We start from the raw sequence: 288,358 nt of genomic DNA on the forward strand, positions 1-288,358 counted from the left end.
TGAAGAGGGAAGCAATGTCCATGTGGATAGCGCTAACCTGATATTCTGCAGATCCATCCGATGTGAGTGCTTTCATTAACCTGGGAGCTGAATCTGTGGTTTGTCTATGCCACACAATTACATACTTCAAACAAGAAATGCCATTAAAAAGGTGAATGATTTGGACACCATGACATGGACTCATTTTTCTAGCGTGTTTGTCATACACTAAGTCTAGCACTTAGCTGTTGCTTGGTAAATATTTGCCGAGTGAATGAATGAAACACTGGCCCTTCCCCAAGGCTGGAGCCTCACCTAACAAAAGTGGCGTGGCCTGCAGAAGGCAGAGAGGGTGGAAGAGAACCTTGCAGGGGCGCAGCACACATCTCTGATCAGGTGTGGGGTGTGTCCCGGGCCACAGCCCCCATGATGCCGTCCCTGGGGAGGAGGGAACCTCAAGACTGAAAACCACAGCCCAGCTGGCCCTCTCCAGTGATCCCTGACTCGGCCTCCTGGGGTCTTCCCAGAACTCCACACCCTGTTAGGGCAGAGAACAATTTTAGCTCTTAGAACAACTTTTCAAATCGTTTTGATCATGACCCACTGTAGGAATACATTTTATTTTGTGAACCAGGAAAGACAGCAACCAATATATAATTGAAATGAAAGTTTCACAACACAACAGCTGCCCTTATGACATGTGATGCACTGAGTTCTCTACTCTTGCCCACTCCCTCCCATTAAGACACGGGTGATGTGAATCCTTCTTTTCTAGAATCTGAACAAGAAAGCTCAAAGGAGAGGTCTTTGCTTCTATATCTAAAATATTATTCTATAAATAAAATATCAGTAAGGTTTTTAACCATGACCTTCCACAGGGAAGAGGCCACTCGTGACTGCCCTAGACAGGAACTGTCGTGAGCAGAAAGACTGTGTGGCAGTGGCTCCAACACGTCCCTACTTAGTGCTACCAAGGTGAGGAGTGGCACAGGGCCGGCACCTCCACTCTGAGAACCCTACATCAGTGTCCCCAACAGTTTTCCTCAGTCCGCCAGGTTTAATGCAGGTCTTGGAGAGGGGGGATGGGGCCTTGCTTCTGTGATAAATCAAGGAAATACCGGACGAAACACTTCTCAGAGCCTCTGACGTGATATTTTTTGTCGTGACTCTTGGGGAAGGGGTACAGAATACAGTGTTTTCCGACCATTTTTGATCACAGAGTCCTTTTTTTCAAATAATCCTCGAAAATGTGCAGAACACGGTGACCACTCTCTGCTGTCTCCACTAGCTGGGAGAAACCCACGTCGACAGAGACTTCACTGCCGCCCTAGTAGAGGGCAGGACCAGGGGGTCAGGACGCTTCAAGGGGCACTTGAAGGCATCAGCGAATTCAGCTAATCATTGAAAAAGCAACAGAACTTCGTCAGCCTGTTGAGCAGACGCTTGTTTACGGATTTAACCACTTGTAGTTGACAACTAAACAAGTTGTGCCCTGCCCGCCCCGAGGGGGCGCCACTCATACAGACCACGGCGTGAACCAGGCCCTTTGGAACTGGGCGCCGCAGCAGCAGCCCTCTGAAAATAGGTTTAGGCTTTAAACTGCAGCAAACAAAGTTACAGAGTTGTTGGTCAGAATGTCCAACACATTCTCTTTCACCTTTAATGAAATCCCGGAACGGATGCCCTGAGCAACTTCTCAGTGTGGGGGTGGGTTAAGGATCTTAAAGACCAGTCCAGACTCAGACGCATCGGTGCCTGCTTGGGACATCTAAGACTCAGTTAGTAAAACAGGAATGATGACAACGCTTATCCCACCAAGCTGAGGCAAATGAGGCATATTAAAGCTCTGCACACACGACACTAGTAGTCACCCTGTCGGGAAGTCCGGCTGGAGCTCTCGGCCCTCAGTGTCGGTGCCAGGTTTGCTGCCGCACGGCCAACAGCACTGGGAATGCCCCTCGGGCAGTCTCAGGGAGGAGTGGGTTGCAACACAGTTGTTTATACACAGTAGTTCTGAAAGACAAACTTTAAGATTTGCTCCGAGCCAGGAGAGAGGCGGGACCCCTGGTTACCAGGAATTCCTTTCACTTGCTTCTAAAAATTTTTGCTGCCATATAAAGGCATTAAATGATTTCTTGGATCAAAATTCTCATTATCGCAGGTTCCTATGTATATGCAATATACATAGACCATTACATACATATTCCAAACGTAAAAACAGAATACGCCTCTGATCTCAGAGGTGACAGTCTTTCCAGCAGCATCTCTCGGTATCACTTAACTGTAAAACGAGCCATCACATTTCCAAAGACTAGGAGAATGAAGACTTCCAAAATCTTCCCAGCGCACATTTTGTGATGTGGGATTTCATGAGGCCAAAATGAACGTCCCCAAGGAGGGACATGAAAGGAAAACTAGACAGGTTGGTACGGTTACATTTCACACTTGGGTTTAAAAAAAAAAAATCATGCTGACAAAGTTGCTGACCACCTTGCAAAATGTCAACCACTCTTTCCAGTTCTTGTTTACAGCGTCAGTCCCTGCCTTTTAGTCCTTTTTACCCTATAGACCCGTTTTCTCTGAAGTCCGAGAACTGCGGGAGGGGGCGGCTCGCCTGGCCAGGCTGCTCGCCGAGGCCTGTAGGTTGGCGCTGGTCTCCGTGCAGCCAGCCGTGTCTCCGGTGTCGCCCTCAGTGTCCCTGCTTCTGCGGAAACCTCTCTCTCTGGACTGTCTCGCCAGCAGCAGTTTCCAGGCCGCTGCTCTATACTTCTTTGAAATGAGGTTGTACAGGATGGGGTTGATGGACGCGCTCAGATAGAAAAGTTGCAAAGCCACCATGTTAAAGTACTGAGAGACGGACATCATCCGGGAATTCTCCGAGTTTATGTAAATGATTCTGCCAACGTGGAAAGGCAGCCAGCAAACTATAAACGCCAGAACCACCACCACTGCAAAACAAGACACAGGCACGAGCATCAGCTGAAGCATCCGCAAACAAAGAAGGGTCCCCAAGAAACCATCTGAAGTACTAAGTAGCTGCAAAATAAATTGGATAAAACTTTTACCCAGCCAAACCCCCACCCCAGGAAAACTACCAGGCTGCAGACCCCGTCGATATTCGCTCACATACGTGTTATCAAGGCCGGACACAGACCAGAAGGTGCCCTTCGTACTAGCAAGCCGTTCCGGCAGGCTTCCGTCTACAAACCCACTTCAGAGGCACAGCCTCTATTTTCCGTTGAAAAGAATTCTGCAACATGTCTGCGCAATCTTTGAATTTTTGATATGGGCGTGGTCCACTAGCCTTCACGATAACCTGACACTGAGAAAAGAAATTTTATCTTACTGTGATCTCCCCCGGCTTCTCCAGAGCGCTGTGGGTAACCCACGTCCGCCGCGTCTAACGGGGACACGCAGCTGGCTCCAGAGCCTCAGTTACCGTCTCGGATCAGCCCGGTTCGCGGGCCACAGCGGCTTTGGAAAGTTGTTGCTGTTTGCCGGTCCCCGCTATCCCAGCCTCAGGCGCGCCCTGGGGTTACCCCAAAACTCCCCGGGGGACGGGAGGTGGTTTTCTCTAGAGACGGGAAGGACACGCAGGTGGAGGCTGCAGTGGAACTGCGAAAGGAAACGTGGCTGGAAGAGGCACGGAGGGCTGGGAGAGCAGGGGAGGGGAGTAGCCTGGACCGCGGGTTGGTGTGATGGGAACAGAGGTGGCGCCACTTACTCAGCACGCGGACCGTCTGCCGGTGGCCCTTCTCCCGCCCGGAGGCGGTGGGGCGTCGCAGCGGCCCCGGGCTCCTCCACAGCTGCCGCCCGATGAGCCCGTAGAGGACGCTGAGGCACAGGAAGGGCAGGAAGAAGTAGGCGGTGGTGACCCACAGCATGACGCGCAGCGCGCCCAGCTGCGCCGGGCTCGGGCGGCACTCGCGGCTGAACAGCGCCGCGGCCTCCGCCGCCTCGGGCCCCGACGGCGGGGACAGCGGGGACGGCGGCGGGGACGACGAGGCGCCGTGCGAGCGGGCGAGCTGCGCGGTGCCGTTGAGGTCCAGGAGTGCGTCGACCGCGGGGTCCTGCTCGACGCCCACCAGGAAGAAGAAGGGCGCGGCGGAGAGCAGCGCCACGGCCCAGAGCGCGGCGATGAGCGCGCGGACGCGGCGCCGGGTGACCAGGACGCGGGCACGGAGCGGGCGACAGATGGCGAGGTAGCGCTCGACGCTGAGCGCCGTCATGTGCAGCAGCGTGGCATAGGTGCAGCCCTCGCCCACGTAGAGCGACAGGCGGCAGAGCAGCTGCCCGAACACCCAGGGCCGCGAGCGCCACAGGCGGTACAGGTCGAAGGGGAGCCCGAGCAGGATGAGCAGGTCGGACACGGCCATGCTGCCCAGGTACAAGTTGGTGGTGGTCCGCATGTCCCGGTAGCGCGCGATCAGCAGCACGGTTACCACGTTGCCGCTCACCCCGACGGCGAACAGGCCCAGGCACACGGCGGTCACCGGCACCAGCGCCCTCAGCGGGAAGGGCGAGCAGAGGCGCTCGTCGCACGGCAGCAGCGCAGCCCAGGACGGCTCCCGCGGGCCCTGCGCGCCGGCGCTGCCGTTCCAGGGGCTGCCCATGGGCGCGCCGCGGGGGCGGACGCTTCGACACACGCGGGGTCCTCCTGCGCCGCCGCGCGTCCTGGTGGCTGGGGAGCCTAGCGCATGGTCCCCGGCGCAGCGCTTGCTTTAGCAGCCCGCGCGCAGCGGGCGCGCCCAGCCCGTGTGCGCACTGCCCGAGCCCCAGGCGACGCCGCCCGAGCTGTTCGCACGCTGCCTGGACGCGGATCTGCAGGGTCCGCTTTGAGACGCTCCCAAGCCTGCGGTGCGCAGTCTCCGCCCCCGGCCACCGCCCGCCCCACTCCCGCGCCCTTTCCTAGGCCCGTCTTATTCCAGGGCGCTTCCCTTTCCACCCCCTGGACCGCGAGAGGCGGCCGCCGCGCACGAGCCCTGCCCCGGCCTGGGCAAGCAATCGCTGAACCCCAGTGAGGTTGTTCACTGGACCCAGCGGGGCGCCGGCGCTTTTGTCGGTCGGGTTCAGAGGGGGACCTTCTGAGGGGCCTTGGCGGGTGGCTGCATCCCGACGGTTAGGGAAGGCTGCCGCAGTGCCAAAGAATAGGAGAGGAGTTTCCGGAATCTAAACTCCCTCCCGAGTCTGGGCGTGGCTCCACGACCCAGCGATGATCGTGGATCAGGCCCAGCCTCGCTCAGCCCAGGTCTCCTCCTCTGTAAATTCGCAGATGCTGGTGGAGGGCGTTGAACAAATCGTTTCAACCATCTCTTCTAACTCTGACATCTACGGGCGTGACCGTGTCTACTCATTTTCAAGAACAAGGCTTAAGTATTTATGTGTACATTTGAGTCTTTAAACATGTGCTATATTGTTTCTATGTACAAAATATTTTATAAACTTAAACAAGCAGAGCATTTGCCAACATCAGAAAGAACTAAAATTCTGGGAAAAATACTAAAACTGATCTGTGAGTCAATTTTTTGTGGTCTTAATGAGGACAGCTGGCGCTTACTGAGTGCCTAGGACGGGTTTGGCCCTGTGCTTTCCGTTGAAGCCTGACGCTTTTAGGAACTCATTGTAACCCTGAGCAAAGTGAGACTGTCTTGAGGTAGCAAGAGGCAGCGCTGGGACTGGGACTGTGGTCAGCCCGAATCCAGAGCCTGCAGCCTGATGGGCCCCCACACTGCCCAGCCCGGCCCCCTCAGTCGTTGTAGCCCTCCAGCCCTGCCCTAAAGCATCCCAGATTGCCCTGGAGCTTCTGTGCTGAGTTCTGTATCCCCGTGGGACACCCGTTTCGCAGTTTTCCACCCTCCCTACTGTGGTTTCAGTCTTCAACTTCTCCCCAGGTTTGCTGCCTCTTGAACGGAAACCTGGCTTTGCTTTGGGACATGCTTCCCTGCTGTCCTGTCGCACACACAGGAGCCGGAGGCTTGGAGGAGGGTACCCATTACTTTCCTCATCAATGCTGTTCCCAGCCCCCCTAAAACCTAGCTTGGACTCTCGCTTCCTCAGACTCTGCCCTCTGCAGGGCCCCCCCTCCTCGCTCACCCTTGTTCTTGAGGACTTTGGTGCCTGACCCTCCCTCTCTCAAACACTCCTGATAAAATCCACACCCAGCCTGAGGCTTGCAGTGCCTGGGGCTCTCCTTTTGTCGTTGATCTTGTCCTCCACCCCATCCCAGGCAGCGGCTCCTGTGGACATCCCCTACACCTTATCGTTACCAGGACCCCGGAGCCCTCCTTCATCTCCGTTTCAGTCGTCCCCAATTCGGACCTCCACCGCCTGTCTTTCTAGCTCACTGTCTCTCATGCCTCGGGCCCCTGCAATCCTCCATCCGTCCTGGGACGTCCAGCTGGTTGCTCCTCCTACCTGTTCCTTGTCTCTCAGCTGCCTCAAGTCCTCACTTCCCCACTTTACCCAGTTTAAACTCTGGGAGCAATCGTAGTCACTCCCAGGCAAGCACCCTCGACTCCCAGGCTCTTGCCTCCTCCACGAGACGCAAGCACGACGCTGGTTTAGTCGAATCCTCTGCCTACTCTGTGCGTGCTCTCAAATAGCTGTTGAGTTGTGTGAAAGAGGAAAACCACGGGTCCCAAATGGCGTCACTTGTGCTAAAGCCCATGATACCAAACCCAGATTTAATACCTAATCTAATTGTGGTTTCGACCTTCCCCAGAAATGTAATCTTAATCAACCAGTCTGGAATTTTCTGGTCAGTACCAGTGAGGTAGTCTGTCCCATAGGCCCTCTCCATCCCCCAGGGGAAGAAGCTGCAATACGTGTGATCACGCTCTTGCTGGTCCCTTCCCTCCGAAGAGACAAAGAGAGAGGTCCTGGCCCCAAATAATCCTTTCTTTTCCTTTGCTAATAACTTCTTGCCCCACCCTCCTTCCTATAAAAACCTTCCATTTTGTATAAGGCCTTGGAGGATCTCTTGCTAGATAAGATGCTGCCCAGTTCATGCATCACTTAATAAAGCCCATTAGATCTTCAAATTTACTTGGTTGAATTTTTGTTTTCTAGCAGTTGTTTCACTCGAAATTCACACCCTCTAGGGTGACACTTAGCTTTCCCCAACCATCCTGATACTTATCATTTCATTCGCTCTCCCACCCTCCAGGCCAGTCTTTTGTGCATCCCTCTCTCTCTTTAATCCCCACACCTCCTCCCCGATCCTGATCCTCGCTGTCAGCTGGCGACCTTGCACTCTCATTCTGGGAAAAAATAGAAGCAATCAGAAGAGAACGTCTACACGCTGCGACCACCACCGTCACCCACCCAACCTCTCCTCGTTCCCTCCCACAGATGAGTGAGTGAGTGGTCCTCGTAGCTGGTCAGCTCTACCCCGTCAGCACTAGTAATTCTCGCTCTCTTGCATCATCAGATTTTCTCCCTCTTCTGGATTATTTCCATGTTTTCAGCAAAACTCCTCAAAAGAGTTTCTGTATTCACTGTCTCCACTTTTCCTCCCTCCCCCCTTCCACTAAGCAGAGAAAATGCAATTTCTTTGTCTATAGTTGATCCGATTTTCCCTTGAGCTGTCACCCTCAGGGTAGGAAGAGAAAATTACTTCTGTAGTCCAGGTAAAGCATAGTCCATTCATAATTGGATGAATTAAATAGCCCCTTTAGGTTGTGTTCGCTTCTCTTGGATAACACGCTTACCCTCTCCCTTCCCTGCCTTTCCCGGAGGGGGCCCAGGTGTATGGAGAGGGGAGGTCCGGTGGGGCCCTTAGGAGCTAAAAGGGAGAGAGGCACCTAGCTTCGTGCGGGTTCCTGGGGAGCCCTGGCTGGCATTTGCTAGAGTCCAGTTCAATGCCCCCTTCCCACCTGGCCACAGGTGCTCTGCTAACCTTGGAGGAAGAGGTCTGTGGCTGGTGAATTTGTGGTCCCTCTCTTTGACTCAACTGATGCTCCCTGGAGCACCTGACACCTTGGCTCTTAGGGACTGCAGAGCCCTGAGTCTCTTTCCCTTTTTCCCTTCTGCTCCACTGCCTGGGCCACCCAGCCTCTGCTGAAGACTCCCTCATTCCTTTTCCCACCCACCACGGTGGCTCTGAGAAGGACTAACGGGGTCTCAGATAGTGCCCGTGCCACGCAGCTCACGAGTGCCAACAATACCCTCTCCAACTATTCTGTGCTCACCCTCCATTTGGACACCTGCCTTTTCTGTTGTATTCTCTCCCTATAGCTTATTACCAACTGACCTACTCTTTAATTTACCCAGCTCTTTGTGCTCTGTCCTCCTCCTTCTGTCACCACGTGCTCCAGAAGGCAGGGCTTTAACCTGTTGTGTCCCATGCTCTTTTCTATGCCTGGATCAGTACCTGGTACAAAGTGAGAATTTAATAAATATTTGTTAACTCAGGGAATGAATAAGCTTCTGCAGAACCAGTTACGATTATTTTCTTTACGATTCCGAGCGGTTGAGAATAGTACTCTGATTGTAGCGGATGTTCAGTAAGTGTTGGTTGATCATCTAGTTTAAGATAGAATACCGACATGGAGAGAGGTGCTCACAGCAGGCTCTTTCCACAACACTGTTACTCTGTGGCTCAGGCATGACTTGGCCCATGGGGAGGATCTGGAACCGTTTTATAATGGCTTGGCATTCCATGTTTTAGGAAGAAATGGGACCAGATATCTGGAGAATGACTAAATCTGCTTTCTACTTCGTATTTCTAAGGTTGTCCACCAGCTTACTGACTTCATACTTCATCCGATGAGAAGAGGACGTTCTCAGTAGACCAGGCGTGTGGACACCTCTCTCCTCTACCCTACGAACACCTCTCCCCCTGGTACTTGTGGGGGGCAGTGAGTCTAGGTTTTGCCCAGCTGTGGCCCTGTGTTTCTGGGAGACAGAGGTTGGTATCATCAATGGGCCATTATCTCCTGGCTGGAGGCCTCATAGTTTGGCCTTTGGCAGGCGGGGATGTCCTGGATAAAAATGAAGCTAACGCTTGCTGTCTGCAAGGCTCTGTTCCATTACTTGTGGATGTTAACTCATTTAATTTTCCACAGCAGTGTTATGCGGTGGCTCCTTTCAGTACATCCATTTTATAGATGAGAACACTAAGGCACAGAGAGTGGAAGTGCTGTCTGCTTCCCGAGTCCATGGGCATAACCACTGTGCTGTGAGGCCTCTTGCCTTGTCGAACGTAACATTACCAACATTAGGAGCGGTTGATGTGGTCCAGGTTCCGCTAGGAAAGTGTCTTCCAACTTATATTCCGGACACCAGATTTTGTGGACAAATGGAAGGATACGGAAAGTGCTAAGGAGCATTGGGATACATCAGTAGCTTGCAATGTACCTGTTGAAACTGGTAAAAACTCTATAGGTTTTACACTCTTTTCTTCACCAAAAAGCAGGGTATGAGGCAGAGGGTGAAAAGTGAATGCACACAGCAACTGACACACATTTTGTAACATTTCGAGCGAATTTTTTTGCGGGGAGCCCCTGGCAGAGAAGTTCCAGCGTCAGCTCTGGCTGAACCTCACCTCCAGAACCTGACCGCTACGTCGACACAGGGACTCAGGCTTTCCCAGGTTTCTCTTTGTACTGCAGGGTATGGCAGGGTAAATCCAGGCACGACTTTGCGGCTGCACAGATTCCTCTTACTCGCCGACTGATGCTTTAGCAGTTTTCTCTTGGTCCTAGTTTCTCCTGAGAGAGAGACAGGCTCACCACAGCAACGATCATCAAGGTGTTGGTGGTGAGGGAGCGAGTCCCTATGAGCTGTGGCTGGGAAGAGGGTACAGGACTTGGCAAAAACCCTTCTGTAAATTCCAGCAGCCCATTCTCGGCCTCGATCAACAGTGCCTGGTCAAGAATGGCCCTCGTCGCTCCCACGATACAGCAGCTCACCCTGGGCCCAGCCTGGGCTCCCCTCGCCACACCCTCTCTGCCATAGTGTGGTCATTGGCATCTTCCCCACCCATCAGCCACAGGAGTACACTTAGCCGTCTCAATGCTGCCACTGCTTGAAGTGTGGTACCTCCCTCAAAGTTAAGGAGATGGTGAGATGTAAGCCACACGTCTCTTGGCTCTGTAATAGCAGAAACCACAACATGTCCATGAAGGTGAAAATAAAAATACAGCTATAAACATTACGATGCAACTGACTTGAATTGCAACATCTGGAAAGACCCACAAGTACAACCTCTGAGTTATCTGCTTCTGCCTCCACTCCTTCCATTTTTTTTTGGGGGGGGTGAGGAAGATTGGCCCTGAGCTAGCATCTCTTGCCAATCTTCCTCTGTTTTGTATGTAGGATGCTGCCACAGCACGGCTTGATGAGTGGTGTGTAGGTCTACGCCCGGGATCCAGACCTGTGAACCCCAGGCCGCCGGAGCAGAGTACACATACTTAACCACTACGCCACTGGGCTGGCCCCCTCCCTCCAATTTTTTAAAAACACCATCTGCCCTTCAGACTTCTGTAGAGCTCAGTCAGGTTGCCCCACAATGATCATGTAGGTACAATAAGGATTACCTCCATAAAGTGCCAAGGAGAGATTTCTGGGCACCATCACTCCAATATTCATCTCCTAGGTGGACAGAGTTATTGTTGTTGGTCATTTTTACCTCTTAAGGGGGTTGCATTGGTGTAACTTTCTGTGTCAGGAATTAGGAATATAAATGTTCTCACTCCATTTCTGGGGAATGGAATAGAGATAGAAGGAAGTTTGTCACTGGGGTGTCCCTCCATCTTCTGTGTGGGGGTTGGTATGGGGACTTTCCTCAGGGAACTCTGAACAGAGTGGGGAAGAGTGTGGATGCTGAAGTCCTCAGCGGGCAGTTAGTCTGCGGACTTGGGCAAGTTGCTCAGTGTCTGTGAGCCTCCTGCTCCTCATCAGTAAATAGGGGTGCTGATCCCAGGACCCACCTCACTGGGTGGTTCCCATGAGTAAACATAAGCTCCTTAGGTCGGCACCTGGCACATAGTGAGCCTTCTGTAACGATTAGTTCTTATTAATCATGATAATTACAAAAGAAAGAGGCTCTCCTTGGGTCCAAACTAGCCCCCCCATCTGGTTCTTTCTTCGGTCAAAACTTTGCTTTCTGGCCCCCATGCCTTCTCCCTTGCTGTTAGCTCTCCTTCTGTCTCTGTCAAAAGTCCAACCCATTTGCCCTTCAAGGGCCCTCAAAATGTCACCCTTTCCAGGTCAAGTTTCCTAAGCCCCTCAGAGGGATGCGAGTGTTGTCTCTGATGCTGCCAGAGCCCTTGTTATCTACCCCTTTCCCCATACCCCTGACATATTGGGTTGAGGCATCTTTGAGCAGACTCTTGCCTCTCACATCCACCCACTAGAGAGCTGCCCCCGTGCCTCTGACACCTGTGCCGGTGGCTGGGGGTGGGGCCATATCTGCAGGTGCAGTGCGTGGGCAGTGCAGAGGAGGGGTGAGGGTATGCTGCCAACCAACATCCTCTAAATGCCACTGGCCTAACACCTCGCACATTTATTTCTTGTTCCCCTAGACTCTGCCTCGAGTCTGGGGGACAGTCCAGAAGAATTATCTTCATTTGGTGGCACACTGTTTTAGGCTGCTTTGATCATATGGCATCTCTGTGAGAGCAGATGCTCCCATCATCTCTAAGGCAGGGGAAGAGAGAAAAGGGAGGCCACCTCTTAAATGCTTCCACCCGAAAGTGACTGTGCCAGCTTTAAGCTGCTGTCTCTGGGCTCCAAAGCTCCCCTTCTGGGATTCTGCAACGTGTTCCTCTCCTTTGCCCACTGGCTCCCTGTTAGGCTTGTCCATAGGGGTGCCGGAGGCCAGGGGGAGTGGAGAAGGTACTTGCTCCTTCCTGTTTGCTCGAGTTCCTTTCAGTGTCGTCCCACAATGTCCCTGTGCCCTCCCAGCAGCATTGGCTCATCGCCAGCTCCTTCAGACACAAACAGAAGCCCCACCAGCCACAGGCAGGCAGCAGCTCCTCCGCAGAGGTCTGACTTCCCCTTCCCCGGGCTTCTCTGCTCACCTTCCAGGTTCCGATGTCCTCAACATCTTCCCTTTGCTCCCATCCCAAAAACTCGCAGCTTTTTCCTGCAGTTATGACCTCTGTGTCACCTGCTTGCCTTGTTAGTCAGCTTGCTTAACACTTGTTAAACCAATGCCCAATGTTAAATGATCCCTGTTAAATGACAAGTGTGGCATCTGTTTTCCTGACTGAACCCTAGTGAATACAGGGAAGATCTTTCCTGCTCACATTTCTTTGACCAGAAGTAGTCACCTGGCCGCCTCCAGCCTCAGTGGCATGGAGGTGGGGTGGGTGGGGAGAGCCCTGAAGGAGGAGAACCAATATTCGGCCAAGGACTTCGTATTTTGGAATTTAAACTGTGTGTTCCAGTAACTATTACTGCATAACAAAATTTTCAACCACTTAGTGGCTTAAAACAACCATTTTATTGTGCTAATTCTGTGGGTCAGGAATTCAGGGATGGCTTGTCTCTGCTCCATGATGTCTGGGACCTCAGCTGCAAAGACCCAAAGGCTGGGAGTGGGTCCACAGTTGGGGGCTGACATCATTTGAAGGCTCATTCACTCACCTGTCCGGTGCCTGGACCCAGGAGACTTGAAGACTGGACACCTGGCCAGATTGTCTGCATTATTCTGCACTTTGCTTTTGACCTTAATAATATATCTTGGTGTTCTTTCCACATCAGTTAATGGAAGGCTACTGTATTCTTTTTGCTACAGCTGCATAGTATCCCATTGCATTGGGTGTACAATGTGTTTAACCAGTTTCCCATTGTTGCTCATTTAGGTAATTTCTAGTTTTTTGCTGTTACAAAAAGGTCTGCAATGAATAGTGTTGTCTAATATGTCACAAGTGGGTGATTAGATCTGTAGGATAAATATTTGTCGGTTCACTTGCCTGATCAAAGAGTACAGGCAAAGTGTAATTTCCCTTCATAGGGACTGTACAGCTTAAACTCTCCTAGCAATGTGTCGTTTCTCTAGTGTTACCAGCATAGTGTGTGACCAGTTTTGCATTTTTTGCCAATGATAGTGAAAAACGGTTTTTCCATGTTTTATTTTGCACTTCTCGTTGAGTGTGAGATTGAACATCTTGTCATACATTTGAGTTCTTTGTATTTCCTTTCCTGTGAACTGCCTGTATCCTTTGCTTCTTTTTATATTATTATTTCGCATCCATATTTTGGGACTTATTATGTTTTATTTATATTAGATTAGATTAGCCCTTTTCTGGGATATGAGTTGCAAATATTTTTTCCTGGCTTGCTATTTGCTTTTTTGTTTTTTTTTTTTGAGGAAGATTAGCCCTGAACTAACTGCTGCCACTCCTCCTCTTTTTGCTGAGGAAGACTGGCCCTGAGCTAACATCCATGCCCATCTTCCTCTACTTTATATGTGGGACGCCTACCACAGCATGGCATGCCAAGCAGTTCCATGTCCACACCCGGGATCCGAACCGGCAAACCCCTGGCTGCTGAAGCGGAAAGTGTGCACTTAACCGCTGTGCCACCGGGCTGGCCCCTGCTTTAACTTTTTAAAACTGCTATACACAAAGTTTTTATTTTTATGGCACTGAAATGATCAATCTTTTGAGTTGGCTTCTGTATTTTGAGACATGGTTTGAAAGGCCACCACCACTCCAAGATTATATAGGAATTCTCCCATGTCTTCTAGTTTATTTGGTCTCATTTTTTACATTTAAATGTTTGGTTCATTTGGAATTCATTCTGGAATAAGGTGTGTGTGAGCTATGGATCCAACTGTAATTTTTAGGTGGCTACTCAGTTCTCCCAACATCATTTACTGAATTGTTCTTTTTCACTCCACTGACGTGAGGTGTTAGCCTTATCAAATACTAAATTCCTGTATTTACTCAGGACTATGGGCTTTCTGTTCTGTTCCTTTAGTGTTTTTAGTTTAAGTTATTGAGGCTTTATAATTTAGTGGGGCTAGTCCCTTCTCATTGCTCTTTTTCAAAGTTTTTCTATTTTTACTTTTCCAAATGAATGGCAGTATCATACTCTTTTATTTACAGTGGATTTATAGTATCTTTTAAAACTTGAGGTTCCTTTTTTATAGTAATTCTTAACTGTATTGTCATAAACTGTGTGCGCTCTTTCTGGACACGTACTCCCTGGTCCTTTGCAGTTTTAACTTCTTCACTCCTCTGAGGTCATTTTGAGCCAGATTTACAATGAATGGACTCCAAGTTTTTCATAGCATGACAGGACACTAGACTTCATGCTGGTTTAAATGGGTCTGAGTAAAATTCAGAGTATCATAAATTAATTCTATTAGTATTATTACTTGAGCACCTGATACATGAATTTTCCTCAAATGTTTTCTTGATTACTTTTCAGAATACAAGCTGAGAGAGAAAAGGTCTTATACTCCCATATAGGAACATTCTTACTGCATAGTGGCAGTCACTGGTAAACTGTGGAACCATTAAACATAATTTCTTCTCTAAGACCGTGGGTCATCCTAGAAATACTGAGTCAGATAGAGCTGATAACTTAGGCCGGGGCAGGCAAATCATTCAATAGCTATGAAGGACATGCATAAAAATTGTAAACCAGGCAGGCACCACCCAGTGACTGAAGGAACACCCAAGGAGGTCTGGGAAGTTTGAGAAGGAAGTGAGAAGTTGGCCTGTGTCCTTAGCAAAATGGACTTAATGACTAGGTTCTAGTTTATTTTATTGACTTGATGTCCAGGGTTCTCTAGTCCTAAGCTATCTGAATATCAGTCTTTAGGTTAAAAAAATTGAGGTGAAACTCACACAAAATTAACAGAAAGTGAACAATTCAGTGGCATTTAGTACATTCACAATGTTGTACAACCACCACCTCTGTTGAGTTTCAAAACATTTCCAAAATAAAACCCCACACCCATTCAGCAGTTACTTTCCATTCCGTCCTCCTTCTAGCTCCTGGCAACCACTAATCTCCTGTCTGTCTTTATGGATTTCCCTACTGTAGTTATTTCATGTAAATAGAATCATACAATAGGTGACCTCCTGTGTCCGCTTTTTTTCACTTAGTATGTTTTCGAGGTTCATCCACATTGTAGCTATATTCCCTTTCTGAACATGTTAGCTTCTCATTTGTGGTAAAGAGATTTCATCCTTGGGAGACTAAGTATTTAAGAGAATGGGTTATTCTAGGGCTAGGTGTGGGCTCAAAATGGGAATCCAAGTATCAAAGGATGAAATTCTAGAGGAAGGAAACCAGAGCTCCTCATTTAGTCTGATACACTTGTACCAGATTCTTCTTGTCTGATTTCTGTTCAATCCTTAGAGGGCTGTGGGTTGTCTGGATATAGGTCTTTGGCATAATGTCTGGCATACCCAATAAATGCTATCATAAATGGAATATTAAAGTCAATCATTATTTTGCTTTCTTTCTTGGAATTCAAGACTTCTGGGAGGGAGCACAGGATAGTTGTCAAGTGTAGGGGTACTAAACCTATCACCTGGATTCAAATCTCAGCTCCATCATTTATTAGCCATGCTACCTTTGGGAGATGCTTGACTTCTCTGTGCTTCTGTTTATACTCAATAGAGCAATTAAGAGGATTGTATGAGATGACTAAGATAAAGCACTGAACACAATGCCTGACACCCATTGAGTGGCCAGTAGATGGTAGCTATTATGATGTGAATGGGTCACATGGCTTCAAAACCTACCCATTTTCAAAACTCATTTCTTTTGACAAGTTTTCCACAGCAAGTATCATCCTGTTTATTATATAAGATGAAAAATAGCCCTTATAGCATCTAAACATTTGAAGAAACCACTCCAGACACTGAGGATTTGATGACTTTAACTATTAAAACCTTAGTTCTTCTGTCAACTTTTTTTGAGTCTTCTCTCCCCTTTAAGAGTACCAGGGAGAAAATAATGAATAAATAAAGGGATACTCTCGAGGGCATAATGCATTATCTTAAAAAGTGTGTATAAAAATAGAATATTTAAAAAGCTCTTTTAAAATATGCAGCATATACATCACCTGTGTTGATGGCAGGTGGTCAGGATACAGGATGACAGGTTTTAGGTTTTGGGGAACCATTTTCTTTCGTCGTTGGTTTGCCTGACTGAGTCACCATACACACGGGATCCTCCTGCAGAGAATCTGTTCATGAGGCTGAGAAGGCGTCTGTCTGTGTTGGAAACCAATCCACAAAATGCTCAAACACAACATGTAAAATTCCTATTTCTAATCTACAGAAAAAAAATGAGGTGACATGCCACCCTGTAAATCAGTATCATATTCTTTTCAAGGCTGATCTCATACTTAGTTGCTTCTGTAGGGTGAGGCTCCTACATTCAAAAACATCTCCACTTCCCCAGCCTAACATTTTAAACTTTATTGTGGTACCCGCAGTTGCTGCAATTAGAGATCCACCTGGATTTTAAAAAGCAACGTATCCCCAGACGACGTCTGTGGGATGGAAATTTTCACAGGGGATGAGTGAGAGGGAACACTGAACTTGCTGGTGGAGGGCAGACATGGGGGCAGATGGCACTGCCAGTAACCAGAAGGTTATGCCCCCGGAGGTGGGCAAAAGAAGGAAAGAAGTGAAGAACGCAGGAAAGGTGAGGACAGGTCAGAGATTTTCTTTCCAATAGGAAGGTTACCTCAGACTCATCTTTATTCTTTATAAAGGAAGCAAGATAGCTAAGGAATTGCACAAAATCAAGTCACTAGGATAAAACTTCTAATTTCATTCTTTAACTTACTGGACTTTACCCTTTTTGAATACGGGTCCTCTGTGTTCAAGATGTGAATACTGTAGGCCCACCCATTGCAAGAAGAGGGAAAATCTTAACATTTTCGAAACGAGGCAGCAAATAGTGAATGTATATGAATACAATAAACATATCTCAAAAAAGAATGATACAACTTTTATTTTCCATGGATTTTAAAGATACTTTTGCTACATAGTTTATGTATTTTTATGAGATTATATTTTTCCATTTGTATGAAGTTCAACCTTATACAATTTTAAGGTGATATGTTTGGTAGTGTATCTATAATCTTTAAAAAGTTTAGAGTTTTTGGAATGTACAGTATATGAGGTAAAATAAGATTACATTAAAAATTGTTTTCTCCTCTGCACTGATTTTGCAGTGAGACTCAAAGGGCAAGACACTATTAAATGACATTTACTATCAAAAATAGGAGTTCATTTGAGTTACTATGAAAAACATAAGCCACTGTAACTGTCACAGTGGCACATTTTACCATTTTAGACATTCAACTATATAGAAATCTCTGGGCTATTACACTCAAACTCATTTGTACTGCCAAATGTGGCACTTTTAAGAAGTTTCTAGAAAACAATTGCAATCACTGTTGTTTTGGGGGAAAGTTATCAGACTATACATAAGAGATTAAATTTAAATAAAATGTAAACATACAGTATATTATAGTGACAGATCATTCTTACCACTTGGAAAGGCCAAGTTTATCTGCTTCTTTTTTGAACAAAGGTTAATGTTTTTTCTATAGCACAGATCATTTGACATAAAACAATTACAATACATGCCCATTCTAATATAAGAGAAATTCTTCAGAGATCTTCAAAGCACAAAACATGTGTCCTTTTTTCAAAGACTGACAGAAATGCTTAGTAATCACTAAAATGCTAACATGAGCAACTAAAAATTAGTGATTCACTATCCTAAAATTCAAATAATAAATTAAAAAGGCTAGTTACAAGTGTTTTACAGATAACAGATGTGATAAAACAAGAATTTTAGATAGTTTCATTACAAACTGTATTACTACTGGCAGTCATTGACATCTATGCGAGATGTACAATGTGATACTTGACAAGATTCAATCTGATCATTCAGTAACTCACAAATGCAAGCTCACAAAACATTAATGAATTACGCAATTGCAAAGTGCTCTAATGCAACATTAACCACATGCAATCAACAATTTGGAACAGTATCTTAACAGACATTACATTAAACATTAGTTTTTCAAGAAAGAAAGCAGCTTGAAGTTTACTGGTGCAAATTAATTTTGTCTTCGGATTTGGTGCCCCAAACAAAAAGGTTAGGTTTGATTATGAATTCTGATGGTGATGGCAGTAGTTGTGGGAGAAGCAGCAAAACTTATGGGAGTTCTTCCAAAATTAGCCTATACCAGATAGATGGAGTGAGTGCACATATGTGTGTATATATATATATTTCTACACTCGGTATGTATAGTTTATCTATATGCCATATATGTACGTCATGTCCTTACACACATACATATAGTTCAAAGGTTCACAAAACCAAATTAAACAGGTTTGAAATGCAGAGTTGATTATAATTACTTTTAAAAAGTAACTATCGAAAAGCCCTCTGTTCTTTTCCATGTTCTCAAGACCTGAAGAGGTGCTTTTTGAGTAAACATTAAAATATTTTTAGGCCAAGTAAACTGTCTGTGCTTTCTTTAAGTAACATCTGTGAATTTGTGAATATATACTGGTAATGAAGAACTCCACATTTATCAAACAAGAAGCTGTTTTTTCATGCATATTCTTTCATCCAGTTTTTGTTTGCTAAGCCCCTCCAGTTATTCATCATAATCCCACTTACCAAATAATTAAGACAAATGAGGAGGTAGAAATATAGCACTAGATTGCTTTCACAGCATCAGACTTGAACATTTTTATAGAGCATGTTAGTGTAAATTTTAATCATTCTGAATTTTTTACTAGGTAATTATCTTTAAAAGGAATAGATCAGGTTGTCACTGTTACACTCATGCTGACTGGTCAAAATATCAATTACACATTGTTGCCTCTTGGAAAGTTTGTTTTACAAGAAGCCATGTCAAAAAAAAAAAAAAAAAGGAAAAAGAAAAAGAAAAACATAGGAAAGAAAAAAAGCCCCAACCAAACAAAAACCCAAAAATTGCTATTTCTGTGGCTTGCATTCTAATAAGGTGCCAGCCTCTATTTAACAATATAAGCATTGAAAATGGGAAGAATGATATACTATAGTCTCAATGCCAGTGCTAAATGCCACTGTTTTTATAAAAGCAATACAGAAATAATTTTAGTACATGACGAAATAAAATGTAATACAGTATTAAAAATAAAGTTATATTTTCACTTGATTACAAAGTACTGAATGATAAAGGCAATCAAAATGGAAAAGAAAGCAAACAGCACAAGGATGACGGCTGCACACTGCTCGTCACTAAGTGCCCGCCGGGTCCTCGTGCTTTCCACAGTGTCTCTGTTGGTGCTGGCTGGTGGTTCAGTCCTCTGAGAGATGAAGAGCACTGTTGTGCTGTAGGGACCTACTAGGTCCTGATGCCCCACAGGGTCTTGGCACTGGCGAATGGCACACACACGGAAACGATACTCACAGTTCAGCTGAAGGCTTGAATACCGGAATGAAGAGTCGGGACCTTTGTAAATCTGTTAATAATATATTAGAAAAAGAATTATGTATGAAGGCTGGGCATAAAATGTGTTAAAATTGGCTATTTTTGGAATTATTTTTGACATGGAAGCTAGTGAGTGTGACTGCTTTTATTTTTTAAATGACATTTTAAAAATACTTATTCATCAAAGAACTTATCTGTCTGCTGTACAAGGGCAGGAGAAATTTGCAAAGTAAGGATGTAAGATTGACCTTCACAGAGCTTACAGACCAGTTAAGGAGTGAAGACGTGTCCCCAAAGTAGCTAGAGAACAAGCAAAATCAGCCCACAGGCTTTTCGCTGGTTTCCTTAAATGTAAGAAGTCCTACTTTTGGAAATCATTCCATGAAAGGAGGAACAGTGTCTAATCTTGCTCCCCCATTAATCTTTGCATAACTGGTTTCTGTACAATTTCAAACATATCTTATCTGTTAACAATTAATGTAAAACAATTAATGAGTGAATAAGGGGAACTTACTTTTTTTTGCTGAGGAAGATTCACCCTGAGCTAACACCTATGCCAGTCTTCCTCTCTTTTGTATGTGGGTCGCTGCCACAGCATGGGCGCTGATGAGTGTGGTGTAGGTCTGCCCCTGGGAACCAAACCCGGGCCGTGGAAGCAGTGCACACTTAATTTAACCACTATGCCACAGGGCCAGCCCAAGGGGAGTTTTCTATTGGCATCTATGGTAAATCATTTCAAAAACTTTAAGGAGAGAGATTGCTCAGAATCACAGAACTGGATCTTAAAACTCAAATCCTCTCCCCATCCCTTAGAAGGGAAATAACAAGAATGAACTTCTATGGATTTTCAAGAGAGTGTGCTAGTGCTAAAGAGGATACACATTAACACTGGTCACTCCTGGGTCCCAGTTCTGTTCTACCACTTCACACTCCTTGTGATCTCAGACCAATTACCTTAGTATAACAGGCATAACAGTAGTTATCTTGTATGCTAATTATGAGAATGAAATAAACTAACACTTGTCAAAGCACTTAACACAGTGCCTAGCATACAGTGAGTACTCAATATATGGAAGCTACCATTTCCATCAACGAGTTCCTTCCCTCATCCTATAAATAAGAAAACCAAGGCTCATAATGACTTTTTTTTTTTTTAGGAAGATTAGCCCTGAGCTAACTGCTGCCAATCCTCCTCTTTTTGCTGAGGAAGACTGGCCCTGAGCACACATCTGTGCTCATCTTCCTCTACTTTATACATGGGATGTCTACCACAGCATGGTTTGCCAAGTGGTGCCATGTCCCTACCCGGGATCCAAACTGGTGAACCCTGGGCCTCCAAAGCAGAACGTGCACACTTAACCGCTGTGCCACCGAGCTGGCCCTCATAATAACTTTCTTTTCTTTTTTTTAGGAAGATTAGCCCTGAGCTAACTACTGCCAATCCTCCTCCTTTTGCTGAGGAAGGCTGGCCCTGAGCCAACATCCGTGCCCATCCTCCTCCACTCTATACGTGGGACGCCTACCACAGCATGGCTTTTGCCAAGCGGTGCCATGGCCGTATCCAGGATCTGAATCAGTGAACCCCGGGCCGCCCAGAAGTGGAACGTGCAAACTCAACCTCTGTGCCACCGGGCCGGCCCCTCATAATAACTTTCTAGTTGAGTCCTTTCAGTTAGTTGGTGGGCTATAAGTCAGATCAATCAAGATCTGGGCTAGCATTCTTTCATGCAATTATAGCCACTTCAATTGTAGCTGTGTTGTAAATCTAAATTTTTACATATTGGTTTGCTCCTTAAGGAGGAAGGTAAGATCCTTGTCTCATTTTTGTGTCTTCAGAATCCAGCATTTACAATAGGTACTTAATAAAAAGCCACTAAATTAGTGAATTACTGACTATGTATATGTCAAAATGTATATGGGTGGATGCTGAGAAGAGATATAAAGAAACTTTTATTGAAGGAAGTAAGCCTTAAGATGGATCTTAAAGAAAATGGTGAATATACATTAGTCCTGTGGATGCAGATAAGCATTTCAGTGGGGTGGGAATATAGAAATGGTTCATGTCTGGGCAATGGTAAAAGCATTAACTTAAGTAAATTAGAAGGTTGTATTAGAAAGCATGTGAAGACTGTGCACATACAGTGAGGCCAATTTAGTAAAAATAAGAAATATGTATTTGTCTTATGGATATAATGGGTGATATATATTTTTGTCTTTAAAATTTGCTTTCAAGGGCTGGCCTGGTGGCGCAGCAGTTAAGTTTGCATGTTCTCCTTCGGTGGCCCGGGGTTCGCCGGTTCGGATCCCGGGTGCGGACATGGCACTGCTGGGCAAAGCCATGCTGTGGTAGGCGTCCCACATAGAAAGTAGAGGAAGATGGGCACATATGTTAGCTGAGGGCCAGTCTTCCTCAGCAAAAAAGAGGAGGATTGGCAGTGGATGTTAGCTCAGGGCTAATCTCCCTCAAAATAAAGAAATAAATAAAAGATTTACTTTTCATTTGTCTCCAAGTGAGCATGGTAATGTGGTTAGAAAAAACACAACAAATGGTATGAGGGTGAGAGGTGAAGAGATCTGACACAGACGAGGAATATGGTCACACAATAGTTGGAAATTTAGGTTTAATTCCACAGGGGCCACTTGAGATGTGGTGATAGTTAAACAGTGATTAAGGAGTCCTGATGGTAAGGCTGAGTGAGGGACTGAGGGAACTGGCGGAACAGGGGCTCTTGCTGTATAAAAGCACAAAGTTATGAGGCCTTGCTATAGTTTTTATGGATCATTTTTAGAAATGATTTTTATATGAATAAGAGTTGGCAGGCAAAAAAAAAAAAAAATTTGTTTTCCAAGAGTTTAAAGCTCAAGCATCAAAATGATGCTAGTGCTTATGCCAGTGATGAGGTGAGAAAGAAGCTGGAGAGGAAAGACCAGGAGGAAAGATGATGAGATCAAGTTTCCAATTTTGTGTTTTCGATGCTGGGAAGATATCTAAACAGGGAGATGTCTTACAGGTAACTGTAGATACAGGAGTAAAGAAAACAGGTGAACTTGCTAAAGCTGATTTAAAAAGGTTTATCTTATCTGGTGAAGCTATTCAAAATAAGCCTTAAAGCTTGAGATAAGCTGGGTTAGGTCTTAGAATGAGAAATAAGAATTAAAATGAAAATACCATTCCCTGCCCCACCACACCCCCGATATTGGTAAGGTAAAATTGTTGTGACCTTAATAAATAGAAAAGTGTAAGTGAAAACTCTAATAATTCATGATCTTTTGGCCTGGAGCTACTGCTCACAGATAGTATTACATATAACTAAAATAAAACAGCCCCTTATATTTGCTATCAATCAACTATCCATTTATAGGCAGAGTGTGGCAAATATCAATTAATGCAGATTTACAGTTAAGAGAATGGCAGGTAAGAGATTACTGTTTCCACTTTAAGCTTATTAAATTTAAACTTGTGAAGTTTGTGCGTGTCTAGCTGGCCAAGAACTTTGAAGTAGTATGCCAACTGCAACAGAATTTTACAGGAAAACCTTTAAACAAAGTTTAGAGTCTCATAAATTGGTATTTGTCCTTATTTTAGCTTTGTAAATATATCATAGCATGGAGAAAATAACAATTGTAGAATTGAGGCCAATAAAAATGAAACCAGTATTTTACCTGTTTATATCTGTCTCTATATCCACATTCTGAACACCTATTTAGTTGGCTAGATTAATTTACCAAGTAGTCATACTAAAATTCAAAACAGTCCTTGTTGTTACCTTTTAAGGACAAGTGTACACATTTACTATCAAAGATAGCCATTTTCGAAGCTGTTATTACAGAGGAACAGATTCTGTTTAACTATTTCCACTTTCTGTGTACATTACATATCCACAATCTGATTTTACACTGACTAATACGCACAGTATGTATTACTTAGAGCAGCGAGTGTAAGACGACGATTTCAGTGACACATTACTTTTAGACTGGGTGCAGACTTACTTAAGCCTTTCCTTAAGATTTATTTTGCACTGATTACATTTAAAAGTAATTATTCATTATGACATACTGATAAGGCATATGTTGTCATATCATTTGGCACATATGATCACATAGTGTGATCCTTCTGTAACTTAGGAATATACTACTGCAAATAATTCTTTGTAGCGATCAATAGACGAAGACAACAGTATAAAGCCTCTCAAACAACTGACTGTAGACGAATAGCCACACTGCCCTTGTCTCTGCCATTCTCCCCCCATCATTGCTGGGGAAGTTGTTAAGTGAACTTGGAGCTTTCAGAGCAGTTCTTAAATTTACTGTGCACAAGCAACACTTGGAACTTGAAACAAAAACAGAATAGTGGGTCCCACTCCCAGACATTCAGGTTCATTAGGTCCAAGGGCCACTCTGAGTGAGGAGCACTGTTTCTGAGAATCTAAGTGTAGAAGTTTAAGAAAGGAAGAAGTTGTATAGAATCCGACAGGCCACTGTCCCAGCACCCATTCTCTGACACTGCCAAGATGCCAAATACCGTGATTTTGGACAGGGTGTCAAACTCTCCCTTACCCAGTCCACGTAATAGGAGAAGTGGGCCTCACTCTTAATTCCAGAGGTGGACCCCGGTTGGCTTAAGCCCTGGCACAGTCATTGGTTGAGGGATGGCTTTGTAAGCCAAGTGCTTTCTCTTCCCTGAATGTGAATGAAGAAGACTAAGTTCCCCATAGCTAAGGGTAACTGAAGGCTGTGAGAGAAACCATGTCCCTGATAACTTCATGGAGCTTCTGGATCAACCAATCCTGAAGCCTACCTACCTTCAAGGCTTCCCCCCTAAGAGGATTAACACTTAAAAGTTTATAAGCCAGTTCGAGTTGGTGGTATTTGCAACACAATGAGCTTTGACACAAGAACTGCCTTAGGTACAGACTCCCAGGTGGGGTTGATCTGGTTTGAAAGTGGCTCTGCTGTCCCCCAATATTTGCATTTCACCTTGTGATAACACTTGAAATGCTATTTTGGTTAAAAAGGACTTGCTTTCAAAAACATATACAGTTCTGAGAGGATTAAAGAGCCTGCAGACACTTGACTTTGGTATGAATTTTCCCAAGCAAATAGTCTTTCTCCTGAATGCCGATAAGGCCAGCTATACTGTGTATATGAGAGTTATGATGTATATGAGGGAGGCAAGAGTCAGAGGGAAAGTACAATTTTAGAGAACAGGGCAAGTCTAGGGAAAGTGCTACAGAACAGGACATAGAGTAGCAGGAAGGCAAGCAAGGGTTTGGTCAACGCCACTGAATGATCAAAGAGGGATGAAGAAAGGGAAGAATCCAAAGAAATCAGTTTGTTTCTAAGTTTGCCCCAGGGTCATAAGTACTTTTTGCTGCCGGGCTAATTTGCTTCCAGATCCCCAAACCCAGCAACATTATAGGTTAAACAGGTTTTTATAGGCCAGCCTAGCAACTCAACCACCAAATTATAAATAATAATCCCCTAGTTAAAAACATCAACAGTTCCTACTGCTATAGAATAAAGACCGGTACTTGGCCTCCTCCACTACATACTCCATTCCTGAGCCTTACTCAAGGCACACTTGAGAGTTCATGGTTCATCTTAAGCTCACCAGCCCCCCAAAAGACTCACTTAAATGACACTCCTTTTGGAAAACGTTCCCAAACTCCAGATCGAATAAATCACTCCTTTTTATAAAGTAGGTTTTAGCTTTATTATGACCTTTGATTTGTTTAGCTATGTAAAATGTCATGATTATAAAATTTCTGCTTGCTTGCTAAATTCTAAACAACTTTCTTGAGATCAGAACAGTAACTTAACAATGTAGACCCCCCAAATTCTTTATACACAGTATTTAATATAAGTGTATTGAATATCAAATTAATTTTAAGTAAAATACTAAATTCCACGAATGAAATTGAATTCGCAAAAAAAGGAACTTCACACTTTTGGAATATAACTTGCCAATAAATCATAACATTTTATAAATATTTAAGAGCTTGAGATGAGCATATATAGGATGAAGTTCTAAGGAAATCAGTGTTTTAAGTTTTACAGCATGCTTACGATCTAAAGTAAGTAGAAGTGCTAAGGTTGTTAGCTTTTAAGTTAAATTAGAATTAGCATCGCTGTTTCATGCAGTGATATGCTTATTAAAATTCATATACTACTCAAACGTGGGGTCTCTTTCCTTTAAATGTGTAATATAATTATATTTTCTTTAATATAAATTTTGCTTCCTCCTTGGAAGGAAACCTGTTTATCTGTAAATTATATTCAAATCTAATTATTATGCCAATTTGCAGATGGCTTAATAAAGAAAAACAATCACATGCCAAACTTAATCTGACTCTTTGGGGCCTTTTGTAATTTCAGTTAAGAAATTATACTTCCATACTTAACAAAACTTGAAAGAACAAAATTAGATTGATATTGAAAAATATTCTATTATGAATAGTTATAAAAGCACAAGATGGAAATAAAACAGATGAATGACTGGTTTTCTTGTGGGAAAAGAAAATACAAGATAAGATACTAAAATGAAAACAACCCAGCTTTTTAAAAGCCCTCAAAATCAAGAAGGTTGACAGCAAAAGGGGAGACTCAGATGAAACGCTTATAGAAATTACGCTCTTGAGTTGCAAAAGAACCCATCTTTTTCTTCTTTATAGAAGTTATAATGAACATTGACAGCTCCCTACTTCATCTTACTGCTTTCATCCTCTAAGAGGAAGCTATCTTTGAAATTTCTCGGGAAGGTGATACTTCCTCTAGGCTTCCATAATCCTCTGTCTACTGTCATATTTACAACACTGCATTATAATTATGACTATTACTATTATTGTAAAAGCCTCCTTAATGGTCTGCTTCTGCCCTAGTCCCACCCTCGCCAAAATGACCTTGTTTCTCATCATGTGACTACTCTGGTCAAAATCCTCCACTGGCTTCTCATTTTACATGGAGTAAAACTCACAGTATGGCCGATAATGCTCTACATGATCTCCACAACACTCTTGGACTCTCTATCATTAACTACCTGACTTCATCTACTGTTTGTCCCCTTGGCTCACACTGCCCCAGCCATATTGACCTCTTTGTTGTTCTAAATTTAACAAGCATGCTCCTGCCTCAGGGCCTTTGCACTTATTGTTTCTTCTTCTTGGAACACTCTTCTCATATTCAATTCCTTTGGGTCTCCGGGTCAAATGTCACCTGCCTGCCCTGTAAGAAACAGCATTCGCTGTCCCTCCCTCCAGTACTCCCTATTTCTTTTACTCAGTTTTACTTTTTCTCCACTGTGCTTATCACTGTCTAACATGTGATACAGTGATGTGTTTATTTGCCTTTAGTATCTCTTTTTCTACTGGACTGTAAGCTCCATGGAGGCAAGGGTCTGTTGTTCAGTGTTGTATCCTGAGTGCCGCCTAGCGGAGAGTTCAGTAAATACTTATCAAATGAATGAATAACCTGTTCCAAGTGTAGTTTACACAAAAATGATTCTGAATCCTCAGATACTGTGTAGTTACTAATCTTTGGAACATAGTAAGTACTGAACAAACGTTTTTGAATTAGGAAAATATAGTCAAACCTTGCATTGAAAATACATAAAAAAGAGAAAGGTAAAAATACATAGCCACAGAATTATACCATGGCACATACCTGTTTGAATTCTGAATCCTTTCCCACCATAACTTGAAGACTATAAATAACTGGATCACCTTTCATTGGCTGTAAACACTCCCATGTAATTTCACAAATGTGATCATTTACTTTCTCTATTTTGGGGGCTGTAGAGAACAAATACAAATAAAATCTGCTCCACTTGATTTTTAACTTGGCACATCACACAGACACTTGTTTTAATCAAAATCAACAAACCTTTAAAACCCAGTTATAAACTTGAAATGAATATCAGTGAATTTTTGAAAATTGCAGAGAAGTGGTTCACTCTCATTATCTCCAAGCTATACAATCTACAGGCGCCACAATGGCCAGACTGGCTAAAAGATGTGTCAAGGTAAGCACTGCTTTCACTGAGCTAAAAAGCCAATAGAGGGGTATGGCAGTTCTAAAACAACGTTTATGGTACTTCTCAGAGCATCACTAGAACATGAAATTTTATAACTTAAGAAATCTCCTAAGAAGATGAGTTGAAAAATACCCCTAGCTGCTTGATCACATATGACCTCCACACTCAATAAATAGTGGGATACAAAGGGGTTAAAATTAGCAATCTTCTTAAGACTAAGAGACACTAAACGGGATAAGGGAACAGAAAAATGTGAAACTCTATCAACATTATTAGAAAGACTATTCAAGAACAGTCCTGCTAACTATAGATCTGCTTAACAAATGATACATTCAAGTACAGGATACACGACACTGGACTAGAAGTCTTTGTGATCTGGCCTCAGAGTGTGAGGAATTTTAGTGTTTTTGGCTAAATGCACCAAGTGTAATCCTTGCCAGGGTCATTTAAAAATAAGAACCCCTCTGAAATTAATTTTAAAGATCTATCTATAAACAAATGTGTGTGAGCGTAAATTTGATTTAAAATTTAAGTTAACTAAGAATTTACTTATGTTTTGCTTAACAGATGACTTGACTCTCTCCTTGAAATCCAACTGAATGAAACAGTGACTCAAGACAACCAGAGTTTGTGATTTTTTCTTTAAGTAACAATAGCAGAAATAGCAAATGACCCTAGTAGAAAACCAGCCTACTATTTATTCAATTTAGTATTTTTATGTTAGATTTTTAAGAAGATCAGTGACAAAATCCAGTACTTATCTGAGTATCAATGTGCCAGATAAAACAGCTTTTATTATTTAGTGAATCTCCCAGTAGGTGGGCTTGTCTATATAATTTCTTCCTTATAATTTAAATGTTGGACACATACTGGATGATAAATTTTACTAACAGCATATGAAGCACATTATGAATATGGATTTAAAATTAATTTATTATAGAAGAAAATAACTTGAAGATGTATAACTTACCTTTCAAGGCAGCTGGCACAGATTTTGGAGTAGTGAAAATATATTCTTGGGAGAGAGGACCTTCCCCAGCTTCATTACAAGCTTGAATACAGAACTTATAGGATGTTGATTCACTAAGTCTTTGCACTTTGTATGTATGACATGGACCTCTGTACAAGGATACAAACCTAAAATGGAAATGACTCTTGTTAAAAACAAACCTTGGGGCCAGCCGGGTGGAGTAGCGGTTAAGTTAGCATGTTTCACTTTGGCAGCCTGGGGTTCGCAGGTTTGGATCTCAGGTGTGGACCTACATAATGCCCATCAAGGCATGCTGTGGTGGTGTCCCATATACAAAGCAGACGAAGACTGGCATAGGTGTTAGCTCAGGGCCAATCTTCCTCACACACGCATTAAAAAAACCCAAAAAACCTTGACTACCTTGTGAAAAATGTTTTGAAACTACTAATGAAGTACAGTTGGGACATCATTTAGGAGTAATAAGTTGCTCCTAGAAATTAATGCAAGGAATGGTTTGTCACTCCAAATAAATCTGTGTTTTTTCATCAGATGATGAAAATCACAGAAATAAAAATTTTCCAGTTTGACATGGTTTCCGGAAAATTTATTTGCTAAATCTCATGTCAAATCATGGTAACTGTTTCTTCTTAGGCTTTCTTGTATAGCTTTGTTTCTGATTGCTGTCTTCTAATGTATACATTTTTAAAGATACTCGGAACACAATTTTCATTATAAATTATTTCTAATTAGAGTCATGGGCGTACAATTTGTCACATAAAAAAGAATTCTTAATTCCCAGGCATAATGTTAGCTGATTTGGTGATGTTTTCTAGAGATTTACATAGCAATATGAGAGAATATATAATTTTCCATAAATTATCTACTTGAACTGTCCGATGGAAAGTTTAACATCATACATGTTATCCATAAGTTCAATGTTCCCCAATATTTCTGATTGGCTGTTTTTTAAATTTTTGGAAACTGGAGAATGAAAAATGAATGCTCATATAGTTCTAATAGTTTAAAAATTGTAGTTAGGTTAAAAATGAAAATATTTAATGACTACAAGTAACAGTATTTCCAAGAAGCAGTAATTGGATAAGTCTTGCCTTTTCAATCTCCAAATTTTTTTTTAATGGTAGGAAAAAAAAACACTGGTAAAACCACCGTTGAAAAAAGCTGAACAATGACAAGACCTGTGGTCAGGGAATAGCGGAAGTTGCATCCTGACACTATCCCACAGCAAGTGTAATTAGCTGTGAAAAATCAAAGGGAAGGAGTGTAACTAAAGATATTAAATTTATATAGTAAATCTGCAATAACATCAAAGGGTTTCTTTATTTTCCACAGCCAAATGCCTCTAGCTATACGCACACCCTACAACAATTGTCTAGATGCTAGCTAAATATTAATTAAGCTTGACGTTCTATAATAGAATATAGACTATAATATAAACTACATTAATAGAATCTCAATTCTATTATCTTTCAACCAAAACACTAATTTGACCTGTTTCCGGTAAACCTTTTTGTATTACCCCATATAAATGCTAGAAAGGGGATGAAAATAACTTAAAGAATTAATTCATCCAACAATAATAATACATATTAAGGATAAACGGCTATACCAAAAACCTATGGCGAGGAAGAACTCCTTCAGTACATAAAATTCTGCCAAGAACAAAAAATAAAATTCATAGAGGCACAGATTTCAGGAAATGATCAATACTGTTTGCTCTGTGTAATGCTCTTACTGGTGATACAGTATGTTTAATTCTGAATGTGATTTTAAACGTGTAAGTATTTCTAATAGTACTCATGTACGAGCACCGCATATATTTGAATCTATTATTGAATACTTGGGTAAGATACAAACCCAACACAAAAAACAAAGTAACCTTGGGAAAAACTCTTTCTAGTACTCTGAATCCATCAGATATACAAATTGTTTCTAATAAATTGAGTGAAAAGTAAAATTCAAATTCTTAAAATATCAGAAGAGTAAAAGCTGTGGAGGGTATATGGCATTGTTTATATGGGATATAATGTCAATAAACAGCCCCAGATTGATATTTGAATAATTTACATTACTACTTTGAGTAAAGTAATTCAAATGCATGATTTAGTGGCAAAGTATATGGCAAGGGTGTAATGATAATGTAAAGAGTGGCAGCATAGATACGAACCTGAGTAGCAAGGGGACGGAATAATCAGAGTCTAACTGAGATCTGACACTGAGGAACTGAACTATACTCATTTAGTGTGCAGGCCCTGTGACGGGGTGTGGAGAAGAGTGAGGCATAATCTCTGCCCCTGAAGGACCTCAGAGGCTTTAAGCCAATCAACCACTTACTGTAAAAACTGCCTCTGGCTGGAAATAAGCATTGAGGAGCTCATTTTGTAGCAAAGATGAGGCTTCTTTTACTAGCATGAAGAGAGTAAATGGGTTGCAGAAGAGAGCCAAAGAATAGCTCACTTAATTTTTTCTTTCTTGGCAGCTCTCTCACAAGTTATAAATAAGAAATCATTGTGCTTTCTGATGTTTTGAAAACAGCACACAATTATTTCTTATGAGAATTCAGTTTTTGAAAATTTATATACTTAAGCCCTAAGAAACTAGATAAAGAAGCAATTAAAAACACCTACCTTCCATTCTTATCCTCCATCTGAAGGTGGTACTGAATAGAATCTGTTGATAATGTCCTTGGGGTTCCTTCTCCCCATTTCAGTTTAAGGTTCTGGTGGCTAAAGGCAACACATTCCAGACGAGGCGGATCAGGAGGGAGGGGCTTAGTTTTTAATTTTATCATGTGACTGAAAGGGCCAGCTCCAAGGCTATTCAAGGCTTGAATTCGTATTCTAAGTGCCATGATTAAAAAAAAAAAAAAGAAATTTAGTTTATGATTATTTATCTCTCTGGTCGAGGCAAAAATTAATATAGTTTTCAGAGTGTACCTGTATGTTGTATCCGGTTGCAAATTGTCTATAATATAGCTTGTAACCTTTCCCACTGTCAAGGGCTGTTTATCTCCACAGTCTATGCTGTAGGCAAGGATTTCTGAACCATGGTCACAAGGCTTTCCCCAGCTTATTGCAAGGCATGTAGAAGGTGAATAATGGGGATCTTCTATTTCATCATCACTTATTTCTTGAAGACAAGTCACAATGGCAGGAACTGATGGTGGAGTCACACAGGCTACTACTTCACTGAAAGGGCCTGGACCCACAATACTCAGAGCCTACAAATTAACAGAGCCCATAAGTTAACAAAAACATGACCATGAAAATGCTCACAAAACACAAACCTCTGAATAGAGTAAGTGACAAGGCCCCAGTCGCCTTTACCTGGACTCTGCAATAATAGGTAGTTGCTGGTGAAAGTCCTTTTAATTCATAACTGAGACCAGGCCCACAGTAACATATCTGCATACTTCCTTCAACTCCTCCCCACTCCAGTCGATATTCAGTGACATCAGTTCCATTACTCAAAGGGACCTTTAAATTAAGGAAAGGATAAAGGTCTCAAATTCTGTCATTGATTAAATAAGCTTTTGGACAAAAATATTGTTAACCTAAGCATGTCAAAAACTAGATTGCTTCTGAATTTTTAAAAAATGTTTAAGCAGAATTAAAACTGTTCAATATTATATTATGTTTTTATTCATTAAGGCCACCTCAGTTTAAGATTGGTCAAAAAATATAACTTGGGGCTGGCCCCGTGGCCGAGTGGTTAAGTTCACGCGCTATGCTGCAGGTGGCCCAGTGTTTCCTTGGTTCGAATCCTGGGCGCAGACATGGCACTGCTCATCAAACCACGCTGAGGCGGCATCTCACATGCCACAACTAGAAGGACCCACAACTAAGAATATACAACTATGTACCAGGGGGCTTTGGGGAGAAAAAGGAAAAAAATAAAATCTTAAAAAAAAAAATATATATATATAACTTTGTTTTCAATTAGAAGTAGAAATATGACTGAACCACTTTAGAAGGAGTATTTTAAGGTAAATATACTTCAAAATAATTCTATTAAGTAGTATAAAATGTTAAGTCATACAAGGACATTTTCTTTCTTAAATCTCAAAGGAAACTGAAAATGAAATTACCGTTACTGATTACTACTATACCAAATAAATACACCGGAGATAATAAATGTAAGAGAAATACTACTATATTAACTCCTATGAATGTTTATTCTGAACGTTAAGCTCACCAATGGCTAAATATCTCAGGACTGAGACACAGCCTTTGATAAAATACAAAGCACACCATGTACAACAATCTAAATACTTGTAAAGCAAATATACCTTACTTAAACGCTTCAAAGAAAAAAAGGAATTCACTTTTTACCACATGAATTTAACTAGGACTTACTCTGTATAATTTAGGAGGTGAAATGGACAGTATCTTTATTCTTTTATATAAACTATTCTGATCATTTAAGAAAGTAACTATAAGACAACAGAAATTACAATACCTCCCAATTTACTTGTGCACAAGTCGCAGATTTACATGTCACTTGAGGGGGCTTGCACTGATCTGGTGGTCCAGGGGCTGTAGTAATCTCACATTTTTCTGAAAATGGTCCAAACTAGACAAACAAATATAACCAGTGTTTTACTTTTCACCCACTGATGGCACAGCTCTCCGTAAATATTCATAAATAATTAAGTGCATCATCCCTCTCCTTAAAGACTAATTGGTGATTGTAATTCTAAAAGCATTCACAGAAAGTAAAAAGATTTAATGATCATGGAAGTGACTATGTGGGTATTTTTAAGTTTCATTTACTATACTTCCTTCATGAATTGGTTTTTATAAGAAGGGGAGGGTACGAGGGAACTACGTAGGTAGAATAAGTCAGAAGAAATTATGATGAGTGAAGAAATCGATACCAATTAAAGGCATGAGAGATGGTAGGCATAAATTATATCTTAACATTTAGAATAGCTTTAGAAGGGTCTAAAATGTATATTCTCTGGAAGTATAGAAAGCACATATTTACTTAAGAGGGTTTTGACAAATTATCACAAACCTGAAAATATAGATTAAGGGCACTAGGATTAAAGATGGTATCTCAATGTACTGCAGCCTTGTGGGGCTGACAAGATGATGACTTCAGACAGGAAGGAATGACTTACATAAGTTCTGCCAACAAAGGATGTAAATTGGACATTTAAGAAATTTAAAAATAAGTTTACAGACAGAAATACTGAACTCAGCTGGAGAATGGGGTGTAAAATATAGTACAGTTCACTAAAATCTGAAATAATGGGGAAGGGAGAGATTTGTCAGTTTAATTTTGTGAAATATTAATTACAGAAGAGTTTAAAGAAACAGAGTACTATTCAACTGAGGTAAGAAATTACTGCTTTGTCCTTAGAGAACTGGATTTAATGCAGAGATGAGAGGTATCACAGCTGAGTATAAAGGACTTTGGTTCTGGAGTCTGACAAACCTGTCTGGTTTATCTCTATCACCTCTTAGTTTGCGTGACTGTGGGCAAGATATTTAGCTTTGCTGAGCCCCAGTTTCCTCAGTTGTAAAATGGAGATGTTAGCTATTTTGTCCATTTTGTGGAGCTGTATGAATACATAGGTAACATTAAAAAAAAATCCACACAAACCCAGAAATGCTTAAAACATAAGTAGGCAAAAAATAAATCACAATTAGTCCATCTGAAAGTAAATGCTGCATATAACCAGCCTCAAAAAAACAGTAACTCGGGCTGGCCCGGTGGTGTAGTGCTTAAGTGCGCACGTTCCGCTTCGGCGGCCCGGGGTTTGCTGGTTTGGATCCGGGTGCAGACGTGGCACTGCTTGACAAGCCATGCTGTGGTAGGCATCCCACATATAAAGCAGAGGAAGATGGGCACGGATGTGAGCTCAGGGCCAGTCTTCCTCAGCAAAAAGAGGAGGATTGGCAGCAGTTAGCTCAGGGCTAATCTTCCTCAAGAAAACAAAAAAACCTTAATTACTCCAAGTATTTCATCTTATAATCTCCTTTCTACTCTTAAATTTACTAAGTAAACCCTATCAGCACTGCCTGAAAGGCAAACGTTAGCTCAGCTGAAGTCCAAAATGTCAGAAATCATAAGTGGGCTTTGAAAATGTACTGGGATTCTATAACAATTAAGTTGCAGGATATACTGACCTCTCTCTTATTTATCAATATAGGCTCATTAACAATTGTAAAATTTGGAGTCACATGTTGAAAGCAAACTGGCCAAATAATGGGTGCAATTATATATGTTATATAAAACACTACTGTGATTATGATTCAGTTCGCACATCCTCCTACCCCTATTTTGTTAGCTGCGCGCAGTCTGAAGCTGTAAGTCTTTCCTGGAAGAAGGTTGCTCACTGTACATTCTACTTCAGAACCTTGGTAAACTTCTCTGGGTTCATCTTTTTCTACAGGAGACATTTCTACATCATAGCAGTAAATGGGTGATCCACCATCAACCAGAGGGGGTCCTAAAGGTGACAAGATTTATGCAGTTTAACAAGAGAAATATATTTAGTATTAACTTAATTATAATTTATTACCAAAATGGAAATTACCCCATCGTAACTGTATTTCTTTTGCTTTGGGTCTACCCTGTAACCTGGGAGGGAGGCATGGCCCAGGAGGCACAGCTGGAGTCTGCACAAGTAAAGATTCAGATACCTGCCAAAACAAAGCAAAAACAAAACAAAAATGCCCCAAGCCAAATAATCAGATTGTTTTTGTTAAAGGAAAATAACACAAATACAAAGATTGCATCAATGGCTTCAAATGGTACTTGACTATCCACTGAAAAGGAATAAAGTTCTGAATAAAATCAAAATCCAATTAAATCGTTTAATCTCAAATTTTATACAGACAAAGACACATACTATGTGACTACTATATACAAAGAAAGTTACAGGGGGGTGGTGGCACTAAAAAAAAGAACAAAAAACTCTCCCTTGTTTCCATAATTAAAAACCAAAAGGAAACCAACAAACTCTTAACACAACCTAATGGACATTAGTTCTGATCCTGTCTAATGGATCCACAAATCTCTTCTAAGGAAGGATGTTTTAACACATTTTGTAAACGGTCTGTCGTGTTTTCAGGAGGTTTAGACTATTTTGGCTACTTTACTTTTAACCTAAACAGTAATTCGTTTATTTATTTATTTAAAAAAAATCTTTCCTTCTTCCTTTCCTCTTAAAAATAATTCAAAAATCAGGTAAGCTTTTCCAAGTATTTGGCATATTTCCAAGTAATTGGTATTATTTTTAGTTTCTATGCTATCTTTCAAAAAAATGTCTTTTAGTTTTATTTTTAAAAACATTCTCTTAAAAACAATGAAATAAACTCAGTGCCATATTTCTTATCTGCATTGTATTAAGATTTACCTTAACAATCTTTCCAAACATAAATAAGCTATTTGGTCATCACCTTATTCAGAAAGGTATCCTATATAAGAATGCTGTAATACTGTATCAGAAAAATAGAGTTTTTTTAGGAGGGGGGAGGAAGGAAGGGTTTCCTTTTTTTAAAATCCAGGAAGATTTTATTAGATAAATGAAGCAATTAGATCCCAAGCCTGTTGGGCAGGACTTGCATTTGGTTTCACGATACTCGCATTTTCAACAAAATGCTTATAATTCACTTTTAAAAATATACTTTGATTGCACTAAATTCCATTTGAAAAATAATAACAATTATGAATGCTCCAAGAAACCATTCTTGGTTAAATTCATTAAAAAAAAATTCACTCCTATTAAAAACCATACCTCTGTAGAACATTACACGTCTCATTTATAATCCATAGTACATTTTACATTTTACATTGTACATAGTACCATCCATATACAGTACATTTTAAGTTCATTTTGGTTATTGGATCTCTAATAATAAAAGTAATTGCCAACTTTTCTGAAATAAGTAACTATAAGAATCTATGTTTAAAGAGTAAATGATATTTTATGGTTTGTTCTGATACATGTAATTTATGGAGCAGTAAATCAGTCTACAATTATTTTATTTCTATTGGGTATGGTTATTAAGCATCCTAAAATTTATCTTTATAAAATTTTATGCAATGTTTTTGTATATTTGTGTATACTGTATATTTTGGATATATTTTTCCAAAGCTAAACACCAACCAGACAGTAGATATTCACTGAATACTGACCATAAGCTAAGTACTACATTAACATATTTTGGTCACTTTAAAATTAACCGCCTGGGCTACAGAAATTACTTTTATACATGTATGGATACATTTAAATATTTGAGGTAACATCTGGTGATCCCATCTCATTTGATCAAACTTGAAAAAAAAAATCTACACATAAGTATTACCGCACTCTGTCCTCCATCACTGATGCAGTAAACTCGTAAACGATAGAAACAGCCTGGATTCAGTCGATCACAAAGATGCTCCCTAGTAGCTCCACTGTATATCATATCCCATTTGTTTCCTGTAAGGTGAAGAATTATGTTCGATCAGCTGCAAGGTAATGTTTAACGTTTTGGTATCATGGACACAGCAGGTATCCTAGCTTCACTAAATAAGTGTTTACGTAATTTGTCAGAAAAAATTTAAGCTTGTTCGAGTTTCCTGGAAATGATCTAATTTTCTCTATGTGTGCAGCTTCCTAGACAAATTTGCATGGCTTTGTTGAAGTGAAATATCTCTGTAACTCTGTACAGACTTTGGCCTAGATTGGTAATTTGCTTTTAATTAAGCATTTTAAATGTGTTTACTGGTCCAGTAATAACATTATAACATACAAAGAACAGAAAGAACCAATACCATAGGAAGTTTAGCCTTAATTAAAAGACATCCTTGTGTTTTTTGGCAGGAAATAGGTCAGTTCATAGAAACAAAGATTGCTAAATCTATGAGTCAAGAATAAAGTTCACTAGGCATAGAATTTATTACTAAAACTAGTATAATGTAAGTTAAATTTTAGAAGATAGTTTTTCTCTGTACATCTGGATATAAATCTAACTTAATAAACCAACCTTCAGAAGACTTTAGGTATATTGCAACTGAGCAATGCAAACAAATGAGAAAAAAACCCTGAAAATGCAAACGTAAATGATAAGTGTACAGCAGTCCTACATTTGATTCATTGTATTTCTGGGGACTGATTACAACTTAAAGTGGGTCATAACAGGCAAAAGCTTAACTGCTACAAACAAAGGAAAAAAATCAAGAGGAAAGAAAAGAGATCACATAAAATGTAAAGTCATGAGAAATAGAGGCCGACTGACTGGTATAAATCTATCAATATTTAACAGTTATTCTTACCATTAGGACCTTCTGCCATCTCTACTACATATTTATTGATGGCTGCTCCTCCATTGTCTTTTGGTGGGTCTACTCAAAGAAGAAAAAAGGGTATTAGGCAAAGTACATATAATTTAAAAATGACAGAAAACCCTAAAAAACAAAATACCAAACATAGGATTTCTTAAAAAGAAAAAAGAATAATCTGCAATGTTTTATTAATACCAGCATCGCATTACTCTATTGGTTTTGCATTAAGTAGTATATAAGCAGGTGCTCAATAAATGTTTGTTTTAAATGAATGATTTTCTTTTCTCCTGAAAGCCAGGATGACCCAGGTGACTTTAGCTACAAGTTCAGTAATCTTTCATTTCGTACAGTGCTACCCCTGCTCATAGTCCTACAGTGGATCCCAAGTTCTCCCTGTATCAAATCTGAACTTAGTATGTGTGAATACAAAGCTTTCCACAACAAAGATCCTCAAACAATGAATGACTCTCACATTTCTTATTGAACTTGCCTGAGCTAACAAATTTACTCAAATATGTTAAAAATTATCTTAATATTCAAATCATCTTAATCAAATATAAGAGTAATGATGTACAGATATGCATGACATCTTACCCCAAGTTATTTTAAAACTGTGTGAATGTATCTTTCCTTTAACTGAAGGCTTTACAGGTACTCCTGGTTTATCAGGGCATGTAGTAAATTCTACTATTTCACTTGGATTACTTTTACCTTCTGAGTTGTAAGCAATAACCTGTGATGAGAACACGGAGACATAAAATAATTAATGTTTGACACCTAATGATAGATACCGGCTTAATGAACGAAGTGATGAGAGACAAATAGGCTCAATCAAATGATAAAGAAAGTTTTCAGACTGTGATGGCTTGTTTATGTGAGCATTATGTGTTTACTGCTTGTCTTCAATAGGGACTCAGCATATCTGAAGAGTATTCAGGTATAATCAGTCCCCTCTTAGAGTCAGTGCTGGGAATACAGTGTGAGTCTAACATTTGGATACTAAACAAGAGTCATCACAGGGACGATTGTGATACTTGATGGGCTTTAGGCTTGCTTTACTTATTCTTTTAATATTCTTCAGAGGTTTAAAAAGATGTCCACAAATTCTTTGAATTTCCTGTCTTCAAAAGATAAAGCCTAATTCCTCTTCCCTTTGAACTGTACTTAATGACTTCTAACAAACAGAAAGTAGCAGAAATGATGGTGTGTGTAGCTTCCCTATGGAGAAGCCCGACTGGTAAGAAACTGAAGGCTCTGACCAACAGTCAGTGAGAAACTGAGGGCTCCGGGCAACAACCACTTGAGTGAACTTGGAAGCAAGCCCTCCAGCCCCAGCTAAGCCCTCAGAAGTGTGTGGCCTAAGCTCACATCTTGACTGCAACCTCACAGAAACCCTGCACTAGAACCACCCAGCTAAGCTGGTCCTAGATTCCTGACCCACAGAAACTGTGAGATGATAATGTTCTTTCTTTCAAGCTAAGTTGTACAGCAACAGAAAAGTATAATTCATAGCTAGGTATTATTATATTTGACTTCAGAAAATTAATTATATTTATATTTTTACCTTATCTCTTCTACTCAACTTAAATCTCAAGTCCAATATCAAACTTGATATGATTTTCTCTTCTCCAAACTTGCTCCATCTCTGTTCTTTCCCATCACTAAAAAGCACTACCATCTACCTAGTTGCTCAAGTCAAAAATCTAGGAGACATCCTTGATTCTTCTTGCTCTAAACCTACATATCAAATCTATTAGTAAATCTTGTCAACTCTACCTCCACTTCTCTGTTTTCTACTACTACCACCACCTTAGTCAAAGCCTCCTTTATCTTGTCTTTTCTGAATGACTATAATCTACTACTAACTAGTTTCCCAACTTCCATTCCTTCCCCCAACTGCATCTACTTTCTATACAGCAGCTAAAGGGACTTTATCACTTCTCAGCTTAGAACCCTCCAATGGCTTCTCACATTAATAAAATCTAAATTCCTTATCATGGCCTACAATGCCCTATGTGATTTCACTCCTGACTACCTACACGTTAGGGTATTTTGCATTAGCAGTTATCTCCCCTGCCTGGAATGTTCTTTTTGACCTTGACCATGCTACCTCCTTGTTATTCAGATCTGTTGTCATTTCCGAGAAGACTTTCTTGACTCTCCAGTTATTCTGTCACTTCACCCTATTGGAGTTAACTTGCTTAGCACTTATCACTATCTGATATTTGTTTGCTTCATTGTCTATTCCTCCCACTAGAATATTAGCTGTTTTGATCACTATTGTATTCTTACTGTTTAGAACAGTGCTTATCACAGAGTAGATGCTCAATAATTACTGGTTGAATGAATGACTCATAGCTGGGGACCACTATGACATGACACTATAGATAAGGATCTAAATAAACCTACTACCCCAAATAACTCATGCAGCCCATGAGAAGGTAAAATTTAGTCCAATTGTTCAATTTTGCTCAGGCTTCCTCAGTCCTCTCACATATTCACATGGATTTCAGGATGAATTTTCTCACTCTGCTGCTTTACAAATTAGACTACAAAGGGGATCAAAACATTTCTTAATATGGTACACAGTGTCTACTTAAACCTAATAACCAGAGGAAGCTTTTAAAGTAAGAGCAGACTCTAAAAACCATAAGGATCCACTAATTATGTTTTTAAGGCTATATATTTCAGCAGTGTCTCCTTTTACTTCAGTTAGCCATAAATGTATTAAAGGTATAAAGCTATTAAGGTCATCTTTTTCTCCCTCCACAAATTTTACAAATAATCAAAACATTAATTTGGTGCCCACCACAAAGGGAGCACTGTGCTAGGAACTCTAGGTGTTCTGCACTCCTTACTTACAATGAGTTTAGAATCTTTGTGTGGAAGATAGGCAATATGCATATCAAAAGAATTAGGCAAGAGAAGAAAGATTACTATGGCCTACATAAAACAGTCCAGGAAGGTTTTGAAAAGGCAAATGGAAGTAATACTGACAACAACAGTGAAAGGGGAAGCTTGGATAAGAGAGAACAGAAAGACCTGAGGATAAGAGCAGAAGTGAATGGTTACTAGAGAGCTCTGCTCAGGGAAGGATGAGTAATCAACCTGGCGAGGTAGCCAGTTCAAGTAAGGAGTGAAAGGCAGTACATTTTAATAACTGAATGCGTCAGAATATAAAGAATCTTAGGTAAAACTAAGTACATTGTTTTTTAGGGGGAAAGCTGTGTTTCAGAAAGATTAATCTAGTTATAAAATAGAACCTGAATTAGAAGGTGAGAGAATAGCCTGAAAGTGATACTGAACAGGTTTGGAGATTCAGTATTCTTCATGACAGAAATGACCGGTGATATAAGGCAAAGAGATGATATATCCAAGGGTGAAAGAGATATACCAAGAAGATTAAGGACTAAACTCAGGCACACTTAGATTAGGGCAGAGGAGAAGGAAGACATCATAAAATGACACCAGACAAGATAAGAAAGATGAAAGGGACATGACTATGTACTGACATAGATGCTGATGTCTAAGTGAATTTCAAGGATGGAAGATGAGAGAAGTTGATAGATTCAAGATGCTAACTGTTTTGATTTCTCTCCACCTCTGAAAAGGCCTCAGAAACAAGTAACAAGCTGAAGTCAAAGTATCTAAGGGTTCTCAGTTCAAGGTACTCAGACCTTGACCTTTAGAAGCCTTGCTACTTGAAAAACTTACTTTTCAGGAACTTTAGGAAACAAGGCATCAGCTTTCCAGTGGCCCAGAGTCACAGAGACTGGACATTATCCTCTGAAGCCTTTAATTCTTTTTTTTTTTAAATGTGGACACCAGGTCCTAGCCCAGCTTCCAGTGAACTACTGGATGTAATTAACACTGTTTGCTTGTTTATCACTCTGAATTTCAAATGATTTTAAGAATTCTGTTATCTTATGCTTTAAATTTTTCTTTTCTTTTTTCTTTGGTCCTTAACATTTTTTCATGGTTCTAATTTTGTTTTGGTATTTTGACTGTCTTAGGATTGTCCGTAGTGTAGAACCTAGAACTCTGGCATTTGGTAAATTTGGTCATATTACAATTTTCTTTTATGTTAATCATATCCTTATTGTTTCTTTCTTTCCTCCTCCTCCTCCTTTTTTTTTTTTGGTGAGGAAGATTGGCCTGGGCTAACATTTGTTGCCAATCTTCCTCTTTTTGTTTGAGGAAGATTGTCCCTGAGCTAACATCTGTGCCAATCTTCCTCTATTTTATATGTGGGACACCACCACAGCATAGCTTGATGAGCAGTATGTAGGGCCACACCTGGGATCCGAACCCGTGAACCCCGGGCTGCTGAAGTGGAGCACGCAAACTTAAAACACTACGCCACTGGGCTGGCCCCTGCTTGTTGTTTCTTTACAAACAATAATATACTATCTAGTCATTACTTCCTGGATTATAATATTTTTATTGCTTTTGCTTAGGATTTTAAGATTTTTTTAGAGTGTTAAGATTTTATATTGACATGTTTGCTTGAAAGAGGAGTCTGCAATGTCACACTAGAAAAGGAAGACCGAGACACAGCAATAGGATTTAATGATTCAAAACCCCCTCACAGCTGGCACCCAGCACATGGCAGATTCAAAAGAAATGTCTGGGCTTCTAGAATACTTCATACAGTCATCATTTTCTATTTGCTGGATATTTTTTTTCTCCTCTAGTTCAGTGTTTCTCAAATTTCAGCAAGCATCAGAATCACTTGGAGGGCCTGCTAAAAATCAATTGCTAGGCCTTACCCCCAGAATTTCTGATTGAGTAGCTCTGGGGTGGGGCCAGAGAATTTACATTTCTAACAAGTTCCCAGGTGATGAGAGAATGGTCCTGTGATCACATTTTGAGAACTACTGCTCTAGATATTATCACTATTTTATTTGTTATTTAATAAACCAGCATATAATCTCCTCCTACAATCCAGTGATTTGTTAAGAGGTGGTTTAGGGACACACTGTTTTCCCCTTCCCTCTCCAGTTATTTGGGGGTGCTTTTTGGAAAAGGCTATTGTCTCCTTGGAGATTCTGATTGTATACCCTGCAATTTGAGAGTGACTGCCACAGTGAAACAGTTTTAAAGAGAAATTTCAGATTTGTTTACAGTAATTAGTAAGGAATTTAACTCCTGGTTGTGTGTACACATTTTTGTCCCTATGTGGCAATAACACCATGGCACATGGTTTCATGGCAGTAGAATTCTAAGAACTATAATAAACTTACCAAATTATAAAGACACAAACAACTTCCCCTTAAAAGACCTGTTGGTATGACAATCATTACTGAAGCAAAATATAATCCAGTATCATCATGAGAGAAAAACTGGAATGAAGGTATATACTTCTCAGGCATTTTATAAATCTTGTAAATATGAAAACTGTATTTGGAAATTAAAATGACCCAGTGTTATAAGTTTTAAAAATGAAACTAGTATATGAAATAAACCATAACAAATATAAGTATTATGCACTATATAACAAATTTCCCATTAACATTAAATTTTTTTTTTTTTTTTTAAAGATTGGCACCTGAGCTAACAACTGTTGCCAATCTTCTCTCTCTCTCTCTTTTTTTTTTTGCTTTATCTCCCCAAATCACCCCCGTACATAGTTGTATATCTTAGTTGCAGGTCCTTCTAGTTGTGGAATGTGGGATGCCGCCTCAACGCAGCCTGACGAGCGATGCCATGTCCGCGCCCAGGATCCCAACCAGTGAAACCCTGGGCCACCGAAGTGGAGTGCATGAACTTAACTACTCGGCCACGGGCCGGCCCCAGCATTAAAATTTTCTTTCTAAGGTTCTCAAAGAGTAATAAAATTTATGTTTGCTTTTGGATAGTGAAAACAATTTACAGTGGCTTCTATCATTTATTTGAAATGATTTGATTAAATAAGCACTGGTAGGAAAATTCAAATGTTGAATTTATCAACTAATAACCATCCGTTGTATTTCTGGGAAAACTGCACAAAAATGTAGGCTGGCTTATATTAACTGGTATAATAACTACTTCAAGCACTGCCTGCGAGAAATAGCAATGTTTATTGAGGAGGATTTTTAGGCTGGTTAATTTTAAAAAACTGCAGATGAGAAGCAAGCTCCTAGGATTGGAATTTGCTTGCTCTTTGAGAGATATCTGCATTTGTGAAGGAAGGGGGGATGACCTTGTAGGGACCTGAAATTGGCCACCCCAAGATATGTCTCTTTGGCATCGGGATTGTTTTGGGCTGCTTGCTTTTGATAAACTGGGACAGGGAGGGAGGCTCTGGGGAATGGAACTTGCCCTTGTTGGGACACATTTACATTTGTAAGGTAAATCTCTATCTGTAAAAGGTGCCTCCCTCTCTGTACCAGGAAGAAGAAGAGAGATGACCTTGTCCCTAGAAACTCTTAACGGGGAAGGCAAGAACTTAAGTTGGTTGCTGTCTGGCAATCTCATGTAACTGATTTAGGATGGTGGCTTCTGACCCTTACTTAATCCGATTTGATTCTTGTCTAAAAGTCATAGGATCACCCAACGACCAGACCCCATCTGCACTGACACCATTTTAACTTTTTTTCATGTTCTTTCCTTTGTCTTGTAAAGAAATGACTCACATACCCATGCCTTATAAAATTACCCCAACCCTCAACTCCGGGCAGCAGTAGGAGCTCTGACAGCCCATGGGTCCTGACCCCACGTACCAGCTCTGCCTGCCCATGGGTCCTGTCCCCATGCCAGCGTGGGCAGCAGAAGCGGCAGCAGCAGAAGCTCTGACTGCCCATGGGTCCTGTCCCCATGCTATTCTATTCTCTAAATAAAAGAGCACTACTGCCAGATCTTAAGAGTCTAAGAAATCTTTCTTTCCACTCCTCGGCTCACCAACCCCGCATCATTTATCACTGACCAAGTCAGAGCTAAAATATATCCCAGAATGGATGCTATACTAGGAAGGATACAGAATTTCAGGAGTTTCTACAGCAGAAGAATTTTCAAAGCTTGCTACTGTTTCAAGTGAGCAAGAATGATATGTAGAGTCTCCATGGCTCAAGCAAGCAACAATGACACTGAGTGTCTCTCCGCCTTCCTCGTGAAATAATTCAGTCCAAAGGTCAAAAGGTGGGCTAAACAAGGCAAGTATTTGTGCTGGAGGACAGGGGTGGACTGGGTGGAGGCAGCAGCCATTTGGCTAGCTGGAACTCAAACACTCTGAGTAGGACCTTAGGGAAGGGTATGAGGGGAAGAGAAGGAGTTTGAGCCGAAAAGTACATATATGGAACATAACTGGGGCAAAGTCTCTCACTGATGATGAAGGTGGTTGGAAATAAGTAAAGGAGAAAACTAGAATTAACCTGTGGCGGTATGGTGTGAACTCATGATTTTTAAAAATAGATATATATAGAAACACAGTTGTAAATGTGTTTGTGCATGTAAACTGTATATATATATATACAAAAAACATATACATACATATAGTTCCTAGCTCTGTCCAGTGAGAGGGTGCCCAGGAGGAGCAAAACCCCTTTAGCAGTAAGTATACTTACTACCTAGACCTTGGGTTCTAAATGCTACTGTCCACTAAAAGGACCCAGGTGCTTTGAGAGATGGCCAATTCCAAGGTTGAAGAAGGGAAAGTATAAGACAAGACTGGAATATCATGTGCCAAAAAGGAAGGGCTCAAAGAATGATAGAGGGACATGTCAAAAGGAATCAGAAGCCAGTTTGAAGGGGCTCCCAAATCTGAGACAATTTGACCCTCACAATTGATAACCATGGTAACAAAACATAACCCACTCAAGATACAGGAATCCATGAGTTCATTCTAATATAAATGAGGAAGAGAAAGCTTTTCCTTGTAGTATAATGCCAACTAATAAATCTAGAAGGAATAATAAAATAAAAAAATCACTACTTGGCAACCATTAATCATAGTAATAATTGATTCAGGCAAGAATTATCAATGAGTGTTAAAACTAGTGGGTAAAAGTTTGATGAGGAATAAGATGTTTAACATAGTATTTACAAAATACTTATTACAAAAGGAAAAAGAACAACTTTACAGTGAAGAAACATGGCAGATATCACCTTCATCAAGTGACTACCAGTAATGGGACAACTGAAATTGTGCACCATTTGATATGATGTACTGAGAAAAAAATACCATTACTTTTTCTGGTATCTCTGCCAAAAAATCATATTCTGAGTATGTTTAACAACAGCCAGATATTAAAAGACATCTGTTCACATTATACAAATAAGAGTCTCATAAAACATTAAAATTGTTTTGAATTTAAATATAAAAAGTTTGAGAAGCACTGTTATACAGCAAGAAAGTAAAACAATAAAGCTCATTAGAAAAGGCCAAAATTACTTAAGATTTAAAACTGAGGAGTGAGTTATGTACATGGCTTTAAAATAACAGGAACAATAAGAACAACAAAACTCTTTTAAGGGCTTTCAAAACTTACCTTAAATTTATACTTTGTACTACGTCTGAGATTTTTCACTGTGTAAGCAAGATCTTCTCCATCATATTTAGGCTTAAAACCATATCCCTACAAAGGGAAAACAAGTCTTCACTGAATGTGTTACAGCAGAAATATGGGGAACAACAAGAATGTGAAAAGATTCAGGTGTTCTTCATTTTCTACTATGTGCAGTGATTAATGCTCTGTTGAGTGTAATCCTTACTTTGATGCTTCTATCTTGAGTGGACAGATCCAGAAATGCTACTAAATATTTGTAGGAGGATGAGAGAGACCTCAGATTCTCAGTAAATACAGTAGCCAGGAGAAGATCTTTGTGCTGAGGGAGGAGTCAGAGCCAATGTTAACTTTGTCATCATTAAGCTTATCCCTAGAACTAGCAGGAATTTCCCAGACAGATGTTGCAACAGCTAAACAGAACTGTAACTAACATATTTAACTTGCTCTGAACACAAAGTTGTGTTTAGGTGACTAAATGAATGGTTGGTTGCCTTGGTAGGGATGTCACTTAGGTTTGGGATTGCTATTAATGCTTCACTACTTTCTCAATGTTATTTTTAAAATTTTTAAAATTTGCGGGGCTGGACCCGAGGCTGAGTGGTTAAGTTCAAGCACTCTGCTGCAGGTGGCCCAGTGTTTCGTTGGTTCGAATCCTGGGTGCGGACAAGGCACTGCTCATTGAGCCACGCTGAGGCGGTGTCCCACATGCCACAACTAGAAGGACCCACAGCTAAGAATATAACTATGTACTGGGGGGCTTTGGGGAGAAAAAAGAAAAAAATAAAATCTTTAAAAAAAAATTTTCTTTAAATCTGAGATATAACTCACCATAAAATTCCCATTTTAAAGTATAAAATTCAATGACTTAGAGTATATTCACAAGGTTATACAACCATCACTTAATTCCTAATTCCAGAATAAAGCCCATATTTTATTTTTTGGTTTGCAGTCACTTCCCCTCTTTTCTCATCCACTAATATACTTCCTGTCTCTATGGATTTGCCCATATCAATATAAACGGAACAACGTAATTTATGTGGTCTTTTGAGACTGAGTTCTTTCACTTAGCATGATGTTTTGAAGGTTCATTCATGTTGTGGCATGTGTCAGTACTCTATTCCTTTATATGGCTGAAAGATATTCCACTGTATGGGTATATCACATTTTGTTTATCCATTCATCAGCTGATGGACATTTGGGTTATTTCCACATTTTGGCTATTATGAATAAAGCTGCTATGAACATTTGTGTACAAATGTTTTTACGAATAGCTGTTTTCAATTCTCCTGGGTATATACCTAGGAGTGGACCAATGCTATTCTTGACTCATATTGCCTCACAGTAGCTCTGAAAAGCTATGGAACTACAAGAACTAACAGAAGACACCCTAACTCTTATTCAGCTTGGTTCCAGTTCATGGGAGATGAGCCACTGGTAACTAGATTCAGGCTGTATGAGGCTCTTCAAATCTTCTATGGCACTTGCAGGGAAGCAGTATATGAACACAGCTGGAGAAGGGCAGACACATTATTTCCTTATCTTTTAGAGCTGCTTAATCTCGAAGGCTGTGGTGATTCTTCCCCACTTTATTTTCTCCAAAACATATATACTTAAAATGCTGGTGCTGCCAGGCACAAACATACATTCAAACACACATAAAAAGCAAAACCCCCTCCTACACATTAAAAAAACCAAAACTGTCTTCTCCCAAACAATAACCTACTAAGGATTCAAAGGATTTGGGGAAGGATCTAACTATCGTGGCAATATTTGCTGTATCAAGATTAGTGCCACACTAAAAGATGTTTTAAATACTCTATTTAAAATACATATTCATACTTACTGAAGTTTCTTCCTCCATCTCTAAAATGTAAGAAATTCCTTCATCTGATGGTGTTCCTAGGGGTTTACTCCATTGTAAGGATAACCAAGTAACCCCAGCCTTTGTTAACACAGGACTTGCTGGCATAGAAGGTGCACAGCCTGAGGTGTAATATAAGACTTCTTCACTAAAACCACTGTTGAAACAAATGGTTTTTAAGAAGGAATGAAAAAAAAGTTATTTTTAAAGCTAAACAACTCATTTTTGATAAATGTCATTTTTTTGAAAATGACAATTTTGATGATTAATTATAATCCAAATAATATATCTTGGATTTGGTATCTTTACGGCAACCAGGTCAGATACCTAAAATGAATCAGTATTCTTTTAAAACTGCATTTATGTAACTAAGACATTCTCTTACAGCTTTTGCTAGGCCAGTAATACATATTAACTGTATCAACAAAGTGACAAACTAAAGCATAATTTTTAGTGGATAATTTGGACTGTGAAGAATTTACACAAAGAAGTTGACTAGATAATCTAGGATATCTACATTAAAATATATCTTACCTTGTACCATAGTCATTTTTGGCTGATAGTCTAAATTTACAACCCATCGCTGGTGACAATTTAGTAATTTTAAATTGCTTCTGTGAGCCCATGTAACACTGACAAAATTCTCCATTTCCTTTTCCCTACAAGAAATTATTGTATCATTATTGTAAAAAGATAAATACACATCAATTCCTAATTGACAGACAGTAACATAGTAGCTAGTGTATATTAAAAGTCATCTTTGTTACCCTGCACACCACAGATCTCAAGAGAAAGTTGAGATAACACACATCTTTTATATGATATTTACTGATCATTAAATGCAGAGTTCAACAACTGGAGAGTAGGTATCTTTGCATACTCTTGAAATAAGTACCCTGTTTTAGCTGATGCTAAACCTCTGGCTTTAATGAAAGAAACTCTTCCCAGGTATAGACCCCACAATCTCTATGGGGGGACTGGTAGTGGTGAAAACAGGGTGATTTTTGATACGCACAACTGGCGGTATTCCTCATCCTATGAAAAGTTCTATGCAAACAGTTTTAGGAAAAGGTCCCCAACTCATCCTAAACCCCCACCTAGACAGCTGCTAAGCTTCTTTAAAATAAAGGGTTTGGAGCCACTACTGCTTAGATGTAACAATGAAAGATTATAAGCAGAGAGAAAAGCCCAATTATAGGCAATAAGATGGGAGAGAAAAGTCTGCAGCTCAGGACAACTCAAGAGTTTTGGAAATTTAGGGTGCTACATAAAATGGACAAGTCTCTCTTTCTCCATCCATCTTTCTTTACTGTGTTGGTAGAGAGAAAGGGTGCTCAGGGTGATATCAGCTTCAAAGAAAACCTTTAATCCATATCTGGCTGCTTTACTAAACTCTCTTGTTAGTTTTAATAATCTTTACAGTTGATTCTACTGAGTTGTCTAAATAGAAAATCATATCATCTTTAAATAATGATAATTTTGCCCCCCTGCCCAGCCACCATGGCTGTACTTCTTGTTCTGGTTCCAAATCATACTGCAATAACTATAATGTCCTGAATAATGTTAAACAAAGGTGGGAATAACTGGCAACTTTGACTGGTTTGTGCTTTGACTAGAAATGCTTTTATTGTTCAGTGATGGTACTTCACTTAATATAAAAATAATTATCAAATAAGAATTTACCTTTCTATTCTTAATTTGTTTTGAGTTTTAACTGAATGGGTGCTAAATTTTAGCAAATATCTTTTCATAACTTATCCAGATGATATGGTTTTTCTTCTAACTTACCATGAAATAGTAATAGATTTCCTATTTCTGAATTCTCTAAGAACTAATGGAATAAAATCTACTTGGTTGTATTTCATTACTCTTTTAATATACTGCTGCATTCCCAAATTATCAATGGAATTTCTTCTACTCCCTTTGGCCCCTCCTCTTAGCTGTGGTGTTAGCAGCAGGGTAAGAGAGAACATTGTAAATGACAGTAAAAGTACTAAACAATACAGTCCAGTATGCTTGCTGTGGTAGACTGAATAATGGTCCCCCAAAGATATCCACATCTTAATCCCTAGAACCTGTGGATGTTATCTTATATGATAACAGGGACTACACAGAGGTGATTAAAGTTAAGGCTTCTGAGATGGAGAGATTATCCTAGACTATCTGGGTGGGCCCTAAATCGAATTACAAACATCCTTAGAGGGAGGCAGAGAAGGAGTTGAAGACAGAAGAGGAAGAAGGCAATGTATAATGGCAACAGGGGGAGAAAAGGGGATCTGATATGGCCATAAACCAAGTAACGAGGACAGCCTCTAGAAGCTGGACAAGGTAAGGAAATGGGTTCTCCTCTACAGTCCCTGGAGAAGCATGGCCATTGTGACACCTTGATTTTGGTGTGTCCAAAACCATTTTGGATTTCTGGCTTCCAGAACTATAAGAGAATAAATGTGTGTTGTTTTAAGCCACCAGGTCTGTGGTAATTTGTTAAAGCAGCCATAATAAACGAGTACACGTGCCTTTAAGGCTGATGTGAAAAAAAAATTCCTTCATCAGGGTAATTACCAAAGTGACAGCTTTGATGGTGGTGGTTTAGTGGAAAACAAAACAAAACACAGGGAGGTCTAGTCAGTACTGTTTTCTAAGAACACCATCAATTTACTCATGCTCCACATGAAATCGTTCACATTGTTTTTAAAGAGGAAAAAACTTAACTGTTAAAACAAAAAAGGTTATTTCTGCCTGAGGATATGCACACAATTTTAGCCTAATTTAAAAAGACTTAATTTACTTACCTCATCCCATTCTAAAATAAAGCTTTGGATTTTAGAACCATTGTCACTCGGTGCCTAAAACAAACACGGAAAAACAAAGTGAGTAAAAATCAGTACTTTTGTAAAAGATATTGTGATGATCTAATCTAAGGAATCTATTGTGTTGCAGATGTTCTCTGTGATTTAGCATGGAAATCATCTGCTTAGAGAATACAGAAATACATGTATTATATACCCCATAATCTTTTTAAATTCAAGGAAAGAAAACAGCAAGAAGCTACTCAAGTTTTTCTGAAGACTGAACAATCTCTTTTAGCAAGAATTATCTTAACTTTTATAATCTGTTTAAAAAAAAAATCACTTTGCCTTTTATCAGGTTTTATCGGCTTTAAGCTCCTAGGATCCATCCTGTCATTTTCATTAAAACTCACCTTACAATCTAAATGTAATATTGTGTAATACCTCAAGGAGTGAAAGAAGGGTGCTGAAAGGAACCCCAAGAGGGCATACGAGGGCATGTCTGGATCTCTGCTTTTAGATCCAATGTGCCAATTACCTGAGACTGCTGATTCAACAATCTGCTAATTATCAGTGGTGAAAATTTCAGTCTCCCTTGGCATTTTATTCCAGTATTTAATCACTCTAGAACTCAAGAATTTCAATGTTACTTCTACCTGAATTTTCTTTCCACAATTTCAGAACCTATTTCCTCTTTAGTTCTCATTTATATGCAGAACTGATCACTACTGTCCTTATAATAACTTCACCTATTTGAAGACAATTAACTCTAAGACTCCTCTTATCAAAATTAAATAATCTTAAATTTTTAAATGGTTCTCCAGAGAACTTCTATAATTTTCTGGACTCTATCCAGTTTTTAAATAATATTGCCAACTATGTAAACAACAATTAAGTATTGTCAAGTTTTTTTGTTTTTTTTTAAAATTTTTTATTTTTTCCTTTTTCTCCCCAAAGCCCCCCAGTACATAGTTGTGTATTCTTCGTTGTGGGTTCTTCTAGTTGCAGCATGTGGGACGCTGCCTCAGCGTGGTCTGACGAGCAGTGCCATGTCCGCGCCCAGGATTCGAACCAACGAAACACTGGGCCACCTGCTGCAGAGCGCGCGAACTTAACCACTCGGCCACGGGGCCAGCCGCAAGTACTGTCAAGTTTTTAATAAAGAGTCTTTTACAACATGACAGTCCAAATTATTTGTTGAATACTAACACAGATCTTTTGTTCAAAAAACTTTAAAACTTGCAGTTTTTAACTGGTTAGCATGACCAGAATTTTCTGTGTAAGTTGTAGTAACAGCTCACTGATTGGCACAGCAGTGGCACATAAAAGTGACAATAAGGAGAAGGGTGCAGAGAAAAATCCTTAGGAAACTCCAAATCTTACAAAGCGGAGGAAGAGAATCTAAAGGGAGAGAAGATTTCAAGTCTCAGCAGGAAGTGAGTGGGGTAAAAACATATTTCCCTAGAGTTAATGACTCCAGATTGCTCTAGTCTAGTTGCTAAGGTCTCATATTTACTTGGCTTAATTTTGTCTACTTTTTTTGTGAGGCTGTTAAAATGTCCACCTTGAATGACTTGTGACCTATCCTCCAGTTTTTCTTTGAGTCAGAAGGGAAATTATTATTTGTGAAGTTGTTTCACCTTATCTCATTTAATCCTCACATCAACTCTATGAAGTACTATTATGTGAAATGTACAAAAGAAGAAATGGAGGCTTGAAGAGCCCAAATAAGCTGTCCCAGATCACACAGTCATTAAGAGTGAAGGCCGAACTGAATTTGGTCTATTTGACACAAATCCAGTGCTCCTAACCCAGCAGTATTCCAGGGCTGAGCAATAAATAGAAGGTCTGCCCAGGTACTAGCAATAACAAAAGAGCAAAAGACCAATTTCAGTCAGATTTTTACCATCACCATGCACTAGCATTCTAAACAATGTCAGCTGATAAAATACTTCTCTCAACCGCTACCCAAGTACCGACCCATGCCACTGTTCTCATACATGTTAACTCCCAGAGTAATACTTTTAGATTATATGAGGCAGCAGAGTCAAAAGATCTGATATTTAAGCCAGTAAACTACTCAAAGCCAGTTTTTTTCAACTTTAAATAATTACTATGCTTATTATGTTCCAGGCATTGTGCTATGGGCTATACAGATATGATCCGATAACTCTCCCAATAACTCTGAGGTATATAATACTATCCCCAGTAATAATAACAATGGTATCTCTTTCCCCAACCATCTGATTACTGTGTGTATATATAGGACCATTTCTTGAAGGGGGCAAGCCTGGGCACTGCATGAGCAACTAGTGGCACTGTTTACATCTTGTACAGGCCTATTGGGATATGGTTAAAGACAAAGTTCAAAATCCAATTTTAATTATCTTCAGAATAAACAGCAGTGTCCTATATAGAAATCCCAACCTTCACGAAGGGCGCTAGGCTGCTACCCCAATTGCCCTACCAAAGGAAAGGGCCTGAGCATATTGATAAATAAAAGGCTACCCTAGGTGACAGGAAATAAAATTAGTCATACTTATCACATATGAAAATGTATATATGTACATACTTGCCTGATTTATGTGCACTAAAAGTACTTTGTAACTACAAAAAGCATCTAATATCCTCAGAAGAACTAGAGACTAAACAAGCTCCGAACAAGTAGTTAGCTCCAAATTTTCAAAAGCTTTCAGAAAGCAACGTAGTCCTGAGTTTTGCTCTTGAGGTAAGAAGAGATAATTAAATCAAGATGAATAGTTATTTTCTCACTGTAAATCAGTGGTCGCTAACTTAGTTAGTACTTCCTTCCAGGGCATGTTTTGAAATTTTGGGGGATCTGATCATCACAATAATGATGGGGGAGGAGATCAAGGATGCTAACAGTCCTACAGAGTGTAGGACAATCAATACAAATGAACGATTTTTCTCTTTCTCTAGGACTTTTGGATGTCCAGCACCATGTAGGTGAAATATCTGTTTATAATGATCAGAGGCCTAGAACCTAATTCCATTTTACAAGGTATTTTTCGCATAGTTTTAACAGTTACTGAATTTCCCCAAAACGCAACTACTGTGCGATTTGGGAAAGACTAGTTAATTTCGCTCAGAAATTTACCAAAATCCATATATCATTTCAGAAAATCATGTCACCAATGACAACGTTGTCCATGGTATTTAAATTACCAATTCTAGGTACAGTGTCTGTCCACTTCATTACATCTTCTTGTGTAGCTGGGCCCAAACATTTATATATTAACACATATATTATTCTAATAAAAATAACTTTATTCCTCCTTTAAAACATTATATTGATATTTTTTAAACTATGAGTCTAGTTGTTATTATGAACCTCATTTTAAGATAAAATTTAAGATATAAAGACATCAATACAAAATATAAAAAGTAATAATGAGCTTGAGAATCACTGTTGAGACTCTCAATGTCATCACATGCCCAGTATAATAAGGACTGCTAATTATAAATCAATATTTTCTGCTATATTTACATATAGTAAGAAAAACCATTAATAAAGTTCTTTTTGTCCCCCAAAACAAGTGAAAATTAATATTATGGGGGGGAAAAAAAAGGAAATAAATATTCAGTTGGAAATACTCTGGAGAATATTCTCACCTTCCATTGCAAAGTGAGTGAATTTTTGGTCCGATTGGCTATCCTTGGTGGATTAGGTACGTCAGGTTCACAGCTCAAGGTGGTAAAGCTTTCAGCTTCTGAAGGAGTTCCTTTTATAGAATTGTATTCTGCTTGGACTCTATGGTCATAAAATAAACAATTTTTACCTCGCAGAATCACTGTATCCTACCTTCAGTAGCATCACCTTTAATTACTTGCAAGTTAGTAAGGTACCCTCTAAATGTTTTATCGAGAAAAATGTGTATTAGAAGTTAAGCATGGCCCTTAAAAAGTGAAAGAAAAATAGATCAGTGGCTTTCATCTTTTTTTTTCACTGCAACCCAAAGTAAGAAATACATTTTAAATCATGACATAACCATGTCTGTGCAATATATATTTACACACACACACACAAATGTCCTGAAACAATATCCCTAACCAGGGGTAATATACAGATACTATCTATTCCATTTGATTATATTTAATTGAAAAAGTATGGACTATAACCCACAAAATTAATTTCATGATTCAATAATGGTTGCAATCCACAGTCTGAAAAATAGTAAGTTGGACAGTACTTTGGGTTGAGCCATAGGAAGTATAATTGAAGATTTAATTTAATAGTTTAATAGGAATAATCCCAACCGCAAATGCTCTTTTCAAAAATGGAGGTGACTAACTAAATGAGCCCCAGCTGGGGAGGCCCTGGTTTATAAAATTTTGATAAATTATAATAGAAGAACTGCACAGAGTAAAACAATATCTAAATCACCCCCAATTAGATGTTGTGAAATTCTAAGAGTTGTAATATCCCAAACTCTTTCCAAAACAGAATGTAGCAAAAATACACAAGTTCGAATCAATTATTTATGACTCTGTTTTGTAAAAATTTCAAAAGCTGGGACCATTTCCCAGTGCTAAATTAAATATCATAGACATATTATACATTATCACTTACATATTCATTCCAATCCCTAGGTCCTATAAACAGGGTGATTAACCCTTCAATATAACATTTGAGTTAAATGTTTTTGTTTTCTTGGGAAAGTGCTGATAATTATACCAAAAGAAAAACCAAAGTCCACAAAGTCCATGTTTTTAATCCAAAATTAATATCTAAATTATATTCTAGGCTTTTAAGGAAATGACTTAAAAAAACAACTATGCTATATCATATCAAAGCAACACACAGGAATTCCTTACTTTGCATGGTAATCTGTAGCTGGTTTCAGATCATTTAAGGTGACACTTGTTTCTTCTCCTCTGGGGGAAAAAAGGTAATATTTCATTGTCTGATAAATAAAGCATTTCCAGAGAATTTGCATGGTGTACACTACAGTCTGTGGCACTTTATGAAATGATACGGGTTCTTACTTTACCAACTATAAACATATTCAGATTCCATCAATGTGGAATTTGTGTAATTAGGATATGTGCGAAACTTAAGTATGTACCCGCATACCACTTTAAAACAAAAAGGTGTGCTAAGCAAATCAACTGTATAAATCAGAGTTTGTTTTTTGTTTGAGTGGAGTCAGGGAAGATATTTAGCTTACTGAAGAAATGGAATCATTTTCAATTATTTAAAAATCCATTTTGTACAGTTAAAATGCTAAATAACACATGTACTAATGAAAGCAAAACTACAAATTTTTACAAGGAGTCTGCCACTATTGCATTCCATTAGAAGATAACATGGAACTTTATATAAGATACTACAGTTTAACGAGTAGAGAAGAAAAAAAGTGCATCATTATTTGAAGTAAAGCATCTCCCATGCTTTACTCCCATGCTTCAAATACAACAGTACATATCTTCTTACAATAATCATTTGATACAACTATTATTTGGGTATGTAGCCAACAAACCAGCCCATTTCCTATTTCTTTCCTTTTAATCACTGTTCTCTGTTCCATTTCTTTCAGCTAAGTTTCTCTCCTCTCCACTTTATGGAGTTCTTCCCAACCCTGCCCCTCTTGCCTTCCAGCTACCCTATTGCTCAAATCAAAGCCAGTAAATCTTATGAGAAAGAAAACATGTCTCACTGATGGAAGTACACTTTAATGAACTGAACAGCTGCTGTAGCATCCTCAGAAGAGACCTTAATTAGGATAGGGTAAAGGAGGTGACTAATGTCCCTCTCGTGCTCTCTGGTCACGCTGCAAATGGAAATAAACCCTTCTTTTTAGCAGGCAGCCACATCTAACTAGAAACAGCAATTAACACAAAAAGAAACCATTACATTGATGGTCCTTTATCCCCTATTTGCCCCTTAGGTAGGTTCGTCTCTTTTAAGAAAAATGAATAAACACAAGGAAGTCCCAAAAGAGAGGAGGAGACAGGATATTTTCCATAACCTTATGTTACTAGATGATAGTCACTGGGGCAATTTGACTTTCTTTTCTTTCCGTTACTAGCTATTTTTTGAAAAAAGATACCAAGAAGGCTGATGTATACAGTGTTTTATGTTAATTATGATCATTCAAATGACTAACCATCTCCTTTACCATCTTCCTGGTGCTTAAATTATAACTAAAAATTGACTTCACTCTTTATGTTTTTTATTAGAATAAGCAACTTCAATATAAATAAGGGCAGAAAAATAATTTATTTTACAACCATCAGTCATAAATGTCACAATTTTAGCCAATGATTCTTCCTAAGGCTTCTTGGTGTATAACACTTTTGAATAAAGGAAAAAGAACTGTGGTAAGTTTTCAAAATATGATTATTAACATGTCAACGTACAAATGAGGAACAATGGTACCATATTCATTTTACAATAGGACATGAGCTTGTACATAAAAGAATTCAACCTAGCTCCTTAGAGGAGCAATACCACATTTCATGAGTTCAAAATCTAAGAGTTCTCCATTTCTGGGCCTGGCTTCTACAAACGACAATTTTATATTTATGCCTCAGGAATATGGGAATAGTGAAACATCTATTAGGCGGTCTAATGAAAAATAAAAAAGCTGAATGTGGCCAATGAAAGTGATTATTCTAAGGAAGTGTAGACGGAAATGTGTAACAGCTGGCATTTGCACTATTTACACTGAAATCGCTATCACTGGTCAATTTATAGACTCAAAATAAAAGCATGAAGAGGGAAAAAAATAGAAGAAATTACTACTAAGCTCTTAACCATTAACTTACACAATGGGAGGGAGTAAAACATAACAAATACCTACGCATATACACTTTTATATTTTCCATCTTTTCCAGTACTTGAGACCAGAATTTCATAACCATAGAGCTCTGGTACAGTAGTCTCATCTGTTTCGCCATTAATGAAGTTGGAAGGAGGTGACCAGGTAAGTATTACTGTCCTTGCCTGAATGTCAGAGGCCTGCAAAAACATAATATTCAAAAGCTCTTTGAAACAACTGTAATGTACACAATGAACAGTGAAAAATCTAATGGAATTTCAAGATCAAATAAAATCTATCTGTATCTACTTACATAAAACAGCTCACAAATAGAAACTTGTCCATTTGCAGATGAGATATAATTTGTTGCAAAAGGGCAAATGGGTGCAATAAAAGTTTAAAGACCATTCTGGGCCATTCAAAACTACTAGCGTGAATACCATATACAGTCAAAAGAGTGAACGGGAGAAAAAACCCACAAAACTCAAGAGAAAAATGAGAAAAGGATATGGACTGTCCAAAGAAATACAAATATAAATGAATAATGTGTGAAATGATGTATAACTGAATGCATAATTAAATAAATGTGAATTAAAACAAGATACCACTTTTCATCCACTGAACCGGGGAAGACTAAAAAGTTAGTAATATCTAGAGGGTTGAGGGTTTAGAGAGATGGGCACTCTCTTAAATGTGGATAGGAGTATATATCGGTACAAATCCCAATTCCTGTGTAGAGTTACTTAGGAACCAATATAGAAGTTTAAAATGTGTTTACTTTTGATCCAGGAATTCTACGTCCAGGAATTTTTTTCAGGATAATAGCTATAAACTTACATAAGTACATAAATACATGCACTTAAGAATATTCACTGTAGCATTTTTAATTATGGCAAGAAATTGGAAATACTGGCACAGCCTCTTAACACATTACACTATGCAGGTGGTTGAAAAAAGAATGAGGTAGACACATATGTGCTGACATTTAAAGATGTCCTCATATTCGTGCTACGTAACGGGGGGAAAGGGAAACTGCAAAGCAGTATATATGCTATGATTTCAGTATTAAAAAACATAAAATGCCTGCAAATATCTGAAAACGTACTGTACAAATGTACTAATTTGTACTTTTGAGGATTTTGTGTGTATGTGTGGTGGGGTGCAGGGAGAGCTGAGAGAGAAAAAAAGATGTCTTCAAAGTGTTTTATACATTTTGGATTACTGAAGTAGATTATGAGTACGTATTACTTTGAGAATCAAAGTCTAAGAAAGAGGGAAAAAAGTCGAGGGATTAGATTTAAACTTTAAATTTAAAAGATTGGTAAGAAAGGTTACCAAATTAGACTTTGACATTAATGTAAGAGCTTACTTTAAAATTATTTACACTGAACGTCTATCTTATTCTTTCTAAACATAACACAAAAAGAAACCACTAAGCACTAGGACAAGGACTGCCCCTATCTTGAATTAGGCAGAATAAACAATCTCTTCACAAGGATAACTTTTTCTCCTTTTCAAAGTTCTCAAAGCCTGAATAAATTTAGAAGACTACTACTGCATTTATTCTGCTTCTGTTAAGTCACAGGAAATATTTTTACTTAATTAACTAATATTTTACTTATTGTCATACTGTCTTTAACAGGTCTTAGTACAGTACTATGTTTTATTTATAAGGGACATAAAAATGATTTCTTGTTTTAACCAGTGTCCATCAAGCTATTAACCTGTAACTGTGCAGGTTTTTCTTTTTTTAAACACACTTACTATTAACATACACATATGTACTCCCTTTAGAGTCTCTTGATTTTATGGGATGGTCATAACTGTGGGAATAGGTAAGTGGACATTACTCTGAAGGTAAGTCAGTCAATGGCATTAACTGGCATCTACTTGATGAAGCTTACTTTATCAGGTTTGTACTCTGATGTATTCTGACTACATCATCGAAAGTATAGGCAGTGGAGACAACCTTAAGTAGGGAGCCATAAGACTTGCCACTAATTTGTTTGGTGATACTGAACTTTCAACCTTTAGGGTTCCATGTCTCACCTACAGAAATCCGTGTTGAGGGAGATGATCTCTTTACCATAATTAATCAAATACAGTATTTTAAAAAGACTTTTATTTTGGAATAAATCTAGATTTACAGAGAAGTTGGGAAGATAGCATACAGAGTTCATGTATACCTTTTACCTGCTTCTCTAATGTTAACATCTTACATAACAATGTATTATTGTCAAAACTAAGAAATGAACATTGGTAAAATATATTAACTAAGTTTTTAACTAAACTATACTTTTACCTATTAACTAAATAGACTTTTCCAGGATACTATGTTGAATTTAGCAAATACGGTTAAAAAATTAAGACACACTGCTAATTTCACCTTTTTTAGACAGCTTGTTTTTACAAAAAACTCTTGGTTCCAATTTACTCTATTAAAAACATATTTTATTACTTGCACATAAATGTTAAGGCACAAAAATGTTAATTTCACTGGGGCTGCTGTGAAAACTTCATGAGAAATGAATTTTGAACAGAATTTTAAAGGACTTGGGATGGGATATGATTCAGTAGAAAAGAAATCGGTGATTACTATTATAGGAATGAGTAATTTCTTTTTCTAAGCTTATGCTTTTAAGCTGGTTGTCCAAGGAATGTGTATAAGTGTGTATTTAAAAAATCTCCCTAGTAATTTCACTCCCATGAGAACCACAGATTAAGGCGGAAAGAGAGACAGATAAAAGACCATTAAAATAATCAGAGGAGAAAGAGGAAGACAGTCACATCTTGAAAGACAAGGGTAATAGTTCTGAAATAGTAAGTGATCAACAGTGTCAAATACTGCAGGGAGGTCAAGGAGAATGAATGTAGTCTGAATAATGCCGAAAAATGCTGTTTTCTGGTGCTAGCTGCAGACGGATTATAAAGAATTTCTTCTTGTAAACAAGAAAGAAAGGTGGACTCCCATCTAGCGGTGAAGTTCCTGTGTAAAGATGAGGTAGTAACTGTGTGTATGTGGAGGGAGCCAGGGAAGACTCCATCCTAGAAATTTATAGTGCAAGAATTGCTAAAAAGCTTGGAGTTCACTTTGGCATTGGAGAGTTAAAGGTAAAGAGAAAATCTAAGATGATATTGAGATTCAGGAAAACCTAGATGGACAGGTGTTCACTGATGGAAACACTGAAAGGAGACAGAAAATAAAAGGGATTTAATCCAATTCCTACTTCATTTTAGAGGAGCAACGGAGAAGAAAAAATAGTATGGGAAAGAAGATTAAGAATTTGATTTTCTGGATGAAGTTCCAGTTGCTGGCAAAACATACAAACGTGAGTATTCTTTAGGATGCCTCAGGAGATGTGGTTCTAGAGAAAGAGATGAATGAATATTGAGGGTTGAAAATACAGATTTGGAAATCATCTGAAATATGTCTTCTATGTCTATGAAATATGTATGCTACTTTAGAAGTAAAATTTGCTTTTATATCCATCTCACTTGATTCTTACAATTACCCTCTAAAGTAGGCAAAACAGATACAACTATCTTCACTTTTATAGAAGAAACATATTCAGAAAGGTTAAGTGACTTGTTTGAGGTCCCTGAATTAGTGACTAGGACCTGAATAATTCAGTTCTTTTCCCACTATACAATGCTTCCATCCTGAATCCACTTCTAGGCAGTAGCTGAAAATAGATATGACTATGTAAAAATACGTATGAGTATTGACAAAGACTAAATGGTGGTAGGCAAAATGCAAATAGAACTGGTTGGATTATGTAGGATATTTTAATTTTTGAGGCAGATTGTGGTGTTTGTCAGGTTGTGATCAAAACCACTCTTGAAGAAAAGCTGTCTGTCAGGTTAAATGCAGTCTACCTAGGAAGGTATTGAAAGGACAATTCTTGATCCTTGTCTGGATATGGGGATTAGGAAGTGGGAGAATTACTCAGAAGATAACTCAAAGGTTGAGCCTAGGGAAACCTGGAGTCAAATATTGGTTCCAGTGACCATAAAAAGGGAAAGGAAAGGGATAATAATTCTGAAAGTAAAAAGGTAGTGAGTAAAAGCTAAGACACATCTAATTTTAAGCATTATTAAAACAAAGATGTCAGTAGATTTTGACAGAAAGGAGACTAGGAACAATTTCAAAGAGGCCCAATGATAAGACAAAGACTTCTAGCACAGTTAATTATTTCCAGCATATGAGGAGGTACAATACCATTCTACTCCATTTCATGGAAGAAGAAACAGAGTTGGAAAGGCTGAGTGACTTGTCCCAGGTCACTCAACCCGAGTCTGCAGCTGAGGCTGAGACTAGCACCATGTTCTCCCCCACACACTGCACTTGAGTCACACGAGTGAGCTTTTCTTCTTCTTTTTTGGTTCCTCACATGTGCCACATCAGTGCTTTTCAAATGCTGGTTTCTCTGTTTGCAAAACTGTCCCTACACTTCCCCCCATGGACAGTGCCCAACCATTACCCTCTTCTTTACGTTTCAGTTCAATCATCCTCCCTTAGGGAAATTTCTTTGACATCTCTGTCAAGGTCTAGTTTTCGTACTATTATATATTCTAATAGCACTAGATCTCTTTGTTCTGGCACTTCAAAGATACAATTTTATGTTTATTACATGATGCTTACTCTACTAACCCAGGTTCTGAGGGCAGGGGCCATGCCTGCCCTCTGTTTGCCATTCTATCTCTACTTTCTGGCACAGCATCTGGCATTTTGTAAATGGTCAAATGTTTATGGAATGATTAAGTGAACGAATACATTTAATTTGGTGCTCTAAATGAACAAGAGCATGCAAAAGCAGCCACACATGCAAAAACAAGCAAAAACCCTGACCTGTATACTTCACAGCTCACAAGTAATTTAATAAAAGAGGCATAGTTACTCAAATTGTTAAAAACAAACTAAAACAAACCAAAGCAAAACAAAACCATCAGCATTACTTTATGTTTTATGACACAGGGCTTATTATTTTACTAAATTACATCTTCCTCATAGTATTGGGCAAGAAATTCTGAAAAGAATTGTTTCATGCTTTACTTTAGGTGACTGAGAAATTATACTTTTTTTTTTTTTTTGCTGAGGAAGGTTAGCCCTGAGCTAACATCTGTGCCCATCTTCCTCTACTTTATATATGGATTGCTGCCACAGTTTGGCTGATGAGTGGTGTAGGTCTGCAGGATATGAACCTGTGAACCTGGGTAGCCAAAGTGGAGTGCGCCAACCTTAACCACTATGCCACGGGGCCAGCTGCCCAAAATTATACTTTTAATATTATATACTACAACAAGTAAATGCTGCTAGTATTAGCTATTACGTCATTCAAATATTAATTCTATTAAGGCAACCACCAAAGTCCTTTTCTAGTAAATCTAGTGATATACATTTGCATATACACAGATCTTTGAAGGTGACTGACTGAATTTCAATCCAGCTTTAATACTACTTATTAAATCTACTCTTGCTTCAGTTTCCTCATCTTTAAAACAGGGAAAAGAGTACACAACAGGTGGTGTAGGAATTAAAGAAAATAACGCATATATGGATTCAAAGCACTTTCAACAGAGTTCGACATTAATAAACTTGTTAGCTATTATTAGAAAATAATTCTGTATATGTTTACATTAATTTACATACATACGCTCAATTCTTAAGAGAAAGCAAAGTAGAATGAAAGAAAACTAGAGCATTCAAATGTATTATTTAGGATTGTCAGAAAAAGCAGGACCACAGTAGCATATTCAAAGAGCCATTGGCTTACCCGAACTTCCTAAAAAAGGGTAAAAGGAAAAGGTAAGCCTTTGTGGAGAAGGTGTTAAGAGTAACAACTTTTTAAATCTGTTTTCATACAAAAAATAGAGCAAAGCATTTTTCAGGTAATTTAGCACAAAATATTTCACCATGGATTTTTTTGGGGGGAAGAGGTAGAGCTTTTTGTTTTGTAAACCAAGAAACACTGTTATCAGTGTTTAATAAATGGCCTTATCCTGGCTGAAAAAGCCCTACTGTCTACTTCTGCTATCACATTGCGTACTACTCTCTCCTCCATTTCACTACACTCTAGTGATAATGGTTCTTCCCATCTGGCAAACTTGCATGCTTATTCCTGCTCTTCCTCTCCCATTCCTTCCAACTTTTGTACCTTTTCTAACTCTTCAGAGGCTCAGAGAAAGTTTTCCTGATTGGTCTGTTTAACGCAACCCCCCTCTCCTCAGTAACTCATTCATTACATCACCCTATTTCTCTAACAGCACTTTTTACTATCACATCTGATTTTGTTTATATATTTGTTATTTATTTCGTGGCATATAGTAAGGGCTCAATACATATTTTGATTGGTTATCAGGATGTGAATAAATACTCTGATTGACTGAACAAATAACTAAGTAGCTCCTAAAAGAATAATGTAATGACACAGAAAGATTGCTAAGTCATAGCACAGTAAGTGAAAAATGCTTGTCACAGAACAACAGGGTAGAGTATAATTCCTTTTTCATAAAAAGACAAAGGTAAAAACTTATATTTTGATGAATGGACACATACAAATGAACCAAAATAGGACTAGAAAGAAACTCAAACTGTTAGGCATGATTAAATTGGAGGAGTGGGTAAAGGAGATTTATTTCTAGTCTCTATATATTTATGTGTTACTTACATTTTACCCTAAGAGTTCACATAGTAAAAATAAAACATTTGGGATTCAATCTTAATCACTGGCACTTCTGTTAGCTTACTTTTAAAATGGAGTGAATTATAGCTCTTAAAAAACCAGAGAAAGAAAAAGACTAATCTGAATAACTCCTGTGATACGTTTCCTTCTAGTCTTCTCCTAACTTTTTCTAGTCTTTTCTTTATAAGGTTGTAATCACAGTGTCCAAATAATTTGATCTCCAGCATTTTCCCTACAAAAGGATCTTTGCATGTTCTTGCAGTCTTGAAAACCATATTTTAAATGGCTATATCATTCTGTTCAGTAAAAATAGCCCAATTCATCTATGCATTCCTTTGTTTTATTTTTGTTAGTATTAATGCTGAAAACATTTTTGTTTGTGTAGCTTTTTATTGAGAAATGGGACCTCACAGTTTCAGAGAAATTTAATTTATATTCCTTCTGAATGCTAGTAAAGAATTCTTTGGGGTCTTAATGGGTTTAAAAAATTCAATTTGTATGAGCACTTTACTTAATATTAATTTTTGTCATATCTGATGTGAATGTTTTCCTATCAGGATGGTAACCTTTGTTTAGGCTATTTTAAAAATATGCAGACAATTTTAGGTAGCCAGTTCTGCTGCCAAATCTGTTCCTGATTTTCTGACTTCTTCTACTACATCTACACTTACAAAGGGTTGGGGAAGATTAACTTTCTTCTGTAGTTTAACTTTTTTTTAATCTGAAGTCAATAGGATATATTGTATTGGAAATCATACAAATAGGTTTTTAAAAAACTGATAATCAGGGGCTGGCCTGGTGGTGCAGTGGTTAAGTTTGTGCTCTCCGCTTTGGTGGCCTGGGGTTCATGGGTGTGGATCCTGGGCGCAGACCTACACAATTCTCATCAAGCCATGCCGTGGCAGCGTTCCACATACAAAATAGAGCAACAATTTTCTTCAAGCAAAAAGAGGAAGACTGGCAACAGATGTTAGCTCAGTGCCAATCTTCCTCACCAAAAAAAAAAAAAAAAAAAAGTTCATCATCAGTTGTACCCACATTATTTATTAGATCTTTGCCTGTCCCAATGATTTTCAATGTCATTTAGCATACATTAAATCCCTGTTTAAAAAATGAATTTTTCACTGAACATTGTTTCACAGATGAATGTATCTCTCCCCCATGTCAGATCTGTAGTGATCCATTATTGACCTCACATTCCTTATATATTAAGTTTTAAGAAAGGTCTGAATAAAAATATACCAAATCCTATGAATATACTAAACATAAATGTCAAGAAAATACATGTGATACTTACCACTGGTTTGATAATGTTGGAAAGAAGTGCTTCAAAAGCTTTAGTTTCTTCATCTTTCTCTTAAAAAAAAAAAATTGAATATTAAAAAAACGAATTTAAATGCAATCATTTCTCTCCCTCCACAATACGCCTTCTGAAACTAGGTTGGTATTTGAGATTCTGTTTCAGTTTCTATTTCCATTTTAACTATGATTACTAAATACAATCCCACTATATATATCTGAACCAGTCACTAAGTTTTTCTTATAGAAAGTATATTTTTATTCATAGTTATAAAAAATACTCTCTGGAAAGTTCTCTTTTCCAATCTCATACCTCACAATGACAAGTTAACTGAGTGTTGTTTCATGACACGCCTTAATTGTGGTTTCCAAAATAGGAATATAATTGACTTGACCATAACTTATAGCCACCTCCACTGATATATCTGAAACTTCAGCTTAACTATTCTGAAACATCAAGTGCTGAAAAATAATGATCAGGAGGTCTCAAGAATATGGGAGAACATTTTTGTAGCTGTTAATATACAAGCCACTAAAGCATTAAAATTTGCTGGTGGGGAATGAAAATTTTAAAAAGCAATAAAGGAAGTGGTGCTCCGACTTCATATGGTAGAAGTGACAGGTTAGGAGAAGGATCCAAGGAAAACATGGGGATTTTAAGAGAAAAGAACTTTTGAAGAAAAGAATGGAGAGTACTCTATCCTTACTATAGAGTATATAGATAAACTGGTGAATGACATAACTAGTGCTATCAGAGACTTACATACAAAGAAGTTGGCAGAAACAGATTTTCATAAAAACCAGCATAGCCTTATCAAAGGCCCAGAAAGAGAAGAAAAGGAATCTGGATGAACTTTATCTGAGTTTTCCTATCAGACAGAAATTTTTCTTGGTTAGTAAAATTTATGATATAAATCAAATTACTAATTGAGCTTTCCCAATCTGTAAAAAGAAGTATCCTAGTAACACTTAGGTTCTAAATTTTTTCCCTCACATTTAGGAAGTATTAGGCTATTAATCTATTGTTTATCTGGAGCATGATGAAACGACTGATACACTTTTAGTAGGTTAAATAATGATGAAAAGTACAAGTAAGAATAGTCGAGTATTTAATAGTTACCTTCTAGCTCTGTATCAATTTGTGCACCTCCTTTCCCTCTCCCTGACTTGCTCTTCACTGATCCTGTGTTTATACCACCAGCATTCTGCCCTTTTGTAAGTCCATTATGCTCATTTATGGGAGAAGGGCATTTCTGGGGCGATGATGGGGGACTGCTCATTTTATCTTTCTGTGTTCCTTGGCGATCCTTTAATTTTTTCTGCAAACGTTCATAGGTTTTACTAGATCTTTCATCTCTAAAGTTGGACCTTCCATGTGTAGAGTGAGCATCTAGGAAGAAATAAAAAATAAAAAACATTTGAAAAAGATCATTTTCTCCAAATACATTTATGGCATGAGAAAAGAACAGGAAATACATTTATCAATTTTGCAAAACAAAGCTATTTCTGTGTCTCCACCAACTGACAAGTAAGCTTTGTCACTTCATTATAATTATATATATCTCAAATAAATTTACAGAGACATTTCTTTCCTTCATCTTTCCCCAATTAACTATTAATCTCCACAGAAACAGCCTGGTGGTGTGCTATGATCATCATAGGTGGGGAGTAAGGCCTGAACTGAGCTGTGTATAGTTCTTTTTCTCTCATTCTTCTGTAGCTGTTACTTTTGGCATTTCTTTCAGTTTCAACATATAAAATAGGTAAAAAGAAAACTACCACCTGCCTAAATTCCCTTATGACTCAAAAAAACAAATCACCACTAAAAACTAAAGTTTTCGCAGTTAGCCAAAAAAAGGGAAAAGGAATAGGATTGTTTACTAATAACAGAACCTAGGTACAAAGTATTATATCTTTGGATATTCTAAACTCAAGGTTGTGATTCAGAAGAATATATTCATTCTAATAAAAGCCACACAGCAATATAATAAAAATCAACACATTCAATAAATATTGTTAAATCAATTGTCTGCAGATTTTATTTTTATTTTAAATTTAAAATCTGTAATGAGAAAAATTTTTAAAAGAAAAGTCTCAAAAATTTCAGCAAAGTTTTATCAGTACTTTAAGAAAATCAGTATAATATTCTTGAAATGAGTATGTACAATAAGATTAGAAAAAAACCCAGAAATTTTGGATATCTACATGTAAAAGAGTGAGTTTGCATACCTTCCTCAGACCATATACAAAAATTAACTCAAAATGAGTCAAAGACCTAAACGTAGGGACTGGAACTATAAAACTCAGAAAAGGAAACAAGTGTAAATCTGCATGATCTGGATTAGATGAGTTTCTTAGATGTGACACCAAAAGCACAAAGAAAAAATAAATTGGACTGTATGAAAATTTTTCTTTTCTGCATCAAAGGATATCCTATCAAGAAAGTAAAAAGATAGGGGAGAAAATATCTGCAAATCATATATTGATAAGGGACTTGTATCCAGAATATATAAAAACTCTCACAATTCAAAAGTAAAAAGATAAAAATAGCCCAATTAAAAAATGTGTGAAAGATCTGAATAGACATCTCTCCAAAGAAGATATACAAATGGCCAATAAGCAAATAAAAAGATGCTCGGGGCCGGCCCAGTGGCGCAGCGGTTAAGTTCGCATGTTCCGCTTCTCAGCGGCCCGGGGTTTGCTGGTTCAGATCCTGGGTGTGGACATGGTACCACTTGGCACGCCATGCTGTGGTAGGCGTCCCACATACAAAGTAGAGGAAAATGAGCACGGATGTTAGCTCAGGGTCAGGCTTCCTCAGCAAAAAAAGAGGAGGACTGGCAGTAGTTAGCTTAGGGCTAATCTTCCTCAAAAAAAAAGAAAAAGAAAAAAAGATGCTCAACATTAGTAGTTATTAGGGACAAGAAATCAAAACAATAATGAGATAAAACTTCACACTCACCAGGATGGCTAGAATCAAGACAGATAATAACAAATATTGGCAAGAATATGGAGAAACTAGAACCCTCATACACTGCTGGTGGGAATGTAAAATAATGCAGTTACTACGGCAAACAGTTATAAGTTCCTCAAAAAGTTAAATATAGAATTACCTTATGACCTAGCAATTCTACTCTTGGGTATATATCCAGAAGTGAAACATATGTCTACACAAAAACTTGTACACAAATTTCAAGCATCATTATTCTTAATAAACAAAAAGTGGAAACAACCAAAATGGCCACCAATTAATGAATAAACAAAATTATATCCACATAATTTAATATTTTTCAGCCATAAAAAGGAATGAAGATACTGATCATGCTACAACCTTGAAATAAGCCTTGAAAATAATATGCTAAATGAAAAAAGTTAGAGACAAAAGACCACATATTGTATGAACATCTACATTGAATATACATTTATATGAAACGTCTAGAATAGGCAAATCCATAGAAACAGAAAGTAGATTAGGAGATGAGGGAATTGGGATTGACTGTTAATAGGCACAAAGTTTCTTTCTGGGATGATAGAAATGTTCTGGAATTAGTGATAGTGAATATAATATCTAGTGATTATACTCACAACCCAAAATATACTAAAAAATTATACACTTTAAAATGGTGAATTTTGTTATGTGAATTATATCTCATTAAAAAAGAAAAAAACCATAGGAACTGTAGTTAGTTCATGCTTTTTAAACAGTTATCCAAACATTTTTATATTTGATTTATTACTCAATATAAATAAAATAATAAAGCAACCATGGGGGAAAAATAAAGAATTTGTTATAGTAGAAAGAGTAGGAACTTTATTATCAAATAGATCCAAGTTACTTTCAGAAATTACTTAACATTTCTTAGCCTCAGTTTCTTCATCTGTATTTTGCAGGATTTTCTTAAGGATTAAGTGAGATAATACATGTATAAGCATAGTGTCCAGCAAAGTTCAGGCTTAATAATGGTAGTTGTTGACAGTGAAAAGTTGGATTAGATCCCATTTTGGGAATCCATACAAAATGTGCAAGGAAAAGGGGTCAGGGAGGAAACTAATGGTTACAAAACTATCGTCAGTTTTTAGGATCCAGTGGTAGATTCCTTGGCTTATAACCTCAAATACATGACTCTTGTCTTCCATCAATGAGTAGCTAGTCTTTAGACTTGTACCCTTTGTAGATTTGTAGGCTTCACTTTCCTTGACATCACTGTAAATTACAGCTATGTATTCTAATGCATATCCCCTCTGAATAACAATGGGTTTTAATAATGCAAAACAGAAGTAACTGTAATATCCAGTTTTCTCTTATAATCTTCTCAAATACATTCCTAAAAACTAAATCATGAGGGCTGGCCCTGTGGCCTACTGGTTAAGTTCAGCGTGCTCTAGTTCAGCGGCCCAGGTTCAGTTCCCAGGTGCAGTACCTACACCACTTGTTGATGGCCATGCTGTGACAGGGACCCACATACAAAATAGAGAGAGACTGGCATAGGTGTTAGCTCAGGGCAAATCTTCCTCAGCAAAAAAACAAAACAAAACAAAACACAACTAAGTCATAGTTAGCAGTAAAAAAAAAAAAAATAGAAGGAAGAGATTGACTTGTAGTATAAACTCTTGCTACTCAAAAGTGTGATCACTGGACCACTGCATGAGGCTCACCTGGAGTTTGCTAGAAATGCAGAAACCCAAACTCCACCCAGACCTATGGAATCAATATGCATTACTTGGGCAATAGAAATAAGTCTGAAAATATGTATGATATATGACATAATATATATAATACATCTACTTCTTACAGGCTGTGCTGCATAATTTAAATTTTGTATTTAGAGTTCTTTCTTCTATAAATTTACTAAGTATAAATGACAGGTACTGCTTAGCACAAGGGAAACAGTGATGCATAAAACATTCAGTTCTTAGAGGTTTTACAGTCAAATAAAAAAGATATACAAATAAACCCCCAAAAATCAAATTGTGTTAAGTTCTGTGAAAGAAATCAAAAGGTTTTAGTGCAAGAGACTGATACGGTAAGGTCACTGATGTTCTCTCTGAAAGCTGAAATCTAAAGGGAAAAAAAAGGAGCCTGCTACGGAAAAGGGTGAAGAGCATTTCTGGTAGAGAGAACACCATGTGCAGAGGCATTGAGGCAAGAAAGAACTTTGAGGTTTTGAAAAACTAAAGAGGGGATGGGGTGGGAATAAGTGGGACAAGGCAGTCAGAAGCTATAGGAAAGGGCCTTGTCTGGGGCAGTGGTTTGCAACCAGGGCCAATTTTGGCCCCTAGGGGTCACGTGGCAACGTCTGGAGATATTTTTAGTTGCGACAGCTGAGTGAGGATGAGGGAGAGGGTTGGAGTTGTGTGCTACTGGTATCTAGTGAGTAGAGGGCAGAGATTGTGCTAAACATCCTATAATGCATAGTTCTGTCCTCCACAACAAAGACTTATCCACCCCCAAACATCAAGAGTACTGAGGAAAGGTTTAGGATTTTATTCTAAACGCAACAAGAAGTCACTGAAATATTTTAAAAATAATAGGAGAATGGCCTGATTTATATTTTAAAATGATTACCCTGGCTGAGCCTGGATGGCTGGAGACAAGAATGACAGCAGAAAATCAACTGGAAGGCTGCTTTTGCGGTTGTCCTGACGAGAGCTGATGGTGGACTAGATTTGAGTAGCAGTGGAGAAAAAGAAGACAAATTTGGGAAACTTCTGAAAATAAAACATATCAATTGATGTGGAGATTGTAGGAGGAAGAATCAAATTTGACCACCTGGTTTTCACTTGAGCAAACTGAGTGGACAGCGGTACCATCTATCAAGATGAAGATGACAGAGAAAATCAAGTTCTGTAATTTAGATTTATGTTTTAGAAATGCTATAACTGAAATTCATGAGGCATTTAAGTGGCGTTATCAAGAATGCAGTTAGAAATATAAGTCTGGGGCTCAGAGGAGAAGTTTTGGCTGGAGATACAAATTTGAGAGCTGTTAGTATATACACAGTATTTTAAACACATAGGAAAGAATAAGATTACTATTTTTTCAATCCCTTTCAGAACCTAGCAACTCTGGTTAGTGGCATCATAGCGTTCAGGATTTAACAATGGCATGATTATTCCTGGCTGAAAACTTTCCTCAGAGCCTAGATGGTTGGACAGAGGAGAAGATCTCTTGTTTGAACATGTCCCCACTAAATACTGCTGCAGGATATCAGTTACTTCCCTTCTTTTATTTTTCTCTTTACTCATCTGCCTTGATGGGAGATCATGAGGAGGAAACATTTAACATGGTGCTTGAGTAATAACAAATGATTGTGATAATTGTTACCGTTTTATTGTTTCTTTTATGTAATATGATCAGAACAATATGATCCAAGCAAAGAACAGCCAACTCCATAAAACAGAAATATTTTTAGACGTCTTACCTACATCTCCATATACTTGTGAAGACTGATACTGGGGCATATATTGTGTTGTCATGTCTCCAGCTGCAGTTACTGGTGAGTACATATGGCGCGGTGGAGGGGGCATCATGGTTGGGACAGGAATGAAACCCGGGAGAGGAGGATGTGGAGAACGGTGTATGACTGTGTGACCACCAGGATGAAACTCTGGTGCCTGAGGAACCACAACAACTCTTCGAACACCATTGTCTTCAATAACCTACAAAATGAACATCAGTTAAAAGTTTCTTCCATGGGATGTAAACAATATTTTCGAAATATGTTAGAGTAAGAATTTTTACACCACTAGAAGTTAATTAAGAAATTTTACAGAATCAACATGAAAAAATTTTATTAAATACATTAAGTATATACGAATTAACATTGAACAACAAGAAGTAGTTTTCTTTTTTTGTGGTGAGGAAGATTGGCCCTGAGCTAACATCTGTTGCCAATCTTCCTTTTTCTTTCCTCCCCAAAGCCCCAGAACATAGTTGCATATCCTAGTTGTAAGTCCTTCCAGTTCTTCTATGTGGGATGCCACCACAACACAGCTTGATGAGCAGTGTGTAGGTCCACACCTAGGATCCAAACTGGTGAACTCCAGGCCACCAAAGCAGAGTGCACAAACTTAACCACTATGCCACTGGGCTGGCCCCTTGAAGAAGTAGTTTTTGTTACACAGTGCAATATAAATCTTAAAATACTGATGAGACTAGCTAAATAATAATAATAATATAAACAATAAGCTATGATATTAGGAATTTATTCCATGTGCTACATGCATTTAGTGATGTAGTAAAAATGAAGGGAGACTCAAGGGAATTTTTGGTGGACATAATAGAGCCAGGAATTGATTTTCTTTTCCAAATTATGTGTGCGGAGGTAGGGAAACAAGTTGTGAAATAGAAATTGGGGAAAAAACTGGAGCCAGACTCCTAAGATCAATCATATATTGAATGTAGGTACAAAACTACCACCACCAGGGCAGTTTTAACAGTTGAAGATTATTTCAAGAGAGAGAAACATCTAACAACATATTAACTCCCAGTTAAGAAAAATATCTCTGTCTTTGAGTCTTAGAAATTATTTTTTTGTGAGGAAGATTGTGCCTGAGCTAACATCTGTGCCAATCTTCCTCTATTTTATATGTGGGATGCCACCACAGCATGGCTTGATGAGCTGTGTGTAGGTCTGTGCATGGGATCTGAACCTGGGAACCCTGAGCTGCCAAAGTAGAGTTGGTAAACTTAACTATTACGCCACTGGGCCAGCCCCAGAAATTACATATTTTTTAAGAGGGGTTACACTGTGGGAAAGGATTTTTAAAATGACAGATTTATTCCCTTTGAACCTCATTGGAGCTGCAAGGACATACAGGAAAGCCTAAAAGGATATAAAATTTCACCCCAAAATTAGAAACTCTCTACTAAAATAGGGCCCTTCCCCTTTTAGACTTAAATGATTACTATCAGGGTACAATAAATGGCTAACAATACTTTCCCTAAGGAAATAGAAAACGATTAAAACGTGAATTGTTAACCAAAAGGCAAATACTGATATTTTCAGGAAGGACAAGTTTTGCTATGCTTAAGAATAACAAGCTTTGTATATGAACATATACAAACTTGGTAGGTATATTAGAAAACACATTTATTTGGGTACAGATAAGCCTAACTCACAAATAATTACTGCTTTAGAAAGAATAGAGTTGCTACTAAACAGCTTATTAAACTATCTTTATCTGCTGTTGGGAGTGTGAGGTGACTTGTCTGTAATATAGGACTAGAAGACCAAATGAATTCACTATTTTTTGGGGTTTTTTTTGTGAGGAAGATTGTCCCTGAGCTAACATCTGTGCCAATCTTCCTCTATTTTGTATGTGGGATGCCACCACAGCACCGCTTAAAGAGTGGTGCATGGGTCTGCACCTGGGATCTGAACCTGTGAACCCTGGGCCGCTAAAGTGGAGCACATGAACTTAACCACTATGCCACCAGGCCAGCCCCGAATTCACTGTTTTTTATATTCTAGCTCAAGAACTACAATTCCTTGCTTCCAGCGAAATGGATGTCTCATATCCCACCTTTCTTCCTATTTTACTCGGTTCTGAATTCAAGCCTCAGACAAGTGCATATGATTAGAGGAAACAAAATCATATCAGCAACTACAGCCAAAAAGAATCTGGAAACTGTTTATAGCTTTTCAGCCTCTAACCTATAGACAGCGACATTAGAAAGAATTTAAGAATGGATTTTGAGTGAGCCAAACCACAGTGTACATCACAATATACAACTCACTTTTATCAGCTCTCCGACTCACAAATCTTAAACGATCCTCCATTTTTGATAGGATTATAGTCCACACTCTTTGACCTGGCATTCAATCTGGTTCCAACCTACTTTCCTAGCTGTATCTTTCTACTATATCAAATTCTGAACCCTTAACTCCAGTCAGGCTACTATACTAAAAAACCTATCTTCATACTGAATTTCTGCATCTCGTACTTTTGTTTATGCCATCTCTCTTCTTCACTTTGCTTCCCCTTTATAATCATGTGAATCCTATCTATCCTTCTAAATCTAGCTTTATGTTCTCCACTCATTTAAAAAAAATTTGTTTCTGACTAAAACAAAGACATTGGTAATTTAGGAGAGAAAAAAATTAGACTGTGTGGGAGCACACATACTAATGGATAGATAAACACAACAACAAAAGTAAATTATTTAGCATGTTGCAAAGTGACAACTACTATGGAAAAAAAAAAAAGAGCAAGTAAAGGGGATTAAAACTATAGTGGGAGGGGGACAGCTTGCAATATAAAATAGAGTGATCAGGATAGGCTTTATTGACAAAATGAAATTTGAGCAGAGACTTGAAGGAAATGAAAGAATTAGCCATGCACAAATATGGAAGAATGTTCTGGGCAAAGGAACAGTTAGAACAAAGCCCCTAAGGTAGAAGTGGCTAGAAGGAAGCCAGAGGGACTGATGAGTAAAAAGGAGGAGGAACAATAGAAGCAGATGAGGTCAAAGAGATAAACAGGTGGACAGGTCAGGTAGGGCCATATAAGCTATTACGGACTTGGACTTCAGCATTTTACTCTCAGTGAAATGGGGAACCGTCACAGAGTTTTGGGCAGAAGAGTGATAAGCCAGTGGTTCCCAGTCAGGGGTGATTTTGTCCCCATGAGGACATTTGGCAGTATCTGGAGACATTTTTGGTTGTCACAACTTGGGGTGGTAGGGTACAACTGGCATGTAGTGGGGTATAGGTCAGAGATGCTACTAATTACCTTACAACACAGGCAAGAAATCCTGATATAACCTTATGTTTAATAGGATTACTCTGGCTGCTGAGTTGAGAATAGATTGTAGGGCAAGGGCAAAAACCGGGAACTCGGTTCAGGAAGCTATTGTAGTAATCCAGGCAAGTAATGGTGGTGGCTTGGACCAGGGAGGTAGCAGTGGAGGTGCTAAGAAGTGGTCCATATTCTGCATATATTTAAAGGCAGAACAACAAGATTAGCTGATAATTCCACCAGAGAAGCAAGAGAAAGAAGTTATGGAAGGATGGTGTTCCATCAACTGTGATGGGAAAGGCTGTAGGATACAACAAGTTATTTTGGGGGAAAAGATTTGGAGTTTTAGGTTTTGGACATATGAGTTTGGTCAGTCTATCAGACATCTAAGTGGAAATGTCAAGTAGGCAGTTAGATATACTCATCTGCAGTTCTGGAAAGATTGAGAAAGGACAACCGAGTAAGGTAGGAAGAAAACCAAGAGTGTGTGGAGTCTGAGAGTTTAGTGAAGTGTATCAAAGAGGAAGGGTTAACTTTGTCAAATGCTGCTGACTGGGTAAGTAAGACGAAGACTGAGAACTGACCACTGGACTTAGCAATGTGGAAGTCATTGTGACCTTCATGAGAGCAGTTTTGGTGTAATCATAGGGGCAAAGTCTGACTGGAGGGCGTTAAAGGAAAAAATGGGGAGGAGAATTAGAGCTAATAGCACAATTTTGGGAAGTTTTCCTGCAGAGGAGAATATGGAAATAGGGTAGTGGCTGGTAGTAGTGGAGTCAAGAACTTCTTTTTATTTGTTCTTGTTTTTAGTGAGAGCAATTACAACATGTCAATATGCTAATGAGAATGATCCATCAGAGTAAAAAATTGATGATGTCGAAGAGAGAGAAGAAAAATGTTAGAGAATATCCTTGAGCAGGCTAAAGGGGATGGGATTCAGGACTCCAGTGGGGGCACTGGGTCTAGACAGGGGCAGGAAAGTTTGTCTTGGTTATGGATGAAAAAGATGAGTTGAAAAAGAAGAGATGACAAGGCAGAGCATACAATTCCAGATGCTGGTCGAGGTGTGGGGCTAGGAGTCTGTGGAAGGTTTCCTTATACTGCTGTCCACTCACTCTTTCCTGGGCACCATGATCTCAGTGATCTCTCCCTCTTATTATTTCTATGGCATTTATTCTGTATCACTTGTTTGGTATTTATAACACTAGTATTTGTTAATGTTTCAAATGCATATGTCTTACTCTATAACTTAACTGTAAATTCCTCAAGGGACGTGTGTTAACTATTTAATCCTCATAACAATGCTAGAAATAGGTACTACTATTATCTCCATTTTCAGATGGGGAAACTCAGGCATAGAGATGTTAAATAACTTGCTAAAGTCATACAGGTAGTAAATGGAGGAGCTAGTATTTAACTCAGGCAATGTGGGTTCAATTCCATGTTCTTATCCACTTTGTGGGCATAGAATCCATAGGTACCTGTCTTATAGTTTCTTTTTTTATTTTACAACACAAATGTAATCTCACTCACTGGTTAAAAAAGAAATGGCCAAATTACTTATAAAAACTACTTTTCTGCTGAAAAAGAACATTTAAAATACAGAGATAAGCTGGGGGGAACAGAGAATGGGTAGTTATTCTTTACTAGGTACAGCATTTCAGTTTTGCAAGATGAAGGGAGTTCTGTGGGTGGATGGTAGTGCAACGGTGAAGGTACTTAATGCCACTGAACTGTACATTTAAAGTGGTTATGATGGTAAATATTTTGTTATGTGTATTTTATCACAAATTTAAAAAAAAAGCTAAGATGCAGATGGGAAAAAGAAAAAAAAAAAAGCAGCAAAGAGCCAGACCAGGACCAAGAGAGTACAGACAACTCCATCACTTCAAGTAACCATCTAAGTAGCCAATATCTTTAAGGCGAGGCCAGAGATCTCCAAACTATCTGTGCTAAGTGCAGCTGCTGAGAAATGGCCAACCATGCAGACATCGATTTTTACACCAAGAGGGTACATCAGTGGTGATGATTAAGATAAAATCAACAAGTTGTGAAAAGGAAAAAAGATAAAATATAACCTAAATTAGTTTATGTTAATAAAAATTAAAACAAAGATAAGACAACAAAATATAACTAAATAGAGCTATCAGCACATTCTGACCACCTAACCACATATGCCATGCAATTCCTAATTAGGCGAAGCTCTGGTTTCTTTCCTTTATTGAACACAGACCTAATTGAGAGGGGCTTCAGGAAAGGAGGCTTACTATCTGACATTTTATAGTCATGCACTGCATAACAATGTTTCGGTTGAGGCCAGACAGCATTTACAATGGTGGTCCCATAAGGTTAGTACCATATGGTCTAGGTGTATAGTAGGCTATACCAGCTACGTTTGTGTAAGCACACTCTGTGATGTTGGCTCAATGATCAAATTGCCTAATGATGTATTTCTCAGAATGCGTTCCTCTTGTTAAGTGACACATGACTATATCGTGTGTCTTCTCCACCAGAATATATCTTCCATGATAAAAATCTGTTCTGTTTTATCATTTTCTTCCCAATACCTGGAACAGTACAGCTAGCATACGGCAGATGATCAAAAAAAGTATTTACTGAATGAATGATATGACCAGAAAAAAAAACGTATTCTGTTAGGTCTACTAGAATGCCACATTTCTTTCCCCCTCTTAACACCACCAAGTAATCTGAGTTCTGTGACTTCCTCAATTCCTACAATCCTTGCTTCCCCTCTACTTTTACCAAACTACTTCTATGGCCTCACCCTGAACCCAGAGCTACTCCAGCTTTAAGCTACTAAACAATAATATAGGTATTTTTGATCATTCGTTCAACAGATATTTCATATATCTAGCTATACATAAGTGACTACAACCTTTCTCTCTAGCTCTTATTATAATTCTTCATCCTTATCTAAACACCTAAGTTCTTTTATCTTCCAATATCTTACACTGCTGCACATCTTTTTTGGCTATTCTCCCCAGAAGAGACAGAGAAGATTGAAATCAGACTGGTTTGTAGCATCTTTGAAAAATTTACTGACCTCATTGTTGCGTGCTGACATAAAGGCAAAGTGAAATACCAAGTGCAGCTCAAAGGAGTAATCAGAAACTTTCCCTGAAGCTGATATAGGCCCTTTCCCCACATTATGAAATCTACAATCCCCTTCCTGTTAGGTACCCTCTCATCACCATAACAACCTGCATGCCATAAAAACAGGTGAGCCATTACAAGAAAGGCAGAAGGAGAGAACTTTTGATGTTGCCTTTCAGGAGTCCCATTCTGGTAGTCTATAACTTTTTCTTGAAAAATCATTAACTTCATCACTAAAATATCAAGTATACTCTGTGCTGCAATGCTCTTAGGGACTAGAAGTATTATTTGCTAGTAAATTAAGTTCTTTCTACTCCTGTTACCATTTGCTTTCTGTGTCATCATTTGCTTTGTGTTTGAATTTTGTAGTTTTTGTTTGTTTGTTTCCCCATTTGATATCTTAGTTCAGTGGGCACATATCTCTGCCTCTATGCAGTACGTCAACCTCTCATAAACTTCCCTTTCTTACTTGTTAAACTGCAATAATAAAGCTCATTATTAAGGTTATGTATAAAATTATCTTTGTAATTTTATAATTAGAAAAAAGGCTAAAAGGAACTATTCTATACCCTTGCACTACATAACGACATTTTGGTCAATGATGACCCCATTAACAACAGTGATCTGGTAAGATTAGTACCATAAAGCTGATGTGTGTAGTTGGCTATACCATCTAGGTTTGTGTAAGTACACTCCATGATATTTGTACAACAATGAAGTCACCCAACAATGCATTTCTCAGAATGTATCCTCATCGTCAACTGACGCATAACTGTAGAGGAAGATTATTTTATTGGCTTTTGGCCTAAAGATACAGAACCTCAACTTGGATCATTATTTGATTTACAAATATATGTCGAGTCCCTCCTATATGACAGGCACTGTTCTCAGCATTAAGGAAATAAAGATAAGTAAGTCCTATATGATCTGCTCCCATTACCCCCCTGACCGCATTACTACTATTCTGCCTTGAGGACTCATCCAGCCAGTGGCCTCCATGCCATTCCCAGGCACGCTCTCATCTTAGGTCACTTGCTCTGGCTGTTTCTGTTTCCAGAATCCTCTTTCCTCAAATAAATACAGGGCTAACTCCCACTTTTCCAATAAGGCCTATTCTGACTACCCTATTTAAAATGTAACCAGTTCTATGTAACCAGTCCTATTTTCCTTTTGTCCCCATGTCACTCACCACCTAACATATTATATAATTCATCCATTTATTATGCTTATTATTTGCTTCTCTCCACAAGAATGCAAACACAGAAGGACAGAGGTCTTTGCTTCTTTTATTCATGGATATATCCCAAACACCTAGAAGAGGGCCTGACATAACATGAGCACTCAATACGTTATTTGTAGAACACTGTTAAATACAGGAACTATAACAATTCATAATCTTCACAGGAAAGAATTTATTAACAGTGTGATAAATTCATTAAAAGAGGGATATACATAATGTGCCATGATAACCCAAAAGGAGAGGCACCTGGAAAGGTTCAAGGAAAGCTACTTCTAGAAGGTCACGTTGAGTGAAATAAGGTTAGGAATTTGTCATAAAAATCAAGATAAAAGGTACTGTTAGCTGAGAGAACAGAAGGATACCCTATAATTACATCAAAATAATTTGTCTTAATCATCTTTATGACACTAGCCCCCAATACAGAGTCTGGTACATGGTGCCATTCAATAGATATTTGCTGAAGTGAACTATGGTAGAGAGAAAAGATTAGGTACGGTCTTTACGTAAGTGGAGAAAGGTCTGAGAAAGAGTAATCAGAGAAGCTGAAAGAATCTGGACAGCATTATGTCAAGGAAATCTGATGTAAATCCTATCAGTGGTGTCAAATGTTTAGAGGTCAAAGAGGATCAGGCTGGGTGGCCAGCCCAGTGGTGCAGTGGTTAAGTTTGCACGTTCGCCTTCGGCAGCCCGGGGTTTGCTGGTTTGGATCCTGGGTGCGGACATGACATGGCTTGGCAAGCCATGCTGTGGTAGGCGTCCCACATATAAAGTAGAGATAAAAAGCACAGGAAGATGGGCACAGATGTGAGCTCAGAGCCAGTCTTCCTCAGAAAAAATAGGAGGATTGGCAGCAGATGTTAGCTGAGGGCTAATCTTCCTCAAAGAAAAAAAAAAAAAGGATCAGGCTGGAAAAAAGCCCTTTGGGTTTGGTACATACGAGGGAGCAGATTTAGAAGGGTAATACGGGCAGAATGCAGACTACAATAAATTAAGGAGTCAGTATGTTAAATAAAAGTAGAGAGTGAACAGATTATTCTTCTGAGAAGATTACAAAATATTCTCAAATATGTTATCATCTCATCTTACAGTGAGGACACTGAGACTCAAGGAAGTTGATTTGTCCAAGTCCATGCAACCAGCAAGGGTTTGAAATAAGATGTGGAATAGCTTTTCTGACTAATTCTCATACTACTTCCATCCTCCTCACCAGCATGGTCTTCTTTTGCTGTCATTCATACAGTGGTGGGCTTCATAGAATGGACAGTGAATCCACCATGAGATCCCACCAATATTCTGGCATAATCAGGGAGGAAATAAGAGAGTGCACGAAGAAAATTTCAAGTGCAAATTCAGTGCTGGGAAAAGCAACTGGATATTTCCAAAAAGGGTTTGAGGCAATGAGTGCAGATGACATAGAATCGCAGTAGCAGAAGATACAGAACACCTGCAGATCTTACAGTTTAATTCCGTTTGCCTGTGCAAAGAATAAAATTTATTCTTTAAGTCAGAGTTTCCCAACTAGTATGCAGGAAAGGGTTCCGAGTGTGTGGTGATATTGATTCCCTTAGCCCTTAAGGTTGCAGGTCTACAGATCTAAATTCTCTTCTATTTAACACAATGTGTCATATAACTGTCATGGGAATCTGTGAGCCATTGTATGAACAAGTTTGGAAGCACTGTCCTGGGTTACTTCTAAGCGAATGATTACTTTAAAAAAATGTTAGTGTAGGGACCTTTAAACCTTAAGATATTATTTATATTACTCACATATTCAGTGAGATAAAACTCTAGAATTAATTCTCTATTATAATTCAATATTCAAAGACAAGGCCAAATGATGAGTGCTGTCAATTTAATTTTTCCTCCTTTCCAAATATACTAAATGTACTAAAATACTTGAAATAGATTTACCAAAGATATACTATACTGGGTAAGCTTCAGCACTTAAATGGTATTTTTTATCTGAATTAACATAAAATGAAAAATAACATAAAAACATACCTGTGGGGCATATCCAGGAGGCATGTAAATAGGAGGCACAGAACCATTTGGGGACATCATTGGAACCTGAGCAGGACCTGAATGAGTCACAGAAATGATGTATTAATCCAAGATTACTTAGCAAGCTAAAGTTGAAAACAACTTGAATTATACTTTGAATACTTCATCTAAACACTCAAACTAATAGTGACTATATTACTATAAAAAGAAATTCAGATAATTCACCTGTTATAAGATATAAACACTTATCTCGTAGAATGCACTGATTACTCTTTACCTGCAGCTGTGTTTCTCAAACTTCCCTGGTGATCATAATAGTCACCTGGGGAGCTTTTTAAAACACACAGATTTCCAGGCTCTCCCACTGATTCTTATTTAATGTGCTTACAACGGAGTTTCGAATCAGTATATTTACTTTACAAGTATTCCAGGTGATACTTATGATTGTGCAAGTTTAGAAACACTGACTTAGAGAAAATCAAACTAAAGTCTGCATATAAAATCAATGAAAGATACAAAAGGCAAAATTTTGAAAAGCAATAGGAAAAATTAAGAAAAAGTCAAGAGAAAAAAGCAGTAAAAGACTAGTTAGAAATTTGGAACTTGCTTTTGTTAGGGTTAAAAGCCTCTTGTCTAATACGTGAGTCATGTCTGTGGGGACTTGAGAGCAAAGTTAGAGAAATGCAATACGTGTATTTAGCTAAAGAAAAATTCTTTTGTTTCTTACACTGAAAAGTTCCTAGAAAAGAAAAGGAAATTCAGCTTGTCTTATTCTACATTTCCTTTCATTTTTATAGTGTTATCCTTTCCAAACAACTTTTATAAATATTATCTGCTTACCTTCTCTATTAACCTTTCTGGGATAAAATAGGCACTACTTTTGGAAGGTGTGTTCTATTCTTTCTAGGGAACTAAAATCTTCCTTGCTTTATGTAATTTTTTAAAAAAGTATCTCACCTTCAGATACTTGTTCCTCGTAACTTAAGGCCGAATTGCCCCTCACCCACTAGTTTTTAATAACTTGGGATGAAACCTTCTCACAGAGCCTAATAAAGGTACCCAAGAGTCTATGAAGAATATAATGAGGGAAGAGTTCCTTTCATACGCAGAATTTCAACCTGAAGATACCTATAGTGGATCTCAGTTATAACAGAAAAGAGGAAGAGCTTAGTCACAGGGCAGAAGAGAAAAGAAACAAATTTCACTAGTAACTTTATACATACTTCAGAAGAACAGAATAAAGAGCATGAAGGTTACAGCAAATCACAGCCACTCTCCTCTTTCTACGGAAGGGGGAGGGGTGAGGACTCAACAACAAAGTGGTCGTGGGGTAAGGGGAAGGGAGGTGAGAAAGGCAGGCAAGGAAAGAGAAAACGTAGGAAAAAGGGGAGTGCAGGAGGAAAAAAATACTAAAGAGTGGTAAGGAAAAGGGGGAGTGAGGAGAGGGAGATCACGGAGGGAGCGGGGAGGACAAGGCAAGAGGGGAAAGAGGAGAGGTAACAGGAGAAAAGGGGAGGGTAAGGAAGAAGACAGGTGGGGAGAAGAGGGCTGGAAGGGAGGGAGAGAAGGGGAGAGATGAAAAAAAGGGGTGGAGAAGGGGAGGAAGAGAGGAAAGAAAGAAAAGGTAGGGAGGGGAAGGGAGAGAACAAGGAAAAGGCTCAACTGGTTAAAAGGAAGTAAAGGAGTGTATGCGTATGTGGGACAGACTACCAAATTAAGCTATATAATGACCATATAAAAAGAACTTTTCAACAAAATACCTCCTCATCTAAAACAAGCCCAGCAAATACATGAAGTTGTTTAGAATATTATCTTAAAATAGCTAATTATATATAGTAATACTAATTTATTATGTGCTGGGCCTTTTATATATTTTTTATCCTCATAATTATTCTATTAGGTAAATATCATTATTATTACTCCCATTTCCAGATGTGGAAAATTGAGGCAGAGAGGTTAAGCTGGCCCAACTGGTAGAACAAGGATTCAAAACCAGGCAGTTTCATTTCTAAGGCTATATCTCTACTACATATTTAGTAAACACTAAAGTACTATGTATTATTGGCAACTGATGTAATTTGAGGCTTAAGAACTATGCTCTGATGTTTCCAAGGAAAATCAAGGCCTTCATTATTTTTATATCCTTGAAAGAAAGGAAGAATAAAATGTTCCTAAATTTAAGCCACCATTACCTATTTGCCAAACAAAACTTGTATGGTGCTTTATACTTCTAGACTAGAAAGGCTTCACTCAAAACACACCTTTTAACTCCTTATGCTGCACTCAAGAGAAGATGAGAACAGTTTAAAGCTAATCCTTGTTCATTTCTATTAGCTAATTTATATAAAACTATAGCAAACTACTTTTCTGAATCCTGAGAGCTGGCTTACATCTTCGTAACATGTGAAATTTAGCTGGGAACCAGAAAGAGAATTCATTGAAAATCCTATTTCTAATCTCAGTAAAGAGAATTAACATTTATTGAGCTTCTATTACACGTGGCAGGGACTGTGGTTCTCTTCACATGCTGTCCAATTTAATCCTTCTATCAAGTCATCAGAATAGGTGTTTGTTTTTGTTTTTATTTTTTAGCTAGCAGAGTAAAAAACAAGTGATTGTTGATTATGTGTAAAATTGTAAAACAACTTTGGGTTGCCCTTCTTTCACTAAAAATATGAATACATAAATACTATGTAGTTAAAATTCAAACCCTATTATACCTTGAGAGCTGCTAAAATAGTTTATAATTTAGTAGTACAAAATTCTACTTTATCCTTTAATTATATTTAAGTGTGATACTGAAAATAGAACACAACAAACTCAACCTAAAATAAACCTGCAGTAAATACATTACTAGTTGCAGTCCAGGAATAATGATTAACTCATCTCCCTATGAAGTAATCATTTCACCCTAGCATGGAGATTTTCTTATCCTAAGGCAGAAATGGTATACAGTTATATATTTTTTTTAAAAAGACAATCATGGATACCATATTTAATATCTAAAATACTGGTGTGAAGTAACATTCAACACTGAACACATAAAACTCCCATTGTATAAACATAGTAAAATACAAGTGTTGATGTTTATAACTACAATACAGCACCATTTCTGTTGCTATTCCTGTCTACAGTAGCAAAGCCCTTTATAAAGCCTTCCATACTTAATGATACAAGTGTTCCATTACTTTCTTGTGTCAACAATACTTTTTAATTTACAAATACTAAAAAATTAACCACAAAACGTGATTAAATGCAGTAAGCAGATTTTGTCCCAATGAAGACGTTAAATGTGTTACAGACTCTATCAGTAAATGCACATATGGCACAAACATATCTGAACTGGAGATGTACCTGGCAACTCCTTAATAATCTACATGATTTAAGCAAAATCTACCCCAAATCATAGAGCTACTGATTTTTTAAGAACATATTTCCTATTCCAAAATCTTGCAGAAGAGGAAACAATTCTATTCACCAACTGTCTTAGGAATTTGAGAAGCCCCTCACCTCACTTCCTTAAAATGTGCCATCAATGACTTAAAAAAGACATTTCATCTAATAAGTTAAATTATTCTTTATCTTTTCTTCATTACTATACATTCACGTTTAAGAGTTTTTTTTTTTAAATGAAGCTACTAATTTTAAACGAAGCTACTAATTTTAAATTCTTAAAATGCAACGGGCTGCTGACGTGCTACACATTCTCTTTATAAGCAAGCTTTCACAATGGCTTCCAAATAATCTAATACCAATTTTCAGATTTTAGTTGTAATATGAAAAACCTAGTAAAACAAATGCATTGCAAAGGAATATTCTGTGGAATATAAAATCAGCCCAACTCTACACACAATCTTATCTTTTTATAACTACATGGTAACAATTTAAAATATTTTTATAGCAATAGATTTGGCATCTATTGAAAAAACACACACAGCATGACTTCAAATTAATACAATGCTTTCTATGTTTTAAAATAAAAGCAGAATGTTCAAAAAGAGTCAGCAAATCTTACCACTCATTTTGTTTTTACAGTAGCAGCAGAGAACAAGAAAATCCAACAAGGAAACAGCGTAGTACACGTTAACAGCTTTAATTGGAGAACGGCTTTCGCGTTTTTTTTTTTTTTGCAAAGCTGCGAGAGGAAAAGATCCTTTGACCGAGTCACGTGATAACTATCACATGACCTGCACTGACCCGCGGAAAAGGAAGGGGAAAAAAAGGGAACGTTCCAGCTGGCAGCATTTCGGGTATAGTAAATGATTAAAGGATTTCTACTGCCGCTGCCTTGAATTTGACGATGTTTCATACTTCCTTATGAACCGCTCAAAAGCTCGCCGTAATATACGTACAGAAATACATATTCGATGTAAAACTATTCTCTGTTTTCACTTTTCTCCGATAACATCACAGGCACTGTCTTCTCATTCAAATTTTATTATCCAGCACGCTGCTTAGAAAGTTTAGGATACATATAACATTTATTAATTTAGAAGATTCGTCCTGAAATGTCCTTGTGTAACTTGATCCACCCTCCGTATTTAATCCTTAAGGAACGCCCACAGTACTTGATCAATGTGTTCCTCAAATGTGGAATTTATGTTTCAGGCTGGCATTTGCCTCTCAAGCTTATAAAGGCTACCCTTTTTTTTTTTGTTTGTTTCACTTTCTTTTTTTCCTGTTTGTTTTTTTTAAAGATTTAACTGTGACATAAATACGGATAGGTGGTGGGTGGCATTCTTACTCATATCTATGAAATCTGAAAAGACAGGTTTAGGGTCAGAGCACTCTACTCAAGCACACATGGAGACCAGGAAAGAGACCAAATGTGTTCAGTTAACAAGAGAAGACTGTAAGAACTTTCGGAGGTCTTTTCATTACTTTATGGTGCTATGTAAGTTAACGAAATTTATTAATACCTAACGCAAACATACAGGTAAGAATAATGATTGTGATTTGTAATAAATTGCACAATGGAAAGAAAATGGATTTTGGTATCAAAAGATATAAGTTTTAATAACAGCTTCAATATTTATTACCAAGGCAATTTATGGCTCCTCTTTGAGTCTGTTTCCTTCCGTAAAAAGGTTAAAATAATCAACTTCATAGCATTGTTGTGAGAATCAAATTAGATAAATTTACAGTACTGAGTACACTGGTTGGCACCACTCTATAAATGATAGTTATTATTATAAGTAAATGTATGATCACCATGCGTTTTCAAAAATAATAATTATATAGTGCAAAGTATGTGCCAGGCACCATTCGGAGTGTGTTACATGTGTTAATTCACTTAATCCTCACAATAACTGAAGTAGGCATCATTTATACGTAAGGAAACTGAAGCAGAATGCAGTTAAGTAACTTGCCAAGGGCACACAATGAGGCAAAGCCAGGATTATCTAAGGATAAGGGTATATTTAAAAAAAAATATGTAAACCATGTTTGAAAAGGCTCAGTCACCCAAAAAGGTGGAAAAGAACTGGTAAGAGATAACCTGGAGCAATAGGTTTCAATAAATACATTCCAGACACCCAAGAGGAGATAAGACACTAAAGGACCATTCTCACACGTGGGAGAAGGGTAATTATTAACTTCTAAGTTCTTACTAAAAGGCCAGGCTTCCCTGAAGAACAAGACTTAAGAGCAGAGAGTCTCCTGGTCTCAACAGAATCTGCTGGTAAATGTTGGACTCAACCTCTCAGTAAATCCAACCATGCTTCTGATCTTCAGTTCCTAAACAAAAAGCAAGCCCCTGCAGCCCACTTCCTCATTTTGGCTCACGTTCTCGCACAGCTGTGTTTCCATTTCTTGATTCTTTCTTTAATTGATTATCTCTTTCTCAATTCTTTCCATTGTACTCATTAGAACCTTTTCCTCTATTATAAAGAAATTTCCTTATATCCCTCAACCTTTTCACAGAACACTGGTTCATGTGCTTCCTCTAAATGAAACCTGGCTCTCCCCAGGACAGTTTTTCCAGCAACCCCTGAGAGCAGAGGCTTCCCATTCTCTCCTGAGGCAGTCTCCAGATACCCCAAGGCTGCTTCCCATTACCACTGTTGTTCCCATTTCATGCTAAAGTTTCTTTTTCTTTGAGATCATCCTGTCAGTATACCACCCTCTACCCCGTCACTGCTGTCATGCGCAGCCCTCATTTATTGAGAACTTTAGCACTGTGTTGACGGTTTTTTGTCTCTATCCCAATTCTTGCCCATCAGCACAATGAATTTAATGTCCAAAAAACCTAGGCTCAAACTTTCTTGACCTCCTCTTCCATTCTGTTTTTAGTAACCCACATTCAAAGACATCCTGGAACCTATCACTTAGAATTCCACTATCTCATCTTTGAAATCTTAACCTTTCATATTTTAGTCTCTGGGCACCACATCTACCTTTCATCTCTCTAATTCTCTTTCCTCTACATTTGTTCATTCTCATAATGATCTCTCTTCTCCTGACCCAGCATTGCCTTCAGTGCCTTATTTCCTTTCCAAACATCCATGTCTTCCTTTTACTTCCCTTCCCTGGAAAATCCCCAATTTTAATCCATCAGATAGTTACCTTCTCTTCTCTTAGACTTGAACTCTAGAAATCTAGACTGGCATGTTTATAAGTTTAGTTATCTCCAACCTTAACTGAGCAGTCAGCATTGCTCTGGAATCCTTTCAGGAATTTATCCTAATAACCCATCCTATTTTCTAGAATGATTATCAGAGATCCTCACTACTCTTTAAGGACCTTCCCCAACCTGACCTCAAGCACTTATCTCAGAATAAAATTCAACTCTTTCAAGGTTATCTACAAACTTTTCTCACCTCCTTTTTCTGTTTACAGAAGAATCACTGTCCCTTCACTAAGTCAAAGCTCTCTCTCCACTTCTACTCTTGATCTGATCTCTTATTTTCTCCTCCACTGGGTCTTTGCTTAATTGGTCATTTCTGTCTTGTTCACTATTTTCAACTGTCTTCAGGACTCTTCTAACAAGACTTAGCTCTATACCTTTACTATCCTTATAGTTGGCACAGAGTTCTAATGCCCAGGATTAGTGACACAGTCCATACTTTTAAGGACTTTTCAGTTACAATAAGGAAAATATAAGATAGATGTATTTTGTTTCCTAAAGATCTTGTTAATTCAACAATGTGCATCAAACATTTTTTATAGGAATAAACATAAAATGAGAAGATGCATTGAGAACATTAAAATTATAGGAATGAATTATGCAAGAATGAGCATATTTTTCATTTTCTCTTTCTTACCTGATTATATGACAATTTTAGCAAACTTAAAATGCACCTGCTTTTTATTTTCACAACACTATCTCAAATATTTTTGCAGAGGGCTCTCTTAAATTAATAGCACAACATGTCATAGCCACTGTTTGGACTTCCTGATACCATTTTAACATTAACTATTAGCATTCCTGGACTACTGATTTTCAGGTAGGCTTGTCAATACAAGCACTAGCACTATACTTGGGTGACTTTGATTATAAGCACTTATTGCATACCAGACACTGGTCTAAGTGCTTCACAGAAATTAACTCATTTAATCTGCATAATATCCCTAAGAAGTAGAATATTACTATTTCCATTTTACAGGTGAGGAAAGTAAGATACAAAGAGGTTAAGTAACTTGCAAGGTCTCACAGCTAGTAAGCTGTCAACAGAATGAGGTGGTCTAGCTCTGAAATCCATGCTCTTCACCACTACATTACACTGCCTCTGTTGTTTAGGATATAACAAATTATAAAATAAATGAGAAGACTGCAGCACAAAATTCATTTGAAGATAAACCACAAACAGAAAAGGCACTAAACCAGATAGTAAAGCACCAAACATTTGGATGAAGACTCCACACAATACTCCCCAAATATCTGCCAGTTGCATATAATGATAACAAAGCAAAATGTACCTAAATGTATCTCACTGAAACTGTTCCAAAGAAAGATCCTAAAAGTTTCTAGTGAGTGATATGGAAACAGTCAGTGAATTACTTCATAGCCAACCTGTTCCAAAAGATAATTTAAGATATAAGAGATACACACAGTACCAAAAACAAAAGCTAAAAAAACCAAAACAAAAAACCCAAAACAAAATAGATGACAAATTAAAGAAAACAGAGAATTAATATAGGGAAAATTAAGATAGAAAAAAAATAATATAAATAAGAACTGAGGCTGGTCTTATGCCCTTTCTAGAACCAGGCCATAGAATGCCTCTGGTTTATATGAGCTGAAACGTGATTAAAATTAAGACACCAAGGACCACACTGTCAAGCTAGTCCTTATCTTTTGCAAATCAAGTATGTCTCAAACTGCCATAGAGCATGGCCCCAATAATTTGGCTTGAAAAAAACTAAAGCAGATATAATCCACTGCTGACTTCTGCCATATATAAAATTCAGTAAAGCATCTAAATAAATGTCTAACTTTAAGCAATGTACTCTCAAAAATAATTACAGATGGTCCCCAACTTACAATGGTTTGCTTTACGATTTTTTGACTTTACAGTGTTACATTCAGAAACTGCATATACACTATGATACACATTCAGCACAAACTGTACTTTGAATTTTGATCTTTTCCCGGGCTAGCAATATGTGGTACGATACTCTCTCGTGATGCTTAGCAGTGGCAGCGAGTTGCAGCTCCCAGTCAGCCAGTTGATCATGAGGGTACACAGCCAATACACTTGCAACCATTCTGTACCCATACAACCATTCTGTTTTTTCACTTTCAGTACAGTATTCAATTACATGAGATATTCAACACTTTATCATAAAATATGCTTTGCGTTAGATGACTTTGCCCAAATGTAGGCTAATGTAAGTGTTCTGAGCATGTTTAAGTAGGCTAGGCTAAGCTATGATGTTCAGTAGGTTAGGTGTATTAAATGCATTTTTGACTTACGATATTTTTAACTTATGATGGATTTATCAGGACATAACCCCATTGTAAGTCTAGGAAGACCTGCAGTAGCAAAATGAACAGGTAAGACAGCTGAATCAGTTGGCTTGCAGAAGGGGATTCTATGAGGCAAATTAAAAGGCGGAAGAGTTGGCTCTGATTTTATAAAATTCTTTCCAGCAACAAACAAACAAGATCAGTTGTTTACTAAGGTTGCTCTTAGACTGTAGTAATACATCTGGGTCATTTGCATGTCAGAAAATTTAAGAGGCAGACTCATTTAGCTCAGCAAAAAGTGGTTCAAATCATTAAGATATAAATTTAAAAGAATGGGGATGTGAAATACGTCCCTCTTCTACTCCTCTACAAATATATACCTAATCCTTCAAAAGACTGACTGACCATGAAGGTGACCCTGATTCTTGTGGCAGTACAGGTTCTGAATAAGCATCTAAATAACAAGTGGTAAGCTCATGCAGCTTGGACCATAACTGATGCATGTCCATGGAATCAACGGACCAAGGTAAGGTCAATGAAATCTGCAACTAATCAAGTGCTCTATGGGGAGAGTCTATTGCTGGGAAGTGACTGACCATGATATATGCAAATAATCACAGGAAGAGAAGAGGAGCAAAGGATTAGAACGTATAACTTTGTTCTTGGGCACAAGTCAAACCTTGTTTCTTTTAAGCCTCTCTTTATTTGCTTGCCCATGTTTTTCCTCTTTTGTCTTTCAGGGGCCTTAGTCACCTTGCAGATCTGGCCACACAGTAGCATTTTCTTTTTCTATGACTTTCTCCTTTACTTATATTAAACTAAGGTATCAATTTAACAAACTTTTTTTTTTTTGGTGGAAGATTAGCCCTGAGCTAACTGCTGCCACTCCTCCTCTTGTTGCTGAGGAAGACTGGCCCTGAGCTAACATCGATGCCCATCTTCCTCTACTTTATATGTGGGATGCCTACCACAGCATCGCGTGCCAAGCGGTGCCTTGTCCGCACCCGGGATCCGAACCAGCGAACCCGGGCTGCCGAAGCAGAACATGCGCACTTAACTGCTGCGCCACTGGGCTGGCCCCCCAAAAGTTTTATTTTACATGATGCATGCCAGTAGGAAGCAAATGTGAGGATCATCCTAAAACCAGACATGTTTTAGATTGACTGGGACACCAGTGAGGTGGCTAGATGAGGTTAGGAGGCTAGATATTAACCAGAGAATGGTAAATACCGACAGATATCTGTGTTCTAATGTAGTATTTCCCAAATATTTGGATTTATGTACCAGTAAAATTTCAAAACAAATTCTGGGGACTCATTAAGGTAACCAGCTTTTTATTGGGCCAAGTGATGTCATTAAAAGGAAACCAGGGAGAAATTAAGGACAGATAGAAGGAAGTCTATCCTATATTTTCACATCAATTCATCGAGGAAGGATATTTTAACCTCAAAATAGTAGGAGGGAGTTCAGAATTTTAAAAAAGTCTCTAGGTTGAATAAATTTAAGCTTACTGAAAAATCACTATATTATCCTTATTTTCCCCATTTCTTATACTGGTGAAATTTCCCCAGTTCTGTGGACAAGGATTTAGGAATAACTCATAGTAGTAAGAGAGATAAAGATTTGTCCTCAAGGCTGGCTAAGCTGTGGTGATGGAAGAGGGAGAAAACAGAGCAGAGGATGGGTAACTATATTATCATCATTCAATCTAGGACCCCTTTGAAAGTGAAAGAGAACACTAAAAAATCATTAAAATTATGTATTTGGAATAGTTCTTCACTGACTGACAAATTGCTTTTATTATATTGAGGGACATGAAAAGGAATTCTATTAAAATTATGAAAAAATAAAATGCTTTATTAAAAAAGACATGCACATACATCAAAGAGCATTTTATAGCCTTCTTTATGTTGAATATATGAATACTAAAGAGTAGTATTAGCAGAACAATTATTCTTGGTACACATCCATGTATTTTAATCAATTTGTTAGCTATATCTGTCTCTAATTCCATATCACTGATATTTAACTGAAAATTTTCTTTTTCCAATGTAGTCTTACTTTTAATTCTTTCATAAAACTGCCTGCAGGAGCTGGCCCGGTGGTGTAGTGGTTAAGTTCGCACATTCTGCTTCAGTGGCCCGGGGTTCGCAGGTTTGAATCCTGGGTGTGGACCTACACACTGCTTATCAAGCCATGCTGTGGCAGTGTCCCACATACAAAAAATAGAGGAAGACTGGCACAGATGTTAGCTCAGGGCCAATCTTACTCACCAAAAAAACCCTGCCTCCAACTATTGTATTTTATGATCAATAAATTTGAAGCTGTTGATATCTTCAATTGACTTTCTACAGTACTTTAATTTAAGACTATAATACTTGTATTAAGAAAATACTCTGATTCTGAGGTGCTATCTGGTAAGGTGGGAACAAATTCTGCTAAGTCGAGGACATTCTCAGTTCTATTTTTTCCTTTATGAAATGTATAAATATTTCAGTCCAAATATTTTCACTGGTACTATAACAATACCTTCAAATATTTTTACAAACAAAACTCAACTGAATTGTCTCTACTTACGATTCTTTTGAATGTTTTACCAAATTTAGAATTTTTTTTAGCTCGTTGCTGAAAGGGTTTATTGTAAAAGAAAAAAGCACTGCCACTAATAGTTATAGATTTATAAGATGAATGACAAAACTATTCACACTCTTTTTAATATATTCTAGGCAGGGGTATTTAGAATTTATTTCCTCCATATATTTCATATTCATCTAACCTATACACTTTCCAGTGATCCCTCTAACTGGTGGCCTGGTTACACCAAATGGCCAGCAGGGGCAGCAGCATCACATTCTTCCGCAGTCACCAACACCAGGAGACTGGAAGGAGTTAGCAGTCCCTGGCCCTCAATATCTTAGAGTACTTTGCTTTACTACTAAGTATCTTAACTGCTATCTTTGACTTGCTTCTCACAAGGGTCAGGAAAAGAGAAACAGTTTATTCTGGTTGCCTTGAGATTTAATCACAGGTTAAAGTGAAAACAAGAGATAGATAAACCGCTTACTAGAGAACATGGCAGAAGCTGGAAATACAAAATGGTGGTCGACCAGATGCATCACAGCTTATTTTAATAGAACTACTAATTATACTCTGTTAAAAAATGAAAAGTCTGGGACAAATATTAAACTGGTTAGATACACGATGAGAGGCATAAAATGGGACTGTCCTAGACAAACTGGGGCATGAGGTCACCCTATTAATGGGAGATGATTATTTGTTAAGACTATAAAACAGCTGGCAACATTTATTCACATGAGGCAAGCAATTAGCACAGGCCTTGAATCTAGGAATTTAGCAAGTGGGTGATTATAATTTGGGAGCAGAATGAGGAAGAAAGTTATCAAAGAAAGAGAAAAGATCAAGGTCATTATTTATGGCTTAGATGTTTAGGGGCCTTTCATTTCCTTGAAAATTTATTATTCTTTTTTCAGGCTGGATAAATTAGACTTCTTAGACTAGAGGCCTAAGTATGATTCAGAATTATGGGCAATTTCATTTATTTATATACAGGTAATTAAAAATTTCTATAAGTAGATTAGCTAGGCAGTTAGATTTATCAGTGATAAGCACACTAAATAGGAAAAGTCTGAAGAATGACTATCATATTATGGTTAGAATCTACCTTTAGCACTAAATTGAACTGTATACAGATAGAAAACGAAGTAGGAGATGTGTTTACCAACCACCTGTTTCTAAACAGGAAGTTATTTTTAGTGCTTTTGTTTAGAAAGCTACAAAGGCTGTGATATTAATGTGCATGAATGTAGCAGGTCGTGAACACTACTATTTTTAGTATCAGTCTAATGTGAACAATAATGAATCATTCTTTGTTATTCTACTAGGAAACAGTGCTTGGGATTTACTCCAGCACATTAGGTTAACTGTGTCTCAATAACTGCACACCCACACGCTGACATCACACAGGCAGTGATACGGATCAATGACGCAAATCCTGTCAGGATCAAACATTAAGGCCACAGCGGTTGAAAAAAAATGCCCACACTGACAGGGGAGACCAGTCATCCAACATGCACAGACTGCATTAAATCAGCACTGCTGATGTTGAAAAGAGTTATGTTCAGTTCTTTTTTACATAATAGCTAAGCCTTTTCACTTTAATTACAGATTTTACATATAACAGACTCTGTATTTATCTTTAAGTTTCCCTACAACTTCTGTGGTTTAAGGTCTGGACCTTTGAAAACATGTCTACCAGCCATGTGTTATCTGGAAAATGGCCATAGTAGCTAGGCTCTTCAGACAGACCTTTTTCATAACATGCCAACATTTATTACCCTTTTTAAATAACATGTTGTGCTTGACAAATAACATTTAGATTTACATTTGGAGCATTATGCCATGGCCTCACAATTCACTGCTACCTCAGAGTCTTCTTCCCACTGTCAGCTTATTTGGGCTCCTGCTGTTTTTAGTTTTATTGACATCAAAATATTAATTTTTCCCAATTATTTTATTGAGGTCATAATTGTTTATCACATTGTGTAATTTCAGATGTACATTATTATTTATCAGTTTCTGTGAAGACTATATCATGCTCACCACCAATAGTCTAATTTTTATCTGTTCAAGATCCATATGTGCCCCTTTACCCCTTTTGCCCACTCTCCCCAACTCCTTCTCTGGTAACCACTAAACTGTTCTCTTTATTCATGTGTTTACCTTCCACATATGAGTGAAATCATACGGTGTTTGTCTTTCTCTGTCTGGCTTATTTTGCTTAACATTATACCCTCAAGGTCTACTGCAAATGATTTTGTCTTTTTTATGGCTGAGTGGTATTCCATTGTGTATATACACCACATCTTTATCCATTCATCAGTTGATGGGCACTTCGGTTGCTTTCACATCTTGGCTATTGTGAATAATGATGCAATGAACATAGGGGTTGCATAAGTCTCTTTGCATTGTTGATTTCAGGTTCTTTGGATAAATACCCAGCAGTGGGATGGCTGGGTTGTTTGGTATTTCTATTTTTAATTTTTGGGAAATCTCTATACTGTTTCCATAGTGGCTGCACCAGTTTGCATTCCTACCAGCAGTGTATGAGGGTTCCCTTTTCGCCACATCCTCTCCAACATCTGTTACTTATTGTCTTGGTGATTACAGCCATTCTGACAGGTGTACAGTGATATCTCATTGTAATTTTGATTTGCATTTCGCTAATAAATGGTGATGATGAACATCTTTTCATGTGCCTTTTGGCCATCTGTATACCTTCTTTGGAAAAATGTCCGTTCATATCCTCTGCCCATTTTTTGATTGGGTTGCTTTTTTTGTTGTTGAGCTGCAAGAGTTCTTCATGTATTTTGGAAACGAACACCTTGTCAGATATATGATTTGAAAATGTTTTCTCCCAGTTGGTGGGCTGTCTTTTGTATTATTCATGGTTTCCTTTGCCTTCCAGAAGCTTTTTAGTCTGATGTAGTCCCATTTGTTTATTTTTTCTTTTGTTTCCCTTGTCTGAGAAGACATGGTATTTGAAAAAAGGCTACTTAGACCGATGTCAAAGAGAGTACTGCCTACATTTTCTTCTAGGAGTTTTACGGTTTCAGGTCTTACATTCAAGACTTTGATCCATTTTGAGTTAATTTTTATGTATGGTGTAAGATAATGGTCTACTTTCTTCTTTTGCAGATGGCTGTCCAGTTTTCCCAACACCATTTATTGAAGAGACTTTCCTTTCTCCATTGTATGTTCTTGGCTCCTTTGTTGAAGATTAGCTGTCCATAGATGTGTGGTTTTTATTTCTGGGCTTTCAATTCAGTTCCATCAATTTGCCTGTCTATTTCTGTATGAGTACTGTGCTTTTTTAATTACTACAGCTTTGTAGTATATTTTGAAGTCAGGGATTGTGATGCCTCCAGCTTTGTTTTTTTTCTCAGGATTGCTTTGGCTATTCGGGATCTTTTGTTGCCTCGTATGAATTTCAAGATTTTTTGTTCTTTTTTCGTGAGAATGTCATTGGGATTACGAGTGGGATTGCACTGAAGCTGTAGATTGCTTTAGGTAATATGGACATTTTAACTATGTTTATTTTTTCCAATCCATGAGCATGGAATATATTTCCATTTCTTTATGTCTTCTTCGATTTCTTTCAATAATGTCTTATAGTTTTCAGGGTATACGTCTTTCACCTTCTTGGTTAAATTTATTCCTAGATATTTTATTCTTTTTGTTGTTGACTGTAAACGGGATTGTATTCTTCAATTTCTGTTTCTGATAGTTCATTATGAGTGTATAGAAATGCAACTTATTTTTCTTAGTTGATTTTGTACCCTGCAACTTTGCTGTAGTTGTTGTTTCTAATATTTTTCTGATGGATTCTTTATGGTTTTCTATATATAGAATCATGTCATCTGCACACATTGAGAGGTTCACTTCTTCCTTTCCAATTTAGATCCCTTTCGTTTATTTTTCTTGCCTAATTGCTCTGGCCCAAACCTCCAGTACTATGTTGAATCAGACTAGCAAGAGTGGGCAGCCTTGTCTTGTTCCTGTTCTCAGAGGGATGACTTTCAGTTTTTCACCTTTGAGTATGATATTGGCCATGGGTTTGTCATATATAGCCTTTATTATGTTGAGGTACTGTCCTTCTATACCCATTTTGTTGAGAGTTTTTATCATAAATGGATGTTAGATCTTGTCAAATGCTTTCTCTGTATCTACTGAGATGATCATGTGACTTTCATTCCTCATTTTGTTAATGTGGTGTAGCACATAGATTGATTTGCAGATGTTAAACCATCTCTGCGTCCCTGCTATAAATCCCACTGGATCATGGTATATGATCCTTTTAGCGTATCGCTGTATTTGGTTAACCAATATTTTGTTGAGAATTTTTGCATCTATGTTCATCAGCAATACTGGCCTGTAATTTTTCTTCATGTTGTCCTTGTCTGGTTTTTTTTTTTTTTAATTTTTTTTATTGAGTTATTGATAGGTTACAATCTTGTGAAATTTCAATTGTACATTAATGTTTGTCAATCATGTTGTAGGTGCACCACTTCACCCTTTGTGCCCACCCCCCACCCCACCTTTCCCCTGGTATCCACTAAACTGTTCTTGGCCATAGTTTTAAATTCCTCATATGGGTGGAGTCATACACAGATTATCTTTCTCTCGCTGGCTTATTTCACTTAACATAATTCTCTCAAGGTCCATCCATGTTATTGAAAGTGGAATGATTTTGTTCTGTTTTGCAACTGAGTAGTATTCCACTGTATACATGTACCACATCTTCTTTATCCATTCGTCTGTTGATGGGCACTTAGGTTGCTTCCACATCTTGGCTATTGTAAACAGTGCTGCAATAAACATTGGGGTGCATAGGACTTTTGGGATTGCTGACTTCAGGCTCTTTGGATAAATACCCAGTAGTGGGATGGCTAGATCGTATGGTAGTTCTATTTTTAATTTTTTGAGGAATCTCCATACTGTTTTCCATAGTGGCCGCACCAGGTTGCACTCCCACCAGCAGTGTATGAGGGTTCCTTTTTCTCCGCAACCTCTCCAACATTTGTTGCTATTAGTTTTAGATATTTTTGTCATTCTAATGGGTGTAACGTGATATCTTAGTGTAGTTTTGATTTGCATTTCCCTGATGATCAGCGATGATGAGCATCTTTTCATGTGCCTATTGGCCATCAGTATATCTTCTTTGGAGAAATGTCTGTTCATGTCTCCAGCCCATTTTTTGATTGGGTTGTTTGATGTTTTGTGGTTGAGTTGTGAGAGTTCTTTATATATTAAGGATATTAAGCCTTTGTCAGATATATGACTTGCAAATATTTTTTCCCAGTTAGTGGGTTGTTTTTTTGTTTCAATCCTGTTTTCATTTGCCTTGAAGAAGCTCTTTAATCTGATGAAGTCCCATTTGTTTATTCTTTCTATTGTTTCCCTTCTCTGAGAAGGCATGGTGTCCAAAAAGATCCTTTTAATACTGATGTCAGAGAGTGTACTGCCTACGTTTTCTTCCAGAAGCCTTATCGTTTCAGGTCTCACCTTTAGGTCTTTAATCCATTTTGAGCTTATTTTGGTGAATGGTGAAAAGGAATGGTCAATTTTCATTCTTTTACATGTGGCTTTCCAGTTTTCCCAGCACCATTTGTTGAAAAGACTTTCTTTTCTCCATTGTATGCCCTCAGCTCCTTTGTCAAAGATAAGCTGTCCATAGATGTGTGGTTTTATTTCTGGGCTTTCAATTCTGTTCCATTGATCTGTGCACCTGTTTTTGTACCAGTACCATGCTATTTTGATTACTGTAGCTTTGTAGTATGTTTTGAAGTCAGGGATTGTGATGCCTCCCGTTTTGTTCTTTTTTCTCAGGATTGCTTTAGCAATTCGGGGTCTTTTGTTGCCCCATATGAATTTTAGGATTCTTTGTTCTAATTCTGTAAAGAATGTCATTGGGATTCTGATTGGGATGGCGTTGAATCTGTAGATTGCTTTAGGTAGAATGGACATTTTAATTATGTTTATTCTTCCAATCCATGTACATGGAATGTCTTTCCATCTCCTTATGTCGTCATCCTATTCTCTCAGAAAGGCCTTGTAATTTTCATTATATAGGTCCTTCACTTCCTTAGTGAAATTTACCCCAAGGTATTTTATTCTTTTTGTTGCGATTGTGAATGGTATTGTATTCTTGAGTTCTTTTTCTGTTGGTTCATTACTGGAGTATAGAAATGATTTATGCAAATTGATTTTATACCCTGCAACTTTGCTGTAGTTGTTGATTACTTCTAACAGTTTCCCAATGGATTCTTTGGGGTTTTCTATATATATGATCGTGTCGTCTGCAAACAGCGAGAGTTTCACCTCTTCCCTCCCTATTTGGATTCCTTTTATTCCTTTTTCTTGCCTGATTGCTCTGGCCAGGACCTCCAGTACTATGTTAAATAAGAGTGGTGATAGAGGACATCCTTGTCTCGTTCCTCTTTTCAGGGGGATGGGGTTCAGTTTTTGCCCAGTGAGTATGATGTTGGCTATGGGTTTGTCGTATATGGCCTTTATTATGTTGAGGTAGTTTCCTTCGATGCCCATTTTGTTCAGAGTTTTTATCATAAATGGCTGTTGGATCTTGTCAAATGCCTTCTCTGCATCTATTGAGATGATCGTGTGGTTTTTATTCCTCAGTTTGTTGATGTGGTGTATCACGTTGATTGATTTGCGAATGTTGAACCATCCCTGTGTCCCTGGTATGAATCCCACCTGATCATGATGTATGATCCTTTAATGAATTGCTGAATCCTGGTTGCCAAAATTTTGTTTAGAATTTTTGCATCTATGTTCATCAGTGATACTGGCCTGTAGTTCTCTTTTTTCGTGGTGTCCTTGTCAGGTTTTGGTATCAGCGTGATGTTGGCCTCATAGAATGTGTTAGGAAGTGTTCCATTTTCCCTGATTTTTTGGAATAGCTTGAAAAGGATAGGTATTAAATGCTCTCTGAAAGTTTGGTAGAATTCCCCAGGAAAGCCATCTGGTCCTGGGGTTTTATTCTTTGGGATGTTTTTGATTGCTGTTTCAATCTCTTTCCTTGTGATTGGTCTGTTCAAATTGTCTGCCTCTTCTTGAGTGAGCTTTGGGAGATTGTAGGAGTCCACGAATTTATCCATTTCCTCTAGGTTATCCATTCTGTTGGCATATAGTTTTTTGTAGTATTCTCTTATAATCTGTTGTATTTCTGCAGAGTCTGTTCTTATTTCTCCTCGCTCATTTCTCTTTTTGTTTTTTTGAGCTTTCTCCCTTTTTTTCTTTGTAAGTCTGGCTAGTGGTTTGTCAATTTTATTTATCTTCTCAAAGAACCAGCTCTTTGTCTCATTGATCCTTTCTACTGCCTTTTTCGTTTCAATAGTATTTATTTCTGCTCTGATTTTTATTATTTCTCTCCTTCTGCTGACTTTGGGCTTCATTTGTTCTTTTTTCTCTAGTTCAGTTAGGTGTGCTTTAAGGTTGCTTATTTGGGATTTTTCTTGTTTGTTAAGATGTGCCTGTATTGCAATGAATTTTCCTCTTAATACAGCTTTTGCTGTATCCCATATGAGTTGGTATGGCATGCTATCATTTTCATTTGTTTCCAGGTATTTTTTATTTCTTCTTTAATTTCTTCAATGATCCATTGCTTGTTCAGTAGTGTGTTGTTTAGTCTCCACATCTTTGTGCCTGTCTCAGCTTTTTTCTTGTAATTAATTTCTAGCCTTATAGCACTATGATCTGAGAAGATGCTTGTTATTATTTCAATTTTTTTAAATTTGTAGAGGCTTGCCTTGTTTCCAACATATGGTCTATTCTAGAGAATGTTCCATGTGCACTTGAGAAGAATGTGTATTCAGCTCCTTCAGGGTGGAGTGATCTATATATGTCTATTAAGTCCAATTGTTTTAGTTTTTCATTCAGCTCCACTATTTCCATGTTGATTTTCTGTCTGGATGATCTGTCCATTGATGTGAGTGGGGTGTTGACGTCCCCTACTATTATTGTGTTGTTTTTAACATCTTCCTTTAGGTCTGTTAATAGTTGCTTTATGAATCTTGGTGCTCCTGTGTTGGGTGCATAGATATTTGTAAGCGTTATTTCTTCTTGATGAAGTGTCCCTTTGATCATTATATATTGTCCCTCTGTCCCTCTCTTTACCTGTCTTATTTTGAAATCCACTTGGTCTGATATGAGAATTGCAACACCTGCCTTTTTTCCCTTGCTATTTGCTTGAAGTATTGTCCTCCACCCCTTCACCCTGAGCCTGTGTTTGTCCTTGGGGCTGAGGTGTGTTTCCTGGAGGCAACAAATTGTGGGATCTTGTTCTTTAATCCAATTTGCCACTCTGTGTCTTTTTATTGGAGAGTTCAATCCGTTCACATTGAGAGTGATTACTGATGCATGTGGACTTAATGCTGTCAATCTGTCGCTCATTATCTTGTTTTCCTGTGTTTCTTTTCCTGTGTGCTTTAGACTACCCATTTAATACTGCAATTTCTTATGCTGGGTTTCTTAGATTTTTCCTTATCTATGATTTGTGACTGTGTTCTGTACTTTATTTTAGTGTCTACCTTGAAGTTTGTATTTAGAATCTCGTGTATAATATAGTCTTTTCTCTGGTGGTCTCTTACTTACTCGACCAATACTGATTTAGACCCTTTGCTCTTCCCCTCCTAAATAATTATTTTCATTTTTGATTCCAACTCGTCTTATTAATTTGTAGTGAGAGTGCTAAGATCGTCCTTGTTTTGATAGTTTCCTTATTTTTACCCTAATGCTATAGTTGAATATTTGCTATCCTGTTCTGGTTCCATCCATCGGTCTCCCTAGTCTGTGGATTGTGTCCCCTTTCTCCCTTTTTTCTTTTTTCAAGTATGAGAGCCTTCTTGAGGATTTCTTATAATGGAGGGCTTTTAGTTACAAATTCCCTTAACTTTTGTTTGTCTGGAAAAGATTTAATTTCTCCCTCATATCTGAAGGAAATTCTTGCTGGATAGAGTATTCTTGGCTGAAGGTTTTTATCCTTTAAAGCTTTGAATATATCACTCCATTCTCTCCTAGCTTGTAGGGTTTCTGTAGAGAAATCCGCTGACAGTCTGATAGGGGCTCCTTTATAGGTTATTCTCTTTTTTTTTTCTTACTTCCCTGAGTATTCTCTCCTTATCATTCCTATTTGCCATCTTTACTATTATGTGCCTTGCAGTGGGTCTTTTTACATTGACAAATCTAGGAGATCTAAAACCCTCCTCTACACACATTTCTCCATTGATCCCTAGATTTGGGAAGTTCTCTTCAATAATTTCGTTAAGCACACTTTCTGCTCCATTTTCCTTTTCCATATTCTCGGGAATTCCTATGATCCTTATGTTCTTACTCTTCATTGAATCCATTATCTCTCGGAGATTTTCCTCATTTTTTTTAATTCTTAGTTCTCTTTCTTCCTCTGTCTGGCGCCATTTAGCCTGTCTGTCCTCGATTATGCTGATTTGCTCCTCTAGGTTGTCTACACGGGCATTCAGGGAATCCGTATTCTGTTTTATCTGGTCCATTGTGTTTTTCATCTCAAGTAATTCTGTTTGATTCTTCTTTATGATTTCAATCTCTTTTGTGAAGTAACTCCAGAACTCGGCTTGTTTCTCTATCTTTCTCTCTACCTCATTGAGTTTTTTGATTATAGCTGCTCTGAATTCATTATCACTTAGTTTACCTAATTCCAAGTCCTCAGGACTTAATTCTGTGTTGTTATTGTTTTCCTTCTGGTCTGGGGCTTTTATAAATTGCTGGATGGTAGAGGAGCGGTTTTTTCTCATGGTGGTAGAATTCAGTTGCAGTTACAGCCTGTTGCCACTAGATGGGGGTCGAGAGCGGCGTATTAGCTCTCCGCCTTGAGGCAAGATGGCTGCGCCCACTGGCTTTGCTGGGGGGGAGGGGCTGTTACTCACACACGCTGGTCTGGGTTCAGATCAGTTCTGTTCTCTGGTCTCCCAAGGCCTTTGATTTATAGGGTTCCCGCGGACGGAAGCTTTCCCCCATCAGCGGGTCTCCACTGAATCAGCGGCAGGAGTCCTGGATGATCCCCCGGTCGTGCGGCCCCTCCCCCACTCCTTCCCGACCAGCGCCACAGCAATCGCAGACTCTAGGGGAGGGAGCGATGTTCTCTCCTACCGTTCCAGTGCCTCCGAAGGTGTAAGTAGGGGTTATGATCTCCGCCTTCTTAGTATTGTAGGTCTCTAACGAGCTGGCATTATGTTTATTCTCTGAAATTCAGTTCTTCCAATCTTTTGTTGTATTTTGGAGGGAGAATCCTGGGTCAGCTCACCCTGCCATTTTGCTCCGCCCACTCTCCGTCCTTGTCTGGTTTTGATACCAAGGTAATGTTGGCGTCATAGAATGAGTTAGGAAGCATTCCATTTTCTTGAATTTTTTGGAACAGTTTGAGAAGGACACGTCTAAGTCTTCTAAATGACTGTCAAGAATGAGTCGTCCTTCAGAACAGGACAAGAGATTTAGGGCAAATTCTCTCTCGAGGAAAGGAGCATGCCTTTAATTATTGTGTTTTCTATGTTCCTGCAGCACCCGAGCTTGGGAGAATGAGTACAAAAGCGTAAGGAATTCCAGCATATTAACACTAAAAATAATGTTAAAATATTGAAATGTGATGATCTTTCATTGTAATAATAAAAGGGATTTTCCAAAAATGTTGAAAGATTATATGATAAAATGAAGCAGAAGGGGATGTCAGACAGACAACTTTGTTGATCCATAAAGAATGGAAACGGGATTTGACTAAAATTTACTCTCCAAAAGTGAATCAACATCTTCAAATAATGTTATCACACAGGTTTTTGGATCAGAATTCTATGATAAAATTATGACTCTGGCAGAGAGTTATGTAACATCTGGAGCCTTAGAGAAATTAATACACGCCTGTAAGGAAATCTTCTACTACCACCATTATTATGTTACTGCATGGCTCTTATGGTTAATGGAGGCATGTCTGGATATGCCTTAATAAAATACTATAACCACAGTCAGAGGCACATGTCATACTTTTGTAGATACAGAAATGGTCCTTCTGAGAAATGAAATTATGCCTAGTGTTCATTGCCATGATAGAGGAAAATGAGCATTGTGAGGATGAATCCTAGATAAGTTGGAGAAAGAATGATTTTTTTTAATCTATATATATCTAGGTAAGTACTAAAAATCACATTCAACATGTTGCCATATAAGGAAAGGAACCAGGAAAGATCTTTTCTGTTTCCTGGGACAATCTCTGCAGATGGTATAGGGTATGTAAATCAGATTATGTAAATTCATGGTAGTCTCCTTATAACTTTATGTAAATGTTCTCTAAACATCCTAGCCTTGCCTTATCCCAGCTATGCTTTGAGGAAAAAATAGAAAGGTTTATGCCTGAGTTAGAATGCTTAATTAGCACTTCCCTAAGTCCAAAATTGTGGTTGCAGGTACTACAAGGCTAAAACTAAGGTAAATCTCTGTATTTGTAATTCAGATGCCCTTCCCTCCAGGAGATCCTTCTACTGAAGCTAACTTTAGAGAGTCTGGTTTTTATTCTTAATAAGGAAGGTGATCTTTCTCGATACTCTTTCATAGGGTTAAGAAAATGTACATAAAGTACAAAATAGGTTTGTAGTAAATACTGGTCTCTTTCCCTAGCACCCCTTCACAGAATGGTTTCGTTAAATAGAGAGGATCCAAAGAAATACATCTTCTTGCATAAATACAGCCTGGATTATACTCATACTTTTTTGGGATCAACAAAACCCTCAACGTCTAAAGTTTTTTCACCTGGGTTTCTTATCTGCCCTTCTGAGTGTCAGAATTCTTTAAACCAGTTCTATAGTATGATATCAAATTTACATATGTGTTTTCTTCCACCCCCTTGATTTTTAAAAAATTGTCAGACTATTACTATGTACTTAGAAGCTTGGTATGTCCCATTTTTTAGTTTTTATTAAAAAAAATCCACTTATCTGTACCAAAATACATGGTACACCATTTTCCTGAATGAGTACATGGTCTCAGCTTTAAAGAAATCTTTAAATTTTATACAATAAAGTTGGACGAAACAACTTAAAAGGGATTAAAACATCATTTATATGATTGATTAAGCAGTTAATATTTGTCAAAATTATCAAAATATACAGAAAGTACAAAGAAGACAAAAACTCCTGTAGTCCTACCATACATAGACAGGCACTTGAAGGAAATGTGCCAAAATTATTTTTGACGCATATACATTCATTATAAGTAATATTTTCTTTATTACAAAAAGAGCTAATTCTATTGATATCCTTAATAATGTAGAATCAAACAAATGGTCTTCAAGATTCGAGTCCTGATTAAATGAAACTACTAAATAATAAAACTTTTTAATCTTCCATCTTGGGGAGGTAAAAAGTAAAGAACAACTCATCCTTTGAGTATCTCCTAATCCCTGGACTGGTCTGAACGCTCCTGCTATGAGGTTCCATAGCACCCTTCCTTCTAATCACAGCACTTCTTTCACTTTATTGACTCCCTTAATCATCTGTTTTCCCTGGAAGACTATAATCCTCGTGGGGGGTAGAGATAGGGTCTATTTTATTCATCATTAAATCTTCAGTTTTGGAACAGTAATTGTACATATTAAGTTCATAATAAATTGCCAAATTAAAAAATGGATTTAAAAAAGAAACCTCTAGGCCTTATTCTAATCTAGACTCAGTAATTTATTCAACTCAATCTTCTAAATAATCTCCACTATAGTGCCATACAATCAGTATTAATGCTTATAATGATTTAGGGCACTGGAAGATTCTGAATTATTTTCAGTATATTCTGTTTACCAAGGTTAAATTTAAGTGTTTATTTTGTAAACATTTTCAGTATTATGATTTAGAAAAAGGCTTTCTGTTTTTACCAGAAATTTTACAAGAATACCTTGTGCTAGGTTAAAGTTTAAAGCACATACTTTTATGCCTATAGTTATTAACTCTAATAATATCATCTTCAGCAAAAGTATCTTAAAGCCAACTGTTGGTTTCTTACCAAAAAGATGAGAAGGTGGAATCAAATGATATTACTTCTCCCCGACCCTCTTTTTAGGGTAATAAAAAATTAAGATCTTTCTCAAGTATAAATGAGGAAAGAACTTTTTCAAACTCTAATATGTGGTGTTTTTAATATAAAATCTAGTATTGTTTACTCATTAAAATTCTTTTGGTGGGCTCTCTCCTCCAAGAAGAGGATTAGTAAATGAAATAAAACGTTCTCTCAATGCTCTGAGGAAAAATTACATTTTGTAATGAAAAGTAAAAGAGATTTTATTTGCCCCAGCATCACGTAGTACAATGCATATAAAGCTAAGTGGCACTCTTTGGTAGCCACTTAGGGTTTGCAGATGAATTTATGAGTAAAGTTCTTGCTTTACAATAATTTGGTTTCAGCTCTTTAGAAACAAGACACTCTAGTTTCTAGCATACAATTTTGAATGGCTTGCAGTAAGTATATGAACATATTTCAGGAAGAAAGTATGTGGTTGGGAAGAACTAACCATTGCTGAGCTGAGTAGAATACCATCGTAGGTACTTTATGCTTGAGAAGTGGCTGTGAAGTAATAGAGTATGGACTCTACAGCTAGACTTCTAGTCCCAGCTCAACCACTCAGAAACGGGTAACTCTGGGCAAGTTATTAAGCCATGGAGAGTTTACAACACGAACTGGTACAGTGATTGTTGAATAACCATTAGCTAATATCATATATGCTAATTAAATTACAAAGTCATTTTTCTCCCCTTTTTCCATTACTTGAGAATCTACAAGGCATTCTTCTTGTAATCAGAAATAAGTGCTGAAATGAAGACAATTTTATTGTTTATTCCTAAAATAAATCAATAAAAGTTTATTTAATTTCTATATATGCATTGGGCAGTTCTAGGAGCTATGGGGAGGGGAAGGAGGATCCAGCACACAAGGAGTAGAATACTATCGTGTCACAGTTTTGTACCATAATCTCTTGAGAAAGGTCGATGTGGGTTCAGACATCTGTATGTTTAAACTCCTCAGCTGATGCTGAGATCTCTTGGTATAATGATAAAAATTACAGTCTTTACAGTCAGAAATCCCGGATCTCTGACTGTAATTTGAACCCAGATCTACTAATAACTAGCTAAGAGACTTCTATAAAGCTCAGGTTTCTCACTCTTTTAAGGTGTAAACAAGATTAATGCAGTGCACAAAGCACAATGCTGGCAGACAACGAACACACCGTTACATTATTAGCGGCGGACTCTATGACAGATAAAAGATAAAAACCAATAAATAACACATCCCAGGTTAGAGATAAAAGTCAGACAATAAGTACAAGAGAAAATTAAGGAGCACTTTTTAACACTGGGGCGGTTAGAAAGAGTCGGAAGAGGTGAAACTAGTATTCGGTTTTGAAGGATTGGAAAGATTCAGAAAGCTCTCGTGTGTGTACATGTAAGTGCATGTTCCTGTGTAATTTTTCTAAGGAGCAACGTGAACAAAGGTATGAAGGGGGTCTCTGCAAGAAATATTTAGAGACTATGGTTTCTACTTAATCCCAGAATATTTGGAGTGGAAGATTTCTGGAAGAAAAACTAGAAAGAAAGATTGGAACCAGGTGATCAAGTGCCTAGATAATTAGGGTAAGGGTTCTATGCTATACGAAATGGGAGAAGGCAAGGTTTTTTGGTTTGTTTTTAGCATAGTAATCAAAAAGGTAGTGTTTTAGGAAGGCCAATCTCTATAGTCAGAGAAATGAATATGGAAAAGTGACACAGATTTTTCTGTAAATAAATTTGGGTCCTAATCAATGTGGGATTAATGTTCTTAAAAGGCTATAAAACTACTCGGTTAAGTGTAACACATGCGTAAATGTATTTTTGTGACAGATTTTAATCAAACCTAGTTAAAAAGCATAGCTCTCTAATTTGACTATTTGTGGAAACCTCTCCAATTTATAAGGCTGGGTTGGTGGCTTTGATCAAATCACAATATTTCTTCCCCAAGAAGAAGAAGTTGCTTCATATAAATAGTTCTCAATTTACTAGTAAGTGAATTGCCAAGACAGATATTTCAAACTCAGAATTTACCACCCCACTCTCTCAACTGTACAAATGATAGTAAAGTTCTGTTATAAATAAAAAAAACCAATAAAAACTGATACAGCCTAAAAGGTAGTTATAATACTGTGCATACCAATGACAACAAAAGTGGAATGATCGTTTTCTATTAATTATTGTTAAAATACATTTGAACATATCAAACACTTAAAAATACCTAATATACTTAGTTCTTGATATATCTATATCTATCTATATCTATACATGTATCTGACATGACCTCCTTTGGGCCAAGTTCATTGGCTAAACTCCAAATGACAAAAATCTCAAGAGGAATAAAGTAGAAGAATGGAGAAACACTAATCTCAAAGGGACAGGTGAAACCTGGCTGAGGAAAGGTAGATAAATATCTTTTGGGTAAAAAGAAAGGGGGAGATGGAAGTTTCTCATTTACAGCCCTTATTTACTTAAAATGTTATTTTTAATAGGAAGTACAGTTGTAAGATTGAAAAATAAAAAAATACAAAAAGGTATAGAGGGAAAACTTTCACTCCATCCCTGTTCCCCATTTCAAGCACCACCACCCCATAAGTAAAAACTTTAAAAGCATTTGGAGGATCTTTCAAGATTTATTATTTTTTTACAGTCTGTGGCATGTTAGTTACCTTCTAGTAGGTGTTTTCCCCTTCTTCCATAGTAATAATCCCCTGAATTTTTTAATCTTCTGGATTTTACTTGGACACCTGGTCACCCCAACCAAAGGCATTTTTTAGCCCTCTTCCAACTAGAAGTAGTCAATTAAGTAATGGCCAATGAGAACATGAGGAGAAGTGATGTGTACAATCTCCAGGGTGTGTCCTTAAAGAAAGAAGGTGTATTTCATATGTTGTCTTCTCTTCTCTTTTCCATTCTGTCTGGGACATGGACATGGTGGTGAGCCATCCTGGACCATGCAGATGAGTGCAGTATCTTAGAGATGGCAGACTAAGACAGAAATAACCTGTGTCCCTGCATCAACTTTGGGACAGAGAATTCCATACAAGCACTAACTGCCTACCTTTGAACTATAATGCAAATATCTATAACTATAATGCAAATAACTATAATACAAATACATAAGACAAATACAATTTGTCTTAGTTTCCTATTGCTGTGTCTCATTAGCACAAACTAAGTGGTTAAAAAAAAAACATCCATTTATTAGCTCACAGTTCCTTAGTCAGAAGTCTGGGCATAGTGTGACTGGGTTCTCTGCTCAGGGTCTCATAAGCTGAAAATGAAAGTGTCAGCTAGGGTGTGTTCTCATCTGGATGTTGGAGTCCTCTTCCAAACTCACGTGGTTGTGGTAGAATTCAGATTCTTGAGACCGTGGTACTAAGATCCTCATCTCATTGCTGGCTGTCAGCCAGGAGCCACTCTCAGTTAGAGGCCACCCACATTCCTTGCTCCACAGCCCATTCCTGAATCTCTTACTTCCAGGAGAGCCCTCTTTAAGGGCTCCTGAAGCCCTTAAGGGATCCTAGACTGTTTCTCTTTCTTCACAGTCAACTGCACCCTATATCACCCAATCATGGAAGTAAAATTCACCATATTTACAGTCCCAGGGATTATGTAACAGTGTATCTAACAGGGGGCAATGATCTTGAGAGCCATTTTAGGATTATGTCTACCACATCATTTAAGCTCTGGTTTCAGGTCTTTCCCACAAACTTTTTTTTTTGGTAAAAATGAAAATACATTTTTTGAAATTTATTTTTTAAAAATTGTGTTTAAAATATACATAATATAAAATTTACTATTTTAACCATTTTTAAGCGCACAGTTTAGTGGCATTAGATACATTCACACTGTTGTAAAACCATTACCACCATCCATCTCCAGAGCTTTTGTCATCTTTCAAAACTAAAACTCTGTACCCAGTGAACAATAATTTCCCATTTTCCCCTTGGCCCCTAGCAATCAACCATTCTACTTTCTGTCTCTATGAATTTGACTAAGTAGAATCAAACAGTATTTGTTTTTTTGTGTCTGGCTTATTTCACTTATCTGCTACATACTTTCGAACTTAAATCTTAATACACATCAAAAAACACTGAAGAGGAGTTGCCAATGAGATAGGAGAAAGACCATGAGAATATGTAAACTATAGAAGGAAAAGTCAAGAGAACAGTGTTTCAAGGAGGGAATAATACACTGTATCAAATGCTGCTGGAGAGGTCAAATATGATGAGAACCAAGACGACTTATTTTGGCAACATACAGGTCATTGGTGACCTTGACAAGAGTGTCTGGAAGTAGTAATAGTATCCGATGATCATGGTTACTACTGCTATCGATTACTTTCCCAAGGTATGAGAATTCTAGAGTCAAGCTGAGTGGTATTAAGCTGAGTAAAAATCAATTTAACCCAAACACAGTCCCTTTGGCCTCAGTTTCCAAGTCACTTCAGGATGAAATGGGATTTTAAAAGAAATATTTCAGAGAAAAAAATGGATAGTACAAAAAAACAGAGACTACCTATATGTTGCACATAACTGTCTACTGAGATCATTTATTCAATTAACAAATATTTACTGAGTGCCTACAAAGTGCCAGGCATTGACCTCATTATAGTTGTACATTTCCTTAATTGTTTCAGACACAAAAAGTTAAAAATGTTAAGAAATTAATTTGAATGGTCAGTAAAGACAGTCTGTCTATTGGGCTAACCTTAACCTAAGCAAACAAGTAATGATGCTAATTCTAACCAAAGGCCTTCAGAAAATTTGATTCTAAAAAAATCCAATCATAATAATTAGGGAGAAGCAAGTATCTGAGAAATTAAGAATAGATAGCAAAGTTTTTCTTCCATAGAAAACAGATTATTTCTAATTTTCTATCCATTACCTAAAACATAACAAGGACTTTTAAACAAAAATAACTGACCATGTGAACGATCATTTAATTTTAAAAAGCAACAACCTCCCTCTCATGAAAAGATGTTACCATTTTCTTTTACTTAGACATACTTATTTTACAATTGTTTAGTATCATATATATTCAAAAGGCAGCTTTAAAAATAAAACTAAACAGAAACTGCCCTAGATATGTAGTTCTTAAGAGATATTAGTCTAAAATCTGCTTAAGATAAAGATGCTCTCTTACTTTTGTCTCTCCTAATTCTTTAAGGCGTCCAAATTCTTTTTTACTCTCTTGCCTTTAAAATTATCTAATCTTTCCATTTTTTCCATTCTAAGTCAATCTGTTTTCCTAGCCTCCTCATTTCCCAGCTCTTATCTACCTTTAGTAAGTGGCTTCTTTCCTAAAAGGGAAAGGGAGAGAAAACTGTACCTAAAATAAATTTTTTATATTCATATTTCTGCCTATGCAATAAAATACCATTTTGTGAGGCCAGTTCAGAGAATGCATAGATCTATTTGTTTTAGTCAGTAACCAATGCAAAAATGTCAGAATGCAACAGGTTTAAAAACACTGATTGAAAAGTTAACACAAGCTATTTTGCACATTTATATTTCTGGGTCTTAATTTCCTTTTGCTGTCGCTCATTAAAATTTTTTTAAATCGAGATTTTTGTCACTTACTTTAAAAGAACTCACTAAACTTGTTTAGATTTCTTACTTCCAAGAGAATAACTTCAAGAGTAATATTTTATTCATTAGGAATATGAAGAATTGATGACAACTGAATTTGCCTATATTTTCCGTTTTAGCATAAAGGTTGCAATTTTCTCTTAACTAAGTCATATATAATGAGGTTTCTTCTCAAAAAGTAACTTTTAGTAGCTTTTAGAGACAACCTGGGATGATTACATAATGTAGTCAGGATGAGTCATAGTCATTCATTTAACCTAAAATGGGCTAAATTTATGAATGGATGATTGTTATGATTCATTTTCACAAACAAGACTCATTAATGTTTCGAAACTAGTATGTTAAGCCTGTCTACTGGAACTGATGTTTTTATCTGAGAAGGGGAAATTGTAAAGGGCAAAGTTTTTAATATAACAATATGATTCCCACCAGTATGAAAGTTACCTATGCTTCAGAGCATTTTCTAAGGGTAGTTAAGATTGTCTAAGTAATATACAAAGAACATAACTTCTCCATGGTCTAGTTTGATAAATTATGAAATAAGTAAATAATGCCTACTGATGTGGGAATGAGTATCTCCTACATATAGTTTTGACTTGAGTTACTTATAATTTCCTTAGAACCTAAAGAACTTGATTAAGTTCAGCCAGATCTGTAGTAATGGAAAGTCAGCAGACCAAAGATAATCAGTGGTCTTATGAAAAAATTCTTAGAATACTGATTTGCCTATTATTAAAATAAATTTAAGATATGGCATAAGATATTAGCATAGTTATGAATACATAAAAATTTGACAGCTAACAGAAACTTGTTAACTCTAATTTGCACTAGCCCATCCTTATTTCACATATGCGAAAAATAACTTAAGAATTTAATCTACCCAAGGCTACATAACCATAAAATTTTAGACTTATGAAGAACCTTAAAAGGAATCAACTCCAACCAAACATCCACTCAAAAGAAATTAAACCTCTCTAACAGTATCATCAAGTGAAGAGCCAGTACATGCATTATGACCTACAAAGATGGAAGGGGAAGTGATTGCTCCTGAGCCTCTTTGACAGCTTCATTACAAAGTTCTTCCTCATACTAAGCTAAATCTGTTTTCCTATAACTCCCGCCCATTGGTCCTGGAACCTAGGTTGACTTACCCCTGACTTGTGCCTTTACCAATGCATCATTTAGTTCATGCACACATTTTGTTATTTCTTTAAAGTTTTATTGTTGTGAATTTAGGAAGAAAAGTCATATGTATAATATTTCATGCAGCCAGTTATGGTAACTTTAGCAAAAATTTGTAGTGATGATACATAAAACAACAGACATTTAACTTCTTATAAATTTCATAAGTATTTTTAGTATCAAAGCCCTGACAAATCTAACAAGAAACAAGGGAGCTGAGCTCAGTGTGGTTGTATACACGTCTCAGGGATTCCAGAATATCAGAGCAGGAGACTAAGAGTCCTACTTTCATGACAACTCCATCTTCCTCTCCCCTCCCCCACAAAGACATCCTGGGAGGAATGGGCTTTGATTAGATCTTACAGGCATAAGGATTCAGACTAGAACACAGAGAAGAACAAAGCCAGGAGCTCCAACTCTTGGAGGGTAAAGAACTCACTCTGCAGTAACAGAGTTGGGATTAATGGGATACAGGTTTATAAGTATAGAACAAAATACTCTATTTATTAAGGATCTCACAAGTCATCTGGCTCAGTCATGGAGACTTGCTAAAAAAATGCTCTGCAAAGGAGATGGCAAATATGAAAGAGCATACTTGTGGGAGGGAGGATAGATATGTGGTTATACTCATCATGATCCCAGAACAGACAGAGAGAAACAAAATGCTAAGTACCGGTTGAGACAAACCTTCCCTTAACTTCAAAAACCCCTATAATGTCAGGGAGAGGCAGGATCAGGTACATGAAGAGACAAGGTAAGAACAGAAAAGCTGTGATCAACAGCAGCAGCAGTGAAGAGAAGAAAAACGGGAACAGAAGTGCTAACAATAATTGCCCCCAGGAGCAACAGTGATGGTCACTTCTTGAATGAGGTGACAGTAGAAGGAACAAGGGCTAAATGAACCCCCACTGTCAGACTGGAAAGCAAATCAGCAGCCACAATGGTGAGAAGATATCAGTAACTGTTGCGAAACTGGTGAGAGCCACTTGAAAGCAAAAAGGAAAGCAGCAGGGCTTGGAGGTGTGGCGTGATGTCTTACTAACTCTAGTGGGTGAAGAAGCTCAAAATTAACATGCTCTGGGGTTGTTAGTTAGGTTCCTGGTCTCCCTAAGTAAGGTGAGACATGAGAAAACACAGGTGATACTTCTCAACAAACTTGAATTCACCTTGATGCTTTTTCTATATTTAAGAGTCAAATCATAAGAAAATAAGCAGAAATCCAGAATTTGGTCAAATGATTAACATCCTGGTGTTACCTTTGGCTTATTATTTCCATATTTAAATCAATATTTCCATATTACTCTACAATCTTAACTGGTGCTCATATTGAAGACTCTGAGGTGCTAAAATATCTCTAAGTATAAAAGCCTATTTTTAGTATATAGTAGTTACCAAGGCAAACAAGTATACCAATATATTTAAAAATATTTTGGGGCTGGCCCGATGGCGTAGTGGTTAAGTCTAGTGCACTCCACTTTGGTAGCCTGGGTTCACAGGTTTGCATCCTAGGTACAGACCTAAACCATTTGTCAAGCCACGCTGTGATGGTGACCCACATACAAAATAGAGGAAGACTGGCACAGATGTTAGCTCAGGGCTAATCTTCCTTGAGCAAACTAAGAGGAAGACTGGCAACAGATGTTAGCTCAAAGCAAATCTTTCTCACCAAAAAAATTTAGCAGTTAATTTTAATAAATATCGACAGCATGTCTATTAAGCAAAAGGCTTTATTTTAGCACAGAGAATCGGAGATGAAAAACAAACAATTCCTGTTAGGGAAACCAAATAGAAGGAAGCTAATATTCCTTGAACACTTTAGTTAAGTAAGGTTTTATGTATCAAAATAAAGACAGCATCATTGTTCATGCCCCAATAAGAGTCAGAAGTTTAGTGAAAGTTTCTCTCCCAAGTGTTTATTTCATTAGGAATTTGGACTAATAAATTAGTTGGCAGCCTTTTTATAGGTCTATTGTGAGCAATAACCATTCACTAGCTCAATTACTTTATGAAAAATGCCTGTGCACAGATCAACTTGTTAAATTTAAGACTCTCATTCAGAGTACTCCCAAAATTAACTAAAGAGATCTCAGTTTAATTAACAGGTTATTCTGGAATCAAAGAATCTCACTAGAATGAATGTTGGAGTTTACCCAAGCAAACTTCTTTTTCTATGCAAGAATTACTTTTATATAATCCAAACAGTGCATAAAAGCACATATAATGATGTGATTCTGATATAACAAAGCAACGACTCTATTTTTCTGTGAAGTTTATTGAGGTCATGATAGTTTATAACATTGTAAAATTTCAGTTGTACATTAATATTTGTCAGTCACCATATAAATGTGCCCTTTCACCCCTTATACCCACCCTCCAACCCCTTTCACCGCTGGTAACTACTAAACTGCTCTCTTTGTCCATGTGTTAGTTTATCTTCCACAAATGAGTGAAATCATACAGTATTGGTCTTTCTCTGTCTGGCTTATTTTGCTTACCATCATATGCTCAAGGTCCATGTTGTTGCAAATGGGATGGTTTTGTCTTTTTTTTATGGCTAAGCAGTATTCATTTGTGTATATATACCACATCTTCTTTATCCAATCATCAGTCCATGGGCACTTGGGTTGCTTCCATGGCTTGGCTATTGTGAGTAATGCTGCCATTAACACAGGGTGCATAAGTCTCCTTGAATTGTTGATTTCAAGTTCTTTGGCTAAATACCCAGTAGTGGGATGGCTGGGATGTACGGTAGTTCTATTTTTAATTTTTTGAGAAATCTCCATACTGTTTCCACAGTGGCTGCACCAGTTTGCATTCCCACCAGCAGTGCATGAGGGTTCCCTTTTCTCCACATCCTCTCCAACATTTGTTATTTTTTGTCTTGGTGATTATAGCCATTCTAACAGGTGTGAGGTGTTATCTTAGTGTAGTTTTGACTTGTATTTCCCTAATGATTAGTGATGATGAACACCTTTTCATGTGCCTGTTGGCCATCTGTATACCTTCTTTGGAGAAATGTCTGTTCATATCCTCTGCCCAGTTTTTGCTTGAGTTGTTGGGTTTTTTGTTGCTGTGTTAGTTCTTTATATATTTTGGAAATTAACTGTTTGTTGGATATACGATTTGCAAATGTTTTCTCCCAGCTAGTGGGCTGTCTTTTGTATTGCTTGTGGTTTCCTTTGCCTTGCAGAAGCTCTTTAGTCTGATGAAGTCCCACTTGTTTATTTTTTCTTTTGTTTCCCTTGTCCGAGTAAACGTGGTATCGGAAAAGATCCTTCTAAGACGGATGTCAGAGAGGGTACTGCCTATATTTTCTTCTAGGAATTTTATGGTTTCAGGTCTTACATTCAAGACTTTGATCCATTTTGAGTTAATTTTTGTGTATGGTGAAAGAAAATGGTCTACTTTCTTCTTTTGCATGTGGCTGTCCAGTTTCCACAACACTATTTACTGAAGAGACTTTCCTTTCTTCATTGTATGTTCTTGGCTCCTGTCACGGATTAGCCGTCCATAGATGTGTGGTTTTATTTCTGGGCTTTCAATTCTGTTCCATCAATTTGTCTGTTTATTTCTGTGTGAGTACCGTGATGTTTTGATTACTATAGCTTTGTAGTATATTTTGAAATGAGGAATTGTGATGCTTCCGGCTTTCTTCTTTTTTCTCAGGATTGCATTAGCTATTCGGGGTCTTTTGTTGCCCCATATGAATTTCAGGATGCTTTTATCAAGAATAACTGGGATTCTGATTGGGATTGCACTGAATCTGTAGATTGCTTTAGGTAGTACGGACATTTTAACTACATTCATTCTTTCAATCCATGTGCATGGAAGACATTTCCATTTCTTTACGTCTTTTTCTATTTCTTTCAATAATGTCTTACAGTTTTCAGGGTATAGGTCTTTCACTTTCTTGGTTAAAATTTTTCCCTAGATATTTTATTCTTTTTGTTGCAACTGTAAATGGGATTGTATTCTTGACTTCTTTTTCTGCTAGTTTGTTATCAGAATATAGAAATGAGACTGATTTTGTGCATGTCTGTGTGAGGAAGATTGGCCCCAGGCTAACATTCATGCCAATCTTCCTCTACTTTGCATATGGGAAGCTGCCACAGCATGGCTTGATGAGTGGTATCTAAGTCCACACCTGGGCCGCTGTAGCAGAGTCTGTGAACTTAACTACCACACCACTGGGCCAGCCCCACAACTGATTTTTGTAAGTTGATTTTGTGTCCTGCAACTTTGCGGCAGTTGTTGATTATTTCTAATAGTTTTCTGACGGACTCTTTAGGGTTTCCTATATACAGAATCATGTCATCTGCAAACAGTGAGAGTTTCATTTCTTCATTATCTATTTGGATTCCTTTTATTTCTTTTTCTTGCCTAATTGATTTAGTCAAAACCTCCAGTAATATGTTGACTAAGAGTGGTGAGAATGGGCACCCTTGTCTTATTCCTGTTCTCAGAAGGATGGCTTTCAGCTTTTCCCCATTGAGCATGATGCTGGCCATGGGTCTGACACCTATGGCCTTTATTATGTTCAGGTACTTTCCTTCTATATCCATATTATTGAGAGTTTTTATCATAAATGGATGTTTGATCTTGTCAAATGCTTTCTCCACATCTCTTGAGATGATCATATGGTCTTTATTCCTCATTTTGTTAATGTGGTGTGTCACATTTACTGACTTGTGGATGTTGAACCATCCCTGTGTCCCTGGTTTAAATCCCACTTAATCATGGTATATGATTGTTTTTTTCCCCTGAATTTTTCTCTTTAGCATTTGTTTTTTAAAAGATTGGCACCTGAGCTAACCTGTTTTGCCCATCTTCTTTCTTTATTCTTCTTCGCCCAAAAGCCCCCCAGTACATAGCTGTATATTCTAGTTGTGAGTGGCTCTCACTGTGCTATGTGGGATGCTGCCTCAGCATGGCCTGATAAGCTTTACCATGTTTGTGCCCAGGATCTGAATAGGCAAAACCCCGGGCCACCAGAGCAGAGCATGTGAACTTAACCACTCAGTCACAGGGCAGGCCCCTGTATGATCTTTTTAATCTACTGCTGTATTTGGTTTGCCAATATTTTGTTGAGAATTTCTGCATCTATATTCATATAGTTTTTCATAGTATTCTCTTATAATCCTTTGTATCTCTGTGGTATCTGTTGTATTTTCTTTCATTTCTAATTTTATTTATTTGAGCCTTCTTTTTTTCTTAATGAGTCTGGCTAAGGGTTTGTCAATTTTGTCTACCTTCTCAAAGAACCAGCTCTTGGTTTCATCGATCCTTTCTGGTTTTTTTTTTTGTTTGTTTCAATCTCATTTATTTCTGCTCTAATTTTTATTATTTCCCTCCTTCTGAGTTTGGGCTTTGTTCTTCTTTTTCTAATTCTGTTAGATGTACTTTAAGATTGCTTATTTAAGGTTTTTCTTGTTTGTTAAGGTGGGTCTGTATTGCTATGAATTTCCCTCTTAGGATTGCTTTTCCTGCATCCCACGTGAGTTGGTATGTTGTATTTTCATTTTTCTCCAGATATCTTTTGATTTCTCCTTTAACAACTTCAATGATTCATTGGTTGTTCAGTAGCATGTTGTTTAGTCTCCACATCTTTGTCGCTTTCCCAGCTTTTTTCTTGTTGTTGATTTCTAATTTCATAGCATTATGGTCAGAAAAGATGCCTGATATGATTTCAGTCTTCTTCAATTTATTGCGGCTTGCCTTGTTCCCCAACATATGGTCTATCCTTGAGAATATTCCATGTGCACTTGAGAAAAATATGTATTCTGCTCTTTTGGGATGGAGTGTTCTATATATATATATATATATATATATCTATCTATTAAATCCATCTGTTCTAGCATTTCATGTAAATCCACTAGTTACCTGACTTCCTGTCTGGATATCTATCCACTGATGCAAGTGGGGTGTTGAGGTCCTCTACTATTATTGTGTTGCTGTTAACATCTCCTTTCAGGTTTGTTAATAGTTGCTTTATGTACTTTGGTGCTCCTGTGTTGGGTGCATATATATTTTAAGTGTTGTCTTCTTGCTGGGGTGTCCTTTTTATCATTATATACTGTCCCTCTTTGTCTCTCATTGTCTTCTTTATCTTGAAGTCTACTTTGTCTGATATAAGTATGACAAAACCTGCTTTTGTTTGCCATTAGCTTGGAGTATTGTCTTCCATCCCTTCACGCCAAGCCTGTGTTTGTCTTTAGAGATGAGATGTGTTTCCTGGAGGCAGCATATTGTTGGGTCTTATTTTTTAATCCATCCCACCACTCTGTGTCTTTTGTTTGGAGAATTCAATCTATTTACATTTAGAGTGATTATTGATACATGAGGGCTTCATTGCTGCCTTTTAATCTCTCGTTTTCCATTTGTTCTGTATTTCTTTTGCTTCTTGTCCAGTGTATTTCACACTTCCAATTCAGTTTGGTAGTTCTCTATGATGGTTTTCTCAGTTTTCTCTTTATTTATCACTTGTGTTTTTGTTCTGATTATTTGCTTAGCGGTTACCATGAGGTTTGTATTAAAAAATCTAGTAGATGAGACAGTTTATTTTCTGATAACCTTTTATTTCCTTAGTCTAAGCCAATTCTATCCCTTTTCTCTTCCCCTTCTAAGTTGTTGTCACAACTATTTCCATCTTATGTTGTGAATATGTGGTTAAAATGATGAGATTATATTTATTTTTGATGTTTTCCTTCCCTTTATCTTTAATGTTATAATTAAGTGTTTGCTAACCTGTTCTTATAGAGAGCTGCAATTTTATGATTTTGTCTGCCTATTTATCTCCTTGCTCAAGGTTTTGTAAACCTTTTCTTTCCTTTTTTTTTTTAAATCAGGTATGAGGGCCTTCTTGATAATTTCTTGTCAGGGGAGGGTGTCTTGGGTGATGAACTCCCTTAGCTTTTGTTTATCTGGGAAAGTTTTTATTTCTCTGTCATATCTGAAGGATATTTTTGCTGGATAGACTATTCTTGGTTGGAAGTTTTTGTCTTTCAGAATTTTCAATATATCATTCCACTCTCTCCTAGCCTGTAAGGTTTCTGCTGAGAAACCCACTGAAAGCCTGATAGAGGTTCCTTTGTAAGTTATTTTCTTCTGCCTTGCTGCCCTTAATACTTTTTTGTTCTTATTGACTTTTGCCAGTTTTACTAATACATGCCTTGGAGAAAATCTTTTTACAATGATGTAATTGGGAGTTCTATTAGCTTCTTTTACTTGTATTTTCAGCTCTTTCCCCAGATTTGGGAAGTTTTCAGCCATTATGTCTTTGAACAAGCTTTCTGCTCCCTTCTTCCTCTGTAATACCCATAATCCTTATGTTGCATTTCCCAATTGAGTTAGATACTTCTTGGAAAGATTCTTCATTTCTCTATAGTCTTAGTTCTCTCTCCTCCTCCATCTGAAGCATTTCTTTATTTCTGTCCTCCAGACTGCTAATTCTGTTCTCCATAATATCACCTCTGGTATTCAGGGAGTCCAGATTTTTCTTTATCTCATCTATTGTGCTTTTCATCTCCAACATTTCTGATTGGTTTTCTTTATTGTTTCTTTTGTGAAGAATTCTCTCTGTTCATTAACTTTGTTCCTGATTTGTTTGAACTATCTGTATTTTTTTGTAACTCACTGAGTTTTTTTATGATGGCTATTTTGAACTCCCTGTCATTTAGACTGTGAATTTTTGTGCCTTCCAGTTTGATTTCTGGGTGCTTGTCGTCTTCCTTTTGGTCTGGAGTAGTAATATATTTTTCATACTGTTTGAGGTGTGGATTTGTGTCTTTGCAAAGTGATAGTATCTGGTTGCAGAGTGCACCTGCCACCAATGGGGGAAGGGTCAGGAGCTGTGTATTCTGAGCCTGCTGAGATCCCTGGCAGTTGTGCCTGTCCCCAGAATCTATGCTGACAGGGCCTGTCTGATTCTGGCTAGCTTGCTCACAGCTGTTGCTTTTCTAATGTATGTGGGGATGCTCTGGCCGACTGGCTGAGCTGGAGCACTGGGCAGAGGGAAGTCTGCTTTCTTTCGCCTGCATGATCCTGGAGGTGTTCTTGCTCTGCCCTTGTTATCCGCTCTCTTGGGGTGCTGGCTTGACAGAGACACACCCCCATAATAGCTTATCCACTTCTGTGTGGGGCTTTCCCACAGGCTACGAGGGAATTTGAGGATCAAAGGTATTCCCGTGGAGAGCTGCCCCTCCCCCTACTTTTCTCAGAGCCATGTGTGGTCCCATGCTCTGGGTTGCTGCCACTGGGGGAGGAAAGGGAGATCCCCTTACCGCCTTCCACTTCCTCCCAGGGGGTCCACCTTCAGAAGTATGGCTGTGTGGGTCTCTCAGATATATTTTGTGTTGTGTGAATGTTCTCTGTGGTTTATGAATGTCTTTTTCATTGTATCTTACAGGGGAGATTCTAAGGGAAGAGCTCACTCTGTCATGATGCTGACATTACTCTCAATGATTCCATTTTTATACAGCCGTAATTGTTGGACAGTTCTTCCCTGTGAGTCAAAATCTGTTTCTCTGTAACTCTCACTCAGTCTAAATTCTGCCATTAAAGGTACAAAGAACAATGTATTCCAAGTCATAGTTCTCTTTTCTAGGTTAAACATTCCACAAGTGTTTTTATAGTCTTTTATAAGAATGATTTCATGATTCAGTGCTCTCTTGGTTCCCCTCCTGGGTTCAATCTCAGTTTGTCAATACTTTTTTTAAACTAAATACTTCTCTTTAAATATATAAAAGGATGCCATCTAACCAGAGTATTACACCATCTGTTCTGAACTTACATTTCTGTTTTTGCAGCCCAAGATTTCATTTGTTTTCACTTTTGCAAATAAGATTCAACAGGTGACTCATATTTAGCTCTAGTTCTACTAAAATAAGCAAGTTCTATTAATAAAGTTAAGTCTATCTCTCCTGCACTGTCGTGGAGACTACCATTTGCTTTGGTGCATAGGCTCTGAAGACCTTTTGTGTGTTGGAGGACCTCTTGTGTGTTGTGTGTGGTGTGAGGTAAAGACCACTGCTCTTATAGGTGCCGATAACCTAGGAGGCAGTGGTGGGTAGCTACAAGATTCCTGTTGCAGAAGTGGTATCTGTGCTGGAAGCACATAACACCGAGTTATTAGTGAAGAAAGGGAATGAGTATAATCATGGCACTCATGATAACTTCTTATTCATACCAGTTCTGTAGCATGGTTTTGGAGAACTGTTCCTGAAGCTTAGCCTTGAGTCTGGTTCTCTAGTCCTCCCAAAGATTCTATGACATCCAATATCATTTTCTTAAAGTAATATTTTTAAAAAATTTTGAAAGAATCACGAACTTACAAAAAACGTTGCATATCCAGCCAGCAGAAAGAACTATCTTCCCTCAACCATTTGAAAGTAAAATGCTGACATGATGGCCTAGTACCCATGGAATACTTTAGTATGCATTTCCTATAGAAAAGAACAACTTCCAATATAACAAAGCAACCATCAAAACCAGGAAATTAAGACTGATACTTTATTACTATCTGTTATAAGTTGAATTGTGTCCCCCCAAAAAAGATATCTTTAAATACCACTACCTCAGAATGTGACTTTATTTGGGAATAGGGTCATTGCAGGTGTAATGAGTTAAGATGTGGTGATGCTGGAGTAAAGTGGGCCTCAAACCAATGGTATCATTATAAAAAGACAGACATGTGAAGACACAGAGACACAGGAAGAATGCCACGTGAAGGTGGAGACAGAATGGGGCGATGCATTTACAAGCCAAGAAATCCCAAGGACTGTTGGCCATCACTAGCAGCTAGGAGAGACACATGAATTCTCCCCCAGAAGGAGCCAACCCTGCTGACACCTTGATCTTGGACTTCTAACTCCAGTACTGTGAGACATTAAATTTCTGTTGTTTTAAGCCTCCTAGTTTGTGGCACTTTGTATGGCAGCCCAAAGAAACTAATAAACCATCTAATTTTCAAACCTCATTCAAGATTCACCAATTGTCCTAATAACGTGCCTTCTAGCAAAAGTGTCTACAGTCATTTACCACATAATGACATTTTGGTCAATGACAGGCTGCATACATGACGGTGGTACCATAAGATCAGTACCCCATAGCCTACATATGTAGTACGTTATACTATCTAGGTCTGTGTAAGTACACTCTATGATGTTGGCATAATGATGAAATTGCCTAAGAATGCACTTCTCAGAATGTATCCTGGTTGTTAAGTGATGCATGACTGCAGTTCAGAATCACGTATTGCATTTAGTTGGCATGTTCCTTTATGTCTATCAGTCTGAATGATTCCTCAGTCTTTCCTTGACTTTCATGATCTTGACTTTTGAAGACTACAGTCTAGTTATTTTATAGAATGTCTCTCGATTTGGGTTTGTCCACTATTTCATTGTGTTTAGATTCAGATTATACATTCTTGGGAGAAATATCACAGAAGTGACACTATGTTCCTCTTAGTGCATCATATCAGGTAGCACACAATTTGGATTTCTCCCATTACTGACGACATAGGATTTGATCACTAGATTAAGATGGTGTCTGCCAGGTTTCTCCACTGTAAAGTTACTTTTTTTTTTTTGCCTTTAATCAGTAAGCATTATGTGGGGAGGTACTTTGAAACTATGTAAACAGTCCATTTTCCAGCAAACTTTCAATTTGTTCATTTATTTATTTATATTTGGACTCACAGTTTCCTATTTTACTCAGTGGGCTTTAATCCATTTCTATCATTTTGATGCTCAAACTGTGTCTGATTTTGCTAGTAGAAGTTACTTCAAGCTGGCTACTATGTCATTTTGACATGTCTTCATCCATTTTTGAGCATTTCCTTCTTTCTGGGCTAACAATATGTTCCAGTATCACCTTGTACTTTCCCTGCCCCAGACCTAGAATCAGAAATGTCTGAATATTCTGATTAAGTTGCCAAAGGATTCCCTCTAGTTTCCTCCATTTCCACATCTCAAACTCCTTCTCTGATAGTAAGAAACTTGGCTCTCATAACTTTTAATGTCACTGCTTCTTTGATTAGCGCCCGGTACATATAATAAACCTCCATCTCTGCCACCATTCCTGCCCCTGGCAGATGCTCTCCTAAGCCCCTTCTGTCTCCCCACACTGGGCAACTCTCCCAGAGCAGATGCTAGCTTCACTGACTTCCCATGTTGAAGCCCACTACCCACCCAACTCCCCATGTAGATATCCTTCTCTCCCTGGCTCCATGTGGTCACACACAAACTCTAATACCCAGTGCTGGGCTACCTACTCCACTTCTGTGTATATTCTCTTGTCACCACATTTGGGCTCTGACTCCCCTCACTAGGCCCTCACCCCACCATGTGGACCACCTCCTTAACTCTGCTTTGGCTCTGACAACCCATACCAGGCCATTCCTCTATGCGGATGCCCTCCTCAACCCACTCAGGCTCTCATTTTCTATGCTAGGCTACCCTCCACATGTGGATGGGCTTCCCTGGGCTCTGATACCTCCTATCATGGCAATAGAGATCCCTTCCTCACCATGCTCAGGATCTGATTCTCCTTGCTGGACCCCATCCCACACCTCCCATGTAGACAACATCCTCCTCACCTTGTTTGGGCTCTGACAGCTCAAACTGGCTCTGAGTCTTCATGGTGACTGCTTCTACTACACAGACACTTTCATCACCCTGCTGGGGCTATGACACCCCATGCCACGCTACCCCTCTGTGTAGATGCCCTCCCCACTCAGCAGCAGACCATCCTCCATGTGAATGTCCTTTTTACACAACTTGGAATCTGACTCTCTGCTCCAGAACACCCCCAGCATGTGAACGGTCTGACCCTGCTGGAGCTCCAACAATCCATGTCAGGCTACCCCTCCACATAGATGGCCTCCTCACTGTTTGAGCTCTGACTCCCTACATCAGGTTGCCCTCACATATGGATGCTTTCACCTTAGTCATGCACTGATTCTCTACACTGGGCCACTCCACTGTATTTATGACCTCCTCATCCAGCTCAGATTCTTACACCCCACGCCAGGCCACCCCTTCTTGAGGATACCTTCCTCAGCCTGCTTTGACTCTGAGTCTCTATACCAGGCCACCTCACTATGTGAATTTCCTCCTCACTCTGTTTGGGCTCTGATTCTCTACACTAGGCTTTTCTCCGATGTGATGAACTCCTCACCCAAATTAGGTTCTGACATCCCACTCTGGGACACTGCAGCTCACCTCCCCCACTCCCATCAGTGCAGTGTTGCCATAGACTGAATGTTTGTGTGCCCTCAAAATTAACATGTTGAAATTCTAACTGGTATTAGGAGGTGGGGCTTTTGGGAGGTGATGAGATCATGAGGGTGACACCCTTATGAATCACATTAGTGCTCTGATAAAAGAGATCCCAGACAGTTCCCTTGCCCCTTTTGCCATGTGAGGACACAGCAAGAAGTCAGCAGTCTGCAACCCAGAAGAGGGCTCTCACCAGAACCCAACCATGCTAGCAGCCCAATCTTGGACTTCTAGCCTCCAGCACTGGGAGAAATAAATTTCTGTTGTTTATAAGCCACCCAGTCCATGGTATTCTATATGGCAGCCCAAATGAACTAAGACAAGTGTCTATATTGTTCTGCCCCACCTAATGGCTTTAGGATTGAAGTGTTAGGAAGGAAAGAGAAGACTAGGAAGACTCTCAATATCATCTTAATAAACTCCTTTTGTGTTTAACAGACAAGAGTCAGTTTCAAAAAGAAACTCTGATACACATCTATACAGTACCAGTGCAGTTAATTTTTTAAATCAAAATGCCAAACTTTGTATTTACTCCTATTAAACTTTATCCTATTGGTTTAGACCTATCATTTTAATATATTCTGATCTTCTTGAGCTTGCTATTTACTTAATGTTATTAGTTGTCCTTGGTAACTTTCTAAAAATTCTATAAACATCATTTATTTTTGTCAAAGCTATTGATTAGAAATGTATAGAAAGAGCACTAGAGAAAAAAAGTCCTGGATGATATAACATAAGACAAAGTTTTAAATTGGCAATGGGCCAGTGATCAAATTTGATTTCATCTTCCCATAAAGATACATAAGAAAGTGTGTCAGATGAGCTTGAGGAAATAAGTAAATAGTGCTTGCTTATTCACTTTTGTCTCTTACTGAATACTGCATGAGTGAACAGATGAAGAATATATAAAGTCCTCACTGTTGCTGAAGTGCAACTGTGGAGGCAATGTTGCAAAAACAAATCATCAAAATGTAGATCCAGTTAATCCATGATCAACATAATTAGGGTTATATACCTGATGCAGCTCTTGGGTTCTGTGGTTCCAGATATAAACAGAATGTCTAAAATACGTCCAAAACAATACATCCATACACACACATACACATAGAGTCTATTACACAAACAAATGGCAAGACAGGATGTAAAAGTAATCACTAAATTGCTTAATATAACCTGACTGATATAAGAGTAAGTGGCAGAGCTGGAACGCAAACCCAGGTACCGTACACGTGCTTAACTATTACCTATAGATTAATAAATGTAAACAATCATCAGTATCTTTGTTTGTCTTCTTAAATACATAATTTGAAGGGGCCAGGGTATATAAAAACTATTCAGGCCTAGGCAATCTGTATATTCTTTTTGCTTTTTTATAACTTACTTTCTTACATGTAGCAGCATGGAATCAAACCAAAGGAGAAGTGCCATAACAATGCAAAATCACTAAATATTTAATTAATAAATTTTTACTCTTTAGTCCTATTTATTCATTTTGAGGTATCATGGAGGAAACAAAAAAGAAAACCACATCTCCTCAATAATGAGGGTTTTTAGATAAAACTGTTTTGTATATAGACTCCATTTGCTTGGCACATAGAAATGCTCAGAAAACGTTAAGTTTTTTCTCTTCCCCATTCAACTTAATTAAACATTCACTGAGCATTCTCTAGGTGCTGGGTACTACATAAGGCAACACGGCTACAAACACATGTAAAACTAAATTTCTGCCCTCAAATATTTCTATATGGGTAGCCAGGTATAGGAGAGGAGAGAAACTGAAGAATGATCTAGTCTGCAAACACTTCGCAGAAAGGATGTCTAAAGGATGAGTACCAATTTATTGCTAGGAAAGCAGGCTCTAAAACAAGGATCTTAAGAGTTTACCAAATATTCTCTACAAAATATGCGTCTAGGACCTTCCCCTCCCCCCACCCCCAGTAACCTAAATTCAGAAACCTTCCCTAATTCTCTATTCTGCATACCTCCCCACAAAAGAAAATTAAGAAGGGCAGTCTTTAGCACGTTACAAAGATCTATTAATACTAAACTGGAAGATTTACTCATTCAATAAATTTTTACATCCCTATGTACAATTACCAGGCAAAAATGAATTAATTTTCACAGTATCTATCATCATACAAGGCAATCTGTTGACCTATCAAAGCACTTCACTAAAAAAACCAAAAACATCAAGTTATCAGATCAGTTTCAAAATACCTTTTCATAGAAAAAAACTGAGACATTCAAGATTGTACTCGGATTTCAAAAGCAATGATATATTTGTGCTGAAACCAATGAACAGTGGCTTAAGATGGGAAAAATAAGGTATGCGTCAGAATCAGGCAGTATAAATAAACCTAACCAATAAGCAGAATGGCAAACTGGAAAGTAGTTAAAGGCAGAGAACTACACTTTTAGATATTTAAGAGTGATGCAGGATCTAAAAGAACATGAAATAAGGCAGAAAAGGGGAAGATAGATGTCAGATCCTGGATAGGACTCATAAAGAATGGTATGCAACAATAAAAAAGTGATCAAATCAAATGGACAAAGAATATTCTTTTCAGATAAACAGGAAACATATTTTGAAAAACATATATTGAAAAGCGCTTGTTTCTACCCCATAATTTATTTCCTTTTCCCCCTCTTTTTTGGGGGATGGAGGGAAGAGAGAGAAGCTCAGCAATGCATTTAAAAGATTATTTGTTGTATTTTATTGAACACTTTTGTTTGTAATAAGATTTTTAGGTTAACAAGTAACCACATATTAACATAACAGGAAGACGACATTGACCTTTCCAAACTGTAAATTGGATGTTAACTCTCCTGCATAATCTTCCTCAATGGCTCTTCTTCACCTTTACAATAAAGTGTAAATTCTTAGCATGACAGTCAAGCCATTTCAAGATCTGTCTACATTTTCAGATTCATCTCCATCTACATCCCCTTATACAACTTTTTAGCAAATCTAATCTCTTTGCAGTTATTCAAATAAGTCAAGGTATTCTTTCCTTCTGTTGGTTTTGTATGCTGTTCCCCCTGCCTAAAATGCTTTCCTGAGACTCTTTTGTCCATTTGGCCAACTTCTATTTTCCTTAAAGACAAGCCATGTGTCACTTTCTCCTTGAAGAATTTTTTTCCTGACATCACTCCCACAAAACCTCATGCCTATCTCTAATGGTTCTTTTTATACTGTAATACAATTGTTAATTTTTCCCCTTTCTTCCCTGCTACACTGTGTTCTTGAACAGCAGGAACTGTGTTTTAGTTTTCTTTGAATCCTCAGCAGCTGGCACAGAATACTTCAGCAGACACTTAGTAAATTCATGAAAAAAAAAAATTAGCAATTTATATCTCCAAGCAGTACGCTATTGTGGTAAAAGTACTATATTGAGCTCTGCCTATATTTAGCTATATCTCACAAATTCTGAACCTCCAATAAAATAGGGGGATCATTTAGATGTTTAAGGTTTCCTAGGATTTCTGTTAACAGTTTTTATTTCTTTAAATTCTTGACAGGCAATAAAACTACTTTAAAAAGAATAGTCTTTAATTCAAATGTTTATTAATTTACACTGTATTTATCTCAATTCTTTAGGTTTCACTACAAAGGTTTTCTTTTATTAGTATAGTGGCTGTGAAGAGAAAAGTTTTCCTAACTTGATGGCCTTAGGGCCACAGGATTCTATTTTTCTCTCAGCTTCACTGGCATATGATTTTCCTCCCTTAAGACTTTCTCTTTCTCTTTGTTACCTGTTGCCTCCACTTCTACTTCTACGCTTATTATTTACCTAGCTCTAGAACTAGTTCAGAAAGATGTATGCCACATGATAGAAACTAGTGATGGCAAAAGGGAAGAAAAGGGAGGAGGACGAGCTCCAGTAGGCATTAGTCTTTTCCTGTCCTGTCTTCTTCTCTTGCTTGGAGTGAGGGCACATTGGTTTTTATAAAGACTTCAACCCCAGTCCCTCGTTCACTACTACTGCTTCCACCTTTATCTCATCTTTTAATTTTGGACAAACAAAAATATAAACAAAGAAGGGAGTGCTTTTTACTTTCTGTCTGGTTCCCCTTATCCCTTGCAGTGTTTTAAAAAACTCTGTCCAGTAATTTTAAAACAAAGTCTTCCCTCTTATAATCTGTCATATAGAGAGAGGAGTCTCCCTTTTCTACTGAAGCAGAGAAATGTGTCCCTGCCTAAAAATATCTTCACATGGTAGTCAGTGCCTATTATTAGGTGACTGTTAGTACTCCAGACACATTATAAATTAGATAGGCTTTTTTGGTCCTGACTGAAGGAGTAACTGCTACATAAAAAAATCAATGTAATTGATTTTATAAGGGAAGGGATTTACAAATTATAGCTACAAGTTGACTTTTAAAATACAAGTTATTTAAAATTCAGTGATTATCTGTGATTGGCAGTTTTTGTACTTTAAGTCACACTAAAAAGGTAATGAGTATCCTCATTTGCAGATTTGTTCGAAAAGATCAGTGTTATATTAGTTAAAATGCTTCCAACATAAACAATATTCTTTGAAAACCACTTGAAAAGAGATGTATAAATAAACCTAAGGTGTGTGCTCTATTAGAAACTTGCATTCTAAGAGGTACCCAGTATAAAAATGAAATTATTTTTATGAAAACCTAATTGATGAGTAAAGACAAGAGAAGCTTATTATATTGCTTATAAATTCTACTACCTGGTTTATTTTAAACCCTTAAGATGTGGGCCCTTCCTATTTGTGGTTACCTTAATTGCCACACACAAGATTTAAATTAACTTAGAGAGAGTGCTAACTCTAAGACATGTAAGGTTTAGATGGCAGGCTAAAAGTTTTAATTTTAATTATTGAGCTAATTGCTCTTCTGGAAAGAGATAAGTCTATTTCTTCTTAGAGTAAATAGATTAGACAGCCCAGGGAAGATGGAGGGTACCATAAGTCCTATTTGACCTGGGACATTCTTGGCTGACATCAGTTGCCTTGGAGTAATTGCTAGGGTCCTCTTTCATTTTCAGAAGTGTCCAGTTTGGATGATAAAGCATATGGTCATCGTATTTCTGATGTGCTTTTTCCAAATTAAAGCAACAACTGTTAGTTAGATATCCAATATATGGAAGGTCAGGAACTGAAGGCGATACAAAGAAATGTAAGAAGTGGTTATCTGCCCTCGAAGTGCTTAGAACTTAGTTGGAGAAACTGAATAAACATTTCAAGTTAAACATACAAAATTTAAATGGCTTTAAAAAATATAACAAGAATAAATATTGCAAGAAAGTACACAGTTACTTACTAAATGAATCACACAATAATTGGTGTTATGGGGTTTCAGTGGAGATGAGGGTCACTTTCTATTAAATACCACCACAGCACCCACCACCACCATTTGTTGAGTCCTTTTATGTGCCAGGTCTGGTTTAGAATGCTTTTCAAGCATATTAGTTAACTCTCACAATTATCCTATGAAGTGTGCTATTACTCACAGACAGGGGAATTTTACTGATAAGAAATGTATCTGATAGAAGTTAAACAACATGTAAAAGTTCATACAGCTAGTTTGTGGCAAGAGTTGGGATTTAAAACTAGGTTCTCTAATCCCAAAGCCAGTGACCTTTTCGCTGCTCCTGTCTTCACAGGAGGCAGTGGTTCTCGACTGGGGTTGGTTTTGCTCCACAGAAGACATTTGGTGATATCTAGAGACATTTTTGTTTGTCATAAATGTGTGTGGGGGATGGCTAGTGAGTAGTGAGGAGGGGATGCCCACTAAAGACTTCACAAAAAACCTTTTAAAGATAAGATCTGAGCTCAGTCTTGAAGCACTGGTAGGATGTGGATAGGCTGGGGGCAGGGATGATAGGCTGAATTCAAGATAAGAAGAAAAATACAGAAAGTACTAGACAGGTTCAAGAGACAGTGAATAAGCCAACTTACCAAGATTGAAGGGAAACAATATCGAAGGGAAAGTGGAAGCAAGACTAGAAAGATGAAATGATCTTTTAAAAAGACTAAGGAACCTGAACCGGATTCAGTGAATATTTCTGAGAAAGAGAGTCACGTGAACAATTTAATATTACATTAAGATTAATCAAGAAGCCAGGGCAAAGAGACTAATTAGGGTGTTCCTGCAATAGTTAAACCATAAGGTATTCAGAGTTTGTGCCTTGGTGTGGTGGTAGTGAGAAAGAAAGGAAGAAACTGCAAGCATATACACTTTTATGTATCATAAATTTTTGTCTTGTTTCAAATCATAATAAATTATCATTCTTACCTGTAATGCACTGAAACTGTCCATCTTCTCTTCTTATTGTAAATGCTTCCCCCGGGTTAACTTGTACCAAAATAACCTTAAAATGAGGGGAAGAAGTATTAATCAAAACAAGCAAATAACAGAGCAAATAATAATAATCAAAATAGAGTACATCAGTATATTGAAATACTAAGCATTGCTAGTAAGAGAGTATATGTGAGCTATTTAACCTCGTGAAACTGGGAAGGAAGATAGCGAGTACACATTTTACACATTTGTTGATAAAAATATTACTTCACTTTTCTGGAGGTCAGAGTTAAGCCAAAAGTAAGGAAATAAAAAAAAACAGTGGCAAACTTTTATTGGAAAGTCAATAAATTTTACTCTGAAACAAAGATGGAGTCAAACCACAGAATATTTGGATCATCTATGCTTAATTATTCAGTTGCTAAGTATGTGTTTTTCTAAAGATAAAGTATAAATTGATCAGCAGAGCATGAGATGAGCATACTTGAATTAGTCTGACATCTCAAATTATATCTGGGAATGTATCAAATTAATCCTACCACTTTAAATGGTTTTCTTTTCATTATATAGGTAATACACATTTTATGACATCCGAAACACACAAAACTGGAAAAAGATCAGAAGTCTTTCTATCCTAGGATAAACATTGTTAACACTCTGATAAATTTTTTTTTTTTTTTTTTTTTTGAGGAAGATTGGCCCTGAGCTAACTGCTGCCAATCCTCTTTTTGCTGAGGAAGACTGGTCCTGAGCTAACATCTGTGCCCATCTTCCTCTACTTTCTATGTGGGACGCCTACCACAGCATGGCTTGCCAAGCAGTGCCATGTCCACACCCGGGATCCGAACCAGTGAACCCCGGGCCGCCGAAGCGGAATGTGCACACTTAACCGCCTTGCCACTGGGCCGGCCCCTCTGATAAATTTCTTAGTCTTGTTCTCTATGCATAGGCTTAATTTTTCCCCTTAAATATAGATAAAAGATCTCCAATTCTGTATCTTTTTCAAGTTTAATATTATAAAAAAGACTTTTCCATGCTGTTAATTACTCAAAGTATTTGTTAAATGACTATACTATAAACTACTTAGCCATTCTCTTAATGTACGGAATTTAGGTAGCATTCAGTTTTTCCATTATTATAAATAGCGCTGAAGTGAGCATTTGGTATGCAGTTTTTCCCTCTCTATAATTAGTATTGTTCCCTTACGACATATATTCCCAGAAATAGAATTCCTGTGCTTGTTGCTAAATTGCTTTTTAAAAGTTTATTTTACTAATGCATATTCCCCCTCACGGTCTATGAGAACATCCTTCAACCACATTCTCTGCAACCCTGGAAATTATAGTTTTAAAATCTCTGCTACCTTGATAGATGAAAATAGTATATTACTATTGTTTTAATTTGTATTTCTTTGATTATTAACAAGGTTAAATGTTATCTTTATGTTTGTTACTAGTTCTTTTGTAACTGTTTGTGTCATCTTATCCTTTTATCTTTTGGGGTCTTAAACGATTTTAGTGATTTGTATGAATTCTTTGCATATTAATAATAATAATATTGTACTAAATTACGCTGCAAAATTTTCTCCTTTTATTCAAATACAATTGTTTATTTTCCTGTAGCCAATGTTATCCATTTTTTCCCTTGTGACATCTTCTATTGTTTCTAAATTTAAGTTGTGGCTGGCTAGCAAGCACTTGAAATGTGGCTAGTCTATATTGAGATGTGCTATGAGAATAAAATACACACCGATTTCAGAGACTTAGTACAAAAAGACCCAACAATGTAAAATACCTCATTAATCATTTTTATACTGATTACATGCTGAAATAATATTCTGGACATACTGGGTTAAATAAAACATTATTACAATTAATTTTACCTGTTTTTACTATTTGAATGTGGCTGCATTATATTTCCATTGGACAACACCAACCTAGAGTTTGATAAAAGTACTTGTTTCTATTTCATTCTAGTTTTTAGATAATTTAATTGCTTATATTTAGTTCTTTAATGCATCTAAAATTTATCTGGAGAAGGTCCAAAAATTTTTTTCCCCAGAGAGCTAATTCATACAATTTGCTAAATTTAAGATACCTCTATTAGCATACGATATACTCTTCTGCCTATTATATCACTAACTACTGTGGCAAAAGAAGCTCTGGAAATATATTTTATTTTAAACACTGTAACTTTAGAAGTATGTTTTCTGATGTACCTCAATGATTACTCCTTTTGATAATTGACTGACGGTAAGTGCTATGATAGAAGTAAAGTGCAATGAGAGCACATGGGATCAAACATTTAAATTAGTCTATTACCTGAGCATGGGTGTGTGTTTATGTGTTTAATGGAGCTCCTGAGGGCCACAGACATCCATTCAAAGGGTTTGTGAACCACCTGGAATTGTACATGCAACTTTCTGCAGATATTGCAATTTTCACTGTTTTCATTAAATTACTAACGGGGTCCAAAACCCAAAGAAGTGCTTACTTGTGTGTGTCACACTATGGTGTGCTTCACATACATGTTATTGCTTTTAATCATGATCACTTGTCAGTACTGGTTGTACTGTGTGTGGAGTTCTATAAAATACTAACAGTTCCTCTAATGAATTCATTCACTACAAAGTTGAGAAAAAGAAATAAAACCAAACATGACATATACACAACTAATATATCCTGATATTAGGCAAAAAAGAGGATAAATGGACCTCTTTTAAATTATAATAAGATGTTCAAGAAAATATTAAGAGGTGAAATTTATCCATTTATCTAAAAATCATTTATTAAACACCCATTGTGCGGCACCAAGAAGAAAAATGAATCACAGTCCAAAGCCTCATAACAGTTCACAGTGTAGTGAGGTAGAGACAAATAAGTACTCAGCCAATTAACTGTCCAGTGTAATAAGTGGTATAATAGGGATATGAACAATGTACTATAGGCTCCACTCAGCCCAGGATGATCAGAGAAGATTCCTGGAAGAGATGATAACTACATAGTGTTCACAGGGACAGCCAGGAGTTAACAAGCTAAAAAGATGGGGTGAGGACACTTCAAGGAGAGAACACACACAGTATATATGAAATCATGAGGGTGAAGGAGATCATGGACAATTTGAAAAAGGAGAAGTGTGTATAGCTAAAGTTTGAGAAATGAGATGGGAAAAGAGAAAACTGGAAGGATAAACAGAGGCTAGATTATGAAGATCCTTAAATATCAAGCTAAAGAGTTAAATCGTTAACCTTTAGGCAAGGCTATTAAACAGGGAAGGGTCCTATCCAAATTTCATCTTTACTTCAACTTCTTATTTTGAAAAATTTTAAATGTACAGAAAAACTGCAATAGTTCAATGAACATCCATACATCCTTCACCTAGATTCACCAATTGTTAAAGTGTTGCCACATTTGCTCACTCTCATGCTCCTTTAAACCATTTTAGAGCACCTCAGTAATGTTAACTTTGATCACTTGGTTTAGGTGGTATCTGTCAGATGTCTCCATTATAAAGATACCACTTCCCTTTGAAAGTAATTAACAATCAACATGGTGATACTCTGAGAATCTGTAAATAGCTTATTCCTCAACAGTCTTTCATCCAATGGTTTCAGGAATTATTACTAAATCATTACCGTGGTAGCCGTAAAATGGCAATTTTTAAAAGTCATTCTTTTTACATTTACTAGTTTCTTCTAATAGCATTCTTCTATTAAGAAGAGCCTTCTTTTCTATATTCTTCCCTTTATCCCACACCCCAACTTCAAATGTTTCTTAGTAGAAGTATGAGCTCACAGATTCTTTCAAAAATTGTCAATTTATTCCTGTTAACATTTTTAGTCAGGTGAAATTCACATAACATAAAATTAACTTTAATGTTAAAATGTACACTTCCATGGCACTTAGTACATTCACAATGTTGTGCTACCACCACCTCTATCTAGTTCCAAAACATTTCACCATCCCAAAAGTAAACCCTCTACCCAGTAAGGAGTCACTCCACTTTTTCCCTCCTCCAAAACCCTGGTAACCACCAATTTGCCTTATGTCTCTATGAATTCACCCATTTTAGATATATCATATAAACGGAATCATATAATATGTGATCTTTTGTAGTTGGTTTCTTTCACTTAGCATAATGTTTTTGAGCTTCAACCTGGTTGTAACGTGTCAGCACTTCATTCCTTTTAATGGCTGAATAACATTCTATTGCATGGATATACCATAATTTTGTGTATCCATTCAAACACTGATGGACATTTGGACTATTTCAACTTTTTGGCTACTGAGAATAGTGCTGCCATAAACATTCATGTACAAGAATCTGATGTCCTGTTTTCAATTCTCTGGGATATATATCCAAGAGTAGAATTGCTGAGTCATAGTGTAATTCTATATTTAAGTTTTTGAGGAACCACCAAACTTTCCCACTGCAGCTGCATCATTTTACATGCCCATCAACAATATGCAATGGTTCCAATTTCTCTACACTCTTGCCAGTGCTTGTTATTTTGATTATAGCCATCATGTGGGCATATAGTGGTATCTTACTGTGGTTTTGATTTGCATTTCCTTAATGACTAATTATGTTGAGCATCTTGTCATGTGTTCCTAGTGATTTTGAAATCTTTGGGAAAATGTGTATTCAAGTCATTTGCCCAATTTTAATTGGGTTGTGTATCTTTTTGTTGAATTTTAAAAGTTCTTTATACATTGTGGATATTAGACCCTTATCAGATACAGGATATGCAAATATTTCCTACTATTCCGTAGGTTGTCTTTTCACTTCCTTCATAATGTTCTTTGACATACAAAAGTTTTTAATTTTGACGAAGCCCAATTTATCTAATTTTTGTTGTTGTTGCTTTTATTTTTGGTGTCATCTCTAAGACTCCATTGCCAAATTCAAGGTCATGAAGATTTACTCCTATGTTTTCTCCTATAAGTTTTATAGTTTTAGCTTTTATATTTAGGTTGTTGATTCATTTAATTTTTGTATATGTTGTGAGGTTGGGGTGTAATTTCATTCTGTTGCATATGGATATCCAATTGTCCCCCTACTGTTTGTTGAAGAGACTATTCTCTTCCCATTGAACAGTCTTGGCAATCTTGTCAAAAACAAACTGGCCCTAGATGTATGAGCTTATTTCCACACTCTCAATTTTATCCCATTGGTCTATATATTTATCCTTATGCCACCACTACACTGTTTTGACTACTTTAGCTTTGTAGTAGGTTTAAAACTGAGAAGTGTTAGTGCTCCTCCTTTGTTGATCTTTTTCAAGACTGTGTTGGCTATTTGGGAACCCTTACAATTCCATATGAATTTGAGATGAGCCTTTTCATTTCTGCAAAAAAGGTCACTGGAATTTTGATAAAGATTGCACTGAACCTGTACATTCCTTTCAGCAGTGTTACCATCTTCACAGTATTAAGTTTTCCAATCCATGAATATGGGATGTCTTTCCATTTAGTTAAGTTGTCTTTGATTTCTTTCAGCAAATTTCCATAGTTTTCTGTATACAAGTCTTTCATCAACTTGCGTAAATTTATTCCTATGTAGTTTATTCTTTTGGATGCTACTGTAAAAGGAATTGTTTTAATTTCCTTTTCAAATTCTTCATTGCCAGTGTGTAGAGACACAGGTGAATGTTTTGTGTTGATCTTTTACCCTGCAATTTTGCTGAGATACGTTTATTAGTGCTGGTCACGTTTTTGAGGATTCTTTCGGATTTTCTATAAACAGGACCATGTCATCTGCAAACAAACCTTTAGCTACACTAACCCAGGAAAAAAGAGAGAGTGCCCAAATCAATGAAATTATAAATGGAAGAGGAGACACTACAACTGATACCTAAGCAATACAGGTAGGTAGCATATATAGTATAGATTTGCTGGACAAAGGGATGATTCACATCCCAGGTGGGACAGAGTGATTCCATCATAGTATTCAGAATGGCATGCAATTTAAAACATGAATCATTGGAAGATCTCATCAAGACGGTGGTGTAGGCAGACTCTGAACTCACCTCCTCCCACAAACACAATGAGGTTACAAATATTTTTGGAAAAACTGCCATGGAGAGAAAACTGAAAACTGGATAAAAAGAACCCTCACGACAAGGGACAGTCCTGACTGAGGTGGAAGAGGCAGAAATTCCTTCTGGAGAGAAAAAAGCCACCTTCACGAGCGGCAGACCTTCACAGTTGGCCAAGAGGGAGCCACTCTAAGGTACGCAGCCCTCCCTGGAGAAGTGGGGACCTTAGTAGGGGCCCGTTACCGCTATAAGCATCCTTCAGACTCAGGACAACTGAGATGGGTGTCCTACTATTTGGCTTCCCCGGCTCTTAACTGCAGCGGGGAATACCCACAGAAAAGCTATCAGGTGAAAGCCAAAAAGACCCTGGTCTTAAAGGGCCCAAGCACAAATTTACCTGTCTCAAAGAGCAACCTAAAATCTCCAAAAAGAAAGCTGCACAGTCCTTTGGTGAAAAGAGACTCACCTGGCAGGCTCTGGGTGCATCTTGGTGAGAGGTGAGACCTCTCCAGAGACTGAGACATTGGTGGTGGCCATTGTTGTCAACTAGTACAGGCGTGCTGACACAGATGCTAGCAGGGACCACTGAAGTTCTTCCCCCAGCCTGATAGCCCAGGGGTATGCCACTAGGGCACAGATTTAATCCAGTTCAGCTGGGGAAGGCAGCCCACCCTAGAGACCAGCTCCACCCAACAGCAAGCCCTCAGCCTACTTGCCTGTGCACACAGACTGGGTGCCTTGATCCTCTACAGGCAGACAAGTGTGTCTGCCTCTGTGGGGCAGAGCCTGTATAAGGACCAGGTGAACTGTGGGGGGTGTTGGTGGAGAGGTGGGGGCCTCTGCAGTGGGGCAATTGGGTAAACACTCCAGGGGGTTGGGAAGCGTGCACGGACCAGGGCTGTGTTGAAGGTGTGTGTGGACCTGTGGCGGTGGGGCTTATCAGTGGCAGAAGACCTGTGCTTCTTGAACAGCCACAAAGAGGATCAGCCCCACTTTCCAAAGCCTAAAACAATTGGGTGCTCCGATACCTAGGGCCAGCCCCACTCAGCTGCAATCACAAGAGAGCTGACAACAGCCTTGCAGGCCTGAGGACTACAGCAACTGTAAGCCCCAGAGCCTAGCTACCAGCTACACTGGGTACCTACTCAGTTATCAGGAAAACTGCAACAGGAGTGTGCTATCAGACCCTGTAGCCAACTGTGCTGGGGCTCCCTGAACCTGATTTACAAACAGCCTGCCAGGGAGGGAAAGACTCCACTCCCTGGTTACCTGCAGTAAGAGCAACCTGGGCCACACAGGGGTCACTCCTGGATCATTTGGACTGGTGTCAAGAGGGAAGGGCACTGCTGGGCTTCAAAAAGCATCTCTTACATAAGGCCACTTCTCCAAGATCAGGAGACATAGCTAACTCACCTAATACATAGATATAAGCACAGACAAAGAGGCATAATGAGGAGGCAAAGGAACACATTTCAAGCAAGGGAACAGGACAAAACCCCAGAAAAGAACTAAATGAAACAGAAATGAGCAATCTACTTGACAAAAAGTTCAAACAAAAACTCAGAAGGATGCTCACTGATACTGGGAGAAGACTGGATGCACACAGGGAGAATGTCAACAAAGAACTGGAAAATATAAAAAGAACCAATCAGAAATGAAGAAGACAATACTGGAAATGAAAAATTCACTAGAAGGACTCAACAGCAGAGAAGATGATACAGGAGAAGGGATCAGTAAGCTGGAAGAAAGACTACAGGGAATCACCCAAGCTGAACAAATAAAAGAAAAAAGAATTAGACAGAATGAGAACAGTCTAAGGGAACTCTGGGACAATATCAAGTGCACTAACATTTGTATTATAGGTATCCCAGAAGGAGAAAAGAGAGACAAAGGAGCAGAGAACCTATCTGAAGAAATAATAACTTAAAACTTTCCTGACCAAAGGAAGGAAACAGACACCCAAGTACAAGAAGCACAGACAGCACCAAAGAAGATGAACACTAAGAGGTCCACACCAAGACACATCATAATTAAAATGTGCAAAATTAAAGATAAAGAGAGAATCCTAAAAGCAACAAGAGAAAGGCAAGAAGTGATCATACAAAGGAAAGCCCGTAAGGATACTGGTGGACTTCTCAGTGGAAACCCTACAGGCAAGAAGAGAGTGGCAGGACATATTTAAAGTGCTGAAAGGAAAAAACCTACAGCCAAGAATCCTTTATCCAGCAAGGTTAGCATTCAGAATAGAAGAAGAAATTAAGAGCTTCCCAGACAAGCAAAAATTAAAGGAGTTTATCACCAAGAAACCAGTTCTACAAGAAATGCTGAAGGAACTTATTTAAGTAGGAAAGAGAAGATGACAAATAGGCGTAAGAAAATTATTTTAAAAAAAACCCAAAGCAAAAACCAGGAAATAAAATCACTGGTAAAGGCAAAAACACAGCAAAGGTAGCAGATTAACCACCTATAAAGATACTAAGCAAGTTAAAAGACAAAAGTACTAAAATTACCTATTTGAATGATAAGAGGGTAAGGGACAGACACACACAAGACAAAAGATTAGATATGATTTCAAAAACAAAGTGTGGGAGGAGGGGTGTAAAACAGTAGAGCTTTTAGAAAGAGATCAATCTAAAAAGACTATCGACTCAATATAGATTTCTATATATGTAGAATATTATATAGGAACCTCATGGTAATCCCAAACCAGAAACCTATAATAAGTAAACAAATAGGTAAGAGGAGAAAAATCAAACATATTACTAAAGAAAGCCCTCAAACCACAAGGGAAGAGAACAAGAGAAGAAGAAAGGCACAAAGAAGAATTACTAAAACACTTAGAAAGAAAAAAGCAACGAAATGGTAATAAATACATTTTTCTCAAGAACTACTTTAAATGCCAACGGACTAAATACTCCAATCAAAAGACACAGTGTGGCCAATTGGATAAAAAAACAAGATCCATATATATGCTGCAAACAAGAGACACATTTCAGACCTAAACATACTCACAAACTGAAAGTGAAAGGATGCAAAAAGATACTCCAAGCAAATGGCAAAGAAAAGAAAGCCAGGGTAGCAATACTTATATCAGACAAAATAGACTTTAAAACAAAAACTGTAACAAGAGACAAAGAAGGGCAATACATAATGATAAAGGGAACAATCCAACAAGAAGATATAACACTTGTAAATATCTATGCACCCAACATAGGAGCACCTAAATATATAAAGCAATTATTAACAGACAAAAGAGAAGAAATAGACAGTACCACAATAATACTAGGGGACTTTAACAGTCTGCTTACACCAATGGATAGATCATCCAAACAGAAGATCAATAAGGAAACATTGGCCTTAAACTACACATTAGATCAGATGGACTTCGTAGATATATATAGAACATTCCGTCCAAAACCCACAGAATACACATTCTTTTCAAACGCACATGGAACATTCTCCAGGATTGATCACATATTAGGGCACAAAACAAGTCTCAATAGATTTAGGAAGATCGAAATAATACCAAGCATCTTTTCTGACAACAAAGGTATGAACCTGGAAATCAACTAGAGGAAGAAAACCAGAAAAGTCACAAAAATGTGGAGATTAAACAAAATGCTACTAAACAACAATTGGGTCAATGAAGAAATCAAAGGAGAAAACAAAAAATACCTGGAGACAAATGAAAATATGACATGACAAAATCTATGGGATACAGCAAAAGCAGTTCTAATAGGGAAGTTTATAGAAATTCAGGCCTAACTCAACAAACAAGAAAAATCCCAAACAAACAATCTGACAGTGTACCTAAACGATCTGAAAAAAGAAGAACAAACAAAGCCCAAAATTGGAAAGAAGGAAATAATAAAAATCAGAGCAGAAATAAATGAAATGAGACTAAAAAAATAATAGAAAAAATTAATGAAACCAGGAGCTGGTTCTTTGGAAAGATAAATGAAATTGACAAATTTTTAGCTAGACTCACCAAGAAAAAAAGAGAGAAGGCTCAAATAAATAAAATCAGAAATGAAAGAGGAGAAATTACAGTGGACACCTCAGAAATACAAAAGATTATAAGAAAATACTATGAAAAGCTATGCACCAACAAATTGGATAATCTAGAAGAAATGGATAAATTCTTAGAATCATACAACCTTCCAAAACTGGATCAAGAAGTAGTAGAGAATTTGAATAGACCAATCAGCAGTAAGGAGATTGAAACAGTAATCAAAAACGTCCCAAAAAATAAATGTCCAGGACCAGATGGTTTCCCTGGTGAATTCTACCAAACATTCAAAGAAGACTCAATACCTATCCTTCTCAAACTGTTACAAAAAATTGAAGAGGAGGGGAGGCTTCCTAACTCATTCTATGAAGCAAACATTATCCTGATACCAAAACCAGACAAGGACAACACAAAAAAAGAAAATTACAGGCCAATATCACTGATGAACATTGATGCAAAAATGCTCAACAAAATACTAGCAAATCAATTACAACAATACATTAAAAAGGTCATACATCATGATCAAGTGGGATTTATTGCAGGGATGCAGGGACAGTTCAACATCTGCAAATCAATCAATGTGATACACCACATTAACAAAATGAAGAATAAAAATCACATGATCATCTCAATAGATGCAGAGAAAGCATCTGACAAGATACAGCATCCAATTATTATAAAAGTTCTAAATAAAATGGGTATAGAAGAAAAATACCTCAACATGATAAAGCCTATATATGACAAATGCACAGGTAATACCATTCTCAATGGAGAAAAACTGAAAGCTATCCCTCTAAGAACAGGAAGCAGAGAAGGATGCCCACTTTCACCACTCTTATTTAATATAGTATTGGAAGTCCTACCCAGAACAATCAAGCAAGAAAAAAGAATAAAAAGGATCCATATTGGAAAAGAAGTGAAACTGTCACTCTTTGTAGACGACATGACTTTATGTACAGAAAACCCCAAAGAATCCACTAAAAAACTTTTCGATATAATAAATGAATATAGTCAAGCCACAGGACACAGAATCAACACACAAAAATCAGTTGCATTTCCATACACTAACAATGAAGTAGCAGAAAGAGAAATTAAGAATATAATCCCATTTACAATTGCAACAAAAAGAATAAAATACCTAGGAATAAACATAACCAAAGAGGTGAAAGATCTGTACATGAAAACTATAAAACATTCTTGAAAGAAACTGAAGACACAAAGAAATGGAAAGATATTCCGTGCTCTTAGATTGGAAGAATCAACATAGTTAAAATTTCCACACTTCTTAAAGCAATCTATAGATTCAATGCAATCCCCATCAAAGTTCCAAGAACATTTTTCACAGAAATAGAACAAAGAATCCTATAATTTATATGGAACAACAAAAGACCCCGAATAGCCACAGCAATCCTGAGGAAAAAGAACAAAGCTGGATGCATCACACTCCCTGATTTCAAAGTCTACTACAAAGCTATAGTAACCAAAACAGCAAGGTACTGCCACAAAAACAGACATATAGATCAATGGAACAGAACAGAGAGCCCAAAAATAAATCCACACATATATGGACAGCTAATTTTTGACAAGGGAGCCAAGAGCATACAATGGAGAAAGGGGAGTCTCTTCAAGAAATGGTGCTGGGAAAGCTGGACAGCCACATGTAAAAGAATCAAAGTAGACTATTATACCATGCACAAACATCAACTCAAAATGGATTAAAGACTTGACTGTAAGACCTGAAACCATGAAACTTCTAGAAGAAAACAGGCAGCATGCTCTTTGACACTGGTCTTAGCAACATATTTTCAAGTACCATGTCTGACTGGGCAAGGGAAACACAAGAAAAAATAAACAAATGGGACTACATCAAACTAAAAAGCTTCTGCACAGCAAAGGAAACCATCAACAAAAGGAAAAGACTACCTAAGAATTGGGAGAAGATATTTGCAAACTATATATTGGATAAGGGGTTAATATCCAAAATATACAAAGAACTCATATGTCTCAACAACAAAAAAACCAACAACTCAATTAAAAAATGGGCAAAAGATCCAAACAGATTTCTCCAAAGATATACACATGGCCAACAGGCACATGAAAACATGTTCAACATCATTAACTATCAGGGAAATGTAAATCAAAAACTATAATGAGATATCACCTCACCCTAGTCAGAATGGATATAATTAACAAGACAAGAAACAACAAGCGTTGGAGAGGATGTGGAGAGAAGGGAACCCTAGTACACTGCTGGTGGGTGTATAAACTGGTGCAGCCACTACAGAAAACAGTATGGAACTTCCTCAGAAAATTAAGAATAGAACTACCATATGATCCAGTGATTCCACTGCTGGGTTTTTACCCAAAGAACTTGAAAACACTAATGCATAAAGATACATGCATCCTTATGTTCTTTGCAGCCTTATTCACAATAGCCAAGACTTGGAAGCAACCTAGGTGCCCATCAAAGGATAAAGAAGATGTGGTATATGTACACAATGGACTACTACTCAGCCATAAGAAATGAGGAAATCTGGCCATTTGTGACAACGTGGATGGACCTTGAGGCTATTATGCTAAGTGAAGTAAGTCAGAGGGAGAAAGTAAAATACCATATGATCTCACTCATAAGTAGAAAATAAAAACAACAAGAAACAAACACATAGCAACAGAGATTGGATTGGTGGTTACTAGAGGGGAAGCAGGGAGAGGGGAGGGTGAAAAGGGTGATTAGGCACACGTGTTGATGGTTTATAATTAGTCTTTGGGGGGTGAACATGATGTAATCTACACAGAATTCGAAATATATTATGATGTACACCTGAAAGTAAAAAAAAAAAAAAGACTAGTATATGAATGTTCATTGCAACTTTATTTGTAGTAGCTCAAAACTGGAAACAATCCAAATGTCCATCAACAGGTGAATGAATAAACAACCATGATCTCAAAAGAAAACAAAACAAAAAAACCATGAATTATTTCTTGAATTTTCCATTTAATATTTTCAGACCATGGTTTACTGTGGGTAACAAACTATAGAAAGCAAAACAGTGAGTAAGAGGGGACGATTGTAGAAGAAACACATCTCAACATAATAAACGCCATCTATGAGAAGCCCACAGCTAACATTACATTCAGTGGTGAAAAGTTGAAAGCTTTTCCTCTAATATCAGGAATAAGACGTAAGGGTATGCACTCTCACCACTGCTATCCAAGAAAAATAAAAGGCATCACAATTGGAAAAGAAGAAGTAAAACTGCCTCTATTTGTGAATGACATGATTTTATATACACAGAATCATAAAGACTACCCCAAAAAGACTTAGATCTAGTCAAGGAATTCAGTAAAGTTGCAGGATACAAAATTAACATACAATAATCAGTAGCATTTTTATACATCAACAATGAAATACCTCAAAAAGAAATAAGGAAAATGATCCCATTTACAATAACACCAAAAACAATGAAATACTTAGGAATAAATTTAACCAAAAAGATGAAAGATCTCTGCACTGAAAACTAGAAAACATTGATGAAAGATACAAAAAAATGACACAAATAAATGGAAACATATCCCATGTTCATGAATTGGAAGAATTAATATTAAAATGTCTGTACTACCCAAAGTCATCTATAGATTCAATATAATCCCTATCATAATCCCAATGGGATTTTTTACAGAAGTACTAAAAAATCCTAAAATTTATATGGAATCACAAAAGACCCCAAATAGCCAAAATAATCCTGAGAAAGAACAAGGTAGGAGGTATCACACTTGCTGATTTCAAGCTAGATTATAAAGCTATGGTAATCGTAACAGAATCGAGTGCCAGAAATAAACCCAGGCATATATGGTCAACCAATATTTGACAAGGGAACCAAGAATACTCAATGCAGAAAAGACAGTCTCTTCAATAAATGGGGCTGGGAAAATTGGATATTTATATGTAAAAGAATAAAACTAGAACTCTATCTTACACCACTCACAAAAATTAACTCAGAATGGATTAAAGACTTAAATGTAAGACCTGAAACCATAAAACTCCTAGAAGAAAAACAGGAGAAAAGCTCCTTGACATGGGTCTTGGCAATGATCTTTTGGATATGACATCTGAAGCACAAACAACAAAATCAGAAATAAACAAGTGGGGCTACCTCAAACTAAAGAGCTTCTGCACAGCAAAACAAATGATTCACAAAATGAAAAGACAAGCTATAGAATGAGAAGAAATTATTTTGTAAACCATATATTTGATAAGGAGTTGATACCCAAACTATATAAAAAAAACTCATACAACTCAATCGCAAAAAAACAAAAAAACCCCAAATAAAAAATGGGTAAAGGACATGAATAGACATTTTTTCCGAAGAAGATATACAAACAGCCAACAGCTACATCCAAAAAGTGTTCAACGTCACTCATCACTAGGGAAATGCAAATCAAAACACAGTGATATAGCCATTCTAGCAGGTAGAGGTGATATGATCAAAAAGACAAGTGAAAGAGCAACTGCTGGTAACAACGTTGAAAATAAGGAACCTTTGTACACTTTTGATGGGAATGTAAATTGGTAGAGGCACTATGGAAAGCAGTGTGGAGGTTCCTCAAAAAATTAAAAATAGAACTATCATACAATCCAGCAATTCCATTTCTTGGTCTATATAAAAAAGAAAAACACTATGCCAAAGATACGTAAACCTCATCTTTTTTTTTTTTTATTGAGTTGATAGGTTACAATCTTGTGAAATTTCAGTTGTACATTAATGTTTGTCATTCGCGTTGTAGGTGCACCACTTCACCCTTTGTGCCCAACCCCCACCCCACGTTGCCCCTGGTAGCCACTAATCTGTTCTCTTTGTCCACAGTTTTAAATTTCTCATATGAGTGGAGTCATACAGAGATTATCCTTCTCCAACTGGCTTATTTCTCTTAACATAACTCCCTCAAGGTCCATCGATGTTATTGCAAATGGAATGATTTTGTTCTGTTTTGCAGCTGAGTAGTATTCCATTCTATATATATACCACAACTTCTTTATCCATTCATCTGTTGAGGGGCACTTCGGTTGCTTCCATGTCTTGGCTATTGTAAATAATGCTGCAATGAACATTGGGGTGCATAGGCCTTTTGGAATTGCTGAGTTCAAACTCTTTGCATAGATGCCCAGTAGTGCAATGGCTGGATCGTATGGCAGCTCTATTTTTAATTTTTTGAGGAATCTCCATACTGTTTTCCATAGTGGCTGCACCAGTTTGCATTCCCACCAGCAGTGTATGAGGGTTCCTTTTTCTCCACAACCTCTCCAACATTTGTTGCTTTTAATTTTATATATTTTTGTCATTCTAATGAGTGTAAGGTGATATCTTAGTGTAGTTTTGATTTGCATTTCCCTGATGAGCAGCGATGATGAGCATCTTTTCATGTGCCTATTGGCCATCCAAATATCTTCTTTGGAGAAATGTCTGTTCATGTCTCAAGCCCATTTTTTTATCGGGTTGCTTGATTTTTTGTGGTTGAGTTGTAAGAGTTCTTTATCTATTATGGATATTAAGCCTTTGTCAGATATATGACTTGCAAACATTTTTTCCCAGTCAGTGGGTTGTTTTTTTGTTTCAATCCTGTTTTCATTTGCCTTGAAGAAGCTCTTTAGTCTGATGAAGTCCCATTTGTTTATTCTTTCTATTGTTTCCCTTCTCTGAGAAGACATGGTGTCCGAAAAGATCCTTTTGATACTGTTGTCAGAGAGTGTACTGCCTACGTTTTCTTCTAGAAGCCTTATGGTTTCAGGTCTCACCTTTAGGACTTTGATCCATTTTGAGTTTATTTTGGTGAATAGTGAAAATGAATGGTCAATTTTCATTCTTTTACATATGACTTTCCATTTTCCCAGCACCATTTGTTGAAAAGACTTTCTTCTCTCCATTGTATGCTCTCAACTCCTCTGTCGAAGATAAGCTGTCCATAGATGTGTGGTTTTATTTCTGGGCTTTCAATTCTGTTCCATTGATCTGTGCACCTGTTTCTGTACCAGTACCATGCTGTTTTGATTACTGTAGCTTTGTAGTATGTTTTGAAGTCAGGGATTGTGATGCCTCCAATTTTGTTCTTCTTTCTCAGGACTGCTTGAGCAATTCGGGGTCTTTTGTTGCCCCATATAAATTTTAGGATTCTTTGTTCTAATTCTGTAAAGAATGTCATTGGGATTCTGATTGGGATAGCACTGATTCTGTAGATTGCTTTAGGTAGAACAGACATTTTAACTATGTGTATTCTTCCAATCCATGTACATGGAACGTCTTTCCATCTCCTTATGTCGTCATCCAATTCTCTCAGAAAGGCCCTGTAATTTTCATTATATAGGTCCTTCACTTCCTTAGTTAAATTTACCCCAAGGTATTTTATTCTTTTTGTTGAGATTGTGAATGGCATTGTGTTCCTGAGTTCTTTTTCTGTTTGTTATTAGAATATAGAAATGCTACTGATTTATGCAAATTGATTTTATACTCTGCAACTTTGCTGTAGTTGTTGATTACTTCTATGAGTTTTCTAATGGATTCTTAGGGGTTTTCCATACATAAGATCATGTCGTCTGCAAACAGTGAAAGTTTCACTTCTTCCCTCCCTATTTGGATTCCTTTTATTCGTTTTTCTTGCCTGATTGCTCTGGCCAGGACCTCCAGTACTATGTTAAATAAGAGTGGTGATAGAAGGCATCCTTGTCTCGTTCCTGTTTTCAGGGGGATGGGGTTCAGTTTTTGCCCATTGAATATGATGTTGGCTGTGGGTTTGTCGTATATGGCCTTTATTATGTTGAGGTAGTTTCCTTCGATGCCCATTTTGTTCAGAGTTTTTATCATAAATGGCTGTTGGATCTTGTCAAATGCTCTCTCTGCATCTATTGAGATGATCATGTGGTTTTTATTCCTCAGTTTGTTGATGTGGTGTATCACGTTGATTGATTTGTGGATGTTGAACCATCCCTGTGTCCCTGGTATGAATTCCACCTGATCATGATGTATGATCCTTTTGATGAATTCTGGTTGCCACAATTTTGTTGAGAATTTTTGCATCTATGTTCATCAGTGATATTGACCTGTAGTTCTCTTTTTCTGTGGTGTCCTTGTCAGGATTTGGTATCAGCGTGATGTAGGCCTCATAGAATGTGTTAGGAAGTATTCCATCCTCCCTAACTTTTTGGAATAGCTTGAAAAGGATAGGTATTAAATGCTCTCTGAAAGTTTGGTAGAATTCCCCAGGAAAGCCATCTGGTCCTGGGGTTTTATTCTTTGGGATGTTTTTGATTGCTGTTTCAATCTCTTTCCTTGTGATTGGTTTGTTCAAATTGTCTGCCTCTTCTTGAGTGAGCTTTGGGAGATTGTAGGAGTCCACGAATTTATCCATTTCCTCTAGGTTATCCATTCTGTTAGCATAGAGTTTTTCGTAGTATTCTCTTATAATCCGTTCTATTTCTGCATAGTCTGTTGTTATTTCTCCTCTTTCATGTCTGATTTCGTTTATTTGAGCTTTCTCTCTTTTGCTCTTTGTAAGCCTGGCTAGGGGTTTGTCAATTTTATTTATCTTCTCAAAGAACCAGCTCTTTGTTTCATTGATCCTTTCTACCGCCTTTTTCATTTCAATAGTATTTATTTCTGCTCTGATTTTTATTATTTCTCTCCTTCTGTTGACCTTGGGCTTTATTTGTTCTTCTTTCTCTAGCTCAGTTAGGTGTAGTTTAAGATTGCTTATTTCGGATTTTTCTTGTTTGTTAAGATGTGCCTGTATTGCGATGAATTTTCCTCTTAATACAGCTGTTGCTGTATCCCATATGAGTTGCTATGGCATGTTATCATTTTCATTTGTTTCCAGGTATTTTTTGATTTCTTCTTTAATTTCTTCAATGATCCATTGCTTGTTCAGTAGTGTATTGTTTAGTCTCCACATCTTTGTGCCTTTCTCAGCTTTTTTCTTGTAATTAATTTCTTGCCTTATAGCATTATGATCAGAGAAGATGCTTATTATTTCAATTTTTTTAAATTTGTAGAGGCTTGCCTTGTTTCCCAGCATATGGTCTATCCTTGAGAATGTTCCACGTGCACTTGAGAAGAATGTGTATTCTGCTGTTTTAGGATGAAGCGATCTATATATGTCTATTAAGTCCAATTGTTTTAGTTTTTCGTTTAGCTCCAGTATTTCCTTATTGCTTTTCTGTCTGGATGATCTGTCCGTTGATGTGAGTGGGGTGTTAAGGTCCCCTACTATTATTGTGTTGTTTTTAACATCTTCCTTTAGGTCTGTTAATAGTTGCTGTATGAACCCTGGTGCTCCTATGTTGGGTGCATACATATTTATAAGCGTTATTTCTTCTTGATGAAGTGTCCCTTTGATCATTATATATTGTCCCTCTGTGTCTCTCTTTACCTGTCCTATTTTGAAATCTGCTTTGTCTGATATAAGAATTGCAACACCTGCTTTTTTATGCTTGCTATTAGCTTGAAGTATTGTTCTCCACCCCTTCACTCTGAGCCTGTGTTTGTCCTTGGGGCTGAGGTGTGTTTCCTGGAGGCAACAAATTGTTGGATCTTGTTCTTTAATCCCTTTTGCCACTCCATGTCTTTTTATTGGAGAGTTCAATCCGTTTACATTGAGAGTGATTATTGATGCATGTGGACTTAATGCTGTCAATCTGTCTCTCGTTACCTGGTTTGCCTGTGTTTCTCTTCCTGTGTGCTTTAACCTACCCATTTAATACTGTAATTTCTTATGCTGGGTTTCTTAGATTTTTCCTTATTTATGTTTTGTGGCTTTGTTCTGTTTTTTAGTTTAGTGGCTACCCTGAAGTTTGTATTTAGAATCTCGTGTATAATATAGTCTTTTCTCTGGTGGTCTCTTACTTACTTGGCCTAGACTAATTTAGTCCCTTTGCTCTTCGCCTCCTAAATTATTAGTTTCATTTCTTATTCCAACTCATGTTATGAGTTTGTAGTTAGTGTGATAAGATCGTCTTTGCTGTGGTAGTTTCCTTACCTTTATCCTAATGTTATAGTTGAATATTTGCTATCCTATTCTGGTTCTATTTATCTGTCTCCCTACTCTGTGGTTTGTGACCCCTTTCTCCCTTTTTTCTTTTTTCAGGTATGAGAGCCTTCTTGAGGATTTCTTGTAGTGGAGGACTTTTGGTTACAAATTCCCTTAACTTTTGTTTGTCTGGAAAAGATTTAATTTCTCACTCATATCTGAAGGATATTCTTGCTGGATAGAGTATTCTTGGCTGAACATTTTTATCTTTCAAAGTTTTGAACATGTCACTCCATTCTCTCCTAGCTTGTAAGGTTTCTGTAAAGAAATCCACTGAAACTCTGATAGGAGTTCCTTTGTAGGTTATTTTCTTCTGTCTTGCTGCCCTGAGTATTCTTTCTTTGTCTTTCATGTTTGCCATTTGTACTACTATATGCCTTGCAGTAGGTCTTTTTACATTGACAAATCTAGGAGATCTGAAAGCTTCCTCTACACACATTTCTCCCTCAATCCCTAGATTTGGGAAGTTCTCTTCTATAATCTCATTAAGCACACTTTCTGCTCCATTTTCCTTTTCCACGTTCTCGGAATTCCTATGATCCTTAAATTCTTTCTGCTCACTGAATCTGCTATCTCTCGGAGATCTTCCTCATTTTTTTTAACTCTTAGTTCTCTTTCTTCCTCTGTCTGGAGCCATTCAGACTGTCTATCTTCGATTATGCTAATTTGCTCCTCTATGGTGTCTACACGAGCATTCAGGGAATCCGTATTCTGTTTTATCTGGTCCATTGTGTTTTTCATCACTAGTAATACTGTTTGATTCTTCTTTATAATTTCAATCTCTTTTGTGAAGTAACTCCAGAACTTGTTGGCTTCTCTTTCTCTCTACCTCATTGAGTTTTTTGATTATAGCTACTCTGAACTCATTTTCACTTAGTTTACCTATTTCCAAGTCCTCAGGACTTAATTCTGTGTTTTTATTGTTTTCCTTCTGGTCTGGAGCTTTTATAAATTGCTGGATGGTTGAGGAGCGGTTTTTTCACATCATGGTAGAATTTGGTTGCAGTTACAGCCTGTCGCCACTAGATGGGGGTCGAGAGCCCCGTGTTCTGAGCTCTCTGCCTTCAGGCAAGATGGCGGCACCCAGCGCAGTTTGCCAGGGGGAGGGGCTGTTTTTCTCACGCGCCCATCTGGATTAGGATCAGTTCTATTCTCTGGTCTCCTGGGGCCCTGTGTTTATGGGGTGGCAGTGCACGGAAGCTTTCCCCTGTCAGTGGGTTTCCACTATAGCAGCAGTGGGAGTCCTAGACGATCCCTCGGTTGCACGGTCACTCCCCTGCTCCTTCCCGCACCCGGGGCAGCGATCCCAGACTCTAGGGGAGGGAGCGCAGTTCTCTACTACACTGTTCCAGCTCCTCCGAGGCCAGCAGCATGGTCTCCATCCTCCGTCTTTTTGATACTGTAGGTCTCCGATGCCCTGGCATTAGGTTTATTAGCTGAAATTCAGTTTTTTTCCAGTCCTTTGTTGTAGTTTTGAGGGGAGAGAGTCCGGGTTAGCTCACCCCGCCATTTTCCTCCGCCCACCTGAACCTCATCTTTATTGCAGCTTATTACAATAGCCAAGACATGGAAACAACCTAAATGTCCTGTGACAGACAAATGGATAAAGAAGTGTGGTATATATATATACAATGGAATATTATTCAGCCATAAAAAAGAAAGAAATCCTGCCATTTGCCACAACATGGATGGACCTTGAGGGCATTATGCTAAGTGAAATAAGTCAAGCAGAGAAAGACACATATTGTATGATTTCACTTATATGTGGAATCTTAAAAAAAAAAAACTTAAAAAAGACATCAGATTTGTGGTGGTTACCAGACGCAGTGAGTAGGGCAGGAAAATTGGATGAAGGTGGTCAAAAGGTACAAAATTCCAGTTATAAGGTAAATAAGTACAAGGGATGTAAGGTACAACATGCTGACTATAGTTAACACTGCTGTATGGTGTATTTGAAACTTGCTAAGAGAGTAAATCCTAAAATTTCTCATTGCAAGGAAAAAACACATTTTTTTCCTTCTTATTTTGTATCTATATGAGAATATTGATGTTAACTAAACATATTATGGTAATCTTTTCACAATACATGTAAGTCAAGTCATTATGCTTTATACCTTAAACTTATACAATGCTGTATATGTCAATTATATCTCAATAAAACTGACAAAAGGAATCAAAATCCACCCCTAAACACACTGTAGTACAGCTACACAACACCCAAAACAAAGAAGAGATTTTAAAAGCATCCAGAGAGAAAAATATACATTACTTATAAAGGAGTAACAGAACAGCAAATTTCTCAACTACAATAGTAAAAGAATGTAGTGTACTAATATTTTTAGTCTTAAGAGACAGTAACTATCAACTTAGAAACTTATACTCAGATTTCTAAACTATCATCCAATAAAAGAGTGAAACAAAAATATTTCAGGCGAATATTCAAAGACTTTCACTTCAAAAGAAGTAGGTAGGAAGAAAAGTGCGTGAACAGAAAATACAAAATAAATTGTTAGCGATAAATCCAAATATATTAATAAAATAAGTATAAATGGACTAAGCTTGATTATTTAAGAGAGAAAACAAAATTGGATTTTTAAAAAATATTACAGAGAAAAATGACAAATTATGGTAGGTTATTTTAGTACCTTTCTCAGTGATTAACAGAACAAGTAGACAAAAATTATCAGGGATATGGGAGATCTGAAAAACACCATTAATAATATTGATCTAATGGCCCGTGTAAAAAAATATTGCGCCTATTAGAAAATATTCAAGTGCATATGGAATTGAAATGAAAATTACAAGAATGGACTACAGAGAACACCATAAATCAAGTTTCACAAATTTCAAAGAATCAGTATTATAAGTCCTGTATGTACAATTAATTTTCAAATCAGTAATTTTAAAATGTTAGCAAATTTTAAAAAGTTTCAGTAATTCATGGGTTAAGGAAGAAATCATAATGAAAAACAGAAAATGAGCAGGAACTGTAACCAAAACATTATAAATTAAAACCTTGGAATGCCGGCAAAACTGTTACTTATCAAAAGTCATAGACCTTTAAATTTTTATAATAGAAAACATTGAAAATTAATATATTAAATTAAGTAATTCTGTAAGCGAGAAAAGGTAGAGCTAAGTCAAAGAAAATAAAAAGGAGGAAACAAAAATAAGAGCAGGAATAATGAATCAGATAACAAAGAAATGCTGGAGGATGAGAAAACAACTCTAACAGGAAACAGAGCAAAAGATAATCAAAGAAAAAGTGCAGGAGGAAAAAGTAGTTACTTTTTCCAGCCTGGGGCTTTTTTTTCCTCCAAGGAGATTCTCAAGCCTTGGGAGATTTTATGCAAGGAGACGGCTTTAAAATACATTTTATAAAATCTAGAACTTATCTCTATACATAGGTTTTATTTAGGGGAATATTAAAATTATAGCTTTTCTCCCTAAGATCTTTACAAGGCTGGCTCCTTATTACTAAGTTGTCTCAACTCCTTTTCATTTTGTATCTATATGAGAATACTTATGTTAACTAAAAATTAAACTCAAACGTCAACTCCTCAGAGGGACCTTCCCTGATCACCAAAATCTAGCGTATATGTACCCTCACACAATTTCTACCATATCTATTTTATTTTTTACCACTTATCACTACCTGAAATTATTTTGTGCAATTATTTGGTTAGCAGTTTACTGAGCAGTTTCCACTCCACTACAACAAAAGTTCCCTGAATGCAAACAACGTGACTTGTCTTATACAATGCTATACCCTAGAGCCTGGCTCGTAATAGTTTCCAATAAACTTTAGTTCTACGAATAAACAGCTGAACAGTGAGGACTGAGAGGTATGTGGAATTCTTTCATTCATTCAACAAACATTTATTGAGGTACTTCTTACATGTGAAGCTCTGTTCTAGGTAAGGGGTTAGAGTAGTAAACAAAACAGACAGAATTATCTGCCTTTATGTTATTTCAGAGAAAGAAAGTTATAGGATTTAAGTTACGCCACAGAGTAATACCAAATGAGATGATTATTTTTTAAAGTCTAAAGGAAAATGTGTCTGATTAGAAGAAATTAATATATATAGACGCATGTGTGGTTGAGAATCACTTCACTGTTTCCAACATCACAGATCAAACCAGGGCTACTTTGAAATAATGGTGCCTGCCTGAATTCTAAGCACACTGACAGGTTTCTGGCAAATAAACAACAGGATTTTTGTCCAGCTTCAAAATATAGAACTCACATATCTTCAAATTATCTGGATTCCTAGGCCATTTTTCATTCATCTTCAAAAATGCAGCAGAACTTTCCATAATCTCATCAACAATAGAACAATGTGATAAGGAGAAAGAACTACAAATGATAGACTAGTTGTTCTACCTGAGATAAAACATGCCCCAAAAAACTGTTTCCAGCATAATCATAAATAAATTAACACAGCTTCTTGACATATATTTTCTAATTTAGTGACCCCAGAAATCTTGTAAACAAAGCAACTCTCAGAATTGTGACAGGTGAGGAACCTTGGTAAATTATCCATCATTTTGTGATGCCTCTATTAGCAAAGGAGTATATTACAGAGCACATTTTACAAATACAGTATCATAAAATGATTATGCAGTACTTTATTGGACTTTAAAAAGGAAATTCTTCAGTATCTTCAAATTTCACAGAAACAAATGATCGTGCTCTTAGGTGACTACTTATCTCAAATGTACTGCTGATCTTCCACAATCCCTAACCCCTTCCAAAATCAGAGTTCAGACTTGACAGTTTCATTACACTCTTTGTAAAAATACGCAAGCTCACTTCTATTCTTCACTCAGTTTCTTTCACTTCCTACATCCCTAATAATAGATCTGGTGCCATGTTCAAGACATCGCTCTACTGGTGCGATAGACCAGCCAATCAGTTTTCCTTTGTCATCCTTTGGGGCAAACCGTGGGAACTATTTCTAATGCCTGGTTTGAGTTAACAGTATCAACGGTGGGTGAGTACCCAGTTGATAAAAGCAATTGTCTGAATATCTGCTCGTAGTCGCATTCTGAATAGATATATAGAGCTAGCCAACATTTTAAGTGTGTTCTGAACCAAAAAATTCAGAACTACTAATACTTACATTACTTTTTTTTTTCTTTTTGGGTGAGGAGGACTGGCCCTGAGTTAACATCTGTTGCCAATCTTCCTCTTCTTTTTTTCTCCCCAAATCCCCAGTAGATAGTTGTATATCCTAACTGTAGGTCATTCTGCTCTTCTATGTGGGATGCCACCACAGCATGGCTTGATGAACGCTGTGTAGTTCCACACCCAGGATCCCAACTGGCAAACCCCAGGCGACTGAAGTGGGGCATGTGAACTTAACCACCTGGCCCTGGGGCCGGCCTCTATATTACTTCTTGAATAATAGATAAACATATGCTTGAAACATATGTTTCCAGTAAGAGAGCTACCACCAAAGGGCAGATAAGCATTGACAATGACTGTATATAATGCCATACCATGTAGATTTTTAAATTATTCTTACAAGTATGCTATGATAATATATGAAAATATTTACACAAAAATGTTACATTAAAGTAGCACAAAAAAGGTATTATAATGAAAATGTCACTGATTAAAGCTATAAATATGCCCACTATGTACATTAATGAAGACTAGAAAAATCTAGAAAAATGTAATTAAAATTTAATGCTCCTTAAATCCCTTAACAAATAAAAAAGATATAATGACTCAAAGAAGTTATGGAAGAAAGATAAAACTTAAAAAGATCAAATATAAAATTATTTACTCAGGGGCCGGCCCAGTGGCACAGTGGTTAAGTTCACACGTTCCGCTTCTCAGCGGCCCGGGGTTCGCAGGTTTGGATCCCGGGTGCGGACACGGCACCGCTTGGTAAAAAGCCATGCTGTGGTAGGTGCCCCACGTATAATGTAGAGGAAGATGGGCATGGATGTTAACTCAGGGCCAATCTTCCTCACAGCAAAAAGAGGAGGATTGGCAGTAGATGTTAGCTCAGGGCTGAGCTTCCTCACACACACACATACACAAATTATTTACTCAGAGAAGGAAGTAAGTTTTTAAAAAAGCAGGATAGCAGAAAAAGACATCTTTGGAGTGAGGAAGGAAAGAGGACAAAAGAGCATAGATTTCAGAGACTCGCGAGCCTGATGTGAACGCCTCTAAACAAAGCATGCAGCTTGGAAAAATTTAGAGCTGAAGGAGACCTGAGGTATCATTTAGTCCAATCCAGATTTATTTTTTAAAAAGTAAACTAAGAGATGATTATTAGTATTACTGAAAAAGTTACTTCATTTTATAAAACCATTCAACCAACTGTTCTCTTATATAGCAAACTCCAATGCATTTAACTTGACACTCGATTTATATCAACTAACAACTTAAAGAAAGCCACATTCAAATGAATATTCATAATAAAAAATATAGAACTTAGATACCACCTTGGAATCTGAACTACTGAATAAAAGTGCCAATTTTATTTATTTATGCTTTGTCTATACAAATAAACTTTATTCAAATGTCAAGGCATAATAATTTATTAATAACATTTGCATATATTTTAAAGGAAACACAATAATGAGTAAACAATATTTAAAAAACATAAACACCTAACTATAAATTATACCTTACTATCTAATTTTCAATTGCTACTAGTCATTGCTAAATATAACTAAAATATTCTTTTGCATTTCAAAGACAATACGTAATTCCCTGGTCATCTGCATCAATTTTACTTAACTGCTATCAGCCTAAGCTCTTTACATGTAAAACGAGAATTTAAAAAGTAGCAATCTTACACCTGACCCACAGCACCATTAAAGTGTATTAGATGTGAAGATATGTGCTAGAGGAAAGGGAATACATCTTAGAATCACTCTGGGAATTTTTCAAAACATTGTGTAGATATTTAGGTCTGTCTCCAGAGGGTAAGGAGTCTGGTATTTTTCCCCTAACCTGAATCCCAGGGAAATAATTGGTCTTTCTAATGTAATTACTCATAAGTTGCTAAGATAGCCATCTGAGAAACCATGCTACTCTTTATTGTTCCAGAAAGTATCACTACTTTAAATCCTAAAGGATTTAGTGAAAGATTCTAGGTTAGTGCTAATATTTTATAATCTCTAAAGGAAAAAATAGAAAAAAACCAACATAAGTTATTCTAAGTGATTTGTTCTGTGCAGTTAACATATTAAACCTTTTGAATTTAGGAAGTAATTTTAAAGTTTGTATCTATAAAACTCTTAACAGTTTAAACTGTTTATCTTGAGAGATATATACCTAATTATAAAATATTTAGGGGTATATTCATTTCTAAAAATGTTTACCGCTATTTTCATAAAAAATAATCTACAAAACCAGACATAATCACTGAAAAAAGTACAGAAAAATGCTTATGGATGGCATCAATCTTGCAGATATAATTTAATTTTCTGCTCTCTACCCTAAAGGATACACAACTTACACTCTTGTTGTACCTTAAGACTAACATTCAGTTAGGTCTGAAGAGAACAAAGTAAGTACTTTCATATCTCTATTTCTGAAACTCAGTAGAAGATTTAGCAGACAGAGTAAGAAAATCAACCCAGAAATCAAAACCATATATTCATGCTTTCCAATATTTACAAATGTATTATCTTGGCTATCATATCAGTTTGCTAGTGCTGCCATAACAAAGTACCAAAGACTGGGAGACCTAAACAGAAATCTGTTTCCTCACAATTCTGGAGGCTAGAAGTCCGAGATCAAGGTGTCAGCAGGGTTGGTTTCTTCTGAGACCTCTCTCCTTGGCTTGTAGACGGCCATGTTCTTCCTGTGTCTTCACATGATCTTCCCTCTATGTGTGTCTGTGTCCAAATATCCTCTTACTATAAGGACACTAGTAAAAGGGAAAATCCTATTGGATTAGGGCCCACACCAATGATCTCATTTTAGCTTAATTACCTCTTCAAAGACCCTACCTCCATACACAGTCACATTCTGAGGTACTGGGGGATTAGGACTTCAACCTATGAATTTTGGGGTGGGGAACCACAATTCAGCCTGTAACAGCAACCCTTAAATTACAGAAAAAGAACACGAATCACATTGTCTGGAATGCCTAATCCTTTTCCTGTTTCCTATCCAACAGCTTCTTCATGCTTGCTTGAGGATGCCAACTTACTGAGGTTGAGAGTGACAGTAAAAGAGAAAATCCTTTGGGGTCTGTATTCTTAAATAATAGTTAATATACCTTTAGCAATGTAGTTTTCCAATCCATGGTTGAAGGGCTTCAAATTAGGTCAGTGCTCACACAGTTGTTGTGATGACTAAATGAGTTAACATATGTCAAGTCCTTAGGACAGTGACATATAGTAAGCACTATCTATGTATGTGTTAGCTGCTGTTATTGTAAGCACTGTATGCGTAGCTCTTAGTATTATTTTTATCAGAGCAGAACTGTCACCTTAAGGATTTGCCCCTAGCCTAGCGGAAGTGGACTAATTTACAGGGGAGATAATATACCCAGAACACAATGTTTATGAGATTTCTCCTGAATTCGTCTGAGACCTGCCTGCCTCTTAACTTTTCATATTTTCCTGTGAGCCTTTAGCCTTCCAGCTATCCACTGGCTTCATTCCGTTCAATCTATTGTTCCATGGTCAAGAGCTTCATCTTCATTTCCTAGTTTGTGACTTATTTGCCACTCTCCAGCCTGACATTTGAGTCAGACTTGACTTCTGCTAACTGATACTTCCTTATGCTAAACCTCTGCGATGCAGGACTTAGCCAATGAACAAAGAATTTCTTCTTCAGGAAATTCTACTTATCTTTCAAAATGCTGACACCCTAAAGCAGAGTTAGATTATTCCTGTATTAAGGGCCCACAGCACTTTGTACATCCTTCTATTAACACTTAGCACATAACTGTATTCACCTGTTTACATATTGTTCACCACTACAACATGAGCCCTTCCTAACACTTCAATCTGTTTATAGTTACAGAGTCTACAGAAGTTGAACAAATATTTGCTAAATTAACTACTGTCCATCTCTAAATAACTCCTAAATCTTTTCCTCTGGCTTTGAGACCAGGGCTAAGCTGACAGAACTTTCTGTGATGATGGAAATGTTCTATATTTATGTTGTCTGGTATAATAGCCTCTAGCTACATGTGGCTATATATGTGGTCTGTGTGTATACACAAGTGCTACTGAGCATATGAAATGTGACTGGTGAGAATGAGGAACTGAATTTGTAATCTTATTTAATTTTAATTAGTTTAAATAGCCACATGTGCTTAATGGCTACTGTATTAGACCATATAGTGCCAGATTCTCCAAGCTCCAAAATTACATTTCAAACGACCTTCTGGATTTATTCACCTTGATAAATTGCAGCTACGTCAATCTTATTATGTGTAAATTTGAACTCATTATCCGAGTTTCCTGACAAATTAAGCTGGGAAATTCATTTCATCTGAATACATTCTCAATCCACAAACAAATCTGAATTATTTATACATCAAAGTGTTATTAAATTGACTTGATTATAAGAACTTGGAATCAAGTTTTATATGCATCTCACCAGATCCTGTCAATCTGTAGATGGGCTGGCTGATGTAACATATTTCAGCTGAAGTCTTAACAGAGATTAACATTTGTAAATAAAAGGGCAATTATCAAATTAATGAATTTGAGTTTAGTTTTTAGTCCTATGAAGGATAATAACTTGTAAACTTAATTAAGAATATATGGTTAATATCAGCATACAGACAACTGAGTTCTGTCAACCATCCACCCACTTTCATTTATTTGACAATAATTAACGAGCAACTACTATATGTTAGGCACTATTTGTGGAGTTGGAGATAACAAAGATGAATTGGTAAGGGAGACAGTTACAGCAATTATAATGCTAAGATAGAAGAGTACAGAGTATAATATGTGATAATTACAAAATACTTATAAAAGTTTTTTTTCTGTTTAGGCTCATTTGTCTTCATAATTGCTTCTTAGAAATAAAAGTATTGTGACAGAAAAAAATATGGATTTGGAATCAGGCAACTTTACATTATAATCCTACTCTATGACTTAATAAATGGTGGTTTTTAGGCAAATTATTTAAACTCTGTGAACTTCAGCATCTTCTTTTCTAAAATATAGTATTTTTGAAGGATTAAGGGAAAGACTGTATGAAAAGCTCCAGCATAGTGCCTGACAAACAGAAGACCCTTAAAAACAATATTTCCTTCAAATCCAGTACAAAGAGAATTTTAATTAATCATCTAGACTCTGTGGAATACTTCATTTCCTGATAATGGTAGAAAAATTAGGTAATATCCTATACATAAAAATATATAGACAATGTATGCATGTATGTATATATACAATGTGTGTGTGTGCACATACGCGACTAATGCTTTGTGTCTTCACCTACTTCTGAACGGATTGTAAGCAGATCTGTTCTTCATTCTCTTACTAATCCTACTCAAAACGATCATACCTGCATGAGTGTGCCATGTATCCCACTGAACATGTATGGGAGAGTTGGCAACAACTAAATCTTTAGTTTCTAAAGCTAGTTCTATTAAAAGGTCATATTTAAAATTTTTTCCATTTTAAATAAAATGAAATTATTTTAAAGAAAAATGACAGGGCTTTACAATAATCAGAATATCACTGTCAATTCAAATTTCCAGATGTCTTAGTTGGGTTTGGATGTCCACATATTTTTAATCATTCTACTATTCTTTAAAAACTGGCATTCAAAGCAAGTCCAAGGTATCAAGACTACCAAAGGGGATGATTACATCACCAGCTAAAAGTTGTGTTTTACTCTATTGCTAACAAAGCACTTTCACATTTATCATTTATTTTGTTTCATTTTAGGATTGAGTTTAAAATATGAATTCATTGTTCCTATAGATTATACTTGAAGGATAACAAATACCCCATTAACATGAACACTCCCAGTATAAACTGCCTACATTTGAAATTGAAATAATTTACTTTTAATAAAAATTCCTGCTTTATGTTTAAAAAGTAAAAGTTTATCTTTAAATGCTGACAGTCTTCTCACAGAAGAGTAAGTGTTCTTACATAAATTACATCAACATACTGAAATCAATTCATTATGCTCATTAAAACTCAAACACACAAGTTTTGTCTTTTGTTTTTTTGCTGAGGAAGATTCACCCTAACACCTGTGTCAATCTTCCTCTATTTTATATGTGGGTCACCACCACAGCATTGCCGCTGACAAGTGGTATAGGTCCGTGCCTGGGAACTGAACCTGGGCTGCTGAAGTGGAGTGCGCCAAACCTAACCACTAGGCCATGGGGCCGGCCCCAAACACACAAGTTTTATATTGAGAGCTAAAATAATGAGGAATATTGAAACTAGATAACATCTTACAATGCAATAGAATCAAGTCAAAAGTAGATGACGTAATTCTAAGTTTCAAAAGTTTTATGATGACAAAGTTATACAGGTGACAAATAGTATTAGGTTATTTTCAACTTAGCAATAAATCATCCAAATGAAAAGTGTTTGTGTATATGTGTGAAATACAGTCATTTCAAACATGTTAACAAATAAACTAACTAAAATATAATTATTGACAACATTCTTTAAAGTGGAAAGCTAATTAGTGCCTGTAAAAGAGTTACATTTCTGTCTGATGTCTTACAGTAGTCTGTCATGGCTTTCCTTTTTCCTAATATAGCTTCTGTAAAATCTCCATATTTATAGTTTCACAAAGAGCGCAGTTGGACTAATCATTCTTAACAGATTCATAAACTCTGAAACTCTATAGTCAACTTATAAAGACCTTAAATAGACTGGTAAAACAGACAAGTTATGAAGACTCCATAATAAAATGTTAAAATATAATTATCTTAGCAATAAATATAAGCTATAGGCTAAAATAACTTCATTTATATGTAATTTACATATTGAAAATATTAGTGTCCTAACAGTTTTAAGTACAAAGTTGTAAGGTTTTATTTTTATTTAAGTTGTAGTATTTTTTTCAAAATACAGATAACTACAGATTCAATAAATTATTTTAGGGTAAACCCAGCCAGTGATTTTAAGTTTACCATAAAACTGGCAAATTTGTGGCTTTTACTCCCTATCAGAATCTGCATTTCTTTTTAAAGTATCATGATTTCACTCAACATATAAATACATATGCTTTATATATAAATTATAAAATCTGTTCAAAGTGCTAAATCATAAACATGCTTTTCTAGGAAAGCCACTCCAAAACCTTAGCACTTTACTTACTCTTGCTTGCATCCTCTTTAATTTTCTTATTCAACTGCTGCTACTACCAAAAGCTGCTCCAAGATTCAAGTTTCTGCTCCAGGTGTTCCAATTTTTTCCATTCACTAAATACTGAGGTAATCTTTATTGGCAAGTTGGACCTCAGACTGTCCTTATTTTAATGTCAGCCTTTACAAATGCCATTCTGGGTAGCACCTTAGAATATCTTATAGCTATCTGTTGAAAATACACGTAGAGGTAGGATGTTAAAAGTATATCAATTATCAGTATACTCATCAATACTGATCTCAAACCTTGCTTTCTACCAAATTAGCCAATGTACAGTGAGCTTCCTGTTGTACATGGATATATCAGGTCACCACAGCAACTAAATCAACAAAGATCTGCAGCAGTATCTGCTTCTGGATGATTCAACATTGGCCAACAAAATGGAATTTAAGAGTACTACGCTGTTTCCAAATACATTTCATTTTAAAGCCATAGTTTTACTTATTTATTTTTGCTCTCTGATCTTGGAGTACTCCATGTAGTATACTTACAGTTTATAAATACTAGATGTAGACACATATGTAAGGCAGTCAACAGTGTCACTATGCAAATAATTTATCATATATTAGAAATGATAACCTATTAACAGTCTAATTCTGAAACTAAATCTATAAATTTAACAGATTTATCAAAGAAAGATTGATAACACAATTTATTTCTGGATTACTAGCAATCACACTTACATTACATAAGCACATATCTAAAATACGCAGATGGGTTTTTAAATATTTTTTATTGAGATATAATCCAAATACAAAAAATTTACCCTTTAAGGAATACAATTCAATGGTTTCTGGTACAAATACAGAGTTGTACAACCATCACCAAAGTAAATTTTGGAACTTTTTCATCACTTCAAAGAAATTTTTGTAGACTTTTGTGACTGGCTTCTTTGACTAAGCACAAAGTTTTCAGGGCTCATCCAAGTTGTAGCATATACTGAAGTACTTCATTCCAGTTTATGGCTGAATAACATTCCATTGGATGGTTATGACACATTTTGTTAATCTATTCATCATCTGTTGACAAATGTTTGGATTGTTTCTACCTTTTGGCTGTTATGAATAATGGCATACAAGTTTTTTTTACATAGACATGTTTTCGTTTCTCTTGAAGGAGAAGTGCTGGGTCTATGGTAACTGTATGTTTAATTGAGGAACTGCCAGACTGTTTTCCAAAGTGGATTCCCCAGTTTACATCCCCACCAGCAGTGTATGAGGGGTCCAATTTTTTTCCACATCCTTGTCGACACTTGTTATTATCTGACTTTTTGATTCTAGGCATTCTAGCAGGTGTGAAGTGGTATTTCATTGTGGTTTTGATTTGCATTTCCCTAATGACTAATAATGTTGAGCAACTTTGCATGTGCTTATTGGACAGGTACATAACTTCTTTGAAGAAACAACTATTTAAAACCTTTGTCCACTTTTCAATTTGGTTGTCTTATTGTTAACGTATGAGAGATCTGTGTATATTCTGAATATGAGCCCCTTATCAGATATATGATTTGCAAATATTTTATTATTTTTTGGGTTGTCTTTTCAGTTTCTTCATAGTGTCCCTTAAAGCACAAAATTTTTCAATTTTGATGAAGTACACTATATTTCATTGTTTTCTTTTGTGCTGTTGGTATCGTATCTAGGAAACCACTGCCTAATTCAAGATTGTGAAGATACAACCTTGTATTTTATTCTAAGTTTTACAGCTCAGTTCTTATTTCAGGTCTTTGATTGATTTTGAGTTAATTTTTGTGTACTGTATGAGGTCGGGGTCCAACTTCATGCTTTTGCATATGGATACCCAGTTGTCCCAGCACCATTTGTTGAAAAGACTATTCTTCTCCCATTGAATCATTTAGGCATCCTTCTCGAAAGTCAACTAACCATAAATGTAAGAGTTTATTTCAGGACTGTCAATTCTATTCCACTGATCTATATGTCTGTCCTTATGCCAGTACGACACTGTCTTGTTTACTGTAGCTTTCCATCAAGTTTTGAAAGTAGAAAATGTTGAGTTCTCCAACCTTCTTCTTCCTTTTCAAGACTGTTTTGGCTATTCTGGGTCCCTTGCATTTCCATATGAATTTTAGGATGTATTCGCCAATTTCTGCAAATACTTCCATTTTGGTATGTAATGTTGAATCTGTGCAATCTGGAGAGTATGCCATCTTAACAATATTAGGTCTTCTGATCTATAATCATGAGATGTCATTCCATTTATTTAAGTCTTCTTTTCAACGGTGTTTTGCAAATTTCACTGTACAAGTCTTGAACTTTAAAAAAATTTTTTCCTAAGTAATTTTTTTGACACTACTGTAAATGGAAATCTTGTCTTAATTTCACTTTTAGATTGTTCATTGCTAGTTTAGAAATACGATCAACTTTTCTATACTGAACTTATATCCCACAATTTTGCTGAACTTATTTACTAACAGTTTTTTAGCAGATTCTTTAGATTTTCTTTTTACATGATGTCATCTGCGAAGAGAGAGTTTTATTCTTTTTCCAATCTGTATGCCTTTAATTTCTTTACTTGCTTATTTACCCTGGCTAGAACGTTCATTATAATGTTGAATAGAAGTACTGAGAGCAGGACATTCATGTCTTATTCTTGATCTTTGGGGAAAAGCACTCCATCTTTCACCATTTAGTATAATGTTAGCTGTTGGTTTTTTTTAATAGATACCCATTATGAAGTTGAGGAAATTCCCTTCTCTTTCTAGCTTAGTGAGTGTTTTTATCATGAAAAGGTGTTGAATTTTGTCAAATTCTTTTTCTGAGTCTATTGAGATAACCATGTGGTTTTGTCCCTTTTCTATTATGCTGTATTACACTGACTGCTTTTTGTATGTTGAACCCTGTGATATTGTGATTTGTAAGAAACATATATTTGGTCATTCAGATGATGAAAACATATTTCTCAGACATATTTGGTCTTCATCCACAGCTTCTGGCTCACGGCTCCCCAAAACCCTGGAATTTCCTGAGTGATAAGAGCAATGAAAGCTCTTGCCTTCAGTTCTCAATCCCACTCAAGGGTGGCGGCTGGTTTTTGGGAGAACCAGCCATGTGACTAGAGGCTTGAGATTGAATCAACTGCCAATGGCCAATGACTTGGTCAATAATGGTTGCATAATGAAGCCTCCATAGAAACCCAAAAGGACAGCCCATCAGCCCCCTTTTTTGGAGAGTTTCCCTCTTGGAGAACCAGGATGCTTCCACATGCCTGAGCTGGGCCCCAAGTTCTATGAAGACAGAAGCTCTTTTGTTCAGGACCTTGTCCTTTGTACTCTTCATCTGGCTGTTGATTCGTATCCTTTAATATTCTTTATAAGTCAGTAATCTAGTGAGTAAATGGGTTTTCTTGAGTTCCGTGAGCCATGCTCGCAAATTAATTGAACCCGAGGAGGGCAACCACGGGAACCTGATTTATAGCCAGTTGGTGAGAAGTACAGGGCACAACCTGGGACCTGAGGGTTGTCTTGTGTGAAGTGAATTCTTGGACATCCTGCTGGTGTCCAAGAACTGCTTGTTGGTGTGGCGAAGCCTCCACACACAAACATTGGAATTTGGTCCAGGAATGCCTTTTGCAAACCCATTTTGCAGTCCTGGGATAAATCCCACTTATTTGTGGTGTGCAATACATTTTATACCTTGCTAGATTTGGTTTGCTAGCATTTTGTTGAAGACTTTGTGTCTATGTTCATAAGCAACATTGGTCTGCAGTTTTCTTGTGATGTCTTTGCTTTAGGTTTGATATTAATTCTCCTTCAAACATTTGGAGGGATTCATTCATGAAGCCATCTGGGTCTGGGCTTTCCTTTGTGAAGAGTTTTTTGGTTAAACTCAATCACTTTACTTGCTACAGCTACATTCAGATTTTCTATTTTTTCTTAAGTCAGTTTTGGTAGTTTGTGTCTTTCTAGATATTTGTCCAGTTCATCAAGGTTATCTACTTGGTGGCGTATAATTGTTCAAGTATTCCCTAATAATCCTTTCTATTTCTGTAAGATCTATAATAACGTCTCTGCTTTTATTCTTGATTTTACTAAACTGAGTCTTCTTTTCTTCTTGCTCAGTCTGTTTAAGGGGTTGGCAATTTCGTGATCTTCTCAAAGAATTAACTTTTGGGTTGGCTGATTTTTGTCTATTTTTCTATTCTCTATTTCATTTATCCCCACTCTAACCTTTACTGTCTTTCCTTTTGTTTGCTTTGGGTTTAGTTTGCTCTTATTTTTCTAGATTCTTAAGATGGAATGTTCGGTTACTGATTTGAGAACTTTCTTCTTTGTTAACATAGGCTTTCAAAGCTAAAAATCTCCATCTAAGCACTGCTTTTGCTGTATCCCATAAATTTTGGTATGCTGTGGTTTTTGTTTTCATTCACTCCAAGTATTTTCTAATTTCCCTTGTTTCTTCTTTGGCCCATTGGTCATTTAGGAATATACAGTTTAATTTCCACATATCTGTGAATTTCCCGAATTTCCTTGTTACTGATTTCTAATTCCATTCCATTTTGTTTGGAGAACATACTTTGTGTTATTTTTATCTTTTAAAATTTATGAGATTTGTTTTACAGCCCAGTATATAATCTATCATAAACAATGATCCGTGTGCCCTTGAGAAGACTGTTCTGCTGTTGTGTGGAGTGTTCTATAGATGTCTGTTAGATATGGTAGGTTTACAGTGTTGTTCAAGTCTTCTATTTCCTTGTTGATCTTCTGCCTCGTTCTATTCATTACTGAAAGTGGAGTACTGAAGTCTCCAACTATTACTGTTCAATTGTTTATTTCTCTCTTCAATTCTATCAATTTTTACTTCAGGTATTTTGTGCCTCTGTTCTAGGTGGATATTGACCCTTTTATCATTATAAAATGTCCTTGTCTCTAGTAACAGTTTTTGTCTTAAAGTCTATTTGTCTGATACTAATATAGTCATTTCACCAGTTTTTTGGTTATAGTTTGCATGGCATATCTTTCTCCATTCTTTTAACTTCAACCTACTTGTGTCTTTGATTTAAAAAGCATACCTTGTAGATCCAGCACATCAATCAGGGGTTTTTTATCCATTCTGTCACTCTCTGTCTTTTCATTGTCATGTTTAATTCATTTACGTTTAGTGGAAATACTAACAAAGTGTAATTTACTTCTGCCATTTTGCTATTTATTTTCTTTATGTAATTATGTCTTTTTTTGTTCCTCAATTCCTCTATTACTGCCTTTTCTGGGTGCTAAACATTTTCTAGTGTTACATTTTAATTTTCTTATTGTTTCTTTTACTATATATTTCTTGAGTTATTTTCTTATTTGATGCCCTGGGGATTACAATTAACCTTTTAACTTATAACAATCTAATTCAGATTAATGCCAACCTAATTTTAATTGTATATAAAAACTTTGAGCCTCTATGACTCAGTTCCTTGTCCCCTCCTTTGTGTTATTATAATACTAATTATATCTTAATACATTATAAGCCAATCAACACAGTGTACATAATTACCGCTTTAGAAAAATGTCTTTTAAATCAGAAGAAAATAATTAAAAACAAAATATATTTATACAGTCTTTTAAATTTACCTAGGTAGTTATTTTTACTGGTGCTCTTTATTTCTTCATATGGACTCGTCACTGTCTTGTGAACAGTCTTACTGAAGACAAGGAAACTGCTGAAAAGGCATTCATTAACCAAGTGCTACCATTTCTAAATTGCTTTATTAGTATCAAGTGAAGCACCATTTACCTAGAACCAAGTGTTTTCAAATTTTGAATTTAAACTCAATTTCCTTTCTTACTCCAAAGTGACTTAGACTGAGGATCAGAAGACCTAGATTATAGTGTTACAACTCTGCAACTCAGTGTGTAACCCTGGATAAGTTAGTTAGCTGTGAGCTTTATTTAGTTTTTCCGTGTGTAATAATGTGAACTGGACTATTTTTTCTGTACTCTTTTTCAGTTTGAAAATTCCGTAATCTCATCATACTCATTTTCATACACACTTTCACAACTGGCATTCTCAAAATCATCATTACTTTATGCCTGGTGGGGAGGGTGGATAGATAAGCCAATCATTCCTTTTTCTGGTGTCTCCCCACTCCATTCCACTTAATTATGTAGTTAAATAGAATAATTTTCCTCAAGGGTAATTCTCATCATTTCATTAATCTACTTTGGAAACTTTAACAATTAGCTACTGCTTATTATCTCAAATACAAAATTTAGAACATAGCATTCAAAACTCTTTATCAACAACTCTATCCACAATATCTAAGCTTATGTCTTTCATTCCAAACAGAGAAAAGCAGAGAGTACTGCATCCATTACTTTCCAGAATTAACCAGATTTATGTTGCCAAATTTGCCTCTGATACTCTTTTGAAAAAGAAATATACATTTACAGATTTTTTTTCAACTTGGAAGTATACTTTTCTCATCCTTGTTTTAATATTCTTAATATGCATGCTAGTATACATCCACTGTTAGTAGATACTATTGTTTTGTGAGGTTTTTTTGTTTATCAGTGGTATCATGTCTTATACATCCCTTTCTAATTTGCTGTTTTACTCAATGTTGTATTTTTGAGATTTATCCAGTGTATAGATTCATATGATGGAATACTGGTGTATAGTATTCTAGTATTTCATTTTATGAATCCTCTAAATTCTACTCATTTCTCTACTATTGGATATTTACATTGTTTCCAGTTCTTTCATTATTACAAAAAAATATGCAATATTCTTGCACATGTGCCCTTGTATACGTGTATAAGATTTTCTGTAGGATAAATGTCTAGAAGTATATATGTTAGATTTTAGGTATGCACTTTTGCAGCTTTATTAAATATTGCCAGATCATTTCCCAAAATGGTTGTGCCAGCAGTGCATGAGGTATTCCATTGCTCCACAGCCTTACCATATTGTCAGACTTCTTAATATTTACACCCTCATTGAGGTTTTAATTTGCATTTCTCTCCTTTGAAACACAGCTCCAATCTCCTTTCTTCCCCAAAACTTTTAATTAGTCCCATGAGTCACTCCCAAGAAGATAGGGTACTTTGTTTGTATACAGACACTCTTTGTGGCCAACTCTGCAGCTAATATGAAATTCTTTTCTTTATACAATAAGCACTCAACTAATGTGCCAGTTAAGTACCAGCTCTTTTAGCTTTAAAATGCCAGTTTTAATATTACATAGGTATATAGACTATTAAGTGGTTAATAATATGTTTATAGATACATATGAGACACTGGAATTGATGCTTACTAGTTAAATAATAGGTATTTTATTCAGACATTCCCCAAGATGAAGGCATAATGGATAATTTAGAGCCATGCTGAAATCCTGGAAAAAGAAAACAATTTTTCCAAGTATAATCAAGTATTTCCAAGGCAATAGTGATGAGAATAGCCTTCCAAATCACTTTTGGCCCTTACCCATATACTGTTTATAATACTGCACGTATCTACTGGGGGGAGGAGGGTAATACTCAAACACTTAATTGTAAATCTTTAGGAGCAAAAATTGTATCCTGTATCTAATATTTCTTATACAACTTAACCCAGTAGTGTTTGTGAAAATGAACCGTATTTCAGTTCCTAAAAAAGCCCTATTTCAAAACTAACCACCGTATCTAAACAATTTTAAATCTAATGATTTGTCACACAATCATGATTCCATGATTTCATGATTCCACCTATCCATGTGGAACAGGCAAAAGGAAGATATTTAGGAGACAACTTAAAATACTAAAGAAAATATCAGTGGTGGCAATAAAAGATTTTTTTCTAATCACATTTTGAGGAAGGGAGAAAATGGGGAAAACATGAACTACTACTTTAAAATAATGATTATTAAACAACAAAACAACACTGTGAGGTGGCTAATTTTGAACTCATCAGAACCAATTATTTTCAACATTGTTATAGAGAAGATGACTCTCCCCACATCGCTCACCAAAAAACCAAAATCCCCAAACTTAGGAAATGTTCTTGTTCATTTTTAAAATTTATTTTTGTTCACACAGGAGGTATGTAAATATTCCCTTTAAAATTCAAACAGTAAATACATCCACCATGATAGGTAAAATGAAAAAGATAATTTCAAATATTGATCTGACTGCAGAGCAACTGCCAACTAGTGCTGGTGGGAATGTAAACTGGTACAGTCTCTTTGGAAATCTTTTTTACCATCAATTGGGGGGTGTTTTGTGGTGAGGGGAGGAGGGATAATCTTAGCCTACAGAAAGGCAGCCGATATTTGGGGGAAAATAATAGTCATCTACAATAAGGAAGATAGAAGAAGTAAGTTTTGTGTTTGAGGGAGTATGAGAGGAGTTCAACTGAATTTTAAGATATTTTGGGATACATAAGTAGACATAAATAAAAATAACAGCAGTTACTATCTGAACATTCATATTCTTCATGACCCTTGCATTCCACTTCTAGATATATACCCAAAAGAAATGCATGCACATGAACAACAAAAGCCATGTACAAGAAATGTTCTTTAAGAATTATTTATGATAGTCAAAAACTGAAAACAATGCAAGTTTCCATCAGCAGTAGAATGAAACAATTAGGGTATAGTCAAATAATGGAATATTAGGCAGCAAATACTATCCTACCCGTGGTAACATGGATGAATTTCATACAAGAATTGTTGAGCAAAAGAAACCAGAGACAAAATAATACATACTGTATAATTCTGTTTATATAAAATTCAAAAACGGCAAAACTAATCTTAGGTTTGGGGAGGAAAAAGGAGATACTGCTTCAGAGAGGGAGTACTTCTTGGGAAGGGGTACAAGGGAGGAGTATCTTGGGGGTGCTGGTAAAGCTCCACTTCTTGACTGGAGGGTAGAGATAGGGGCTATGTTCACTTTATTTTTTTATGGGGCGGTATAGAAATGATTTGTGCACTTTTCAATGTATATTGGTCTTAAAAACATTCTTAAAATTTAAACAGTTCAGATAAAGCAAAATTTGTCTTTCCACTCCTTGCCAACCAACCTCTTTCTTCTAAGAAAAAGAACCACTATTAACAGATAGGTAAGTATTTGTCCAAAATTTTTTTTCCTGACATTTGAAAGTACATGGGGTTTTTTTTTTTAACCTTTTTTCAATTGTTAGAGCTTTTTTTTAAATTAAAAAAGTAATAAATTTATAAGATTAAAAAATATTCAAACAGTACAAAAGGGTGTATGGTAAAATGTCAACTCTTCTTTTTGGGGTCAGTCCCTGTTTATAATTTATTGTATACTTGTCTGTCATGTATGTATATGTGTGTGCATATGTGTCCTATTTTCAAAATGTTTTTTTCTTTTAAAGATTTTATTTTTCCTTTTTTTCCCCAAAGCCCCCCGGTATACAGGTGTATATTTTTAGTTGTGGGTACTTCTAGTTGTGGCATGTGGGATGCCGCCTCAGCATGGCCTGATGAGTGGTGCTATGTCTGTGCCCAGGATCCGAACTGGAGAAACCCCAGGTGGCCAAAGCAGAGCACACAACCACTTGGCCACAGGACCGGCCCTCAAAATGTTCTTTTTTGAAAAATCACACAAATGCAGCATTTTAGGAATCTAAATCTTGAGCATTCTATCTGGTGGTAAGAAAATATACAACAGTACTTTGAATATATAATCACCATGGTTTATTACTGAAAGGGAAATGTTATGAGGGTTGAAAGAGGAGAATACAACTTCTGTTTCCACAAACATCTGTACAATTTTTGACCACAAAAATCTTGCTTTGTATGAAGCTAATGTAAGAACATATAAAAGATCATGGGAAAAATCACCTTTGTAAGAGGATTCCTTTTTTTTCACTTACTATCTCTTATTATAGAAGTTTATACTCAGATTCACTCTAAAAAAATTTTAGAATTGTCCAGATAATTTTCACTTGAGTGTATTTCCCTATTTACTCAATGCTGCTTACAAGTTATTCTTTATTTCTTCCTCACTTCAGCCAAACTATATTTCTTAAAAGTCAACAATTTATACAGGATTCTAGGTCACAGGAGTGGACTAACTACAGTCACATAACTAGAAACATAGGAATTATCCTAATTGTAGAGTAAGTTGATTTAATAGAACGTCAATTATTTTTAGACCAGAATCCATGAAAATTCCATGACCGTTATGTTTCTTCTTTAAGATGTTATTCCCTTTAGAGTTTGATGACCCTGTCTTTCACAATAGGCTTAAATGTATATATATATACAATTCATTAAAACACTAAAAATATTCAACATTTTAATTGATAACTGTCATATTAGCTCGAATTACATGAAAATATTTTGCTAGACATTTTTCAGATGAAATAATTTGTCAGTAAAACACAAAATAATTTGCCAACTTTTATTTTCTTGGAAATGGGAAGAGATATATACCTTAAAAGCGAATAAATGAAATGATATTGGTCTCAGTCATTCAACAACATTATTTTATTGTTTCTTGTTAAATATAAAAATAACTTCCAGTTTGTTAACATTCTCCGTAACTCTGTTTGCTTTTTTATTGATACTATAGGAAGCCTTTTTTCTTTAAATAGACTACCTTAAAATTTACAACCAATTTATGTCTGATTTTACACCTTAGAACAAGAATCAGTGCAGTATTTTGCACATAGATAGCACTTGAATATGTGAAGCTGATTTTTTTTCCAGAGTAGCATACCTAAATATTATAGTTAACTTTTAATAATATGTTCTTATAAAAATGTGATAATATAAGCAGATTTTCAGATCTGTACCTAGTGTGTAAGGCTTTTTATACTATCTCTAAGGAAAAGTTAATTGTTAATACTGGAATTTATAAAAAGTATTTGACTTTCTCATGAAATGTCATAGAAAGTGGCACGGTGTAGACATGCAGGAGAGACTAATGGGAAAGAAGAGACTGGCTTAATGTTTCAATTATAGCCTTTCCAAAAGCCTCTAAGAAAGAAAAATTTAGAAAATAGCAATTTTGTTTGCCAGGCAAAGCTATAGAGCAGTTAGAAGACTAATTTGGGCCACGAAATTTTTATGATTGAGGGTCTGGATTAGAATTCCGGTGCACAAAATTACTGTTAGGTGTGAGCTATTATTTTAGAGTCTCAGTAATCTCACCCCTAAGATTTACTGTTTACAGTTTGGTATTTAAGCTATCAGAATTTTTAATGTATATTTACAACTTTTTAAACTAAAAAATGTGATCACTTTTTAAAGTTCTTATATCTGATGTTTGGTTATTAGTGAAGATTTTCCTTCTTATTTCCATTTAAACCAAACAAGACTTCCAAGAAGATAAATTTTAATCCAAAGTAGCATCAGATAAAAGCTAATGTCAGAAACTAACATTTTAGGATTTGTTTTAGGTGGTGTAGAAAGGGAGAAACACCTTTATTTTCACTTGCTTTGCTGTTTTGGTTCGTCCCTAGTGCCCTCTGGACAAAAAGGCTCTGAATACTTTCGAAACAATTCTCAATCAAGAGTCCAAGCAAGGAAAGAAATTTAGTGACCGATGGTTTATTTATTCTGAGTTTCTTAAGTAAAGATTTGAGTCAGATGAAAACATGCCTTCTTTTTACAATTATTCATGCAGCAGGCTGGCTTTGAAGCAAGTTTTATTCTACACAGTCATGTATTTATATAATGTAAAGATTATTTCATACATGTTGGTACGTAAACACTGTTTTCCAAAGATAGATGTCAATAAAAAAATCTAAACTGACACTAGAAAATGAAATGATCTGATCATTTTGCACGTTTTATTTAATTAAAAACCCCATTTTTGGATGATGCCACCAGGAATGGTAGAGTATGAGCTTTTAAAAACTCCACTCCTCCATAAAAGCAATGAGAATACAGTTATGTGCTGTATAATGACATTCCAGTCAACGACACAGAGCATATACGATGGTGGTCCCAAAAGATTAGTACCATATAGCCTAGATGTGTAGTAGGCACACCATCTAGGTTTGTATAAGCACAATCTAGGAAGTTCGAACAATGACAAAATTGCCTAACAATGCATTTCTCAGAATGTATCCCCACTGTTAAGCTATGCATAACGGTACAGGCAAAAATGGTGAAAATCAATTTTTTCAGAACTGGAAATTAACCAAAGGCTTGCAACAATTCCTTCAAGGAAAACAGCTGAATCCTGGTACATAGAGCAAGTTTTGTGCCATTTAAATTTGCCCTATTCTCTTCTTGCTCTCTGGCTTCATGGTAGCCTTAAAACCAATAGCCTCAAAATCACAGTAGCAATGAAATCCAGCAGACTAGCAGTCACTGAAGGGGACAAAATGGATTTGGAGCTCCACAAAAGTCCCATCTCCAAAGAATTACCATTATTTGACTTGTCTGGCAATTTCCTGGAAACACCCTCTCGCAGGTCTTGCCTTCATTTGACCTGTCTCAGAGCTCTCTCACAGCAAACAGCTCTCACCCTAGGAAGCATGACTAAAACAATCAGTGGCAGGTGTTTTAAGATCACAGTTGCCAGAGGTGATGATAACAACTGGGGAAACCAAGAAGTTGACCAAAAACCTTGAAAGGAAAAGGTGGGAGATGCCCACGAGGGGCTTTGAAAAGCTTCAACAAGTTCAAGTCAAGGTACAGTATAAACCTAATTTCATTTTGGCATCATAGGCCAACTCACAAGGTGCTCCAGCAGAAATAACTAACATTTCCCCCTACACCAAATCAAAATCCCCTCAGTACAAATCAACTCATTCATTCCTATGGCTTCACTACCCTTAATACTCTGATGACTTCCATATCTCTGGTTCAAATCAGATCTTCCTCTTGAACTCTAATTCATTAATTTACCTATTATTATAGTGATTAAGACAATGATATATGATTAGGAGTCTTAGGGACCTGGCTTTGAATCCTAGTTTCTGCCTTTCAGAAGCTATTATACCTACCCTAGTACCAAGTAACTTAACACCTTTCTAATTTTTAGTTTCTCTAAAATCAGAATATTGAAGCACTTCTTAGGACTGTTACAAAGATTAAACAAAATAAGGATTTCTGTAAAGGACCTGACTCAGTATCTGACACATAGCAAGAGCTCAAATGGTAACTGCTATTATTTTTATTATTTCTACTCATATATCCCCAAAACATCTCAAATTCAATTGAAGTTCTCTTGTACTGTCTCAAACCCCAAACATGCTGCTACTTCTCTGTTTTCCTTATTGTATTAGGCTGTACTATTTTCTGCCTCTCCCTAGGGTAAGATCATCCTTCCCCACCCCACTGATGGCAGGTTTGGCCATGAGACTTGCACTAGTCAATGAAACATGGATAGAGGACAATATGTAGTTCACCATGATCTCTGCCATGATACCAGCAACATTCTACATAGAGGGTGGATCTCAAGTGAAAATTAGGTGGAGCATAGCCACTAATGACCAGTGAGGGACATGTAGTTTGAGCAATAAATCTTTCGGTAAACTATTGAGATTCACAGGCTGTTTGCTACCGTGAAGTAACCTTGCTTATCCTAACTGATAAGATTTATCTTAGTGAACATGGCCTTGCCATCCACCTAAATATTCAAAGAAAAGCCCTGGAAAAATTCCTATCCTCTCTCTCAGTTTTGTTCTATGGCCAGTTCACCAATTCTGGTCAATTCTACCTCCCTAATATTTCCCAATTTGTATATCATTAATTTGACCTTAATTCAAGTTTTTTGTTTTCATCTATTACTACAACATTTTCTTTCTCCAGCTTTGCTCCTCTTAAACATTTTAATCTGCATTAATAAGATTAAAGTATTTATTTTCTTTTAAATGCTTCAAATGCCTTATCACAATCATTAAGTGCAAAACAGTTCTTAGTAAACTTATAAATGTAATAAAACTCAAATTTTCTTAAAGATTTTAACACTGCTTAAGTACCAAATATATACAGATTATCTCAGTAATATTAACACATTTCCAAACATAACACAAAAGTATTAATAGTATAAGTTTGATTTATTTCATTACTTCTATACTTAAGTCAAAGAAAACTCTAGACCAGAAGGCTTCACTGAACAGGTTCTACTGAAATAATTTTAAGTTTATACAAATTTACATAGATAATAGGAAAAAAGTAAAGGGTATACTCCCCAATTTATTTTATGAGACTAGCATATCTTTGATACCACAGACAGGATATTAGGAAAAACTCAAATTATAGGTTAATCTCACTCACGAACATAGACTAAACATAAAGTCCTAGAAAAAATATTAGCATACCCAAATCCAGCAATATACAGAAAGAACAACATATCACAACCAAATTACATTTACTACAGGCATACATCATCAGTTAAACATTAGAAAATCAATGCAAATTATTATATCAAAATTTAAAGGAGAAACATGATCATCTTAAAAGATGAAGAAAAAAACTAAAAATATTCAACATCCATTTATGGCAAAAAATTCTAAGGACACAAGGAATAGAATGGAACTTCTTAAGCTTATAAAGAGTATCTATAGGGGCTGGCCCCGTGCCCAAGTTGTTAAATTCACACGCTCTGCTTCAGAGGCCCAGGGTTTTGCTGGTTCGGCTCCTGGGCACAGACCTAGCACCACTCATCAAGCCATGCTGAGGTGGTGTCTCACATAGCAGAACCAAAAGGACCTACAACTAGAATATACAACTACGTACTGAGGGGCTTTAGGGATAAGAAGAAGAAGGAAAAAAAAAAGAATATCTATAAAAATCTATAATAAACATCATGCTTAATGATAGAATGCTAAAAACATTCTCTTTAAGACCAAGAATGAGGATGCCTATCATTACCACTTCTATTCGGCATTACACTGGATGTCTTAGAAATAATGAAGAAAAAAAAAAAGAGGTAAAGGATTACAAAGGAAGGAAAAAACTGCCATTATTTGCAGATATGATTTTATACATAGAAAATTCAAAAGAACCTACAAATTATTACAATTAATCAAAATATAATAATTATTATCCAGCAGGATATTAAAGCAATATACAAAAATAAACTGTATTTCTATTTACCAACAACAGAACATGAAATTTCACACACACAATCTATAATAGCATAGATATATCAACATCAACTTCAAGGACTGAAAGACTCAATATTGTGAAGACGTCAATTCTTTCCTAAATTGATCAACAGATTCAAAGTAATCTGAATCAAAATCTCAGCAGGGTGTGTGTGTGTATTAATAAGCTAATTCTAAAATTTACGTGTAAATGCAAAGGCAAATATATCAAGACACTCTCAAAGAACAACAAAGTGGGATGGTTTGCCCTATCAGTTACTAAGACTTAATTTAAAGTCTTGGTGTATTTTCGGCAACCAGGATAATCAAACAGACCAACAGAATAGAATTAAAAATTGAAAAACAATTCTACAAATATATGGTCACAATTTATGACATAAGTATCACTATAGAACAATAGGAAAATGATAGTCTTCTCAATAAATGGTGCTGAGATGTCAGCATACATATGGAAAAATAATCAAACTGGACCCATGCCTGACACAATTCACAAAAATCAACTCCAGTAGACTTTACAATAAAATGCTCAAAGCAAAACTACACTTTTTAGGGGCTGGCCCAGTGGCCGAGTGGTTAAGTTTGCACACGCTGCTTCAGCGGTCCAGGGTTTCACCGGTTTGAATCCTGGGCATGGACACAGCACCGCTCATCAGGCCATGCTGAGGTGGCATCCCATATGCCACAACTAGAAGGACCCACAACTAAAAAAATATACAACTATGTACTGGGGGGATTTGGGGAGAAAAAGCATAAAAAAAAAAAAAGAAGCTGAACTCCAACAGCCTTTGGATAAAAAAAAAAAACTATACTTTTTAGAAGATATTGCAGAAAAATATTTTCATTGCCTTAGTGTAGGGAAGAATTTCTTGAACAAGAAACAACACACTAACTCTAGATGGAAAGAATTGATAAATTTGACTATATTAAAATTAAGAACTGTCATCAAAAGACACTAAAGAGAGTGGAAAAAAGTGAGGATAGGAGAAAATATTCACCACACCGATGACTGACAAAAGGTTTATAGCTAGAACATATAACAAGAGTTTTGACAAATCAAAAAGAGAAAACAACATCATTGATAATAATCCAAAACTAGAAACCACACAGATGTCCATCAAGAATAGAACAGATAAATGAGTATATTTGGTATATTCATACATGAAATCCTATACAGCAACGAAAAAGAACAAATTTCAGCTACATACAATAATCTTAAAAACAACACTGAACTCAGAAAGACACAAAAGAATAGTTACAATAAAGGTTAATTTAGGTAAAGATCAAGGATAGGCAAAACTATATTTTATGTACTTCTCTATATATGTTATAGTTCACAATTTAAAACAGGTTTTGAAAAGAGTAAGTTGAGGGCACGTTCTGTGTTTTCTTAGATTCTGTACTGGTCTATTTGGCATCCATTCATCACAGGGCCAATTATATAAACTCTATCTTTTTATTTTCTGTATTCTTGATACTCTGGCATTTGTGGCTGATCTGGCTAGGGACAGACTGCCCCTGCCAGGGCTAACCAGTTCTTAAAGATAGCAAAGGGCTTGGCCAGGAACACATCTCTCATATGCAAACCAATCAATTCTGAGTCTACAGCTTTAACCAACTCCTTATTGGACTCTTAGACACAAGCCAATATTTTTCTTGCCCTAATCATCCTAGTGTCAATTACCAGGCAACTAAAGATCACCTATATAGCCCAAAGCCTGCCAGAATTATTTATTTGATTTTTATTATTGAGATATAATTGACATATAACATTGTATTAGTTTTAAGTGTACAACATAGTGATTTGATATAGGAATACGTTGCAAAATGATTACCACAAGTTGAGTTAACATCCATCACCACAGAGTTACAATTTTTGGTGTGTGTGTGTGATGAGAACTTTTAAGATCTACTCTCTTAGCAACTTTCAAATATACAATAACAGTACTGTTAACTATAGTCACCATGCTGTACATTATATCCTCAGGACTTATTTATCTTATAACTGGAAGTCCGTAACCTTTGACCATCTTTACCCATTTAGCCCACCCCTCACCCCTCACCATTCGCCTCTGGCAACCATCAATCTGTTCTCTGTATTTATGAGTTGGGATTTGTTTTTAGATTCCACCTATATGTGAGATCGTATGGTATTTATCTTTCTCTGTCTGACTTATTTCATTTAGCCTAATGCCCTCAAGGTCTATTCATACTGTGGCAAATGGCAAGATTTCCTTCTTTCTTATGACTGAATAATATTCCTTGTATGTGTGTGTGTGTGTGTGTGTGTGTGTGTACACAACTTCTTTATCCATTCATCCACTGATGGACACCTAGGTTGTTTCCGTATCTTGGCTTTCATAAATAATGCTGCAACGAACATGGGGTGCAGATAACTTTTCAAGATAGTGATTTTGTTTCCTTCAGGTAAAAACCCAGAAGTGGAATTGCTAGATCATATGGTAGCTCTTTAACTTTCTGAGGAAACTCCATACCGTTTTCCATAGTGACTGCATCAATTTACATTCTCACCAACAATGCACAAAGTTTCCTTTTTCTCTGTATCTTCACCAATACTTGTAATTTCTTGTCTCCCACAATTATTGAAGCTAGCCAATCCTAAACTGTTTATTCTACCCTGCTTTGCCTTTCCTGCGGAAACACCAATAATGGCTTTCGCCTAGGCTGTCTTTCCTCTTGCTCCTGATCAAAACCTAATGCTTTCCCTGTGGCCCAGGTGGCATGCCATGTCTCTCTTTTAGGAAATATAAGTAATAAAAATTTCCTTTCAATAGCATTAGCCTCTCCCACGTCATTACTCAGTCACCTCCATAAACTAATATCCCACAGGTACAAGCGAGACAGTTACAAAATAATAATTAAAAAAGATTAATGAAATGCAGAAGATTCTGATAAAGAAGCTAGATGGGTAGAGACTGAGTTTTAAAAGGTCTTAAGTATAAGTTTAAATGCATTCAATCCTTTTGGAAGGTAAATGAGTAGAGATTACACAATATAAAGTTAAATTAGTAAAGTGCTGAACCACACAAGAAACCAAAATATCTGAAATCTTCTTCTGATGGGGGCAACAGTGAATAGAGCTAGAAGTATACCACTTGTGCTTGAAGCTCAAATTCCCTAAAGCAGATTTGGAGGTTCTAAGAGGGCAGCATAGCACTCATATATATGCTTCACCTTCTCTCTCAGGAAAGGATATAATCTCAAATCAAGCACATGCTTGAGAATGCAAAATGGTACAGCCACTTTGGAAAACTGTTTGGCAATTTCTAACAAAGTTAAACATAGTTTTACCATTTGATCCAGCAACCATGCTCATAGGTATTTACCCAATTGAACCGAAAACTTATGTCCATCCAAAAACCTGCACATGAATGTTTAGAGCAGCTTTATTTATAATTGCCGAAAACTGGAAACAATCAAGCTGTCGCTCGACAGGTGAATGGATAAACAAACATGTACATTCATACAATGAAGTATTCTTCAATACTAAAAATAAATGAGCTATTATGACACAAAAAGTAACTGTCTAGACCATATTGCTAAGTGAAAAAAATTGGTCTAAAAAGGCTACATACTGTATGAATCCAACTATATGACATTCTGGAAAAGATAAAATTATAGGGAAAGTAAAAGTATTAGTGGTTGCCAAGGGTTTGGGGAGTGGAGAGGAAGACCAAGGGAGGGATAAATAAGTGGAGCACAGAGGATTTTCAGGGCAGTGAAACTTTTCTCTATGATGCTGTAATGGTGATATATGACATTATACATTTGTCAAAACCCATAGAGCTGTAGGATACAAAGAGTGAACCCTAATGTAAACTGTGGAATTTATTTAATAATAATGTATCAGTATTGGCTCATTAATTGTAACAAATATATTATACCAATACAAGATGTGAATAATAGAGGAAATTGTGTGGAAGAGGTAGTATGAGACAACCTAAATCTAAACCTGCTCTAAAAATAAAGTTTATTAATAAAAATGGGGGGGGGGATGAGGATTCTACAAACAGAAGACTGTTCAGATGCTGCCAGTCAAAATGAATGATAAATATCTATTACAGCCTCCCTAAAAGCACCACTAGTAGCAATGATGTCAGGAGGGATTCTCTCTAGTATAATTCATAACCCAAAAGACCCACTGTATATGACATACTATCAAAGACATTTACTATATAAAACCAGAAAATATTGATGAAGAGAGATAATCTGGAGAGCCAAATAGAAGACATTAATTTGATCTCAAGAGGTGGAAGAGTAATCATTCCATAATATATTCCCAAGAAACAGTACAGTATTCCCAAGAAAGTCAACACAAGGGAAAAACTGTTATCTGAATTTTTAATATCATGCATGTACATGACACTTCCCTATCAGGAAGTCTCTCTTAGTTTGCTTCTTTACTCCAGGCACCAACCAACCGGTGTCACATCTCCACAGGCAAGCTCTAACTTGGCCATGCTTAGCATACCAACAAGTTCCTAAGTTAAGACAAATGTCTGTTGTCAAGTTTATTAACCTCCCACCTCTAAATATTACCTATTTTTGTTAGTTCCTTATATGTTACCACAGCTATTGGTCCATTCTTTTACATTTATACCTTAGTATGTATCCTTCATAACTATCTCTTAGTTTTTGATCCACTGCTTACTATAACTATCTCTACTTTAAGTCCTGACTGGCAGATCTATAGTTCCTGCAGTCTTTTAAACATTTATTGAGTGCTTCAATTCAGTTTCAGCAAAACTTTACTGAGCTCCTTCAGGTTCACTTCACCCTCATAGCTACAGCTATCCTAAGAAGCTATTATAACCTCTGTTTTATAGTGAATCAAACATACAGAAGTTAAATAACTTGTCTTTGGTCACCTGAAGCAAATCTACCTCTATCAACCAAGTCCTGTGCTCTTTCCACTCATCTTTATCTCTTTCCCTATCAAACTACAAAGCACTCTGCTAGTTAGAATTTAAGACTTCACTATACTTCCTGAAACCTATTTTTCAAACACTACTTAAAAACCTGTCCTCTAGACCCCCTGACCCGACCTGCTCCTTCCAATCTTGTTCTAGTGAATTCTTCTATTCCCAGCTTCTTTCTCTATATCCATCTACAGCACTACTGATACATGCTAGGCATGGTGCTCTTAAGATTTCAAGAAAAATTCTGCCAACAGACTCTCCTTTTGGGGGAAAGAAGAGAAGTAAGACTTGAGAGGTCATCGTGGTCTTGTTTCAGCCTGTTTTCTTCCGCTTAACAGATTATACACTACAGGAACATCAATGGACCATAATTAACTGCTTAATAGATTCTTTTATGCATTGACTATAAACAACCTGAAACCAGTGATCAGCCTGAGGCAAGAGTGATAACTGAAGACACACCTAGTGCCTCAAAGTAAATGAAAATCTGCCACGTCCATTATTTTTTGAGGGGAAAAAAATCTTAACAGACAAATTTGACCACAAAAAGCAAGTGAGTGAAATGAAGTTGCTGCTAAGAGCTATCTGAGCACATGTGAAAATTAAAATCAGGATATACTTTTCATGCCATGTTTACACAAACCAGAAAAATTCAGAACCCAAGCCAAGTGCTCTGGATTTTTCAATAGCAAAGTTAGCAAAGTAGCCCCTTATCTTGTAGGCAAATCATAACTGTCCACTATAGATACTACGTTTGTAAAGTAACAAAATACGACTATTTTTTTTCTTACTTTCCCAAGGAGGCAGTATGAGTAATGGTTAGGTGCAAAAGCTTTGTATGATCTTGAGCGTTTGTGAAACTCATTTTGCTTTATCTGCAATATAGGGACAGGTGTACTCACCTCACAGGATTGTTCAAAGAATTAAATGAGATCCTAAAGTTCTCAGCACAATGTTTTTTACATAATCATCCCTCAAAATGTTCCTTTTCCTCCTCATTATTATTTATGTCCTTAGTCTGTGTTTCCTCACCTACAGTATTAAAATCTCCACCATATAGGGTAGTTGTAAGAATTAAGCACATTGCATGGCACATAACAGGTACTTATGAAAGCCCATCATTTCCATCTCTTTAGGATTACAGGAGGAGTCAGGAGTCAATGAAACTACACAACTATATTTATAAAGCTCTGGGTTGGGAGAAAAACACACCAGCTTCTCAAGAATTGTGTATTTACCTTTGGTAGGGGGAAGTCTGGTGAGGAGAAGAGTGTAGGAAGAAAAAGAAGATAAAGTTTTATTATTATATAATGTAGGCAGTCATTTAATCACATAATTAAGTATGACTTCATAATGATTTGAAGTAATGATTTATAATAACATTAAAGAACAAGGTTAAACTTACTTAAAAAACAATCAGGGACTAGTACACTGTTTCAAGTAAAACAAAAACATCTTCAGTGGCAACAAAACATACACACAAGAAATTTAAACATTAATTAGCAAGACATTTTAGAAGCGACTTCAAAAACAGTCTCATTACTTCATCGTCCTATGAAACCAAAACAACATTTTGAACTAGAATTTAAAACATGAAGTAACAGGAACCCACTATTGTGAAGTTTAATTCTGTTTTAAATTTTGCATTCTTCTGAAAGAAATACATGTGTACCAGACATAGGGAAATAAACATTTCAGGTTCCTTACCTGTTGTGTTCCATCTGCACTTACAATAGGGGCAGAGAGAAGAGAAATATCACTACTTAAAATCTGAGCTGTATCCAGCAGTGGTGGATGTTCTGCCATTATCAATAAGACATTAATATATCGGATAACCCTCCAACTCTGAAAAACAAAAATAAATAGCCATTTGTGTGGACATTCCTAAAAATATATTAAAATATAATATATTCAAGATTTGTCTCATTCTTTATCCCAAAGAGATATTCCCGTCAAAGGAAATTTCACAATACTCTGTTGACTACTTTTTTTTCTGTCAACAGACCATTTAAGGAAATTTATGTCTTATAACTTAACCAACTATCTGTCAAAGTAGACAGTAAATTAAGATATATTAAAGCCAATATATCAGCAGCTTCTATTTAAATTCCATGTCTGCTTGTCTCTCTACCCCTTCCATCTCTATACAATATTTATTTAACCACCACTACTCTAGCTGAACACTGGGAGAGGCACTAAAATGCAATGATTGAGTGAGGCAACTCTACCACTAACTTTTTCTATGAGCAGAGAAGGTGATTATGAAGACCGAATCCCCCCTCATTACCCTATGAGTCTCTAGGAACCACAGAAGAATTATAATTTTTCACTGATTCTTCAGATGGAGCAAACTGGTAGAAAAATTTATTCAGGATAAGAATGAGAACCTTTAAGTTTTGAGCTTCGATACTGGTCTTCTATCATTCTGTCTTTTTATTCTTTTCTAAGTGACACCTACTTTACAATAAACCAAATCATTTCAGCGATAAAAGTACAAACATTTAGAATCTTTGCCTGTAGACACAGAATCACTTATCTAAAAAGTAAAAGACTTGACATAAGCAATATTAGTCTACCATATACAACATCAAGTAACTAAACGTCAGCAAATCACAACTCAAGACGAATACAACTGAGCTCCACCATAAATTTTATCTAACTTATACTGAAAGGCAACAGATATTTTTGGATGCTTGCAGCATTCTACAATCCAGCAGTGTCAAGATGTTTAACTTTTAAAAGACATTAAATTCATTTTGTTTATTTTAAAATCTTAAATCTTTGCAGAAACTCTCATACAAGTTGATTTAACCTAAAAACAATTCTCTATTTAGATATATAAAAACTGCTATAAGACTTTCAAAAATATTCCATACAGGTATCTATTTCAAGATTTTTACACTTAAGATCATAGTATGGCATGTTTTATATATTACTTAACTCATAAAAATGCATGCCATTTAAACCTAACATATAGACAGAGACAAATCTAACTTATGGCTTAATCTGTACTGCTATATTTTTAAAAGTCCAATAAAATCAGTAAGTACTTTAAATCAAATCAAATAATTTCACTCTGTGGAATATACAAAGAATTACATGACAGGAAAGAGTCAATGTATTATTTTCCCTCTTGCATGTCACATAATTTAGTTTAAGGAGAACTATTTTAGGGAAGCTAACTCACGATTAATTAGAGAAAGTTTATAAGTAACTTATTTTTTTAATTCGTAAATTAAGAAAAATTACCACCACTGAATAATCTGTCATTGTATTCTACTTGTGATATTTTATATAATATGCTTAGCTAAAGCTGTAAACTACCATTATTATTTAAGTTTGAGAAAGTAATGCTGAAGATACAACCACAGTTTGCTTTCAAGAGGTGGACTGGAAGCTTTGCAAAGATACAAATTTCTTTTGAACCTCCAGTTAATTCCAAGAACAGTGCTATTATACACTGGATCTGAAGCCACATGCTATGTTTTAATATTATCATTCCACTTACAGTATTCTAATTGATTCTTTTCAAAGCTATAATACATCAAAAGCTTCATTTATGAACTGCTTTCTTGTTTGGCCATATCCATCACAGTATATGCAAAGTAGCAGGTTTTATTTAAGCATGAGAATTGGAAACTTCGGCCATGCAACTAAAACGTTGCATTTAGAAATCTAAAAATTCTTTTGATTTCTACATAGAGAACATTGTCAGTTTCTTCTTTCAATCAATTTCTTCTAATTTTGTTATTCCTACTTTCTACATTCTCATTTTATCTTGTGACCACAAACACCCACTTGTTTTAAGTTATGCATCTATTTTGTTTCTTTTTAAAAAAGTGTAATGTTTGATATGTGCAAAAAAAAGGGGAGGAGGAATTTGTTGCATTTGCTAATTCTTATGGAATAAGTACTCCCCCACGGCCTATTTCAAGCTGTTATAGTTCAAAAATCAACCTGGAAATTCCTGAATTTTTAACAATTAACTTTTGTATACAAGTACAAGATGGTCTCAATACATCACTGTTTCTATCTAAATCTACACATCAATATATAACTATCTATGTAGTAATACTATAATATTAACATTTAGGGAATCTGGTGAAGAAAAGCTGAATATCTTTGTACTGTTCTTGCAACTTTTCTGTCACTCTGAAATTTAAATTAATGTCAAATTAAACAATATTTAGAAAAATTAATGTCAGGTAGATTGCAGATCTGAATGTAAAAGGTAAAACAAAAAAGCTTCTAAAAGATAAAGACAGAAGAATATCTTCATAGTCATTGGATAGAGAAAGATTTTTTAAACAGGGTATAAATTATATTTCTTAAATCATAAAGGAAAAGAATGATATATTGAACTTAATTAAAATTAAGAACTACTATCCAGGGGCTGGCCGGGTGGCGCAGCAGTTAAGTTCGCACGTTCCGCTTCTCGGCGGCCCAGGGTTCGCTGGTTCGGATCCCGGGTGTGGACATGGCCCCGCTTGGCAAAAAGCCATGCTGTGGTAGGCGTCCCACATATAAAGTAGAGGAAGATGGGCATGAATGTCAGCTCAGGGCCAGTCTTCCTCAGCAAAAAGAGGAGGACTGGCAGTAGTTAGATCAGGGCTGATCTTCCTCAAAATAAAAACAAAAACAACACAAAACAAAAAGAACTACTATCCATTAAGAAATATCTTAGAATGAAAAGGCAAGCCACAGACAGAAGACATTCACACCATAAATAATTGAAAAAGAGTGAATATTTAGCATATATATGTCTCTTACCAATTGATTTTTTTAAAAAAGAAAAATTCCAAAAGACTTGAAGATGTTCTTCACAAAAGTGGAAATTTAAGAGACCAATAAACATACGGAAAGATTGTCAAATTCATTAATTACTAGGAAAAAGCTAATCAAAAATCATAATGAAATAACACCACGTACTCACTAGGATGATAAAAAAAACCAGACTGACAATATCAACTATTAGTGAGGCTTTGGAGCAACTGGCATACCCATAAGAAATGGGAGTGAAAACTCATAAAATCACTTTGGAAATCAGTTGGATTTTATCTAACAAAGTTGAACATATAAATATTCTACGACCCAGTTACAATCCAGCTATTAGACTGCTAGTATATACCAAAAAGAAATGCATGCACATATACACCAAAAAAAAAGTACAAGAAGGTATACAGCAGCATTATTCTTTAATTGACCCAAACTGTAAACAATTTAAATGTCCCTCCACAGTAAACGGTAAATTGTATCTGATTCCATCCAATGGACTATATAGCAATGAAAATTAATGAACTAGGGATCGAGGGAACACCACAGATAAATTTCACAAATACAATGTGAGTGAAAAATGGAGAATACACACTGCACAACTTTAAAGAAACTTCAAAAACTGATAAAACCAATCTATGGTGTCAAAAGTCGGGATAGTGATTGCCTTTAAAGACAAAGAAAGGATGGGGACTGAGAGGGGCATGAAGGCAATTTATAGGCTGCTGGTACCGTTCTATGTCTTGACCTGAGAGGCTGTTACGTGGTAATTACCAATACACTATGCATTGAGCTGTACACTGATAAGTATGCATTTCTCTGCGTATACTTCAATAAAATTATTATTATTATTATTACTTTTTGCTGAGAAAGATTCGCCCTGAGCTAACATCTGTGCCAATCTTCCTCTATTTTATATGCGGGTCGCCACCACAGTATGGCTGCAGATAAGTGGTGCATATTTGCACCCAAGAACTGAACCCAGGATGCCGAAGTGGAGTGTGCCAAACTTAACCACTAGGCCATGGGGCCGGCTCCATCAATAAAATTATTTTTAAAAGTTAAAAGGACCACATGATCATCTCAATTGATGAGAAAAAGCATCTGACAAGATTCAGTACCCTTTCATGACAAAAACACTCAACAAACTAGGAACAGAAGGAAACTACCTCAACATACTAAAGGTGACATATGAAAACCCCGCAGCTAACACCATGCTCAGTGGTGAAAGACTGACATATTTTCCTAAGATGAGGAATGAGGCAAGGATGCTTGCCCTCACCACATCCATTCACAGTGTTGGACAATGTATGGAAGTCCCAGCCAGAGCAATTAGGTAAGAAAGAGAAATAAAAGGGATCCACATTGGAAAAGAAGAAGTAAAACTATCTCTGTTCACAAATGACAAGACATTATACGTAGAAAACCCTAAAGATTCCATTAAAATGCTGCTAAAACTAATGAACAAATTCAGTAAAAATGTAAGACACAAAATCAGCACACAAAAATCAGTTACATTTCTATATACTAACTGAACAATCTGAAAAGGAAATTAAGAAAACAATTCTATTCACAATAGCATCAGAAAGAGCAAAATACTCAGGAATAAATACCAAAGAGGTGAAAAATTTGTATACTGAAAACTACAAAATATTGCTAAAGAAATTAAATAAGATACAAATAAATGGAAAGACATCTTGTGTTCATAGAATGGAAGAGAATATTGTTGAGATGTCCATACCATCCAAAGCAATCTACAGATTCAATGCAATCCCTATGAAAATCTCAATGGCACTTTTTGCAGAATAGAAAAGTTCATTCTAAAAGTCGTATGGAATCTCAAGGGACCTTGAATAGCCAAAACAATTTTGGAAAAGAACAAAGTTGGAGGACTCAAACTTTCTGATTTCAAAACATATTACAAAGCCAGAGTAATCAAAACAGTGTGGTACTGGCATAAAGACAGACAAATATACCAACGGAATAGAATAGAGAGCCCAGAAATAAACTCTCATATGTACGGTCAAATGATCTTCAACTAGGGAGCCAAGACTATTCAATGGGGGAAGAACAGTCTCTTCAAGAAATGGTGATGGGAAAACTGCATATCCACATGCGAAAGAATGAAGCTGGATCCTTATTTTACACCATATACAAACTTTAACTCAAAATAGAAAAAAAGACCTAAACGTAGGACCCAAAACTATAATACTACAAGAAGAAAACAGGAGGAAAGCTTTATGACGTAGGATGTGGTAATGATTTCTTGGATACGACACCAAAAGCAAAGGCCAGATAGACAAATGGGACTACATCAAACCGGAAAATTTTTGTGCTTCAGGGGTCACATTCAACAGAGAAAAAGGCAATCTATGGAACAGAAAAATATTTGCAAATTGAGCTCTGGCTGCTAGAAAATACCACAGGCTGGGTGTCTTAAACGTTTATTTCTCACAGTTCCTGAGGAGGCTGGGAAGCCCAAGATATGAGTGCCAGTATCCTCAGGTTCTTCGTGAGAGCCCTCTTTCTGGTTCCCAAAGGGCCACCTTCTTGCTGTATCCTCATATGGCCAAGAGAGAGGGAGCTCTGGTCTCTCTTCTTCTTCTTAGAGGATAAGGGCACTAATCCCAGCAGGGGGCTCCACCCTCATGATCTCATTAAACCTAATTATCTCCCAAAAGCCCACCTCCTAATACCAACACATTACGACTTAGGGCTTTGACATAAGAATTTTGAAAGAACACAAACATTCAGTCCATACATTTCACCCTTGGCCCCCTAAAATCCATGTCTTTTTTGCATGCAAAACAGTCATGCACAACATGATGACGTTTTGGTCAATGACAGACTGAATATACGACGTGGTCCCATAAGATTAGTACCATACAGTCTAGGTGGGTAGTAGGATTACCATCTAGGTTTCTGTAAATACACTCTGTGATGTTTGCATGATGACAAAATTGTCTAACGACACATTTCGCAGAACATATCCCTGTTAAGCAATATAGCACTGTACATTCATTCCATCCCAAAAGCCACAAGTCTTAACTCACTTCAACATAAACTCATACAATTCATCCTGAAGCAAAATTCCTCTTCAGTTGTGAAACCATTAAGTTACATGCTTCCAAAATACAATGGCGGAACACACATACGGTAGATATTCCCATTCCAAAAGGAAGATATCAGAAGTTAGAAAAGGGTGACAGACCCCAAGCAAGTCTAAAACAAGCAAGGCAAAGACCATTACATCTCAAGACTTGAGAATAATCTCTTTGGTTCCATGCTCTGCCCGTTGAACCCAATGGGGTGGTGGCATCACCCCCACAGACATTCTTTTGCCTTGGTAGAACCCTAACATGCTGGGCAGAGGTCCCATCCTTGGAAACTCAGGTCGAGGCAGCCCTACCACTCAGGCCTGTGCACTCTAGACCTGTGGTTAAGAGTAGCAGCCCTGATAACAGGAGTCACCTTTGGGGTCCTTCTTCCCTTATCTTAAAGGATAATGCATGTTCCCAGCCTTCCTTCATTCCATTTTTCTGTTTTCTTTAGTCCCAGCTGGCAGTGTTTTCTGCTGGTATAATTTCTCTCTCTTCCTGGCTTCTGTTAAGATGCTGATTAGGTCCATGGTCCACACTCACGCTAATATCCTTATCAAGTGGTTGGTCAGCCACACTCTTGGTGTTCTCTTCTGAACATGCTTTCTCATTTTTTGCAATATGGATAGGCTGAGGATTTTCCAAATCTTTTAAGTTCTGGTTCCTTTTTGCTTAACAAAGCCTTCTTCATTTCTCTCCTCTCACATTTTACTATAAGCAGTGAGAAGGAATCAAGCCACTCCTTCAACACTTCGCTTAGAAACCTCCTCAGTTAAATACCCAATTATCACTCACAAGTTCTACCTTCCATGAAACATTAGAATACAAACACAACTCAGTCAAGTTTTTTTGCCCTTTTTAGTAAAGATCACCTTTTCTCCACTGTCCAATAACAATATTCTTCATTCCCACCTGAGATCTCAGAAAGGCCTTTACCATCCATATTTCTACCAACATTCTATTCATAGTTATTTATGTATTTTCTAAGAAGATGGAGGTTTTCTCTCCAGCTCTCCTCTTTTCTCTCTCCAGTCACCATCAGCAGTCCTTTAAAAGCAATCTTGGCTTTTTCTAGCATGTGCTTCAAAACTTTTCCAGCCTCTACCCATTACCCCATTTTAAAGTCACTTCCACGTTTTTAATTTGTTACAGCAGCACCCCACTTACTGGTACCAATTACTGTTTTAGTCAGCTCAGGCTGCTAGAACAAAATACCACAGACTGAGTGGCCTAAACAACAGACATTTAGTTCTCAGTTTTGGAGGCTGAGAAGTCCAAGATCAGGGTGCCAGCATGGTCAGGTTCTTGGTGAGGGCCCTCTTCCCGGCCTGCAGATGGCTACTTTCTTGCTGTATCTTCACATGGTCAAGAGAAAGCTCTCGTCTTTTTTCTTTTTTTTTTTTTTTTGAGGAAGATTAGCCCTGACCTAACATCTGTTGCCAATCTTCCTTTTCTTTGCTTGAGGAAGATTAGCCCCAAGCTAACATCTAGGCCAATCTTCCTCTACTTATATGTGGGTTGCCACCACAGCATGGCTGATGAGTGGTGAAGGTCCAAACCTGGGATGCAAACCTGCAAACCCAGGCCACCAAAGTGGAGCATGCCAAACTTAACCACTACAATACAGGGCTGGCCCCCTCTTTGTCTTCTTATAAGGGTACTAATAAATAATGGGGGCTCCACCCTCATGACCTCACCTAAACCCAAATACCTCCCAAAGGTCCACCTCCAAGTATGATCACATTGGGAGTTAGGGCCTCAACATATAAATTTGGGGGGGGGGGGGCGGGGGGACACATTCAGTCCATAAAACTATTAGGTTTAGATACAGTACTATTTTTTTTCCTCCAGTCAACTCCTGTAATTCTTAATCTATACTAGTTTCCTTACTCATATATTCTGCCACAGTTTTTCTTCCTTAAACCTCCTCATTCATATCCATCCATTCTACCTGAATTTGTTCTATTCCAAGGATGTTGATGTTACGATGACAATAGCCTAGACAAAGAATCTAAGGTAGTCAGATCATGACAATGAGCTTGGCCTGGAGTTTCAAACTTCACTTCTACTTGCTTAAAAATTATGTGAGAAAATGCAAAGAAGGATCCTATTTGGATTCCAGCCACAGCGTCACTGAGGAACCCACAGGAAAAACAGATACATTTAGATTGAGAAATTCAATGTATTTTTCTGGTCTTTTAATTTGTCTAAATCAACAAAACTAAAAATTTTGGGACTCCAAGGCCATATGTGAAATCATAAGACTACTACGTACATCAAAAAGTCTTAGCATCACATTTAAATCTAGAACTTAGGAGTACTTGAAAATAAACCTATGAAAAAAGGTAAAAATATTAAAGTTACAGTAGCAACTCTATTAAGATGCTGTTATTATGGTGATTTTTTTCTCTATTTCCCCAATTTTTTTGTAATGTGAATACGGTTATACCACTTTCATCAAAATTTTGACTTAAAAATGAATAGCATTGGTGCCGGCCCAGTGGAATAGTGATTAAGTTCATGCACTCTGCTTCAGCAGCCTGGGGTTCACAAGTTTGAATCCTGGGCGTGGACCCAGCACTGCTCGTCAAGCCATGCTATGGCGGCATCCCACATAAAATAGAGGAAGACTGGCAGAGATGTTAGCTCAGAGCCAATTTTCCTCACCAAAAAAGAAAGAAAGAAAGAAAAAAGAACAGTCAGTCTCCAAGAGTCCTAGGCCACTACAGAGTCACATTTAGCTTATCAACCATCTAAATAACTTTTCGGGAGTTCAATAAATTTTTCTTAAACTTGGACTTTATCCAATTTACTAATTCATCTTACAAACTGATATCATAAAATGTATTTTTCCAATGCAGACCTCTATATAATTTTTTTAACTTTTGGATTTTTTATCTTCTAAACTTGACTACATTAGATTACAAAAAAGTACTATAAATCAACTGTACTGGAATTTCCTGAGATGAAAGTCATGAGAATCATTCTGCAAAATCACCCTATCATTTCTCAACAGAAATTTAAAACAAATATTTTACAGATTTTATTTAACAATGAGAACATGACCTTAGATTATTTTTCCCCAAGACTAATTAATTCTTTCAATTACTCTGTTTGATGTTAACTGTACTCCAGAAAAATGACTCTTAAAAATATATGTAATTAATTAAATCCATTATTTTGGTTCACCTAAATTTCCAATTAATGCGAACTTTCATTAAGACACAAAGGACAGCTGTACTTTTATTTATAAAAGAAATCTATATTCGTACAGAAAGTAAAAAAGGAAATGGATAGTAAGGAGAGAGAGTGCTATCAATGATTTTAAATGACTGACATCAAATAGGAAAAAAATAAGACAACTCTTTTGATCATTCAAAAGACTTATGACTGATTCAGTCTTCTCGTTCTTTCTCTCCTCAACGCCCACTTTTTCATTCCTTTGGTTACTGGAAATACAAAATGAACACTGCTACAAAATTTGGTATAAGAACAGACTGCTAAGAACTAAGAGTATTACATTAAAAGAATAAATAGAGGCAATCCTCAACTTAGAATTAGGCTGCCTTCCAACACTGCATTTAGAAGTCAGAAATATTTAGGGAGGGAGGGCCCCATGACATAGTGTTTAAGTTCGATGCACTTCGCTTTGGTGGCCCAGGTTCGGGGGTTCGGATCCCTGGCACGGCCCTACACCACTCGTCAGCCATGCTGTGGCAGTAACCCACATATATACTGGAGGAAGGCTGGCACAGATGTTGGCTTGGGGCTCATCTTCCTCAAGCAAAAAAAGAGGAAGACTGGCAACAGATGTTAGCTCAGAGCTAATCTTCCACAACAACAACAACAACAACAAGAAGTCAGAAATACTTGGAAAATATTTTCCCATAGAAACATGTAATAAGCGGTGGTTAGGTTCTCAAATCATGCTACAAAAGTTCAATTTAACCTCTTATATATATTTCTTAAATATTTTTATTTGTGGAAAATTTCAAACATACACAAATGTAAACATTACACTATAATGAACTCCCATGTCCTCATCACCCAGTTTCAACCAATTCAACACACAGCCAGTCTAGTTTCATCTATACACCACCTACTTCTTCCTGTCTTGTGTTATCTTCAAGTATATTATATAATTTTATCTGCAAATATTTCAGTATGTATCTCTGAAAGATAAAGACTTATTTTTCTAAACATAACCACAAAACCATTACCATACACAAAAATTAATTTCCTTAAATCATCAAATATGCAATGCTTAAATTTCAAACTGACTCATTAATTTTAGTTTTTATTGAGGTGACATTGGTTTATGACATTACATAAATTTCAGGTTTACATCATACTTTGACTTCTGTATAGACCACATTGTTTTCATCAGCAAAAGTCCAGTTGCCATCTGTCACCATATAAATGTGCCCCATTACCCCTCATTTTTAATTAATTGCTCCATTAACTTTCATTAAAACTTGTTTGAAGCAGGATTCATATTAAATGCACATACTATTATTGGTTTTCATGGCTTTTAAAAGCTTTTAATGTAAATTCTCTCCATTTGCCTCATACGACTTCTATAATAAAATCTATTTTAAAAACCAATAATTTGTCCTTAAAGGTGACAATAACTAGATCACATAGCTATAACTGACAAACCTTTTCATGTTGGTATATCGAGAGCCATACTGATGTATGTCATTCTAAAGGTTATAACTACATTCCATTTTTAAAAGGAGTTTGTATGTAACGGTTTCTTTCCCAGGTACTTGAGCCCCACATCTCTTAATAGCTTCTATGTATCCCCAGTTAAGGGACCATAACTTCTTCTTTATAAGCCTCTACAACGTGATACACAGTGAATGGAAGGGAAAAAAACTTTAAGACTTGGTTAAATAGAGAACTGAAAACAGTGAGACATATAGTTATTTGTTTGTTTGTTTGTTTATTTATTAAGATTAGCCCTGAGCTAACATCTGCCGCCAATCCTCCTCTTTTTACTGAGGAAGACTGGTCCTGAGCTAACAGCTGTGCCCATCTTCCTCCATTTTATATGTGGGACGCCTGCCACAGGATAGCTTGATAAGCAGTGCGTAGGTCTGTGCCTGGGATCCGAACCGGCAAACCCCAGGCCAGCCCCAGTAAGCTATATTTTTCACTATACACCTGTGTCCGCAGTAAGAAGATTTAGGAGATGTAATCAGTCAATTACACAGATGGTGTATCTTATAAACTCAAGCTTGTCTCTCCACCTCTACTATCATTACCTTAACTCCAAGCTTCAAATCTTTTTGCCCAGATGACAGCAGAGCCTCTAGATGACAGATTTTACTTTGCCAAAGATAGCTGCAGGATCTCCCATCCCACACGCTCTCCTAGAACCTTGCTGTTTACTCATCAAGAGAGGCAAACTATTTTCCCTTCCCTTGAATCTGAGTGGTTTTGTGACTTGTTTATAAGCAATAGAATGCTGTGGAAATAACTATGTGAGTTTCAAGGCTGGATCATAAAATGTAATTCAGCCTCCACCTGTTTGCTAAAACATTCACATAATACTTGGAGCCCTGAGCCACCATGTCAGAAGTCAAATTACCTTCAGGCAGCCATGACACGAGGAAGTGGAGTTATATGGAACAGGCACACATAGGTGCTCTAGTGGGCAGCCCTAGTCTTTTATTTGTCTCATTCTAGGGACTAGCCAAATGAGTGAAAAAGCTTTCATGTGATCCCAGTCCCCTGCTGTCAATACAGAGGCAGCATTTGCAGCTTTCAAACCTTGAGGCCCCAGACATCATGGAGCCTAAATAAGCTATCCCTGCTGCACCCTTTCTGTATTCCTGACTCAAGGTATCCATGAATATATTAGTGTGGTTGTTTAAGCTACTGGACTTGAGGGAAATTGGTTACGCAGCAACAGTAACTGGAATAGCCCCATAACAGGATGCAATGAGCTGACTGTTTGTGACCCTCAAAACTGGGAAAAAGAAAAGTCAATCAATGGAGGTAATTTAGAGAACATTAGTGAGATCTCATTTTAATATCAACTTTGACTAGAAAATCTCAAAAAGCCAATTTCTAAGACAAATAAAGGCAGTATCAATATACTGAAACACTGTCTTCTGTATCTACCCATAATTATAGTTATGATTTGTTAAAATATTATTGTTAAAATTTCATTACCACCCCACGAACCATTATTTTATCTAAGAGCACATCCGGGCACCTTTAATTCTCTTGCACAAAAATTTAAAAAGGAAATCATGTGAGGATCTTATATTTTATTATGAAAATTTTCAAACCTACAGGAAAGACAAAATAATTAAATAGTCAACACTGTATATGTGCCATCTAGGTTCTAAAACTAACATTTTTCTTTACCACATGTATTCCTGTGTCCATCTTTTTTCAAAAACACATTTCAAAGTTGCAGACATCAGTATATTTCACCCCTAAACACTTAAGGTATATTTTAGCAACTACTATTCAATATCTGTTTAGTTCTTTTTTGAAGGCAAAACTTAGGTATGATGAAATGCACAAATCTTAAGTATGCCATCACGTGAGATTTCTTGAAATGAATTCTACCACTACCAGTGTCTAAGTAACTAAAGTCCTGCCGCTGCTGTAAGGCCGTCATTTCCAAACTTTGGCGTGTATCAGAATCACCCGCAGGGCTTATTAAACAGATTGTTGGGCTCCACACCTAGAGTTTCTGATTCAACAAGTGTGGGCTAGGGCCCAACAATTCACATTTCTAGTAAGTTCCCAGGTTAAGCTGATGCTGCTAGCCCCAAGACTATACAGATCTAAGAGCAAACTAACTTTTACATAAGTATTAACTTGATGTCAAGTTGATAACAATGTAAGGTACATCATTCTTGAGGGCTCCACCTCAGCTGTAAATACATTCTTGTTCCTCAACTAGCAATATATAAAAATAGTTTCCTTCAGGAGAAGAAAGTATTTTTAAAGTAATCAAGTTTAATGAGACCTTTGAAATTGCCTTTGGATATTTCAGCCAAATCAATATACTATGAGCCAAATCAGTTTTCCTCTCAGAGTGAAACTAATTCCTACAGGTTAAAAAATAAATAAATAGAAACTTTTAAATGTTCTTGGGAAATGGCAGAGTAATGAATTAAGTTAAACATTCATCAAGCACATACAATGTGTCAACTACTCTAGATTTTTAAAATAGCTTTATTGAGGTATAATTGACATATATCAAATGACACATTTAAAGTGTACAATCTGATAAATTTTGACACATAAACTACACCCATGAAACCATTACTACAAACAAGATAATGAACCTACCCATCATCCCCCCAATGTCCCTACTGTCTATTTGTAATCCAGCCTTTGTATTTCCATAATGATTAATGATGTTCAACATGTTTTCATGTGCTTATTTGCCATCTGTATAGCTTTTTGATTAAGTATCTGTTCAATACTTTCCAGCATTTTATTACTGGGTTGTCTTATTATTCAGTATTATAGTGATTTACATATTCTGGATACTAGTCTCAGTTAAGTGATTTGCAAAGACTTTCTCCCTGTCTGTGGCTTGTCTTTGCATTCTCTTAACAACATCTCTTGAAGAGCAGAAGTTTTAATCATGAAGTCCAACTTACCAATTTGTTATTTTGTGGATGGTGCTTTTGGTGTTGTATCCAAGAGATCTTTGCCTAATCCAAGGTCACAAAGATTTTCTCCTAAGTCTTCTTCATGAAATTTTATAGTTTTAGTCTATTCTATTATTGAGGGGTATTGAAATCTCTGCTAAAATTGCATATTTGTATATTTCTCTTTGCAAGTCTATCATGTAATTTGAAGCTCTTCTATCAGATGCACAAAAATTTAGGATTATGTCCTCTCTATGAATTAATACCTTATTATGAAATGACTCTCTTCGTCCCTGGTAATAATCCTTTCTCTGAAATCTAACTTCTGATCTAATATAGTCACTCCAGCTTTCTTTTGGGTAGTGTTAGCATGGTATATCTTTTCCAACCTTTCAACTTATGTGTGTCTTTGTAGAATGGGTTTCTTGCAGATGTGATATACCTGAGTCTTGATTTTCTTTTAAAAAAAATTTAACCCAATGATCTCTGCCTTTTAATTATAGTGTTTATACCATTTATATGTAATGTGATTATTTATATGACTGAGTTCAAATCTACCATCTTACTATTTGTTTTCTGTTTGTCCCACATGTTCTTTGTTTCCTTTTTCCTCTTTATCTGCTTTGTTTTGGATTATTATATTTTATCTCCCTTGTTGGCTTAAAGACTATAATTTTTTGTTTTGTTTACTTTAGTGGTTGCTTTAGGGTTTATAATATGCATCTTTAAGTTATCAGAATCTAACTTCAAGTAACATTATACTACTTCAGGTATAGGTACCAGAACCTTACAACAATATACCTGTAATTTCTCCCCTTCTGAGCTTTGTGCTATTGTTATCATATATTTTACTTTTACATATGTTATAAACCCTACAATTATTACTATTTTTATATTAAAGTCAACTGTCTTTTAAATATATCTAAATAACAGTAATAAAAAATCTTATATATTTACCCATGCAGTTCCCATTTCCAGTGCTCTTCACTCCTTTCTGTAGGTCCAAGTATTCATACGGTTTAATTTTCCTTGTGCTTGAAGGATTCCATTTAACAAGTCTTTTAGTATAGGACTGAAGGTGATGAATTCTTTCAGCTTTTGTATGTTTGAAAAGTCTTCATTTTGCCTTTATTTTTGAAAAATATTTTTGCTGGATAAAGAATTCTAGGTTGACAGCTTTTTCTTTAGGGTTTTAAAAGATAGTTATTGCTCCATTATCTTCCAGCTTACATTACTTCTGGTGAGAAATCTGCTGTGGCCCTTATCTTTGCTGTTTTTCTCTGGCTGCTTTTAAGATTTTTTTCCCTTTATCACTTGTTTTAAGTGATTTGATTATGATTACTTGGTGCCATTTTACTCATCTTCCTTATGTTTACTGTGTTTCTTGTTTTATAGTTTTTATCAAATTTTGAAAAATTCTGGCCATTACCCCTTCAAATATTTTTTCTAACTTCATCTTTCTAAATAATTCTCTTTTCTCTGTGTGTTTCATCTTGGATAGTTTCTATTGCTATGTCTTCACGTCCACTAACCTTTTCTTCAGCAATGTCTAACATGCCATTATTTCCACCCAGCATGTCTTATCTTTGACACTGTAATTTTAATCTAGAAGATCCCTCTACTTAACATTTTCAATCTTACCTCTAACTTCTCCAACATATCAAATACAGTCAAAACTGTTTTAAGGTTCTTGACTATTAATTCATCATCTATACCATTTTGGGGCCAGTTCTGAGTGACTGATTTTCTCCTCATTATGGTTAGCATTTTCCTACTTCCTTGCAAGCTTAGCAGTTTTGATTGAATGTCAGACACCATAAATTTTACCTTGTTGGCTGCTAGATATTTCTGTATACCTATAAATATTTTTGAGCTTTGTTCTGAGATGTGGCAAAGTGACTTGGATATAGATTCTTCTGGGTCTTCCTTTGGGCAAACACAGAATTGTGTTTTCGCACTAGGCAGGAACAGAGCAGCATTTAGTGCAGGGTTAATTTTTCCCCAATACTGAGCTAAGCCAAGACCCTCCAGAGTACTCTACCAAATGACCTGTGAATTATAAGGCTTTCTAATCTGGCTGGTGGGAAGAGGCAGTATTTCTGGCCCTGGGTGAGCTTAGATACTGTTCTATATAATCCTGTGAGGCGGCTCTTTCTCTAGCCCTGGGCAGTTTCCTTACATGTACGCATTTATTAGTACTCTGATGAATACTCCAGGGGGACTCTCTCCAGATCTCTGAGGTCCTTTTTCTGTGCAGCTCTCTCCTCTCCGGTACTCTGTTCTGAATAGTCTCATCTCCTTGGACTTCTAGCTCCATCTCCTCAAATCAAGGAGTCAACTGGGACCTACTTGCAATCCCCTTCCCTGTACTGTGCCCTGGCAACTTTCTCCAGGCAGTAGGCAGGGCCAATCACAGGACATGCCTTCTTTTCCCACTTTTGTTGCCTAACATCTAATATCTCGAGTGCCACTGTTTCGTGTATTTTTTCTAGTTTTTTAGCTGTTTCAGGCAGAAGAATAAATCAAGTCCCTTTTACTCCTTCTTGACAGGGAACAAATTCACTCCTCTTAATTTTTAATGCACCCAATGGGCAGTAGCAAGGTGAATGAATTTATCACAAGTAGAACCCAAACAGCTATGCTTTTAAAGCATGATCTTTTAAAAGTATGGCCCAGGGTTCACCAATGGAAGCCAGTGTGCTCTTGATACGCCCTGAACTAAAACAAAAATCAATGTTCTCTTTATAGATATTTTGGGCAAGTGACACAATTCCTTAGCTTTTATTTCTGTGTAAGACTAAGTGTTACTTGTTAGTAACCTGCAGAGTGAGTTATTTGCTAAGAAAATGTGTTACGTGTAAAGTAAAATTAATACATTTCTGGAGATTACTTAGGCCTCTAACTCAGGATTCTACTAAGATATTTGGCTGTCCTGTAACGCAAACAGTTAGGGTTCCCATATCTTGTGGGAGAGACACTTCATTATTTGTTTATCTATCATCAGTTCTCTCTTCAATTGGTCCTAGTTTATGCGGTGTCTGCAACTGGTCACAATTTTCAAGTCCAATAGCTTTTATTTATAAACTACTACATGTTTAGCTTTATCATTCTCACATTCAATATAGTTCCTGGAGAAGGCTGTTTGATTAACCCTATAAGGTACAATGATGCATATATACACTAACAATATTTTTGGCTTATTACTTTACCCTTGTTGCTAAAGTGGGTGTATTCATAAAGCTTCCAATTTGGCTTATATGGTGACATTTCACCAGCAATGTGCTGTTTATGAGTTTATGATATTCAAATAACTTACAACATATTTTGATGGTAAGTGCAATAACATATTTTTATATACAGGGCACTGTTTATAGGGCATAATTCTGTAATAGAATAGGTTGAACCATATAAAATTACCATTTAAGGTAAAAAAATTAAAATAATTTCATATGGTTTAATCTAATAAAAGTAAATGCATATATATTTTTTGTCTAAAGTAAATGAAAATTTATATAAATTGTCAGCAACAAATTTACTGTAACTTATTTATCTTATTCTCCAATTTCTTGTCCACTGGAAAGGTAGAAGGGATAGAGTTGGTAGGATGGTGGGCCCCAGTCTTTTACCTCGTGTAAGTGAAGAGAGGTTTACAAAGAAGGAGGGGTTTGAGAGCCACTGCCGTTACTCTCCTCAGTCAGATATACTGAATATAACTTAATTTAATTAAGCAGTCAGGAGATGCATCTCCCATTCCCCCACTAAGAAACACTAACATGAAACTATGGTTAAAATAAACTTCAAAGGCAATCTTGATGAAAAAGATATCACAAACATACTTCCAGTCAGGAAACTATGGGAACAGAGAGCAGGAATTGCTTCCAAGAATCAACCCCAATCTGTTAAAGGAAAGACAGTGTGCATGTAAATAAGACCTTTTTTTTTTTAAATACCATCTTCTTGAATCTCAGCTTACAGCTCTAGCTGTGCGGTGTTTTCAGAGCACTTGGGTTACATTTAGAGCCCAAGATAATTACATCTGAGACAATTCTACTTTTATCTACAAATATTTTCTTGCCCCTCTTAAAAGTACTAGCTTATATATTATACTCATTTTGCTTTTTTAGAATTCCAAATTCTTGGTTACATCTATCAGAGTGACTTTGGATGGAAAACTAAACGAGCAGTTTCTGAATATTTTCTGGCCAAATACAGGTACATCTTGCTTTACTGTGCTTTGCAGATACTGCATTTTTTATAAATTGCAAGTTTGTGGCAACCATGCATCGAGCAAGTCTATTGGTGCCATTTTTCCAAGAGCATTTGCTCACTTAGTGTCTGTGTTACATTTTGGTAATTCTTGCAATATTTCAAAATTTTTCATTATTACTACTATATTTATTATGATGATCTGCGATCAGTGATCTCTGATGTTACTATTGTAACTGTTTGGGGGCAATATGAATTATGCCTATATAAGACGGTGAACTTCATCAATAAATGTTGTATGTGTTCTGACTATACATACCGATCAGATGTTTTCCCATCTCTCTCCCTCTCCTCAGGCTTCCCTATTCTCTGAGACAAAAGAATAGTGAAATTAGGCCAATTAATAACCTACAATGGCCTCTAAATGCCTGAGTCAAAGGAAGAGTCACATGTCTCTCACTTTTAAAGCAAAAGCCAGAAATGATTAAAGTGAGGAAGGCATGTCAGAAGCCAAGATAGGCCAAAAGCTAGGCCTTTGTGCCAAACAGTTAGTCAAGTTGTGAATGCAAAGGAAAAGTTCTTGAAGGAAATTAAAAGTGCTACTCCAGTGAACACATGAATAATAAGAAAGTGAAAACAACCTTATTGCTGATATGGAGAAAGTTTCAGTGGTCTGGACAGAAGATCAAACTAGCCACAACATTCTCTTAAGCCAAAGCCTAACGCAGAGCAAGGCCCTAACTCTCTTCAATTCCATGAAGGCTAAAGGAGGTGAAGAAGCTGCAGGAGCAAAGTCTGAAGCTAGCAGATGTTGGTTCATGAGGTTTAAGGAAACAAGCTGTCCCCACAGCATAAAAGTGCAAGGTGAAGCAGCAAATGTTGATGTAGAAGCTGCAGTAAGTGACCCAGAAGATCTAGCTAAGATAATTAATAAAGGTAGCTACACTAAACAACAGATTTTCAATAAAGACAAAATAGCCTTATAATGTAAGAAGATGCCATCTAGGACTTTCATAGCTAGAGAGGAGAAGTTAAAGCATGGTTTCAAAGCTTCAAAGGACAGGCTGACTCTTGCTGGTGGCTAATGCAGCTGGTGACTTTAGGTTGAAGTCAATGCTCATTTACCATTCCAAAAATCCTAGGGCCCCTAAGAATTATGCTAAATCTACTCTGTCTGTGCTCTAGAAATGGAACAACAAAGCCTGGATGACAGCACATCTGTTTATAATATGGTTTACTGAAAATCTTAAGCCCACTGTTGAGACCTACTGCTCAGAAAAAAAGATTCCTTTCAAAATATTACTGCTCATTGACAATGCACTTGGTCACCCAAGAGCTCTGATGGAGATGTACAATGAAATTAATGTTTTCATGCCTGCTAACACAACATCTATTCTGCAGCCCATGGATAAAGGAGTTATTTCAACTTTCAAGTCTTACTATCTAAGAAATAGATTTCGTAAGGCTATAGCTGCTATAGACAGTGAATCCTCTGATGGATCTGGGCAAAGTAAATTGAAAACCTTCTGAAAAGGATTCACCATCTGGATACCTTTAAAAATATTTGTGATCCATGGGAAGAGATAAAAATATCAACGTTGACAGGAGTTTGGAAGAAGTTGATTCTAACCCACATGGATGACTTTGAGGGGTTCAAAACTTCAATGGAGAAAATAACTACAGATGTGTGGAAACAGCAAGAGAACTAGAATTAGAAGTGGAGCCTAAAGATGTGACTGAATTGCTGCAATTTCATAAAACTTTAACAGATGTGGAGTTGCTTCCTATGGATGAGTAAAGGAAGTGAGATGGAATTTCTTGAGATGGAATCTACTCCTGGTGAAGGTACTGTGAAGATTGTTGAAATGACAGCAAAGGATTCAGAATATTACATAAACTTAAGTTGACAAAGTAATGGCAGAGTTTGAGAGGACTGACTCCAATTTTGAAAGAAGTTCTACTGTGGGTAAAATACTATCAGAGAGCATCACATGCTACAGAAAAATCATTCATGAAAGGAAGAGTCAATCAATTAAGAAATTGCCAGAGCCACCTCAGCCTTTAGCAACCACCACCCTGATCAGTCAACAGTCATCAACATCAAGGCAAGACCATCTACCAGCAGAAAGATTATCACTCGCTGAAGGCTCAGATGATGGTTAGCATTTTTCAGCAATAAAGAATCATTAAATTAAGGTATGTATATTGTTTTCTCAGACATAATTACCGCACACTTAATAGATTACAGTATAGTGTAAACATAACTTTTATATGCACTGTGAAACCAAAAATTTCATGTGACTCTGCTTATCGTGATACTCATTTTATTGCGGTGGTCTAGAACTGAACCCACAATATCTCTGAGGTATGCCTGTTAACACCTTGGCATCTAGGTTTACAACAGAAGAGTCTGAACTCCTCTGTAAAAGCTTCTGTCTTACTATAACTTCATCATATTTAACATGTTTCCTTCCTTAATCCCTTCCAAATAAAGAATTTTGTCATAACACATCAAGAAATCAAACATTTCTGTATCTTTCATAAAAAAGATTTGTCTGTAGAACCCAGTATTTTAACGTTGTCCATTCAAACCAGATTTTTTGTTTATATGCCCACAATTATGCCTGAGTTAAAAATTAATTGCCTCAGGCAGGCCCCATGGGTGAGTGGTTAAATTCACGCACTCCACTTCAGGGGCCCAGGGTTTCACTGGTTCAGATCCTGGGTGTGCACCATGCGCTCAACAGGCCATGCTGAGGCAGCATCCCACAGAGCACAACCAGAGGCACTCAGAACTAGAATATACAACTATGTACGGGGGAGCTCTGGGGAAAAGAAGGAAAAAAAAAAAAAAAGATTGGCAACCAGTGTTAGCTCAGGTGCCAATCTTTAAAAAAAAAAAAAAAATTAACTGCCTCTAAACATAGTCATCTTCCCTCATCTGATTTTCAAAAAATTTTCCTTCTTTTTACTCTGTCTTCAGCTCAAGGTACTGACATCAATCCCGAAATTTACCACCAACTTTCTTAAAATATTAAGTTCTAATATTAAAAGGGGGAGAATCAAAATATCCAAGTATATTAAGACTTGAAGACAAGAATATCCAAAATTATAATTTTATATTTGAAAAAGATAATTGCTTTTATAATAGAAACTCAGAAAACAAAGTACACGGAAATTGCCTTGGTTGGCAGATACGGTTATAAAGGTTGAGAATCACCCGTCTACAATTCTCACTTCTTTAACCCAGTGTAACACAGATTCAGATACAATACTATACTGAAATTGCTATTTTTAAAAGCACCGATGACTTTAGACACCAACTGGAAAGGTTCTGCGAGTAAAAGGAGGTGCTATTAAGAATTACACAGGGAAGAGTCAGCCCTGACAGCTGAGTGGTTAAAGTCGGGCATGCTCCACTTCTGTGGCCTGGGTTTGGTTTCCAGGCGCAGAACCACACCACTCCTCTGTCAGTAGCCATCCAGTGATGGCAGCTCACATAGAGGAACTAAAGGGACATACAACTCTGTACTGGGGCTTTTGGGAGAAAAAAAAAAAAGGAGAGAGAGAGAGAGAAAGGAAGACTGGCAACAGATGTTACCTCAGGGCGAATCTTTCAGAGAAAAAATTACACTGGGAAAAGAGACATAAATCAAGGCTGTCCAACCAGAAGATATGGTTCTAACAAGGAGTAATAATCATCACCAAATCCAAACCCTCTTATGTTTAATTATTATTTTTGTTACATCCCAAAAGTTGTATATTTTATACTTAAAAACACACATACAATCTTTATTTTTAACTCTTGCTCCTATTCCCAAATCCAACTCCTATTTCTACAGTTACTCACTGTGGAATGTACCCTTTCAGACTTTTTCTCTGTACTTACCTGTGTATGAGGTTTTCTGGGAGTGGCTGTTACATAAATGAAACCGCATGTACTGGTCAGTGTCTTGCTTTTTCACGTAAAACACCTTAAGATTTTCCTAAATAAGTACATCTATTATCTATTTCATTCTTTTTCATGGCTGCCTAATATCCTACTGTAAGGGCATACCATGCTTTATCTATTCTAATGATAAACACAAAAATTCCTTCCATTTTTCTTTACACAATTCCCCCTCTGTGGGGAATAACCAAGTAATATTCTCTATGAATCTATGATAGCATTTCTGTATTGCAGGTGATACAGAAATGAGACTTCTGGTTCAAAAGTATGCACTTTTAAAATTGACAGATACTGCCAAACTTTTCTCCTAAAAAGATGAAGCTGTTTATACTCTGTTCAGTACTTTATGAGGGCCTATCTTCCAATTTGATACTTACTAATATTAAAGTTTTCCAATTTTTGCTAATTTTATTAGCAAAGTTTTTAAAAATCATATTCTCACTGATGTTTTGAATTTCTCAGATTACTGATATGGTTGAGTATCTCTTCAAAACTTTATAGGCTATCCATACTTCTACTTCTTTAAAATTCCTACTTACATTCTTCCTCATTTTCCACCAGATTCTTTTTCATACTGATTTGTAGGCACACCTTGTATACTCTGAATATTAACTTTCTCTATTATATGTCAAATATTTTATCCCAGTCTGTTGCTTGCCTTTTTTAATGGCATCTAAGTTTGATGTCTCACTTGAAAAGGTCTTCTCTACCCTAAAATTTTTTTAAAAATTCACTTCTTCTAAGGGCCAGCCCAGTGGCTAAGTGGTTAAAGTTCCACACACTCCACTTCAGCAGCCCAGAGTTCGTAGGTTCGGATCCTGGGTGCAGACCTACTCCGCTCATCAGCCATGCTGCGGAGGGATCCCACATACAAAGTAGAGGAAGACTGGCACAGGCGTTAGCTCAGGGCAAATCTTCCTCACCAAGAAAAAAAAAAGTTCACTTCTAAAATTTGTGTCATTTTGTTTTTTACTTATAAATATTTAGTCCATCTGGAACTTAGTTTTGAAAGTACCTCAAAGTGGATACCTAATTATCCTTACCTCAACTGGACAGCCAATTATCTCACATCATTTATAAACTAGCTCTTCCATTACTCACTTGTTTATCATATAATAAATTCTTTTCTATCTACAGAGCTCCTCCTGAATTCTATATTCTGTTCCTTTGATCAACATGCCCATTCCCACTCCAAATTGCTATTTTTTTAATAACTGAGATTTTACAGTACGTTTTGATCTTTGATGGGTAAGCTGCCCTTTGTTATGCTTTTTGAAATTACCTGACAGTTCTTGTGTCTCCCTTTCAAAACCTGAAACATCAGTTTGTCAAATTCCATTTTTAAAATCCTGTTGTATTTCTAATTAGGATTATACTAACTTTATTTTTGACTCATTTGATGAGGACTGCCGTTTTTATAGTATTAAGTTGTCACATTCAGGAATATAGCATTCCTCTATCCATTCAAATCTTCTTGCAGTTTTCTTCATATAGCTGTTGCATATTTTAAACACTTCTTAACTATTGTATAATTTAGGCTTCTACTTTTTTTAATTGTTTTTCATAGTTGGTTATCACTGGTACATAAGAAAGCTAATGAAACTTCTAAGTTTATCTTATAGCCAGTTAGTTTACTCTAATCTCTTTTTGACTCAAATCATTTTCTGTTGACAATCTTGTATTTTCTAAGTAGGTAATCATATCAACTGCAAATAGGAACAGTGATATATTCCTCCTCCACCTTCCATTATTTAGAGGTTAATTATTTTTCTTGTTTCTTACTATATTAGCTAATAAGACTTTTGGACAAATGTTATGCTCCTATCTTTTAATGGAAGTGCCTCTACCATTTCACTATGACATTTAATATAGGTTTCTGGTAGAGACCCTTAACAAAGTTATTTCTGTTGAAGAGTTAGCAGGGACGACTGAATATTAAAAAATGATTGTTTTTAGCATCAAAGAGATAACCATATAGTTTTCCCCTTTAATCTCTTAATATAGCAAATTATATTAATACGTTTCCTAATACTGAATCAATACTACACTCCCAGGATTCAACATATCAAAACTGGTAAGATTTAATCATTAAAAGTCCAGGTTCTGGAGTCAGAATGCCTAGGTTCAACCCCAAGTCTTTTTTTTTTTTTTTTTTTTTTTTTTTGAGGAAGATCAGCCCTGAACTAACATCTGCCGCCAATCCTCCTCTTTTTGCTGAGGAAGACTGGCCCTAAGCTAACATCCATGCCCGTCTTCCTCTACTTTATATGTGGGATGCCTACCACAGCATAGCTTGACAAGTAGTACCATGTCCATACCCGGGATCCGAACCGGTGAACCCTGGGCCACTGAAGCAGAATGTGCGCACTCAACTGCTGCGCCACCGGGCCAGCCCCTCAACCCCAAGTCTTTCACTAACTACTTGTATGATCTTGGGCATCTCATTTATCTCTGTGATTCAGTTCCCTCATTTTAAAAATGGTCACAACTGGGGCTGGCCCCGTGGCCAAGTAGTTAAGTTCGCGCGCTCCACTTTGGCAGCCTGGGATCCGCTGGTTCGGATCCTGGGTGCGGACCTACGCACTGCTCATCAAGCCATGCTGTGGAGGCATCCCACAGAGAAGAACTAGAATAACCTACAACTAGGATATACAACTATGTACTAGGGCTTTCAGGAGGGGGGAAAAAAAAGAGGAAGACTGGCAACAGAGGTTAGCTCACGGTCAATCTTTAAAAAAAAATTTTTTTAATTAAACAAATAAAAACGGTGACAACAGTATCCACCTTAGTGGGTTGTTGTTTTACGGATTAAGTAAACTGATACATTTAAAGTTGTTTGGAACAGCACCCAGAACCTAAGTGTTTAATATACATTAATTATTAGTTACTGAGTGCCTTATATTTGCAGGCATAACATATGAAGCATTGCAGGGGTCGGCAAACTAAGGCCTCTGGGCCAAATCTGGCCCCCTGCCTGCTTTTGTAAATAAAGTTTTATTCAAACACAGTCATACTCAATGTTTATAATTTATCTATGGCTGTTTTCATGCTCCTACAGCACAGTTAAGTAGTCACAACAGAGCCCATATGGCTATAAAGCCTAAAATATTAACTATCTGCTCCTTTATAGAAAAAAAATTGCCAACCACAGCAGTACTGTTCAAACTCAAGGAGTTCACAGTCTAACAGCTGAGACAGACAAGTTATGAAATATATATGCAACAGTATGATATGCATACAATCACGATATTCTAAGGGTATTATGGAAACACGTGGCAATTCAGTACTAAATGACAGGAAGGAGTCACATAGTGAAAAGAGGCAAGAGAAGAGGTACTTTATTTACCTTTAATTACATAAAAATACGTATTTGTTTACATGTCCTTATCTCTCACAATAGTGTGTGAATTACTAGAAGGAAGGGATTATGATATTCATTTTTGTGACACTCATATTCTTAGTACCTAGGACATTTAAAGTTTTTAATAAATGATAGATAAATAAATGAATGGTGAAAATAAGAATAGGATACTTGGGTGACAATGATTAGACATGCTGGTCAAAGTTCTAGATACAAATATCCTATGGAGAGCATTTTACTTGCCATGGTAAATGGACTCTCTCTTTTAATGTTCCTAATAGCCAATTTTAAGAGATACATCCTATTATTACCCCTTTCTAATGTGAAGAAACTAAGTCTCATAGAAGTAAAGTAACATGCTCATGTTTATATACAGTCAGTAAGGGAATAAGCCAACAAACAAACTTACATCTGCCTAATGTAAAACAGATGCTCTTTCTACTACAAGTTGGGAGGTGGTGGAAAATAGACATAGTCACAAGATATCAACAGAGTATGTACTCAAATAGACATAAGACACTATGATTGATACAGCAGGAATTACGGTGTAATTTTAATTTCTAAAATTGAGCAATGATTTGAACAAATTCTTGTTTTTGAAATATTAGCCTGGAAGCAGCCTGAAAGATGGATTAGAGGGACAGCTGTCCCTACATTTTACCCAAAGGCTACTCTATCACACACAATGGGGCAGTTTTAGTGAGGTTCAAGTAACAGATAAAAAAATAAACTTGCTAGCATATTATGGCATTTGAGTAACAGTGATTCACCTACTGATCGGAAGTATCAGAAATAGCTGGTCCTAATATGGAAAAAACAAAAAGGTACTTCATAAACTATTAACCAAAATGTTAAGGAAAAAATGTATATATTGCAAATGAAAATATTACACAGAAAAAAATCAAGCCTTCAGCACAAAACTATAATTGAGAATGGGTGTCTGAAGCAAACCAAAAAAATCTAGAAAATGTAAACACAACGAAATCACAAATCATAAATTATGTTTTCCCTTTTCTTTTTTATTTAAGCAAATCTTTAGAAAAACTGACTTTAAGTAAATGAAAATGACTACTCCTTCAAGCTGGATCTAAACAAAAGTAGTTGCTGTATATAACATCTATTTCTGCAAAAGAAAGCATATAATTACTTTTTACGGAAAAGTCTTAACTGTGCTTTAAAATGTACTTAAACATCTGTTTAGAACCCTCAGAGAAGTAGGAAGATTTTTTTCCCCCTTCACTGGGGAATTGGCTAGTGACGCAATCACTTAAATTTTTAAAATTATTCTGTTCAAATATATATTAAAATGTGGATTCTGAAGAAGGAAAACAGAAAACAGTACCTATCAGACATTTCTGATTGCGACTAATTAATATAAACAATTAAATTTATCAAATTCAGGTAACTTACACCAAGGTTTATTTCAAAGTACACATCATACTTACTTTGTATTTCTAACAACTATCACATAAGAGATCTCAAGAAGTGAGGGAGGAAGAGAGATACAGAAGTCCATAACAAGTAATAGTTTCATCTGTAAAATGAGAGTACCACCACATACCTGGCAGGTCTGTATAGGATTTAAAAAAATATCCAAGTACAAGGCCTAACATGCAATGAGAGTTCAACAAGTGGATGTTATTACTATAGATACAGAAATAGTCTTCCACTTGAAAAAACGAAAACCATAAGGAATTCACTTTTGCTTATTTTCACCCCATTTTGGAAAGAACAGCCGAAGCTGCTTGGAAGATCAGTATTCCCTTGCAAAAAGGAACAGAGACATTGGATATGAAGTGCACTGAAAGATTAAGAAGAATGAAAAGAAAGCTTTCATATGCATTCTCTCTGCCAGGAAAGCAGTTAAAACTTCTGAGTAAACTAAATGTTTACTGGAAGCATACTATATTTACAGAACTTTGGAAGATAAAACTTGAACTCATAATCTCTGGTCTTACTAAACAAAGGCTGCACTGCTTGCAATACAGTAGTATTAATGTAAGCACTTATATGATACTTTAATGTTTTCATTACTTCCAACATCTCTGGGTACTCACAATACTTCTGTGGGGAAAACAGGATATATACATTATTCTCCATTTTAGAATTGGGAACCTAAGATTGAAAAAACGAACCTGAGATGATATGGCTAATAAGGGTGAAGCTGGATCTAGGATCCAAGGTTTTTATCTCCTGTCTAGGAAACGGAAACAACGGGAATGATGAAGCTGGTTCAAGCACTGACAAAAGGGGGGTGGGACAGTGAACTGTTAATTTCTCCTTAAAGCAAAATTTAAAAAGCCAAATTTTTATTAAGAAAGAATTTGTGAAGGCTGAAATGTAGTTCAAAAGGTTTGTACTGCCTTAAAACTTCAGATAGTATATTCATTTTACGAAGTATGGAAAATGCTAGTATAAATAAATTCCAAAAGTTAACTTAAGTTTTCGGGTTTTGTTTGTTTGGTTTTTACGGTTTTAAGAGGAGAAAAAGAAACGCCACTGATTTTATCCACGTAGCTCTCCATCTTACACATCTTTACATTTTCCCAGCACCTAGTACTACCCCTGATACGCAGAAGATACTTACTAATGTCCGCTGAATGAAAGAATGCTCTTATGCTATATGCTTGCTCTCTTGATGACACAAAATAGAGAGTAACCCTAGCCAATTGATTTATGCAACCATAACCTAGGCACCACTATTCACTTCACAATGGCAAGTGAAATGCAGTGTACTGAAGAAAACAGAACTGCCTTAGAAACACACAGCTATAAATTTAGAAACTTCAAAGAGCTATTTCATGTAAATGAATTTTCAAAATAACCGATACTTATCCTTTAAATCGCCATAACTTACCTTTAAAGAATCTTAATGGAAATATTTTGAAGGAGATTTCTAAGTCTTTCTTCTCTGCCTTAATCTGCACAACATATAACCTTTTCTTGATGACTTAAGCTCATCAAGGTAAACATTAATTATTAGACTGTTCTATAACACAATGACTCTTCTTGGAGTTTCTGAGGGATGCCAAATGGCATGTCTCTTCACTAACTCACCCTAGACTACTTTTAAAAATAAGGTTTCCTACTGCCTGCTCCCCTGTTGTCACTTATAGGCCAACAGCATCCTAGCAAAGGTTTCTAAAGTGCCAGTTGTAGTTTAAAATATGTAAAACCAGAACAGGCAGTTGATATACTTAACCTTATATAAATTCTAAAGCAAGCCACGGTGTAGCTATTTTCACGGCTCTAAGGCCTGGCCCAAAGGCTTTTCTTCTTTCACTTCCTAGTTCTGAGAGCTAGTCTAGGCTGTTGCTAGAAGTTTGGCCACAAAATAACAATTGCAATCGTAGATATTTCTGCATATTTTCTTTATTTTTACTATAACATATGGAAAAAATATAAATGATAGTCATAACAAAACACACAAACAACCAGTAGACAAATGACTTAAGGCGCCTCACATTATGTGCTATATGGACAATTACCTAGCCAATTATTAGCCAAGAGTCAGCAAACTAGGCCTGCTGGCCAAATCCAGCCCACAGCTGGCTTGTTTTTGTTTGGCACTTGAGCTAAGAATGGTTTTTACATTTTTCAAAGATTGTGGGGAAAAAAAAAAAGAATACTCAACAGAGGCTGTAAGTGGCCCATGAGGCCTAAAATATTTACTATCTAGCACTTGACAGAAAAAGTCTGCCGATCCCTGATCTAAGCTATAATAAACAAATATAAGACATATAAGCTGTCCCTTATACATAAAGGTTAAGCTACTAATATGTTAAAGTAGATGTATAGTTCTTTCAGTGATGGGTTCATAATGATACAGCCAAACTGTCGTGTCCAGCCATGCCTTTTCCACTTTTGACCATGCCCTGGGACTCAGCCAAAAATCTCTACCCAACCTTCTTTCTTTTTTCCTCCTGATACTCGTCCTTGGATGCTCTCAGACTGGTCTCCTTACTACTACTTCCAGCTCTGGCTGTCCATCTTTTCTTTGGAACGTCTTTCCTTTTGCTATCTAACTCCTTGCTAAGCTTCAAGTCTGACTTCCTTCAAATGCCTTCTGGGATGGTTCTAGCCCACAGTGGCCTCACTTTCCTTTAAATTACAGTCCTTGCCACACCATTTAATAATGCCATCTTATATTTTTGCTAGTAATTTCCTATGTGTTGTCTCGTAACTCCAACTAGTTTGTAAACTACTTGAAGGAAGAAAACACATCAAGTTACTTTTGTATCCCCAATAGCTCATCATCCTCTGAGCACATGTCATCTCCCAAGTGCACCTATCTTGGAGAAAAAAGAGTCTGAGGACTGGTAATGGGTGGAAAGTGACTGGAAATATAAAGGATGACATCCATAGGCTACACTGCAAACTTACAAAGTGTATGCTAAAGACAAGCAAAACTCTAAGAGTAGGAGAAAAGAGAGATAAAGATCAAGAGATAAAAAGAGACCACTGAATAATATTCTGAAATAAAAAGAGACCAAAATACTAAGAAAATGATAAAAGCTCACAATACATGTGAAAAAAAAAATTTGCCTTTCAACACTATTGGCCATTAACTTCCTTTTAACAAGCAGCTCTTGACATTGACATGCATAGGGGGCCCCCCTTTTTTTTCAATGTGATAAACTGAAGCACTAAAAGACACAATGGCATAGACACATACAGTTTTCTAAATCTTTGGATTTACAATAGTGAATTTATTTGAAGTCTGCTGGGATTGCTAGGAAAAAAACAATCCTTTATCTTTTGATTACCTGGTTAATAAAATTCAAAATCATGTGCATATCCCTACATCACTCTCAAAGACAACATCGAGACTCATTTTCAAAGAAAAATGCACCAAGAAGATCTAAAAAAACCTCTTTAGGTTAGTTCATCAAATTGTATTTTAAAAACATAGGTAAAATATAAAGTGCACAAGCCTTGCATGTATGAACAGAAAAAATATACACAAATGTTTTAAAACAAGCATAATTACCCAGGAGTTTAAACTAAAAATGGACAAATTATAAATAAAATGCTCTTTACCTAAGTTAAGCTACAAAACACAATGAAAATATTAACTGTGCAGCCCTTCTTTTTTTCCTAGGTTTTATACTCAGTCCTGACCTATGCCTGGCTGGACAGAGGGAGAAATTTTTTCTTAATTAGTAATAAATTATGCTTAATGTTATACTACGGAAATTTCACAATTAAAAAGTAATTATTAAATACATGGTAAAATAAATCAGCTCTCAATTACTCACGTGAACAGGGGAAGTGATGACACAGATGACATCAAAAGAGAATCCTAGAACCTGTGTTTTCAAATGCATGTCATTAAACTCGAAGAAGCAAATTACCCTTATAATTATGTTTGACTGAGGCCAGTGTTAACCAGAAGTTTATTTTTCCTGAACATTTAATGATTTTGAGGATTCAGACAAAAGGGAAAAAGGGGCAGCTAACTCAGAAGCATACAGGTGGCTTATGGGCAACCAGCCTGGGGTAAAAAATTTTTCCAAGAAAACTGAGAGACGATCTATGAAGGGAAAGAAAAAAATATAGTAAAATGTACCATGCTAGTGCTGAAATTTTTAAATATAAAATTATTTATAAAAATTTTAGCAAGGTATTTTCCGGTTAAGTCATCATCCCTTCTTCCCCCTAACTGGTGTTATTAGTGATGACAAGAATTATCAGTGGGCTAAAAGCAAAATTCTAGGTTCTATGTTATAAAAAATATGTTAAAAATCCTTTTTATTACTGTTTTCTGTTAAGTCCACCATCTGTCTCAGTGGGCACTTTATCTTATTAGTTGAGAAAAATCAATTCAACCAAGAAAATATCAAAAAGGCCGGGACTCATCTCTCTTGGATATTTTTAGGTGATTTAAACAAAACTTCCACCGTGGCAAGAATTACAGACTTAGCAAACGCACAAAAACTAAATATTTATGCAAATACCAGATCATAGCCACAAAACTCAATTCGTTTCTGCCTAACATATGGCTCCAACTCCGGAGTGGCATATGCTTAGCCCTGGTGCTAGTAATAGCATGGTGATAAAATATTACAGTAACAGCTCAACTTTTGTTATTTCCTTCTTATAATGCAGAAAAACACACACCAACTTTGGCTTCAAGAACTGAAAACACAGACCACAGTAAGAAGCAAAATCATTATGCTGCTCAGTTTTAAAAGTCCATGGTGAACACACAGGAGAATTATACTGTTAAAAGAAAGAAAGAAAGAAAGAAATCTGTTTCGCCTGCTATTCTTAGTTAATAGATGCTCAGACACAAATGTGTCCACAGGAACTTAGGTAAAATTTCACAAAAGCAAATAGAGTCCTACGCCCCAGCAAAAATTACCGCCCCCCCCCCCCCAAAGATATCCCAAGGCTTTTAACGCTAACAGTTTAATAAAAGGACGATTAACGACAGTAATGAAAACAGCCGCCGCTCTGCCCGCGATTTTCGGACTAAATTTGCTCGTTTTCCTTTACCTAACGCGTGACGTCCTTCCACCACTGTGTCAAAAGTTCAAAAATCCAGGCTGTGAAGGAGGGCGAGGACCGCAGCCTGGAGGCAGCCTCCCGACGGAACAGGTGGCTGCCGCGGAGAGGGCCGGCCAGGGACGGGCACCGGCCAAAGGCGAGCAAACACACCAGGGCGGGTTTTCGAGGTTTTAACCCCCAGAGGAGCGGGGAAAACTCTCTCCAGAAAAGCGGTCAAGTTCGGCGGCTGCAGGGCGCCCAAGCCGAAGGTGCGGCGGCGCTCGGCGCTCCTCTCCGGCCGCCTCCGCGATCGACCCCCGAGCCTCCCCGAGCGGCGCTGCTCGCCGCGGGTCCAGGGGCGGAGGGAGGGCCGCCTGCGCCCCCGCGCCGCCGCGTCCCCGCCAGCGCCTCCCGCGGGCACTCGGGCCCCGCAGGTGACGGCAAGTGGTCGGGTCCGTCCCCGGCCCCGCTGCCCGCGGCGCGCCCGCACGACGGGGTGGGCCGGCCCCCCGACGGGCCCGAGCCTCGCTCGGCGCCCCGGCCCCTCAGCCCCAGCCTAACGGTCTCCGTGGCGCCCGCTCCGGGGCGGGAGGGACGGGCACGGCTCGGTCTCCCCGCCTTTCCCGAAGGGAGCGCCCGCGCTCTCACCTCCGAGTCACGCCGCTCTGAGGCGGAGGAAGGCGGCTTCCCGGGCGCCTCTTCGGGTTCCTGAGCGTTCGCGCTCTCCCTCAACGGCAGAGCCAGCTCTCGGGGCCTCCGCGGCCGCCGGCGCACTGGCTGTTGGGGAGGTTTCCCGGCAGTGACGGCGCCGCCTCAGCCCCGCTCTTCGCTCCCTCTCCGCGTAGCTCCCGCTTTCTGTTTCACCCGAGGGACCACGAACGCCGCCGCCGCCATGCTTACTACGGAGCCGGGAGGAGGAGCCCCGAATCGGCGCGCCCAGTGCGGCTGCGCGAGCCTCGCCGACGGCGCCCCCGCCGGCCCGGACCCCGCGCGCCCGCCCCGCGCCCGCGCCCGCTGCCCCGCGCGCCTTTCCCGGGAGCGCCGAGCAGCCTGCCGAGACCCCCGGCCCGTGGAGCCCAAGCGCCCTCTCGCCGCACTCGCGGCGCCCGCCGCCTCCCGGGGCTCTAGGCGCTCTCTCGAGGCCCGGCGGCGCCTGGCTGGTCGCAGCATCCGCCGCGGCCCGGCGGCGAGCGGCGCTGGGGAAATGTGGAGTTAATGGACGTTTCTAAGGCCACTCACACAATTCTGTCTAAATTGTAAAAGGTTCCTCCCGAGACGCACCGGCTCGACCTCTTTCCGAAAGCACAAGACTTTAACGCCGGCAGGTGCTTTTAAAGACACTCCCCCCAAGGAAGAGGAAGCCAAGCGAAGTGGGCTTGGATGTTTACAATCCCAGACACTTCGAGCTCGGGACCTCGATAGCAAGCAAAAATGTTTAGATATTACTTCAGTGGAAAACGTGGGGGTTCGTTTCTTGATCTCTCCCCCAGTCAAATCGCGTGGAAGCCCATTACCTTAGTTTGTACAACGGCACGAAGACTTACAGATGAAAGCAGCCGCGCTTTCCCGAACCTCCTGCAGTTGGGGGCGCTGCAACGCCTGAGGGCTAGCCTGGGCTGCTGACTTTTCAGTTCCCACTGGCAAGCTTGGGAAGAGGCCAGTTCTTGGGACGGGTCGTTCTTGAGTCCAACCCCATGTTCCTTCAAAAACCATGGTGGATGTAACCAGGCTCCATGACCTGGCTTTCAGTTTATTAACTGTGCTGCCTTTTAAAATAACAGTATTTTTATTTTAATCTGTTTACAGAAATCCTTTTAAAATGTACTTATTCCCTACTTTCTTAAAGAATGCAATGGTTAATGAAATCCTTTGTTGATGACTGACCATCAAATGCAATACCTTGGCCATACGCTAAAGTCCCAGGGGCTTGCTGAGGCATATAAGATCCCTACTTTGGTGCTATTTTTTTTCTCTTTGGAATGTTCTCATCACCTTTTCTCATATCTGTCACTGCTTCTCATCTCATCGGCCTCTTTATCCACTCTGATCCTTCCTCTCATCCTTTCTACTTTACTGTTTATTTTTTACTCTTTTCTTCTTTCTTAACTGCTTTTCTCTATGGCTTCAGGTGATGATTGATCAGATGTTTATATCTACAGCCAGCTAATGAGAGATTCCTTTTCTTCCCATCAGTAAATAGGATAGTTACTCTATATCAAGATATTTTCATTGCTGGTCACTATGAAAAGTTCTTTCCCTGCGAGAGGTGTTTCCTTTTCTTGACTTCCAAATTTTGCCCTCTTCCAGACAAAATTGCTGGAAAGCTGATTTCTGAATAATTGCAGAATAACTGTATATTCTTTTAAACTGTGAGGATTTATCAGAGTGTGGATGAGCTGAGTGGCTTCTCCATATTGCTGCCCCACGTCTGTTTGGTCCAAGACTAAGCTAGTGGTTTCCAATCCTGACTCTAAGCTAGTCGTTTCCAGAGCTTCCTACTTGGGAGCTTTTAAAAAAGACAATCTTGTAATCAGCTCCTCAAGATTTCAACTTTGTGGGTGGGGGGAGGCCCAAGAAATGGCATTTTTAAAAAATTATATTTTAAAACATATGTTTGGGGCATACCTATATGTGTAGGCACAAAGAAGAACAACTATTTTGAAGGAGACTAAGACATAATTCAAGAATATCAGTGAAGTAGATCTAGAGATTGTCTTCAACAATACGCAGTGCTTTAAGGTTGAGTCAAGTGAGGACTTAGGGATTTATGTCCTGTGGAGAGAATGAATCACACACATAAATAACCCTAGCATGGGCACCAGTATGAATTCTCTGGGAATCCAGAGAGGGACAAGAATTTACGTCAGCTTTGAACACGTCACTTCTCAGTGCTTCATTTTTCTTATCAGTAGAATGAGGGTCATTTTCAATCCTCATCTTTCTTGAGCTCTCAACGATACTCACCACTTTGACCAGTTATTTCCTTGAATATTTCTTCTTCCTTTGGCACTATATTCGCTTGGCTTTTTTCCTACGTTTCTGGGTATTGCTTCTCTAATTTCTTGGCAAATTCCTTCTCCTCTCCCTAGCTGTTAAATACAGGAGTACCTCACAATTCAGTTTATGTTATTTTTCTGTTTTCATTATAATCTCTTGGCCTAAACATCATCACCCACACCAAAGGCTTTAGTTATCCTCTATATGATGATGATTTCTGCATATGTGTCTCTGGCCCAGACTCTTCCCCCAAATTCCAAATCTGATACCAACTGCTTCATTGACATGTTCACTTAATGTCTCAAAGTTACAAAGTTTAGTCCAAGTGAGTTCATAAACTCTTCTTGTTTTCCTTTCCCCTCATCTATCCAGTTGTTCAAATCAAACATGTAGTAGTCATCCCTGGTATTTCCCTCACCCTCATGCTCCATATTCATTGCAGCACCAAGTCATGGCAATTTTATCTCCAGAATCTCTCAGATTGGTCCACCTCTTCCCAGTTGACATCAGTCTAATCTGATCTCATTGCATACAATCTGAGTCCTTCCATTCGTTTTCCTCTTTCCAACCAAAATGATCTTTCTAAAAACAAAGAAGACTATGTCACTTCTCACGCGAAGCCCTTAAACAGGTTCTCATTGCTCTAAGATAAGACTAGAATTCGTAAGATGGCCTACCAGGCCGTGTGAGGTCTTGCCTTTTCTGGTATCTCATCTCATACCACTCTCCCCTGGCTTCCTCTGTGGAAGACTTCCTGGCTTTCTTTTAGTTTCTCAAATGTGCTGTGATCTCAACAGCCACAGGTTCTCTGGATATGCCCTTCCTCTCCCTTTTAACCATCTTTTCTCTTATTTGTCCCAGTAAGGGAAAACATTTCTGACTTCCCAGACAACTTCAAGCCCCTTATTGATGTCGGCTCTCCTACCACCATGTTCCTTTCCCTCTATGACTTAGCACAGCTTGTAAAATTTGGTATGTGTAAATACTAGGTATATGTCTGTTGCTCTCTTCTTGGGGAGAAGAACTGTGCCTATTTTTGCTTACATAGTGCCTGGCATGTATTAGGTGCCCAATAAATATTTCTGGAATGATTGAATGTTCTTTGAGGTCCCTTCCAGAATTCTAGAAGGCTGTTGAATCACACAGTTAGAAGATTACTGATCACTTTTGAGAGAGCAGTCTTCTGTCTGCTTACTGAGAAGAGATACAGGAATATGTTGGGAGATAATTCTCCATGGAACTATCATCTTGTGAGCAGAGTCACTAGCAGCTTTTGTTCTAGACTATCCATCTTTTCCAGGACGTTTATATAGCAAACAGCCTTGGAAGATAGAAATAGTGTCTCCTACCGGAGTAAAGGGTGCATGTGTTTACCATCCAATATGATAATGTCTTCTTCTGTAACAAAGGTTGAGCAGGTTTGCTTGCCGCCCATTATAAAAAATTGGGTGTTTCCTAAGCTTGGGGTTCCTCAGCTATGACACGAACCCATTGCATGTGCTGCATCACCCTGGCCACTCCATGGTTGCCCTAGGTGAGACTTGTGAGACAGGGGAACCGCCATAAACAGTAAGCTGGTGCTGCTTGCTGTGCCATGTGTGAAAGAGTCCTTTGACCTGGAAGACTCAGGTTTTCTGCCAGCATCCAGGAATCTGTAGCAGGCTAAGTTATTAGCTTGCAAGGAGCATAAAATCTTGGACCTTTCACAGTTCTTGACAAGAAACAGTGGGTTGAACAGAAAGAAGGAGATGACGTCAAACAACAAGTGGAGACTTGTCTTTTAAGTTTGGAAAAAAAGTTTGTTGAGGAAGAGAGATGGGACAACAGATTGAGGTGGGAGAATTGTGCTGACTGAATTTTCTGTACAACATTGGAGATCCTAACTCTGAACAGTGCCAGAGAAAACATTATTGCCCCTGCTCTTCTCTTTGGATGGGGAACTGGTGCAAGTCTGGAAGAGGAAAGGGAGGTGAAAGCAGTTGACCTGGAGGTACATCAGTTAAAGCAGCTGGAAGCTTTTGTTTGTCTGTGAGAAAGAGTGTGAAATAATGTGGGGGAGTAGAGACAGACTGGAGTCAGGTAAATCTCGGCTTGAATCTCAGCTCTATTACTGATTGATTGATTTATCTTGGGCATGTTATCCTTTGGAGCCTCAGTTCCTCACCTGTAAACTAAAGATAAATATCTACTTTGCAGGATTAAGTGGCATAGTGCATGAATATGCCTGGTACATGCCTGATCCTCAATAAATAAATGATAACAATATGATTAGGATGTCTTGGCTATTTGTGCCCTAGTGAGGGTAGGGAAGTCCAGAACCTTCCTCCATATTTACAAAGATACTTTGGAAAGGACTTGGCCAGAGTTAACTCTTGCTCCAAATTCTTGACCCTCTTGCAATATCCATTCCTCATTGTGCTTCCCCAGCCATACTTTACTCCTTTCCTAAAAGCAAAGGAAACAGCACAAAGTAGGAAGCATCTTGATATTGGATGTTGGCCATTCCTACTACAGGGAATTTCTCACTGGCCATCATTCTCCTCAGACCCTACCCTGCCATTATGTTGCTATGGACACTCACTCTAACAAGAACCTTCTCCACATTTTTCTAAATTTCTGAGACCTCCTAAAACCACCTCCCTTTAAAGCTACCTAGGGACAATTCCCAAATTCTTGTTAATTTTTTTTTTACTCAGGGAAATATGGCTGTTTGTTTTCTGTCCTCATTTTTATTCAGAATAGCCTTGGAAGCCTTAGATTTCTTTTCAAAATCAAAAACATACATTTAAGTTATTTGCTAAAGAGTAACTTTGTCTTAGAAAAGTAGTTCCTAAACTTTAGCATGAATAAAAATCAACTGGGGTGCTTGTTTAAGATATAGACATTCTACCATGGGTCCCCCACACCAAGGTTTGGACTCAGTAATCTGCATTTTATGAGCACTCCAAGAGATCCTGATGAGGGTAGTCCATGGCCTGTACATTGAGCATCTTAGACCAGCTCACACAGTAGTCAACTTTCACAAATAAGATGGGTTTTCTCTCTGTGACATGGAGTTAAACTAGGATTGACTCAATTGTTCAAGAAAACCGCTCATCTATGGTTCAAGTCTTTTATATTGTTTCTTCTTTATTGAGAAACCAATTAGGAAAGACCAAGGAATTCCTTAATCACTCAATAATAATCCTAATAGTCCAAATTTGTCAATGTTAATGATATGGTTTCAAAGCAATGCCACTGAAGACAATGTTACTTCCAAAAGGGGAAAGTCTTATCTGGTTACTGACCAGGACTTGCTGAATAGGTTCCTGACCTGAAGCAGCTATACAGCTAAAGACAGATTATAAGGATTTTCTCTGGGTTGAAAAAATAAGGTTTTTATATGTGTCTTCTAGACTGTCAACAGCTCTTTGATGTTTTGTACAGCTTTAGGAGGCTCTGATAGCAGCCCTGGGGTTGAACACAGCACGATCATTATCTAGCATAACCAGATGACATATGAATCAATTTTAAAGACAGAAAAAGAAGATAGGCATCTGTAAGGATAATGTGGCTGAAGATGACTTGGGATTTGAAAAAACTGTTCCCGACTACCTGCTTTTTTTTTTTTTTTCCGAAAAAGCAAATTTCAAAACCAGAGCAATGCTTTATCAAGATAACAATGAAATTTTAATTGGAAAAAATGAAAATAAAATTTAATTGAGTCAGGAACTGACTTTCTTATTTCAAATTTTTATTTATAAAAATTTTAAACATCAAGGCACATCTGACCTTCGATCTTATTTTCTTTTTAAACTGTACGTATAGGATGTAAGCTCAGTACTATTATGTTCAAAAGACAAAAGCTAAAATTAATTACTAATAGTAATTACCATCACTAAAAGAAAGTAAAATAGGGGGCCAGCCTCTTAGCATAGTAGTTAAGTTTGCACACTCTGCTTCAGTTGCTTGGGGTTTGGGGGTTTGGATCCCAGGTGCGGACCTACACACTGCTCATCAAGCCATGCTGTGGTGGCATCCCACGTACAAAAATGGAGGAAGATTGGCACAGATGTTAGCTCAGTGACAGTCTTCCTTACCAAAAAAAAAAAGAAAAAAAGTAAAATAAAGAGACTCTTATTTAAAAAATAATGAAAAGTGAATTTACCAAATAAATACTCAGCTTCAAATTAGAGAAGCTAATGACTTAAAACATTGGAAATTTAAATGTAGTCCATTTTCCCAAGTTATGGCAGACTAACTGTAAAAATAGGATCTTGGTAGAATTGTTAAAGAGTGGTCTCATACTCTTCTCCCATCCACAAACAAATTTCCTCCAGATGGTTCTAAGAATCTTCAGGGATTTGCACAGGTGCACTCCAAGAATGAATCCTCTGAGCAACTCCATGACATTCACCATCTTCCTCCTTTCCTCCTCTGGCTCATTGAGGCTTTTCTGGCTCCCATTGTTTCCAGTGTGAACAAAGCTCCCCACTGCAGTGCTGTCTGTGCTGAGACTAACAACCCCTGATTTGAAGGGCACCCATACCTGTACCAAGTTACAGTTTTCCATGAGCACCATCTCCTGTTGCTCTTGTCTTCAGCTCCAAAACTCCTGTGTACATCACTGCAAAGCATATAATTACATAATTTGTTTCGAGCTCTGGGACTTAGGCATGAATTCATGGAATAGACAACATGTTCCACTAAGCCTTTCCCTCTAACACTGGGCAATTTACCTCGAAGCAAACTTTTCATATCTCTCTTCACTTAAGATGAGTTTCTTTCCCCTCCTCTTTAAATAGGCCTACTCTACCAGCTCAAATCCTAGGGAAAAAAGCAGTTTAAGCTCAGGCTGTGACCCCAGCTACAAAAACAATTAAGTACTTCTGATGCGGGACTTGGATATTAATGAAATGATTTACTATATTAGTTTTCTTCATAACGGTCTCTATTGAACATAGATATTACACTAGACATCTTATTCAACATAGAATAAGAACAAATTCCTTTCTTGTAAGAATCTAATTTAAATTGGTAATCCAAATTTGCTTCAGAGAGGGCCCATTGCAAAGGAGAGAATCAATCAAGAATATTTAGAAAATACTTTTTATATTGAAGGCTCTGTACAAAGAACAAATGCCTTAACCTTAACAAATTTACTTTTTGTGCTAATTATTTATCTTTTGCTCTCAGCTCCAAGTCTACCCTTTAATACTCTGCTCTGGGATGCTAGGGCTAGGTCTGGAAACTACATTTCCCATACTCCCTTACTGGCTGTCTTCCTGTTAGGATCAGCCAATGGAGGCTGTTGTAACTAGAGAGCAATTGGAAGGCAGGTGAAGTAGAGACAGGAATGCTTCCTATTTGCAGTTCCTGTCAAAGAATAACAGCTACAAAATAGCCTGAATGTCTTTTGGCATATTTAGCATTAGCTGTGCCACATCCCTTCATGGCTAACAGGACTAGCCAACTGTGGCCCTTGTAAGTACTAGGCTTATGACACCTCCCTCAGAGACCTGAGTACTAGCTATATGAGGACCCTCTTCCTCCAAGCAACTAGGTTTTTTCCTCCCCACCTTCCCCCAAAGCCCAGCAGGTGTTAGCTACTTCCTCCAGTGTTCCCTATTTGCCCTTTCCGTTTTTCAATATGTATGTAAAACTACTTCCTTGAATTACATCTCTCAGTTTGAAATACCTAGCATGGTTTCTGATTTCCTGCCTGGACTTTCATGGATAGATTTTAACTAGATAGATTAAAAATACCTGGTTAGGGAGACAAACTCTACTCATGCAACAAGACGTTCAGAGAGCGATCGTTTAAAATGAACAGCTCAGAAACAATTTGCTACAGGGGTTCAGAAAGGCGAGCAATGAGTTGCTATGGGATGATTAAATACGGGCATTGTGCTTTTTAAATTTAACTTCTTTTATTCAATCTTCAACGCTGTGACCAAAGTACTATTAGTCCCATGATATGGATGAGAAATGTTAGTTCTGAGAGGCTAAACATATGTCCACATACATACAACTAAGAAAGTGGTAGAGCTGGGATTCATACCTCGGTCGGCGTGACTGTAACACATTCTTTCCGTTATCCATGTTAGTTTAGAAGGGGTGAAATTTGAGGTGAACCTTGAAGAATAGGCTTCAAATAGAATGGTCAGAGGAGAGCACTCTAATGTGAATGATAGCTAACAAAGGCATGAGATTGGGAAAATGCCAAGGGTGCCTGGGGGTAAGAAAGAAGCCAATGCAAAAGTTTGTGATGGAGGGTATGGAGATAAAGGGTGGGAAAAGTAGGTTGGGGCTGGATTAAGAAGGACCTTGGTTGGGACATGAGGAATTTAGGAATCACTTATTTTTAATCAGGGTTCAGAGAAGTGAAATGACAGAAGTGAAAAGCTAGCTGGTATTGTTGATTAATGGACTTTATCACTGATATTTGTCAAGCCACTGTTGTTATCAAAGGCTTTTTAAATAACCAACGTTTTAAAACAAAACAAGAGAAATTAAAACAAAGCAAGAGAAAAACCTACCGCCATCAAACCGAGTGATTAGAAAAGGAATTTTAGCTTTGCATAAATTTCAGGAGAAGCAAAAAAACAGACATCAAGCAAAAAATTTCTTAAAGAAAGAAACTGATTTTTATCACAGAGAAAAAAAAGAATACTTATTTATTCTTTGCTTTAAGATAAAGTCCTAAAATAATCTACATGACCATGAGAAATGAATTAAGTGCTTTTTATAGAATGGTATTATTATTTAACTAATACATCTTTAGGGGATAAAACGAATAAATTAAAATGACAAGCCAACAACACTAAATTGAGAGATACCAACAAAGCGGGCCTCCAATCAGCCTGTCAGTGGACTATTATGTTCTGTTACAAAGCTCTCCTTGAAGCAATTGGATTCAGACACATTATGGGTTAGATAGACTTTTGTGGGCTAGCCTGGAAATTCAACTGTCATTTATAACTTTGTTTCCATGGCAAAATGCCTTTGCAAGTTCCAAACAGCAGACTTTCAAATTAACTTTCGGAATATAACCCATTTGCAACTTGGGGACCACCTGTGCTTTGAATGTAGATTGTCTATTATAACCAGGGCTTTAACTCCACTGGATCTCAGAGGATTTCAAATTAGTTAGTACCTTTCTTTCAAATCCAATACCTTATTTGGGAAAAAGGAATTAAAAAAAGTAACCTACCTGGTGTGAAGAAAAGGCAAATCTAATGACTTTTTTTCCATTAAAGGCCTGATCATAAGGAAGCAAACATTTTGTCTATAAGAAGAAAGAATAAAATAATGAATTAAAAAGTATCTGAGGATTTATAATGGAAGACAGTATTTGTTTATCTTTTTGCATACAGTTTGTCTCTACAGTGCAAAGGTAACACAAAGGAAAGAACTGAGTCGATTATCCTTAAAATCTCTGCTTAAACTATTCTTAATAATGACATTTGTATACTATAGGAGAAATTTTTCTAGACTAGAATTGTAAAGATTATTCCAGTAATTTTCCATTGAACAGTACACAAAAAGATGCAGGCAAAGACCTATAAATGATACCTGATGTTAAAAATTGTCACTTTACAAGAGGGTGGATACGCTTATTCAGGAAAAGGATATGAAACATTTGATTGAATTTCCAGTTAATTTTACTCTTTCAAGTAATTTTTTTTCCTCTTTAACAAGAGAGTAATTGAAATAAATTCAAAGCAAAATAAGAAATATTTCTCTCTTCCATCAACTTGTGCTTTATTGAAGACTTGAGTTAAGCTCATTAAATTCACAGCTGATAGGTTTGGGAGGTACTCTATATATTCTGTAAAGTCTTGGTTTTCCATCAGATAGGTAAGCTAATGAATGCTGGTGTTCTTAATGAAAGCTCCCTTACCATTTCACCCTGGAGTTTTTGTTTGTTTGCTTGTTTTATAAATCAGATCTCTCCCTGGCCCATTTGTCACATAGGTAGTAGGAATAAGAGCATTTATAGGGAAATCTGAAAAAGATTCTTCTATAAATACTCTAAAATATCTTTTAAAGTCTTAGCCTGACAGTTTGAAAATTATTATCTTTATTTACAGTTTCCCTGGCCCTTTATTTTTATATATTGTTTTTTAAATACTTCATTTTGGTATTCCTCATAATGACAATTCAAAGCCATCAGCCTGACCGTCAAAAGCCCTGGATGCTAGTTACTCATTCAACGAGTACTTCCCGAAGGCCTTATGTGTAAGTGTTCTCATTGCCATTCAGTTCTACAAGTGTTTTAATTTCTATTATGGTTTTCTCCATAATCCATATAAGTATTTAGTAGTACATTTTTTTCTTTCCAAAACAATTTAAATTCACATTTTATTCTTGAATTCTAAGCTTTTTTATTTTTAATCCTGGGCAGAGAACATTTTATATAATAGCTGTTCTTCAGAGTTGTTGAACTCTCCTTGGTGACATAATATGTGGTCATTTTTTAAAAATGTGCATTTGAAAAGAATGTATTGTCTCTATTTGGTGTGAAAGTCTATTCATATTTATTGGATCAAATTTGTCAATCTCATTGTTCAACTCTTCAGTATTCTTATTAATCATTTTGAGTTTGACTCTCAGTTTAAAATCTTCTACTGAGATTGTCAGTTTGTCCATTTCTTCTTGAAATTCAGTTAGATATTGCTTTATATATTTTGGGGTTATGCTTTTAAGTACATACATGTTGAAGATTGGTGTATGTTCTTGGTGAATCATTCTTTCTTAGTATTATTCAAGGTCTCTCTTTATCTTATCAATTATTTTTGCCTTAAATTTTACTTGGGCTAATTTTATTTTTGCTATTTTTATTTTTTCTATTTGTCTGATTTAGCATATATCATTTTTTATCCCTTTATTTTTAGTCTTTCTGTGCAGTTATGTTTTAGATGTGTCACTTACAGGCAGCACAGACTTTATTTTTCATCCATTCTCATAATCTCGTGGTTTCATAGGTGAGTTTAGTTTTTTTATATTTATTGTGATTCCTTATCTATTTAGACATATTTCTATACTCTTAGTTGTATTTTCTTTTTATTATGTTTTTCTTTGCTTTCTCTCCCCACTCTACTTTCTAATGGATTAAATAAAGTTTTCCATGTGTCTCATAACTTTCTCTGCTGGCTTAGATTTTATAGATTATTTTTCTGTTCTTTTAATGGATTTATTTATTTATTTAAATTTTATTTCTATCCTCTTGCTAAGCACAATACTGATTTTGGCCTACTTTACTCTTTAGTGTATACAACTCCCTTGTTTTCTCAGTTGTCCCGTTTTGTTGCTGTTTTTGTTATATCTAAAGTTTTAATGTATTTCTCAATTGAACATAAAAATATGTATTGTGTATTAATTTAGACTCAGTTATTTATATTTACCAACATCTTTTTAGCTATTTCTGTGCTCCTTGTTGCTTCTCATATCCTATACTTTCCCTCTGGGCTCACTTTTCTTCTTGTGGAATGAAGCATGTACTTCAATAGCTCTTTTAGTGAAGGTTTATGAAAATTTTGGACTGGATCAAATGGTTCCTAACCATTTCAGACCCAGACGCATCTTTTTTTTAATTTTTATTTTTGTAAGGAAGATTGGCCCTGAGCTAACATCTGTGCCAATCTTCCTCTATTTTATGTGGGATCCCACCACCGAGTGGCTTGACAAGCAGGTCTAGGTCTGTGCCCAGGATCAGAGCCTGCAAACCTCAGGCCGCCAAAACAGAGCGTGCAAACTTAACCACTACGCCACCGAGCTGCCTCAGACACATCTTTTTATAGCGAATATTTTATAGTGCCTTTCATCACTTCAACTAAATAAAATACATAGATAATACAACAGTGTAAAATTAATAACTATATAATATATAACTTAATGTAGAAAATTTCTAAGCAATCAATACCATAACTGTATATAATACATTAGCAAAAGGAAAGTAAGTTGTAAAAAATAGTGTACATTTTGCTATGTAAATAAATGCTTGAACATGACCACATTAGAAGACGTAAAGAAGTAGTCACATGATTACACCTACTTATAATGTTTAAGTTTGGATTTAAGAAAAGTAAGATAATATTCAACTGAATATTATCAGTATTTTTACATTTTATCATTTATCTTATTTACCACTTATTTTATATTTTACTTTGTATTTGACATTTTAATAAAAAGCCTAAATATGTATACACACACCCACATATGCATGTCCATACATAGAATCACCATAAATATGATACTTACAAGGTACAGGTGTGTTATTATTTGAGACTCAAATTCCTTGAATGGCCTTGCTATTGGTGACAGAATTTTCCAAAATAGTGAACAACCTTTGGTAAATGTGGAGTCCACAGAGACCCATATGATTTGAGGAGGTCCATAAACTTGGAGGGAAAAAAATACATATGCTTTCATCCTTGATGTGATATACATGTTGCTTTGTCAAAGAATACCCTTAATGCTCTTATTCAAGCTAAGCGACAACAGCCTTCACATTAATGTATCTCTGCCTATAATTTATGTATATGTACTTGTTATTTGGGGCATTAAGGACGGAACACATAATAGTACAGTAGTCTCCCCTTATCCATCAGGGATACGTTCCAAGACCCCTAGTGGATGCCTAAAACCACAGATAGTACCTAACCCGATAGATACCATGTTTTCTCCTATACCTATGTATTTGAGGTGCAACAGCAGTTCGTGAGGTAAAACTAGCATGAATTCCTTTTCCTTCTTCACAATTTTGCAAACTGAAGATTTGTTCTTACAAGCAGATCTTAGCAACCTCAGCATAGGATGTTTTTTCTTTGCTTATTAGGTCGTAAAATTTCACCTTTTCACTTAAAAGAAGCACTTTATGGCTTTGGGGCCATTATTAAGTAAAAGAAGTGTTACTTGAACACAAGCACAGCCATACGATCTGATAACTGAGAAAGCTGCTAAGTGACTAACCCCTGGGTAGTGGATACAGTGGACAAAGGAATGATTCACATCCCAGAGGGGATAGAGCAGGACAGCATGAGATTTCATTGTGCAACTCAGAATGAAAACTTATAAATTATTTCTGGAATTTTCCATTTAATATTTTTGGACTGTGGTTGACCGTGGGTAACTGAAACCATAGAAAGCAAAACTGCTGATAAGGAGGTACTACTGTAGTGCACATTTATTTTCTTTTTTCAATATGTTGAGAACTCTGTTTCAATATGATTGGCTTACTTTGTTTTATGTATTTTCTTTTATGCCTTTAAAAGCATTATTTTTAGAAGTGAAGTCTGTAGCCTCTCTAGATTACCAAAGGAGTTTTTCACACACACACAAAATGGCTAAAATCTCAGAGCCAGAGTTTCAACATCTTTGTATTTTTCTGCCTGAGTTGACTCTGTGGGATAGGGTCAGAGCCAGGACCTCAGTGAGGGATTGTCCAAGAGGAGTGTCTGAAAGGAGTCAAAAATCAACATAACTCATAAATATAGTTAGACTATATTTCTGCAGAAATTTCTGTAGAAATATAGTAAGACTGGTAAAAGACAGGAATGCAAGAAGGTATTGACAGAATGCTCTTCCGTTTTTCGTCTATCAGGCTAGACCTGAGGTCCTCAAACTCTGGTGTGCATAAGAATTCCGAAAAGCTTGTTCAGAAACACTGATTTAACTGAATTAGAATCAGTAGGGTTTGAGTATCATACTTGTGATGCATATGACTCATCGACCAAACTCTGAGAAATCTGGGCTATACATGCACCTCTTGCACAATGTTTTAAAGGGACCAGTCAGCACCTGATACACATTCCATTTTCCTGCTCCTTTGCTCTGAAAAGTCTTTCCCTTATTTCATCCTCTTGCCGTACTTTTATTTATCTGTTAAGCCTAGAGCACATGTAGATTTCTCTACATTTGTTCCTTCCCGAATCCCTCCTCCCACCCCTCCCACAGTTCTTTATGCATTTCTCAGTGCTATAGGGATATTTTTACATTGTATGAAAATTATTTGTTTAAATGTCTGTGTCACTAGGCTGAGATCCACAAGGGCAGGGCTATTTCTATCCATCCTGGGTTGCTTTCTTTTTTTTTCCCTTCACATCTTAGATATTTGTTAACTTGAATTGAAAATGAAGAAATTCTCTTTTCATTGAGAATTCTCATAGACTTTATTCTAAAATCAGTCTCTTGTAGATTCAGACTTCTCTATCTATATGAATGTTTTACTCATTTTATCTTTTCCTCTCAGATCAAGTTTCTTGGGAATGCATACATATACATACACCTACATATATAAAAAATACCCCATATTAATTACTCTGGCAGAGAGAGTTACCTACCCAATGTATGTTCTCCTCTTACATACAAGCCATAAAAACAAAACAAAACACCTGTATTTTCCAGTGTTCCTTGCAAAAAATGTCAATCGTGTTACCCACTTCTGAGATGTAAATGGAAATTATTAGGTAGGACTTCCAGGAAAACCCTTAAAAGGAGGACAGATTTAGCTGGGTTGAACATTTTTACCCTTTCCCCTTTGATTCTCCTCTTCTTCCTATCTGGAACAAGGACACAACATTGGGAGGTAGAGTGGCCATCTTGGGACCTCAAGGTGATGAGCATGCTAGGATGGTTGATTGGAAAAACACAGGAAGCTTGGGTCCTGATTACATCATGGAGCCACTGGCCAGCTCTAGATTTTCTATTTCTATATTTCTTGCAACTAGAAAAAAACTGAAATCCTCATTTATTTAAGCTACTCTTCCTTCCTCCCCCCGCCTTTACTTCCTTCCTTCTTTTTTTTCTTTTCCTCACCCTCTCTTTTTTGGGTTTCTGCAGTAGAACACAAAACCTTGACTGATAGCTACCTGGCCTTATCAATGAGTAGGGTATGCTCCTGTTAACCTATGTTAGTGCAGCAGAAAACTAAAGAACTGTCCATTACTTGGTTGTTTATTTGACCAATATAGAGAATGAACATATATTCTATCTGACCTCTTCATCCCTAAGTTATACAGTGGCATTTATATCAATGTTGCATTTATAAAAGTCATATATGTGTGTGTATACAAAATATATGTATATATATGTGTACATATACACAGGTGTCTAAAAAGATGTTTACCACAGCCCCAAACAATTAACAGTGGTAGGATTTCAGATTATTTTTACTTCATTTCTTGTAATTTTATATATTGCTTGCATCTCCTTCATGACTGTGGATGTATCATCTTTATAACACCAAAGATAATAAAACTGCTTTAAAAAAAGTGAAGTATAATAGTAAACATGTTCTTATTAAAAACAAAATGTTTTTTCTAAGAATATTTTTAATTAAACCACACTTTGAGGGAATGAAGCAAAGGAGAAGATTTTAAGTCATCAGAAAGAACTTGAGCCCTTGGACTAATCCCTATGGGAGCTCTGAGCTGCCATGTTAAAGGCTAACAGGACCACAATGCTAGAAAGGCCACCTACAGGTGCACATCCTACCTGAGCCCAGCCTTCCAGCCATTGCCACCAAGGCACCGAGCAGTTATTGAAACCATTTTGGACTCCCCAGATCGGCCTCTTGGCAACCTGCATGCCACCAAATGGCCTCTGTCAACTCTACGTGGAAGAGAAGAATCACCAGGCTGGTCCCTGGCTTCAACTTCATGATATATAAAAAAAGTGATTGGTGTTAGAAAAAAAAGAACTTCGATTCTCACCACTCCTGTCACTTGGGCTAATGGTTCTACCTATCCAGTCACCCCCTTCTAAGGCTAGAGGCTTACTGTCCAAGGGTGGCTCTCCTACATGGTGTCTGGGGCCTGCGAGGGTTTCTCTTTGTCCTGTTCCACCTGTTTTACAAGCAGCCATCTTAAAATCTTTCTATTGTTAAACATAGGAAGCCATAAGATGATCAGTATGTTTAAGAAGAAAAAAGGAAACATTGACTAAAGTATACAGGATTTAATGTAGTTCTAAAGAGAATAGGTACTAAAATAGACACTAAAATGTACAATCATCACTGTGAAAATCACCAGGGCTACTGTATGGCAACTTCTTTGGATTTATGTAAATGGAACCTCCTGCATTTACACAACAGCAGTGGATTGGGAAGCACTTTGGGAAAACATGATGAAATATAAGGGATGCAGCTGTATTGGTCAGGGTTCTCCAGAGAAACAGAACCAATAAGATATATATCTATATATCTATATCATATATATAACTATATATCATATATATATGAGGAGATTTATTACAGAAATTGATTCACGTGTTTATAGAGGCCAAAAAGTCCCACAATCTGTATCTGCAAACTAGAGAATGAGGAAAGCCTATGGAGTAATTCAGTTGAAGTCTGAAGGCCTGAGAACCAGGGGAGCTGATGGTGTAAATTCTGGTCCTAATCTGAAGGATCCAGAACCAGGAGCACTGATGTCCGAATGGAAGATGGAAGTCCCAGCTCAAGCAGAGAGAAAGCAAATTTGCCCCTCCTCTGCTTTTTTATTCTATTCAGGCCCTCAATGGATTGGATGATGCCCACCCATATTGGTGAGAGTGATCTTCAGTGGATTGGGTGATGCCCACCCACATTGGTGAGAGTGATCTTCTTTACACATCTACCGTTCAAACGCTAATCTCTCCCAGAAACACCCTCACAGATGTACCCAGCAATAACGTTTTACCAGGTATCTGGGCATCCCTTAGCCCAGTCAAGTTGACACATGAAATTAACTATCAAAACAGCCTTCCCTCAAAGCATTTGTCATCTAGTTTTGGGAAGGCAAATATATTCAGACAGCAAGATAATCAATAAGGTTTTTGTCTTACATACAACATATGTACAATAAGTGCTATAGAATTTCAAAAATGGGAGATGATCACTGCAGGTCAGCGTGAGTTAGAAGGCTTTTGGAGAGGAAGTTATCCATTTGGTCCTTGAAGATAGGGAGGAAGTCTTATAGGTGCATAATAGGGAAAAAAAGCCTTCCTTGTTCCAAAGGAGTTCACTGAACCAGACATTCTTTACTCATTACGCCCTTAAAAATATTTTTTCCCTACCCCATCGTTTATATAGTGTTTCTCTTAGCAATAAAATTTATATTATACAAAGTATTATATATGAGGAATTGTGATTAACTTCTCAAGGGAGAAAGCAGATAGTTCAGATACGGCTGAAGTAGTATGAAAATAAATCCTTAAATTAGCTTGATCTAGAATCTGCTGTGAAATATTACATTTATAAATGAAACAAGAGCAATCTAAGGTCTTTAAAGGTTCTTATTTTCGAAGTACTTGTTCAAATCTCTCTTAGATAAATTGGTATTAGTTACTTAAAATGTTGGAAATTAGATGAGTCCAACTCAGGGAACAAGGAGCCAGGTTCTCAGACTTTTCTGATTACATGTCATCTTCTCAATACTTAGTTGCTGAATGAATAAATACATGAATAAAGAACGTGGAAGATTCAGAGGAAAAAAATTAGCAAAATCTGGTTAACACAGTCTAGTGAATATTTTGGCTGCTAAAATTGAAACCAAACCATCTTGTTTATGAATAGATGACTTAAAATTAAAAAAAAAATAAAGTTGCATGATTTCAGTGCACCTTGCTATTTCTGATTTCTTTATAGCGTGATTGTATTTTCTAGTTGTGCTAGAACTGCTTTCAGGTTAAACTTCCAATATTTTGCTGTGACTCACTGCACTCTTTAAAAACAAAGAAAGAGTAAAGGGGATGAGACCACCATCACAATGGATAAAGCAAACTAGCAATTCACAACACTGGTTTTTCCCTTGCTCATATTTTCTGTTTTTTTTGCAGTGAACTTTTTGTATACCTTTTGTAATAAGGAAAAAAAAGAATATTAAACTTTATTGAAAAATAGAGTAGATCTTAAAGGATAGAGAAGGGCTTGGGATTTTGACCAGTCATAGTACACTCTTATGATATGGGGTGATTGTGGATCAATTATTTTCTTCCTATTTTCCCCTGACATTGTACTTCAGCATGTGTCATTCAGCAGTTTAGCTGGGTTTGAGGTAAGAAGCTCTCCTGGCCTTCTGGGAACAGATTCTAGCAGGTGGTTACTGTGTTGAAAACTCTTTGAAGAAGAAAGGTATTATTTAAGTATTAAGCATTGTTATGAACATCCTGCCTTTTAAAAGCTCAAAGGGAAAGACAAAAGGACCTGTCCTTATTAGAATTTCCAATTAAACTGGGAAGGATAAATTATTTCCAAACCATCTAATCTTTCCTACATGTCCCCACTGCCCCTATCACTACATTTCAGTCAAACCCACACATGGAGAGGGGAATGAATCCAACCTCTAATTTTCCTTTTAGCTCTAATAAACATGTTTATTACAGGGTTTCCCTGCACGTTTGTTTATACACACAATCTTAGAGGAACCAGTTTGCTTCCACTAATGAGATTTAACAATATTCTCATAAGCAGTACTACTTGCTCCCCACATTGAGTGGGTAATACCAGAACACGTGGCTGTTTAGTTTAGGATCTCATAGAGCATTGTAGCAAGTCCTTTAAACTGTGATATAGTGGTGTAAATTTGTCTGGGTATAATAATCATTTCTGGAAGAGTCATCAAATATACCTTTAGAGATGAGTTACTGGGAAGTTTTTATTCTTTTACAGGGAATTAGTAACAGTCTTAATACAATTGCCAGTTAAATTAATTGAATTATGAGACCCTTTGCATGAAGTCAATTTTTATGACTTGTATGCTTGATGCCATCTCCCTTCGCCTTCAACCTTCTGAGTTATAATTCCAAAGTCATCAAGCTTTAAACTGACAAAAAAGCTCATGATTTGATGTAATTGATATTTTGAGGGGTACAAATTGAGTTTCAAAATGATGTTAAGGAATCCCAAATAACTATGAATATCTGTCACAAGTACAATGATTCGAAAAAGAGTATGTCTAATCAGATTAGAGACTCCACTGAAAGCATGATAAATTAGACTGGATAATTCAAGGATATAATTTTTGGCCCAGTGGGATGTGTTTTGAATTCAACACCAGTTATTTTTGGTAGAAAATTAACTCTGAATATTTCAAATGAAATGGCACCGTGTTAAATTACCTGTTCTGAAATGAGGACCTTCATTCTCTTCATGAGATTCTCTTTTAGAAGTACAGTGTGATAAATTAAGATTTAGACTATGTACTAAATTGAAAGTATGAAATCCCATCTTTAATTACTTGAGAAATCAAGGATTTGCAAATCCTGGTTATTCAGAGCGCTGTTTTGCTTCCATGTGTGTAAATGTAGAGATTCCATAAAGACCAAATTTTTTGCCTCATTACAAGAGTGAAGAGTTTCAGTTAAAAATATAATTTCCTTCCGAATGTATACATTAAAAAGCCTGAACTAGTTGTATTGCTAGCATTTTTGTGGCTCTAACAGCAGCCTCAAATTAAGAGTTCACTACATCCCTCAAGAAGGATCATCAAGAACCTAATGGCATCATTGAGGCTGTCACCTGGGATCTCAACTATGGGAATTGAGACAACCATCTTGAATCAATAAACTTAGTTTATTAATCATAGAATATAAACATAGGCTAAGTGTAAGGGAATAATATCAACATCTACTCAAACATAGGCTAAGTGTAAGGGAATAATATGAACATCTACTCTGTTAGTGTGGGAAACCTAGTCTTAAAAATAACTTGAGGGGGCCGGCCCCGGGGACGCAGCGGTTAAGTTCCCACGTTCTGCTTCTTGGCGGCCTGGGGTTCGCCGGTTCAAGATCCCGGGTGCGGACATGGCACTGTTTGGCAAAAGCCATGCTGTGGTATGTGTCCCACGTATAAAGTAGAGGAAGATGAGCATGGATGTTAGCTCAGGGCCAGTCTTCCTCAGCAAAAAGAGGAGGATTGGCAGCAGATGTTAGCTCAGGGCTAATCTTCCTCAAAACAAACAAACAAACAAAAACTTGGAAGTTAAGGGCAACCTAATACTAATGACTACTCTCCTGATTCTGCCCTTAAACTTTGGTCCCTCTCAGATTCTCTCTTCAGGAATAACACTTCCATTCCTCAGCTGCTAGGCATATTGGCTGCTGTTAGCTCACATTGTGTTTCTTACTGGAAATTGCCTTCTGCCACAGGGAACTGCCTTGACCAAGGAACCACTCCCTCTAAGGGACAGCTTGTGGCCAATGACTGGATGATAAAAGGTCCAGGCCCCGTGCTTCAATTTTGGCCAACTCAAATGGGCCATCCCAGCCCAAAAGCTCCTTAACAGATTGGCTGATGTCTCAATTGCAATAGCTTTTCGGGCCAGCTCTGCTCTCAACTGTGTTCTTTACTTCCTTACAGGTGTATCTCCTGAGAGTACCCTCCAAGTGAAGTTTTTGCAATCAACACCTCTATCCCTATTTTCAAGGAAGTCAGTTTAACACAGAGATTATCATCATGGGCTGGCCTATTGCACTGGCAGAACATGTTGCTACAGAGACTGACTCTGGTGAAAAATCTTACTACCACCACCCTGCTAAACTGGTGTTCAATATTGCCATCGTCAAACTGCTTCTTTGATTTAGTCCTAAAAGCACATGATATGTGGAAAAGTTTACACTTTTAATTAATATATGAGTTTCCTAGCACAAAACAAGACCCCAAGAAGAAGACAGTCTACTGCAGAGGTAAGATTGGATGAGCTATGGGAAAGGGAGAGGGGAGAAAAGATGTTATGCAGCCTGTGCGGGAAGAGAAGTTCATAGTGGGGTTCCCTGAGCCAGCTGGTGTTGTATGTGTGTGTGGCAGACAGAGGAATAGGGAAGGTCACAGGAGGACAGTGAGTAACCCGGAGTCAGGGATGCTGAAAGGAAGGCTGTGGAAGGGTGCTACTTGACAATTTTTGTTTTAAGATGACTGTAAAATGAAGCTGTTCTAGACAACTACTGCCCACACGTATAGTTTTCTCTTTTGAACTCCTTTTCCCACTCACTTTGGTGCTGTCTTATTTTGTCTTATGTCATTTAAATATTTAGTAGAAGTATGCCTTTTCTCATACTTTTTTGGACGCCTTATAGGACTAACTTGGAACTATACACACAATAGGGGTTCAATAAGTACCTGGTGAGTGAATGAATGACTAGATAAATGTAAGATGAAAAGATTGAGTTACAAAAGAAAAAAACGTTAGTGGTCTGAAAGTCCTAGATCTATGGTTTCAGGAATCTTTAAGATGTAGGATTTAACGTGATGTTTTTTGATAGGAAGCAATGGATAGATATATTTTTATGTTGACTGAATCCAAAGGATATTTTTGAGATGGCACTTTTAATCCCAAGTTGCTAATGATATAAACATCTTGTCATAAGAGATAACAGACTTCATGTAATTTTGGCAATTGTCACAGCTCCGTGAGAGCAGAGAGAGACCTGCTGGAAGGTTACTTGCATTATGTAAACTCTGAACCATAAATGACTTCTCTTTGTTCAGGGAGTTCCAGCCACCCCCTCCCCCCGTTGAACACAACGTTCTGCCTTATGACAGAGAACAAAGATGCGGACTGCAGAGCACTTCTGCGTCTAGAGGCCTAAATGGCTGTAAAATGACTCCATTTCCAGATGAAATGAGGAGGCTCCTATTTCTCTTGGACAAAGTCTTGATACATTCCTCTCTTCCCCTTAATCCCACTGACCAAAGTACTCAGGTAAAACATTTCTAGGAACAGTTTGAAATGGGGATAATAACCACTTCCTTTTACCACACTCCACTTTTCCAGGAAAGATAATTTCTTCTTAAATTGATGCTTATTAAGGAACACTCCACAGTTACTTCTTCCTCCAAATAAAATATCTAACTAAAAATATTAAAATCATTTTGCATGTATTCATAGAGTAACAATTGTGGGTTAAAACCTTTAGCATATGATTACTTCAAACAGATATAAATGTGAGTAAGCGTAACAGTGAACCATGTAATGATCTCTTTCTAAAAGGTTAAAGCATTGATTTCCTAGCTTCTCCCTCTTGTTCTCACCAGAACCCTTGAGTTGGTCTGCAGTGACATTATTCATTTGAAATGGGACAAGCTATTTTAAAAAAGCATATTTAAGTCACATTCAATAAATGAAGCCTATGTTGAAAATGTATTAATCATTTATAATAGTAAGAGCTTAATTGCCCAGAAACATCATTAACCTGAAATACATTAGTTACATTCTGTAGTTGGGAAAGATGGGCAAGTTACAGAAAAAATTGGTGATGATAGTGACTTACTACTAAAAGCAAATTCCAGAGAAAAAGTTTTCTTCAATAAATGGTGTGCCCTCTTTTACCCATGAACAAATATATGGTTAAATTCCCAATGTTTTATCCTATTGAGCATGTCTGAAATAATTTTGGCCAATAAAAATCTCAAAATGATCCAATGGAATTTTTTTTTTTTAAATGAAATAGCTTTCTCGTGAACTCACAATAAAATTCAAGTTACTAAATTGACTCGTTTTTTGTTTGGAATTAGGACATATGAGTTAATTACCTTTTGGAGGACATTTTAAAGATAATTTTAGTTTCAAAGACGTATGTGAAGCCTTTTTTTCTGAAGATAAGTAAGTAGTAGGGACATTCAAGTAAAATAAACAGGAAAACAAGTAGAATAAAACAAAACAAAATAAAAATATCATTAGCATTACTGGAGGATAATTTTGTCACACTGTGTGGGGGCGAGGAGAGAGTGAAGGCCATGCATTCAAATAATTGAAATTCAAATATTAAAATGCAGGCTGTTTATGAGGATTAATAACTGGAATTGTGTTCATGTCACATTATTCTTTACTAGTTCTTGTTTCTCAAACCAATGCAAAATAAAGTCAACAAAACGTTTACAGATTTATGTTGTTCTTATCGCTTCTCGGCCTTTTGGCTAAGATCAAGTGTAGATTTATGTTATTCTTGACAGATTTCTTCATGAGGTAAATATAACAATAATTAATAAATGTCTAATTGTACCTGAATCCTTGTGCTCCAAGAACAAGAATGAAATAATGAACTGGAAACCCAGATCTGCAGTTTGCGAAGGGAAGTTGGTCTAAGTTTTTGACAGAATGTCCAACAAACTGATAAATTTGAATTTTTGAGGTAATAGAGGATTTCCTTTTGAAGAATGGAGAGACCACGTTTGCCTTCTTATACGTGAGATCGTACCCGTGAAGGTGATTGAGGTCAACAGGTAGGGATGTGCTATAGTCCGTGAACCAGAGCAGGCTTTGAATGGCTCTGTGACAGAAGTTTTCAGCTATGCGTGTCATTTAATTTTAAAATTTTAATTAAGTGAGCAGTTAAAATGGCTCTATTCTAAAGTTGAACTCATAATTTGCCCCAAATTTTCAATTCTTGCCTATCTGATTGCTCAGAGTTTGTGTTATTTTAATGAAGTAAATGAAGTTACTTCCTTTCACTATGATGTATAAAATGCCTTCTACTACTTATTAGTCATTACCTTGGACTACTTTTCTTCCTGTGTGGCTCTCTATCTTTTCTGTGTTTAATCTAATTGTTCTGGCCAGCTGCTGTGATCTGTTGGGTTGTGAAGATGGGTAGAATAATTTCTTAATTGGGGTCTGAACTGAAAACAGCTTTACTGTTAGGCAGAAACAAGGGTGCCACAGCAGCTTCTGGGTCAGATTGTTAAACACAGTTGTGGTTACCCAGGGACGTTTATGCTTAAACTGTTCCAGGGCCAATGTCACTCACAAGGTTAGTATGTTAAGAACCTTTCTTTTTGAAGCTATATCCCAGATAACAATGTCTCCAAATCCATGTCATTAATTGTTTCTAATGGTCAGAACCAGGACCTCCCACACTGACTTATTACAGATCTTTGCAGATGATAATGAGATTTAAACTTTACTCATTTATTAATAAATGAATATTATGAGCACGGTCCACGTGCTGTATCCTGTACAAGAAGCTGAGAAGCCAAAGATGGAAAGACACGTCTTCAGTTGTGTTTTTCGGTTCCCATTTTGCATGCCACTTTTCTATCCTGTGTTCCCAATAGGCTTTATAAAATGAAGAAATAGGTCTGCAATGCTTGCGCTTGTGGATAAGGAGCTAAGCCTCTCTCTTAAGGTAAGCAAAAGAAGACTTCGAAACAAGTGCTACTGAACTTATAAACTTACAAATTACTGATGGTATTGGAGAGCTCTTCATTTCAAGATGACGATTGTATGGTATTCCAAGACAATCAATAAAGGATTCAATTATATTTCCTGTACTCTGTTTACTCAGACAGAAAATCACATACACAAAAAAATCCCAAGTTATCGTCTTCTCCCAAACCTGCTTTTTTCCCCATAATCCTAACTTAGATAATGACACCACTGTCATGTAGTACTCCAGTCACTGCCTCCAGTGTTCATCCCCGAGTCGTGCTGGGTCTACTACCCAAAGATCTTTTGAATCTGTTTACTGCTTGCCACCCTAACTGCCATTGCAGAGATTCAGGTCTTCATCATCTCTGTCCTGAACTGCTGCACAGACTCAGGATTTCCTAACTGGCCCCATTTACCTCCAATGCCTTCCTCTTCAGTTCGTTCTCCGCACAGATTTGTCTTTTTAAAACACAAGTATGATCATGTCCCCTCCCTGTTGTAGAGCCTTCATTGGCTCCTCATTGATGATGTAGCCCTTCATTCTGTCTTCTCTCTTCATTTCCCACCTCTACTCCACACACCCAGGTCACATAATATGCTCTCTGTACTTCTCTGCCCTTCCATGTACAGTTCTATCTGCATGGAATGCCTTTCACCCCATTACCTTGTTTTGTTTTAAGATACTGTTCCGATATCACATCCTCTAATTTTTTTGCTGTTTTCTCAAGGCAGAGCAGGTTGCACTTTTCTCTGTGCTTCCAGGGTACTTTGTATGTATTTCCTTGTCTTTGCTGATGAAGATTAGCCCTGAGCTAACATGTGTCTCAATCTTCCTCCACTTTATATGTGGGTCACCTCCACAGCATGGCTGACGAGTGTTGTAGGTCAGTGCCCAGAATCCGAACCTAGGCTGCTGAAGTGGAGTGCACCTAACTCAACCACTACACCATGGGACTGGCCCCACTTTGTATGTATTTCTAATTTAACTAATCATTTTATCTTCTAATTATTTGATTACATTTATTTTTCCTCTTTTACATGCTAAGCTACTGGAGCATGGAGGTTATCTTATTTATCATTATATCTCCAGGCTTAGCACATTGACTGATCCAGAGTTGCTTTTCAATAATGTTTGATGAATGAAGAAACCAGAGTTGATATGTTCCTGCAATTTATTTACTGGGTTTGTATGGGATATGGCACCATCAGCAATGTGCTGATTGTGTATGATATTGATAGCAATAATATAATCAGAATTTTCTTACTATTTTGTACTCCACAGAGGAAAGCCATGGATATACATATAATTTTCTTGAATTTTGGAGATGAAGTAGCATAATTCCCCGAAATACTGGATGAGAAAATTGTACATGGCTCGGGAGAACAATGTATTCTTTGACATTAACCATGAATGCTTTCAAAACAAAAATATAAATTCTCCTTGCTTCTGAGCTGTTTTCCCTGGTCTCTTTCCTATAAGAGATCACAGTTTTCTTCCTGCACACATAATATTTTTAGAGCACTCTGCTGTCATGAAGCATTCTGAAACCCCTAGTTAACCTATTTAGATCTCAGTGTTCTTATCTGTATAATGAGGCAAATGGTAATAAGCTGTTCTCCCAGGGATGTTTGATTAAATACGTTTCTTGACATTGCACAGACCCTGCATACGCCAGCAAGGATTTTCAAAATAAAATGTTCTATATGCACAGAAAATTGTTTCATTTGGCATTGTTTTAAAAGCAAGCACATTTCCAAGAGGAACGTTTGCACCATCAGCAAACGTTTCAAAACGCATCTAAGGTAGAAACTGTTATGACTGCAGTGAATGTTTTATTTGGGGTTGATAAGATAGGCAAGTATTTCAAAACATCTCCACCCATAATTTTTAATGGGAAAAGCAAGGCTTGGTGGAATGTGAGATAATTTTATCTTTGTTCAGTATACTGGCTGTTATAGGGAATTTTCTAATATTTTTTACTCCAAGACAGCACTATGTTGTGTTGTATCTTCTTACAGTGCCTTCTTTGCCACTTCAAGTAGGAAGAGAGCCCAGAATTCCTGATGTAATGCCCTGCCCTGGCAATTTTCCGCTATTTCATGTGGCAACAAGGGCTGCCTTGATCTTCCACATAGGCGGAGCTAGCCTGACTTAGGTGGACAGGGTCTCTTTTTCCACAACTCTAACTTTTCTCTCCATCCGACCTCTCCACTTTTTGTGACAATCGCGTTTCTCTCCTAGTGATAGGTGGACCCAGCCAGGCAGAGAGGAGAAGCCAGTCAAAAAAGGGATAAATGAATGGAAACCAAGACAGAAATATAAACAAAACATATTCTGGCATGCTTCTGAGACGCTGAAAAGCAGTAGGATGAATTTAGATTTTCCAAAAAAATTGTAAGATTATACTACAGCTCACATTCTTTTATCTTCTATCCCAAACCTATATTCAGTTGTTAACAGGTGAATAAATGAACAGTTCCTTCAGTAGAGTTGGTGTAAAAAACAATGGCTGTCTAGCCAGTGGAAATGGCATAGGCAAAGATTCTGACTCTAAGAACTGGACAGAGTCAAGTTCTGGTCAAGTCTCTTTCCTCTTCTCCATAGCTTGATGTGCAATCATCTGGAAACATTTGTTTAATATAAAAAAAAACCCTTTTTATCGAAGCATAATACACATAAAGAAAAATGCATATAAGTCTAAATGATGAATTTTCACAGACTGAGCACACTCATTAACTAGCATCATTTGGAGAGTTTTTTTGTTTTAAAGGCATAGCTTTCGGTACCCTTTTCCAGACCCACTAAATCAGAATCCCAAATCTTGAGGCCCAGGAGTCTGTATTTTAAATAAATTCCTCAGGAGATTCTTTTGTAGCCGGCTGGGCACTGGGTTGCATTTGTGAACTGCAGTCTGGATCCCAGGATGCATGTGTTGGGCAGAGAGAAAGACGTTAAGGTGAGTCATGGAGTCCTGGAGGAAGGTAGAGTAAGGAATCCTCCTGCTTTGGGAAGAGTTCTAAGAGTTGTTTGAGGAAGGAAGTATGGCAGAAAACTTCCATTTGCCTCCCAGTATTAATTTGCCTTTTATTGTATAGTAAAGAACCCTAGTTTTCAGTGAAGAACATAGTAACCTGGAACAAAGATTAAATCTTGGCCTCCTTTATTGCTAGATGTGGTCAAGTAACTAAATGTTAGCCAATGGGATACAAGTGGAAGTGTCATATGTGACTTCTGGAAAGTTTTTAAACAGTTGAGGTGCACTCTTCCTGATGATTTCCTTCTAACTAGTGGCTGGAGATCAGGCAGCCATTTTGATCTAAGGGGGTCAAAGGCCACACATTAGGGGTGATAGAGCAGAAAGCCAAAAGGAACTTAGATTCCTTAGAACTTTATGGATTTCACACCAAATCATAGCACCCATTCAGAACTTTTAATAGAAAAAAATATTCTGTTTTGGTTACTATTAATAATATGGATTTTCTAATACTACAGCTGAACCTAATCCTGATACAGAGGATTTTCCTGTTCTATATATGTATTTCTGAAGGATCCCCAACAAGAGGTGGTGATCTTTCAAGAACATGGTGTTCTATTACTTGCCAGGAGACGACTGAGAGCAAGTTTGGGTTTTGATAATCAACTCTTAAGATACACTTGCTTGATTGTACAGTAGGAGCTTGCTTTCTAGGAACTGTTTATGTGGTTGGTCTCTTTTCACGTGGACCAGGTCTTATTTGGTATTTGGAGCACATTACTGGGATTCTTCAGAGAGTGGCTTGTTCTGTGCAAGTGAGTGTTAGCCTTATCATATCATACTTTTAGGAGAATTCTATGGCTTAGGCAAGTTTCCAGCAGCAGCTAAGGGTACTGGGTCCAATTTCTAAAGAGATGAAGCTGGCACAGGCTAGGTATGTCTTCAGGTCTTAAGCCAAGATAAGCAGGAGTGGGCTGTCACTACAGCTCCAGTGTCAGTGGGAGATCTGAGACATGAACCAGTTATGGGGATGGGGCTGAGGCAGAGGTAGGGAAGAACAGCAGGACTGAGGGCATCAGAATGCCCAGGACTAACTGACTCAGGTCTGCAGCAAGGCCAGCCCCAAGGCCGTACTAGCTAGTGTCTGGGGTTCTGAATGCATGTATACTCTCTACCTTGGTCAGAAACTGAACATAGCTGAGGCTACTGGTGAAAGATGGGCCTGCCTTAGGCTGAAATGGATAAGAGAATGGTCACTGACTTTTTGCAAGTTACTTAACTCTTCTTAGCTTTAGCTCCCTCATCTGTAAAACTGGGACTAATAATACCTAGCTCATAGGTATTCCGTCATCGATTAAAAGCAAAAATTTTATTTGCAAGGAATTTGCAAATTGTGATGAGTTATACAAATGTAAATCATTACTGCTATCTGGGGAGAAGGATGGCAGCAATTTGTGCAGAGCAAATCACCATGGCATTTAAGAGCAGATGAGTATAATTCATTTGTTTAAAATGAAAGTGGGTAGATTTATAGAGTTGGGATATAATTACTAGATTTGTAATCTGGTCAGGAAACTTAAGTCAGAGAGGTACTGTATTCTTATTTGAGAAAGATACAAGGTTTTTAAAGAGATCATGTGACAGATTTGTTTCCCTTTTAATCGTTTCACGGACAATATGGTTTATCTTAGGGAAGCCATGATTCACAAAAATACAGTTTATAATCCACCAGAATCAAGAACGGCCACACTGAGAGTTTTGAATGGTGTGTGTTGTTCCAGACAACCATTAAGGACCAAATACAAGAGTCAAGAGCGCTTGCTTCCCGTCACAAAAGCTGCATTGGGGCATACGGGTTTACAATTGTATTTGTTGCAATAAACCACATTTTATAGGCAACAGGTGTAGCTGCCTTATATCCTAAATTGTGTGAGACTGTGCTGTCAGGCTCGCTCTAAATGGATTTGGAAAGATTTATGAGACTGAGTGACAGCCAAGGTGATTCTTGAAATTGACTTTTTAAGGTGTCATTTTGGGGAATGACAGGTTATAGTTACTAAAAAAAATACTCATAATAATATGGAGTTTGTCTTTAAATGGCAGGAGGACTGTTTAGTGAAAAATAGCTCATTTTTTAACTAGAGATTGCTAAACTTTGGACATTCGATGAATCCAATTGGCTCTGAGCATGTGGCCTGACTTCCTCAGCCATTGAGAACCCCTTCCTCTCCCAGCCAAAGGCCACGGGTTCCTTCAAACAGGACTGTAATCTACTCACACTGCTTAAAACAGAATTTGCTCCTGATTAGTGTCTTTTCTAACTATTGCAATTAATTTTAAGACAAAGAAATCAGCTATGCTTCAAAGAAAGAGAGGGAGGAGGAAAAAAAAGAAGGAAAAATTTATTCCTTGCTCTTGTCAGATGAGCTGCTTCTCTTTCTCCAGCGGCTCCTTCATCAGTCATCCCACCCGGGGGGCCCCTATGCTTGCTCCTCTCCTCCAGATAAATCTCTTAATCTCCGCCCTCCTCTCGTGTTTCAGACTGTCAGCTAGTCTCACAAAGGCTGTTAGCATTTGAACTTAGTATTTTATTATAATAGAAATATTACAGCTTTATAATAACAAACAAACTTTAGAGAAAAAAGCCCTGTAATTCTCCTTAACATAATTGTTTCCTCTGTGTTTACTTTGAGTATGTTGTTAATTCATTTGTTTATCTGACAAATATTTATTGAGAATCTCCAATAGCCCAAGCTCTATTTGAGACCCTGGAGATATAGGAGGGAACAAACAAGCCTGCCCTCGAGGGCTTTTCATGTGAATGTGGGGAGAGAGAAAATAAACAAATACTACGTCAGATGGTGTTAAGTTCTAAGGAGACAAAACAGGGTAAGGGTTGGAAATCTGGGGTTGCATGCGGGAGGTATTATTTCATTTCTGTCTTCTTCCAATTACACACATACTCTTATTCTGTACTCTGTAACACCACGTGTTCTTCCCCGTGAAAAATGCCAACTCCTCCCATTCCAAAAAAACCCCATAAATATACATTTAATGATATGATCTGAATGTTATTTTTTCATAGCATTTGTATGGCATTTAATGCAACTAACACTAATAAGAGGCTCGATGCTAACTCTTGAGCGGAGAAAATTGGAGGAAATAGACACAGAGAGATAAGACAGCATCAAATAAGAGAGGAAACTGGCAAGAGATAGGAGAAAAAAAATTCTAGTCATTAAAAGTTTGCACTCATCTATCAAACTCTGAGAATTTTTGGCAAGATCAGATTAAGGTAGAGAAATCCTGAGATAAAATTAGAAACACATCAAGAAAGATTTAAAGCAGTTTGCTATTTCAGAGTTAACAGTCTTAGCCAACCTGTGTATCATTGATTGTTTATTTCTGTTTTGCATAAAGTTCCTGGGTTCCCTCTATCGCTCTCTTGTTCTAGAAAATAGTCAAAGATTTAGAAACGGGAAGTCCTGCCTACCTAGACATGTCAGGACAATTAGCGATGTGAGAGATACAGGAACACTTTAACTGAAAAGTCTAAACCAGAAGATACTAAGCTTTGATTTGAGCTCCACCTCAAGTCTACTTCAAGTTGAAAATGAGTGGTCCAATTCTTCCTGCCCCTTTTAAAAACAGGTATATTTGTATACAGCTAATTTTCATGAAAATAATGGTTAGAATCATTATAAGTGAAATTCAAGAGCCCTATTTACTTTGGGAGCCGGCGAGGACCGGCAGAATGAGCTCAGCATTTGCAATAGGCAGATTTGGATGTGAATTCTGGCTTTACCAGGTACTCATTGACCATAGGCAACTCAATTAATCTCTCTGGGCCTGTTTCCTATTGGTGGAGACATTTCTGGTATTGAAAATGATATACATTCAAGGGCCTAGTCTTGACTTGGTTTGAACCATATGAAATTTCCATTTTGTACCTCAAAGATGGTCAAATGTCAGCAATTTCATACGGTACAGCTTGGTATATAGTGGGTGCTTAATTAAGAGTAGCAATTATTATTGCCATGTTCATTCAGTATTTTAAAGATATATTTACTTCAAAATATTAGAACATTTACATATTGATGAAGGCCTTTAGGTGTGCAAAGGGCAACCATATGAAGTACTTTATTCTATTCTTTTTTTAATAACAGGTTTATTGAGATGTAATTCACATTTCATAAAATTAATCCTTTTAAAGTATACAATTCAGTAGTTCTTAGCATAATCACAAAATTATGCCACTATCACCACTATCTAATTTTAGAAGTTTTCATCACCCCAAAAGAAACCCCACACCTATTAGCAGTCATCTCTGTACCCTGCCTCCCCATCCCCAAACCCCTGGCTACTACTCCTCTACTTTCTGTGTCTGTGGATTTGCCTATTCTGGACATTCCATACAAATGGAATCAGACAGCACGTGGCTTTTGTGACTGATTTCTTTTACTGAGCATAATGTTTTCAAGGTTTGTACATGTTATAGCATGTATCAGTATTTCATTCCTTTTAATGACTGAATAATATTCCATTGGATAAACATTAGGCTATCCATTCATCAGCTGATGGACATTTGAATTGTTTCCACTTTTTGGCTATCATGAATAATGCTGCTATGAACATTTGTGTATAAGCTTTTGCGTAGACGTGGTTTTTTTTTTTTTTTTTTAGTAAATTTCTGTTGTTTTCAAGATTTTATTTTTCCTTTTTCTCCCCAAAACTCCCCGGTACACAGTTGTATATTTTAGTTGTGGGTCCTTCTAGTTGTGGCATGTGGGATGCTGCCTCAGCATGGCCTGATGAGTGGTGCCATGTCCTCGCCCAGGATCCGAATGGGGGAAACCCTGGGCCGCCGAATCGGAGTGCGCGAACTTAACCACTCTGCCACAGGTCCGGCCCCTAGACGTATGTTTTTGATTCTCTTATGAAAGGAATTGCTGGGTCATACCATAACAACATGTTTAACACTTTAAGCAACTGCCAAACTATTTCCTTTATTCTAAGTAGCTAAAAAGTGGGTGATTCGAGCAGAGAAAATACAAGATGAGCTCGGGGCAACTGTGCAAGAAAGCAAGGAAGTGCTAAAAATCTGAAAGATGGGGCCATATCAAAGGGACACAAGAGCCAACCTAAAAGAACTACTGAGGACCAAACTTGGAAAAATCTGAACAACAAAGGAAATAGCATAGTGTTGGATTAAAACCCAAATATAAAATAAATATACGTTAGTCCACACTGATATAAATAAATGATTGAATAAACAATAAGTGGGGAAGAAGAGACAAATCTTCCTTAAAGAAGAATTCCAAATAATGTAAGTAGATATTCCCCCTCCAGAAGGTGGAGCTTATTTCCCTTGAGTGTGGACTGGACTTAGTGACTCGCTGCCAAAGAAAAGAGTATGGAAAGGAGAAAAATAGTAACTTTACAGAGAAACTTGACAACACTACTTTAACCAAACGATCAAGGTCAATATCACCAGCCATAAGTCATGTTGAGATCATGTGCCTGGTGATGTGATGTGATGAGAAGGGCACTTCTCTCATGAGGTATTTCTCCCCAAGATCCAACCATAATTTAATCATGAAAAACATCATGTAAATGCAAATTGAGGGACGCTCTACAAAATACCTGATCAATACTCTTCGAAACTCTCAAGGTTATAAAAGATAAGGAAAGAACTGAGAAACTGTCACAGAACAGAGGAGAGTAAGGAGACATGGCAACTGAGTGCAACGTGGTGTCCTGCTTGGGATTCTGAAACAGAAAAAGGACATTAGTGGGAAAACTGGTGCAATCCAAATAAAGTGTGGAGCATAGTTAATAGTAATATACCAATGTTGATTTCTTAGTTTTGACAAAAGTACTACTGTAATATAAAACGTTAATGTTAGGGCAAACTGAGTGAGGGGTATATGGGAACTCTGTGCTATCTTTGTAAATTTTCTATAAATATAAAATCATTCCAAAACAAAAAGTTTACTTAAAAGATAAATTCATGACATGTAAACATAAATAATACATTTTAATTGAAATAGATATATTTGCCAAAATAAAAAAATTATTTAAGAAAAAAAATTTACTGGGTATAGGAATGGTTATCTAGGAAATTTAGATAAAAGAATTTGTTACTGAGAATGAATGTTGAGATTTATCTAAACTAGTGGTTTACGTGGATTAAATTTACCATAAGGGAGTTGCTTATCGTTCTATCAAACTATCTAAAGTTACAAGGTTGATTGGCTAAAGCAACAGCAGCTACTGCGGCAACAATGATTTTTGTCATTTGATCCCCAGCACTTAGCAATTAGGGCACAGTTCTGTTGTCTTCTTCTGTGGGTTAACTTCTCCCTTTTCTTAAGCATTTACTTATTATTACATTTACTTATCAGCGTTTACCAAGTGAGTTCGTGTTACACCCAAGAAGATATTAATTTACTTTGGCCTCCTTTACCTGGGATTGCTAAAACACACTCTGGCTGGTTGATCTCTTTTCTGGTTCAGGACTCGGCTCTCATGTAGACAGTGATGACTCCCAAATTTGTATCCTCACACTTCTCTCTTGAGTTTCAGTCTTGTATAGCTGACTCTTTTCTGGACGTAAACTGGCTGTCCTGTTGGTACACAAATGAAAAGATCCTAGAGTCAAGCACATTCTCTTGCCACCTTTTATTCCTGTTAAAATTGTTCCTCCAGTTATATTCCCTTCCTCAAGCAATGATTGTCAATCTCTCGGCCAAAAAGAGACCCGAGAGTCTTCTGAGCGACGCTAAGTGGCATGCCGGTACAGACGTTGGTTGCTTAACTTCATCCTCACTTTTTAGTCATGGGCTGAACCTCCTGCCTGCTCATTGATTTTTTGAACTTGATCCTACACATCCACAGGCTTTGGCTTTTGCTTCTTCCCAGTCTTCCACTGAGCGAGATGCAGTAACTTGAATTTGATTCTTCAATATAGAGGGATTGTTTAAACCAGGGGTCAACAAATTTTTTCTGTAAGGAGCCAGATAGGTTTTACAGACCATGTGGTCTGTCAAAGACTCAATTCTGCTGTTGTAGCACAAAAACAACCATAGACAATATGTAAATAAATGAGTGAGGCTGTGTTTCAATAAAACTTTATAAAAACGGGCAGTGGGTCAGATTTGGCCTGTGAGCTATAGTTTGCTGATACCTCATTAAACCATAGCATTGCATGACATTGCCTATGACAGTAGTTTGAGAAGGCTGGGAGCTCTGGAAAGAATCCAGAAGAACATCAGTTTTGAAGTAGTTGACTTGGGAAAAGAACTAAGTGAAGGAGAATGAGGAAGAGCAGTCAGAGAGGTAGGGAGAAAATTAGGATATAGATGTGTCCTAGAAGTCAAAGTAGCAGTATATCTCCATCATAAAATGCTGCAGAGAGGTGAAGTAGGATGTGTTGGAATCTGGGTGAGCTTGGGCATAAGCCATTCTGAGACCATGCTGCTTTGTGACAAAAGTGCACAGAAAGTTGGAACCAGGGTAACATAGGCTGAAGTTCAATCCTGGGCCCCGGGTCATTCCAGGAAGACTCAGGGTAGAAGGAGTGAGAAGTGAATGTCTCAGGATATCTAAGACCCAGGGCTTGCTCAGGATGCACAAAACATCGCTTTGGGATGGCAAATTTTCTACGTTCTAGAGTGGTGAGATTGTGAAATATATGGCCTTACTTTCTAATCCAAAAATATGTATACATGTCCTGAAAAGCATGTGGACATTGACTTCTCATTAAGATATCACTTCTCAGTAAGATATCACTGTCTACTTTCTGGTGGGGAAACTGAAAATAGAAGGTTTCTGGAAAGTTTGACATCATGGATAAAACCTAAAACCGATGAACCAACCAACCAACCAACCAACCAACCAACCACCCCTAACTGTGCCCCTCAATTCCTTCCTCAGCCCCGCTTTTGCAGGGGCAAGGAGGGCAATCAGACAATTTGAGAATTTAGTTCCATGCAATATATTTAAAAAATCCTTTTCTGTTGTCATGATCTAACAACATGACTGTACTTGGCATATTATAATTATATAGAGAGATTACAATAATATATATTCCTTGAATTTACTTTTAAATGTTTTTACTTTTTTGACTATGGAAATATACCATTCATCCTCAATGTATAAAGACTGAAGTAGTCTTACATGATTAGTGGTTTTGAATCAAATCTTTCTTTACATAGATTTTAGAAATAATTTTTAAAATAAAGAGCTGATAGCATTCACTAGAAATCTTACCTTATATATTTTGTTAATCATTCATATGACCACATTTTTCAATTGAAAAAGTACTTAGGATGGAAGTCTTGTTTTCGTTCCTTCTTTTTTTTCCAAGCCCTTATGCTTCTGTGACATAGACTCGAAAGATTAACCACCTCAGAAACATTCTGGGGCATGAAGCCCAGTAAATGACCAAGAAAACCGCATGAGCCTGCTGCCTTTTTGTTCTAGGAATTCTGCTGGAGAGTTCTTGGAAAACATGACAAGTGGATTAACTTTACAGTCCAAGGTTTACTGGAGAGTTAAAAACAGAGACACTGAGAGAGGCCCGTGACTACTCATTTTGCCTTTTGATCAGTGGGAGTAAAACCTGGTACTGAGGACTTCACCTCATTAGTGGGGCTCTCTGACCACACCTCTCTCTTTTAATTCTTTCCTGAGTGAATTTGTAATTTGCCTTTGGTTTCTTCTTTTAAAACAACAATTGTGAAGGATCAAAGAGGAACTGGATAATGACAAGGAGGAAGTGGCAAGTTAGTGACATCTTTGTAGAAGGAATAGTGACTATACACAGTGTGATTACTCAGAAGTAGTCCTCTGAAAAGTGACTATAGAATAAATTCCAGTACAACAAACTCCCTGACTGTCCTAGTATCTCACTAATTCTTTAATTTTTGTTCAGCCATTAACCTTTCATTGAACATCTACTGTATGTAAGATTTGGTAAAAAAAAGAAGTATAGAAGAATAGATAAGAAATTGAGATTTTAAAGTCAAATAGAAACGTGTCTGAATCCCCAGTTCTACCATTTACTAACTGTAGTGGGTTGAATTGTGGCTCTCAAAAGATGTGTCCACCGGAAACATCAGAATGTGACCTTATTTGGAATAAATCTTTGCAAATGTAATTAAGGTAAGGCTCTTGAGATGAGATCATGTTCGTTTAGGATGAGCCCTAAATCTAAAGATGAGTGTCCTTATAAGAGACAGAAAAGGAGAACACAGAGATATACAAGAAGGCCATGTGGAGACGGAGGCAGAGACTGAAGTTATGCAGCCCCACGCCAAAGGACATCAAGGGTTGCAGGCAGCCACAAGAAGCTGGCAGAGAGGCATGAAACGGATTCCCCGCAGAGCCTCCAGAGGGAATCAACTTGCCAACATCTTGATTCTGGGCCTTCTAGCCTCCAGAGCAGTAAAAGAAAAAATTTGTGTTGTTTTAAGCCACCAAGTTTGTGATCATTTATTGTGACAGCCCTAGAAAACTAGTACACTAGCTGTGTAACTTTGGGTTAACTAACACTCTGTATGTTAGTTTCTGCCTCTGTAAAATGAAGAGAATAAGATTACCTACTCATAAAATTATTGTGTAGAGTCAATGAGATAATAGGTACACGTACAGTCTTTGGCAAGGAATCTGGCACGGAGTAAGAGCTCAATAAGTGTTGGCAATTATTCTTAAGATATTTATGATTCAGATTGTATTTCTAACTTATCAATATTGTGATTACTTGCATAGTTACCTCCCCTGCCTTTTTTGTTTGGGAGATCTTTTTACCTTTAAAAGGGAAAGAAGAAAGACGGAGAAGGGCTATCAGGCAGATGAATTGCTCCTCTGAATATTGCTGGTGGCAGCAGCCATATGGACTCCAGAACCTCTGTCCCTATGACAAGAGCATGGTATGCATTCCTCAAGGGGCTGTGGAAGACTGGGTTGGAGCACTAAGCACTTGTAAATATTGTTTGCAGACTTCAATGCACTTTTATCAAATTGAGTCTTTAGGTCTCTTCAAGTTTATGGGGATCTCAACAGTCCTCCAGAGTGAAGATGTGCAGAAAAAAAAACAAAACCAAAACCTTCAACATATTTGGTCTTAAAATTGTGCTTGGGGAACTACTTCTTCCTTTACTTAGGTCTTTTTCTTTTTTTTTTTAGCATCTTTAATAACATGTTAAAAGTTTCTCCATGAAGTTCTTGTAGATGTGTTAGATTTATTTGTAAGTTTCTGATTCGTTGTTATTGAAGCTTGTATCCATTTTTAAATTATATTTTCTATTTTGCTAAGAATTTTCAAATGCCTTTACTGAATCTATTAAAATGATCCTACAAGTGTTCTTCTCCAACCAGTTAATGTGGTGAAATACATTTATAGATTTACCATTGTTAAACAACCTTCCTGCTCCTGGGATACACCTACTTTGGTCATTGATTAATTAAAAAATAATATTGAGGGGCCAGCTCCATGGCCTAGTGGTTAAGTGCAGTGCTCTCTGCTTTGGTGGCCCAGGTTCAGTTCCTGGGCACAGAACTTCACCACTCATTGGTGGCTGTGCTTGGTGGTGACCCACATACAAAACAGAGGAGGATTGGCACAGATGTTAGCTCAGGGTGAATCTTCCTCAGGAAGAAAAGAAAAAGAAAAAATTGATTTCTATTTATGTTCCAGGTGGTGTTCAAGGTGTTGGGATAAAGCAATGGGGAAAAAATAACCAGAAATTACTACCTTCATGGAGCTTACAGACTAGTGTTTTACACACAGCTGGATTGAGTTTGCAAATTTTTTTTTTTTTAGTAATTTCTACTATGCTCTTGAATAAAATTGGCTTGCAATTCCACCTTTTTGTACTTCTCTTGTCTGTGTAGTTGACAATGATCATATATGCTGGATCATTGCACCCAACTGGAAGAGCAGCTCGCAAATCACCCTGGACTTGATTTAGAGCTTTTCTTGCTAGGGTCTGCACTCACAACTGATAGTCTTACATATATTTTGTAAATGAATTGAAGCAGCACACTCAAAAGTGATATAAATTGCCTCCAAAATCCAAAAAAAGGCCCACCCAAGGATCGTGCCACATTTTTAGTGGTAGGAGGTGAGAGATTCAGCAACTTGTTTTTCTCCTCAGCAGAAAGGGATATCTCAGCATATTCTAGACCATCGGAATCCAGAAACTTTACTGAGGTGATGGCTTCCTGAATTTTCACAGGGTTTATCTTCCACCTTCTGGTTTGCATTCTCACATGTTTTCTCCAGGTCTATGTCAATGTAATTAGCAACCCTTGCACTTCTTTTGGTTTATAAGACATTTTCTCCCAACTCAGACTCTGTACTTTTCCCCTTTGAACAGGATGAGATCTGATCTTTGTTACGAATCTGATGGCAACAAGGAGTATTCAGGATAAGTCTTGAGGAGACTGAGTGCCACCTTGTAAGACAACTGCCTCAGAAGAGGTTATTACAGGGTATTCAAGTGAGGAATACATCATCTCCTTAGACAGGCAGGGTAGGCTTCTTCCACTGGCTAGAGCATCTCCAAGTGCTTTGTGGTGGTGGTGGTGCGGTTAAGATTCTCAGTGTCTTCTGAACACACGATTCTCAGTGTCATTTCCCAGGAAAATGTCCCCATTCCAAACTTCAAGTCTCACTTCTACTTTGCCAATGCCTTGACTTTTACATAGGAGACTTAGGGAAGCTGTGAGTTCAATTTAGATTGTAATTCTGCAACCCATATTGTCAAATTTTGTGTTTTGTCTTCAACAATATTTCCCTGTGACTACAAGAAATAAGACATTATGTTAGGAATATGAAGGAAATTCTCTGGTAATCTGTGACTTAAACTGAGTGTGTAAAGACCTGAGCTTATAATTTTCTTTCTGTAAATGCTCCAGTGCACTCAGAAGAATCCATTCAATGCCACTATCCTTGTAGGCACCATTACTTCATTAACAACCAAGTGAAGCAATTACTTGTTTCTCCAAAGTACTTAACTCATTAAGAACTTCATCATAAGGAACCATAGGTTTAATTAACTGTAACGCCAACATATGGATTACTAGCATCCCATATTCCGCTGTCAAGGAGTTCGGCACTGCATTCAAGCCCAAGGACACAACCAAATCAATCCCGCAAGCCATATTTTTAAACATTTTTTCCGCTAGAGTTATTCCTGTATTAATTCATGTGTAGTTGGTGTCCACTCAGAAGACAGAAATCGTACCAGTTATTTTAACAGAGATTATTTAATATAAAAAATTATTAACTAAGTATTAAATTGCTAATTAGGTAACAGAAGAGGCAGCAAGAAAGCACTAATATATCATGAAGATAGCAGCTGTGGGAACCGCTACCATCCCTATGGCTGGGGGATCAAGGAGAAGAAGTTGGAATTTATTTAAACTTAAAAGTTTGCAGGAAAGGCTCCCCAGAGCTGGGAGTCAGACTTCTAGGAATGGGCACAGCTTGACTTTCTCTGACATCTCTGAACTTGAAGGAGAAGCCTTGTGAATTTGGGGCTCAGACTTCTGAGGTGAGGACACTGGCTAGCAGGTGCTGTTGTCTCTGAGGGAGTGTGATGAAGTTCGTCCTGCAAGTGTTGGCAAAGTTGCAAACTGGATCCAACTGCTGCTACAAGAAGGGACTGTATTTGCCAAAGTGTAGGGTGATACTCACCAGAACAGGAAGCAGACGAGAAGCCAAAAGAAGGCAAACAGGAAGTACAAGTCCCTTCTTCATCCCCCAGCCTGGCAGTCTCCCTCTAGCACTGTCTAATGGCAAAGTCTGATAGGGAGCCAGGTGGGAAAGCAGAAACGTGGTTTGCAGGGTCCTGGCATAGGCACTGCACAGAAAAGGGTGGGTTTGGAGTTATGGGACAACTACACAGACCCATGTTTGACTCTCTTTCTTCCAAGATTCTTATTACTCTGAGTCTGTGAGAAAGTAAAGCAATGAGAGAATTAAACATTTATTTACAAACCATTAGAAATAATTATTACTTCGGTAAGGGTAGCTATTTACTCAGAAATCCCATATTAAAAACAAAAGCCTTTAAAGGATTGTGTCTATTGTTTATAAGAACTGGAATTCATATCCCAACGATGGAAATACTGAAAGCTGGAAAAAGATAGGCTTGAATGGTTTCATTGGAAGGGAAAATAATAAAGAAAAATGCAACTTGGAATTTAATTTAAACATAGAATTTATTTTTATTCTTATTCTATACTTTGCAGGCATTTGACATTCTACTGATTCCTGATAAAATCTTGATGCTTATTGTGAGAAAACTCTTTTAAAAGGCAAAATTCAAATTTAATCGATACCTCACCAGTTAAAAGAGGCTTTCTTTCTTTTTAGCTTAAGATACATTTGTTCCAACTCAGTGATTCATAATAGATTCATGTCTGATGAAATTGGCCTTAAAAATAAGGAACAAAATATGGAAACATTTAAGTCAGGGGTGAGTTTCCTACAGGGTCTAATTGCAAGGATTCTCTGTAATTAAACTGTTCTGAGTGTTGGCTTAAGATTTAATAAGCTGATGTCTAACTTTCCCATGATTATCTTCATTCAAAACAAATCAGACTTAAGAAAAATATTTTTTTCCCAAAACTGTAATGCATTTCAGACTCAGATACACTTAAATGAATTCAAATAATAAAATGCAGTACCAAATGCCGCATTCAGCCCTTAATGTGTTTAGCATTTCCAAAGCAGTCTAACAGCCTTTATCTTTTGCATTGTCATAAATCATAACACAGATGCTATTTCTTGATATCTTTCAGTCAGATTTCAGTCCTGTGCCACAGAAGCATTCTCTATCAATATGGCTTTTTTGTAAATGGCTTCATTTTGCTGTTGACAAGGCTGATATAAACAAATTGTGTAATTTAGTCTACTACCAAATAAATCACATATGAACATTTAAGTTTAACTGTGCTAGCCTGATAGTCTGGCAAGTGTTTTTGTCTGCATGGAGAGTACTTGACATTTAAGTTCAACCCAGTAAAACAAAAACAAAAGCCTGAGTTTATTCTCCTGCATCTGAGGAGAGCCTTCGAGCAAGCAAAAGGCGGTTTAACTATGCCAAGTAAGGAGGTTAAAAAGGCATCATTTCTGAAGGTCTTCTGGGCAAGCTGCTTGTAAAGACATCCTGAGCCTTCTCCTGATAAAGTAAATGACGTTACAGGGTGATTTTGAGGTAAGCCAGAGCCTGTGAGCAAAACCTAATGACGTTTGGCTCCGTATTGGTGAAACGTATAAATTCCAAACTTCTCCTGCCAGGAGGAGTTAAGCACCTCCTGGGTGTAGGAGAGACACAGATATGCCCAGAGTCTCCTACATTATTGCAGAGGAGATGCTTTTATTTCCCTCATTTTTTTAGATTCCAAGGTGATAGTTGGAGTGATAAATGGGTTGAAAAGATGCAGGTGAAAAGATGCTCAACATCATTAGTCATTAGGGAAATGCAAATCAAAAACACAGCGAGATAATGCTTCACACCAGCTAGGTTGGCTATTATGAAAGAGAAGGAAAATAACAAGTGTTGGTGAGGATGTAGAGAAATTTGAACCCTCATACATCACTGTTAGGAATGTAAAGTGGTATAGCGGCTTTGGAAAACACTGTGGCAGTTTCTCAAAAAATTAAATGTAGAGTTACTATATGACCGTAGGCATAAACTGAGATAACTGAAAACAAATGTCCAAACAAAAGCTTGTACATGAACGTTCCTAGCAGCAGTATTCATAATAGCCAAAAAGTAGAGACAACTGAAATGTCCATTAATTGGTGAATGGATAAACAAAAGGCATATCCGTACAATGGAACATTATTCAGCAATAAAGAGCAATGAAGCACTGAGGCATGCTGCAACATGGATGAACCTTGAAAGCATTATGCTAAGTGAAAGAAGCCAGACATATTGTCTGATTCCATTTTATGAAATGTCCACATCAGCAAATCCATAGAGACAGAAAATAGATTAGTGGTTGCTAGGCATTTGGGGGTGGGTAGAAGGTAAGTGACTGCTAATGGGTATGGAGTTTCTTTTTGGGGTAATGAAAATGTTCTGCAGTTAATGGTGATAAAGGCACAACTCCGTGAATATACTAAAAATTACAGTTCATCCTTTAAAAAGATGAACTTTATGGTATATGAATTGTATCTTAATCAAGATACTATTTAAAAGAAAATTTTAAGGAGGCACTCATCTTCAGGTGTGAACCCTACACTTTCACGAGCCTGAGGAAGTACCTCATTCACTTTTGACCCCAGGGTACCTTTCTTGCCTCATCCTAGTCCCAGGCTCTGCTAACATACTGTGGAGCTCACCACTGGCTGGATCTTATATTCATTTGGGTTGTATACTTCATTTACTTCCACTGCTTCATTTTTGTGACCCCAGTTGCCCACATTGCTATCTACTGATTGGCCCTACCATAAAACCTACGTCCGTCTTTGCCAGTCCTGATCGAAGCAGGAAGGTGGGGTCGGTGGCTGGTATGTAGTAGGTGCTCCAATACTGGTTGAATAGATACCATTTTCTTAGGAAATATCACCCAGTGACTTCCCATTGCTTTCAGGTTGAAAATCCAAACTTCTTCCTGGGAAGGCATGTAAGGCCCTTTGTGACCAGCCCTTAGAGACCTGTTCAATCTCCATCTATGGTACTATTTAGATCTCCCTGCATAATGCTCCTGTTAGACTGAACCCTTTGCAAGTCTTGGAATGTTTCATGAACTCTTTCTCTTCTCTGGCTTTGCATTTACTCCTCCTCTTCCTGGAGCATTCTCTTCAAATAGTAGCTTGGATCCTACCCAGTCCTCCTTCCTTCCCCTTGTCCTTTGCAGGTGTCCGGTCTGCATCATAGTCTGAAGGCTCTTTCTTCTTTCGCTGATTTCCACCCCATTATCCGTCACAGGTGTTTTCCTCAACAAATCTCTTGCATTTCTAATTCTGTCTTGGCGTCTGCTTCTCAGTGGACTTGAACTAACGTACTAGCTTGACAGTCACACCACCGTTTTTATTCTTTCAGTGCTTTTTACTCCAGAAATTACACCAAGAATCCTAACTTAGCTAAATCTAAACTTAATATCTTCACTTTCTTTCCAAACAATACAAAGACTTTAGATTCTTTTTTTTCTCCCCAAAGCCCCAGTACATAGTCGTGTATCCTAGTTTTAGGTCATTCTAGTTCTTCCATGTGGAATGCTGCCACAGCATGGCTTGATGAGTGGTGCGTAGGTCCACATTCAGGATCTGAACCGGCCAATCTTGGGCTGCCTCAGTGGAGCACGCAAATTTAACCACTTGGCCATGGGGCTGGCCCCCCAAAACGTAGATTCTTAAAATGTATTTCTTCACTTTCCTCACCTTTATGATATATATGTCAAATATTTTAATTCTTTCTTTGTTTTAAACATTATACAATAATATTACTGTTGTTCTATATAATGTTGATTTATATTTACCATTCTCAGTGCTTTTCCTTTCTTCCATTTGCAATCACTTTCTTTTGACCTCAAGTACGTCCTTTAGAATTTCTCTTAATGAGGACCTGCTGGTGCAAATTCTCTGTTTTTGTTTGTATGAAGATATCTTCATTTTGACCTCATCCTTGATGGTAATGTCAGTGAGTGTAGGATTCCAGGATGGTAGTTATTTTCAGTGACCTCAGGATGGTGGGACTTGGAAAGCTAGAAGTGTGCATGAGTAGATATTCTTCAACCTCAATTGTTACCTTCTTGGACTCCTAGTTTACTCGATAGACAAAGGTGACTTCTAGATGGATTAGAGACGTAAATGATAAATCTATTCACTTAACAAAAGAAGGTGTAGAAGAATATCTTTGTGATTCAAATACATCTAAACTACGAGGCAAAAGTCTGATAGATTTGACTATGTAAAAATTAACGAGTTCTATTTCACATAGGACACTTTGATAGATTTAACAGACAGATGCCAAACCAAGAGAAGGCAATTGCAATGCCAAAAATCATCAATGTACTATTATTTGCTAATCAATAAGAAAGACAATTGAAAAATGGACAAAAGATATGAACAGAAGTGGAAATACAAGTGGATGACAAGTATATGAAGAGGGGCACAATCTCATTAGTTATCACAAAAATGCATATTAAAACAATAACCAAACATAACTTTTCCTTTGATGTTTTGACAACAATTTAGAAAAATGGATAATAGGAAGTGTTGGCAAAGATGTGAAGAAATGGAGACCATGAGGTGAACTGCTATAGCTATTATGGAGAGCAATTTAACAGCTTTTAGTGAAACTAAATATGCATATATGTTATGACACTGTATTTCACTTCTTGGTATACAGGCCAGAGAAATCTGTGCAGAAGTCTATGAGGAACAGGTAGGGGGCTATTTACGGTGCTGTTGTTTGAGGCAGTGAGGAGTGGGAAGCAAGCTCATTGTCCTATAGGGAAAAGATAGGTAAGTGGTTGAATACTATGCAACAATTAGAAGCAGCAGACATACTGTACAGCATTACTGATAGGTCCTAAAAACATAGTTGAGTGAAAAAAATGACAAAACAGAAATAGATCAGTAACAATATTAATGTAAGTTATAAACATGTATACACACAAAATAAACACTCCAGATTTTACAAGGACACATATATATTTAAGGACAAATATCAAACACCTCAAAGTGGATGCTTGTGAAAAAGAGGAATATGGGAGTAATTAATGGGACTGAAGGGGAAAAAGCAAAACAGGAGAGGAGTCATAAACTGAAGAGAAAAATCAACTCATCTCCTTGTTTCTGAGGTCCAGTTCTCACCCTAAGTCCCCCAAATTACCCAATGTCACCTCCTCTGTCAGGTCTTGCTTGACTCCTCCATGAAGATGGAATTCATAGCTGCTTCCTCTGGTCTGTTCCATGTTCTTTCTGTTATACTGTGCTCCGAGCTCTATTTTAATACACACCACACTCTGTCATAGTTATTGTTTTATGCGTTTTTCTCCCCTAACTCGGTGGTGAGAATTTTGAAGATGGGAACTGAATCTTATTCATTCCTGTATTCTTAGCAACCAGCTCAATGCCTGGCATATTGAACATTTGTTCAGTGAATGATCTACTGAAGGAAGGGAATCATGATGGAGAAAAACTTGTTGAAATCAAGGAAAATCAGCAAGGTCAGTAGTTAGAAAGTGAGGGGAATGTAGGTTACACGTCTGAGTTGCTGTGGGCATTTAGGGAAAAACTGCTTGGACGTGGGAGACTGAAGGAAGAGAATCAAAGAATTTCCGGAAGAGATTCCTGTCTAATTCTGAGAGTGGGAAGATGAGAGCCCAGCTAGAAGTGCTATCTAGGCCAACCTACCAGCTGCACACAGACCTCATCCTCTCAGTCCTACTCAGGGATACTGCTCCAAAAATGTCCCCACTTCTCTCATGCATCATCAGTTTTCTCCTCTCCACTGGCTCATTCTCATTAGCATGCAAGGAAGTTATAGCGTCTTCCACTGAAATAATCATCCCACAACCTCTACATCCCACTGGAACCACCACTGCATTTCTCTCCCCCCATTTCCAACAAAGCTGTTTGTCAGAGTTGTCCCTACCACTGTCTCTACTTCCCTCTCTTCTGGTTTTCTTCGAATCCAACCCAGTCAGGCTTTTGCCCCATTAGTCCACTGGAACAGTTCTTGTAAAGGTCATTAATGCCCGTAAATTGCCATATCTGAAGGTCGAGTCTCAGTCCTTATTTTACTTCCTCTTTCAGCAACATTTGAAAACAATACTCCTTCCTCCTTGAAACAGTGGCTTCCAGAAGACCACTTTCTTGGTTCCTCGATTCAACACTTCCTCTTGAATGACTAATGGGCATTTCATACCTGACGGGTACAAAACTTAACTTCTGATTTCCACCCTCAAACTTGATCTTTCTCCATCAGTTGCCCAGGCCCCAAACATGAAGTCATCTTTGAATCTTTCTGCATCACACGCCTCACACCTGATCTATCAGTGAATCCAACTGGTGACATCTTCCAAACAAATTTTTAAATCTGACCACTTTATCACCTCAGGGGTTGTCACCCTGGCCCAATCCACCATGGCCTTTTTTCTGGGTTATTGCAAGTGTCCCCTAACTGGTTTTCCTGCCATCACTCTTGCCACCTCTACCCCTGCCCCTTGTCCCACTCTATTCTCAGCACAGCAGCCTTTTGAAACCTAGAGATTCTTTTAACATCCAAGTCAGGTTATGTCTTTTCTCTTCTTAAAATCCTCCATTGGCTTCTCATCCACTCCAGAGTAAAAGCCACTGGCCCTCTATTACCTCTTTGACCTTATATCCTACAACTCTTTCACCAAATTACTCCCCTCTAGTCATACTGCTGCTTGTTCTCCTGCTTGTTCCCTGACCATACCAAGCATATTTTTGCCTCAGGGCCTTTGCATCTGCTGTTCTCCGCCTGGAATGCTTTTTGCCCTCCAACAGCCTCATGGCTTAGACTGTCACTCCTTTGGCTATCTGTTCAAATGTCACGTTGTCAAAGAGATCTTCTTTCTTTACCCTTTCTAAAATAGCACCTCCTTCCTTCACTCTCTTACAGTGCTTTGTATTTGTTTGTAGCATTACCACATGTTATATTTATATATTATCTGACACCCCCTTCTACTATGACTTTGTATTTCTTGTTCATTGCTATATCTCCAAAGCCTAGAATGGTGCAGGGTACATATTGGATGCTTTAAAAGTATTTGTTGAATGAATAAATGATTCCCTTCAGAGAGGAAGACAATATTACAAAGACCATTGAAGTCCTTCTAAATGCAACCTTCAAGGAAACATCCATGGTGCAAGCTTTTTCAGCTATGACCAAGGACATAGAATCTAGCAAAAAGAACTGAGAGCATGAGGCCAAAAAGTAGTGGGCTGACTGAGTGTTGATAAAATAGATTAAAACTAAACTAGCCCAGTGGAAATCTGACGAGTCTCATGCCAATCTGACTGCGTCGTATATGTGTTGGGTGTAGCTTCTGAGATTCCTCCCTGTAGAACCAGTGTTGCTTCTGCAGTGACCTAAAGGCGTTTGATTGCTGTTGGCTTTTTGTGGAGGACTTGGGAGCACAGTGTGCTGGGATGGAGTTGAGTTGGTCCCAAGCATAGACTCTTCCATATTCCTCTGGTGACGAGATAAAGGACCAGCAAGGAGAGGGAGAAAGGTAGTTCCTTCTTATCAAATAAATATGCTGAGTCATCTGTCTCTGTTTTTAAACATTTCAGTGCCATATCTGGGTGCCTTTTAAAATGATCAAATATTATTATAATTTGATAGTTTAGGGCAATTAACATTTATTTTGTAGGGTAATTAGCCTTCAACTGGATACTATTGGAGCAGGGATTGAATCAATCGAAATCAACAAATATTGTCTTGAACAAGGCAATACAGTAAGCGTCTTAAAAAACTGAAATAGAACCTGGGCCATTGATTGATACCATCATTGGGTGTCCACTGTGGACATCTCTGTAAGGCCGACTGTTGACTTTTTGTGTTCCTGGTGCACAGAGCCTTGAACGTGGAAGAATTATTTGTGAAATTGTTTTCCAGTTTCCCCTGCTAGGGAGTCTGTTAGACATTGAAGCAGATCTCTGCCACAGAGAATGGCTCTCTCTCTCAGATTTTGTAATCTTGAGCAGATAAACCATTACTCAAAAACTTTCTTCCATTTCTCTGAAATTCTTTTAGAAATCTACCGATGTTTCTTTTTGATCTACTGGTAACCATTTAATATATTTCTCAAAGACATCAATAGGATTTCTAGAGATTCTACCAAATTCTTTACTGAGGCTGTTGATAAATAATCAAAGTAGCAACAAAAAGAAACCACATCTCTAGCTCATTCCACTCCCGGAGAAAGGTCTAAGGAATTACAGAATAAACAAAATCTGGTCTGGTGAGGCCAAGAAAAAATGGAGTCTCCAAGCAGGGCAGTAGCTATTACCTGAATTCAAAAAATGTGTGCCCTCTGGGTGAGCCAATTAGAAAGAAGGCACCCTTCCTCCAAGGCTGACAGCCCTGACTAGATTACATAGTTTAGTGAATGGAGCCAGACCCAGACTTTGCAACCTTTTCTACCCTTTCTGGGCTCCCTTGAAATCTCCTTGGCTGAGTGCCAACACATGGTGCTAGAAGGTTTGAGTAGAACTGGAGAAATCCTTGGATAGTGAGCAGATAGCTGCAAGTTGAGGCTCCTTTGCCGCATTTCTCTCCTAGAGAATACCGTATCTGAAGGAGGGAGACTGCAAGTTTCAGGGCTCAGTGTGTCCAACATGTGGTGCCGTGATTGAGGGAGTAAAATGAGTGCTTTGTTCTCAACAGTGCATTAAGAATGTCAGCTACTATTTCCTCTTGATCTTTCTTGCCAAATCTTTCCATTAAACTCCTTCATTTGATGCCCACCACATTGGTTCAGTTTTATAGCTTGTGCTTTTTTCCAGTTTCCTTATAAGTCTGAGTATGTAGATCTCAATTGACAAACACATGGTTTACTGGTGACCGTACACCTAATGAGTCATGAAGCTCCTCCCAACCCAATCCACAAGAACAATTGCCCTTGGGTGTCTGGTTCAGAATATTAAGAAGTGTTTGACCTCAGAGCCAGGGTTCTTGATGAGACAGATCTGAGTTCAAGTCTCAGATTTGCCTCTTACTAACTATGAGACTCTGGGAAGTTTCTTAACTATTGGAGCCTCACTTTTGTCATTATGAGGATTAAATAAGAATACATGCAAACACGTAAGCCTAGGGCCTGGTGCACAGCAAGCTTTCCAATGTGAGAAGCTCTCACTGGCATCCTCATTATTACTAAAGGTAGCTTGCCCATGGTGGATCTTGCCAATCAATCACGGTATGCATTGTAGTTTAGCCTCAGAATACTTTCCAAAAGTGGATTTCAAGCAGTCACCACTAAGTGATTGGCCTTTTCACATGACAGTGCCCCTATGGTCATCCTTGGCTTGGAAAGTTATCTGTACTCGTACAAAGATAAGATATCTTACTGTGGGGATAGTGGGGTAGGGTGAGCTAAGCCAGGAGGAGTTGGGGCTAGGAGGTAACTTGAGGGCAAGAAAGTCTGTTGACATGACAGGGAGGAGAGAGAGTCAGTACCGTGAATCAAGATTGTGAAGCCACAATCAGGAGCCAGACCAAGAGGGAACAAATTAAACAAGGAATCTGAAAAGAAGAGTCAGAAAGAAGTTCAAAATTTCCTATGGCCAACGGGAGCCTGAATGTCCAGAGTTGAATGCAGGTTCAGGGGAAAAAGAGGAGGATGACATTCACATAAAGAAGTCTGAGAACGGTGACGTGCAGCTCTTGACATAAAAGTGACTCCTCCTAACAGTGTCCCAAACTATAATTTGACTTGAAGGCAGGCGTTACTCCTCTGACCTGGTTTTTGAGTGGCCTCCTAAGGACCGTGCATTACTCTGCAACATAAGGCAGGGCTACTCACATGACTGTATTGCTTTTAACCCACTTTCTCATAAATAGATGAAAACAGTGTTTGTTTAAGGTAAATATTCCCTTATCTGCCTGGACACTTAGTTTCAAAAGGAAACCACACACCTGATGAAGCAATCCTACCGTGAGTTTCATACAAGATAGAGATGTGTTTTGGTGTTTTTAGCTGGACTGCAATGTATTTTCCTGTAGATACACGTTCTACTTAGAAGTTGAGAGCAAATGGAATGTTGGTGCAAGGATCTTAAATTTTAATTTTTCAAGAACTATATCTTTTCAAATATTTTGTTACATTGTCCTTGGGAATTCTAACATTTTGAATATCCCAGATTATTTTAAATCCTGAAGAGGCACAAAATGCATGGGGTCCTTTGAGAGAGCCCATGATTTGGAAAATATGGTTACTATAATTATAGTTTAAAAAGGTTCTTGAATGTTTATTTGGCAAGTGAACCACTACAAAATATCGTTTCTTTGAAAGGATGATGATGAAGCCATGAGCAGCTGACTTTCAAAGAAGAAGTGTAAAGACAGTGTGTTCGCTTGGAGAGGATGAACTGTTCGTAAAGGTCCTCTCATGGGCCACGTAACTCCATCTGTGGTCAGTTTATTGAAAATGCAGCTACAGCACATGAAAAAGAAGCCACCAATCTGTGTGTCCTTGTCTGTCTACAGGACAATCCCTTTCCTTACAAGCTAGTTAGACGGCTCTTGAGAGCTGGCCAGGACATACGGCTTGAGTGTGTCATAGACTTACTTGCCCTGCCCTTTCTCTGTCCTGCTCTGTATTGTAGGGGCTGACCCCTGAAAGCTGTATCTCCTCAGCTTTCTTGTCAGCTGGTTTCTGGCTGGATTTGGCCAATGGGAGGCAGTGGTGGGAGATAGAAGAGCGGGAGGAAGGAGAAGCAAGGATATTTCTCCCTTCTCAGTCTTGACAGAGTCTCCACCAGTGGCTGCATCTCTCCAGCTTCCACAGGACATTCCTGGAGCTGTCCCAGTTTCCACTGGCCCTAAGCTCTGGGAACACTATCTTCTCTCGTTGTCCCTCCGGCCTAGGGGTGGTGGCAGCTTCTTGTTGTTGCTAATAGCTGTTTGCTTCATTGTTCCCTGGTTGGATTCCCAGCCTCCCTCACCACTTCTTAACCAACTTAATGCATTAAATTCCCTCTATTTTAAGCTCTCTTTTCTGACTGGACTCTGACTGACATAGTGTTGTATTCTTTTCTATTTTTTTCTATTTTAACAATATAGATTAAGTGCCCAGGTGGTGCTGCCCAGGTGAGCCAAGAGTGACATTCAAAGGAGTATGTCAAGATGGAGAGGAGACTGTTGCAAACGAGAACAATGGGAAAACTGTCAAGTCAGCAGTTGCTTTTGTTCCCCCCTTTTCCCTCTTTTTCTATGTCTTTCTTCATCTTCCTCCTTCTCAACTTCTTTAAGTACCTGGACTCTTCTCTCTCCATTGACCTCTCTCACTGCTATCCCCACCCTCCTCCCACCCTGACCTGTCTCATTATCCAGAGTTACCCTGGGAACCTGGAAAGCAGGGAAAGGGACAGGATTGCCCTGTAAGTTGATGTAGGAGTCACCAAAAAAGCCCCACCTTTGACTTCTTTTCTATTTATTTCCTGATCTGTCTTCTGATGTTTCATTGTGTACTTTACTGTTTCCTCTGAAGTCTTTCCATGTTAAGGTTAACATTTTTGGAAAGGAGCTGGCCTACAGAACTCAACTTCAGTAAATGTGTATCGAGCACCTAAAACTATAAAATAGTCTATGAAGTTCAGTGATGTTGTGAAAGGAGGACTATGCCACACTTTAGAGAAGGTTCTAGCAGTGAGAGAGACCACTCCTCTTGCTTCCCCTGAACTGTGCTCCTGTCCAAACTCCTTTCCAGATTTGTCAGATGTGAAAGAAAGATTCTGAGACAAAACCATTTAGGGAAGGAAGTAAGTTTACTTGCAAAGAAACTCACAAAGAAGGTCCTAAAAGAACCAGCTTGTCAAATTAAAAAAACTCCCAACTCTTTGGAGGAAAAAAGCTGAAATATTGCTTAGATTACACCCCTTACGGTTAATCTGTTTAGAGTTGAAGACAGGAAAATTTCTCTCATGATTATCATAGCCACAAAGGTTGTGATGCAATTTATGGCGGTCAGGGAGATGTGCCACTCAGATCTCTCTTCAAGAGACAACTTGTTAGGAAAAAAGTAGTTAGCAGGCAGCCTCCAGCTTGGCCACACCTTTGGAATCTGCCCCAGCATTCCCACCAAGGCCAGGTTGTCCCTGGGTTGATCCTAGCCGATGACTGAACATGTTGGGGCAAATAGAGTCTGGCCATTCTTCTAAAGGGCCGTCTTTTCTCTGGAACCCCCACTGGCCCAGCTGACACTTTACCAAAGCTGTCCTGGAGCTTACGGCTCTTTGTACACAATACTCCTTCTTTCTTCCTCTCCTCTCCCAGCCTCCTTCTGCTCCCTTGCCCCTTAATTCTTCACAAGCATCTCCCTCAATAAATATTTGCATCTCTAATTCCATCTTGATATCTGCTTCCCAGAAAATTCAAACTGACACCGATATCTTCAGACATCAGCAAAACGTCAGGGCTGAAGTTTTTGCTGAGAAAGACAAAACTTTAACATCACCATTTTGTTAAAAGAAAAGCTTAAGGTTTCATTAATTTGGGTGACTAGACCTGGATAAGGTGAGCCACTCTTTTATTTCCGGTTTATCTCAGGTCCCAAAGTGTTTTATTTTTGCCCTGATTATGGCTTGTGCTGTGCACACTTAAGCGTAAAGGCATGAGGGCACAGCCCAGCGTCCGTTCTGCTTTCACTCAAATTGTAAGAGGTGTTGTGAGCAGACCTTAGAGGAGAAGGCCTGCTGGGTCAGTGCTATTTGTCCTGAAGCTCTCTGCGGCAGGCAGAAAAGAAGAGCCCCTCAAAGATGTCCATGTCCTAATCCCTGAAGCCTGTGACTGATACCCTCCATGGTAAAAGGGACTTTGCAGATGTGACTAAGTCAGTGATACTGAGAAGGGGAGGATGTCCTGGATTTTCCACGTGGGCCAATGTAATCACCAGGGGCTTATTAGAGAGAGGCAGGCGAGTCAGTTAGAGGGAGACTTGAAGGTGCTGTGCCACTGATTTTGAAGACGGAGGAAGGGGCCGCTGCCAAGGGATGCAGATGGCCTCTAGAAGTGGAACAAAGGCAAGGAAGTAGATTCTCCTCTAGAGCCTCCAGAAGGATCGCAGCCCTGCCCACACCTTGATTTCAGCCTAGTAAGAGTGATTCCTGACCTCTGACCTCCAGACCTTTAAGATAATAAATTTGTTTTGAGCCACTAAATTTGTGGCAATGTGTTACAGCAGCAATAGGAAACTAATACAGTCTTATTCAGAATTGTAATTTTATCTTCTTGGGCACATTCTGATATTCAGCATCTAGCCATGGGCTCTGAAAATTTTCATATTGGAGATATCACTTGGGTGCGTCTCTATGTCATCATTTCATTCATTGACTCAAAAATATCATCCATAGCATAGTCATTAAGAATCAGACTCAAGAACCAGGTGTGAACTTTGATGCTGCCTTTTATCAGCTCTGTGATCTTGGGCAAGTTACTTAACCTCTCTGGGTTTCAATTTCCCCATCATCAAAATAGGAAAGGGGTCAGCAAGTTATCGCTTTGGGTCAAACTCATACTGTTGTCTGTTTTCATAAATAAAGTTTAGTTGGAACACAGCCATGCCATTTATTTACGTATCTTCTATGGCTGCTTTCACACTACAACAGTAGAGTTGAGTAGTTATGACAGAGACCATACGGATCACAAAGCCTAAAATATTTACCATCTCAACCTTTACAGAAAATGTTTGCAGCCTCCTGAAATAAAATCGTAATATTATCTACTTCATGGCATTTTTATGAGGATAAACAAAGTGCCCAGAAGAGTTCTTGACACAAAATAAGACCTTAATAAATACCAGTTGTTGTTGTCATTATTATCAGCATTATGTAATTTATTATTATTATTAGTCAATTCAGCACCAACTATATACAAGGCATTGTGGACCCCCACTACCTCTGCTGTCACTGCCAGGAGACCCCTGACCCCTGCTTGGGCCTGAACTGCAGGGCTTCTGGAGCTCTCTCTGTCCATGCCAACACCCACTTTCAGGGTTTAGACTACTTTGAGTCCAGGCCAGGGGAGACTGGAGGGGAAACAATATACTCGGCTCACTGTGGGTTTGTTGGTACTTTGAAATCTATCTTCTTCCCCAATCTGCCTACTAATATTTACTTTACGGAATCCTCAAATAGTTGCCCCATGTGTTCTGCAGCTGTATTCAGTGGGAGAGACAGGTAGAGGCTGCTTACTCCATCTTACCTGGAACTAGAACCCCTTAATACAGTTTAGTATTATAAATGTCAAGGCAGGATGCTAAGTATTATGGAGTTATAAAAAATAACATGACTTGGTCCCTGCCTTAAACAAGCTTGGTAGAAAGTAGGAGAAGTCAAGGTAGTCCCCACATCTCATAGTTTGGTCTTTTTTCTTGTGTATATGTAGGGGGAGGGCAAAGAGTGGATTGAGATCTCAGCCAAATGGAGCTGGTGGGGAGCAAGTAGAAGCAGGGACAGGAAAGGCTGGGGCAACAGAACTGACAGAGAGGTTTCCTTGATGCGGGAGTACCTGATTGTCCAGGCACATGGAGGAAGGGTTAGAGGATCTAGTCCCGGATCTAAAGGTCCTGGGACATCGAGTTATGGGCATGTGTCAGCACAGGAGAAACTCATGAAATAGTGGAATGCTTAGAGGGAAGACTGAGTAGTACGATTCTGGAAGACGTATTTATAGGCTCTAGCATGCCAGGCAGGGAGTAGGATCTCATCCCCAAGAAACTTGAGGTTCAGTGTCATGCCTCCTTTCTAGAATCGGGTAGAGTAGGAGGCCAGGCAAGAAGGGGTACTAGAAGGGGCGGGGTTTGGTTAGGAAGTGTAGTCTTTGAGATAAACTTATACTGGTGGTAGGGAATACTACAAGTTGGGAAGCTACAAAAAGAACATGGAATATCCCAGACTGGTTAGCAAGAAGGAAGAGAGGCTGAGGTCACCTGAGGTGCCCCCAAGTCCTGACAGGACCACCTATTTTCAAGAAGATGATACAAATTTAAGCCCTACCAACAGAACTGTGATTGTAAAATTTAATGTTCATAGAAGGCATCTGGGGGATCCGCTTAAAAAAATGTAGGTTCCTGAAACCTCCCACCCTGATAAGTCCATTTGGAGTGAGGCCCAGAAATCTGCACTTTGAGCAAATGATTCTGACATGCTGTTCCACAGATCCTACAGTGAGTTTTCCCCCTGTTGGGATGTATGAACGGCAGGTGAAGCCTGTCAGGTGATCATCCGTGAGGAGCAAGTGACTGTGGAGGGATGAGAAATGGGGTGGCACATGGGTGATTACGTGTCTCTTCTAAGATCTGGGATTTGGAGCTTGATTTTTCCCACTCATCACACTTCCTCCTCAGGAGCATGTGCTGCCCAGGCAACTGCCCGAAAAAAGGCAAAGGACTGCTTATTAACAGAGGGGTAAGCTCCCAACACTCTCCAAAGCAGGGTTCTCCAGTAAAAAGCTGTATTTTCAAATGTGCCTTAGGCTTGAAGGCTCCAGGAAAGCTTCTGATTCATTTCTGCTTGAAAATAGAAAGGTGGAGTCTGTAGCTATCTGGAATAGTAAAGAGTGGACCTGAGAGAGGCCTTGGCTAGGCTGCCCCAGGGGCAAGCCTTGCAGGCTATCCTACCCCACAGGTACAGCCAGGGAAAAAGCAGGGCACAGCCGTGCATCTTTTATAAGGCACAGTAGGCTCACCCAGCAGTAGAACACAGCCCGGTCAGTATTTAGTCTCTAATCGGCTTAGCAATGCTCCTTCCCTTTGGAGAGGAGCTTATCACACACTGGTGAAAAGAACAAGGAATGTTATTGGACACTCCTGTATCCATGGGAGAATTCGACTTCCCAGAAGGGATGAAAGTGATTTTGTACCTTTGAATGGGGGAACTCCAAAGGATATTAACCCATGTTAATATTTCCTGGATTTATGGCAGTAAACACATTAAATGAATGTCTGTCTCTCAGGCTACTTTGAACAGAATCCAAAAACTTCATCTCTAATACCTATGCTTGCAACAGGAAATTGTTACAATGAATAAGAGAATGACAAAACACATTCCTTGACCAGTTTTCTCAAAAGCCCTCAAGTGGCCTTAGGTCTCTCCTGTAGCTCTCCTCAGAGACAGTTGTGAAACCCTTAAGCCCCTGGAGCTTCCATGGCCAAATCTGGGACAATTTGAGCAACAAAATAGTCATAGTAGTTGATTATAACTCATAAAATAAAATAAATATCTGAGTCCATATTGATGTAAATAAATAACTGAATAAATGATAAATGAGAGAGAAAGGACCAATCTCCTTACAGTAGAATACCAATTAAACAATGTAGGAGGAACGATGGGAATAGAAAAATCACTCTTTGGCAAACAACACTGTAGTTGTTATTACAGGTACCATCAATGGATGCTAAAATTAATGGGTGGAGATAGCATGAGAAACAGACAATTGTATAGTTTAAAAATATATTTAGTATATAAAATATATATGGTGACTTTATAGAGTAGAAACCTGGCAGACATCCCTTTAACCAATCGATAAAAGTTAACCATAATAAGACATAGAGAGGTCGTGTACCTCCTGGTGATGCACTAAGATGGTTGAACTTCTGTGGTAGTCTTTCCAAAAGTGCGTAACCTCAGCTAATCATGGGAAAAGATCAGGCAAGTTCAAACTGAGAAATATTCTACAAAATAACAGGCCCACAATCTTCATAAAAAACTGAGTAACTGTTCCAAAGGGAACAGACTAGGAGACATGACAAGTAAATGTAATATGGGATCCAGAACCAGAAAAAGAATGTTAGTAGAACAACTGGTGAAGTTCAAATAAGGTCCATAGATTAGCTAGTTTTATTGTATTAGTGTTAATTTTCTGGATTTTATTTTGGCAACTTTTTTTTAAGACACTTTTTTTTTTTTGAGGAAGATTGGCCATGAGCTAAGATCTGTTGTCTATCTTCCTCTTTTTCTTTTTTCTCCCCAAAGCCTCAGTACATAGTTGTATATCCTACTCGTACTCATTCTAGTTTTTCTATGTGGGATGCCTCCACAGCATGGCTTGGTGAGTGGTGTGTACCTCTGTGCCCAGGATCTGAACCGGTGAACCCCAGGGCCACCAAAGTGGAGCATGCGAAGTTAACCACTACACCATGGGGCTTGCCTGTTGGCAACTTTTTTGTAAGTTGAAACTGTTTCAAAATAAAAAGTTAGAAAAGAAAGAGCTCTTCTGAATTCTATGAAGGTATTCCTTCACTTTTAGATTTATTCAGTGAAATAGGCAGAAATTACACAGAAGATAAAAATTTGGTATATGACATTAAGTATTTTGTAGCATATATCAGGTATCTAATTCAGAATTGACTAAATATAGTCTTTAGGTCCATTTTAATCAAAGTTGGACATAGAGCATTTGATTAGGAAATTAATGCCCTAATATGATTTTAAATCTGTGGAAAAATAATTTTTAACTTACATAATTTTGACTTACTGCACCATTTCTAGAAAAGCAATCCTCCACAAAAGTGAGAATGGTCCACAAACTAATCACGTTTATCAGAGACCAAATAGATTGATAGAATCTGACTGTCAGGGATGTGTTCTTACCATCTTGATTTTTTTTTCTGATTACAAATTATCATTGATTTAAATGGATAAATTTAATTGCAGCTAAAATGTAGCCATCATACTGAAGGGCTTTTTGGCATATATCCTCATTCAAGAATGAGTTGATTGAAAATAATGGAAAAGAAAAATAAGACCTACTTCTGTTCCAAATTCTGAGACTAGCTTTCTATCCTAAAGTTTCAGAATCAACAGGGACATTCTTTGAGCCGATTTATTACCTGAAAGAACACTTTTGTTCATTCAGAAGCCTGTATTACAGAACTGGGGAAGATGTATGAGAACAAGCATGACTCTCCAAAAGGAAATGAAATTGGGCACAGATACGATTCCTGTCCAATCTGAGTGATGAATATTTCCATCTCCTATGCTATAGAATACCAATCTATTGATTTTGGAAAGTACAGAGGCCTTAGTGCCGAGGAATGGGAACAGAAATGGTGCGGTTTAGTGCGATCATCAGTGTTTGTGGAGGTGTAAGTCACCTGCAAAGACTCAGATGAATCTATGGATTTTGTAAAAATCTTGGGTAATTTTCTTTGGCCACACTAAAGATGGGTAGGAGCTAACATTTATATATTGCTTGCTATGTGCTAGGCTCTGTGCCACACACTTTCCACATTGACTCATGTAACCAACACAACAACCCAACGAGGTAGATGCCAATGACAGTCTCCACTTTACAGATGAGGAAGCTGAGGCACAGCAGTGACCCAACTTGCCAAGTGGGCAAATCGGAGCAGTCTGTCTCCAGAGTTCTGCTTTTAACCACCACACTCTACTTAGCGTAGTTTAGGTTTTGCTTCCCTGGTGTATTATGCTCCCTTTTCTCTTCTGGCCTCATGCTATCAATTTTCTGTTTGTTCTGGATATATAGTAATTACAGTCATCATTTTATAAGCACTTCGTATAAATTAAATCATTTAATTCCTGTAACAAGTGTGTGAATTTCAACAGCTCTAGTTTGCAAACTGAGATTAAGTAATAGTCTTCGGTCAGATAGCTAATAATTAGCCAAGGTGGGAGTCAATATGGGGGAGTGACTGAGGCAGAGCTCTTATTCTCGAACACTGTGCTCTGTGCTAACTTTGGAGCATGTGGCAGATTGCTATTTCTTCCCAAAATGTATTCTCTCCTTTGTCCATATTGTGGAGTTTTGGGTGAAAACGAGGTCACTCTGTGTGGACTTTATTTCCCAGACACCCCTGAAGCTAGGTTTGGCCATGCAACTAAGTTCTAACCAATGGGATGTGAGCAGAAGGGATGCCTGCAACTTCTATCAAAAAACTGCTTACCCTGGACTTCTCTTCTTCCTGTGGGGGAAAATAGAGCTGCCAAGCTTGCCTGGACCTGCCAGACTGTGAGACCAAATTTCTTCTGATCAAGGACCAGTCACAGTCCTTAAACAACTCCTCCCTCCCATCCTATCTGAAGTATTCTGACGACAGACATAATTTCTGCATTCTAACAGAAATTTTTTTGCTGTTATGGCAGCTTAACTTCTACCATAATATCAAATGGTTCAACAGTCATTTACCAGAACCAAATAGAATTTTCCAAGTGGTCAGCATTTAATCCAGGATTTAAGCCTTCTGAGAACAACTATTACCTAGAGGTGTTCTAAGATCATTAGTTTATGATCAAAAATATTGCTGTTCATTTGACCATGATCTTCCAATGATCTGTGTAACTTTTATCTTTCATCCATTAAAAATTATGTGGCAGAATAATATTTAATGGCACAGAAGGAAAGATGTTCACAGTAATTTTTAAGTGAAAAAAATGCCTTACAAAATGGTAAGTAGAGTATGGCCTTTGTTTTATAGGAGTAGTTCTTGTTATGTTGAGTAATTACAGATTTTTATTTCCTCTTTTTTTGGCTTATCTGTATTTATACCATTTTTTTCTCCCATGAATTTGTACTATTTTTATAAAAAAATTTTAAAGATGAAATAAAAGTGGGATATATAGATCTATGAAATATAGGCTGCTCTAACAAACAAAACTCCAAAATATAGTGGCTTAGAGAACTAGAGGTTTAGTTCTTGCTCATGGAACAGAGCAGAGGGCAGGTTCCAGGTTGGTTGGTGGTGGCTCTACTCCATGTAGTCATTTAGGGGCTCAGGCTGACAGAGGCTTTGCTATATTGAACAAGTGGCTTCCAAATCATCATGGTCATCTTCATTCCCATCAGTAGGAATGAAGAAAGAGCACGGAGGAATGTGCATGGCAGGTTTTTTGGGGCCAGGCCTGGAAGTGGCATACATTCCATTCACATTCCATTGTCAAGAACTCAGTCTTGGGGCCAACCCACTGGGGTAGTGGTTAAGTTTGTGCATTCTTCTTTGGCAGCCCTGGGTTTGTGGGTTCAGATCTCCAGCATGGACATGCATACCACTCACTAAGCCACGCTGTGGCAGCACCCCACATACAAAGTAGGGGAAGATTGGTACAGATGTTAGCTCAGAGACGATGTTTCTCAAGCAAAAAGAGGGAGATTGGCAACAGATGTTAGCTCAGGGCTAATCTTCCTCACCCTCGTCCCCCTGCAAAATAAAAAAGACTTCAGTCTTGCCATGCCTAACTGCACACCATCATCATTAACCTATGAGGTAATATCATTGTTCCCAGCTATTCATTCAGGTTAAAAAAATAATTGAACAGTATGACTTTTTATTTCTAATTTGCAGACTATTTTTTGGTTCAAGCTTAGTGCTGCTAAAAGATAATTTATCAATTTTCCTGTCACTTTTCTTTTTTTCATAAAGAGCAAGTAACGGGAATCCTCTATGTCCGAAGATTCGGGACTTGGCCTGTTATTTTTTAGCTTAGTAACAATCATATAGATTCACTTTGTTATTATGCTCTAACTAAGTTTCATTTCTAAGCAAGTGGCACCTATTATTTATAGGTCAGGAAAATAGTTGACATTCAGTCTCGTCTCTGGGGTGAAGCTAATGAATTGTAAGATTGGTTCATGATGAATAAATTAGTTTTGAAACCATGGAATTTGCAAGTTTGATATTTTTTTTCTTTAAGTCCAAGATTGCTATCTGTGACTCCCTGCTGTTTGCCTTTTGATTTTACAGGTTATATGAAATAAGCTCTTTGCATCCTCATCACCACCCTCTTCCTTTCCATCCTCTCCTCAGTTAAGTACCGAATGCTGTCCAAAGAATTAAGTGAGACTTATTCCTCTGGTGACGGTCACAACAATTTTTTTCTGATCAAGGATAAGTCACAAGTTCCTTAAACAACTTTTCCCTCTCACCCCATCTGAAATGTTCTGATGACAGAAATGTTTCCTGCATTCTGATCATATTATTCTGATGATAACACAGAGGGAGTGGGTTAAGACACTTGAAATTCCGAGTCAGGAGAGTAGGAGTGATGGATGAATAGCCTTGAAGCTTTAAGAGTTAAGGTTAAGAAAAATGAAAGGATTATGGACTATGTTTTGAAAGCTAGTTAGCATCTCAGAGGACAGGTAAGAAAGGAACCAGACTCTGAAATGTATGGCTTAAACAAATGGAAAAATTGGTAAGAGTGGGTAATTCTATGCTCTAGAACTGATCAAATCTTGTACTCTTTCTCAACATATCTCTGTCCATTATTCACATATTCTGTTTCTCTTCTCTCCTTCTCCATTCCCTGCCTTTCTTGCCTGTTCCTGTTTCACACCTGGTTTTTCCTGGTACCATCCTCAACTATTTATGTGTCTTTCTCACACTTTAAGATGGGCACAAAATGGAATAGAACAATCTAAAATACATACATTTATTCACAAATATTCTAAGCACTAAATATCAGTGCCAGTGTTCAGTGCTGGGTGTCTAAAGATGAGCAAGATGTACTTCCTGATCTCAAATAGCTCATAGTCTATTCGGTCAGACACTTTTACTCTTGGAGAGTATGAAGGGCTGAAAAGATAATCTTCCCAGTGAGAATGAGGGAAGATATCCCAAGGAAGGGGACATCTGGACTTGGGTCTTAAAAGATAAGTAGGATTTTGCTAGGTAGAGAAGGAGGGAAAAACTTTTCAGGCAGAGGGAACAGCATGTAAATTTTTGTTTCTTAAAAAAAGGATTTCCTATTATTAAAGGAACATCATCAAGGATTATCAAAAAGAAAATATTTCCTTTCTTATCTACCATGAGAGGTGTTGCCCCAACTAACGATATCAAAATAAGCTTTTCTGATCCAGATCCCAGTTAGCTAGAATTCCAATCAATTGAGAATATAGCTGACCACCAAGTGAGAAGTGAACCAGGATCTCTGAGTAGCCAAAGGTTTGGTTGCAAAGTTTCTCTGCTTATTGAAGAATCACTCAGGCAGAGTCGCTTTCTGAGTATTATGGACATCACTGTAACAAAGCAAATCAGAGGCAGTCATGTGGGATTGGAGTAGGGAAAGTCTTTAGAGGCAGGGGCTATTTCAGGTAGCCCTAACAGGATAAGTAGGAAGGAATGGCCAGAATGCCGAGAGTATGGAAGGAGTCAGAAAAGCTAGCAGTGGGCTCAGAGCTCCAACCATAGCTGTCCAGGAACATGGAGTGAAAAGACAAAGAAGTTGGCATGGCTTGGTGAGCTCCACACAGTTAAATATTTGCACTGATGTTGATAATGATGATAATGAGTCATTTACAAAGGAGATTAAATTCAGTTCTGTGTGCTCTGTCTTAGAAAGCAGCTTATAACTAATTTTAGAAAGATTGCCACCTAAAGTAGTTAAAATTTTCTTTCAAAAGGTGCTGCTGTAACTCAAAATGGTCTGCTATCCAGCTCTATTAATTCCTTGCAAGTTTCTATGGTTTTACTGCATATTACTGAAAATCATTACTACTTACATTTTGCCTTTTCCGAAAACTATTTCTTTTCTAAAATCTCTTTTGTCTTTACTTCTTAACTCCAGCAGTTAGCTGGCAGGCCCAGGGAAAGATAGAGGCACCGAAGCCTGTTCCTGCCCAGCTGAGCCATCTCCAAGCTTGGGGCTGTGGTGGGCACAGGGATGAGCCAGATTATGCTGCCTAAGAGTAAAGTAATGTTCAAGAGGAAGGATCGCATTAAACCAAGCCGTTCTACATTTAACTTCAAATGAAAATTTAAAGGATTTTCAAAGCCCTGTTTACACGTAACTACCATTTGTTTGCACGGAAGAATCACTTCTAACGTGAAAGATGCTGGCAAGCAGCGTCTTAAATTAGAACGAGTCATTGAAGCCTTGGCATGGCCACTTCTGAACATTATGCCATAAACCAGACGCTCCTTTACCACCTCTTTCTGGATTGTTCTCCACTGCTTAGTCTCTTGCCTTGACTAATTTAGTGCCATCCAAAAGTATTTGTTTAGTACTCTATAAGAGAAACGTGCAAGGAAATTGAGGGTGAGGCAGAGATGAAAAAGGCGTTTTCTTGCCTCTCAATGAGTTTGGTGGGGAGAGAAGGATGTTCACAGAGAACTCAGGTCAAGATATATCATGAAGAGGGTGATAAAAGCTACAAACAAAATGCTCCTGGAAGAGTTGATGGAGTGAGGTTATTTTCAGCAGGGCAGTCAGTGGCTTAGGGGTTGAGTCAGGAAGATTCTGCAAAGAAAGAGTGTTAAAGCTGGGTTTCGAGCATAGGTAGGATTTCAACAGGGAAAGATGGCAAGGAAGGCTCTTCTAGGTAAAGAGGACGGTGAGTGTGAAAGCATAGCATTAAGAAAGCACAGGGCAGGTTTCAGGAAGCCGGTTTTGAGCTTCCCAAGGATTGAGAGGGATGCCATTGGGAAGAACGTCTGGAAAGGCAGGCCGGGGCCAGCTCACTGAGGCTCTTCAATGCTGTGTTTAGGGCCTCACGTGTGGGCAGTGAGATGTGGGGGAGGACCCGTCGTTGCTCCTGAACTATATGGGCAGTATTGCAGCCCAAAGAGGAAAAGCATCTTGTCCTTCCAAGCGGTCCAAGAAAGGGACAGCCAGGAGCTGGAGGTTCTGCCGCAAAAGGCTCTCTGCAGCCGCCCTCTCATCTTTGGAGGTCACAGTGACAGAGGTCCGTGGCTGAAGCCTCAGTGGTCTGGGTGACCCAGCATGGCCTGTGCTCAGTTGGCAAGAAGCCCCTTCTCCACTACAATGTTCCCTCCCACACCACGAGACACAGAGTCACCTTCATTCTTGAGACCCAGTGGCACTGGTCACCTTGACCATTCTTTGCAGTGTTATGCTTAATGAACATACTGTTCTGGCACCCTGAACTAGACTATACATTCCTGGAAGGCATGAGTCAGCTCTTATGCTTCTTTTTTTGATCCCTATTAGTGACAGATACATAGTAGGCTTGCAAAGAAAAGGCCTTATTAATTACACCAGCCCACTTTCTTCCCCACAATTATACCAGCCCACTTTCTTTCCCACAAAATGGCTGAATGAAGAGTATTAATATAGCGAACTACTTAATCCTTTAAAGATTCCTAAGAAGAAAGCTCTAAGTAGTCAAATAACTTAAATGTTTTCTTTAAATTAGCGTAATTGGTTACATGAGTATTTTTAGCTGCTAACAAGGTACGGAAATCTCCAGAGTGCCAGTGGTTGCTTATTCCCACTTCTTGGCCAATATTTTACCAGGCCCTGAGTCATAGCTCTGAAATCAATTCTGCCCTTTACTGCAAAATCATTGCAGGGCCAGGAAAAATGATCCTTGCTGTTTAATCAGTGGGGGTGCTGGAAAATCAGGAGACATTGATACTGTGCTGTGTGATAAGGGTCTGAATGAAGTACGCCAACCAGAGATGCAGAGAATGTGATCACATTCAATCCCAGCCTGGTTCTAAAATGAACTCGAGGGAAAGAATGTTCTGATATACTCTCCGTAATTCACAGAATCACAACATTTTTGCACATTCAATTTCTCATGGAGTCTTTTAAATCTTTCTTCTCCAAATAAAAATAACATTCTAAAGATGAAATGTTTGTGGTGTAAGAAACTGAATCTAGGTATAAAATGATGTCAATCTATTGCCAATTGTTTTGTGCTCTCCTCCTTACTTTAAAAAGCAAAATCCGAGTTCAAGAAAAGGGTGAGAGAGAAAATATTTACCATGCAATCAGAAAAAGCGCAGAACTCCCACAACTAGAAGGACCTGCAGCTACAACTAAGATATACAACTATGCACCGGGGGGAGGGGGGTTTGGGAAATAAAGCAGGGAAAAAAAAAAAAAAAAGGTTGGCAACAGTTGTTAGCCCAGGTGCCAATCCTTAAAAAAAAAAAAAGGAAAAGAAAAGCGCAGAACTGAGGAAACTCCAGCAGGAAGATGTTGCTGTTCTTGCCATTTCACACATGTCAAAGAATGTTAAACCAGGGTGCCCAAAAAGATGGAAATTCAAGAGGTGGTGGTGGAAATGGATCCTTTTTTGATCTTTTCCTGGAGACTCTGAAAGTGGTGCCTTTATCGAGGGGGTCACTTCCTTGCTCATTTGCATATCCTCAGGCTTGGTCACTAAACTAATTCCCTAGTCCAATATGATGGAGCCAGGGTGGAAGGGCCACATGATACAAGGCCTGATGATTTAAATAAGGATCTGCTTCTGGCCTCTTTGTTAGGGGGTAGTTTGGGAACTGGTGGAATCAGAACATATGTGCCCATGATCAGACCACGACTCCCTCAGCCCGTGGGATTTCCATTGTGCTATGTTTATTGTGAATAACTGAGACCCGAGTCTCTGTTACCACCACTTCCTGGATTGACCCCCATTGCTCAGTCTCTTGCCTTGACTAACTTAGGGCCATACAACCAATATTCATTTAGTAATCTATGGGACACACATGCTAGGGACAAGGGAGCAACAGAGATGAATAAGGCATTTCTTTTGCCCCTCAATACATTTAGAGGCGAGAGAAGGATGTTCACAGCGAATTCAGTACAAGTACCTACGTAACTCACCCTCTTACCATATGTTTCTCTCTTACAGGCCAGCAGCCTAATAGGTATTCAGGAGGGAACATTTGCCCAATAGGGATACTTTCTTAGAGGAGCTTGTTCATGGAGTGCATGGAGAGAGAGACACAATAGGGTGGCCCGGCAGCCTGTTTATTTCCCCTACTGGGCTGTGAGCAACTAGTCTCGCTTGTCTTTATTGATCCAGCTCTGTGGGCAGTGACAGTACATGGTGGTCTCCCAGTAATAGCACTTGCACGTTCATAATAATAATAATCATCATCATAACAAAGACCACTGAATGAAAATTCACTACATGCCCGTAGCTTTGCATACGTTATTTCAGGAAATCATTATTGTAACTCTCTGAGGTAGATACCATTATTTTCATTTTTCAGATGAGTCTGAGAAGTCGGGCACCCAACACAGTATCTGAATAGTATGTCCTCAATAAATACCTGTTGGATGCTGATTGTGATTATTGAATAAATATTTAGAAAGTTGCCCAAAGTCACACAGGTTCTGAGTGGCAGAATGGGATGTCAACCCACCTCCATCTGAAGCTACAGCCCACGTTGACGAAAGGTCTCAAGTAAGGACAGAAAATGCAGTTGTTTTCCCATCCAAAGGGCTCAAGTGGACAATTTTAGCAAAGGGTTAATGTACTCCCCTACTGCCACATAGTAACAAAGGCGGGATGGCTCAGAGACAGTTCTAGATTTTCCTTGTACATCATGGACAAGCCAACAGTATGCTTTAGATAATATAAAAGTATTTTTCTATGTTTTTTCACCCATTTGTCCATTTAACAAACCTTCATTGAGCACCCACAATGTGCTAGGAGGCCCTGAGACAGGCACTAGAGACAGAACAAAGTGTTTAGGACATAGTTCCTTGTTTTGAGAAATTCCCTTTGCTGTAAGGGAGACAGATGCATGAACCAACAATGCTATTTCAAAGCCCTAACAGTACTATTGGTCAGATCTAGCTGCCTAATTAAGAAGTTATGAAAATACAGTATTCTAAAACTTTTGAGATGCTAATTATGAGACTGTTTACAAAAGTATCCGAAAATGGTTTCAGATGTAAGGACATGAAAAAAAATCTATGTTTTAACAAGAAGTGTTTTTGCATGCCATTTTCTCAGATGATAGTACCGCTGTTGCTGTTTAGTTCTTCACAGTGTTTTTGGTTTAGAGAAAGAACTTGATGAAAACCCAACAGTTCTATCTCAACACCTACTATTTAAATTTTCCTCTTGTCATTCTTCCAAATACTTTCTCTCAGCACATTTATTCCTTCAGATATCTTACAGTCAGCGTTGTAGAGACAGTTTCCTTTTTTATTTGGATCTTGGCACCTTAAAAATAGCAGCTTGATCAAGGAAAGTGCTATGTTCCTTCCCCAGTCTTGAACTGCCTAAGACTGCCCCCTTAATAACACTCCACATTTATCTCAGCGCTTAAGAGTTTTCAAAGTGCTTTCCTATACATTATCTTAATTAATCCTCTTAATTACTGGATGGGATAGGCTGGAAAGTATTCTTACTGCCATTTTTATTAGTGCTACAAAAGCAATACATGTGGAGGACAGGAAAAACCCCAACAATACAGATGGTTACAAAATTAGAAAGAAAATGTACCGCTTCTCTACCTCTCTCCACACTCCTCAGAGGCAACCGTTTTCAACTGTTTCTATTTTCACCTCTTCTGGCATTTATGTCCACAACTCCAAATAATATAATGCGGTCATTTCTTGATTTATCAGCCTGTCGATGCAAAATAACCAATAACATTCAATAGATAAGAGAAATAAGGTGAGTTATACTTGAGCCAGAGTGAGGATTATAACCTGGGGAGAACTTTTCCAGAAAGGAAGAAAGCATTTGGGAGAAGCATGGTTTTCAGTGCAGTCTTATATCTTTTCTGAACAAAGAACATACATTAAACACACCCAGGATACATCTTCATCAAAGCTTCAAAGACGTATTTAGTTGCAAATTAGCAGGTCAACATGACCCTGATGTCGGGAAAGGGACTGATACGGGCGTTGCCAATAGGGCATAAGAGGGGAAGTATGCATTCTTATCTTGAGAGTACATTCTTCTCTTTAATGATTAAAGCAGATGGACAATGTATGTGTGACAGGTCATGTCAGACTTCTTTAGCTCAAGCCTAATCAGTTTTGAACCCAAATAGTCACCCCATGTACCTCAATATGTGAAAATCTCTCATCAAGCCTTAAGTAGAATCTATTGATTCCTTTCTCTGAAAGATGAGAAATTTAGCTTATTTAACTTCCTCTTTCCTTTCAATTTTTGTTAGTTATGTATTTACTTTTAGTTCTTTCACTTCGTTTCTTTATAATATGAAATAACAGCGTTTAAATCTGTATTTCTTTGTAGCTCAACTTCAGAAAAAATACATATTAACTCCACTTATGGAAGACGAAGATTTTTACCCTTTACTTCCCTTCATCTCATCTTTCCCCCTTTTATTCCTAATTTCTATTAGCACTACTATTACTTTTATACTGGTAAGGTTTTAAACTTTTACTTTCTGTTCTGTAATTATAATTAAGTGTTACGTGCCTTGTTTACAGATTGATTAAAGAAATTGGAACATAATACTTGTGTTAATATGATCATGGAAGTATTATTTACTATAGCTCTAAGTAGTGATTAGCTCCACAATGGACAAAATGCAGTCTTGTAACTAAACCTACATAATTCAAACGAGAATGTTTCAAGCATCAAAGTCCAATGAGACTTATGTAATAATGATTGCTCAAAATTGCTCTACAACATTGCAATTTGCTTCACATTGGGGTCTATGGCTTCCTTGTACAGCTTTTCATTTTTCCTGGAATTTTAAGTTGCCTAACTTTTTTTCTATGCTGTTGGGTCACTTTCTAGCCATGCCTAAACTACAATCAGTGTTGGCTTCTGACAGGTTACAGATGCCCCCTTTTCCAGATAATTGCCCTTGGCCTAATGCAAATTGACTCACCAGGGAAGTTACACTTCCCCACACAAGCCTACAGCTGCTTGACTGACTGGCTGACACAGGGTGCAATAGACCAGCTTGCCTCAATATGAGACCCGTTCCCTGGTGCAATTTGTGATCCCCATCTCCCAGTGGAGTCAGCACACAGCTCATATTCACCTGAGCCACATTCTTGCTTAGCTTTTTTCTTGCCCTATATTGTTCCCCTCATCCCCCTTCTCCAAGGAACACTTCCTCAATAAATTATGTATAAAAGAATCCTCATCTTAAGCTCTGCTAGTGTTATGGACTAAATGTTTATCTCCCCAAAATTCATATTTTGAAGCCCTAACTCCCAATGTGATAGATAGGTGGGGCCTTTGGGAGGTCATTAAGTTCAGATGACATCATGAGGGTAGAGCACCCATGATGGGATTAGTGTCCTTATAATAAGAGGAAAAGAGACCCTTCCCCTCTCTTCATGCAAAGGCACCAAGAAAAGCCTGTGTGAGCACACAGCAAGAAGTTGGCTATCTTCAAGCAGGAGGAAGGCTCTCGCTAGACAGTAAATCTGCCTGCACTTGATTTTGAACTTCCTGGCCTCCAGAACCATGAGGAATAAATATCTGTTGTTTGTCACCCAGTCTATGATATTTTGTTATAGCAGCTCAAGCTGACGAAAATAGCTAGAAAATTCAACTGAAGACACTTTTTAAAATTTTTTTCTTTTCTTTTTCTGTTTTTTTTTTTTTTTTTTAGGAAGATTAGCCCTCAGCTAACATCTGCTGCCAATCCTCCTCTTTCTTGCTGAGGAAGACTGGCCCTGAGCTAACATCCATGCCCATCTTCCTCTACTTTGTATGTGGGGTGCTGCCACAGCATGGCTTGACAAGCGGTGCCATGTCCACACTCGGGATCCGAACTGGCGAACCCCTGGCTGGCAAACAGGAATATGCAAACTTAACTGCTGCGCCACCAGGCTGGCCCCTGAAGACACTTTTGATGGAAGATCACAAGTCTTCACCAAATCACTAGTGACTACATAATTTTTTTCCCTTACTATTTTTCTGAAGGCATTCACTTCCTTGAAAACATTTTTCTTAGATTTCTCTGAACTTTTTGATGAATTTATATTGCTCTGTAAGTATACTATGCATCTAAAATATTGAAATTTCTTTAATTATCTCACTCCTGGATTTGGTCCCTAGTACTTGTATCGTATATTGTCCTCTTTCTTGGGTTCCACCCCTTTTGAATTGAGGTAAAATTGACATATAACATAATATTAGTTTCAGGTATACAGCATGGTGATCTGGTATTTGTATACACTTTACTCCTTTGATTTCCTTTTGTGTTAACAACATGGAATAAAATTTCAAGCAATTGTCACAAAAGTTGGACAGGGGGTAAATTTTATGAGTCATAACAAGTCTGAAAATCTGTTTTTACTAACTTTATGATTGACAATTTGGCCGAACATATAATTCTAGCTTCAAAATAATTTCCCTTTACCCCTTTAAAGGCAAGTCTGCATTGCATTCTAGTGTCTAAGGTTACTGATGAAAAATCCAATGTCAATCTGATTCCTTGCGGGGGGGGGGGGGGGGTTGGGGGAGTGGATAAGAAATCTGTTATTTGTCCCTGAAGTTTTTAGCTTTTTTTTTCTTTGGGTTTTCTGAAATTTCGTCTATTTGGACACTCAGTGGGCCTTTTCTATCTTACTACTCCAGCCTTTCTTCAGCTCCAGGAAATTTTCTCAAATTATTTTTTAATTGTTAAAGCTCCGTTGTTTACTCTACTCTCTTTCTGGAATTCCTATAGATGTACAATGGCTCTCCTAGATTTATCTTCCATATTTCTTAACTTTTTGTTCTCTTAGTTTCCTTTTTCTTTTTCTTTTTAAATTATACTCTATGGGAGACTTTTACAATTTTACCTACATCTTGGTTCCTCCCTTTGGGGTTTTGTTTTCCCCTGAAATGTGAGGAATCCTTTGCTTTCCATTTATATTTATGAACAAAGTACTAGGCTCTTATTATGGGGAGTTGGTACGACTTTGCTCTGCCAACTCCACTTCTGCCAGTCTCTCTGGGTGTGTGGGGATCATGGAGAGGGAGAAAATTAGTCTGTTTTGTTAGTGGATGTTTAGTTAGTCACGCTTATTGTCATCCTCAGTCCACTCCTACTCTCATACCTGATAACTCTGGGCTTGGATTTATCTCCTTGGAGATAACTCTCTTGGTCCCACAGGGAAGAACCATTCCAACTCCTATCTCTGTTGCAGTCTCCTGTGTGGGTTCTGGGCTGCAACTTCCTCTCTCAACATGAGCCATTTCAGTCTTCAGTTCTCAGTACTGTCACGGATGTGTCCCCTCTCATTCATCTCTATTGTCAATCTATGGGCTGTATGGGAGGGCAGTGAGGTAAGCACGTGTGCAGAGTCTGCCCTCCAGGACCAAAGCTCGATCATTGCCATTTTATAGTTCCTGACACTTGGGCACAGAAGGATTAAATGCTGTGTCAAATGCCAATTAAGTGGTGGAGCTGAAAACTAGAATTTCGGTTTTCTGTCACCTAG

At 37.8% G+C, this 288,358-nt stretch overlaps 2 protein-coding genes and 1 pseudogene across 6 annotated transcripts; 1 reads left to right on the forward strand and 2 right to left on the reverse strand.

Moving 5' to 3' along the window:
- Positions 1-580: 580 nt before the first annotated feature.
- Positions 581-5,167, reverse strand: MLNR (motilin receptor). Its single transcript, XM_014732085.3, has 2 exons — positions 3,704-5,167; positions 581-2,927 (listed from the first exon to the last, which is right to left on the reverse strand). The coding sequence occupies exons 1-2, from the start codon at positions 4,590-4,592 to the stop codon at positions 2,542-2,544; spliced, it is 1,275 nt and encodes a 424-aa protein (XP_014587571.2). The 5' UTR covers positions 4,593-5,167; the 3' UTR covers positions 581-2,541.
- Positions 5,168-16,887: 11,720 nt separating this feature from the next.
- Positions 16,888-218,060, reverse strand: FNDC3A (fibronectin type III domain containing 3A). Of its 5 annotated transcripts, none has more exons than XM_070239704.1 (26): positions 217,997-218,060; positions 184,689-184,826; positions 131,565-131,640; positions 81,692-81,768; positions 72,018-72,255; positions 66,716-66,985; positions 65,594-65,652; positions 57,656-57,813; positions 55,668-55,727; positions 54,465-54,603; positions 50,835-50,888; positions 48,577-48,701; positions 48,025-48,199; positions 46,164-46,250; positions 38,293-38,431; positions 37,690-37,758; positions 36,735-36,853; positions 34,961-35,066; positions 34,698-34,873; positions 32,875-32,988; positions 31,743-31,892; positions 31,353-31,636; positions 31,044-31,256; positions 28,399-28,565; positions 27,059-27,186; positions 16,888-19,430 (listed from the first exon to the last, which is right to left on the reverse strand). In XM_070239704.1, the coding sequence occupies exons 2-26, from the start codon at positions 184,785-184,787 to the stop codon at positions 19,116-19,118; spliced, it is 3,597 nt and encodes a 1,198-aa protein (XP_070095805.1). In that variant the 5' UTR covers positions 184,788-184,826; positions 217,997-218,060; the 3' UTR covers positions 16,888-19,115. The 5 variants fall into 5 exon arrangements, with proteins under 5 accessions (XP_070095805.1, XP_023477351.1, XP_070095804.1 ...); XM_023621583.2 differs by lacking the exon at positions 217,997-218,060 and adding an exon at positions 217,131-217,420; XM_070239703.1 differs by lacking the exon at positions 217,997-218,060 and adding an exon at positions 216,492-216,631.
- Positions 218,061-240,334: 22,274 nt separating this feature from the next.
- On the forward strand, positions 240,335-240,450 carry LOC111768714 (U2 spliceosomal RNA; annotated as a pseudogene).
- The last annotated feature ends 47,908 nt before the right edge of the window (positions 240,451-288,358 follow it).

The sequence above is a fragment of the Equus caballus genome, chromosome 17 (genome assembly GCF_041296265.1).
Source record: "Equus caballus isolate H_3958 breed thoroughbred chromosome 17, TB-T2T, whole genome shotgun sequence".
In the NCBI taxonomy this organism is placed as follows: Eukaryota; Metazoa; Chordata; class Mammalia; order Perissodactyla; family Equidae; genus Equus; species Equus caballus.

Bases quoted from the DNA above. Each gene is read 5' to 3' on its own strand.
- MLNR (XM_014732085.3), bottom strand. From the start codon at position 4,592: ATGGGCAGCCCCTGGAACGGCAGCGCCGGCGCGCAGGGCCCGCGGGAG. The intron at 2,928-3,703 runs GTAAGTGGCGCC...CTTGTTTTGCAG, and splicing joins GCAGACGGTCCGCGTGCTGA to TGGTGGTGGTTCTGGCGTTT.
- FNDC3A (XM_070239704.1), bottom strand. From the start codon at position 184,787: ATGGCAGAACATCCACCACTGCTGGATACAGCTCAGATTTTAAGTAGT. The intron at 34,874-34,960 runs GTAATTTCCATT...TGTCACCTTTAG, and splicing joins AGAAATACAGTTACGATGGG to GACCCCCTCTGGTTGATGGT. The intron at 32,989-34,697 runs GTAGGAGGATGT...TTGTTTGTCTAG, and splicing joins GCGCAGCTAACAAAATAGGG to TTTGGACCATTTTCAGAAAA.